This window comes from Moschus berezovskii, chromosome 4 (assembly GCF_049115385.1).
Source record: "Moschus berezovskii isolate FMDL1 chromosome 4, NW_MosBer_1.0, whole genome shotgun sequence".
Taxonomy (NCBI): domain Eukaryota; kingdom Metazoa; phylum Chordata; class Mammalia; order Artiodactyla; family Moschidae; genus Moschus; species Moschus berezovskii.
In genome coordinates, this window is record NC_142463.1 from 103,032,961 (window position 1) to 103,321,318 (window position 288,358).

The 288,358-nt window shown below is 44.5% G+C and overlaps 6 protein-coding genes, 1 long non-coding RNA gene and 5 other non-coding genes across 13 annotated transcripts; 4 read left to right on the top strand and 8 right to left on the bottom strand.

Moving 5' to 3' along the window:
- Window positions 1–14,281: 14,281 nt before the first annotated feature.
- LOC148778147 (NBPF family member NBPF4-like) lies at window positions 14,282–27,351 on the bottom strand. Its single transcript, XM_088835004.1, has 6 exons — window positions 27,252–27,351; window positions 26,310–26,472; window positions 25,344–25,510; window positions 21,539–21,766; window positions 19,360–19,538; window positions 14,282–15,371 (listed from the first exon to the last, which is right to left on the bottom strand). Exons 1-5 carry the CDS (start codon window positions 27,349–27,351, stop codon window positions 19,369–19,371), a joined length of 828 nt encoding a protein of 275 aa, XP_088691130.1. The 3' UTR covers window positions 14,282–15,371; window positions 19,360–19,368.
- An 8,025-nt stretch (window positions 27,352–35,376) lies between these two features.
- LOC148778148 (putative NBPF family member NBPF5) lies at window positions 35,377–40,922 on the bottom strand. The gene is made up of 4 exons (XM_088835705.1): window positions 40,438–40,922; window positions 38,361–38,475; window positions 37,095–37,309; window positions 35,377–36,054 (listed from the first exon to the last, which is right to left on the bottom strand). Exons 1-4 carry the CDS (start codon window positions 40,613–40,615, stop codon window positions 35,999–36,001), a joined length of 564 nt encoding a protein of 187 aa, XP_088691831.1. The 5' UTR covers window positions 40,616–40,922; the 3' UTR covers window positions 35,377–35,998.
- A 7,308-nt stretch (window positions 40,923–48,230) lies between these two features.
- On the bottom strand, window positions 48,231–210,947 carry LOC148778149 (myomegalin-like). Its single transcript, XM_088835005.1, is given in 25 exon segments — window positions 48,231–48,520; window positions 165,709–165,755; window positions 166,053–166,191; window positions 167,278–167,421; window positions 168,529–168,755; window positions 169,312–169,428; window positions 171,063–171,287; window positions 184,323–184,444; window positions 185,038–185,227; window positions 186,342–186,461; window positions 187,113–187,244; window positions 188,350–188,601; window positions 191,355–191,522; window positions 193,481–193,633; window positions 194,253–194,476; window positions 195,563–195,614; window positions 196,031–196,224; window positions 196,226–196,258; window positions 197,721–198,249; window positions 199,421–199,537; window positions 200,625–200,817; window positions 201,935–202,008; window positions 202,011–202,369; window positions 205,215–205,447; window positions 210,674–210,947. Coding segments are annotated over 25 exon segments (4,329 nt in total). The 5' UTR covers window positions 210,926–210,947; the 3' UTR covers window positions 48,231–48,487.
- On the top strand, window positions 61,125–106,797 carry LOC129535555 (myomegalin-like). Its single transcript, XM_088836018.1, is given in 26 exon segments — window positions 61,125–61,139; window positions 61,604–61,792; window positions 67,046–67,278; window positions 70,022–70,403; window positions 70,405–70,458; window positions 71,582–71,774; window positions 72,877–72,981; window positions 73,878–74,418; window positions 75,882–76,117; window positions 77,131–77,182; window positions 77,895–77,926; window positions 78,066–78,218; window positions 80,191–80,376; window positions 84,143–84,394; window positions 85,671–85,802; window positions 86,490–86,609; window positions 87,725–87,914; window positions 88,509–88,633; window positions 98,736–98,974; window positions 100,339–100,456; window positions 101,014–101,240; window positions 102,326–102,469; window positions 103,548–103,686; window positions 103,984–104,030; window positions 104,904–104,955; window positions 105,623–106,797. Coding segments are annotated over 26 exon segments (4,302 nt in total). The 3' UTR covers window positions 105,769–106,797.
- On the bottom strand, window positions 82,048–82,133 carry LOC148778150 (small nucleolar RNA SNORD86). The gene has a single exon (XR_016037355.1). It is a non-coding gene; the product is annotated as a small nucleolar RNA SNORD86 (small nucleolar RNA).
- Window positions 124,294–159,022, bottom strand: LOC148778151 (NBPF family member NBPF6-like). Of its 2 annotated transcripts, XM_088835704.1 has the most exons (16): window positions 156,951–159,022; window positions 154,869–154,983; window positions 153,603–153,817; window positions 152,511–152,562; window positions 148,053–148,267; window positions 146,791–146,842; window positions 145,694–145,908; window positions 144,695–144,746; window positions 143,885–144,060; window positions 138,341–138,392; window positions 137,370–137,536; window positions 136,096–136,147; window positions 135,125–135,291; window positions 131,296–131,523; window positions 129,097–129,296; window positions 124,294–125,249 (listed from the first exon to the last, which is right to left on the bottom strand). In XM_088835704.1, exons 1-15 carry the CDS (start codon window positions 157,126–157,128, stop codon window positions 129,106–129,108), a joined length of 2,127 nt encoding a protein of 708 aa, XP_088691830.1. In that variant the 5' UTR covers window positions 157,129–159,022; the 3' UTR covers window positions 124,294–125,249; window positions 129,097–129,105. The 2 variants fall into 2 exon arrangements, with proteins under 2 accessions (XP_088691830.1, XP_088691829.1); XM_088835703.1 differs by lacking the exons at window positions 124,294–125,249; window positions 129,097–129,296; window positions 131,296–131,523; ... (2 more) ...; window positions 137,370–137,536; window positions 138,341–138,392 and adding exons at window positions 139,502–139,781; window positions 140,586–140,637; window positions 141,860–142,026; window positions 142,832–142,883.
- On the bottom strand, window positions 160,937–165,476 carry LOC148778152 (uncharacterized). The gene is made up of 3 exons (XR_016037312.1): window positions 164,047–165,476; window positions 162,696–163,040; window positions 160,937–162,659 (listed from the first exon to the last, which is right to left on the bottom strand). It is a non-coding gene; the product is annotated as an uncharacterized LOC148778152 (long non-coding RNA).
- A 17,034-nt stretch (window positions 210,948–227,981) lies between the features above and the next one.
- LOC129540414 (NBPF family member NBPF4-like) lies at window positions 227,982–235,772 on the top strand. Its single transcript, XM_088835006.1, has 6 exons — window positions 227,982–228,000; window positions 228,591–228,642; window positions 229,527–229,741; window positions 230,591–230,756; window positions 231,557–231,723; window positions 235,399–235,772. The coding sequence occupies exons 1-6, from the start codon at window positions 227,982–227,984 to the stop codon at window positions 235,758–235,760; spliced, it is 981 nt and encodes a 326-aa protein (XP_088691132.1). The 3' UTR covers window positions 235,761–235,772.
- Window positions 235,773–257,988: 22,216 nt separating this feature from the next.
- On the top strand, window positions 257,989–258,062 carry TRNAN-GUU (transfer RNA asparagine (anticodon GUU)). Its single transcript has one exon. It is a non-coding gene; the product is annotated as a tRNA-Asn (tRNA).
- A 5,794-nt stretch (window positions 258,063–263,856) lies between these two features.
- Window positions 263,857–263,929, bottom strand: TRNAV-AAC (transfer RNA valine (anticodon AAC)). Its single transcript has one exon. It is a non-coding gene; the product is annotated as a tRNA-Val (tRNA).
- Window positions 263,930–266,779: 2,850 nt separating this feature from the next.
- TRNAV-CAC (transfer RNA valine (anticodon CAC)) lies at window positions 266,780–266,853 on the bottom strand. The gene has a single exon. It is a non-coding gene; the product is annotated as a tRNA-Val (tRNA).
- A 19,367-nt stretch (window positions 266,854–286,220) lies between these two features.
- On the top strand, window positions 286,221–286,292 carry TRNAH-GUG (transfer RNA histidin (anticodon GUG)). Its single transcript has one exon. It is a non-coding gene; the product is annotated as a tRNA-His (tRNA).
- Window positions 286,293–288,358: the final 2,066 nt, after the last annotated feature.

The window sequence follows — 288,358 nt, forward strand, 5'->3', positions numbered from 1 at the left end:
TATAAGAGCACGATAATGCAAATATAATCTTCTACATAGCTGATAAATCTATATACACCTTAAAGGAAACATGGGGCTTCCCAAGAAATCGCCTGCCAATGCAGGAGACACAAGAAAAGTCGTCACCAGCAAAGGCAACGCTATTGAAGGACAGCTAGCAGTCTTTGCCACTACACCCAAGTTAGACATGTGATGCCAAGTTCCACATTTATACTATAAATCCAAAGATAAAACTATCAAAGACTTGATCTGCCAATGCCCTGCCATGCATTCCAGTCCTGTGACCCTTGCCTTCCAGGAGACATGCAAGAAGTGAAGCCACCAGAGGTCCTTAAAACAGCAGGAAGGATGGGCCTGCACCCTTTCTTCACAGCTCCCTGTCTGCTGAGGAGGATCTGGGCCCTCCTCCACACCTACTGGAGGGTCTGGAAGGAGTCAGAGATACGGCCTCGTGGGCAGGGTGAAAGGCAGAAGGCCTTTCCTACAGTTGAGGAATAACCAGCCACGGGACCTTGGCTCAGCACTAAGGAAAACGTGCCTAGTTAGTAGAGGACCTTGTGACACTGCTTCTGAACACCCTGTGGGCATGGGAGCCAGCCACAGACATTTCTAGACTCATCTGTCCTCAGAGGGTCAGCTCAGGGGAAACAGGACCTGCTTCCCCACAATGCACCATGTGGTCCCCACATTGGAGCTCCTCGGCAGATCTGAAAGCACAAGACTGAGCAGCGGGGCCCTGCAGGACAGTGTGGGCAGGGGCCCGACTACCTGATCCAGGGCCCATGAAGCTGGGTCACCGTGAGGCTGGGCGTCAGTCAACACTGCAGCACCTGAGTACTTTGAATCCATGTGGTGGGAGTGGTGACTCCCTTATGCCCTCTCATGCTTAGCCTAGACTTCCTGTATTCTATTGTGATCTCCAACAGCTGTACTGACTTTACATATACTGTCCCCTTTTGTCATCCCAACTTCTCTCTGGGAACTAGGGACTAATGGCCACAGCGAGCCCACTGAAAGTCTTGTGTAAAGCAAACGGGTGATCATTTTTAAGTGATGTGCAAGAGGCCCCCAGTTGTGCTTGTGCTGAATCCTAGTCTGTGTCTTCACAGAAGTGCTTTAGAAAGTGTGTATGTGTGTATAAATGTATGATATCTATTTACATACGTTGCCAGAGTGACATGTGGAAGGCTGACATAACTGGTGGACAGGGTCAGTGAGAGGAAATGACACCGTCTGGTTTTCCCGTGGTCATGTATGGATGTGAGAGTTGGACTGTGAAGAAGGCTGATCGCCAAAGAATTGATGCTTTTGAACTGTGGTGCTGGAGAAGACTCTTGAGAGTCCCTTGGACTGCAAGGAGATCCAACCAGTCCATTCTAAAGGAGATCAATCCTGGGTGTTCATTGGAAGGACTGATGCTAAAGCTGAAACTCCAATACTTTGGCCACCTCATGCAATGAGTTGACTCACTGGAAAAGACGCTGATGCTGGGAAAGGTTGGGGGCAGGAGGAGAAGGGGACGACAGAGAATGAGATGGCTGGATGGCATCACCGACTCTATGAACATGAGTTTGAGTGAACTCCGGGAGTTGTTGTTGGACAGGGAATCCTGGCATGCTGTGATTCATGGGGTCGCAGAGAGTCAGACACGACTGAGCGACTGAACTGAACTGAAAGCAAAATATGAATTAAAAAATAGTTTTCTTTGCCTGCTTAGTTTCCAGTTTCTATACCAGCCTGCAGGGTGAGTGTGTAAGAACAGGAAAGACAAACTGTCACTAAAAAGCTCAGCATCTGAAGCAGAATCAAGATGCTGTAGCAGCTGGTATGGAGATCCACTCTCCCACAAACACATCAAAAATAAATTCACATGTGGGACACTTCTTAATGGAAACTGACTGGAAACTAGCATAACTCTTGAAAACAAAAGCTGCAAGAAGGATCTACACATAACTCGGTAGGATGGGAAAGAAAAGAATCAGGTCGGGCCCTGGGCCCCTGGGAGGGATCCGCAAAGAGAAAGTCCACAAAGGTAGACCCCGGCCCTGCAGTGAGCAGGTCAAGTCACAATTTGGGCATCCCAGTCCTGGGGTCCTGCAAGGAGTGGCCCAGCCCCCTTTCCTCCTGGGAAGTCTGAGACAGAAGGTTTGGAGAAGTCTAGACTCTACTCATCAGGAGCACATCCTGGGTTGCTGACAATCAGAGTGGAGAGTCGTGCCCTGTGAGCAGCCTCCTTGTTGTATTTCCCAATCCAAAGGGGCCAATGCCCTGGCTCCACTCTGTATATATATATATATTACTGAATATATATATATTACTGAATAACTTTGCTGTATACCTGAAACACAATATTTTTTTTTAAAAAAAACTGTTAAAATTTAAAAAATATATAAAGAGGTCAGGTGACAAAGAGGTCCTATCCAAACATGGTAGCACAAAGGCAGCTCCTAAAGGAAGAGTCAGCCCTAGGGAGTGATTCAGATAACTGCTTTCTTGGTCATCTGGGCCTGGAACCATCTGTGGGTGGGAGGACAAGAAGAGATAACAGCCATGAGGAGGAAATGAAGGACCTGGAAGTGTGTGAGAAGAGAAACAAGCAACAGTGAATGACTCTAAAGAAAGCAAAGGTGTTTTGAATTATGCTGGAGACAAGAAGGCTGTGATTCTTATCTTCTGGTTTAAATGCAGTCCCTGGATACACCTTGTAAGCCAGGAAGCTTTATCAGACACCCACATCACATTAGAGTGCTAGCCACAGAGAACAGGCCTCAGTAAGCCAGAGTAAAGGCTATTTAACTCCTCTCTGAAGGTCTCTGATGAAGGAGACCATCATTCCCAACAGCCCCTTGCAATTTCAGGCTTCCCTGCTCTGATCCTGCACACACTGTTTCTCAAATCTGAGAATTTCTCCGTGCGCAGTGTTGTGTATACAGGAAAAAACATCAAGGCGGCTATATTCCCAGTAACTTTCATTTATGCAGGACTCTATTGAGGTCATTCATCAATCTGTTTCTATTTGAACTGTCCTTGGTGCTTTTCCTCATGGAAAAATGTAAAATTTTACACATTCTTCTTTTAGACTTTACCAATCTTTCACACCATTTTAAGTGTGAAGACAATTTGAGAATAATACTTTACTTAGCTTAAACTCACTTCCCTGGTGTCTCAGACAGTAAAGAATCTGCCTGCAATGCAGGAGACCCAGGTTTGACCCTTGGGTTGGGAAGATCCCCTGGAGAAGGGAAAGGCAACCCACTCCAGTATTCTTGCCTGAAGAATTCCATGGACAGAGGAGCCTGGCGGGTTACAGTTCATGGGGTCGCGAAGAGTCGGATATGACTGAGTGACTAACACTTTCACTTTGCTTCAGCTTAAGCTTCAGTTCAGTTCAGTTCAGTTGCTCAGTCGTGTCCGACTCTTTGCGACCCCATGAATCACAGCACGCCGCCTCCTTGTCCATCACCAACTCCCGGAGTTCACTCAAACTCACCTCCATCAAGTCAGTGATGCCATCCAGCCATCTCATTCTCTGTTGTCCCCTTCTCCTCCCGCCCTCAATCCCTCCCAGCATCAGATTCTTTTCCAGTGAGTCAACTCATCGCATGAGGTGGCCAAAGTATTGCAGTTTCAGCTTTAGCATCAGTCCTTCCAATGAACACCCAGGATTGATCTCCTCTAGAATGGACTGGTTGGATCTCCTTGCAGTCCAAGGGACTCTCAAGAGTCTTCTCCAACACCACAGTTCAAAAGCATCAATTCTTCAGCGATCAGCTTTCTTCACAGTCCAACTCTCACATCCATACATGACCACAGGAAAAACCATAGCCTTGACTAGATGGACCTTGGTTGGTAAAGTAATGTCTCTGATTTTTAATATGCTGTCTAGTTTGGTCATAACTTTCCTTGCAAGGAGTAAGCGTCTTTTAATTTCAGCATCTGCAGTGATTTTGGAGCCGAAAAAAATAAAGTCTGACACTGTTTCCACTGTTTCCCCATCTATTTCCCATGAAGTGATGGGACCAGATGCCATGATCTTCGTTTTCTGAATGTTGAGCGTTAAGTCAAACTTTTCACTCTCCTCTTTCACTTTCATCAAGAGGCCTTTGAGTTCCTCTTCACTTTCTGCCATAAGGGTGGTGTCACCTGCATATCTGAGGTTATTGATATTTCTCCCGGCAATCTTGATTCCAGCCTGTGCTTCTTCCAGCCCAGCATTCCTCATTATGTACTCTGCATATAAGTTAAATAAGCAGGGTGACAATATACAACCTTGACGTACTCCTTTTCCTACTAGTCAATTTAACAAAGGTATATTTTTCCCAACTTTATTATTCCTGATATGTCCCTTTATAATGTTGACTCAAATTCCCCCCTTGGCAACACACTGCGTTTTATGTAACCTGCAGCCAGTTGGGCATGCCTATTTCCCTATTTCGTCCTCTTAAAAACTGTGGTTTTTAAGTTTCTATGAGAATTAGACTCTATATGTGTAACTAATGAATTTTATTACAATTCCACAGGATCTCTTTCCTACTTGTCAGAGGCATCTTAATATTTCATATGTATCTCCTTAAGTACAAGTAGTAAACCTGACGTTATCTACTTTTATCTAACTTGGGAAAATCAGTATATTCAATGGAGAGGATGCGAGGGCAGTTTCTATGCAACAGTTGCTGGATCTACCTGGGTTGGCACATACCAGGAACCTGTGGCTGTGTTTCTCAGATGTACATGGGGAAATATAAGCCATGATCAGAGGTGAAAAGGATATATACCACGCAGGCACAAGAATGTTTAGAGGCATAGCAGCTTGAGTCAGGAAGGGAGATGTGGGCAAAAAAAAAAACAGTCATCTTCTAACCTACATTATCCCATGGTTTGTGAGTCCAAAATATGGGAAGTTCTCCTGATATATGTGTGTCACTATAACTCTTCTGGGATTGGCTAGGCTGGTGGTTTCACAAGGGTGACAATGGCCACAATATCCAAGTGTTCCACTAAGCATTTATGACTAGTGAAGTGAAGGAAGGAGTGAGCAAAGTGCTCTCAATGCTGGGACCCCATATCTCATTACATTTCAATTCAGTTCAGTTCAGTCGCTCAGTCATGTCTGACTCTTTGTGACCCCATGGACTGCAGCACGCCAGGCCTCCCTGTCCATCACTAGCTCCCGGCACTTACTCAAACTCAAGTCCGTTGAGCTGGTGATGCCATCCAACCATCTCAACTTCTATCGTCCTATTCTCCTCCCACCTTCAGTCTTTCCCAGCATCAGGATCATTTCAAATGAGTCTAGGGGGAAGATCAAAGGTTGTATCTTGTCAGCCTGCTTATTTACATGCAGAGGACATCATATAAAATACAAAACTGGGTATGCAGATGACACCATCCTTATGGCAGAATGCAGAAAAAGTGAGAGTGAAAAAAGTTGGCTTAAAACTCAACATGCAAAAGACAAAAATCATGGTATCTGGTCCCAAAACTTCCTGACAAATAGATGGTGGAAACAAGGGAAACAGTGACAGACTTTCTTTACTTGGGCACCAAAGTCACTACAGATGGTGACTACAGCCATGAAATTAAAAGACTCTTGCTCCTTGGAAGAAAAGCTACTACAAAGCAAGACAGCATATTAGAAAGCAGAGACATTAATTTGCCAACAAACGTCCCTCTAGTCAAAGCTATAGTCTTTGGTCATGTATGGATGTGAGTTCAATCATAAAGAAGAAAAGTTGCTCAGTACTGTGTGACTCTGCGATCCCATGGACTGTACCCTTCCTCCTCCAAGGCAAGGGTACTGGAGTGGGTTGCCATTTCCTTCTCCAGAGGATCTTCCCGACTTGGGGACTCAAACCCAGGTCTCCTGCATTGCAGGCAGACGCTTTACCCTCTGAGCCACCAGGGAAGCCCAAAGCAGGCTGAGCGCCAAAGAATTGATGCTTTTGGAACTGTAGTGTTGGAGAAGACTCTTGAGAGTCTCTTGGACTGCAAGATCCAACCAGTCAATCCGAAAGGAAATCAGTCCTGAATATTCATTGGAAGGACTGATGGTGAAGCTCAATCTCCAATACTTTGGCCACCTGATGCGAAGAGCCAACTCGCTAGAAAAGACCCTGATGCTGGGAAAGGTTGAAGGCAAGAGAAGAGGACGAGGTGGTTGGATGGCATTACCAATTCGGTGGACATAACTTTGAGTAAGGTCTGGGAGATGGTGAAGGGCGGGGAAGCCTGGCGTTCTGCAGTCCATGGGGTCCACAAGAGTCGGACACGACAGAGCGGCTGAACAACAAAACAAAGCCATACTTTCCACCGCTCAACGCTTACAGAATTTGGCACGTTTGAACAGTCCTGTTATTGCTGTAAACCGTTCTTTGTGCCTAACTTATCTGGGCGCGCAGTTCCTCCACCGGCATGGTGCAACGGTTTGGCAAGGCGGATCCCTGGCTTCTGGTCGCCTTCCGACCAGAGCAAACGCCGCGTCCCCCGCCACGAAGCCGGCGGTGTCCCGCAATTCTACCCTTGGCCCTGGGGTACCAGGCATGGGACAGCCCACGAAGTCCCAAGGGCTCTTCTGAGGAAGTTCAGAGTTCCCAGGGCAGCGGGAAGAGGACAGTTGCAAACAGGGAAGGGACTTTTTCTTTTTTTCCTGGTTGGAATTTTACCTCAGGGCAGGAAACTAGAGATACAAGCAGCAAAGGAGCACTTGGGAGAGGCCTGCAAGACCCCACCCGTCGCTCACCTGAATGGGTCTCCTCTCTCTCCACTGCGTCCAAAGCTGGAGAGACCGCCGCCGGCGGCCAGTCAGGCGCCCCCTGGCGTCGCGAGGACGCAGCTCGCGGCGGAGGGACGAGCGCGGGGAGGGAGGGAGGTCCTGGGCCCGCGCGGCTCGGCTCGGCTCGGCTGCAGGAGAGCGCGCCGGCCGTGTTTCCACGGCAACGGTCAGCACTTTGGACGCTGAATCGTGATCCGAGTTGGCGTCTCGGTGGGACCTTTCCCTCTCGGCCGCGCGCAGGGTCTTTTGCTGGCGCAGCCTAAACTCAGCCTCCTCCTGAAAGCGAGCTGCGCCCCAGATGCGCGCTGAGTGCACCTCCTCTCCCGCCCCGGCGCCCGACCCGGCCTGCTCTCGGGACCAGAACGTCTGGGTCCCGCGAAGGAGGCCCTGGGCCCGCGTGCTCTGCCGCCTCCCCCTCAGCAGTGAGGTCCGAAGCCTGCTGCTCTGGGAGGCGCAGGTCCGTGGACCACGGGGAGGTGGGGGCCGAGCCCAGGCGTCCCCGCAGGACCCTGCGGCTCTGCCGCTCACTGGGCATCGGAGGCCCGGCCCCGCCGCCAAAGGGCGCAGCGACCGAAGCACTGCCACCCCCTGTCGGGTCGCCCTGGGTCTCGGGGTAAAAGGCAGCAGCTGCGCCCACTGAGTCCTGCCCCACGAGGGGGCTTCGGACCGCGCGTCTTGTCCCTGTGAATAATGGTCCGGGGCTGTGATGTCACTGACCAGCCAGGGTGACAGCTTTCCGGGCGGGGTTCCAGACCTGAATAGGGAGTACTATGTTTTATTCAGGTGCCCTATTATTCGCAGTTTTGATTGATCCTATTTCCGTTTATTTCAGAACTTCTCGCTCCTAAGTCTCCTTTGGACACGAAAAGCCGCTGTTAGGCTAAGACTTGAACGTTGACTCCAGGAAATCTTGTCCTTTGATCCCAAACTCAGCCAGAAAGAGGAGTCTGGGCCGTGTATTCCAGCATCTGAATCAGGGGTCGGTCACCCACGCCTTTGAGACACTTGCAGATCTTATAGTCGGGGCCAGAATAGTGAATATAGTCTATTTAGTTAGATTTGAGTTGGAAACAGCATTCACTTTTTTATCATTATAAAAATGATTTTTTAAATGTCACGTCTAGACGTTGGAAACACAATGTAACTTCTGTGGAACAACCATGTGGATGAGAACTATTAAACAGAATAATTTATATGTACCCTGGAACAGTGGCAAAATTAAAAAAAAAACACTGCTTTCCTTAATTGTGTTATTATTGGCATTGTTGGTATTTATTCTTATTCCAAATGATGTGGGGGAAAGCAAAGGAGATTGTATGAAATCTTGTATTTCTATTACTCCCAGTGTCCTTACAAACAAAAGTACTGGTACACGGAAAAGAGTCAGATGAAAGATAAACATTCAATAAGGCCTGAAGTTCTGAATTTGAATATATACATTCTTACAAAGATGAGTATGCATTTCCTAGCTCTGTCCACTGGAAACACCTAGAAATACACCAAATCCAGTAAGCATCTGAAGGTTACAATTTGATGTGGGAATAATATTTTGCACAAAAGGAAACCAGGGATCCTTAGAAAAATGACTGAGTCCAGGTCAGGGCAGAAAATACTCAGTATCAAAGAGAGCACTTTGTCATAGTGTTATCAAGAAAGGCCTCAAATACGATCAGAAATTTTTCAAAAGAAACGAGGAGCCAGCTTACAGTCACTTTCACTGCCAAAGAGAGATAATTTGAGTATTGGTGAGAGCTATACTGCAATGAATTGAAATACTTCACTGTGTTTGAAATTTTGAATTCATATAAGCACATGGGGAAAAAAAGAAACAAACGAATTGGTGACCACAGAGGATGCTTGGGGCATTGCTCACTAAGCTACAATTCTCTTTACAGAGGGTATCACTGAGTAACTAAAAGTATTTAGTATTTAGGAGAAGTTTCTTTTTATGCAAGTATTGCAGTTAAATACTACATGATGATGCAATATCACCATTTAGTGCCACGTAATCAGTAAACGGATTGAGAGGTCTTGAACTAAAAGGACTGGTAATACAATTTGAAGAAACACTCAGGACTTGATGTCCTCCTCATCAGAGAGCGCACACACTTCGGAAGGCTCTTGCCAGGACTGTAAGTGTGACTCTCTTCAGTCTCTGTATCTACAGGTCCAAAACAGGGACCACTAGACCCATGGCTGTTGAGTAGTTACAAAGTAGTGGGACTGAGGACCTGGATTTTCATGTATAACTCATGTGACTGTAACCTTAAAAGTTGGAGACATGCACAATATTTTCCTATTAAACACAACTTTAAAACATTGCTGGGATTATATTTCCTTTGTGTGTGTGCTCAGTCGCTCAGTTTTATCCAATTCTTTTGGGTCCATGGATCATATCCCGCCGGGCTCCTCTGTCCATGGGATTTCCCAGGCTAGAATACTGTAGTGGTTGCCATTTCCTATTCCAGAGGATCTTCTTGACCCAGGGATCAAATCCGCATTTCTTGTGTCTCCTGCATTGGCAGGCAAGATATTGGGAAGCCCCATGTTTCCTTTACGGTGTATATAGCTTTATCAGCTATGTAGATTATATTTGAATTGTCAGGCTCTTATACTTTTTAGTTGTCAATGTGGTTACTGGAAAATTTTAAACTACATGTGACTTGCATTTTCGTTACATTACAGCACTGCCGTATATTCTACCACCGAAAAGGAAGTATGAAGGACAGAAACACTATTAAAGGACACCCCAGTATACAGTTTAGACTGTGGGAATGCTACAGAAAAACCAACTCAGTTTCTCCAACAAGTGAATGATTTAAAGGGAAAACGAAGGACAGCAATAGACCAAGAGAGATGGAGAGCGAGGGAGAGAGAAAGCAAGGAAGGAAGGAAGGAAGAAGAAATTGAAGGAAAGCATACATGTAAGAGTCCTTTGACTGTGTGGATCACAGTAAACTGTGGAACATTCTGAAAGAGATGGGAATACCAGACCACCTGACCTGCCTTTTGAGAAACCTGTGTGCAGGTCAGGAAGCTACAGTCAGAACTGGACATGGAACAACAGACTGGTTCCAAATAGGAAAAGGAGTACGTCAAGGTTGTATATTGTCACCCTGCTTATTTAACTTATATGCAGAGTACATCATGAGGAACGCTGGGCTGGAAGAAGCACAAGCTGGAATCAAGATTGCTGGGAGAAATATCAATAACCTTAGATATGCAGATGACACCACCCTTATGGCAGAAAGTGAAGAGGAACTCAAAAGCCTCTTGATGAAAGTGAAAGAGGAGAGTTAAAAGGTTGGCTTGAAGCTCAACACTCAGAAAACAAAGATCATGGCATCTGGTCCCATCACTTCATGGGAAATAGATGGGGAAACAGTGGAAACAGTGTCAGACTTTATTTTTGGGGGCTCCAAAATCACTGCAGATGCTGATTGCAACCATGAAATTAAAAGACGCTTACTCCTTGGAAGGAAAGTTATGACCAACCTTGATAGTATATTAAAAAGCAGAGACATTACTTTGCCAACAGAGGTCCATCTAGTCAAGGCTATGGTTTTTCCAGTGGTCATGTATGGATGTGAGAGTTGGACTGTGAATAAAGCTGATCGCCGAAGAATGGATGCTTTTGAACTGTGGTGCTGGAGAAGACTCTTGAGAGTCCCTTGGACTGCAAGGAGATCCAGCCAGTCCATTCTAAAGGAGATCAATCCTGGGTGTTCATTGGAAGGACTGATGCTAAAGCTGAAACTCCAATACTTTGTCCACCTCATGCGACGAGTTGACTCACTGGAAAAGACTGTGATGCTGGGAGGGATTGGGGGTGGGAGGAGACGGGGACGACAGAGAATGAGATGGCTGGATGGCATCACCGACTCGATGGAGGTGAGTTTGAGTGAACTCCGGGAGTTGGTGATGGACAGGGAGGCCTGGCGTGCCGTGATTCATAGGGTCGCAAATAATCAGACACGACTGAGCGACTGAACTGAACTGATACATGTAAGAGATTTAAATGCATTACCACATTTAATCTAAAACTTCATTTTTTAATTTGCATTCATTGTTCTCATTGACTTTAACTAAATGTTTTAAATGTACAATAATAAAAGTTTAACATCTCAAAAAAAAAATAAAATAAAATAAATGCATTACCTTAGTGATTACAGTTTCCGGATTCTATTTGGATCCAAAAGAGAATACTAACTTAGAAACGATAATGGCGGAGGGGAGGGGGCTTCCCTGGTTAGGAATTTGCCTAGCAATGCAGAGGACACAGGTTTGATCCCTGGTCCAGGAAGGTCCCACATGCTGAGGGGCAACTAAGCCCACAAGCCGCAACCACTGAGTGCATGGGCAGCAACTACTGACGCCGAGAAACCAGCAAACCACAGGAGAGGAGCTCCCGGTCTCCACAACTGGAGAAGCCCCGTGCGAAGCTGCGAAGGCCCAGGGCAGCCGTAAATAAATCAATTAATTAAAAAAAAACCTTATGTGATCAAATAAGCTGAAAAAAATGCTGCATTTTTAAAACTGGAAAATTTGAATAGTGTTTTATGATAGTAAAGATTTTGAATTAATTTATGATTATAATGCTGTGATGATAATACTTTCAAAAAGAGTTCTCATTGAGGGGAAACATGCTGACATAATTAGAAATGAAACATGATGTCTGAGATTTCGTTTAAAAAAAAATAGGAAAAGGTAAGTGCATGGATTGTAGTAAGACAAGTTCAACCATAAGCTGGTAATTGTAGACCATGCCTGACAAGATGGGAGTGTTCTGTTATGTCTACTTTTGTGTACTATTGAAATCTCGGATTTGAAAAAGAATGATAGGAGAACACAGGTCCACCTAGAATAAGAGCAGCTGAACCTCTCATACAATTCTGAGGGCTAGGAGAACAGAGAGAGTCAAGGACACCATTCAAAACCCAAACAACCAGGGACCCGAGAACACTGTGGACGTGACTTGGTTTGTATTCAGCTAGGTCTGGGAGCCACATGGCAGCAGAGGGATCAGCAAAGGCCCTGCATATAGAGGAGCGCACAGCAGGGAGGGAGTACTCCAGACAGAACTCAGGTAGAATAACTCACGGAAAGAGCGTGTGGATAAACTCAGAGGATGTCTGAGACATGGTTGGCTCTAGCTCTGGTGACTGGGGAATTGACAGGAAGGGGATCAGTGCAGAGCACCGAGGGGGACAATCTTGAGGAGGCACAGTTACTGGGATCAGCTGAGACCGAGCTGAAGGGAGCATCCTTTGGACACTTGTGGTGATGAAAAAGAATGGTGCAACTGGCAGAAATTAAAGGTCCTACTGGAAGAAATAGAATCCCCAACTCAAGAGACACACCATGCCTTTCCCCCAAGTCTTAGCTCGGCTAGAGTAATTGCACAAGACGGACCTAGAATAAAGAAATCAACTAAGCCACTCAAAGCACAAATCCCTTCTGACCTGGAACAACTGACTCTCATTCAGGTAAACCTAGTCATGTGAAAATGAAAACTATATAGCAGACATTTCTTCCAAGGTGACAGAAGAGAAAAGTGTAAATTGAGAGTCAACAATTGCAGCAAATGAAAAGATTGCCTCAGAATTAATCAAAAAACATTGGGGAATGTAAAATGGCATCCATATTTTGAATTGTTCTGAACAAAGCATTTGTAGATACAAACACATGGAAAAAACTTCAATATTTTACATAAGAAATACACAACACGAGACAGAAGTAGACAGGAAAGAAGAAATGAGAAATTGGAATTGACAGAGATAAAAAAAAATTGAGGGTAAAGAAAATTCTCTGGAAAAGAAAATGCTAAATGACAAGGTACATAGAGAACATTTATTTATAAGGGACGCTGCATTAAAAATGAAAGAATCAAACAGAATAGAAATGAACAAAAGATAGTGAGAAAGGGTCAGAAAGTCATAGAGACCTAGGGGAAGTAGACCTGGAATGGTCAGCTCTAAGACCTATTCAAGTAGAGCCAAAAGCCTTATTTTAAAAAAGAAAAAATGTCCTGAAGCTCCAGACCACCCTTTGCCTCAGTGAAGAAAAATCAATTTACATTCTACATCTCAGCAGAACACACAAAGTGAGACATTATTTAAAAAAAAAATTAATAGAACTCATTGTGGACAAGTTCTGTATATTTAGCCAAGGTGTCTGTACTGTATCAAAGCAACAGAAAACAAGATTAAATATATCAAACTTAAGGAGTCCTCAGTCCATCATGAGAAATCTTTAAAGACGAACTCTGATCATCAAGAATTGACAGGAAACTATGAGTTATGTACATCTGGTCATCACTGAATATATGGGATTGTAGATTTAAACCACTGTGTGGTGGGCCCTGCTCTGGGGGCAGCCTAGGAACACCCTCAAACTTCTGCAGGGAGGCTGCTAGTACTCCCAGAGTGGGACAGCCATCCTCTGCCACCAGGGGATCGAAAGGACCCAATGGGCCCCTCCTCCAGCTCCTACCTCTACCCTGCCAATTAGCACATTAACAAAAAAAAGGTAGGAAAAATATAGTTTATAAAGGATATACATTTGATTGGGTTGAAATAATACAATAAGGTAATAATACTATAAGGTAGGTAAAGACAGAAGAAAAAGCAGAATAATGTCCTCCAGCATCACAGTAGTAAAAAGTTGAAGTTGATAGATAACATTTGAAACATATACTTCAAATATTAGAAATGTGACAAAATACTAAAGGACTAACGTGTCAAAACTTTTAGTGCACTAACTAGCTATCCAGGCCTTCCAAAATACCCAGCAAAAGACACACAGACACAAATATGCATACACAAAGAAAATAAACTAACAGAGAAAGAAACCCAGAAGATACACTCTACTACAAATGGGAAACATAGATGAAAAGATGTGAGAGGAGTTTAAGATACAAACTGAACAGGAGAAACAAAGGGGCTTCCCTGGTAGCTCCGCTGGTAAAGAATCTGCCTGCGATTCAGGAGACCCCGGATCGATTCTTGGTTTTGTAGGATTCCCTGGAGAAGGGATAGGATACCCACTCCAATATTCTTGGGCTTCCCTGGTGGAATCCGCCTGCAATGGTGACACCTGGGTTCGATCCCTGGGTTGGAAAGATCCCCTGAAGTATTCTTGCCTGGAGAATCCCCATGGACACAGGAGCCTGGTGGGCTGCAGTCCATGGGGCTGCAAAGAGTCGGACACAACTGGCAACTAAGCACAGCACGGCACATGAGAAACAAGAGTATTTATGTTATAAAAAATCATGTTAATAATGGATTGTGGATGGGGGACCGGTGGGAAGGAGATTCAAGAAGGAGGGGACATAGTTATACTTCTGTTTGATTACCACTGTGGTGTGGCAGAAACCAGCATTACATTGGAAAACAGTTATCCTCCAATTAAAAACAAATGCAAGGAAATCATGGATTATAACACTGAATTTTAAAATAGCACGAGTTCGCAGTGAAACACAAAAATATTTTTAATTATATGTTAGGGGTAGGGATTGTCTTTTCCACAGCACAAAGCTGGCAATACCACAGATATAATTGACACACATCAGGGATCAATAAAGGGTGGTAAAATTTTTACAGAAAGAGCACCATAGAATACAATATTGATACACCCTCAAATACCACTAATCAAATTGCTCATTACACACACAAAAGCCTGTCTTTTCAAGAACAGATCTTATAAGCCTCTGCATAACAGTGTTCAATGCTGAAATAATCATAGTGGGGACAGGTAAAGTGGACACTCTTAGCCTCCAACCAGGCTGCACTCGGAAGCACACAGCATGCACTAGACGGTGTTCTTGGCAAAAAGGGTTCACCGGAATTTAATCATGAGGCAATGATCAGAGAGCTGCAAAATGGAGACCTTTCAGTAGACAACTGACCTGTCCTCTGCAAAGAAGTCAATGTCACGACCGTCAAAGACAACTACAAGAAGGTGAGGAGATGTTTGAGGTTCCGAAGGACTAAAGAGATAAAGCAACACGATCTTTTTAGTCCTTTGGGACCTAAAACTTCTCTTCTCCTTTTTGTTGTCTTTTTGGTGCAAACATCAACCGTTTGAAGAAAGACAGGCCAGTTGTCTAGTTCAAAGGTCTCAATTCTGCAGTTATCTGATATCTACCTCAATATTAAACACAGGATAAACACTTTCAGCAAGAACAATGCGCAGTAAATGCTGTCTGCTTTGAGCACAGTCCATCCGGTGGCAAAGAATGACCGGGTTGATATGTTGTCTTCTTCCAATTGTTCCCATGCTGGTGTGTGGAGGACGACTATTTAGAGGAGCAGCATTAAGGTCTTTCCAAACTGTGTGTCCATCAAAGCACTGATCACCTTACTGAGGATTACATTCGGAGGCCGATGACCGGGATTACTCGCATCAATTCTGTCCCTTGGAGTGTGGACAGTGGTTGTTGGTTGGGATGTTCATTCTCAGGAAAGGATCCCTCCAGTGTTGCTGAGGTTGAAATCGAGTTGCTGTTGTGGATTCTTTTTCACCAAATGGAAAAGGTAATTTTATAGTGTGGTTTCTCAAATCGACAACATCTTTTCTTAGTTCCTAAAGTAATTGATATCTGTGAAAGAGAGAGAGAGGGAGAGAAGAAACGTGAGTCTTCGTTAGGCCCTGCTGAGCCTGAAGGGATGGCCACATGGTGACTGGGGCCAGGGGCAGACAGAGCTCCTGTTGACAGGACGAGCTGAAGGGAGAGCCACAGGCTGGCTGGAGAGGGAAGTGAGATCCATGATTGAGAAGGAATACCTCCTTAAACTTTCATCTAGCCTGTGGTGCAGCATCTAAGGAACCCTGTCCTCACCCCACCTGTGCTTGGTGATATCTCAGCTCAGAGCTGCTTCAGAGTCTTAACTGGATCCCCACCACTCAATCCTCAACAGTCACTGGACTCTTGAATCCCCTTCATCTGTATGCTTTCCCACACGTTCAGGGATGGACGTGCTGAGCATCCCTCATACACAGTTAGAAACAGACAGCTATGGGAGCAGAGGATCCTCAACTGAGAAAGACACCCTCTTCTACCTCTTCATCCCTGCCTTCTCAGGAGAAGCAGGGTCCTGGAGAGTCCTGGATGTGAGCACCAATAAGGGACCTCAGAATGGATCCAAGTCTACTTCCATAATTTACAGAGGAGGAGCTATGTTTTCAAAGGTCTAAGGACTATCCAAAACCACATGACTTGTTACTGACAGCCCAAGCCACAGTCCCTTCCTATATATTTGCGGGAAGGGAGAAGAGGAGAGGAAAGCTCTAATCTGGAGGAGTCAACAGTTAATAGAAGCTGTTTGGTCATCCTCCTGAACAGGAAATAAGACGTTCCAGGGAAATCCTGCTCCAAAGAGACTGAGGGATGAATGGAAAGAGGGGAAGCTCAAAATAAAATTCGCAAAAAGAGAGCAGGGAGTGTAACTTTGTCTCAAGCCATTTGCATCCCCAAAATGTTATGAAGGTTATTCCATGCTGAATCTACTTTAAGGCATTTCTAGGAATATCGTTGACGTCTCAACAAATAAAACTCTGAAGTGAAAGAGCATTCAGTTTAGTTATACTAAAATCTCATCAGCTTTTTCTCAAACTTTTCTCAAAGAAAGATTCTCTACTAGTATTTTAAGCTACTGTATAGAGAAAAATCCACAAGAACATCTACTTCTGCTTTCTTGACTAGGCCAAAGACTTTTGACTGTGTGGATCACAACAAACTATGGAAAATTCTTAAAGAGATGGAAATAACAGACCACCTTACCTGCCTCATGAAAAACCTGTATGCAGATCAAGAAGCAGCATTAGAACCGGACATGGAACACGGTCTGGTTCCAAATTGAGAAAGGAGTATGTCAAGGCTTCATATTGTCACCTTGATTCTTTAACTTTTATCCACAGTACATGATGCGAAATGTTGGGCTGGATGAAGCACAGCTGGAATCAAGATTGCCAAGAGAAATATCAATAATCTGAGATATGCAGATGACACCACCCTTACAGCAGAAAGCAAAGAGGAACTAATGAGCCTCTTGATGAAAGTGAAGGAAGACGGAAAAGGGTAGCTTAAAACTAGGCATTCAAAAGAACGAATATCACGGCATCTGGTCCCATCACTTCATGGCAAATAGATGGGGAAACAGTGGCTGACTTTATTTTTCTGGGATCCAAAATCACTGCAGATGGTGACAGCAGCCATGAAATTAAAAGACGCTTACTCCTTGGAAGAAAAGTTATGATAAACTGAGACAGCATATTAAAAAGCAGAGACGTGACTTGCCAACAAAGGCCCATCTAGTCAGTTATGGCTTTTCCAGTAGTCATGTATGGATGTGAGAGCTGGACCATAAAGAAAGCTGAGTGCCAAGAATTGATGCTTTTGGACTGTGGGATTAGAGAAGACTCTTGAGTCCCTTGGGATGCAAGGAGATCCAACCAGTCCATCCGAAAGGAAATCAGTGCTGAATTTTCATTGGAAGGACTGATGCTGAAGCTGAAACTCCAATACTTTGGCCACCTGATGTGAAGAACTGACTCCTTAGAAAAGACCCTGATGCTGGGAAAGATTGAGGGCAGGAGGAGAAGGGGACAAAAGAGGATGAGATGGTTGGATGGCATCACCGACTTGATGGACATGAATGAGAGCAAGCTCTGGGAGTTGCTGATGAACAGAGAAGCCCGGCGTGCTGCAGTCCATGGGGTCGCAAAGATTTGGACACAACCAAGCAACTGAACTGAACTGATAGAAGGGTATGTAAAAGGACAAATATAGCAGGATAAGGCCTAACATTCATTATGGAGTTTTGGCATAAAGACTATATTCGATGAAAAAAAATGTGTTGCATCTGCTGTCCTGAGCCAGTTAGTAGGCTGTGAACATATTTAGTGAATAGCTAACTGTTTGGGTGAACTCTGGGAGTTGGTGATGGACAGGGAGGCCTGGCGTGCTGTGATTCATGGGGTCGCAGAGAGTCGGACACGACTGAGCGACTGAACTGAACTGCAAGTTGAATTTTAACAGTAGAAAAGGAAATACTGAATTTTATTCTTGTGGCAAGGGCAGGGTCGATTTTATACGTTGGGGTCTATGTAATTTTGTTTGTTTGTTTTATTGTATCTTGTACTATGAAAACTGTGAGACACTGAATCCAGAGTGATTATGTATCTAACTTAGCTATCTACGTCTCTTTTTTCTTCTCTTTCCTCTTCGCCAGGCTGTACAAAATATTTCTGTTGAGAGAAGAATGCAAATTCCCTTACTTGTTGATATTCAGCTTTTTTAGGAAGCAGCCACTCATAGGCCATGCCAAATTGGTTACTTATATCCTATCAGATCCACAGTCTTTCTAATCTTTGATGCATATTAGCAGAGCTTTGAAAGATACTGATATCCAAACCTCATCCCCAGAACTTTAAAATCAGAATTTCCTTGGATTGGGATACGGCATCCATGTCACCTCAAAACTCAACCCGTGTTCATTTTACAGTAGCACCATTTAGAACTACTCACCAGGCCTGCACTATTTCACATCTCTCTTTTTATTTTCTCCTTCTAGTCCAATATGGATTTCTCTCCACTGGCCCCAAAGATCTTTTGGTCTTTCTGTTACTCTCCTATGAATAATTGCCCTTCTCAATTGGATGGTCTGAAGCAATGATTATCTTGTATTCTTGTGTATCTCCCTGGGTCTTCATAAATGTGGCCCAAAGTTAATTCAGTCCAATGCTGTCCTACATGCCCTGGCCTCAGATTTCAACTCAGTTCATTTTTCTGGGCTTTTACTAATATGGGGAAGGAATAATGTGAGTAAAACTGGAGAGGTCTGAATGCCTGTCCATCTCATGCTCTCTGTATTTTGAAATCCTGGCTTCTGTATCTCCTTTTCCCCAATGTCCCTTTAGGGAGCCATTTACTGTCCTCCACCTAATGCCAGCTCCAGTGAGTTCCTGGAAGCCCCCTGCACATTAGCGAAGTTCTGCCTATCAGAGGCTGAGGGGAATCATGACTCAGGCCAGTCCAGACTCCCACCTATGGCCCAGGTTCTTATTTTATTTTCGTCATCAAGGCTTTTTCCTTCAGTCTGGGATTTCTTATTCGGGTGGATAAGCTGAGGGGTAAGGGCTGTCCTAGGTTCATTTCTCCAGAAGCCAACTCACGTGCGAGTGATTCCTTAAGACGTGATCCTGAAAGAAAGAGGCAGTGGACTTGGAGGCAGGGGCAGGGAAAGTAAGGGGAAGAAGCCAAGAATGTGTGAGACTTAAGGCCAATGTTTTCAGTGGCCTAAATGCTGCTATTCTGGTGAGGAGGACCATGGATCTGGGCTTCCTGTGGCTAATAGGAAAGGTCAGAGGGCATAGGAGGACGGTAGCAGTGGGAAAACATAGTGGTCAGAGTCTAACCAGGAGACTGAGACGGAGGGCACTGCAGGGTGGCCGCCCCCACGGAAAAGAGAGGAAAGACCACGCAGAGGCAGTGTCAGCTGCTGAGTGAGCACATGAGGAAGAGAAACGTTAGTGGGGGATTCAGCCACAGCAGACAAAGAGCACAAGGAAGGAGCGCACGGGGTTACCTCCAGACCCTAAGCCTGAAGGCCAGGGAATCTGCACGCTAGTCTCCACTTGCCAAACAGCAGTTTTCTTCTGGTCATCTTCTGTTTCAGGACACTTAAGTCTTTAATCTTGTTACAGACTGTGGAGCCCTCACCTTCCAGCTTGGGAGGGTTCTTCACTCTGATGGAAGCATCCAGCTCTGAAGATAAAACCACAGACAACAGGATCCATTGTTATTCATGATTTACAAAGACTCACTCCTTCACCCAAGAAGGACATCAGGTACAGAAAGTATCCAGGAACAAGAAAGGCCATCTGAAAGCCCATGGGTAGGTGAAGACAATGGAGATACTTTTATATTTTCTTTTTGGCTGATCTTCCTTATACTTCCCAGTATTGTTAAGTGTGCCACAGGGCAAACATATTTCCAAATGCCATAAATGAGCAAGAAAAATAAAATGGATGACAACAAAAAATTCCTAGGTAGAAAAGACAAAGGCAAGAAACTCCTACCGGATGCAGTTTGTACTGTTGGGAGGGAAGAGATGAAGCAAAGTCAAAGCTGAAGGAAAACCTCATGAGAGAAAAGAAATGGGGAAGTCTAAATAGGAAATCTTTTAAATGTGCATCAATATGCACTTCATATATATGTAAACAGGCTACTTATGATATTTATACATAATTTAAATAAGGCATAGACGATATGATAAAATTGGAAGAAACCTCACAAGTGACTGTGTTTGTGATGGAATAAAAGAATGAAGGATTTGAGCTATTGAATGGATCGTTCTATTGGCTTCCTGATGAGTTGAATTTGGACAAGAAAATAGAAAAAGAAGAAGAATGAGAAGAAGCTCGTTTGGTGACAGGAACTAGGAGATAAGGGGTGGGGGCCGGGGGGAGTCACAGTGTGACGGGGTGTGAACGTAAAGGGCATTAAAACTACCGTTTGCTGCAAAATCTTCTGTGAGGCCTGGATTTACGTTCAGGTCTCCATGGAAGGTGAGCAGGAAACAGAGTGATTGAGCCAGTGGAGTTCAGTCTTGGCTGAGAATGTGGGAGGCCAAGCACAAGAAAAGGAGAGACAAGAGGGAAGAGAAGACAATAAACACAAGACCTGGTGGCTCTTGTCCCGCTCCGCATCCCTGCCCTCCCTGAGCACTTTCCATGAGACTCTCCACGCTGCCACAGGGGCTCCTTCTCATCTCAGTGCCACCTGAGGACCTGGGTCTCTCCTCATTCCTCAGATGAGGCCACGGCCTGAGGGAAGAGCGCCAGGCAGCGTCAGGCTCCAGTGGAGGATGTGGAGAGCAAAGGAGGGAAGGCTGAACACGTCCCAGGTGAAATGGATGTGAGGGTCTGAAAGCTCTTTTAAGGAAATTTGAGCAGAGGTGGACTCGGAGGACGTGAAAACTAGGAGACGGACATGGAGATGAGTGGAGAGAATGAATTAAACGGAGGGTCATAAAAGAGCCTGACGGGTGCACTTCAAGAATGAGGGTAGCGCGTTCTTTTAAAATGAGGGGAAACTGAGGAAGGGAAACTGGATGTGAAAAGCAAACATGGGACTGAGTTGCAGGGCCAGTGTTGACACTCCTATTGAATGTTGCGGATACCCCCTAACTGAGAGCACCCAACGGGAGTAAATTGCCTTGATGACAGACGGTGAAAGGAGAGGAAAATACTGGCCAAGCTACTCTCTGAGGAAGCAGGGGAAGATGGGGTCCAGAGAAAGTGGAGACCGTAGAGTTTATGCTGCCGTAGAGGAAACAACCATTGTGCGATCATTTGGTAAGTGTTAAAGCACCAGAAAGACACAATCCTTAGATATTATATATTCATAGTGGGGATCAAACAAATTTTAGCGAATCAGAGGCCCTGGACATTATATTGTTTAAGATTCCCACCAATATGCAAAGGAGATAGAATTTCTCAAGAGTTCGGATGAGGCACGAGAGAGGCAAATACCTACGAAGATAAATAACTCGGCTCAGGTAAATAGGCAGGAATTTGCAGAACCAGGGCCTGAGGCTGAGCTGTCCTCAGTCCCAGGCTCTTGATCACCTCACTCTGTCAGAGTGTCACAGGTTTCAACTGGGCTGACCGCGGGCGTGGGAAAGGCACTCTGCCTCCTCCACCCACAGCTTTGTGATGACCAGCACATGGACCGGAGCTTTCTAATCCCCTTTTCTTTCTTACCTAGAAAGAGTGGTCCTTGGTTTCCAGAGTCAGGGTTGGAGGTAAAGCCCCAGTTGGTGGAGGAAAGACCCAGCATGGCTTTGCTGTCACCACAGTCGAAATGCTGGTCCAGCTGGCACTGCAGACAATCGGTCACATGGGTGCTTTTCTGAAGCTGTGCCTGTGAAGTTGGCACCTCTGACCCTGGGAAACTCACAGGTCCCTGGTGACAGTCCTCCCAGGTGTCACCTGAAAGTAAAGAGGGCTCAGTGGGACTAATGGAAGCTTTTTCTTGCTAAGCTCTCCCAGACACCCATTTCTGCTGTCCTAGCCCAAGAGTGAAACCAACCGATAACCCAGACAGCAAAGGCAGAGATCATTGTGAAGATGTCATATTTATGGCTGTGACTGGGGCGCTGAGAAGGCAGGTGTTGGGCTCTAATTTCTTGAAATGAGAGATCACCCACTTGAGTCTAGAGGGTTTGGGTGACAAAGGAGGTCAAGCCTCTTATTCTGTTCTTAGCCTTAGTCTTGTAGCCTAGAGAGAAGGTTCTCGACAAGCTTCTAGGCATGGGGGAGAAAGAGTTGTTGATATCTACCCACAGGAATAAAAGAACAGGGAGAGGCATATGGCCTGAAGGCTTCAGGTACCACTAGAATTTGAGCTGAGAAAATACAGTACATTCCAGACCCTTCTAAACTTCCTTGCTTGAAATTTTGTCTACCCTTCCGCTCACCCGTACATATGAATATAGAATAAAATCTATCCCCACGTGGGGCAGAGTGGGGATGGATGGCATAGCAGCTAGAACGAGTGGAGGAGAGGGCTGAGACCCCGTTGGAAACACCTTTGTGTCTCTTTAGAGAGATAATATATGTACACTCCTTCAATACGCGTCCCTCTTCTGGTGCCTGGACGGTGCTCCTAAGGAAATCTGCTCATATGTCTCCTGTGAAATGAGTACATATCCTCGGAACGTGGGCTAACCAAAGACATGAAGTACCCTCCTCTGGTCCAGGCCAGGCTCATGTGAGGTCACAGCCGCCAGGGCCTGCTCTCCTCTCACCTCACTCTTGTGCAACCGCACCCTCACAAGGTTTGTTTCTTTAACTGTCTCTCATGTGTCTGTCATCTCTTCGTCTTCCAGAGAGCATCTGTGTCTGACTCTCATCAAAGATTCATCCAACCTCCTTCTAACTGCTTTCTCTGATTCAGTCCTCTCCACACTCTCAAAGGTCACCTGTCTTATCACCCCCAATCCTGTTTCATCACATGCTCCTCAGTTTATGGAAATTCATCCTCCCTTCCCTGCTACACAAATCTGCCTCCTCACTCGCCTTTCCAGTGCTCCTGTCGCTAGTCCCTCTTTCTTCTGCATGTCACTTCCCACAGCTCCCTCTGCAAATCCTCCTAGGACTCAGGCTGGCCCCTTTCTGACCCCAGCCCTGTACCAGGAGCCTCTGTGAGCTTCCAGGGCTTTTGCCAAAAGCACTTCTCTCAGTCTGGTGTACCCTTCATATTTCCACCAAGCGAAGTTCATTAATCGTTAATCATCCTATTTTAGGACACTTAATCAGATTTGATGATAATTCACATTGGGCTGAAGGGAAAATCCCTGTACAATATTTGGTGGTTGAAAGAACTCTCAAAACTATGTATCCCCTTATTCTCCAATGTTATTTTGAATCAATGGCTAGGATTGTTTTTAATTATCATTGTGTAATTTCATCATCTAATTTTATTTGTCTTTTCTTGAGAATGGGTTTTATTAAACCAATGCTTTGAATATTCTTTGCAGTGACAGAATATAAAACAACCAAACATTGTATCAAACATCAACAATACTGCCCAATATTGTTAGTGTGGGGAGAAGCCTCCAATGGAAGATCAAGTTGTAATTTAAAAATCAAGTGTTTGGTTTCTGCAGGGTTTCTCCTTGTACAGAGAGGATGGGGTAGACCTGACTACCTGTACCCACATGGCTGCATAACAGCTATCCACACTGTCCTCAGGTTATCATGAGAATCAGGACACAGGATGGACCCCTGTAGAGTTTAGATATTCTATTCATTCATCTTAATCCATCTGTGGGGATTTGGCCTTTCCTGGCCCATTGTGAACAATGGACTCCCATGACTGGGCCAAATCACACACTCAAACCATCTCAGAAACATATCTGAGACACATGGCTGAGCCTCACTCATCCTCTTCACAGGAACCCACACCCGGCTGTCAGTATTTCTGAGAAAGAGCTCCACAGTTTTAATGGCTTCAGCACAGCGAAATTCAAGGTCTACCTGGACCTGTCGTGATAGCAGGTGACCTGAGGGCAGGAGATGGGGAGAGGCGTGAACACTCACCCTGGCTGATTCTCCAGAGAGAGCCCCTGGCTGGAGGAGCCGCTGGCTCTGCTCCCGGGACAGAGTGCACAGAGGCATCTGGAGCTGGCAGATCTGAGTGAGGGACACAGGGGTGGTCCGCAGCCCTCTGGCAACTTTCTGCTGAAGATGAAGATAGTTGCAAAACTTGTGGTTCAGGACAAAGAGGAAAAGGTGGGCACCGTCTTCTCTCAGTCACTGATGCTCCGACTGCTGAGAGGAGAGGCCACAGCCTGAGCCAGGGAGTCAGGCCCTGGAGAGGCCAGTGTCCCACCTGCCAGTGACCAAGAGTCTGGGGCAAGTGAAAGGACCGGCTGAGCCTCAGTGCCCTGGGCTCCACTGTGAGACACCTCACTACCTGAGAGGGCGTCTGGAGGGCTGAAGGGCTTACAGTGCACTTAGAGCTCGCCTAGGAAACAGCACGGCACACAAACAGGTGTTCCCTTCCAGGTTTGTGAGCTACTGTGATCCTGAGGAAGTCTTTGCTTCTCTGATCCTCAGGGAAGAATGGGAAATAAGAAAGAAACTGCTTCCACTGTGAAAAGTCAGCAGCTGACAGACAGACAACATTTATATGCCCAATATCATTTTAAAAGAAGTTAGATACAGTCTGATACATAATGGAATTTCTTCTGGTTTATCAAGATGATCTTATGAATCAAATTCCTAACAATAAAATCCTTCTGCTAAAGAAAAACTCAAGAAAAAATAGCCCAAGAAGGATTTCATACTAGGTTTTAATCTCCACACCCTATGAACTGCTACCCAAGGGGACCTGGCTCATAAATTAGGTCCATACCACTATGAGATACACAGGTTATCGATAGTTTCCATGAGATTATACCACTGAGATTGCATAAAACATTGAAACTATAACCCACACATGGAAGACTCCTTGTTGCTGCACAAAGGATGAGACACAAGGGTGTTTCTAGACGATGGAAAAACAGAGACTGCTATTTGGCTTCATGGAAATTACAGGGCATAGGCAGATTTTATGTTCAGGATCTAGTATCTAAATGCTTCAGAGGGAGGTAGGCAGCCCACGGGCAAGAGGCCGGAGCTGGGGAACAATATAACATGCATTACAAATATGGAGCAGACTGCAATCATGAATGCAACGCCAGAGTGCTGGCCAGAAACTACTCAAGAAATAAAATTGGCAACAAAATTTCACGAATATAAGGATTCTTCTCTTGATAAAAAGAGCTCTGTTACACAAATTCCTGCAGGTGAGACAGTGGTCGCTGAGATTCTGCCCTTATCCCTCCCCTGTCCCTCTCTGGTCTGATTTGATACCACAAGCCTGTGCTGATGAGATGAGTTCAGGTGACAGAGGGCAGCCAGGAGCAAGAAGAATGCAAAGGCTCGTGATGCCTTCTAAAAATTAAAACTGAGAACATAGTTCTAATCAACCTGAGCCTAGGTCCTGTCTGGGAGTACTCACCGTTTACATTGAGAGTCAAGAAAACTTCTCCACTCTCTGTTGGGAAGGAGGCACTTCTGTAAGGATGACAGGAGCCTGCCAGATGATGGCCAGTAGAAGCAGCCAGATAACATTCATCCAGTGAGTCCGGCTGGACTTCATTCTCTTCTCCCACCAGCTGCTCCACGCTGAGATTTGTGGGGTTGGGAGGGCAGATGGTTGAACAAGAGGGATTAGTCAACCTGGAGCCATAGCTGGTTTTGATGGGAGGGGTAAGGGACAAGTTGCAAAAAACAAATGGGGAGTCCCCTTAAAGGGATGTATAAAAATACCCCACGGCAACAACCCAATCTGGGGCCTGAAGGCACTTGCAAAGGGAAAGGGAGAGCGAGTGAGGGAGAGTGAACATCAGATGCTCTGAGCACAGAGAAGAAATGAGTTCGAGAGGAAGGAGATGGGCCACCCCAGGACACATAGTCATGTCACACACGTCCTCAGAACATCAGGGTAATTTCAAATACAGCATACATTTTTTTTTTTGAAATTTACATGTTTCATCCAAATGAATACCAACTCTGGCAGCATAATGGACTCCTAGACATCTTGTGTCTGCTAGATCAAGTTTTCTAATACTGCGATGTGACCTGAGTTTTTTTCCTAGTTAATTTCCTTGCCATGAAATACCTGCCAAGGTTGTAACCCAGAGTGACAGAGGCAGATAAGTACTGCATGCTGGTTTTAATAAAAAGCAGAAAACAGAGGAGTACAAGAAATCCTGTGGCTGATCAGTAGCCCTGCTTCAACTGACTGCAAGTTACTATAACTGAGAGAGACTCATAAAGGGTGAAAACAGACAACCTTGGGACAGGGACAATTTGTGGTTGTCTGAATGGAAGAAACAGGTATGTTCAGCACTTTCCGATTCCCCTGCATGTGACATGACCAGATGTCACCACTGATGTCAGACCCATGTTTCTCCATACTTACCGGGAAGAGATGATGTCTTGATCTTCCTCGTCCTCAAGATCAGCAAGATTTTCTATGGATAAATTCAGACAAGTCAAACACTTAGCAGATCTCACTGTGTAAATTAATAATCCACGGTCCAATACTGCCACGGGGACAACAATATCGGCAGTGAGATGATAGGCTATTTAAGAAGGATATTCCAGAAGCCTCAACTTGGGTCTCTCAGATTCTCCTTGGTTTGCTTTCCTGAGCCATCGGGCAAGATCTCCCTGCCCTGGTAGATCCTCACCACAGTATTCTCTTCCAAGTCTGAGTAAAAAGGTAAAGATTCATCTTCCCCACAGAGTCTGGGGAATAGCCCAACTGCATTCTAGCAGAATACTGTAATACTCAGGCATTTCTCACCATATGCTGACTGCTTTATCAGAATGATGAGTGGAATGAACAAAACCTCGAATCACATGAATCCTAGTTGTTCCACGGAAACTTCAGTCATTCATCGGGTGGGAAAATGCCAGGGTTCTGCTTTGCTTCATGGAAACATACAAGCAAGGTGATGGGAGGGGTATTTGCATCCTGGTGTCCAAATGATTGGTTTGCGAAGAAAGCAGTTTAGACGAGATAAACACTGGGGATGACAGCAGTGACACCAGGGAAGCAACAAATAATTAAGGCTGTTAGCACCCCTAGAAAGGCACAGAAATTCCAGGGACACTTTGGGTATGAAAATGGGAGCAATGCAGGCAAGAAGAGATATTTCATGGGAATCAGGAAAAAATACAGTCATCTCTGGACACCTGCACTCAAACAAGTGAGTGAGTGTGTCACAGCAGCCTTGCGTCCATGATCGAACTTGGGGCCTGGCCCACAGGCTTCACCTGAATGAAGAAGACAGCACAGCTCCCAGACTCACCTGAGGTCTGTACTTAAAACTCTACCACAGAGTCTGATTCAAATCACCGTCTACAGAGCTTCCAACAGGGAGGACAAATCTCAGCACCCCAGAGGCGAGGAGTACAGAGCGTACAGAGTCTACCTGGGCGTCCAGGTGGAGTTCCATCACAAGAAAATACTCACTGGTTACATCCCGGTCATAAGAAACATCCATGCCCTCAAGTGAGAAGACAGCAGCGCTCCTATAAGGCCAGAAGGAGTCTGAGAGGCTAGGAAGAACCGAGTAAGTCAGAGCATATTCATCCAGAGAGTCCCGTGGGACACCGTTCTCTCTCAGCTGTGGCAGCTGTCTGCTGAACCTGGTGGGGGAGGGAGGGCAGACGATTAAGACAAGATGATGAGAAACTGTGCAGTCCTATCTGGTTCTGATGGAATGTTTGCGTGGTGAAGCACACCGAGGGTCCGATCCATTAGAGAGAAAACCCTTGTGTGTGAGACACAGCGAGGCTGACAGGGCAGAAGAAAGGAAGAACAGAAGGTGCTCAGTGCTCCGGCCAAATAACAGGCTGATGAACAGACTGAATTCCCTCTGATGGTGCAGTCCCGCCTCACACACAGGGACACAGAACAGTGGCTTTCACACTTCGATTCACATTGCATTGACACTACTGTGACACACATGCCAGCACGCTAACACAAACAGAAAGCAGATATGCGTCTCACTCTAAAACCACCCCTGTGGTAAAAATTGATGCAAAAAACCACTCTGACTTAGGTCACCTGGGTCAACTGACTTGGGTTTTAAACTTGACAAGTAAATAAGAAATGGGAAACAATAGAAGTACCACAATGAAAGCAGAGAACGCTATGAGAAAGGATAATAGTGGTGGGCAAAACTGACGGAACAGTATATTCAGCACTTCCTGTTTTTCCCTGGATCAGAGGTCTGCAGAGGTCATCACTGTGCAAAGAGCCCACAGATATTCAGAATTACCTCGGGGCAACCACCTCTGGTCCTTTCAGGTCATTGAGATCATTCCGGTTTTCTGTAAATAAATTAAAAGGAGAGTTATATCAGACAAATTCCCTTCACAAATGCCCAAACATGTACCTATCTTCACATGTGGTAACAGGATATTGAGAAAGAAATAATCCAGGAGGCTCTAGAAATAGCCTCATAAGGCGGCACTGGGTTTCCTTCTTGAGCTATTGGACAAATTTCCTTGATATGATATGTCATTCGCAGAGTATCCTGGTCCTGAGTCTGTGCAAATAGCTAAATGCATCCTTTTACTCACAGTTCCTGGGGAACAACTAAGCTACATCCTCAGCCTGCTATAATACTCAGGCTTTTTTCATCTGAAATGCTGTTGACTAATGGGATAAGTGATTACACACTGAGATTAAATGGGAGTGGAATCCACACACCATCAAGTCAAATGAAACTCAAAGCTGAAAACAGTGGCCATTCATCAGGTTGGGAAGTTCCAGGGCCTGCCTTACCTCAGAGAATCATACCAAAAGATGACGGTGTGGCTTATTTCTGGTTTCAGAAGACTTCGAACAAGGTAAGTCAAAGGAAAAGAGAGAGAGACTATGGGTTGACAGAAGTGAACCAAAGTAGTGGCGTCTCCAAAGACATAAACAAGACTGCCAAAAGCCTTGGACAGGTATAGGAACTCAGGGACATTACCCGGAAATGAAAATTCAAGCATTTCATGTGAGATGAGAGGTCCATTCAAAGTTAGGAAGCCTGAAAGGGACCTCCTGTGCCACAACTGCTGAGGGACACTCGTGAGTCTGGCAGGACCGCCTTGGGTAGAGTGGTTCCCCACAGGGACAACTGTGACTGGGAACTGAGCAAAGTCCGTTCACAGAATGTTTCATTGTAAATGCAGTTAGAGTCTGGTTCAAACCAGGCTTCAGTATGGAAGCACAGGGTCTCTCAAAGGGGGTTAATTCTCCCAGAGTAGACTAACAGATATATTGAAGACTACCTGGGAGACCAGTTGGAATTTCATCCTCTTCAGCATGAGAGCAACCACAGGCTCTGTCCACGGCAGACGCCACATTCTCTTCATCAAATGCAAATTTTCCATCACTGTAAGGCTGGTTGCAGGCAGAACCTTCCTGGAGAGTTGAAGGTACTGAAACACATTCATCTTGGGGTTGCTGGAACACCACCTTCTTTTCATCATCTTGCAAGTTCACGCTGTGTCAGATGGAGAAGGGATGACAGAAGATTAAGAGGATTTCACCCCAAGCCATCTGACTGGTTTTGCTGACAGGCATTGAGAGAGGTCACAGAAAGCAAAAGGGCAGGCCCCTTAAGGAGGGAAGTAACTCCTCCTGATGTGGAGTGGAGGGTGGCTGACATGGGGTGGGAGACAGACAGCAGGTTCTCTGGGCACTGGGCACACAACTAGCAGTTGAAGAAGGAGACGCAATTTTCCCTACACGCTAACGTCATGGTCCCCAGCACACACAGAGGACTGGGACAGTGGTTCAGACTTTTCTGCACACACTGTGTTGACTGGATAGCCTGTGTCCAAGTGAACACAGCTTTTAAGAAGTTAAAGATTTGTTTGACTTTGGACTCTATTTCATTTAATTTTAAAATTTTGATTTGCACAAATATGACTTCAAAATCAGTTTTTCAGAGTTGGAGAAAAAAGTGTTGCTGACTAGATATCCTGCTTTCAAGAAGTATTTTTTCAATATTCTGTTGTAATATGAATATTGTTCTATTTTCTTCCCTTGAAATCCAATATTTACCAACATGCTGATGCCAAACCAGTGCAAGACCCATAGGATCTCACCCTACTTTAACCACTCAGGGGAAAACACATGAATATGGGAACGCCCAGGTTTAGTTATTTCACCTGGGTCAACTCACTGGACATTACTCAACTTGAAGGATTAGAAAATGGAAATGCACAAACTTGGGAAGCATAAATAGACAACACTGTTAAAGAGATAATTGCTGTTGAATGAAAGGATGAAAGAGTTCCATAGAGTACTTTCTCTTTTTCTCTGGATCTGAGGTCTCCTGCTGTCAACACTGACATTCACAGCCCACAGATCTTCAAATTACCTGGGAAATGTGAGCTCTTGTCCACGCACTTGCCTGTGATAATTTTCATTGTCTGGTAGGAAATTCAGAGACAGAAGGTCATAATAAGCAAATCAGACCTCGCATATATGTACTCAGTAAATACATGTACAACAAGGACATTAAAATTCTCATTGGAAGAACATAATTGTTCAGCAAGGATATTCTAGGACACTTAAGTCTGATGAGAATGAGACTGGACTGCTTCCAGACCCATCGAGGAAATTTGCTGCTTGATGTGATATCTCTCCCAACATCCTTTGTTCTGAATCTGTATAAGCAGTAAAAATGTATTTTCCACAGAGATGCTAGAAAATGAGCTGTTATGTTCTAGAATTATTTCTATAGTACTGCTTAATCCCATCAGATTACGTGGTTGTTGATGGTTTAGAGGAATTTATACTTGAGACTAGAGTGATGGGTGAATTGTGAAAGGGTTAGCCGCTCAGTAGTGTCTGTCTCCTTGTGACCATATGGACTACAGCCCACCAGGGTCCTCTGTCCATGGAATTCTCCACACAAGAATACTAGAGTGTGTGCCATTCTCTTCTCCAGAGGATCTTCATGATTCAGGGATTGAACCTGGGTCTCCTGCATTGCGGGCAGATTCTTTACCATCTGAGCCACCAGGGAAGCCCAGTGAATTGTATTAACCTTCAAATCAAAAAGAATCTTTGGTGCCACACAGAAACCGTGGCCATTCAAGGCTGGAGGAACTGCCAGAACCCAGCCTTGCTTCATGGAAACATCCAAGCAAGGCAATGGTTCAAGTATATCTGTCTTGGTGTTCAGATGGCATCTTAGCTAAGACCTGCCAACATCGAGAAAAGGGGGACTGGGGCTGAGAGCAGTCAAACAAAACCTGGAAATCAGCTCTCCTTATAAAGAGGCAAGTCTGTCATCATTTCTGGCGAGGCCAACAACATTTACAAAAATCAGATCATTGCAGCTAACAACACGCTGACTCCACACTAGTTCTGACAGACACCTCCTGTGGATTTGCAGCTGAGGTGGGTGAGAGTTGTCACAAGTGATTTGGGTCGAATGCCTGATACTGGGGTCAGGGTGACAGAGGCAAGCCTGGAGCCAAAAAAAGAATGAAAGCTCCCTGACCCACCTGATGTCTGTGCTCCATAACAGACCCTTGTCTCTGGTTGCAACGAAGATGTGTCTATGCAACCTGTCCTCAGAGATGACCTTCCTTGGTCTACAGAGCATGTGAGGACAAATAATACGGGGGTTACCTGAGAAACTGGTTGGCATTTCATCTTCTTGAGCATAAGAGCAACCACAGGCTCCATCCGGACCAAGGTCTACTTCCAGTTCATTAAATTTAAGTTTGTCATTACTGTAAGGCTGGTGGCTGTCAGAACTTCCTTGGAGAATTGAAGGCATCAAAACACATTCATCCTTGCATTCTTCAGGCACGTCCTTCTTTTCAACCTCCTGCAGCTCCACGCTGTGCCAGATGGGAAAGGAATGACAGAAAATTAAGTGAAGAAGATCTGACTGCAAGCCATTCTGGCTGGTTTTGACAGGAGGCATGGGGCGTGGTCACAGAGGGTAAAAGAGCAGGCCCCTTAAAGAGAGAAGGAACTATCCTCTCTTATATGAAGTGGAGTGTGTCTGTCTGGGGATGGGAGAGGGGGAGAAGCAGGTACCCTACACACCGGCCACAAACCTCTGATGAGGAAGGAGACTCAACCATCCCAGGAGGGTCCTTTCAGGAACAGGAAGCACAAAGGAACTTCCACAACAAGTGCTTCCACTGGGTCCTAAGTCATGCTGAATTGAAGGCAAAGTAGGCAAGTGAATAAGGGCTTCCCCAGTGGCTCAGTGGTAAAGAATCTGCCTGCCCATGCAGGACATGCGGCTTCGTCCATGGGCCAGGAAGATCCCTTGGAGAAGGAAATGGCAACCCACTCCAGGATTCTTGATGGGAAAATGCCATGGACAGAGGAGCCTGGTATACTCCAGTCCATGGGGGTCACAAAGATTCAGTGATGATGACTGAGCAACTGAGCATGCGCAGTGAAGTGAATACAGATATTAAAGCTTTATAAACTCTCTGAGACCCTCTACCTTCTCTTTAGTAATTGAAAGGCCTCCAAGGCCTCTTTCACTTACTATTGTCACAGACAACCAATTTTTGGAGGGACAGTTGTCCTGGGGTTTAATTTTTCTAGTTGCTTCTCTACTCATCCCTTTGCTAGTTACCTTCCTTCCAAAGATCTAAAACAACTGTGTAGAAATAGATATTTATCTCACTTGGACTTACTTTAGAAGAGAACAGAGGCTCTCTTTGTGTATAGGAAATCCTAAGGGTGTGCATTCACCTTGGGTCATACATACAAGTAGCCAGAGAGACAACAGACAATCAAGTTACAGGGTCATTTCCCTGTGGGTTGAGTGAAGTAAATTAATACCATGTGCAGTTGTGCTTATACTTACATCTGGCATGTCACTCTCTTGAGTTACTTAGTGTTCTTTTGTGACCCTGTCCATATTTTCCCTACACATTACCAGCTCCTGATAGACAGCCTGAAAACCACAATCACAGAAAACTAATCAATCTAATCACATGGACCACAGCCTTGTCTAACTCAATGAAACTATGAACCACGCTGTGTCGGGTCCTGGTGGAGAGTTGTGACAAAATGTGTTCCACTGGAGAAGGGAATGGCAGACCACTTCAGTATTCTTGCCTTGAGAACCCCATGAACAATATGCAAAGGCAAAAAGATAGGACACTGAAAGATGAACTCCCCAGGTGGGTAGGTGCCCAATATGCTCCTGGAGATCAGTGGAGAAATCACTCCAGAAAGTATGAAGAGATGAGCCAAAGCAAAAACAACACCCAGCTGTGGATGTGACTGATGATGGGAAGCAAGGTCCGATGCTGTAAAGAACAATAGTGCATAGGAACCTGGAATGTTAGGTCCATGTTTCAGGACACATTGGAAGTGGTGAAACAGGAGATGGCAAGAGTGAACGTCAACATTTTAGGAATCAGAGACCTAAAATGGACTGGAATGGGTGAATTTAATTCAGATGATTATTATATCTACTACTGTGGGCAAGAATCCCTTAGAAGAAATGGAGTAGCCATCATAGTTAACAAAAGAGTCCGAAATGCAGTACTTGGATGCAAGCTCAAAAACGACAGAATGATCTCTGTTCATTTCCAAGGAAAATGATTCAATATCACAGTAATCCAAGTCTATGCCCCGGTCAATAATGTTCAAGAAGCTGAAGTAGAACAGTTCTATGAAGACCTACAAGACCTTCTAGAACTAAAACGCATAAAATATGTCCATTTCATTATAGGGGACTGGAATGCAAAAGTAGGAAGTCAAGAAACATCTGGAGTAACAGGTAAACTTGACCTTGGAGTACAGGGCAAAGGCTAACAGAGTTTTGCCAAGAGAACGCACTGGTCATAGCAACACCTTCTTCCAACAACTCAAGTGAAGACTCTACACATGGACATCACCAGATGGTCGACACCAAAGTCAGATCGATGACACTCTTTGCAGCCAGAGTAGGAGAAGTTCTATATAGTCAGCAAAAAGAAGACCGGGAGCTGACTGTGGCTCAGATCATGATGCCCTTATTGCCAAATTCAGACTTAAATTGAAGCAAGTAGGGAAAACCACTAGACCATTCAGGTATGACCCAAATCATATCCCTTATGATTATACAGTGGAGGTGAGAAATCGTTTAAGGGACTAGATCTGATAGAGTGCCTGATGAACTATGGATGGAGGTTCGTGACATTGTACAGGAGACAAGGATCAATACTATCCCCAAGAAAAAGAAATGCAAAAGAAGCAAAATGGCTGTCTGAGGAGGTATTACAAATTGCTGTGAAAAGAAGAGAAGCGAAAAGCAAAGGAGAAAAGGAAAGATATACCCATTTGAATGCAGAGTTCCAAAGAATAGCGAGGAGAGATAAGAAAGCCTTCCTCAGCGATCAAAGCAAAGAAATAGAGGAAAACAATAGAATGGGAAAGACTGGAGATCTCTTCAAGAATATGAGAGATACCAAGGGAATATTTCATGCAAAGATGGGCTCGATAACGGACAGAAATGGTATGGACCTAACAGGAGCAGAAGATATTAAGAAGAGGTGGCAACAATACACAGAGGAAGTATACAAAAATGATTTTCACGATCCAGATAACCACGACTGTGTATTCACTCACCTAGAGCCAGACATCCTGGAATGTGAAGTCAACTGGGCCTTAGGAAGCATCACTACAAACAAAACTGGTGGAGGTGATGGGATTCCTGTTGAGCTATTTCAAATCCTAAAAGATAACGCTGTGAAAGTGCTGCACTCAATATGCCAGCAAATTTGGAAAACTCAGCAGTGGCCACAGGACTGGAAAAGGTCATTTTTCATTCCAATCCCAAAGAAAGGCAATGCCAGAGAATGCTCAAACTACTGCACAATTGCGCTCATCTCACACGCTAGTAAAGAAATGCTCAAAATTCTCCTAGCCAGGCTGCAACAATATGTGAACCGTGAACTTCCAGATGTGCAAGCTGGTATTAGAAAAGGCAAAGGAACCAGGGATCAAATTGCCAACATCCGCTGGATCATCAAAAACACAAGAGAGTTCCAGAAAAACATCTCCTTATGCTTTACGGACTATGCCTGTGACTGTGTGCATCACCACAAACTGGAAAATTTTGAAAGAGATGGGAATACCAGACCACATGACCTGCCTCTTGAGAAATCAGTATGCAGGTCAGGAAGCAACAGTTAGAACTGGACATAAAGCAACAGACTATTTCCAAATAGGAAAAGGAGTATGTCAAGGCTGTATATCGTCACCCTGTTTATTTAACTTACATGCAGAGTACATCATGAGAAACGCTGGGCTGGATGAAGCACAAGCTGGAATCAAGATTGCCAAGAGAAATATCAATAACCTCGGATATGCAGATGACGCCACCCTTATGGCAGAAAGCAACGAAGAACTGAAGTACCTCTTGATGAACGTGAAAGAGGAGAGTGAAAAGGTTGGCTAAATCTCAACATTCAGAAAACTAAGACCATGGCATCTGGTCCCTTCGTTTCATGGCAAATAGATTGGGAGACAGTGGAACCACTGGCAGACTTCTTTTCGGGAGCTCCAAAATCACTGCAGATGGTGATTGCAGCCATGAAATTAAAAGATGCTTACTCCTTGGAAGAAAAGTTATGACCAACCTAGACAGCATACTTTGCCAACAAAGGTCCATGTTGTCAAGGCTATGGTTTTTCCAGTAGTCATGTATGGATGTGGGAGTTGGACTATAAAGAGATCTGAATGCCAAAGAACTGATACTTTTGAACTGTGGTGTTGGAGAAGACCCTTGAGAGTCCCTTGGACTGCAAGGAGATCCAACCAGTCCATCCCAAAGGGAGTCAGTCCTGAATATTCACTGGAAGGACTGATGTTGAGGCTGAAACTCCAATACTTTGGCCATCTGATGCAAACATCTGACTCATTTGAAAAGACCCTGATGCTGTGAAAGATTGAAGGCTGGAGAAGGGGATGAGATGGTTGGATAGTATCACCGACTCAATGGACATGAGTTTGAGTAAACTGTGGGAGTTGGTGATGGACAGGGAGGCCTGGTGTGCTGCAGTCCACGGGGTCACAAACAGTCGGACATGACTGAGTGACTGAGCTGAATGGATAGTGAATTGTTACCTGGAGGTTAGTGTTTCTTGTGCTTGTTCATCGTCTTCATCTTCATAAATTTCTGCAAACAAAATAAAAAATATCCAGTCAGCCTCTAGTCACTTCTCCCACTGCAAACACAGGGACTCATAAGGTCACAGAGTCATAAATATCTATGTATGAGTTAATACTGTACGGAAGTTTTAATGTATTGTTTTAAACAACTGCCCAAGCATGGATTTCTGATCCAACAGGCGGTCTGTTTCTAAACTGGTAGGTCATCCTCAGGACACCTTCTGCTTGAAATTGGGCAAACATTTGAATTGTCTTTTCTTCCTTATATCTCCTCACATTGTCCACCTTCCACCTCCACTCCTGCAAATGTATCGTCCATCCTGCCCCAAATTCCGCCAAAGACACAGCCTCTATAAACCTTCTCAGGTCTCACAAGATGCCCTCCTTTCTCTAAGCAGAACAACCATGTCCCACATCCCTCCATCTGGGAACATCCTGGCTCTTCAAGGGGAATCTCTGGGAAAGTCTCTCCATGGAAAGTGAGCGCTCCAGTTTAAATCATTTTCCCAGCACCACATCCAACTCTATCAAGTACCTAACCAACACGACAAAGTGAACGGTTTTCTTTTTTCTGCAGTATATTTGTAAATATTCCCAAATTTAATCATTATAGCTACCATCAACAGATTATTCATCCATTTTCCAGATGAGAAAACAGTTACTAACATGAGAAAAATCAATCATTCTCACATAGTTAAACACACAGCACTCAGCCTGGAACGTGGGAACTTCCAAGCTTCATCTAGGGCTCTATTCACTCTCACAAGCGGCCTCCTGTCACCTCCTCCTTTCTGGGCTTTAATGCTGGCTGGATGTGGCCTCCTGCCCCAGTGGCCATGGTCCATCAGGGAGGAAGCAGACCATTGGGATACAGTGACCTCCACCCTGTGCATTTCTCCTCTGTCCTCTTAGACAATCCTGCTCCTACATAGACCCACATAGGACATGAAACAGGGAAGCTGATAAACATTCCTAGTGGAGGTGTTGATCTTATCTACTGGGGACCTAGGAGAGGATCAGTGCTATCAGGGCCTGTGGCCCCCTCACCTGGACTGAACTTGCAGGCAAGGCGCTCTGCCAGTCGGTATCCCTCAGACAGGATCTCTCGGAAGCCCTTTCCCTGGTGGTTGTCCAGGTCATTGTGGGTGAGGAGGTCCTTGAGGCGCTGCTTGAGCAGGAGAGAGTCATCTTTCCCATCCCGTAGTGTCTGCCGTAACTGGGTCAGCTCTCGTGCCTGACTTCGAATTAGGACAACACACGTCCTAGGTGGAAAAGAAGACACAATTGTAAAAGGCAAAGAGTTAGATGAAAGACAGGGATTTCTGTGAGAACATCCCCAAGGAGACCCCGAAACAGAATTCTGGCACATATCTGATGACCGGCTCAGTCACTCAGTCGGGTCCGATTCTTGTGACCCAGTGGACTGCACCAGTCTCCTCTGCCCATCGGGTCATCTTGGCAAGCATACTGGAGTGGCTTGCCATTTCCTACTCCATATCTGATGACTGGCCTTTGTCAAAGAGAAAGAAGGTAAACAAAGGTTTCCTCTGTATCAGAAAGTACTCCTGTAAGATTCCGTGACATTCCATTCATCTTGTCTTTCTATGAAGATAACCTAATGTCTTCCCTGGTGGCTCAGCTGGTAAAGAACCTGACTGACAATTCAGAAAACACAAGAGATGCAGGTTTGATCCCTGAGTCAGGAACATTCCCTGGAAAAGGAAATGGCAACTCATTCCAGTAGTCTTGCCTGGAAACTTCATGGACAGGGGAGCCTGGTGGGGTACAGTCCATGGGGTCATAAAGAGTCAGACACTATCGAGTTACACGCATGCATCAGTGGCTTCCTAAATCTGCATCATGAAGATGTCTCTTCGGGTCCTCACTCGGCCATGCCCATTTCAGTAAAAAATCCACAGAGTATTTTCTGTATTTCTGATGTGGCAACACAAAGTACTGTCCAGTGAATGGAACAGCCAGTCATAGAGTTTGGACAAGCGTAGCTGGTGTGAATTGGAAAGAACATAAGAATGACGGGGTCAAGAAAGCATTCCAGGATGTAGTCAGTCAGGAGGGGGGTGTGATTAAAGGCAAATAAGGTGCCAACGGCACAACATTGTGAATGAGCTAGTGCCACTGGTTCACTTGAACGCAGTGAATCTCATGATGTGATTCAAGTCATTCGTTTATTTAAAAGCAAGGTAAATCAATTCCTGAAGAATAACTGGAGTCCATAATTCACCAATTGGTGTTCTCCGCCTCTTTTATAATATTGTGCCCTGTGCCTGCCATGAACATTCCTGCCCTCCTTACCTCAGCCTTTCATCCAGCGTTGGCTTCTCTGCCAGCTTCTCTGCTGGCCTCTGCACCTCAAACATCAGCTTCTCCCCCAGCACGGATTCAACGATGTCCTTACATGCTTCACACTCTGAGGAAAGAGACACACTGCCTCAGGGAACGCTGACCTTGCCGCTGTGGTCACTGCCTTCAAGGGAACAGGATGGGCCACCTCAGTGGTGGCTGTAACTCCTTCTCCATTCTCTGTGGAGAGATTTCCACATCTGATTCCCCAGCGACTGAACCGAGGGGATCCCCGTTTTAGAGCTGAGGAAAGAGAAGCTCCTAGGCACAGAACCTAACTAGACAAGATGAACTGCCATTTCTCAAAGTCAGAATGCACACCCCGAGACTGACCCTGAATCCTGGGCCACAAAACCAAGACCTGCAGCCTCTTAGATGAGACACTGAGCAGGGGCCAGGGTGGCGATTCCGGTGTGGTTGGGAAGGCTCCTAGGACTACAGGACTGCTGGTTCTCTCATGCTGGCATTTCAGTAACAAACAAGGGTCTCAAGGCATAAACCTCACCTGGACACACTAGTGTGAAATAGAATACATGAAACCGTAAGGACCTGAAAGAGAGATGCCCAAACACTGAGAAAGCCTGTGTCATTAGGAACAGTAGAACTATGAACCAAGTGTACTGACACTGAGCCAGGCACGACCGTCAGGGCTTTGTCAGATTCACTCAGTATTCACTACAACTCAAACGATAGTTACTATTACAGCAACAGACAGACAGAGGAGGAAACAGAGGCACAGAAAGGTTCCCAACAGGCACGTGAGCCCAGGAGACCTGGCCAGAGTCCTTGTCTGTCACACTGTGCTGTGGGGACCTCCACGCCAGGGTGCTGGTGAGACATTTCTTCTTCACCAGCCTCACAGTTTCTTTCTTAGAGTTTTGCTACTATCATAAGGAGCGGTGTAAATAAAACTGAGTTTCTCCTTTCCCCAAAGCTCATCCTTTCACTTTCTTAAATAGTAGGCTTTACTTCTTACTTGTCTCTGTGTCAGTCATTTTGTATTAACTCCCTCATTGCTTCATTGAAAATGACTGTAGGAAAGTGACACAGACACAAGTGGTCAAGATTCCTCTCATCCCCTTGTTATGCATGTACCCTGGTCATGACTTCTTTCCTTACTCCAGGCCCCTCTCACTGAACAGGCAAAAGTGATTCCAACTGCCAGGCTGCCTACGCGTGCAAAGGGCTCCTCACACTCTGCCTGGGTTTTTACTGGGGCTGGTTCTCTCTCCCACTTAGCATCATCCTCATGTTGGTCACACCTCTTATGGCACAGACTCAGGGTCCCCTGGACTACTGGTCAACCTGTATCACTGAAGTTTCACCAGCTCAAGTGGGGAGAGAGGGGAAAGTGAAGATTGTCTGATTTCACCAGAAACACCTTCATTATTGCCACAGAGTGTCAAATGGCTTTCTTGGACTCAGGAAGGAGAACCTGCTCACTCAGAAAGCACGGCTTCCTTCTCAGCAGGGAGCCTCTGTCTTGATGGCATCCCAGAGACCATGGTTTCAATGAGAAGCAGACTCATCCTTAAGCTCCTTTAAATCATATTCCCTGCTTCTCACAGTGTCAAACCACACGTTACCCCGGTGTAACTAGCACAGGGCTTTGCCAACGGAACCTCAGGGAACCTCAAACTGAGGGAGTTCATCAGTCCCAGAGGTTTAGCCCAGAGGCATGCAGGATCAGATACAGAACAGAAAAGATTCCAGTCAACACAGCTTAGTTTGCACCCGAGAGACACAGGAACTCCTGTGCCTGCACCAGGATTCACTGTCTGGAATTTTAACCAGTCTCACCCTACACATCACTGAAAACTTGGAAAAGCGCCTCCACTCCTTGTGCCTCAGTTTTCCCAGCCTCAGGAAACTGAAGGCAAAAGAGCCACTACTACCTTTCCTGGCTTGTTGTCAGAATGGAATTCAAAACGACAAAGGGAAAAGGAGTCCAATCCTGGAGGCTTATAGTTTCTTAGAGGAAAGACAGTGATCATTCATTGCTTGGGTGACCATGACCCCAAAAACGTACCGTTTTTCTGCAGCTGGTTGGCCAGGGAGTAAGCAGTAGCTTCGGATATGAGGAGTTTCTCTTTGACGTCTCTGAAGTCCTGCTTGTACTTTGCCAGCTCCAACAAAAGCTCCTGGTTGACTTCCGTGAGGTTACGTTCTGCCCTCAGATCCGATAAAGAGGGAAGACATACTGCCATGGTGACATGTGGTAGAAGGGGTAGAAGCCAGGGGTGGGGAGGAGACACCCAGTATATGGGGGATTAAAGACAAGCAAAATCACGTCGGTTTAATCAGCACTGAGGGATGACAAAAACTGGAATTCCTGACTTGCTATTGGGAACAACTAGAGGGTTCTCTACTACAAGAAGAAGTTGACGATGCTAGAGCTCAGAGCCAAAGGTGCTGTGTGCGGCTCAGACTCAGACAGGAGTGAAGGAGGGGGACCCAGCCTGCTAGGTGACCATCTGGAGTTGCCATAACAGAACTGGTCGAGGGAGGGGTTCATGGAATCTTCGGGGTCCCTGCCTTCCAGGTGTCTAGGCCTTGACCGTTTGTGGCCATCACCGCTGATAGCACCCAAGCCTTCAGCAGCCACTCTTAGGTTGTCTACACACGTCCCGATACCACTGACCTATCTCCTTCCAAAAACTATCTAAGCTGAGTTCCCATTGTTCATTCTTCTGTGTATAAAAAGATTCGAGGGAGAAATACTTGGCCAGCAGGTCTTAATTTCTGTTGGGCTGTCATAAAGTCACCTCAGTTCAGTACATTTCAGTCGCTCAGTCATGTCCGACTCTGTAACCCCATGGACTGCAGCACACCAGGCCTCCCTGTCCATCACCGACTCCTGGAGTCCACTCAAACTCAAGTCCATTGAGTCGGTGTCGCCATCCAACCATTTCATCCTCTGTCATCCCCTTCTCCTCCCACCTTCAATCTTTCCAGGCATCAGGGTCTTTTCCAGTGAGTCAGTTCTTTCCCTCAGGTGGCCAAAGTATTGGAGTTTCAGCCTCAGCATCAGTCCTTCCAATGAATATTCAGGATTGATTTCCTTTAGGATGGACTGGTTTGATCTCCTTGTAATCCAAGGGACTCTCAAGAGTCTTCTCCAATACCACATTTCCAAAGCACCAATTCTTCGGCACTCGCTTTCTTTATAGTCCAACTCTCACATGCATACATGACCACTGGAAAAACTATATCACCTCATCTCTTTAAACAGATCTTAAGGCTTTTCCACAAGTGAAGGATGTCAGACTTGTAGCCTGTCATGAACTTCTTCCGTAGGTATTCTCCAGTTTAGTCTGTGTCCTAAAAACTGTAGGATAAAAGTCAGAGAACAATGCTAAGTGATTAAATAACCTTTAAACATATATTCTGTCCCATCTCAGAATTCTTTTGCTGCATCCTGTTGTCAACATATTGGCTTCAGAATAAACTTAAATATGACATCCCTACCTTCTAAATTCTTCCTCTGGGTCTGGGTTGTTCTATTTGATTTTTTTAAATGTTACTAAACACTGCACTTCATACTTTCATTTATGTATCTCATTGAGCCTCACAAGAGCTCTTTCCAAGCTGTCAAAGTGACTAAAAGAGTTTCTGTGGATGTCCTTGAAAACACGGTGTGCTTGTGCTCAGTCACTTCATTCTTGTCTGACGCTTTGCAATCCCAGGACTGTAGCCCTTCAGGCTCCTCTGTCTATGGGGATTCCCCAGGCAAGCATACTGGAGTGGGTTGCTATGCCCTCTTCCAGGGGAGCTTCCTGACCCAGGGATCAAACCCACATCTCCTCTGTCTCCTGCAATGCAGACTGATTCTTTACCATGAGCCACTGAATACATGGGGCGCCTATCTGTTTAGGAAAGATCTGACTGCCTCGTCATATTGTTCTGTGCTCATTGAGCTCACCCACACATTGAACAGACCAGGGTTCCAGAGCAGTGTTTGTGGCACACAGTTTGATCCATCTCTTGGAGTTTTCCTCATGCCACTGACCTGTGGTTATATTCCAAAAACAGAGCATGGTGAAGTTCAAGGTCGTAGGGCAGGGATCATGATGATTCAAAGGGAATTTAAGCATTGTGTTCAGCGACACAGAAGCTGAGTTTGAGGAGAGACAGGCAGGCCCTCGGATAGTGATGGTCTGAACCAACTCCTCACTTCCTCAGCATCTCGTCCTACCCGGGTCTTGTGAGTCAGAGACTTGGGGAACCCGTACAGCATCCGTCTCTTCAGTTGAGCTGTTGCTCTACCTGGATGGAGGGTGAGATGGGGATGACAACAGGCCACTGGGCATTTGTTCATGTTAAGGTAAGAGAGGCAAAATTGGAACAATTATTTATGAAAGCTAATCTTCCCCACACCCCACGCGGTCTTCCCACTACAGTGATTCATGATACTCGGTGTGTGAGACTCAGCAAAGGCTTTAGGGAAATCTATTTTCCGGTTGCTGTGGGGCCTGACTTTCTGTGGGGGAAAGAAAAACGTGTCAAATGTCTTCATTTTAAATGTGATGAAACCAAAAAAGCTCATGAAAGATATCTGACTTGAGGTCAAACAGGGATGATTTTGCCATGCTACAGAAGTATATAACAGGTATAGTTCATTGAATGACACCGTGCCGGGCATTTCACACATATTATGATACTTTCTTTCATCATAATCATTCAAGGTAACACCATTGTAGTAGAGGTACGTAAAATAATTTATTAGACTAAAGTTAAAATTAAAAAACAAAAAACACTTTATCAAGGCAAGTAAGCTTTTACTTTGCATTGTGTCGGTAGGAGAAACCTATTGTTTTTATTCTGCCTTGGCCCCATTTCATACTCTTTTTCTCTGTGACCTGACTTTATTCCTAGAGCCCTACCTTTTTTCAACTAATCCATTTCTATGCACTGAGCAATAGCAGAAGTGAAGGCTGGGCCCTTCTAAAGTCTTCCTGAGTGCTTATGTGTTTCAGGACACTAGACACCATCTGGAGGAAAGAGCAGCCTGTCCGTTAGAACGTGTGCTGTGCTAAGTTGCTTCAGTTGTGTCTGAATCTTTGTGATCCTCTAGCCCTCCATCCTCCTCTGTTCATGGAATTTCCCAGGCAAGAATAGTGGAGTGGGTTGCCATTTCTTCCTCCAGGGAATCTTCCTGACCCAGGGATCAAAACCGTGTCTCTTGCGTGTCCTACATTAGCAGGCGGGTTCTTTACCACTAGCGCCCCTGAGAATCCATCTGTTAGAATGGGCAGCTGCTTTCCCACCCCCTGAAGTTAGCAGGATGTCCCAGGACAGGAAGGGACCACTTCCCTTCTACTCAAGGATCTTTTCTCTCAGAGACTGTGCTCTATTGGGCCGAACTCTCCTGAAATGGAATGTTCTTGCTCACTTTCTGGTTTCTTTTTAGGTTGAGTATTTATAAAATTTTGTAACAAATATCTTTGTTGAAGTTTGCATTTATAGCAATACGAGTTATTTTTCAGAAAGTGGCAGCTTGGAGAAGATTGGTCCCATCAATGAGCAAACAGGGTGAATTTAGCTTGCACTAAAAACCAGACTGAGTTTAAAATTAGGGCTCTCACTTTTCTCAAGGTGGATAGTCAGGTGCCACAGGTGTGTGTCCCCAGGGTATTTGTCTCTGCTGTGAACTAGAGAAGAGTTAAATGGGGTCAGATGGGCCTAGTCCTTCAATTCGAGAGTCTTCCAATAGTTCTCTGCTTTAGTCACTGGAGTGGAAACACCCTTGTTCTTCTGCTCTGTCCTACTTCTGTGTTTGGGGTAAAAGGTATACAGCTCAGTGTGTTCTGTCCCCAAGCTGATCATTGTAAGAATCACCTGGGACAGTTAGTCCCAAACAAGTGCACAGTCCTCACCTGTAGGAAGTGTGACTCAGCGAGTTGAGGTGGGACCTGGAGTCTCTTTGTTAAAGGTGCTCAGGTGTGCACTTAGCTTTACCCGCTGGTTTCACTGACCTCCCTCATGATTTGAGGGGACGATTATTTCATTTATGGTACTTCTAGTGTTCAAAATTGACTGGTGCCCAAAAGATAACTCTCTGCTGCTTTGCAGATGAGGAAACAGGCACACAGAGGGTCTCTAACGGGCCGAGACCTCCTTGCTGTAAGTGCTGGAACCACATCCAGGTAACGACCCTTCTACTCCGAAACCTCATCCCACATTTTCCAGTTCACTCTTGTCTCAGATTCTTCCAAGTAGCTGTTTCCTTTACCTATACTGCATTTCTACCAAAAACTTCCCAAATGTATTAATAATCTCTCACTTGATACTGTTTTTCACAACAGATATTTTGCAGAAAAGTCTATCACCACCCCGTGATGCATATTGGTGACTTATTAAGAAACTGAATATGGGTGTGGGTAACTTTGTTACTCTTCCCTCTTTCCTTCAGCAGTTTGTGTTCTGTTTACTTACACCAGTATAGTGTCTTAATTGCTATAGTTTTAATCTGAGTTTTGAAGTCTAGTAGAGTAAACCCTCCAGCTTAATTCTCCTTCAGTGTGTCTTGGCTAACTGAGATACTTTGATTTCTACTTACATGTTATAATTAGCCTGCAAAATATACCTCCCCCCAAATGCCAGTTGCAATACTATTCAGAAAAACAAAGATTTGACATTCTAAAAATATTGTCTTCCAATCTATAACGTATATTCTATTTATGTAGGTCTTCTTTAATTTCTCTCAGCAATAGTTTTCAGGAGTCATCAGTATCTGTATTCTTAAGCATTAAATGATCATGGATGTTTATCTCTATTATGTTTTATTGAATTTCATTTCCTAACACTGCTGGTATGGAGAAATATGGTAGATTTTTATATGAATCCTCTTGACTGCACCATTGAAAAATATGCAGCTAAATGCATTTTGATAGATGTACACACTATGGAAGCCACAGCCACAATCAAGATGCAGGGTGTTTCCATCGGTCACAACTTTCCTTGTTCCCCTTTGCAGTCCATCACTCCCTCAACTCTTAGCCCCAAGCAACCATTGCCAGTTTAGATGAATTTGCCTTTTTAACAAATTTATAAAATGGAACAGTATACATTTTCTTGTCTGCAAATTAAGCACTCAACACATAGGTAAGAGATGATGTGTGTAAAACCTCAAAATCGTAAATGCAGAAGAATATGATTACCATCTCTTCTTCAGAAATGAGCCCCATTCTCCTGGCCCCTGATAAGAATGAAGATCTCTAATTCTTCCCCAAACACCATTTATGTACCTTACTGCACACTTACTTGGAGGACATCCACGTGTGGGCACTTCCAAGTTGCCGGCTGGGGGTCTAGGGCAGAGCCTCAAGGTCCCATCGTCCTCCTCCTGGGATTGGTTCTCCCAACAGTATAAAACTCATCCTCCTCCTGGGATTGGTGCTCCCAGCATATATACCTCATTCTCCTGGAATTGGTGCTCCCAGCATATAAACCTCATCCTCCTCCTGGGATTGGTGCTCCCAAGAGTATAAACCTCCTCCTCTTCCTGGGATTGGTGCTCCCAGCATATAAACCTCATCCCCCTCCTGGGGTTGGTTCTCCCAGCAGTATAAACCTGATCCTCCTCCTAGCATAAGTGCTCCCAGCAGTATAAACCTCATCCTCCTCCTGGCATAGGTGCTCCCAGCAGTATTAGCCTCCTCTTCCTCCTTGGATTGGTGCTCCCATCAGCATAAACCTCATCCTCCTCCTGGGATTGGTGCTCCCATCATATAAACCTCATCCTCCTCCTGGGATCGGTGCTCCCAGTGGTATAAACCTACTCCTCCTCCTGGGATTGGTGATCCCAGCATATAAACCTCATCCTCCTCCTGGGATTGGTGCTCCCAGCAGTATAAACCTCATCCTCCTCCTGGGGTTGGTGCTCCCAGCAGTATAAACCTCCTCCTCCTCCTGGGATTGGTGCTCCCAGCAGTATATACCTCCTCCTCCTCCTCCTGGGATCGGTGCTCCCAGAGTACAAACCAACTGGATCCATCGTGTGGATGTCCTCGGCAGGTGCACAAGCTCACTGTGGACTAAGCTCCTCTCCTGGTCCTTCCTGCTCAGCTCAGGTTGCTCCTTGAGAACTCAGGTGATGCTGTGCATTCCTCACTTCCCACTGAATTTTCCAAACTCAACTTGTCCTTATGCTCACCTCCCTTGGCAAACAGCTCCTCGACCATTACCTTGCTTTTCTTTGGGTTTTCTCATCCTCTGAACCTGTTGCTTCCTTTCTTCCATCCCCTCTCTCCTTTCTGTGTTTCCAGTGTGTGGGCCCAGTTGAGGCTCCTATAGGAGACACACAGAGAAGGAACCAAGGTCAGGTCTTGGCTGCAGATCCCAGGGAACATTTAACATGCATCTCAGTCTCTCATGCACTCAGAAAAATCTCAGCAGGAAAGGAATTTGGAGAATTTAAATAACCTTATCTTACAGATGAGGACACTGAGGCCCAGAGAGAGATGGACATTTCGCCTAAATTCCCACACCCTGATGCAGCATAGCTGCCACACAAACCTTGACCACAAGTTTTTGTATCCAAAAGCACCAGGAACCCATGGCTAAACTTCAGGAGACATTTGATCAAACATACTTCTTATTCCCTTCCTAAAATAAAAATAGCTGACAGACATTTCCCCAAAAGAATTTCATCTCTTTTCAATAGTCCTATATTTATACTTAGCATTCCTTTCTTTCTCCAGGGTATCTTCCTGACCCAGGGATTGAACTCAGGTCTCCTGCATAGCAGGCGGATTCTTTACCATCTGAGTCACCAGGGAAGCCCAATCTCTTTCCAATAGTCCTAAATTTATACTGTTTTCCACCTTGGTGGACACAATGGGACCAAGGAATGCATGAATATTAAATACATCACACTCTTTATTTAAAAATTAGATGTGATTCTCTAAAACATCTGGCTCCTGTGCTAGAGGCCATATTTTTGAGAGCCAGGTACTCTCTGTGCCTTAGTCAACCTGCCTCCCCAGAGCCTCTTCAAAGCCTGCCACAGAGAACATTCAGTAAATGCTTGTCAAGCAGACCAATACTAGTTACCAGGAATCACTAACTCTTACTGATGTCTTCTACTCCCTACCCTATTTCCATCAATTCTGCCCTGTGTCTATGTGAAAACAATGAAAGCACAGCCCTGGTGACAGAAGTCCAAGATGCAAATTCCAACTCTACCAAAATACCAAGTCTACTTTACATGGTGATTTCATTGCCCTCTTTGAGCACATGGATCTCATGTATAGTGGAGAAGAATGGATCATGTAAAATCGAGAAAGCGGTACTAACCTTGGATGATTGACTGTGATATCATACAGGAGACAGGCCCCAATCCCTGGGTGCTGGCCTCACAGTATAGAAAATCTACAGCAGAGACACTATAGGACCTGTTAGAAACTTGGGAATAAGGCTCGAGAAACTGCATTTCAGACAAAAATTCCACGGAGATTCTCATGAAGGAAAAAGCCCCAACATTAAACAAATGGCCCAGAATGAAGACCTTGAAATCCTAGCAGCAACAAGCATGACTCAGCTTAAGTAAAGAAAGTCCCTTGTCAAGGTGGCTTCTCAAGGGGAAATGTCTCCTTTGCAGGATGGTGCCCAACCCTGCCCAGCCCCACTCTCTTCCAGGACAGAACTGCAGTGGCCAGTGGTACGTGATGAGACCTCAAGAAGTGAGCATAACTGGGGACCTATCCTCAGGCCCCTCCATGTGCCAGCATCACTCCAAGCCCACAGGTAAACACAAAGCTGGTAGGTCAGCCTGTGAGATGAAGTCTCATTTAGGATCCACCCCTTTCCCTCCAGGGCATCCTCTCCCATTCCTCCTCTAGTCCCCGCTCACAGAGTGAGGTAAAGCAAAGGCCCTGGCAGTGCCAAGTCCTTCCCAGTGCACCCCTCATCCTCCCCACCCTGGGCCTCGGGGCGGAGCAGGGGTGTGAAAGTCAGTGACTACCTCTGTGCTCTCACGGTCACATCCTTCTCAGTCCCGCACCCTGGTCCCCTCGCAGCCCACTCTCAGACCCTTCCAGAATGCCAGGGGCCAACATCTGCAGAACATTCTTCCATCATCAAGAGTTATTACAGAAAGGGGGGGGTTGTTTCTGCACAGATCCTAACCCCGTAAACGTGCCCAGGGTACAAACCCAATTAAAACTCTCCTTTTAACTCCTAGCTCCCTGGTCCCCACCTGGTGGAGAAGTGCAGCCACACAGGTGAATGCTGGGATGCAGCCCAGTTCCAGCAGAAGAGAACTGGCATTCTCAGAAAAAGGCTGCATCCAGGCAAATGAGGCATTGGATGGAGTCGGTCATCAGCACCCCACCCACTGCTCTTTTCTTTTCTTAGCAGCAGCAGCAGCAGCAAGCAGCCCCCAGCTGTGTTAAAGCTTTGTCTGTGTCTTCACAGTCCTTTAGAGAGTGTGTATGTGAACAAATGCAGGATATTTACTCATATACGTTGCTCTAAGGGTATGCTGAAGACTAACATAACTGGTGGGCAGGGTTGGTAAGAGGAAATGAAATAGACTTTTTGATGGCCATTAGAGCAAAATATATATATAAAGAAACAAGTTTTTCTTTCCCTACTTCATTTCTACTTTCAGCACTCATCCCAGGGCTGAGTGGGGAAGAATAGGGATGACAAACTGCCACCAAGAGTTCAGCTCACTAACACTTAAAGTCTAAGTTTAAAAGAATAATTTACTGTCTTGCCTTTTTATCTCCTATTTAAAAATATTAAACAGGGGTTCTTAAATTTAGAGAATCTTAGAATGAGCTGTTGTGATTTAAAAAGCTGCTTCCTGGTTTCCATTTCCCAGAGATTTAGTTGGTGTGGAGTCCTAGAGTCTGAATTTTTCACATAAGTACCCACACATGTGTCTGATGTGGGTAAGCTGTAGGTCACAGTTCAAGACCTATTGTTCTATAACACTGATTCAAACCTATATATATAAGTTTGTTCTCTTTTAATTAAAAAGTAGATTAGTTGAACCACCAATTAGTTGAACCACATGAAGATCATCAAGCATTCCTTGGAAAATATCCTCAGTTACATTCTTTTGCCTTCCAGAATTAAAATCAAACACTCATTCCACAATTATTTCCTAGTAACTGTTGAAACAATGTCAGACTCTATTTTTTGGGGCTCCAAAATCACTGCAGATGCTGATTGCAGCCATGAAATTAAAAGACACTTACTCCTTGGAAGGAAAGTTATGACCAACCTTGATAGTATATTAAAAAGCAGAGACATTTTGTGGACAAAGCTTTCACGAAAACAACAGCATATGAATCATGTAAATTTCAGACCTGGTCAGGATCAAATCACAAATTACTTTTGGGGAAAATTCCTAAAAGCTATTTTGTGTTTCATTCTTTGAAAGGTAGTTCTTCACCCTAATTTTTAAAAAAAGTTGCAAAAAAGTGTATCTTTAAGATGGAGTATTCTACAATATTTAACTTTTCATAAATTATATTATTTCCCTCTACATGTTAGAACCCATTCTAAAACAAATGAAATCAACCTGTGTCATCACCAATGTCTTCCAATTTGCTGTCAGTGAGAACCATGTTGGGTACAACTGTGCAGGAAAGAGGGTGAGAGTCCTTGAGGGGAAAAAAAAAGGAAAGGAAAAAAGACATCTAATGAAATGCTTCCAACGTGTACCGATATTGCTTGACCTGTCAGCAGAAAACCTGCAGATGCATACAGGGTTCATTATGTCCCCCATCTTATAACTTCTAGAGTGAATGTAACAGACACATTGAATTGATGTTCTGTGTCTGCTGTAATAAGTGACCATGAGTTTAGCCTCTTAAAATAACACACTTTTATTATCTTAAAAGAACACACTTTTATTATCTCCAACTTTGTTGGAGGCCAACAAAGTTCTCGTTAGACTAACATCAAAATGTCGACAGGACTGCCTTACCTTCTGAAGGCTCTAAGGGATAATATGCTTCCTTGTCAATCCTAAAGTAGGAGGAGGGGAAAACAGAGGCAGAGTAAGGAGGAGGATGACCAGAGCCTGAATGGCAAAGAAGTTCTAGTCTCTGGTCCCAGAATGGCAGCTGCTCTCTCTTGAACTTCTCCTGACCTCATGGTGGACAGTTACACATGCCCAACCGACTTCTTTCATCTTTCAACCCCCTTGATTCCCGTAAGAACAGCCTCTTATCACATTCCCCTCCAAGCCCCCTTACATGCTCTGATTCCAGGGAATTTTTCTTTTTTGCCTAGGTCTTTCTAGAGCTAGCCACAGATTCCTCACCAGCACCCAAACCCTGGTCTGTGGCTCTGGAGAGTCCAAACCACAGACATCTCCCAGGAGATGAGGAAATGCAGGCCACATGGGCTCATGGGGTCACTCTGCAAAAATCTCAATCCGGCTGCTCAAGACATACCAGGTTGATATTTGGGAAGATGTAAAAACTGTTTACCCCCCCCCCCAAAAAAAACCAACTGCTTTGTGCAGGTTATTGTTACACGGAATAACTTACACTATAAAATCCTAAACCAGGTGATCAGTTCTCATTCTAAAGTCACAGATAAGCTTTAACAAGGGAAAGCAGGCTATGAGTACTAATTATAGGAAATGAACAAAACTGGGGCAGATCCCACAAAGGCCCAGGTAGGAGAAGATGCTTAGGCCAATGGCTAAGTAACCTCCTGTATTAGTCAGCTCAGGCAAGCCATACAAAATTACCATAGACTGGGAGGCTTAACCATCAGTCTGTTTTCACACATTCTGGAGGCTGGTTGTCCAAGATAAAGATAGTTAAACATAGTTTTCTTTACCCATGTCTAACTGGAATAAAATAATTATAGAGGACTTGTGAAAAAATGAAGTGCTATATAATTGGTGCTTATAATTATGACAGATCCATGAAATTAGTTTTAGAAACATAGACAAGAGATATTCAAGAAAGATCCATAATGTTTATTGAGAACTTGCTAGATGTTATGCACTGCACTGGGCATTTAAATTAGCACTCATACTTACAACTCTGCAAAGTAGGTTAGTGTTGGCCTTATTTTATAGAAGAAAAAGCTGAAACACTGTTTTAAAAGGTGAAGGAGGGGAATCGTTATGTGACTATAAAATACTAAAGCTACGATTTAAGCTCAGGTCTTCTGTGACTCAGCATGCTTCCTCAGAAGTCCTTTCCTGGAGCAGATAATGTTTCCCATCCATATGCTCTATTTCTAGTGACAGTTTTCATCATTTTCTTAGATGAGGCCTCTCAGTCTTACAGAATCCCTTCCCCTTCTGCCTCCCTATACAACTAGTTGTTTGTCCCACTTAGATGCAGAGAGAGGAAGCTTTCGGACCACAGTATAGGGTTACAGGCTAAAACGAAAAACCTTTATGTCACCATCGCCTCTACTTTCGAAGATCAGGGTCATGGGTTCCTAAACTGAGTTTCGTTGGCCAGTCCATATAGCGCTCCTCAGGTTTTGTTCCACCTCTTTCCCATAGTTAGATCTATAATGTAAGACCTGTGTTTATATCTGTGAGGAAATTCTCTTATTGGATTTCTTTTCATTACCATATCTCTCCTTACAAACAGAATCATGTTATATGACTCAAGTTTTGAGGATGTGAAATTGTGAGGCATTTTAAAAATATGAGTTTAAAAAAAATCCCCTTGTTTCCCTCCTTTTCTAAAATTTCAGTTCTACCCTAGCCATTATGTTGTTCCTGTTTCTCTCACATATACTCAATTAAAACTAACGTTACTGGACTTCCCTGAGATCCCACATGCCATGCAGTACAGCCAAAAAAAAAATTAAAAAAACAAACCAATTTGGTATGTTTTGTATTGCTCACAAAAAGTAGAGGACATCATTAAAACCACATTACAACTTCCTATGAAACAGCCTTTGATATCACATGGTGTGGTTTATGGATCTGATCCAGTAGCTCACTGTTCATGTTCTAGTTTTTATTTGCACTACTGGTTGATAATAATATGATATGGAAAAGCGCCTGCTTCCGTGTCAGCATGTAACCATGACACCCACTGTTTCCTCTGCCCACTGACTTCAGGATTTCTTTCTCTGCAGATGGAACTCTCTGCGCTCCAGTCCATGGTGGCTGTGCAGGAGCAAGAGCTGCAGGGTCAGGCTGCCGACATGGAGTCCCTGACCAGGACCACACAGATTAAGGAAGACCTCATAAAGGTCGTTCAAAGCTTCTGAAACACTCTTGGAAATGATTACAGCTCAGAGTACCTTCACCTCCAAACAGCACCTGGATTCACGGAGTCCCTCTACCCATACCTGTCTTCTAGATGCTCTGCTCGTTTGAGCCTCTTAGCGTCACCATAATCTCTCTGATATCAGAGAAAGTTAAGGGATTTAGTGGCACAGAAATTAGAAGTTTGATCTTGATACCATCAGTTCAGTTCAGTTCAGTCGCTCAGTCGTGTCTGACTCTTTGCGACCCCATGAATCACAGCACGCCAGGCCCCCCTGTCCATCACCAACTCCTGGAGTACACTCAAACTCATGTCCACAGAGTCAGTGATGCCATCCAGCCATCTCATCCTCCGTCGTCCCCTTCTCCTCCCACCCCCAACCTTTCCCAGCATCAGAGTCTTTTCCAGTGAGTCAACTCGTCGCATGAGGTGGCCAAAGTATTGGAGTTTCAGCTTTAGCATCAGTCCCTCCAATGAACATCCAGGATTGATCTCCTTTAGAATGGACTGGTTGGATCTCCTTGCAGTATAAGGGACTCTCAAGAGTCTTCTCCAACACCACAGTTCAAAAGCATCGATTCTTTGGCGATCAGCTTTCTTCACAGTCCAACTCTCACATCCATACATGACCACGGGAAACATAGATGTGGCTAAAACCTGGTTCTGACTTTCTGGTCTGTATAGTTGGTATTCCAAGGCTTGTGAACAGTGCTAACTGGAGAGAGTTTGCCAGTCTAACAATTTTGTGTGATAATTTGGCATCTTATTAGAGAATATGCTTCTGATGAGTTTTGTTCTGTATCCCGCAGATAGTTGATGCTTTGGCCCCTTCATTCATATACTCGTATTTAGCATGCTATAATAAGATTTCTTTCCCTCTTTAGGAGCACAGACCTTTTCTTTTACTGAATTGTTCCACCTTTGCCAGGTGTTTTTCAATATTACAATGACTTTAGATAAAGCATTGTGTGCTTATAGAACCTTGTGTTTGAAGGGGAAAAAAGGTGAAAGAAAATGGAGTCAAATTCTCACTCAGACGATGCTTAATTGGAAACATAGAACTTAAATTCAGAAAAATCTGTATTGATAGATTTGGTCTTTCACATATTTCCTTTCTGGTAGTAATGGTTGTGAGAGGTCGGGGTAATTGAAGTCTATATAGTTTTTAGAAACTAAAGAGTTGAAAAGGACCTCCAAGAAGATTTATTAATGAGTGAAATGGAAGTCCTTTTGATAGATATTTCCTTCAAACTCTTTTCTATTACAGGATTAAACTCTCACTGAAGTCTGATAATTGATAATACCTAGTATAAATCAGCATCTTCTGGTGTTCTCTTTTTAACTGTTTAGTCGAGTTACAGTAGCTTTTTTGCAAGGCCTGATGGCACTGTTTCCATATTGTCAGCCTTTAACTTTGATCAGGTGTAGTCTCACCCTCACCCCCCGGCCCCTCCCATACCCACTTCATTCATTTGTGGACAGCAGCAGTATTTTCATTTCTTCGGCTTCCTCATTTGTATTTTTAAAAGATTTTTCTTTGTCATTATGTACAGTCAGAGATCTGTGAAAGATCAAGAAAATTTTGACCTGAATAGGATAGTAGATCCAAGCCATAAGTTTCCTGAGGAGGTTCTTTAGTTTATTCTACTGGCACCATTTGTACCTGAATGACCCCAGGGGCAGATTCCGCTAAAAGGCCTATCACTTTTATGCTTGCTTATGCTTCTAATCCAGTGTCTGGTTGAGAAGTCTGGTTCATAGCTTCAAAACAGTTCAAGAAAATTGAGTTCAGTTCTCTCTGCTTCAGTCATCTTCTTCCCCTCTCTGCTTCAGTTGGATCTAGAACCCTCTGATTAGGACAAGGAGAAACAGATCAGATTACATCCCAAACTGCTCCTTTCATTGAGGAATAAGTGACCTACCTAAAATCACTTCCCTTTGGAGTGTAAGCCCTAGAGGAAACAGTTATTTAATACCTTTGCTTTCTTTGAGCTAGTATTAGAAAACTCTGGTTCCTGTTGATATGATGAAGTTATTGTTTTCTGACTTATTGGTCATTTTCTTTCTTTTCCTCTTTAAGTCACAGAATCTTCACATCCCTGAGAAACTCAAGTTGCTTCTTCAACTAGGGTCTATAGGTTTGCAGCCAGTGTGCAGGGATACGTGACAACCTTCCTAGAGAGTGGGGAAGGAATCCAGTGACTCACACACTTCTAAAGTCCGTTTTCCATCCTGCCTTGTAGAAATGGTACTAGAGGTGCGATAAGTGAAATTAGCTTTGTTTTTCAGATACTAATATCCTGTGAGACACACACATTTAGAGAACTTTCTCTCATTTCTCTTTGGGGTAAAGCTCAGAGAGCTTTCATTCTTCTACCTTTTGTACTGCAGAATCATTTGTACTGCAGAAAAAATAGCTGGGAATATGGAGTTCATACAAGGCAACCCAATCAGAAAAACAGAAGGAATGAGTCAACAGGCCAGGACAGCAGAATAATTTCTGTGGGGTGATAGTTTCCGTGTCTTAATGCATTTTGGTACATGGATTTAAGCTACCTTGTCACTAGATATTTGGAGCAATTAACTTTGTTAAATCATTTTTATTACAATTAAAAGATAATCATAGATTGTCAGTAGTGTGAGTATTGATAGAAGATAAGTCCTCAGCTTCTTCCCATCATCACTGAGCCAGGATAAATTTCCCAAATAAAAAATCAGTGTTTGTAATTTGCTTCCAGCAAAGGATGGGAAGTGGGAGAGAGACATAAAACTGTAGCGCTAACAATACTAATTTTATCAGATTTCAAATAAGAGTAATTCAACTTATAAAGTGACATATGAATTCTTTTTGCATTACTTTCCCTTTTTGTTATTTAAAGTCAAATTCCAGAAATAAAAATCATTATCATACCGTTTTCTTCTTGCTAAAGCTGGAAGGATAAAATAAAAAGTTCAGCAACATCAGAAAATGTTTGATCTAAAATAATGATGAAGACTATGGTTGTTAAGTACATGAACCAAATCAACTTCCTTGTTCCCTTTTAGAACTCATGGTTGTCTAGCAAATAGGTTGTCTAGCATGTAGGTTTGTTTTTAGTGTATAACATGAATAGACAGTGCTTCCTTTCGCAATTTCAAAATAATTGCTTTGAAATACCCCCTCAGTCTGTAAACTTTAGAGGCATGTGTATATACAAGTATGTTTTATAAACCATGAATTTGTCTGTTTCCACTAAGGATGATCAATTTGATAATAAAAGCAGGTTTACTTTTTACCACTTAAAGTTTTGATCTTAGGGCTGTTGAGAAAAAGTGATTCTTAACAATTTAGATGAAGAAGGAAGTAACGTTACATCCAGTAACTTGGCACTAGATCCTTTTAGGCCTATTTACCCACCAAAACAAGCTGTAAGTTTTCATTTCTTTATGGCACTGTGTTGTGTTAAACTGTGTTAACATTTGTGCTAGCATGGATCATGTACTTTTTAATATATATATGTGTTAGAATTTCAGCTATTTTAGTTGAAACACAAAATTGTTACTTATCCAATAAAAGTATCAAAGGCCAAACAGTAATTATTTGTTTTCATTCTTAAAAGATTAATGAGAAAAGTAGAGAAAGCTCTTTATCTTATTTTTCCCCTTATAGGAGAACCAGTCTACTGATGATTGTACTAAAGCTCCAAGTTAAATAAGGCTCTGAAATAGAGTGAGCCTTTGTATTTATTTACCTAAAGGAAGGAAGCAGAAGAAACCTGAATTTTCCTACTCTCAAGGAAATGAGGCTGAAGAAACAGCATTTAACGTCCCCTAGAAATGTGAAATGGATTACTGTACCTTAAAAAACCCTTCCTGCTCTGCTTGCTGAAGGAGAGTGGTAGAAAGTGGGATGAAAGTTTGAGGAGCCTATTGTCATGAGCTATGCAGGAGATAGTGAAAGACAGGGAAGCCTGGCATGCTACAGCTCATGGAGTCAAAGAGTCGGACACAGCTGAGCAACTGAACAATTGTCATGATGGGTGGTGCTGTCCCTGTGTATGTTCTGGCAAGGCCTGTTTCTTGTGTTCTTTGAGGAACAAAGAGATCATGGAAGGAAGAATTCCTTGACATTACAGAATTTTAAGTCACTGAAAACAGCTGCCTTCTGAATTATAAGCTTGTAAACTGGAAGGGTACTTAAGAGATACTGTGATGTAAAAGCAAAGATACACCATAAAGGAACTTGACTGCAGACTAATTTTTTTTTTTCCCCTAGCTACTTTGGTTCTGATATTAGAATGTCTAGTTAAAGAATTTTCTCAGGAGAAGCTTATGGAAGACTCTATGAAATCTTAGTTTTCTTATGGTTCTAGAAGGGAACAGATGCAGGTAAATCTGCAGTTTGATAGGAGACCTTTTTTGTTTGATCCTCTCATGTAGGATCATAATATTTAAGTCATCAATAGTTGGTTCATGAGGTGAACAGGTGAAAGTTCTTATAATTTCATGGTAGAGTGTCTAAGAGTGAGGGAGGTGGGCCCAGAGCACATAAAGAGCCTGGCACCGAGGGAAAAACAGCCAGGCACTTCTTACTGCAAACTTGTTCATGCTATAAAGTTTAGCTCTTTAAATCACATTTCAAAATTAGTCAGCTATGACTCCTGTGTTCTGAGTAACTTTATGGGAAAATATTACTCCTTTTCTGTTGGTTGCATATAAATGGCTTAAAAAGAAAACAAGAATGACCGTAGAGTAGAATTTGGAGAAAATGGTCTTGTTGCAGCCCAGTTGGGGCTCATTACTGAAGAATTAAAATGACACTTCATGACTTTCCCTCAAGGCTTATAATTGTGCATGATGGAGTTTTAAGGAGTTATTAGTTAATGATGATGAATCCTATTTGTTAAAACACCTATTCAAGAGTTCATCTTAATCTACTGATAGATCTGTGTTTTTCTCAAGTGTCCTGCAAAGTAGGAATAACTGAAGAGTGTTACTTCACACCTCCGTAGTCAGCAGTGAAGAGGTAGACTGAAGATCATCCCCTGAAAACACTGTTGTTGTTTAGTCAATCCGTTCTATTTGACTCTTGTGACCCCATGGACTGTAGCCCACCAGACTCCTCTGTCCATGCGATTTCCCAGGCAAGAATACTGGAGTGGGTTGCCATTTCCTCCTCCACAGGATCTTCCCGACCCAGGGATCAAACCTGTGTCTCTTGCACTGGCAGGCGGATTCTTTACCACTGAGTGTTCTGCTGAGTACATTTAGGTTCTGTGGCATTTTTCAGCTCTCTAAGTTCTAGCACGTAAACCAGTTTGTCAATAATATTGTAAGATAGTAATAATAAGGAATATACTGAGTGGATGCCAAGCACTGTTTCAAGCACTTCAAAGGCACCAAACCCTTTATAGCTGAAAAGTGTATGGAACGGATATTACTATTAACCGTAAGAAGTGAGGGAACTAAGTTATGAAAAGGATTTGTCTAAAGTCACATAACTAATGATGCAAGCAGAAATCTAACCTAGACAATCTGGCTCTCGAGTCCAGGTTCTCAATAATTATGCCATCCTCAATTTAAGAAGCACAAAAGTATGACTTTTTGCCTCCATGATTAAAAAGACCTTATATTTTCATACCACTTAAATTTTGCCCAAAGATTTTAAAGTATTGCATGTTAGAAGTTTATTTCTATATAGAGTCAGATAGTGGATAGAAAGTAATTCTTCAAGAGAGGGAAGTTTTGGTGGCACCTCCTTCTGTATGATTCAGGGTCTTGAAACTCGGGAGAACCACAACTTGAGAACTATTATTGAAGCCTCGAATAAAAGTTTTTAATAAAATTTCCAGCCTAACATGTAAAACTTACCCTGGAGATCGAGAGGCAAGTTAAATTTGAATGAACAGATTCTTAGCTTTCAGTAGTTCTGAAGGTGGCAGAACATTTTATTTCATATTTATCAAACACTAGCAATAACTTCATCAATATAAAGTATAGTACCTTTAAATTAGAAATTTATAGTTCTGAGGATAGTGTTTTGTTGCTTTGTAAAAGCTTCGAAAAGGGTATTCTCCACAAAAAGAGAAGTTCTTACTGTCATTTTAAAAACCAGGAATGGTAACAGCAGAGGCTTGTCTACTGTAAACTTACAGGCAGGACTTTGTGGGAAAACTTATTTCAATATATATATATTTAATTTACCCCTCAAACACTTTCAAAAAAGCCTTTTGCATTCAAATTGGTAAAGGCTAAGGTAGCCTTCCTGGTGGCTCAGAGGTTAAAGCATCTGCCGCCAATGCAGGAGACCCAGGTTTGATCCCTGGGTCGGGAAGATCCCCTGGAGAAGGAAACGGTAACCCACTCCAGTATTCTTGCCTGGAGAATCCCATGGACGGAGAAGCCTGGTAGGCTACAGTCCACGGGGTCGCAAAGAGTCGGACACGACTGAGCGACGGAACGGAACGGAAGGTAGCCTTCAAGCTGCCCTGAAGGAAGTACCGCAGACTGCTGCTGCTGAGAAAATGAATAAGGAAAACAAAACCCCTATGCAGTAGTGTCAGGATGAAATGGGCATTTTTGCTTTGTCTCCATTTAACTCTTGATGAAGTCAAAATCATGGTATCCTGCCCCAGAGTGAATTAAAGAGAGAACATTATTAATAGAAAGGCAGAGTGGCATCAGAAAGGTCGACAAAGGTAAGTGGAGAGCAGAAAGGGTTAGACAGAAGCCTTCAAGGCCAGTGACAAGCACCCTTTCGATCTCCTCTTACCTTACTTCTGGAATCCTGTGCAGGAATCATCGTAGGATGTGAGCCCAGTGTGGTCTGGTGGGGGTGAGAATTCTGACCTCCTAGAGCTGAACTTTCTTCAACCACAGGATTCTTCTTTTCAACACTCAGAAGGGAAACAATATGAAAAGTGTGTTTTTTAAGTCTGTCACTGAGTGGAACAATTCATTTTCTTTGCAGAGAAAGAAAAAAGGTTCTGATCTCTATTGTTCAGGGAATAGTGAACAACAGTAGTGTTATTCAAAGTGAGCATAATACAACACGGTTGTCCTCAAGTGAATTAGCATCCTGGGTTCAATGAGTTCCCAAAGCAGCCACAGCTTAGGAAGTGTGTTTATTCACCTCTGCACAACCAGTGTCCTGAATGAGACGGTTCTGGGGCTGGTTTAAAAAAGTAAGTATTGGAAATCTCTATTGTACAACAGTCTGCCGCAGAGCTCTAAAGATGCCGAGCGGTAAAGGTGTCTCCTTGTGAGTAGGGCTTTATTGAATAGGCTACTGCCTTGGTCCAAAGTTAACACAACATTCACGGTAAAGACCAGCAAATGAGTCATAAAACTAAGCTGGTAGGACAACATGCTTTTAGTACTTTTTCATGAGATTGGCCGGGGCCATTGCAAGTACCCTGGCATAACCTTGCAGATGCCAAGAGATGGCGTGTAGGTGTGAGCTGGCCCTGCTCACCTTACCTGTAGAGGGTAGTGAATGCTCATTATTTATGCAGAGCCTTTCATTCATGGTGTGCGAGCTCAGGAGCAGGTTCTCTGCTCTTGGAGGAGGAGACAAAAATCTGATTTGTCACCAGAAGGAACAGTGAGTGGTCTCTGCCTGAAAGTCCAGAGACGTGCCATCTTGGCATGGCTCTTATACAGGGCTAGCTATGTAACTGTGGTCAAGCCGCCTAATCTCTGAGGCTCAGGTTACCCAGTGGCCAGAAGAGGAGTTGTAACAGGTTGTTTTCCAAGGCCAGCGTCAGAACTGGATCTCAGGGTTCTCTAACGTGCAGGTTCTGTAAGACCCAAGGAGTATCAACGATACGTTTTCTTTGGTGTCCAGATGAATTAACCATTATAAATTCCTACATTTTCAGAAGAAATCAGTAATGTGAGCCATAGGTCTTAATCTAAAATTTGATGAGCAGTCTTATTTTTACAGATGTGGAGAAGAAGGAACACCCTATATTTGTGCTGTCTGATATGGCAGCCACCAGCCACATATGTGACCATTTGAATTAATTTAAAAAGATAGACATACCATTGGGACTGTTATAGGAAAAAAGCTTAATGAAAATTCTTTTAAGCAGTATTCATAGTTTCAGATACAAAATTATGAACAGTGATTCTTTGTATTGCTACTAATTCTGTCAGTGCCAGTCAGAATTTCTTCAAAAGGATTAGCCATAACAGGATAGTATTTTTAAAAAGAATATTTTACTTTTAGATGTTTGAAAGAAAATCATTTCCTCGGGCTCAGTAGCCACGTGTGACTAGTGTCTACTGAACTGAACAGCAGAGGCATAAAATTGCAAAAATTTCTGTTGGTCAGCACTTCCCTGGACGTATATCTAGACCACGAACTGCAGCTACTTGTCCCTTAGTGTGGGGCATAGATGTTTGTGTCCCAGGGTGACTGTTCATTTTAAGTGAGTGAATGAATGGATTAAATTCCTTTTAGACAAAATGGGGCAAGAACCCCTTCCGGCACAGGATGTTGGTGTTGGACAAGGGTTTGAGGGAGATGGGAGGAGGGGAGGTAAGAGAAAGGGGTTAGGAAATCGCTGAACCGTTCTCGGCCCTGGGGCTGGAAGAGACCTCAGCTGCTGTAGGACACAAGACCCTTGCAGGAAGGTTCCTCATCTAGGTACTCACCCCATGCACGACTGATCCCAACAATGGAAACGTGGGAGGAGCAGGGCTGCCCTGATCCCAAGGAAATCGGGGACCCTCTCCGCACTCAGTGGTGGGAAAACGTTGTCACGCTGGGTCCATGTCACAGTAGGGAAAATTATTACACAGTGGCAGGAAGGAAATAATTCAGGGTTTCTGGAAATAACTGAGAGGGGCAACCACTTAGTCCGACAGTCTAACACTGTGCAGTTGAAGCCGGCTTACCTTCTGAGGTTTAAACTGGAGCGTTCGTAACAAAGGACCAGTGATGGACTTTTCTCCAGTGTTGGTGCTGCCTTCCCTGCTGGCGAGGGGCCACCCTGGGGAAAGGAAGAAATCAGAGGCGGATGGCAAAGTGAGTGTAATCTAAGCTGCTGTCTGGAAGGCCCCTGCCAGGGGAGTCACCTTTCTCTTCTGGACCCACTCCTAGGTACAGCTGCAGGGGACGACACGGAGGATGCGAGCACGGAGTTCACTGACAGTATCGAGGAGGAGGCTGCACACAACAGCCACCAGCAAGTAAGTCCGAGCCAGCTCCTGGGGTCCCGGGTGGAGGGCTGAGCCCTCTGAGGACTGGTGGCCTCCTGCAGCCCCCGTGGGCCTGGCACGAGAAGCCGTCTTTGTGTGTAAACCACTTCCCTGTCTTCTTCCTACTCTTGCTAAGCTGCCAGCCACCTTTCCAGCCCCCATTCTCACTCCATTTTCCTTTCCAATCCACCTTTTGGCTCCCTGTATCTCGTGCTCCTGCCCCTGCCCCTTCCTGCCCTCCTTTGCCCGTATGTACCATCTATAGCTATAGCTTCAGAAGAAATTTTACTCACAACAAAACCATGGACACTTACCATCTTGGGCTTTTGCAACCGAAACACATCCCAGAAGACAGTCACCAAAGGGCCACTTGGGGAGGTGGCAGGCCTGGCCCCTGCTTCAGGAGAGTGCTCTCTGAGGAACTACAAGAGGACTGGAAGGCCTCCAAAACCAGGCTCATTCTCGGGGAAGCCTCACTATATAAAAGAGAACTTTGTTGGGCACCTGACTGTCTGCTCCAGTGGTGATGAGTCAGTGACCAGCAGATGACACTTCAAGAGTAAACCCTGGTCAGACCTCAGAACGTGGTACCCAAGGCTGAAACACTGTTCTCATTGACCAGCAGTGAAGGCGTAACCAGCATTTTCTCGAGTTCAAGGGTAGACTGTCCTGGACCTCAGTCACCGAGAGGGATCCCATAGCATCCACTGGAACTCCTCTGTGTCTTCACTGTGCCCAGGGACATTTGGCAATCCCATGTCCTAAAGGGACCGGGCGTGTAGATGTTTCCAGGAGCAAGTGGATCATTGGTATCTGTCGTTCTGCAGAAGCAGCTGGGCGTTTCCAGGGAGAGCTTCCTTGGAGCAGTTGGGAAAACTATGAGGGAAATGAGTCTGCCTCTTCATCTCCTGCACAAGAAAAAGAGGAGGCACATCTAAGAATCCAGCAGAAAGACCCACGTGAGCAGCACCCAAACCTCACAGGGCTGGGCACAGTCTTTGACTCTTGAGGACAGAAGCAGTGTCTGAAACACCTCCCATTCTCAACACAGTTTCTCCACCTTCTGCCAAGACCCCCTTTATGTTGCTTAGACACACTGGCCCCAACTTCTCCCTTGAGTTCCTGCATGAACTCCACTTCTCTTTTTGCTTGGACAGCTTCTGAGTCCTCCTAACCAATGCTTGTAACTTTATGTGCTCCTTTGCCCCTCTGGGCCTATCCCTTGCCTCGCCTCTCACTCCCTGATTGCACTGAGGATCTTGGGTGGTGGAGAAGGGTCTGCAGGATGTGAAAATATCCACTCTCACACGGAGCTTGACTGGGATGTCAGCTGTCAAGCTGACACTGATGGTTATTAACTTCAGAATATATGAACAGGAGCCAAAGATATGGAAAGAGCCAGATGTGGTCCAAACTAGGCGTGATAGGAGGAGTTCTCCACTCCGATTCTCAGTTATAGGCAAACTGGTTTGTAAAGTCACTTCTTCCTCAACCTTCTTTTTCCTATAGCTGAGTGTGGAGAAATGATCAGACTACATTTGGAGGTCAGTCCAGCCCTGGGATAAATTGTTACATCAGGGCATTTGTACTTCCCTTGCAATGTCTTCCCTATCCCTTGGCATGTGTTCAGTTGCTTCAGTCGTGTCTGACTCTTTGCTACCCCATGGACTGTAGCCTTCCAGGTTCCTCTGTTGTTGGGATTCTCCAGGCAAGAATACTGGAGTGGTTTGCCATTTCCTTCTCCAATCACTTGGCCTAGGAGATACTTAATAAATTAGACAAGTATTTATCTGTTGGATGAAAGAATATCTTGGGTAAGCACTGTTTTTCTTTGCATCTCCTTTCCTTGAGAGTCAGTCTTCAGTTCTGGGAAGGAGGTATGTGAAATCACTGTAAACTTACAGCAACTTTTCTGAGGGTTGTGGGTGTGGTTCTCCTGCTACCAATTACATAAAGCTTGTTTTGTCATAACTGTCTTGTGTCCAGATTCTCAAAAATGTATCTGCTTGTTCCCAGGGAACTGGTCCCTTAAGGTTACACTCTGAGCTTCTCCTAGTTGTGTCCTTGGGAGTAGACCTTATTCTCAACACCAAGCTCCCTTCCTGCCTCAGGCAAACACACACTTCCCCTTATAAACATATCCATCCATCTTTATGTTCCTTTTAAGGCAAGAACCAACTTTTGGCCAAAGCATATTGCTCCATCTTTATTTTTGGACTCACCCTCCTCAGGAAGTTTCAGGTCTGGCCATAATGGTAATTTCACCCAGGTATCTCTCACACAATTCCATTCTCAATCAAGGTCTGTAATACCTGTAAGGTCTGTAATACCTAGGAAATTCCTGTGAAAGAAACTAATCATCATTGTCTTTCTTCATTTGAACTTTTGCAATAGAGAAAATTAATCAACAGTCACAAATGCAAAGGAGAGAAAGGCAGTGATGAACTTGAAAAAAGGTCATTTTTAATACCCTAATGCTATCTGGGAACTGAATACATTGTGGGGGGTTATGGAGCAATAGGGCTAAAACAAAGCCATTCTATTCAAATAAGAGATCAGGTTCGCACATTGACTTCTGTGGGGCACATGGAAAACCAGCACACCAAAAAGCTGAATTATACCACGGAAGCAAGAGAACAGAAGAATTAGGAAATGTGAAAAACAACAACAGCAACAGTGATTTATGCTACGTAATTAACAGTAGGACTAAAGGATTCGCACCACTATTGCACACACGGACGCCCTGGGGTTTTGCTTGAGGAAAAACAGTAGAAATATTAGCTTTCCATAGATGATAAAGCAAAAAATAAATGCTAGATCCTCAGTCACTTTTCATGCATTTACATTTAAAATTTAAAGACAAAGCAGCCAATGTAAACTCCCTTGGATGTTGAAATATGAAAAGTCAGATTAGCCTGGGAATGAATCAGATCTCTGTTTTCTCAATTAAAAGTAAGAAATCAGACCAGATAAACCATATGGTCCATTCTGGTATTAACATTCCATGGGTCTTATTTTCCCTTTTTAAAGAAAGCCAGTGTATTTAAATCAATAAAAGATAGCATCCATCCAGAAGGCACTTAAAAATTAGATGGCATCATTAAAATGAGACATTATTTTTAAGCAGAAGGAGCCATTAAGGTCTCCCTGGAGTAGGAAATGCAACCCACTCCAGTATTCTTGCCTGGAAAATTCCATCAAGAGAGAACCCCTGTCTTTGGGGCTCCAAAGAGTCAAACACAAGTGAGCAACTGAGCACCCTTTATTAACAGCAAAGAATAACTGTGTCCATATTCAAGGCTGAGAGCAGTGTTTATTTTAGGTAAGTTAGTTGCAAAGAGTTTATGTAGAAAGATAACGTCACATAACTTAAATGAAAGGTTAGGTCACAAGCTTTCAAAAGTGGTTTTATCCAGTCCTCCTCCTTCATTTTGTCCCAAGTGCTTTGGGGCACATGCAGGGATGGCCACCAGTCTAAGCCTGGCAGCAGAGCCATCGAGACATTCTCAGGAGCCTCCCAGATCTCAGGCTTACAGCTGCAGGTGCAATTGGTGCTGGGAAATGAGCACACGTGGGCAGCTTCTCCTTTCTTCATCGAGAGGGCAGAGCTTCCACATCTCTTCACAGCCTCCACTGCTGTGCTACTAAACGCTTTACACATACACGCCATGAATCAACCCCACCATGCAGCTGAAGCCTAGATTTTGGCATGCTGTTAGGAGGTCCAAAGCAACAGTCAGTGGCTTTGAGCCAAGCCAAGCAGGTCTATTAATCACTGATTCATTTAAGCTCCTCTGAGCCCTGTTTTGTTCAATATATTCCTGATCTAATTGAAGGAATCAAGTTTATAATTAATTCTACAAGTCGTTCCTACTCAAGTGGCCACTACATGATTTATGGAGATGCACATGAATATTTTGATAATGTTGATGATTGTAAGTGGTTCTTTTTAGCCAGAATGAATTTGTGACAGGTACAAGTCACTGTAGAGATAAAACATGACCCAGAAATAGCTGTGCAGAGAGGTGGAAAGTTGGAGGTCAAAATCAACACGAAGTTAAGCAAAACCCCGAAATGCTGCTGCTGAAAGGAAAAGGAAGCCATTATGACATTGGGATATAAGATTAATATTTGACAGGCAAGAAATTCATGTACTAAAATAATTGGTCATACATTAAGTAGATTATCATACTCAGGTTTTGGTTTCTTTAAAGGGTATGATAAAAAAGCTGGAGAGGTGCCTAAGACAAACAGTAAAAAAGTTTAAAAGTTAAAAAACTGTTATTTGAGGAAAAACCCATACAGTCTGCTTTTGTTGAAATCTTAAGGAGTAACTTCAAGAGTATCTTCAAAAACCAAAGGTGATGGGAAATTGTTTCTGCTTGTTTTCTTCTTTTTGCTTAGATCTGCAGAGAGAGTTGGGCTGGGAGCAGCAGCACAGAGTGTTAGCCAACAGGAAAGGTGGTTGCTGGACGGGTGGCCTCATTTTATTTCATTGTTTGAATTTTATTCAACTTTCTGTTTTATATTGGAGTATAGCCAATTAACAATGTTGTAACAGTTTCAGGTGGACAGCGGAAGGACTCAGCCGTACATACACATGTATCCGTTCTCCCCCAAGCCCTCCTCCTATCCCATCCCATCCCATCTAGGTGGCCTCAACTTGAACTTCTCACCAACTATAGATTGTGATTCTCCTGCTGCCAATGAAATCCATTTCTTTGTCTTACCTGTAACTCCTCCCATACCCTAGCTCTCTGGTTATGACTCCTGAGTGCCCAGATCCTTCCTCATAATCATCCTTGTCAGAGTCTGAGTTACAGGCCTGGCCTCAGGCTTTGAGCTCTGGTATCTTAGCCATGGTCTTTGCACTCAAGGACTCGAGTGTTGTGGAGCTGATGAAGCCTTTCGTCTTGTGAGAAGGAACTCTGTTCCCCCAGAAGGAGAAGGCTCAAGAGCATCCGCACTCTCCAGTCCTCTTTAAACCTCATCTGTCTGCATGTGTTTTAAGTTTGTTGTGTGCTTGGGGCTTTTCCTCACCCACCTCTGCAGTTTCTTCCTGCTGCCTGTGGCAAAAATTCTCCCTGCTTGTGTGGTGCGTCCTCTCACCCAAACCAGTCTCCAGGGACCCTGTGGTTGGGAAAGTCCTAGGAGGGAGGTCCTGTTAAAGGCTGCCTTGTGCTCTGATGTTCCTCATAGATCCTCTTAGTGAACTAACTTCTTTAAACCTTGGTTTTCTTTCAGCTCATCAAGGTGGCGTTGGAGAAAAGCCGGGCGGCTGTGGAGACCCAGAATGTATCTCTGGCTCCTCCTTCCCTGACAGGAGGGGACAGTAACGGGGGTCTTCAGGAGGAGATGCTCCACCTGAGGGCTGAAATTCACTGACACTTACAGGAGAAGAGGAAAGCTGAGGGGGAACTGAAGGAGCTAAAAGCTCAAATCGAGGAAGCAGGATTCTCCTCTGTGGCCCACATCAGGTAGGACGTGCCCCAGAAAAGAGGAGCCTGCCGACTGAGAGGCTGCTGTAGCCAAGGGACCACATTGCTGCAGCCAAGGAATTCGTGCCACCCTGGGGCTTCTTGGTCCACATCCCAGGCTCCATGCATGCATGGTTCTACAGATTCGTAGAAAAGCTAATAAAACTAGATAATGCATGTGTGTGTGCGTACGTGCTCCATGTCTGACTCTTTGTGATGCTATGGACTATAGCCCACCAGGCTTCTCTGTCCATAGGATTTCCCAGGCAAGAATACTGAAATGAGTGCCATTTCCTCCTCCAGGGGATCTTCCCGACACAGGGATCAAACCCATATCTCTTGCATCTCCTGTACTGGCAGGGAAGCCCTGAATAATGGTGATTATCAATAATTACCATTTGAACTATTCAAATAAATCTGGTCTTAATTCAATATAAAAATGCCTATTATCTGCTATATGTATGACTGTCACAAGTGGAAATCTCCCAGTTGTATGACAGGTATTGCTGTTTTGAATTGACTGGAATGTGTAAGGAATCTCCTGCTACCCAAGATGCTTCCCTGCTGTATGCAGAACCAGAGCAGTCCATGAGGAGGAGGGTTTACACAGAGCCTCCACTCATCTGTCTCTCGGCAGCACAAATCCTTCAACTGTGGAATAACAATTTTAATAACCTCTTCTGTTTTATTTACTTTGCAAAAGTGGGAAGTAACTTATTCATTGGCTAGAATGGCCCTGCCTTCACTCTTTCCCCTCGCCCTCAAAAGAAGCTTGGAAAAATGTGCAGATAGCATAGGGATAATCCACTCACTCATTCGTCCACGAGGGTCACAGTCCTCATGGCCTGCTGTTTAGAAGACAGCTGTGCAGATGAACAGCTTCTAATCCATACCCTATAGTTTCCCTGCCTATTGTGTGCCACTCAAATGTCCCCGAGTCATAGAATAATATTAATGTTAGTACTTTGATATCTAGCACAGTGTATCTTTTGACTGTTAAGGAACCTCAGGCCTAAAACGTTCTAGCAAACTTGCTCAAGTTTGCATAATAGTCCATGGCAGGATCCCTGGCTCCCAAATATTAAATCCTAAGCCTTTTCTCCTATATACTTTATCAAACATTTTTTGAAATACTCTTGCAAGCATCCTTTGTTCTGGTTCCTTTACTCTGAATCATTATGATATTTCTCGTCTTAAGTTCTACTTAAGCTAAAGCTTCAGTTTGATTTAAACATCATTATGCTTTGTTGTGCTATCATGGGTGAGAACAGTACATCTCTTTCGATCCCACAGCTGAATATAGAAGCACTGATACTGTAGAAGATAGACTGTGTAATTCGTAATTCTATGTAATTCTTCTCTTTGGGGAAGATTTTCTTGAGCATTGCTTTTGTTAGTTTGCATTGTGAAAAGAGCAGGGTATTCCCCAAATACAAAGTTATGACATAACATCAAATATTCTTTATACCACACATGTGCCCCTTTCTTTCCCTGTCACACCTCAGTTTTAGTCAAATACCTGTTCCCCTTTTCTCCACTGAGGAAACTCTCACAGTCTCTCTGATTCCTATGTCCCAAACCATGTTCGTCCTTAATTCACTCTAGACAAGCTCTGCTCTATTTCCAAACTTTAGGATTCTGAGAAACGCAGTGTAGAGGCACAGCCAACTGCTGGTCCTTCAGGCTGTGAATTAGCTACTTCCTTTGTCTCTTCTGGTCAGCAGTTCTCAATTCAACGTGCTTAAGAATCACCTGTGGAACTTAAATAAAATATAGATTCTTAGGCCTTAGCTCTTAAGCTTTTTAAACAAGCACCTCCTAGGAGTCTGCTGTTAGTATTCCTCAGGTCTGCAGCTGATAAGAGCAGAATTATATAACTTCTCAGTTGCAGGCACTGAACTAACCATAGCACTGATGAATTTCATGTAAGCATCCAGTGACTCCCCTAAGTCAATGAAGTGAATTGCGTTTTTAAAGCCACACTTTTTATTGCTTCCATCCAGTCCTAGTAAAGGATTTGGTGGGAGGAAAGGCTGCAACCAGAATATCTTGGTGAAAATTAGTTGTTGAGCCCATTATATGTTCTGAGTAAATATGAATATTCTATGTGCAGCTGGCACTGTGGAGGCTCTGGGGACACTGGGTGAACAGGACAGACAGAATCCCTGCTCTCACGAAGACGATCTCCTATCACAGGAGCCAGATAGAAAGCAACTGATTAACATAGTACATTTGACTACAATTCTGGCTAGTGTTGTTTGTTTCTTCTGTGTTCCTATACCCCGGTTTCTCATCCAGTAGTTGAAAAATGACTGATGATAATTAATAGAACTGTGGTCTACATGATAATACATTTCTCCCATGCAATGTGCTTTTTTATTTGTTATTAACAGTGTAAGTATCCTTGTTTATTGTACAGGCCACTGAAAATTAGAACATGAGGTTGCAAGCATGGGTAAAGACAAGTAGACTGTGTGTCTTGAGTCCGAGATTTTTAGTGATAATGCTGCCAAGTATTTATGGGAGTGTGGGGAATCTCCTGCTCTTCCTGAGCCTTGATTTATGGGTATATAAAATAAGGAATGTTTTAATAGGTCTCTGAGGTCACTTCCAGAACTGAACTGAGGTCACTTCATGTACTGGGGTGTCTCTGAGTCTGATGGACTGAGTTGTGGGTTAACCGGGCTCTTAGGAAATGAGGCCAAGACCAGACCCGGCCACTGACTGTGTGTGTTTCTTGCAGGAACACCATGCTGAGCCTTTGCCTTGAGAATGCAGAGCTGAAAGAGCAGATGGGAGAAGCAATGTCTGATGGATGGGAGATTGAGGAAGACAAGGAGAAGGGCGAGGCGATGGTGGAGACTGTGGTTGCCAAAGGGGGTCTGAATGAGAATAGCCTTCAGGCTGAATTCAGAAAGGTCCAGGGAAAACTGAAGAATGCCCGCCATATCATCAACCTCCTCAAAGAACAGCTGGTGCTGAGCAGCAAGGAAGGGACTAGTAAGCTTAATCCCGAGCTCCTTGTGCACCTGGCCAAGGAGATCAACAGAATGAACACAGAGCTGGTTTACTCTCCTGGAAAGCACCAATGCCTAGAAGAGGAGGGTGTGACCACAAGGCCGTGTCCCCAGACACTGGAGCCTTGGCCTTGGGGCTGCCCTCACAGTGGATGCTCACCAAGTAAGTGTGGGGTTAGATGAAAAGCCCTTGGAGAAAGGCTGGACATGTTTACCTTAAACAGGTCTGCCCTGTGGATCAGAAGGTGCCACGGGAAGGGCATCTTTATACCACAAGTAGTGGTGATAATGTTCCTCTAACATCCAGCCTTTAGAAAGCTTTCTTTTACAACATTATCTCATGAATACTACATGAGTAATTAACTTTCACAAATATTTGAGTGCTTAATTTTCCAGGCAAGACACTAGGCATTAGACACTGGAAACAGCCAATCAGACTTCATCTCTGCCTTTCAGATATTCAACATGGTGGGGAAAGATGGCACAAAACCAGATCATTTCCATAGGATGCAATATAGGGCTACACGGGGCTTTAAGGCAGTCAGTCAGTGGTGTGTAATGACATCTCTTACTTATCGCTGCTGTGTACATCACAGCTCAGCACAGGGGTCTGCTCCTGAGCCTCAAAGGAACTGTCAGGATTGTCTAATAGAGGGGGCTGAGCTGCTGCTGCTGCTAAGTCGCTTCAGTCATGTCCGACTCTGTGAGACCCCATAGACGGCAACCACCAGGCTCCCCCATCCCTGGGATTCTCCAGGCGAGAACACTGGAGTGGGTTGCCATTTCCTTCTCCAATGCATGAAAGTGAAAAATGAAAGTGAAGTCCCTCAGGCATGTCTGACTCTTCGCGACCCCATGGATGGCAGCCTACTAGGCTCCTCCGTCCATGGGATTTTCCAAGCAAGAGTACTGGAGTGGGTTGCCATTGCCTGCTGAGGATTAAGTAAAATGGGTTGCAGAGGACTCTGAGAGAACGACTGGGTGGGAATGCAGGGAGAGATGAGTGGAGGTTCCCACCCCTTCTCTTGTCAACCCCTGAACAAACATTTGCTGAGGGTTCCTCACAGACTCGGGTGGCACTGTGCTGTGTGCTGTAGCAACAGAGATAAATAAAGCATCACCCAGCTCTCCAGGTGCTCAGTCTGGAAGGCAAGTAGCTGCCAAGTGGAGTGAGAAGTGTTACGACAGACACATGGATGAAGTACACAGGGTCCGCAAGGCGAAGCGGCCACCACTGCCTGGGGAGAGCTCAGATGGCCCTGACCCTGTGCTGGCTCTTTTCACAGCTGGATAACCAGCCCCAGACCCATGACCCTGGGCTGCAGTCAGAATTTAGCCTCCCGGGATCCACGAAGCACCTGCGCTCCCAATTGGCACAATGCAAACAACGCTATCAGGATCTCCAGGAGAAGCTGCTGATATCAGAAGCCACTGTCTTTGCCCAGGCCAACCAGCTGGAGAAATAGAGAGTCATGTTTAGTAAGTCTTAAGTTCAACACCACCTGTCTTCTTCCTGAGAAGCTCATACTTTGCAGATTTCACTCTTTTTTCCCAGTCTCATGGCCAGTTTCATCCTGACTCTTACCTTAGCATTGTGGAAGTAGATTGTTGTTGTTTGGTCGCTAAATCATGTCCAACTCTTTTATAACCCATGGATTGTAGCCTGCCAGGCTGTTCTGTCCTTGGGATTTCCCAGGAAAGAATACTGGAGTGGGTTGCCTCCAGGGGATCTCCCTGAGCCAGGGCTCGAATCCAAATCACCTGCTTTGGCAGGTGGACTCTTCACTGAGCCACCAGAGAAGCCCACGGAAGTGGATGCTTAACTTCAATTTGCAAATGGCAGAAACAAATAAATGAATAAAGCAAGTTTGCAGTGACAGCATGGGGGGAAATGAGCTAACATCTAGCTTCACTGATTTCTGGTACAGTCAACAAACTGCCTTACCTCTCTCAACATATGTTGATTGTTTCTCTTCTGCTCCTCTTTGCACCACATTAGACTCTTCAGAAGTATACCATCGTTGTTGGTCTAGAATCAGTGCTTTCTCATAGAACTTCTGCAGTGACATAAATGTTCTGTATCTACGGCACCTGTGGTTATGGAGAACATGAAATGTAGCTAATTCAATTTGGGGATATAAAATTTTATTTAATTTTTATCAGTTTAACATAAAACAGTCACGTTTATAACACTTAACAGAACAGTGCAGATCTTGGTGTCTTTGAAACTCTGAATTAGTTCTGCTCCATTCAAACATTCCCTGAACCCCCATGAACAAAGCATTTGCTAGTTTCCCTGGGGCTTGTAGAGTTGACAGTATGCAGTGTCTGACTTAAACATGTCTGGTCCCAGGGAAGCCCAGGTTATCTGTCGGTAAGCTCACCAAGGGGGAGCAAGCTCACCTGGTGGAGAGAGGTCCTGCTGCCTGGAGCAGGTGTTTCTTCTCCCACCTCAGTCCAAAGAAGCGTCTATCCCACTCTGGGTCTGACCTCCCCAAGGGCCAGGGTGCATGCTGCTGAGGAAGAGAGTGTATGTGGGAAATTAGATCCTCTGTAGCACCCCCTGTCTGTTCCCAAGCAGGTGGATCATTGGTGAAGCAGGACAGCAAGCAGGTGCAGGTGGACCTCCAGGACCTGGGCTATGAGACCTGTGGCCGAAGCGAGAACGAGGCCGAGCGGGAGGAGAGAGCTTGGGTGCGGGGCTCGCCCTCCCAAGCTAGGGGCAGCCTTCATGTTTGGGTGCTGCTGGCCAAGCCCACATCTGATGCGGAGCCGGGCTGAGGGGTGCAGTAGACTGAAGGGCGCACAGGACGGGGGGCAGAAAGTTTGGAGAACTCATGCCCAAAGTGAGGCTGAGTGTGAACTTGAATTTCTACAGTTAGTTTTCAACATGCTGCCTGTTAAAAAAACTTTCAGTGTGAACTTTAAAAAAAATAAATGTTCTATCCAACTGATTATTTTAGAGAAAATACTGTGTATGTGTTAGTCGCTCAGTTGTATCTGACTCTGTGACCTCATGGACTGCGGCCTGCCAGGCTCCTCTGTCCATGGAATTCTCTGGCAAGAATACTGGAGTGGGTTGCCATTCCCTTCTCGAGAGGATCTTCCCAACCAAGGGATAGAACCCAGGACTCCCACATTGCAGGCAGATTCTTTACCACCTGAGCCACAAGGGAAGCCGAAGAATACTGGAGTGGGTAGCCTATCCCTTCTCCAGCAGATCTTCCTGACCCAGGAATCAAACCAGGGTCTCCTGCATTGCAGGCAGATATCAACTAAACTATCAGGTGGATATGCAAACTGTACATCTAAAAAAAGTGTTTTTCTGTTATAAAAGCACTGTAGCTATAGGGACATCCACCAAGTTGAAACTGAGGAGAAAAACACTGAGTAAAATAGAAGGTGACCACACCTGACTTGCAGGGCTCTTGGGAGGACAAGAAATATGGCATTTGGAGGCTAGTACAGTGCCAGCGCTGAATCAAGTACTGCTTTAATTTTTGTTCTAGTAATTATTGTCCTCAAGACCTTGAAGGGCATGGCCTCCGCAGCATGCCCAGCTTTACTCAGGAGGATGTCTTTGTCTTTTCTCAGAGTGTGAGGAGCACAACAGCCTCAGGGAAACAGTCTTGATGGAGGGACTGTGCTCTGGGCAGGGACACCTGGGCTCCACAGTGGCCAGCCCCCCTGGGAAGAAGCCCTCGGAAAGCCAACTAGGGAAGCAGGAGGCGCTCCGGGCATACAGAAAGTCGGAAGACATCTCTGTCCTACATAAGGACATCAAAGATCTGAAGGCCCAGCTGCAGAACGCCAACAAGGTCATTCAGAACCTGAAGAGCCGGGTTCGGTCCCTCTCAGTTACAAGCGATTATTCATCTAGTCTGGAGAGACCCCGAAAACTGAAGGCCGTTGGTGCCCTCGAGGGGTCCTCACCACACAGTGTCACTGATGAGGATGAGGGGTGGCTGTCTGATGGCACTGCGGCTTTCTACCCTCCAGGGCTTCAAGCTAAAAAGGATCTGGAGAGTCTGATCCAGAGGGTGTCCCAGCTAGAAGCCCAGCTCCCAAAACCTGGGACAGAAGGGAAGCTGGCCGAGGAGCTGAGATCTGCCTCGTGGCCTGGGTAAGGAGGGTGCTCTGTGGATCATTGCTTGATTGAAGATGTCTACGTTTCTGTGTGAAATAGGGAAGCCCAGGCAGGTAGAAGAGAGAACCCATTGGGGCAGTCAGAGAAGGACCTATTTCAATGGTAGTCCTGGGTGTTAAGAAAGGACACCTGACCCCTGCTGGGAGATACCAGGTCCCTGGGATTTCCTCTTAGGAAAGTCTTCACACAGCGACAGGACGTATAAGTAGTCAAACTGGAGGCAGACTTCCTGGGTTTGAATCCTAGCTCCAGTACTTACAGGCTGTGCAAACCTCTTTAGTCTTCCTGAGCCTGTTTCTTTATCTATTAAATGAGGAAAATTAGAAAACCTATCTCAAAGGGTGGTTATTAGGTTTAAATGAATTAATCCAAGTTCTTATAATAATGCCTAGCACATATTAAAGCTCTCAACCCTATTTGTGTAATTATTATTGTTTTTGATACTTCGTGTTGAAAAACACTGGACTAGATGTCCATCTCGGTATCTAGGTTATCTATGCTGAGTAACAAACCACCCCAAAGCAGGGGATTCAAACAGTAATTTATGTGGATTGGCTGGGCTTAGTAGGGGTCACTCTCACATCAGGTCTCTCACGCCGTCAGATGATGGCTGGGGCTGGAGTCACTGAGACGTCTGGCTGGAATGGCTTCTTCATCCTCGTGCCTGGTGACACAGTGATCCCTGGCGTCTCTCTTTCTCCACGTGGCTTCCTGTCTTCTGGGGCCTTTGCTCCTGGCCTGGGCCTCTCATAGTGGTGCTCTCAGGGTAGTTTCACTTCAGCAGGGTAGCTGGCTTCCAGGAGTCAGGAAGTAGAAGTTGCCAGGTGAGTTAAGAGTGACTCCTGGACTTGGCGCAGTGTCACCTCCAGTGTGTTGTCTTGGTCAAGGTGGTCACAGGGCCCACACAGATTTGAGGCGGTCGAGAATGACTGCTGCCTAATGATGAAAGAGGGGCACAGCCACACTGTAGCCAAGCATGTGGAACGGGAGCTTGAGTAACGGCCATCTTTGCAAAATACGGTCTGAAGTAATATAGATGGTCTTTGAAGTAGAAGACATGAAAGGACTTATGTGGATTTTTAGGATTTATTGAGTACCTACTCAATAAATCTATTTAGCATTTATTATCAACTGTAAGTCTACACTCTATTGGTGCTGAACGGGAAGTAAAATACAGCACTGTGTTTACCCCCACGGAACTTATTTTTCACTTTGGCGCATGACTAATGCATGCTAAACAGTGGAGGAATGGTGGTGTACCGTGTTGTTTGATGCAGTTTTGTCAGAACAGAATTTACTCTTAAATACATCCTTTGGTTTTGGTGCCAGAATTCAGCATAAACTGAGGAATTCTTAGAGATGCTCTGACAGAAATCTCTACAGTAGCCCCCATAGCTTAATTTTCCATTCTTACTCTTTCCTCTTCTTTCATTCTTTAGGAAATATGATTCCCTGATTCAGGACCAGGCCCGAGAACTATCCTACCTACGTCAGAAAATACGGGAAGGGAGAGGTATCTGTTATCTCCTCACCCAGCACTCGAAAGACACGGTAGAGTCTTTTGAGGACCTCCTAAGGAGCAACGACATTGACTACTACCTGGGACAGAGCTTCCGGGAGCACCTCGCCCAGGGCAGCCAGCTGACAGAACAGTTCACCAGCAAACTCAGCACCAGTAAGTTGGCCTCGTGGCTTCGGGACCCTCTCAGTCACTCCCAGAGCCTAGCCCCCAGTGGCCGCCTCACCTCCACCACAGCTGCTAACCCAAGTCCTGTTTCTACTTCTTTCCCGGGGGCCGTGATGGGATCAGGACTGGCCGGTGGGCCGCACAGAGGAGGAACCACAGGGTTGGAGAGCTCGTGATTACAACTGTAGAAACGTCATCATTTATGGAATGTGCCCTTTGGGAAAGGAGACTGAGTTCATCCAGTGTTGGGGGAGAAAGGGCGGAGGGATGGGAGGACTTCATGGCAATAAAAAGAGCCCTGAATCGAGAACTGCAGGACACAAGCTCTAGCCTGATGCTACCATTCAGTTTCTTTGGGCAAATGACTTACCTTTTGACATCTCTTGTTTCTTCGCCTATTGCCCGGCATCGCACGTGAATATAATTCAAATAAAGGACAGCACCATGCCCACTTGAACGTGGGCATTGAACGTCACAGTACACAGGCCAGGAATATTGGTCATGGTTAGAGTCTTTTACTTAGAATTTCCTGAGAGCACCCAAGGGGGCAGAGCAGGGTCAGTTTTGGGGGCCAAGCAGCCCACATCCCAGGTGCAGGTGCAGAGGTGGGACAGGGCTGTTGGTCACTTCCCTAAAGCAAGAGCAGGTTCTTCGTGAAAGCTGTGAGGGGACACAGAGCTCTCACTGGGAGTCGTTCTGTGGCAGGCCTGGAGCCTGGTATGTTATGGAGGGAATCTGGCCAAGTGCCTTTTAAACATTTTTTGCACTGATTTGGGGCAAAGGCAGCCATGATGGTGATCTCCAGGTCAGGGAAGTTCTGCCTGGTGAGCGCTGGAGATCCCGCAGGTCTGTTCTCTAAAGATGCAGCCTGATGTCTCCCACATGTCCTGACCACACATAGAGTGGTCACTATTTTGCACTCGAATAGGCTCGTGCACTTATAATGTGTAAAGTGAGACCTGTTTAATTTCTTACTGTTTCTTTCTGAATTTGGTTTTCAGAGGATCATAAAAGTGAGAAAGATCAAGCTGGACTTGAGCCTCTGGCTCTGAGGTAATTCAAATAGAATCTGGTAAAGTAATTGGGAACAAGGCCTAAGGGATCAAGGGCTCCAACTTCACAAGACAGAAGTGGGGGCGGAGGGGGTATGGAAAATACTGATTGTAATGAATTCATTTGTTCATGAAACACCTTCCTGTTCCTTTTAGCCTAATTCTTCACACTCTTTTGATAGAATTCTATTGATTTCTATTTGTATAATGATTCTCCAGGCTTAGTAATCTAGAGTCAGTCTGACCTAAAAGTAAACTTACCAAATTTCAAGGGTCCTTGGCACCCCAAGGATCTCCTCTGCTCCCCAACTCTGTGTGTTTAAGTACATGGTGCACTTTTTGCCAAGTTGGCTTACCCCCAAGTGGAGTTAGCAGCTAGTTTAATGGCCACACAGTTTCCTTGGGAAAAAAAGAATTGTGTTACAGTTCCTAATAAAATTCCTCAATGTTGCAGATCTTGGGAGGCTACAGTGCCTTGGAAACCAGTTTTCAATGAGTCATTGCATATTTTCTTATTATGTGCAATAAAATTCAGGCTCAGAGTCCTTTGCAGTTACTAGTTCAAATCCCTTTGTGTCATGAGTGTGTTTTAGACCACTCAGTTCGTTCAGTTCAGTCGCTTAGTCGTGTCCGACTCTTTGTGACCCCATGAACCACAGCACGCCAGGCCTCCCTGTCCATTTCAGGCTCTGAGCCCCACTGTCGCCTCTCAGGTGGATTTTCTCAGTGAAGAAGCAATCTGCAAGTCAGGAATGAAAGCTGCTCACAGTGCTTGCGCTTGGTGCTTTCCCTGACAACAAGGCTCTGCCCTGGTTACATTGTAAGATCAGATTCCAGTTCTTCGAAGAATACCAAACATGTTCTTTCATTCATGGGTTTTGTAGATTCCATCCATCATTCAAGTCATTCTGCTGTACTGTCTTCCAAACCATGAGCAACCAGTTCATCTCAGGGGGTTAAGGCCGAACCCAGCAGCAACCACATCAGCCTCCCAACTCCCCAGAATCCCCCCATGGAGGCCAGCCAGGCCCATCCAGGTATGCACTAGCCAATGGGGCAGGGGCTTCATCTCCTCTCACTCAGCTTTGACTTTTCTTCAGGGATAAGAAAAGCATCATTAGGAGCTTAGATACATTGAATCCTAGACAAAAATCAAGAGACCATTCAAATTCACTAATAGGGTCTGACTAGTCTTTAACTACCGTAGAAAAATAAATAATCCACATCAGACTTTGAGCTGCATACCAATTTTGACCAGTAGTTGGCTAATCATTTTAAAAGAATCATCTTCATTTCTTTCTCTCATTTTACCCTGGGAATCAAAGAGGCAAAATGTTTCTCTCAGGATTATTGCAGCCAGAGAGCAAAAAGAAATTTCCACCTGCTGCTCTCTTGTGTCTTTTCCCCATTTTCTCTGCAGAGGAGCCTCTGTAGTTGGTGGGGCTATTTCCTTCATAGGTGAGAATGCTTCAATATCCGTAGAAGGAATTCTGTTCACATTACATTATCTTTCATGGTTTTATGAATGGGTCGGTGATCCTTGAGATATACATGGTGTATATCTTAGACAGACAGAGTTGTATATTTCATTTACCTGCCTCAGGTTAGTTACCAGGGGGTGTATTATCCAATCACAGCTCCACACTAGCAATGCACAGAACAGGCAAACCTTATTCTCACCTGCTGCCCCCCAACAAGACGGGCTGGCTGCCTGCCTTCAGCGTGGTTGTGGTGAGGTTGCGTTCAGTAGAGACACCTACAGAAGAACACTTTTCTTCTGCCATCCTTGTCCCTCTTGAGAGCAAGTCACCCAAATCTTAAGGAAAAGAATGTGTCCAACTCTTTCTGGGCTCAAAGTTTCTGGGCCAAAATTTCCAGCTAAACCAGGAAATCATGGGGAAAAACCATTCGTCAAGCACTGTAGACATCTCTGTGAATGCTTTGGGATTAAAAAGAGCAGAAGGTCGAAGGTTTTAGAGTCAGAGTGCCTCTCTGAAGGAGGCCTGGGCTGTGTCACTTGGTAATTCAGGGTCTTGTACTGCTCTGATACCATGTCAGCGTCCTGGGATAAGGGATGTTTTTCGGAATGTGATCACTGTCTTCTGTGTGGAACAGTCTCCACAAGTCTAGACGTTTTGGGTTCTGCTCCCTCCGTGGGCTACATGCCCTTCAAATGTTTTTAGGAAAAGGAGAGAGATTCAAACATCAGAACTTCCCAGGCTTCCTGAAATCTATAGATGGGCTGCATAATGATCACCTGTGAAGTTTTTCTTTTAAAAAACTTTCTGACAAGAGTTTATGATTCAGTAGGTTTGCATCAAGGATGGAAGAATCCACATATGTTTAGCATTTTCCTTAAACTATTTGAATGTTCAGACAGATTTTTGCATGCCACTGTGTCTGTCAGTTTGCCAAGGCTTTTATTTTTCCTTTGGTGAATGAGCACAGTGATTTGGGATTCTCAAGTTTGTTTCCATCAGCCTTGAATTTCATGCATTAGTCATGCCAGCGTCCCCACTCTCCTAGTCCACTCCTGTCCTCCTCAGGGTGAGTCCTGTTGCTTTCAGGAGTGCTAGGTGTAGGGGAGTCTTGTCACAGAGGCCAGGACTGGCCCACGCTGGCAGCAGCACCCCAGGGCTCCTGAGAGCATTCAGGCAGAGCCATCCTGACCTGCCATGCCCAGATGGCTAGGATGGGGCTCTCATGGCTGCCTGAGCTATGGTAATGCTACCTTGCCATTTTATAACCAGTTGTTTTCCAGATGAGCATAGAATGTGAATGCAGGATAGCCCTGGCAGGGGAGAAGAAGGAGCGGGTGAGATAAGCCAGCCTCTTGGGTAGCTCTGCTCCCCCTTGGCCATCTTAGTCATCATCACATTGAATGACAGACACTCCCCAGGGAGACACCTGGTCAGGAAATAGTTTCACCTTCTCAATCTTTCACCCGTTCTTTTCTCTCCCTTTCAGTCTAATGACTTGTGTCCTTTCTCCCTGACTTTCTGTTTCTAGGCCTTCATTTCCAATCCATACCCACGCTGGTTAGCCTTCCCCAGGCACCACTGCCCTCAGCTCCACCCAGCTTCCTGCCTTTCAGCTCTGCTGGCCCTCCCCTCCCTGGCTGCTGTGAGACGCCCATGGTCTCCTTGGCGGAGGCTCAGCAGGAGCTGCAGATGCTGCGGAAGCAGTTAGGAGAAAGTGAGCACTTCCTGCTGCGTTCGTGTGCTTGCGGACGGCGGACCCACACTGTGTGTCTCTGCATGGCTTTGGCTGGATGGCAGAGTTTTCAAAATAACACAGGGGTACACGCTATCAGTGGACGACTGTGGGAGAGCTGTGCTTGCTATTTTTGGAAATATATTTGCTGTTATCTTTCTCATGTGTGTGTTTCATCAGTTAGTAGGTAACTAACTATGCTTCTGTGTGAAATAAGAAAAGAACTTCACATGATGAATTTGCCCTCTAGTAGTGCTTTTAAAAACACTAGAAAGCAATTTGAAATTACCTTATAACCATGGTCTGTGCCTGTAAAGAAGAGCTTGGATGGGCCAGAGATTGATGGTCACCATAGACCACAAGCTGAGAATGTGTACACCTTGAGCCCCATTTAGACCACATTAGTATCCCTGAAATTGGATACACTGTCTACTCTAACATTAGTTTGATTTCCAGCTAGACCGAGATCATTTTTAAGGAGAGTCTGCACATGTTCCTTCCAGCAGGCAGTGAGGTCTAAGAGGCTACCTTCTGCTACCAGTGTTACACGGGTATAGCAATCTAAGGACCTACCAACGTGAACATGGTCTCACCTTGTGTGCCAGGGCCAGGGCAGAGAACTAAAACTCAGAGAGTGAGGTTACTTGATCAAGGTCACTAGGAAGGGCGAGAAATGGGCTTGAATTTGGATCTTCTGCTCCTAGTTCCATGTTTCCATCATACCTTCTCCATCTGGAATGGTTTTTTTTTTTTTTTAATTTGTTTTTATTTTTATTGGGCTCTAGGGAATGGGATGGGGAATACCTCTGTTAAATTATGCCCCATTAGAAGATGTCCATTCTAACTTTCCTGGGATAGCTTTCGGAGTTTTTTCTTTTTCTTGGAGCCGCTGTTCTTGTTGGCAGCAGCCTCTTCGGGTCCACTGCTGAGTGGCTCCTCCTTGGAAGACAATTTCCGCTTTTTCTTGGGGACCCTCTTGTTTTCTGACTCATCAGCGTCAGTAACTGGTTCCTCTTTGGGAAAAGATTTCTTCCTCTTGGGAAGACTTCCAGTACCAGCTGTCTCTTCAAGATCACTACTAACTAGCTCTTCCTTGGAAAAAGATTTCTTTTTCTTGGGTTTGGAAAAAGAGACAGATGGGTCTTCCATTCCATTCTCCTGAAGAGCCTCCTGGGGCTTTTGCTTTTTCTTCTTTTTGGGTCTTTCACTTGTCTCCTCACACTCCTCCGGGGCACTGCTATTTTCTGAAGAAGCCAGGGCAATTGCAGCCAGCCTTTTCTTTTCCTTCTTCAAGCGTTTCTTCACCTGTTTCTCGAGCTTCCTAGTAATCTCAGCAGCCGCTTCCTCTGCCTGAACTATTGCTTCCTTCATGACATCCAGATTCTTTCGGGGAATCTCTCCAGTCTCATAGAACGACAGCTGCTCCTCAACTTGTTCTCGAAGCTTCTCCCCAAAAACACTGGTGGGCACCTCAGAGAAGCAATCGATTCGTGAGGCAATACTGCATTTGTTTGCCAGGTATTGGGAGATGCGACCTTTGTTCTTGGCAGCTGCTCGGCCAATGAAGGTAGAGTGGAAAATGAGTCCATATTTTGGGGTGTTACCCCTTGTCTTCAAGGCTCTGGAAACTTGGTCCCTTTGCTGGGCCCAGGGAATCACTCAGACACCAGGACTGGCCATCACCCCCATAGCAGAGGACTGTATAGGTCAGGGAGCCCTGGTCAACCATCACTGTGATCCCCAAATGGAATGGTTTTGTTACAGTCCTGCTGAGAGCACAGGCTGAGCTCAGCTGAACAATGCTGGAGTCCCCTTGCCAAAGTCTTTTCTCTCTTTAGAGATGACAGCATGTGCTATTCTCTCTGAACTAGAACTTGCTACCACGCTACCATAGCAGGTCTGGAACCAACAACTGATGGATAACAAATCTGTTCCATGCCGAAAGGCACGAGTGTTCACTAGACTACTTTTCATTTCCTCACTTCCTTTTCTTCCATCTTTCCACATTGTCAAGTTGTCTTTGCCCAAAGCTAGAGACAGGAAGGAGAGCACTGTGCATGAAATGGTCTGCTGATGCGGGTTGAACTGGAGTCACAACCAGTCTGTTCCATGGGCCAGATTTTGGATGGTCCAGCCTTGGCAAGAAAGGCTGTAGCGCTTTCTTTGCCTTGTTAAGCACAGTCCTCTCCAAAGAGCTCATCAGCTCTCCTCCTGTGCTTTAAACCAAGCTTCCGAGTGGATAGTGGTGCAGGGCAGCTTCTCAGGTCTCTATGGAGCTAATCTTCTTGTGCAAGTGTCTGTCTGGTGTTTTTGCACAGTTTAGGGCATGCAGAGCGCATGTATTGTGTGGCCAGGGAGACTGGAACATGAGACTACTGATCCCTGTTACTGATAGATTTGAAGCCTCCTGCGACCTTGGTGAGAAAGTAAGCTGAGTGTCAACAACCACTGATTTCCCCTTTGCCTTGTGTGGGGTTGGGGTTGAAAAAGGTGTGGATGAGGTAGGGAGTCATGTCTCTTAAATCCTGGACTGTAATTTGCATGCTTACATTTTTCATCCCCCTCCTTAATTTCCACTGATCCTAATGAATATCTAGTAGTTTTCAAATTGGGGAAGGGGAGATGCTTGACAATACTTCTCAAACTTTCCTGCCTTTTAGAATCAGCTAGGACGATTTTAAAACATTCAGTACCTAAGCTGAACCACATACCCGTTAAGGTCAGATCTCTGGGGAACCAGGCACTGGTACTTGTTTTTACCTTATCTCAGATGATTCCAGAATGTAGCCAAATTTGAGAACAGTTATAAATAAGGATCAAAATTGGCAACTGCCAACTATATTAATCCCTCAAAGGGGGTTGACTTGGTTGGAAGACACCAGGACTTCACTCCTCACTCCTGTTTCTTAGGCAGAGCTACCTGTTTGCTGCTGATGTCGATAATCCCTAGAAAGCAGTCGTCTGAATGTGAATATCCTGAACTATAGCCAGTTCACTTCTTTCCCTCTCTCACCCAGCTGGGATTATTTTTAAATAGAAGCGGAGATGATGGGAAGGCCCATGATTTCACAGGATCTATGAAGGCATCAGCCTATGAAATGAAAGGTCCTACCTCCCCCATGGGAGAGTGTTCATGACTCTTCAGATGCAAGTGATGACATTTCAGTTCCTTGAATCGTGTTGAGTAAGATTCAAATCACCCCTAAGCGTATACAGAACCTCCCCCAACCTCAGCAAAGAATTCAGTCTGGAGTGACTGGGTCCACCATTCTAGCTGGATTTATGCCCCCTTTCTCTTCTGACAACCCCAAAGGAAAACTAGAAAAACTGGCACTTTAGCTTCCGGAACAGCAAGTACTCACAGGAACACAAATATTCCTGTTCGCAGGTGTGCTCAGTGCTATGGCCATCACACTCTGAACCCCTGACTTTCCCAGTGAGTTCTCCCCAGGAACTTCCTGGACTCTATCATGAGGCAATATCACGGGAGCCAGGTTAGGGCCACAGGACTTTCCTGTTGTGTCCATGGGTGACTTTATTCACCCCCTACCTCTTGTGTCTCTTGCTCACAAATACACGGGGTGAGAGTCGCAGCCTCCAGGGTCTAAGTCTCCATCTCACTGGTGTTCCGCAGCCGCTGAGGCCTCCGCCCGTGTGTCCCCGTCAGTGTCCGTTCTCCTCAATCACGCGCTTCCTGGCTGATCCTTGTGTTCGCTACTGCTTCTCACTCATGTTTCCTTCTGCCCAGGTGTCACCAGTGTTCATCCTGCTTCCCCAGACACATTGCCAACCGACCATATAGAAGCCAGACCTTCCCACTACCGCAACCCTACCCAGCCCCTCTGTCCTCCAAGCAGCACCACCGAACTGGGCAGAATCCTGGAGCCTGGGTACCTGGGCAGCAGTGGCCAGTGGGACATGATGAGACCTCAGAAAGGGAGCATATCTGGGGACCTATCCTCAGGCTCCTCCATGTACCAGCTTAACTCCAAACCCACAGGTAAATACAAAGCCGAGCAGGTCAATTGTTTCTCTAAACCATATGGAACCTCTTGCATTTACCAGTTACCCTGGCAAATGGACATGTACACTTACAACTCCCTTACATGCACCCCTATATGGGAGGAGGCCCATGGGGCTTGCTTAGTACCAGCTGTCCTGTGTTTAAAACTAAATTACTCTTTTATTAGGGTAAAAGTGATAGGTTATTTAATTTTAAACCTTTTTTTGTGTGTGTTGGGGTATACCCGATTAACAATGTTGTGATAGTTTCAGATGAACAGCAGAGGGACTCAGTGATACATACACACATACCCATTCTGCCTCAAACTCCCCTCCCATCCAGGCTGCCACATAATATGAACAGAGTTCTATGAGCTATACAGTAGGTCCTTGATGGTTATCCATTTTAAATATAGCAGTGTGTACATGTCCATCCAAAATGCCCTATCTCTTTCCCCCAACCTTCCCCCTGGCAACCATAAGTTTGTTGTCTAAGTTTGTGAGTCTCTTTCTTTTTTTCTAAGTAAGTTCATTTGTATCATTTCTTTTTAGAATCCACATATAAGGGATGTCATATGATATTTCTCCTTCGCTGACTTCACTCAGTATAACAATCTCTAAGCCCATTCATGTTGCTGCAATGGCATTATTTCATTATTTTTTATGGCTGAGTAATATTCCACTGTGGTGTTGGAGAAGACTCTTGAGAGTCCCTTATACTGCAAGGAGATCCAACCAGTCCATTCTAAAGGAGATCAATCCTGGATGTTCATTGGAGGGACTGATGCTAAAGCTGAAACTCCAGTACTTTGGCCACCTCATGAGACGAGTTGACTCACTGGAAAAGACTCTGATGCTGGGAAAGGTTGGGGGCGGGAGGAGAAGGGGACGACGGAGAATGAGATGGCTGGATGGCATCACCGACTCTGTGGACATGAGTTTGAGTGAACTCCGGGAGTTGGTGATGGACAGGGAGGCCTGGCGTGCTGTGATTCCTGGGGTCGCGGAGAGTCGGACACGACTGAGCGACTGAACTGAACTGAACTGAATATTCCACTATGTGTGTGTGTATACATACATATATATATATATACACATACATATATATATGTTGCCGCCATTCACTCTTTAAACAAAGTCACCTGAGCTCCCATATGCCCATGAGAGAGGACAGTGATGTTTAAGGGTCTTGCTGAGAGGCCACTGGCAAAGCCCACAAGTGGGCCCCAGGGTGCTCCATCTCCACCTCTTCCTGTCCTCCTGGGTGGCTGCAGGGGCTGACCTGCTAGAGGAGCATCTTGGTGAATTCTGCAACCTGCGCCAGCGCCTGGAGGAGTCCATCTGCATTAACGATCGCCTGCGGGAGCAGCTGGAACACAGGCTCAGCTCCACTGCCCGCGAAAGCGGTAGGAGAGGGCCAGGGCCTCCTATTTCTGGTCTACTTAGGGAGAATCTAAGGTTGCCCTAGAGAAGAGCGTCACAGATTTCAAAGCACTGTGGTCTGCTTTCCTCCACTTGCTCCTTACAGTCAGCAAGGCAGGGGGCAAGGACCATTCCCTCCCCTTGTTGCTGTATCTGAGCTCAGAGAGTAGCTCTCCTCACTGCAGATCTAACCAGATCTGGTCCACAGAATCCTCTGACTTCTCCTTCACCCTAAAGCTGCTCATTTGCTGCCTGCTGACTTCTGTGCCCTGGTTCTGTGACTGGCATGTGGTGGAGCCAGGTCTGCAAGGCCTCCTGCAGCCGCTCACCAAAGTGGCCTTCCTGCCCACACTCTCCCCCAGGCTGCTGACACCGGGAGGCCGGCCTTTCCAAACACCCTTGACCTGTCCACACTGCAGCAAGAGCAGCTATTTAGGGAACAGAGCCTCCTGAACTGCTCACCCAGGGCACATGAAATGCATGCAAAGAACTCCTGCAGAGGAGCCACAGCAAAGCCAGGCATTCAGCCCAGCAGACTTCGTCCCACCAGGAGACAAGTCCTCAGGGTTTTCTGCTGGGTTGGGACAGTGTCTTTGGAGGCAGAGAACGAGCAAACAGAGATCCACTGTTACACAAATGTGTAACTTACCTGCTTGCACTTCCTCGGACAGGCTCCACCTCTAACTTCTACAGTCTGGGCCTGGAGTCCACACCTCAGCTTTCCAATGAGAACAGAGTCCTTCGGGAAGAAAACCACAGGCTTCAGGCTCAGCTCAGTCATGTTTCCAGAGGTGAGTGCCAAAAGCCACAAACTGTGGTCAGTGTTGTATCCCTTTCTTCCCTGGCCATACCCATCACCAGGTATGGAGAACCTAAGAGAGGAGAAGGTGGAGAGAACAGAGCTGCTCAGACCCACCAACACCAAACTCCCATAGCTTTTCTCACTCTAGAAAGGGCTACTTTCTGACAATCCCGAACCGTGGGCCCTCAGACGCCTAGGCTCCAGGGAGGAGGAGCTGTAGGAAAGCCACTTCTGTGCGACCCACGTGCAGTGATTCAGTCATTAGCCACCAACCTGGACACCAGTAAGTGCCCGTCCTACCTCCCCACACTCACAGCTGGTTTCAGTCCAGGAAAGGGAGGAGCAGGAGGCCTACACACCCTCTCAGGCTCTTCCAAGACCTCGCGGAAGCTCCCTGTGTCCCTCTCGTGCTGATGTGCTGTGTCTCCTCTCCATCTCCCTCCTCCTACACTCAGGGCTCCTCTCTGGTCCCTGGTCCTCATGACTGTGTCTGGAGGTGCTAGAAAAACATCTTCCAGAGCTTTCTCAACACTTTTGAGTGGGCATCCATGTGTGGGCATCTTTTCCTTTGGGCCTGGGGAGCGGGGGGTGGGTGCTGACCTTAGTGTTAATTGAGTTAATGGAATCAATGTATTTTCCATCACAAATTATTTTTATTTACAAATATTTATTGAATATGCAAACAGACAAAGAATAGTCGCTAAGAGGATTAAGCCCAGAATGAAATAATGCTTGTAGGAAAGGAAAAAGATATTAAGAGAGGTTTCTACATAAGCCTCTTGATCCTTGGCAAAACTCGCGAGTGGATTATTGCATAGAGGGTATGTGAGTACTTAGAAAATAGAGTTAGGAAGCAAGAGTGTGTTCCCTGAAACCAAGGTGGGCCATACTGAATCACAGCAGCAACCTCTTTCTGCAGAGAAAGAGGCTCCCACTCCTTGGAGCATGTGAGTGTAACAGCAGACACTGGCTTTGCCTCTCAGGCAGCATAAGCTGGCCTTCCTTTCACCTTAGTTCTGTTTGTCTGGATGAATGTGCTTGGGCTTAATCTTCCTGCTGACCTTTGACCCTATGATATAAGTACTCCTGTGTTCTGCTTACCAGAGCACTCCCAGGAAACAGAATGCCTGAGGGAGGCTCTACTGACCTCTCGATCCCGCCTTCAAGAGCTGGAAATGGAGCTGGAGCACCAAAAGGTGGACGAGCAGCAGCTACTGGAACACCTGAAGGAGAAGCAGCAGGAGATCTTGCATTTCCAGGAGGAACGCCTGTCTCTCCAGGAGAAAGACTCCAGGTTAGAGGGAGCCCGTTGGAAAGGAAGATGGCCGTATTTTCAGATTTAGAAAAAGGGATATTGGCAAGTCAGTGAATGGTCCTTTTTGGAAACCTTGATATCCCCTCTGCTATTTCAGATTTATGGGTAACTTTGAACAGAAGGAAGGACTTCTCTAGGAATGACTTTTTCACTCCAAAGTTGAGAGAGTAAAACCCTCTTATGTAAGGCTTCAGCATATCAGATTCTGGAGAAAGTCCTTCCAGTGAGTTTTAGGATATGAGTCCCATCATAACCTAGGAGGTCGACACCAGCCTTGATGCTGCTTCCCAGCATAAACCCTGTAATAATTGCTGGACAACATGACAAGACCCGGTGGGGCAGCAAGAACACCAGGTGGTGTGTCCCAGGTGTGATGGCTAACCGCACAGCTCTAAGCAGAGGGACGTGACCTCCTGAGCCTCTCTCACCACATCTGTGGAATAAAGGCAGCGGTCTTCATGACACCTCAGGAGACATCCAGGGCTAAAATTCTCTGATGCAAAAGTTGGCTCAGAGCCTCTTGCCCTGATAGGAATCCACCTGCTCAGTGGACCCTTGCTTCTCCCTTGCCAGGCTGCAGCATAACCTGGCCCTCCTGCAGCAACAGTGTGAAGAGAAACAGCAGCTTTTCCAGTCCCTCCAGTCAGAGCTACAGATCTATGAGGCACTTTATGGCAACTCCAAGAAGGAGCTGAAAGGTATGTTTTCCCTTCTTCCCCACCCTGTGGGCTTCTTGTTCTTGCTAAAGCTTCCGGTGAAGTCTTTACCTTGGAGTTCTGGAGATCTTGGAAACTTACTTTGTTCTATCTGAGAAAAAGCCTCAGTCATTGAGGATCCCAATAAGAAGGGGGGAATGCTCACATACAAAGCCCAGATGCTGGTTACAAGAGCAAGGTTTAGCCTACAGATCCTTAAAAATAGGCTACAAGAGTCAAACTTCACCTACCTGGATGGTCTGAGACAAGTTAATCAAAGTTAGATTATGCAGTGATTTTAAAAAAATGCAAAGAACCATTCTGGTGGTGTCATCATTTGAAAACGTCTCAGATGTGAATTCTGATCACCCATGCAGCAATTGTTGCAGACAACCAGCTCCCACGCTGACCTTTCCCCAAGTGAGAAAGAAGTTTTCTTTAAAGATATTTTTATTCTGGGTATAATTAATTTATCAGAAAAATAACTTGCAGATATTTCTCTAAGTCCTTTTAGTGTCTTTGGAAGTCAGCACTTTTTAGATTCTATTGAACATCAAATTTTTTTCTTGTATTGTTTATGCTTTTCTTTATGTCCTAGCGAAGAAAGCTTTGTCTATCTCAAGATCATAAAGATTTCCCTGTATTTTTCTTCCTGAAGTTTTATAGTTTTTGCTCTTACGTTTAGGCTTGTGTTTCATTTTGAATTAATTTTGTATATGATGTGACAGAAAGGTTAAAGTTCTTTTTTCCCCATATTGATATCCAGTTTCTCCAGCACCATTTGTTACAAAGAATGTCCTTGTCCCATTTAATTACCTTGGCAGTTTTGTTGACAATCAATTGACCATAATTTCTGTTAGTAATATTTTGTAATTTTTGGTATTTTCATCTTTCATATTTTAACTTTTACATAAATATTTCTCATGTGTGGGATAACATTTTCATTTCAAATGCCAAGTGATTTTTTTGCTAGGATATAGAAACACAATTGATTTTTCATCACCACGACCATCCTCAAATTGCTTGGCATCTCCATTGAAAAACAACTGCTGAGGCAAAAAAATCACTTGCCAATATATGTGTGAGTCTATTTCTGAGTTCTTCACTCTGTTCCATTAATCAATATGTCCATTCTTCCACCAATAACAAACTGTCTTCATTGTTAGAGTTTTATAGTAAGATCTGAATTTGTTTGGGTAAGTCTTCACACTTTGTTATTTTTGTTTCTCTTTTAAAATTAAAAAAAATGTATCGGAGTATATTTGATACACAATGTGTTAGTTTCAGGTGTACAGAAAAGTGATATAGTTATACATAGACATATATCCATTCATTTTCAGAATCTTTTCCCATATAGGTTATTACAGAGGATGTTTATGTTAATACCAAACTCCTAATTTATCCCTCCCCCCATCTTTACCTTTTGGTAACCAGAAGTTTGTTTTCTAGGTCTGTGAGTCAGTTTCTCTTTGTAAATAAGTTCACTTGTATTCATTTTTTAAGATTCCATATATAAGTGATATTATATTTGTGTTTTTCTGTCTGATTGATTTCACTTAGTATGATAATCTCTAGGTCCACCCATGTTGCTGCAAATGGCATTATCTCATTCTTTTTTATGGCTAAGCAATACTTTGGCCACCTCATGCGACGAGTTGACTCACTGGAAAAGAGTCTGATGCTAGGAAGGATTGGGGGTGGGTGGAGACGGGGATGACAAAGAATGAGATAGTGGATGGCATCACCAACTCGATGGACGTGAGTTTGAGTGAACTCCGGGAGTTGGTGATGGACAGGGAGGCCTGGCGTGCTGTGATTCATGGGGTCGCAAAGAGTCTTACACGACTGAGCGACTGAACTGAACTGAATAGCCCATTGTATACATGCACCATATCTCCTTTAATCATTCGTCAGTGGACATTTAGGTTGCTTCCATGTCTTGGCTATTGTAAGCAGTACTGCTGTGAACATTGGGGCACAAGGATCTTTTCCAAGCATGGTTTTCTTCAGATTTATGCTCAGGAGTGGAATTGGTGGATCATATGGTAGCTCTATTTTTAGGTTTTTAAGGAACCTCCATACTGTTCTCCCTGTGTCTACACTAAATTCCCACCAACGGGATAGGAAGGTTCCCTTTTCTCCACAACCAACCTAGCATTTATTGTTTGAAGATATTTTGATGATGGCCATTCTGGCCAGTGTAAGGTAATACCCCATTGTAGTTTTGATTTGCATTTCTCTAATAATTAGCCATGTTAAGCATCTTTTCATGTGGTTTATCACCATCTGAAATGTCCTCTTTGGAGAATGTCTATTTAGATCTTCTGTTTTTTGATTGGGTTGTTTGTTTCTTTGATATTGAGCTGCAACAGCTGTTTGTATAATTTGGAGATTAATCCCTTGTCAATCAGTTGATTGCAAATATTTTCTCCCATGCTGTGGGTTGTCTTTTCATTTTGTTGATGGTTTCCTTTGCTGTGCAAAAGCTTGTTAAGTTTAATTAGGTCCCATTTGTTTCTTTCCATTTTTATTTCTTTAATCTAGGAGATGGATCCAAAAAGAACTTGATGAGATTTATGTCAAAGGGTGTTCTGCTTCGGTTTCCCTCTAAGAGTTGTATAGTATCCAGTCTTACATCTAGATCTTTAATCCATTTTGAGTTTGTTTCTGTGTATGGTGTTAGAAATGTTCTAATTTCATTCATTTACATGTAACCGTCCAGTTTTCTCAGCATCACTTATTGAAGAGACTACCTTATATACATTGTAGAGTCTTGCCTCCATTGTTGTTGATTAATTAATCATGGGTGCATGGGTTTATTTCTGGGGTTTCTAGCCTGTTCTATTGATCTTTGTGTCAGTACCATACTGCTTTGATTACTGTATCTTTGTACTGTAGTCTGAAATCAGGGAGCCTGATTCCTCCAGCTTCATTTTTCTTTGTTAAGATTGCTTTGGCTATTTGCGCTCTTTTGTGTTGCTATACAAATTTTAAGATTTCTGTCCTAGATCTGCAAAAAATTTCATTGGTAATTTGATAGGGGTTGCATCAAATCTGTAGATTGCCTTGGGTAGTGTAGTCATTTTAACAATATTGATTCTTCCAATCCAAGAACATGGTATATCTGTCAATCTGTTTGTGTCATGTGCGATTTCTTTCACCAGCATCTTATAGTTTTCAGAAGATAGGTCTTTAGCCTCCTTAGGTAGGTTTACACCTAGATATTTTATTCTTTTTGATATGATGGTAAATGAGATTGTTTCCTTAATATCACTTCCTGACCTTTTGTTGTTAGTATATAGAATTGCAAGATATTTCTGTGTATTAATTTTGTATCCTGCAACTTTACCAAATTCATTGATCAGCTCTAGTAGTTTTCTGGTAGCATCTTTAGGATTTTCTATGTGTAGAATAACCAGTCCATCCTAAAGGAGATCAGGCCTGGGTATTCATTGGAAGGACTGATGTTGAAGCTGAAACTCCAATACTTTGGCCACCTGATGCGAAGAGCTGACTCATTTGAAAAGACCCTGATGCTGGGAAAGATTGAGAGCAGGAGGAGAAGGGAATGACAGAGGATGAGATGGTTGGATGGCATCACCGACTCAATAGACATGGGTTTGGGTGGACTTCAGGAGTTGGTGATGGACAGGGAGGCCTGGCGTGCTGCGGTTCATGGGGTCACAAAGAGTCAGACGTGAGTGAGCAACTGAACTGAACTGAATCATATTGGGCTTCCCAACATGGTAAAGAACCCACTTGCCAATGCAGGAGACATAGGTTTGACCCCTGGGTCAGGAAGGATCCCCTGGAGAAGGAATTGGCAACCTACTACAGTATTCTTGCCTGGGAAATCCCATGGACAGAGGAGCCTGGTGGGCTATAGTCCATGGGGTCACAGAAGAGTCGGACACAACTTAGCAACTAAACAACAACAATCATGTCATCTGTGAATAGTGACAGTTTTACTTCTTTTCCAATCTGGATTCCTCTTACTTCTTTTTCTTTTCTAATTACCATGGCTAGGACTTCCAAAACTATGTTGAACAAAAGTGGCAAGAGTGAACATCCTTATCTTGTTACTGATCTTAGAGGAAATACTTTCTTTTTCAGCTTTTCACTGTTGAGTATGATGTTAGCTGTGGGTTTGTCACATATGACCTTTATTATGTTGAGAAAGGTTCCCTCTGTACCCACTTTCTGGAGAGTTTTTATCATGAATGGCTGTTGGATTTTGTCAAAAGCTTTTTCTGCATCTATTAAGATGATCATGTGATTTGTGTTCTTCTATTTGTTAATGTGGTTTATCACACTGATTGATTTGCAGATATTGAAAAATCTTTGCATCCCTGGGATAAAGCCCAATTGATCATAGTATATGATCCTTTTAATGTATTGTTGGATTCAGTTTACTAGTATTTTGTTGTGTCATGTTCATCAGTGATATTGGCCTGTAATTTTCTTTTTTTGTGGCATCTTTTTCTGGTTTTGTATCAGAGTAATGGTGACCTCTTAGAATGAGTTTGGGAGTGTTCCTTCCTCTGTAATATTTTGAAATGTTTCAGAAGGATAGGTATTAACTGTTCTCTAAATAGAATTTGCCTGTGAAGCCATCTGGTCCTGGGCTTTTATTTGTTGGAAGTGTCTTAATTACAGTTTCAGGTTTAGTAATTGTGATTGGTCTATTTATATTTTCTATTTCTCCCTGGCTCAGTTTTGGGGGATTGTACATTTCTAAGAATTTGTCCATTTCTTATAGGTTGTCCATTTTATTGGCATGCAGTTGCTTGTGGGAGTCTCTTATGATCCTTTGTATTTCTGTGGTTCTATTGTAACTTCTTTTTCATTTCTAATTGTATTGATTTGAGCCTTCTCTTTTCTTCTGATGAATCTGGCTAAAGGTTTATCTATTTTGTCTATCTTTTCAAAGAGCAAGGTTTTAATATCATTGATCTTTTGTTTTGCTTTGTCTCTATTTCATTTATTTATGTTCTGATCTTTGAATTTTTTCCTTCTGCTACCCTTGGATTTTGTTTGTTCTTCTTTCTTTAGTTGCTTTAGTTATAAGATTAGGTTGTCGGAGTTGTTTCTTGTTTTCTTGCTGCTGCTGCTGCTAAGTCACTTAAGTCGTGTCCGACTCTGTGTGACCCGACAGACGGAAGCCCACCAGGCTCCCCCGTCCCTGGGATTCTCCAGGCAAGAACACTGGAGTGGGTTGCCAGTGGGTTGCTGTGTTCCATAGGTTTTGGATCATCATGTTTTCATTTGTTTCTAGGTATTTTTTAAATTTCTTCTTTGATTTCTTCAATGATCCATTGGTTATTTAGAAGCATATTATTTTTCTTCACGTTTGTGTTTTTTTTTTTTTTTTTTACAGTTTTCTTATAGTTTATTTCTAATCTCATAGTGTGTGGTCAGAAAAGGTGCCTGCTATGATTTCAATTCTCTTAAATTTCTCAAGGCTGGCTTTCTGGCCCAGCATATGGTCAATCCCGGAGAATGTTCCATATGTAACTGAAAAGAATGTATCATCTGCTGCTTTTGGATGGAACGCTGTAAACATATCAATTAACTCCATCTGGTTTAACGTTTCATTTAAGGCTCTTGTTTTCTTACTGATTTTCTGTTTGGCTAATCTGTCCATTGATGTAAGTGGGGTATTAAAGTTCTCCACTATTACTGTGTTACTGTCAATTTCTCCTTCCATGGCTTGTAGAATTTGCCTTATATATTGAGGTGCTCATGTGTTGGGTGCATTTATATTTACCACTGTTATATCTTCTTCCTGGATTGCTCTTGTGGTCATTATGCAGTGTCCTTCTGTGTCTCTTGTCATATATTTATTTTAAAGTTTATTTTGTCTAATATGAGTATTGCTACTCCAGCTTTCTTTGGATTTCCATTTGCAAAGAGCAACTTTTTCCATTCCCTTTCTTTCAGTCAGTATGTCTCTAGTTCTTAAGTGGGTCTCTAGTAGACAGCATATATGTGTCTTTTTGTATCCATTCAGTCAGTCAATGTCTTTGATTAAAGCATTTAATCCATTTTCACTTAAGGTAATTACTGATACATATGTTCTTATTGCCATTTTGTTAATTGCTTTAGATTTATTTTTGTAGGTCTTTTTTCCTCCATTCCTCTTATATTCTCTTTTCTTGTGGTTTGATGACTGTCTTCAATGTTGTGTTTGGGTTGATTTACCTTTTTGTGTGTATCAGTTGTAGATTTTTGTTTTGTGGTTACCATGAGGTTTTGATCTAGCAGTCTATATATAAACAAGATTGTTTTAAATTGTCCATCTCTTACTTTCAAATGAATTTCCAATAGCCCGCTTTTATACTCTGCACTTCTCCTGATTATTGATTTTGATACCGTATTTGTGTGTGGATAACTCTCTACCTTTACAGTATGTTTACCTTTGCAATATGTTTGCCTTGCCAATAAGCTTTCCCATTTGTAATTTTGTTTCTAGTGGTCTTTACTTTTCTGCCTTGAGAAATTTCCTTAGCATTTGTTGCAAAGCTGGTTTGGTGGTGCTGAATTCTCTCAGCTTCTGCTTGTCTGTAAAGCTTTTGATTTCTTCATCTGAACAAGAGTTTTTCTGAGTAGACTGTTCTTGGGTTGTAGGTTTTTCCCTTTCATTACTTTAAATATATCATGCCACTCCCTTCTGGCCTGCAGAGTTTCTGCCAGAAATATCAGTTGATAACCTTATGGTGATTTGCTTGTATGTTATTTTTTGCTTTTCTGTTCTTGCTTTTAATATTTTCTCTTTGTCTTTTATTTTTCCCAATTTGACTAATACATGTCTCAGAGTGTTCCTCCTGGGGTTTATCCTGTACAGGACTGTCTTCACTTTCTTGACTTGAGCAACTGTTTCCTACCACACATTAAGAGTGTTTTCAGCTATTATCTCTTCAAATATTATCTCAGGCTCTTTCTCTTTTCTCCTTCTGGGACCCCTATAATACAAATGTTGGTACATTTAATGTCCCAGAAGTCTCTTAAACTATCCTAATTTTTTTATTTTTTAAAAAAAATTTGAATGTATTTTATTAAGACTAGTTCTGAATGGAAAAACATAGCGAAAATAGTGCCTTTGGCATCTTACTTGAAGCTTTCTGTTCCATTCTATTCCCTCATCTCCCTCTTTCATTTTATGTCAAGTTATAAACTTTGTTTCATGGTAATAAAATCAAAGCTTTAGGCCTCTGGCATGCTTTCATGGACAGTTTTATTGAAATGGCTCCAGTAAAAAAATAGGGAGACCGCCTTGTACTGTGGGCCCACTGATGGGATTGGCTTTGTACTTGGATGCCAGGTAGACATCTGCCACCTTGGTGTCAAAGCCACCTCCAGGACTTGGACTCTATGAGTTTATGCCCTCATAGCAGCAGATGGTATTCCAGGGATCACCCTTCCTGTAAGGATCCTCCTTGTAATGTGGATTCTTTATCCATGGGGAAGAAAAGGACTTTTGAAGATTGATTCTTGAGAAATGTGCTACATACTCTTATATTGCATGATATATTTCATGGATTCCATATCAGTCACTTTTCCTTGGTCACACCAGAAGATTTTAGTTCATGAAGCCAGATGGTAAGAGTACTCCAAACCCAGCTTCCTAACCAGCACTGGATACTCACTCCAGTTGTAGACTTGTTCATGGAAAGGAATGTTGTAGGAGGGCCAGTATCCTCTCCACAGAGCATTAGTTTTAAAATGTCCTCATTTTGTTTTCCTCCTTTTGTTCCATGGCAGTGATTTCTACCGTTCTGTCTTCCAACTCACTTATCTGTTCTCCTGCCTCATTTATTCTGGTACTGATTCCTTCTGGTGCCTTTTTCACTTTAGTTATTGTAAAACTCTGTTCTTTATACCTTCTAGCTCTTTGTTAAACATTTCTTGTATCTTCTCGATCTGTGCCTCCATTCTTTTCTGAGATTTTCAATCATCTTTACCCAACATTACTCTGAATTTTTTTTGGTAGATTGCCTACCTGCACATCACTTAGTTGTTCTCCTGGGGTTTTATCTTGTTCCTTTGTTTGGAGCATATTTCTCTGCTGTCTCGTGTTGTCTAAGTTTCCGTGTTTGTGGTCTCCTTTCCACAGGCAGCAGGATTACAGTTCTTTTTGCTTCTGATATCTGCCACCTAGTGGGTGAGGCTGGTCCAGGAGATCGTTCAGGCATCCTGGTGGGAGAGACTGGTGCCTGCCTAGTGGTGGGTGGACCTGGATCTTGCCCCTCTGGTGGACAGAGCTAGGTCAAGGGGTATGTTTAGAGGCATCAGTGGGCTCCAGATGACTTTATTCAGCCTGTCTGCTGACGAGTAGTGCTGTGTTCCCATCCTCCTGTTGGTTATCCTGAGGCATCCCAGCACTGGAGCCTATAGGCTGTTGGATGGGGCCAGGTCTCGGTGCCAAAGTGGTGACCTCCTGGAGAGCTTACATTGTTGAATATTTCCTGGAGCTCCTGCCATCAGTGTCCATGTCCCTACCGAGAGCCAGGATACCCTCCAAGACCTGCCCAGGTTTCTGTGGAGTCATTGCTAGGTCCCAGTGCTCATGAAACTGTGTGCAGCCTCTAAAACTGGAGTCTCTGTTTCTCCCAGCCCCGTGGAACTCCTGCACTCACACCCTGCTGGCCTTCAAAGCCAAAGCTCCAGTAGCTCCTCCTTCCTATTACAGATGCCCAGGCTGGGAAGCCTGGTGTGGGGCTCAGAATTCTCCTGTGGGAGAACTGCTGCAATGTATTTTGCCATTTGTGGGTAACCCACCCAGCAGGCATGGGATTTGATGATACCACGAAGGCACTCCTCCTGCTCTCTCTCTGTGTCTTCTTCGTCTTTGGAGGCAGAATATCCGTTTGGGTAGCTGCCAGTGTTCTTTGTTGATAGTTGTTTAGCACTTAGTTGTGATTTTAGTGTTTTCATAAGAAGAGGTGAGCTCGTCCTTCTACTCTGCCACCTTGTCCTGCACTCCTCTTCATTTATTCATTTCGGGAGAATATTCACATAGCTCACTGCAGAAATAATGTGTTTGGTTAAGGCCTGTGGCTCTGATGCAACTGGATGCAGGTATCATATGGTATATGCATCCTGTTACCTTGATAAAAAACAAAACAAATTCATCTTTTTAAATACATTTGACTTCAATGTTTTTAGATGAGCAATTATAGTCTTATAGAATATTTCTTAGATTTCTTCTTCCCCCAGTCCATAGAGAAAGGCTATGCATGGTGAGTGCAGGTAAAAAAGCAAGTAGAACTTGAGAAGTCCAATTAGTTATGTTCTTCAACTATCCCTTTCATTCTTTTTTTTTAATTTTAAAAATTCATTTATTTTTGACTTTACTGGGTCTTCATTGCTGCACAGGCTCTTCTCTAGTTGGGATGGGTGGGCTTCTCATTGTGGTGGCTTCTCTTGCTGCAAAGCACAGTCTCTAGGCATATGGGCTCCTTCGTTGTAGTTCCCAGGCTCCAGAGCACAGGCTCAGTAGTTGTGGCCTGTGGGTTTAGTTGCTTCACGGCATGTGGGATCTTCCTGGGCCAGGGATTGAACTCACGTCTTCTGTGTTAACAGGCAGATTCTTTACCACTGAGCCACCAGGGAAGCCCTATCCCTCCCATTCTGAAGTGTTGCCCAAAGGCCTGATGCCTTCTTCTTCCTCTCCCCTTTGATTCCTGAATGTGGAGGTCATCACATCTCCCTCAGTCTGTGCACTTCTCCAGCTTAGTACTGATCTTCTGCCTTGAAAGACCCTGCTCTCTAGCCTGCAGGACTAAGGTTAATCAGGAGGAGAAATATTAGGTTTGACTTCATCTGCCAATCATGTGCCCTCTAGATGGACAAGGGTCATTTGAGTCTCAAGGAAATTCCAGGCTGGAGTGTGTACCATCTTAATATATGCCAGTCCTCACCCAGGAAAAGTGACATCCCCATCACGACAGGGGGTGTAATGGTTCTAAGCAGGTTCTGTCACATTACTCCTGGGATTCTGAGATTACAGTGGGGTCCTTGGCAGAAAGGAACATCACAGAAGAGTGTTCTGACAGATGCTCAGAAACACTTGGTTCAGTGCCACCAGACCTCTCTCTCCTCTCAGCTTACACCTGGGATGCCTGTCACCAAGTCCCTTTGAGCAGTGACTTGAGCCACCTGGTTGCAGAGATCCGAGCTTTGTGAGGGCAGCTGGAGCAGAGCGTTCAGGTGAACAACTCTCTGAGACTGCAGCTCGAACAGCAGTTGGATGGTGGTGCCAGCAAAGCCAGCCTCAGCTCCTCCTGCATTAGCCAGAAATTCCCCACCAACACTGACCCTGGAAACAAGCAGCCGTTCTTCCAAGGTAGGAAGGAAAAGGGAATCATGAAGCCCTCAGCCAATGGGAAAGTCCCCAGGATGTGTGTGGTGGAAGGGACAATATTGCCTCTTCCACACTCCTTAGGGCCAGAGTGAAGTCAAAGATGCTTCAGTACAGCACCTTGAGGGCATGGAGTTTATGGTCAGATCCGGATTCTGAGTTTGCCACTTACATGTTGTTTGCCTTAGGTAATCTCCTCAAGTATTTAAGCCTCAGCTTCCTCATCTTTAACATGAGGATAATAATAATATAAACTATTATGTGGAGCATTAAATGAAATAATTTACAAGTGCCTGACACCATAGTGAAGTGAAAGTGAAGTCACTCAGTCGTGTCCGACTCTAAGCGACTCCATGGACTGCAGCCTTCCAGGCTCCTCTGCCCATGGGATTCTCCAGGCAAGAGTACTGGAGTGGGGTGCAGTACTCAAAACAATTAACAGCTGTATATGTTAATGCCTATTCCTTATGTTTGTGGAGTGTGTTAAAATTGACCATGTGTTCAAATAATTTTTCAAATAATTTTGTGAGAGCTAGTGCAGCATTTACCATCTCTGTATTTCACATGAGAAAATATAGGCACTGAGACGAGTCACTGTTATGCTGAGGTTTGTGGGAGTTAACAGGCCCGCCCAGGATTCAGAGAAGCTTTGATTTGCTGTGTTCCTGCTCCCTCGTTATGCTCTGTCTCGGTGTTGCTTCTCTTCCCTCTCAGGCTTTGCCCTCTCAGCGCCTCCCCACAGCAGCAGCCAGGACTCATCCCTGCCAGCTCAGTCACTCCTCCTCCTCATCACACAGCAGAGAGGCCTGAGCTAGAAATCCGGCTCTAAGCCATATTTGCCTGAGTAGGATCATATCAGTCTCTTCATGATATTTTCCAGGTTGCGGTCTGGTCTCTAATAGGGCATCTCAAACTCACCAAGGCTTATGTCTCCTATGCTTCTTATCCTAGTACATATTTTCTAGTACTGACTCATCAGAACAGTGATTAGAGTGCAGAGTTAAATCCCCATAAATCCACTCACTTCTTGATCAAATATTTTAACATATATACTGCATGTTTTATGCATATTTATATTTAGTTACAAAGTATTGTATTAGACATACTGCATACAGTATTATATTCAAATCTGGGATTAGAAAAATACACCTAATAATTTTTTCAAACTATGTTTTTTTCTCGTGGAACAGCCTTCACATCTTATTTCAAAATAAGTGATGAGTTTGCTGTTGGTTTTGATTGTGGTATATGGGTGATGACAGTATGAGAGGAGAGTCATGGTGCTTTAGATCTCCAGTGGAGTGGTGTGTTCCAGGGTTCCTAAAGCTGTGGCTGTCTTTACTCCCTCGATTCGGTTGCCTCCCCTCCAGTTCGGGATGTGGGCATGAATTCTCCAGTTCTGGTCTTCCCCAGCTCCTCTTCTGCGGCTCCTGGCCCAGAGACCACAACCTTCAGTAGGAAGAACGGTAAAGAGGGCAACCACAGGACTCAGGGTCTGATGACGGAAAGTTATTAGTACAAGTAACTTTTGATTCTCTTATACACACTATCTGAATTTAGAGATTTTTCTCTGCATGTCCCAAAGCCTTTAGCCCTACCATTACACCTCCTGTGGCTGCCTTTTTTTTCACTACTCTTCCTCCTATGGTTTTCCTATTGCTCTGGCATTGCTTCACTGTACTGGAACCTCTTCCTTCTTGAAAGTGCTGTCTGTATCCAGCTTAATTTCCTTGTCTGTGTCTTCTCAACCCCAAAATTAAAAAAAAAGAAAAAACATTAATGTCTGTCCTGAATGTTTGTCAGTAAGGATAAAATTTACCTCCTGGGAATTTTATGATTATGAGATGCTGAGAAAGACTATAAAAATATAGAACCGAGAATATGTATGGACTTCACAGGTGTGCTTTCCAAAACTGTTGATCTTGTTTCTGGCCTCTTTTACTATTTGATGTCCCTTTTGGATTGAACTGAGGGTGACTATGAATAACAGTGGGTTCTTTGTTGTTGTGGTTTTATTCTTCAGAGCTGGGTTTGGATGCTTCTCCAGTAACGAAGAAGCCTCCCAAGCTGGAGGGTGATGCTACTGATGGCTCCTTTGCCAATAAGCATGGCCGCCATGTCATCGGCCACATTGATGACTATAGTGCCCTAAGAGAGCAGATTGGGGAAGGCAGACAGCTGGTCAAGAGGATAGCAGAACTTGTGAGACTGGCCTGCAGCTTCTCTGGTCTCGAAGCCCCAGGCATAGAGGTAATCACATTTTAGCTCTTAGGTGCACCTTTTCCTTAAGCCCTTTCTTCTTTTGATTTTAGCTCCTTCTCCCACTATCTTTTTTCCTGCTGCATATCTCTCACCAGCTGAGGATGTATCTTCCATTTCCATCCAGCTAGGCCTTCTGTCGTCACCAGCTTGTTTCACGACAAGCTTTGTTCTGTTCCAGATGTAGCTGACTCTGTATTTCCCCTGAGAACCACAGAAAAGCATGTGCAGCACTGCCATCCTCATCAGCAGAGCATGTTAAGCATCAGCATCCTTGCAGTGCTGTTTGGTAGCTTATTATCTGCTAAAGTCACACGGGGATATGATCATTTGTGGGCAGGATAAAATCACTTCATCAGTTGCCTGGCAATTGAGAATATTCATCCATAGGGGTCAGATGTGTGGAAGGGGTGAGGAGAGTGGCAGCCTTGGACTTCTCTGCTCAGACCGAGCAGGAGAGGAGAGCAGGCCACAGGCTTCTCAGAATCTTTCCCCAGGGAAGACCTAGGTACCAGCCGCTGTGCTGTCTGAGCTCCAGGAGCCCCGACACGTGAGAGGGAGGCCCACACCTGAGTCAACAAATGCAACAAGGGGCTCCAGGCACAGTGCTGGCGGTGCCGTGGGTGTGACGGAGTGAACCCAGAAGAGGCGATTATCCCAGAAGGAAGGTGACAGGCTCATGGGGGTTAGGGCGCCCCTGGGGGATGTGCAGTTCTCTGGGGAGGAGAACATGCCAGGTAAAGGGAGCAGCTCGCAGTCCTTCGAGCTACAAATGGTGCAGGCCATTTGAAGCATAAGGCCTGATTTAGGGAAGGGCAGTGGGGCTGGGGGTACAGTGCAAAATAGGGACCTTAGAACTCCAGAGCACGAGGCAGGACTAAAAGCTAAAAAGTGTGGAATCAAATGAACTCTCACAAAGTGGGAGGCCCTTGCTGAGTCAGAGAACCTCGGCTTCCAGGTTAGAAAAAGTCTCACAGGTTCAAGCAAGCCTGTGGCCGTACCTCGCTCACAAAGGAAGCCGAGGCCTGTGCTCTCTCAGCCACAGGGATGCCCATGGCCACCGCCCCCTTTCCCAGGTGATGGGCAGCGAAGGCATCCAGGAGCTGAGGAGCAGCGCCACCGCCCTGCACCACCGGCTGGAGGAGTCGGCCTCCCTCCTCACCATGTTCTGTTGAGCAGCCTTGCCAAGCTCCCCCGGCCCTGCGCTTGTGGGCAAAGTGGTAAGAAGTCAGCATCCTCTACCGGTTCTGCCCCCTAACTAGCCTTGTAACTCCTTGGCCTGCAGAGCCTGAAGATCAGGAGCGAAATGGGCAGTTGGGAGAAGGGGACATGAGGCGTGTGTCCCTGGAGGGAGACCTCTCCTCCGTGGTGAGCACTCTCTGTGCAGGTCTGAAAACATCCCTCTCCTCACAGCCTGAGCCCCAGGACAAGGAGCCAAACAGGAGAAGAAAATAACACAGAGGAGGCAGAGACATGAGAACCCTGGTAACCCACAAATGTTCCATCCCTTCAAATTTCTGAAGTTCAGCTGAGCTGAGTTCAGGGCCATTTGAAACAACAACACCTCCTTTTCCATCCTGAGCCCACTCCCACTCACCCCCAGGTCCACACAGGCAGACAGGATCACAGAATGTCACCAGGGGTGGACCAGCCCTTTTTATCCACCCACCCACCCAGAACAATTTCCACTTAAACCTGTGTCTCTGGGTCAAGCCTGATGAGAGTCAGTCTCTCCCAGGTGCTTTCAGATCTCAGGCCACTGTGGGTGATGATCTTGGATTAGGTAGATTTCAAAATCCCTCCTAGGCTTCTCACTCCAGACTAGTATCAATGATAACTTTAGGGGATCCAACCTTGCTAATTCCAAGGAGGAAGTATTTTGGCATCCTGAGGTTGGCAGATATATTTACAGACTTGTAGACTGTCTCAGGCCAGTCCTGTCTCCCCAGGCATAATATTCCTAATGACCAAGTTTTGATGTCCAAGTGATATACCTATGTCAGCACTAAATCAGAGCTCTTACTCACAGCTGGGAGTTTCAATGTGGCCTGGACTCAGGCTCTCTGTAGCAGTTGGAGTGTGCTCTGTACTCCTTTGCACAGGAGCTTCCAGGTCCTCAGTGTTCCCACCTCATGGCCCATCCTGAGCCATCACCTGCTGGAGGGTTTTAGAGGCAGGGAAATCTGGTCCAGAAATACTTGAGAAGATTAGAATCCTATTTGTGGTTGTAAAGAGCCACAAATCACAGGGTGCTTTAGGCCTTCTGACCACTGACAGAACATCTATTTTTCTTCCCAGGGAGAGTCCATGAAAAAGGAGCTTCTGGAACTGAGAACCATACTATCCAAACAGGAGAGTCTCCTTCAGAGTACATCTGAGTGCCTGAAGACTGCCAACCAGTAGAAGGAGAGCATGGAGCAGTTCATCTTCAGCCAGTGTGGGTGCCCTGGGACAGGGAATGGGACAGGAAAATGGGGGCCTTCCAGGCTCCCCACTTGTGCTGTGAATGGACAGTGACCAGATAGGCTAGGGGATGGGGGAGACTGATGTGACATCCCTGAACCTCCTGTGCCATCAGTAATCATAGAGGCAGAGGAGGAGATGTGAGGGGTGAAGGGGAGCAGGAGACCCCAAGCTGAGTGGCCAGAAAGACAAACTTTAGAACACACACACCCAAGACAGATGTGGACCCCACTGGTAATTTCTGCCTTTGGGAACTGTTTTGGTGTTTCGGTGACCAGGAAACACGATGTTTTGAAGAAGGCAAGGACTAATTTGAAGGTAAGGAAACCACTGCACAGATCAGAGCAGACTGTCACTGTCTGTATCAGAATGCACAGGTGACTCCTGACCTGCGCTGACCTTCCAAGAGGAAATTTCTGGTCCACCTGTGAGAGCACGGGTTCTCAATGAACATCCCTCTAGATTCCATCCCCATCGGTCCTCCCACCCTAATCAGAAACCTCCCCTGACTTCTCAGTTCCCTCTCACTTTGTCATCATCTTCTCTCTTGACCCCAATTCTCTCTCCTTTATGCCATGTCAGGACTGGGGAGAAATGCAGTTCAGTTGATTCTCAAGGTCAGAGGACATGTGGGGTCTGCCTCTGAATGAGCTTTCCAGTAAAGGAATCCTGAGGCCAGTCATGGGTTCCAGGGTTCCTATGTCACAATATGAAAAAATGATGGAAAGATGTCACCTAACAAGTTGATTTCACTGCATAACATTGGGCTGAAAGCAGCAATTTGATTCCGACATATTATTCTTTAGGAAACAACATAAAACAAAATCACTGGGTCTTATTGATCTAAAAGAGAACTTGGTAATAAGGAAAAAAATGAAACTTAAAGGGAAAGATTATCCATAATGCAGGCATTCTCTACATTTATTTAAAACACCAATGCATTCTCTAGCAGCCACTTTGAAGAAAAACTTGAGGTGTTAGAAATGGCTTCAAAGTAAAAAACTAAGCCTTTTACCTTGGACTTTAAAGTTTTGCCATAATCAGTTGAGCCCATTCCTAGGAATGTTCCTAAATTGTAACCTAAAAAGATGTTGACGCCACAGTGTGAAAATGGGTTGGGCCATAATTTAACCCTGATTTTTTTTTTCCTGCTAATTTCTTCTGATTCCTTTCTTTCCTGAACCTTTTTAGAAGAACTCTTACAAGACTGCTTCTGTAAAGCCTTATTCCTGTCCCAGCAAAGGTAACCCAACAGCCTTTCATACTCACTGGCTTGGAGGTCTCCTTCACACTTCTGCTAGGCCACTGGAAATGGACCAGGGCCCAAGTTCTAATCCCAGGCTTGTCACTAACTGGCTGTATGGCTTTGGCTGGCCCCAGTCTCTGTGAGACCACTGACCCTCATCTGGAAGAGGAGGCACTAGACTTAGATGATTTCTGAGGGCCCTGCTGACTTGCCCTCCCCCCACCCCATCTCCTCATCAAGTACACAGAACATAAACTTAACAAGGGGCCTGCCTCTCAAATTATCCTCTCCTTACAACAGGCCACTTCTATATGTGCCTGGTTCATGCTAAGCATATCTTTTCCTGGGAAATGACAAATGTCATCCTCTTTCTCCCAAGCACACTGGAGAGCGAGCTGGCCCCTGAAGAGGGAGTGGTAGGGTCTGGCCACCAGGTGTGCAGTGGCTTCGAGCAGAGATCTGACCACAGGTGGCGTGGGAAGGTTTCACTCTAACCTGGTGGCACCAGTTGCTCCTCCAGACCTCAGCACCTCCCTTCAGCTCATCCTCTTGACAGGCTCTCACCATGATCCTGGCTTCATCCTCAGCCCTCTCTAGCCTCAGTTAGCCACCAGCAGGACCTGATAATGGACACTTACTTCCATTGTGTTCCTTTGGTCTCCAGGTGAAATCCCTAAGGGCCCTGCCATGCACTCCAGTCCTGTGACCCTTGCCTTCCAGGAGACATGCAAGAAGCGAAGCCACCAGAGGTCCTTAAAACAGCAGGAAGGATGGGCCTGCACCCTTTCTTCACAGCTCTCTGTCTGCTGAGGAGGATCTGGGCCCTCCTCCACACCTACTGGAGGGTCTGGAAGGAATCAGAGATATGGCCTCGTGGGCAGGGTGAAAGGCAGAAGGCCTTTCCTGCAGTTGAGGAATAACCAGCCACGGTCCCCTTGGCTCAGCACTAAGGAAAACGTGCCTAGTTAGTAGAGGACCTTGTGACACTGCTTCTGAACACCCTGTGGGCATGGGAGCCAGCCACAGACATTTCTAGACTCATCATCTGTCCTCAGAGGGTCAGCTCAGGGGAAACAGGACCTGCTTCCCCACAATGCACCGTGTGGTCCCCACATTGGAGCTCCTCGGCAGATCTGAAAGCACAAGACTGAGCAGTGGGGCCCTGCAGGACAGTGTGGGCAGGGGCCCGACTACCTGACCCAGGGCCCATGAAGCTGGGTCACCGTGAGGCTGGGCGTCAGTCAACACTGCAGCACCTGAGTACTTTGAATCCATGTGGTGGGAGTGGTGACTCCCTTATGCCCTCTCATGCTTAGCCTAGACTTCCTGTATTCTATTGTGATCTCCAACAGCTGTACTGACTTTACATATACTGTCCCCTTTTGTCATCCCAACTTCTCTCTGGGAACTAGGGACTAATGGCCACAGCGAGCCCACTGAAAGTCTTGTGTAAAGCAAACGGGTGATCATTTTTAAGTGATGTGCAAGAGGCCCCCAGTTGTGCTTGTGCTGAAGCCTAGTCTGTGTCTTCACAGAAGTGCTTTAGAAAGTGTGTATGTGTGTATAAATGTATGATATCTATTTACATACGTTGCCAGAGTGACATGTGGAAGGCTGACATAACTGGTGGACAGGGTCAGTGAGAGGAAATGACACCGTCTTTTTGGTGGCTATTACAGCAAAATATGTATTAAAAATATAGTTTTCTTTGCCTGCTTAGTTTCCAGTTTCTATACCAGCCTGCAGGGTGAGTGTGTAAGAATAGGAAAGACAAACTGTCACTAAAGAGCTCAGCATCTGAAGCAGAATCAAGATGCTGTAGTAGCTGTTATGGAGATCCCCTCCCCCACAAACACATCAAAAACAAATTCACATGTGGGACACTTCTTAATGGAAACGAACTGGAAACTAGCATAACTCCTGAAAACCAAAGCCGCAAGAAGGATCTACACATAACTCGGTAGGATGGGAAAGAAAAGAATCAGGTTGGGCCCTGGGCCCCTGGGAGGGATCCACAAAGAGAAGGTCCACAAGGGTAGACCCCGGCCCTGGAGTGAGCAGATCAAATCACAATTTGGGCATCCCAGTCCAGGGGTCCTGCAAGGAGTGGCCCAGCCCCCTTGCCTCCTGGGAAGTCTGAGACAGAAGGTTTGGAGAAGTCTAGACTCTACTCATCAGAAGCACATCCTGGGTTGCTGACAATCAGGGTGGAGAGTCGTGCACTGTGAGCAGCCTCCCTGCTGTATTTCCCAATCCAAAGGGGCCAATGCCCTGGCTCCACTCACTCCACACCACAGTCTGGCACAAGATCTTGGCAGAGACTCGATCTAGCTTTGCAGAGACAGACCAGGACAGCTGGGGGGTAATCCCGGAATAGCCTCAGACGCCACAGTCAGTGAGGGCTCAGAGCAACAGGAGCAGATGCACCTATCATTAGTGTGTGCACGGGGTGCCACAGCAGGTATGTGCGAGGGCCAAGGGATGATTCCTGAGCAGACAGGCCCCGAGACAGGGCGTGACCTAACTAGGCAGAGACAGCCCAGAGGCCCTGGGGTGTGGGCCAGCTGGGGCTTTGATGGCCATCACAAACACACCACACTATGTATGTAGGGGTTTGTCTTCCAGCTTAGCACTAGATCTGGGCAGACACGTCCTGGGTGAGGTCTGCCACAGAGGCAACCCAGATCTCAGGCAGCAGTGCAGCCACCTCAATCCTTGCAGCCACAACCCCCAACCTCCAGCCCCAGCCCACTCCACACCACAGCCTTATACTAGACCTGAGACAAACGATAGGGACATAAGCTTGGGCTGACCCTGAGTGGAGCTGCAGATGTATATCCTGTGTGAGTACATGGCCCTCACTTGCTTCACCACTCACTTCCTTTGGGGCAGGGCATGCACTCAAGGGCAAAAGCCTGATTAAACCCAACCCTCAAGGCTTCTACTCCTACACTGGGGAACACACCCTGCCCTGAGACAGCCACGATACAGATGAGAGAGGAAGACCACCTCACATCCAGCACAGGCTTTCGATACTCCACCACCAGTCACACCCCACTATCGAGGGGATAATGATCAGCACAAACTGAGGAGAGACATGACTGGCATCCATCTGAAACCAGCCCTCACACCAAAAGCATGAGACTCATGGAGGCTACACAGGGACACTCCCACATAAAAGCAGCCATTCGAGAGTACACTGGATAACTGTTGCTCCTAAAATCATACAGAGAAAGTTAAGTAAAATGAAAAGGAAGATCTACTCCCAATTAAAAGAACAAAACAAATTCCCTGAAAGAACAAATAATGAAACAGATCTCACCAGTCTACTAGACCAGGAGTGCACAAAGGAGGTAATAACTCAAGATGATAAAAGTTATTTATGACAGAATCGCAGCCAATATACAACTCAATGGTGAAACACTGAAAGCCTTCTCACTAAAATCTGGAACAAGACAAGGATGCCCATTCTCACCGCTTCTATTCAACAGAGTATTGGAAGTCTTAGCCATAGCAACCACACGTGAAAAAAATAGAAGGTTTTCAAATGGAGGGGAAGATTTAACACTGTCATTATATGCAGATATGATACCGTATATAGAAAACCCTATGGACTCCACACAGAAACTACTAGAACTGATACACAAATTCAGTAAGTTAGCAGGATACAAGATTAACATACAGAAATAGGTTGCATTTCTTTACTCCAACAATGAAATATCAGAAAGGGAATGTAAATAAACTATACCTTTAAAAATTTCAATCCCAAATGTAATTAGCCTTCAATTAAAATAAATAAAATTTTAAAAAAATTGCAATCCCAAAAATAAATTGCTTAGGAATAAACCTCACCAAGGAAGTAAAAGATTTCTATGCTGAGAACTATACAACATTAATAAAGGACACTGAAGATGATTCAAAGAAATAGAAGGATATCCCAGCTCTTGGATTGGAAGAATTAATATTGTTAAAATGGCCATACTACTCAAAACAATCTACGGATTTAATGCAATCCCTTTAAAAACATGCATGACATTTTTCACATAACTAGAACAAATAATCCTAAAAGTCACACGAAACCACAAAAGATTTAGAATTGAGAAAGCAATCATGAGGAAAAATAACAAAGCTGGAAACATACCCTCTAAGACTTCAGACAATACTGCAAAACAACAGTAATCAAAATTATGTGGTATTAGGACGAAAATAGACATGTGGATTAATGGAACAAAATAGAGAGCCCAGAAATAAACCCACACATCTATGGTCAATTTATCTTGGACAAAGGAGGCAAGAACATACATACAATGGGGAAAAGACAGTCTCTTCAGCAAGTGGTGGTGGGAAAGTTGGAGAGCCACATGTAAATCAATGAAGTTAGAACACATCCTCTCACCATACACAAAAATAAACTCAAAATGGCTTAACTACTTAAACATAAGACATGACACCATAAAACTAGAAGAGAACATAGGCAGAACATTCTCTGACATAACCGTGCCAACATTTTCTTAGGTCAGTCTCCCAATAAAAATAAAAACAAACAAATAGTCATGTCATAACCAGTATAATATTGTAAAATAATTAGCCTCCGATAAAAAACAAAAAAAAAAATAAACAAACAAATGGAACCTAATCAAACTTACACACTTTTGCATAGCAAAGTAAACCATATAGAAAATGAAAAGACAACCTATAGAATGGGAGAAAATATTTTCAAATAATGCATTCAGTAAGGGCTTAATTTTCAAAATACACAAACACCTCATTCAACTCAACAAGAAACAAACAAAAACGGCCCAACCCAAAAGTGGGCAGAAGACCTAAACAGGCATTTCTCCAAAGAAATACAGATGGCCAATAAGGACACACAAAAAAATGCTCCACATGGCTAATTATTAGAGACATGCAAATCAAAACTAAAATAAGGTACCACCTCACACCACTCAGAATGGCCATCACTAAAATGTCCTCCAGTAAAAAAGGTTGGAGAGGGTGTGGAGAAAAGGAAACTCTTCTGCACTCTTGGCAGAAATATAAGTTGGTGCAGCCACTGTGGAAAATAGCATGGAAGTTCCTCAGAAAACCAAAAATAGAATTACCATATGATCCAGCAATCCACTCCTGGGTATATATCTGGACAAAACTATAATTCAAAAAGATAAATGTACCCCTATGTTCATAGCGGCACTAGTCACAATACCCAAGACATGGAAAGAACCTAAATGTCCATTGATGGATGAATGGATAAAGAAGATGTGATACACACACACACACACACACACACACATACAGAGGAATACTGCTCAGCCATAAAAAAAGAACAAAATTAAGCCATTTGCAGCAACATGGATGCAACTAGAGATGATCATACCAAGTGGGGTAAGTCAGAAAGAGAAAGACAAATACCATATGATGTCACTTATATGTGGAATCTAAAATATAACACAAATGAACCTATCCATGGAACAGATTCACGGACATAGAGAACAGACTAGTGTTGCCAAGGGGGAGAGGGCTGAGGGAGGTATGGAATGGAAGGCGGGGGTTAGGAGATGTAAGCTTTTATATGCAGAATGGATAAACAACAAAGTCCTACTCTGTAGTCCGGAGAACTATACTCCGTATCCTGTGATAAACCATAATGCAAAAAGAAATATATATATGTATGTATAACTTAGTGACTTTGTTATAGAGCAGTAATTTATACAACATTGTAAATCAACTACACTTCAATAAAAGAGGAGGTAATAAAATGCTAACTGAATGAAGAAAGAGTATCAACAGAAACGTACGTCACTGTAACCAGGACCTAGAAACCATAAACGTGAACCAATGAAAAATGGATAATTCAACTGCCGAGACAGAAATATAATCTAGAAGCAATAAATAGCAGATTAAATGACACAGAAGAATGAATAAGTGATCCTGAAGATAGCATAATGGAAATCAAATCCAAAGAGGAGACAGAAAGACAAATTAAAAAAAAACAAGCACAACTTACAAGACTTATGAGACAACAGAAATCATGCCAGCCTTCACATAATAGGGATTCCAGAAGGAAAAGAAAGAGAAAGGGGGATTGAAAATATATTTGAAGAAATTATGGCTTAAAACTTTTCAAATCTAAGAAGGAAATAGAAATCCAGATACAGGAAGCACTGAGGGTCCGTCCCAAACAAGATGAACACAAACAGATTTATACCAAGACATACCATACCATATATATGCATTAACAAGCACTGATGGCAAAAATGAAAGGTAACAAGCGGATTCTAAATGCAGCAAGAGAAAAACAAGGAATCAATTAAAATATAATTTCTATAAAGCTATAGCTGATTTCTCTGAAGGAACTTTGCAGGCCAGAAGAAGTGGCATAATATATTCAAAGTCCAGGAAGGGAAAAACCTTCAACCATGGATCCTATACCCAGTAAAATGATCATTTAGTATAGATGGAGAGATAAAGAGTTTCTCAGCCAAGTAAAAACTAAAAGAATTCAGCGAGATTAAACCTACCCCCAAAAGAAATATTAAAGGGTCTTCTCTAAAGAGAAAAGAAACAAGAATCTATAGAAAAGGAACATCACAGTTGGAAAGGTATACATAAAAGGACTGAAGATCACTTAAATAAGCCAGTAGAGATTTTAAAAAACAGTAAAAAAATTGTCAAAGCAATTATAAATACAAATAGCAGTAAGAAGATAAGCATGAAGATGTAAAATAGGACGAAGTCACAAAATGTGGGGAAGGGGATTATAAAAATGTAGATCTTTTAGAATGTGTTTGCACTAGTATGACTTCCAATTTAAAGCAAGCAGATATAAATTATGAGTCAACATACTTGAAAACAAGGGTCAGTGCCTGTTAATGCATATATATGGAATCTAGAAAAATGGTGCTGATGAACCTATTTTCAGAGCAGGAAGAGAGATGCAGATGTAAAGAAAGGACTTGTGGACACAGTGGGAGAAGGAGAGGGTGGGCCAAATTGAGAAAGTAGTATTGACATATATACACTGCTATACGTAAAACAGCTAGTGGGAAGCTGCTGTATAACACAGGGAGCCCAGCCTGGTAATCTGGGACAACCTAGATGGATAGGATGAGTGGGGTGGGAGGGAGGTTCAAGAGGGAGAGTACATATGTAGTTATAGCTGATCCACGTTGCTGTATGACAGAAACTAACACAGCACTGTAAAGCAGTTATCGTCCAGTTAAAAATGAATTTTTAAAATAAAATTTAAAAAATAAATGATGAAAACCCTATTTTAAAAAGATAGCTGTACCACAATGTTTACCTGAATGTTCACAGAAGCACTATTTACAACAGACAAGACATGAAAACAACCTAAGTGTCCATGGACAGATGAACGGATAAGGAAGATGTGAACTATGTATGTATACAATGGAATATTAGCTGGCCATGAGAAAGAATGAAATATTGCCATTTGCAGCAACAGAGATGAACCTAGCGATTATCATACTGAATGAAGCAGAGAAAGACAATTTTATGATATCATTTACATATGCAATCTAAAACATAATACAAGGAATTTATTCACAAAATAGAAACAGTCTTCCATAGGAACAAATTTATGGTTACCAAAGGAGAAATAAGGAGAGAGGTATAAATTAGGAGCTTGGGATTAACAGGCACACACTACTATGTATAAAATAGATAAACAACAAGGATTTACTGTACAGCACAGGGAACTATATTCAATACTTTGTGGCTTCCCTGGTGGCTCAGAGGTTAAAGCGTCTGCCTCCAATGCGGGAGACCCGGGTTCGATCCCTGGGTCGGGAAGATCCCCTGGAGAAGGAAACGGTAACCCACTCCAGTATTCTTGCCTGGAGAATCCCATGGACAGAGAAGCCTGGTAGGCTACAGTCCACGGGGCCACAAAGAGTCGGACAAGACTGAGCGACAGAATGGAACGGAATAATCCATAATGGAAAAGAATCTGAAAAAAAAAATATATATATATTACTGAATAACTTTGCTGTATACCTGAAACACAATATTTTTTTTCAAAAAAACTGTTAAAATTTAAAAAATATATAAAGAGGTCAGGTGACAAAGAGGTCCTATCCAAACATGGCAGCACAAAGGCAGCTCCTAAAGGAAGAGTCAGCCCTAGGGAGTGATTCAGATAACTGCTTTCTTGGTCATCTGGGCTTGGAACCATCTGTGGGTGGGAGGACAAGAAGAGATAACAGCCATGAGGAGGAAATGAAGGACCTGAAAGTGTGTGAGAAGAGAAACAAGCAACAGTGAATGTCTCTAAGGAAAGCAAAGGTGTTTTGAATTATGCTGGAGACAAGAAGGCTGTGATTCTTATCTTCTGGTTTAAATGCAGTCCCTGGATACACCTTGTAAGCCAGGAAGCTTTATCAGACACCCACATCACATTAGAGTGCCAGCCACAGAGAACAGGGTTCAGTAAATCAGAGTAAATGCTATTTAACTCCTCTCTGAAGGTCTCTGATGAAGGAGACCATCATTCCCAACAGCCCCTTGCAATTTTAGGCTTCCCTGCTCTGATCCTGCACACACTGTTTCTCAAATCTGAGAATTTCTCCGTGCGCAGTGTTGTGTATCCAGGAAAAAACATCAAGGCAGCAATATTCCCAGTAACTTTCATTTATGCAGGACTCTATTGAGGTCATTCATCAATCTGTTTCTATTTGAACTGTCCTTGGTGCTTTTCCTCATGGAAAAATGTAAAATTTTACACATTCTTCTTTTAGACTTTACCAATCTTTCACACCCTTTTAAGTGTGAAGACAATTTGAGAATAATACTTTACTTAGCTTCAACTCACTTCCCTGGTGGCTCAGACGGTAAAGAATCTGCCTGCAATGCAGGAGACCCAGGTTTGACCCCTTGGTTGGGAAGATCCCCTGGAGAAGGGAAAGGCAACCCACTCCAGTATTCTTGCCTGAAGAATTCCATGGACAGAGGAGCCTGGCAGGTTACAGTTCATGGGGTCGTGAAGAGTCGGATATGACTGAGGGACTAACACTTTCACTTTGCTTCAGCTTAAGCTTATGACTAGTCAATTTAGCAAAGGTTTCTTTTTCCCAACTTTATTTTTCCTGATATGTCCCATTATAATGTTGACTCATATTCCCCCCTTGGCAACACACTGGGTTTTATGTAACCTGCAGCCAGTTTGGGCATGCCTATTTCCCTATTTCATCCTCTGCTAACTGTAGTTTTTAAGTTTCTATGGGAATTAGACTCTGTTTGTGTAACTAATGAATTTTATTACAATTCCACAGGATCTCTTTCCTACTTGTCAGAGGCATCTTAATATTTCATATGTATCTCCTTAAGTACAAGTAGTAAACCTGACGTTACTTTTATCTAAGTTGGGAAAATCAGTATATTCAATGGAGAGGATGCAAGGGCAGTTTCTATGCAACATTGCTGGATCTACCTGGGTTGGCACATACTAGGAACCTGTGGCTGTGTTTCTCAGATGTACATGGGGAAATGTAAGCCAGGATCAGAGGTGAAAAGGATATATATCACACATGCACAAGAATGTTTAGAGCCACAGCAGCTTGAGTCAGGAAGAGAGATGTGGGCAAAAAAAAACAGAGTCATCTTCTAACCTACATTATCCCATGATTTGTGAGCCCAAAATATGGGAAGTTCTCTGATATATGTGTGTCACTATAACTCTGCTGGGATTGGCTAGGCTGGTGGTTTCACAAGGGTGACAATGGCCACAATATCCAAGCGTTCCACTAAGCACTTATGACTAGTGAAGTGAAGGAAGGAGTGACCAAATTGCTCTCAATGCTGGGACCCCACGTCTCATTACATTTCAATTCAGTTCAGTTCAGTCGCTCAGTCATGGCTGACTCTTTGTGACCCCATGGACTGCAGCACGCCAGGCCTCCCCGTCCATCACCAGCTCCCGGCGTTGACTCAAACTCAAGTCCATTGAGTTGGTGATGCCATCCAACCATCTCAACTTCTATCGTCCTATTCTCCTCCCACCTTCAGTCTCTCCCAGCATCAGCATCATTTCAAATGAGTCTAGGGGGTACATCAAAGGTTGTATCTTGTCAGCCTGCTTATTTACGTGCAGAGGACAGCATATAAAATACAAAACTGGGTATGCAGATGACACCATCCTTATGGCAGGAAGCAGAAAAAGTGAGAGTGAAAAAAGTTGGCTTAAAACTCAACATGCAAAAGACAAAAATCATGGTATCTGGTCCCAAAACTTTCTGACAGATAGATGGTGGAAACAAGGGAAACACTGACAGACTTTCTTTACTTGGGCACCAAAGTCACTACAGATGGTGACTACAGCCATGCACTTAAAAGACTCTTGCTCCTTGGAAGAAAAGCTACTACAAAGCTAGACAGCATATTAGAAAGCAGAGACATTAATTTGCCAACAAACGTCCCTCTAGTCAAAGCTATAGTTTTGGGTCATGTATGGATGTGAGTTGAATCATAAAGAAGAAAAGTTGCTCAGTACTGTGCAACTCTGCAATGCCATGGACTGTAGCCTACCAGGCTCCTCCTCCTCCAGGCAAGGGTACTGGAGTGGGTTGCCATTTCCTTCTCCAGAGGATCTTCCTGACTTGGGGAATCAAACCCAGGTCTCCTGCATTGCAGGCAGACACTTTACCCTCTGAGCCACCAGGGAAGCCCAAAGAAGGCTGAGCGCCAAAGAATTGATGCTTTTGGAACTGTAGTGTTGGAGAAGACTCTTGAGAGTCTCTTGGACTGCAAGATCCAACCAGTCAATCCGAAAGGAAATCAGTCCTGAATATTCATTGGAAGGACTGATGGTGAAGCTCAATCTCCAATACTTTGGCCACCTGATGCGAAGAGCCAACTCGCTAGAAAAGACCCTGATGCTGGGAAAGGTTGAAGGCAAGAGAAGAGGACGAGGTGGTTGGATGGCATTACCAATTCGGTGGACACAACTTTGAGTAAGGTCTGGGAGATGGTGAAGGGCGGGGAAGCCTGGCGTTCTGCAGTCCATGGGGTCGAAAAGAGTCGGACATGACAGAGCGGCTGAACAGCAAAACAAAGCCATACTTTCCACCGCTCAACGCTTACAGAATTTGGCACGTTTGAACAGTCCTGTTATTGCTGTAAACCGTTCTTTGTGCCTAACTTATCTGGGCGCGCAGTTCCTCCACCGGCATGGTGCAACGGTTTGGGAAGGCGGATCCCTGGCTTCTGGTCGCGCTCCGACCAGAGCAAACGCCGCGTCCCCCGCCACGAAGCCGGCGGTGGCCCGCAATTTTACCCTTGGACCTGGGGTACCAGGCATGGGACAGCCCACGAAGTCCCAAGGGCTCTGCTGAGGAAGTTCAGAGTTCCCAGGGCAGCGGGAAGAGGACAGTTGCAAACAGTGAAGGGACCTTTTTTTTTTTTTTTCCTGGTGGGAATTTTACCTCAGGGCAGAAAACTCTAGAGATACAAGCAGAAAAGGAGCACTTGGGAGAGGCCTGAAAGCCCCCACCCGTCGCTCACCGGAATGGGTCTCCTCTCTCCACTGCGTCCAAAGCTGGAGAGACCGCCGCCGGCGGCCAGTCAGGCGCCCCCTGGCGTCGCGAGGACGCAGCTCGCGGCGAGGGACGAGCGCGGGAGGGAGGGAGGTCCTGGGCCCGCGCGGCTGCGAGCCACACGGCTCAGCTGCAGGAGAGCGAGCCGGCCGTGTTTCCACGGCAATGGTCCGCACTTTGGACGCTGAATCGTGATCCGAGTTAGCGTCTCGGTGGGACCTTTCCTTCTCGGCCGCGCGCAGGGTCTTTTACTGGCGCAGCCGGAACTCAGCCTCCTCCTGAAAGCGAGCTGCGCCCCAGATGCTCGCTGAGTGGACCTACTCTCCCGCCCCGGCGCCCAACCCGGCCTGCTCTCGGGACCAGAACGTCTGGGTCCCGCGAAGGAGGCCCTGGGCCCGCGTGCTCGGCCGCCTCCCCCTCAGCAGTCGAGGTCCGAAGCCTGCTGCTCTGAGAGGCGCAGGTCCGTGGACCACGGGGAGGTGGGGGCCGAGCCCGGGCGTCCCCGCAGGACCCTGCGGCTCTGCCGCTCACTGGGCATCGGAGGCCCGGCCCCGCCGCCAAAGGGCGCAGCGACTGAAGCACTGCCACCCCCTGTCGGGTCGCCCTGGGTCTCGGGGTAAAAGGCAGCATCTGCGCCCACCGAGTCCTGCCCCACGAGGGGGCTTCGGACCGCGCCTCTTGTCCCTGTGAATAATGGTCCGGGGCTGTGATGTCACTGACCAGCCAGGGTGACAGCTTTCCGGGCGGGGTTCCAGACCTGAATAGGGAGTACTATATTTTATTCAGGTGCCCTATTATTGGATGTTTTGATTGATTCTATTTCCGTTTATTTCAGAACTTCTCGCTCCTAAGTCTCCTTTGGACACGAAAAGCCGCTGTTAGGTTAAGACTTGAACCTTGACTCCAGGAAATCTTGACCTTTGAACCCAAACTCAGCCAGAAAGAGGAGTCTGGGCCGTGTATTCCAGCGTCTGAGATCAGGTGTCGGTCACCCATGCCTTTGAGACACTTGCATATCTTATAGTCGGGGCCAGAATAGTGAATATAGTCTATTTAGTTGATTTGAGTTGGAAACAGCATTCACTTTTTTATCATTATAAAAATGATCTTTTAAATGTCACTTCTAGACGTTGGAAACACAATGTAACTTTTGTGGAACAACCATGTGGATGAGAACTATTAAACAGAATAATTTATATGTACCCTGGAACAGTGGCAAAATTAAAAAAAAACTGCTTTCCTTAATTGTGTTATTATTGGCATTGTTGGTATTTATTCTTATTCCAAATGATGTGGGGGAAAGCAAAGGAGATTGTATGAAATCTTGTATTTCTATTACTCCCAGTGTCCTTACAGACAAAAATACTGGTATACGGAAAAGAGTCAGATGAAAGATAAACATTCAATAAAGTCTGAATTTCTGGATTTGAATATATACATTGATACAAAGATGAGTATGCATTTCCTAGCTCTGTCCACTGGAAACACCTAGAAATACACCAAATCCAGTAAGCATCTTAAGGTTACAATTTGATTTGGGAATAACATTTTGCACAAAAGGAAACCAGGGATCCTTAGAAAAATGACTGAGTCCAGGTCAGGGCAGCAAATATTCAGGATCAAAGAGAGCACTTTGTCATAGTGTTATCAAGAAAGGCCTCAAATACGATCAGAAACTTTTCAAAAGAACTGAGGAGCCAGCTTACAGTCACTTTCACTGCCAAGAGAGAGAATTTGAGTATTGGTAAGAGCCATACTGCCGGAGAAGGCAATGGCAAGCCACTCCAGTACGCTTGCCTAGAAAATCACATGGACAGAGGAGCCTGGTGGGCTGCAGTCCATGGGGTCACTACTAGTCGGACACGACTGAGTGACTTCACTTTCACTTTTTACTTTCATACATTGGAGAAGGAAATGGCAACCCACTCCAGTGTTCTTGCCTGGAGGATCCCAGGGACGGGGGAGCCTGGTGGGCTGCCGTCTATGGGGTCGCACAGAGTCGGACACGACTGAAGTGACTTAGCAGCAGCAGCAGCAAGAGCTATACTGCAATGAATTGAAATACTTCACTGTGTTTGAAATTTATTCATATAAGCACATGGGGAAAAAAAAAAACAAACGAATTGGTGACCACAGAGGATGCTTGGGGCATTGCTCACTAAGCTGCAGTTCTCTTTACAGAGGGTACCACTGAGTAACTAAACAGTATTTAGTATTTAGGAGAAGTTTCTTTTTATGCAAGTATTGCAGTTAAATACTACATGATGATGCAATATCACCATTTAGCGCCACATAATCAGTAAATGGATTGAGAGGTCTTGAACTAAAAGGACTGGTAATACAATTTGAAGAAACACTCAGGACTTGATGTCCTCCTCATCAGAGAGTGCACACCACCTCTGAAGGGTCTGCCAGGACTGCAAGCTTGACTCTCATCAGTCTCCGTATCTACAGGTCCAGAGCAGGGACCACTAGACCTATGACTGCTGAATAGTTACAAAGGAATGGGACTGAGGACCTGGATTTTCATGTATAATTCATGTGATTGTAACCTTAAAAGTTGGAGACATGCACAATATTTTCCTATTAAACACAACTTTAAAACATTGCTGGGATTATATTTCCTTTGTGTGTGTGCTCAGTCGCTCAGTTTTATCCAATTCTTTTGGGTCCATGGATCATATCCCGCCGGGCTCCTCTGTCCATGGGATTTCTCAGGTTAGAATACTGTAGTGGGTTGCCATTTCCTATTCCAGAGGATCTTCTTGACCCAGGGATCGAATCCGCATTTCTTGTGTCTCCTGCATTGGCAGGCGAGTTCTTGGGAAGCCCCATGTTTCCTTTAAGGTGTATATAGCTTTATCAGCTATGTAGAAGATTATATTTGCATTATCGTGCTCTTATACTTTTTAGTTGTCAATGTGGTTACTAGAAAATTTTAAACTACATGTGACTTGCATTTTCGTTACATTACAGCACTGCTGTATATTCTACCACCGAAAAGGAAGTATGAAGGACAGAAACACTATTAAAGGACACCCTAGTATACAGTTTAGACTGTGGGAATGCTACAGAAAAACCAACTCAGTTTCTCCAACAAGTCAATGATTTAAAGGGAAAAAGGACAGCAATAGACCAAGAGAGATGGAGAGCGAGGGAGAGAGAAAGCAAGGAAGGAAGGAAGGAAGAAGAAATTGAAGGAAAGCATACATGTAAGAGTCCTTTGACTGTGCGGATCTCAATAAACTGTGGAACATTCTGAAAGAGATGGGAATACCAGACCACCTGACCTGCCTCTTGAGAAACCTGTGTGCAGGTCAGGAAGCTACAGTTAGAACTGGACATGGAACAACAGACTGGTTCCAAATAGGAAAAGGAGTACGTCAAGGCTGTATATTGTCACCCTGCTTATTTTACTTATATGCAGAGTACATCATGAGGAATCCTGGCTGGGAGAAGCACAAGCTGGAATCAAGATTACTGGGAGAAATATCAATAACCTCAGATATGCAGATGACACCACCCTTATGGCAGAAAGTGAAGAGGAACTCAAAAGCCTCTTGGTGAAAGTGAAAGAGGAGAGTGAAAAGGTTGGCTTGAAGCTCAACATTCAGAAAACAAAGATCATGGCATCTGGTCCCATCACTTCATGGGAAATAGATGGGGAAACTGTCAGACTTTATTTTTTTCGGCTCCAAAATCACTGTGGATGCTGATTGCAGCCATGAAATTAAAAGACGCTTACTCCTTGGAAGGAAAGTTATGACCAACCTAGATAGCATATTTGCCAACAAAGGTCCGTCTAGTCAAGGCTATGGTTTTTCCAGTGGTCATGTATGGATGTGAGAGTTGGACTGTGAAGAAAGCTGATCACCGAAGAATTGATGCTTTTGAACTGTGGTGCTGGAGAAGACTCTTGAGAGTCCCTTGGACTGCAAGGAGATCCAACCAGTCCATTCTAAAGGAGATCGATCCTGGGTGTTCATTGGAAGGATTGATGCTAAAGTTGAAACTCCAATACTTTGTCCACCTCATGCAATGAGTTGACTTACTGGAAAAGACTCTGATGCTGGGAAGGATTGGGGGCAGGAGGAGAAGGGGACGACAGAGAATGAGATGGCTGGATGGCATCACCGACTCGATGGACATGAGTTTGAGTGAACTCCGGGAGTTGGTGATGGACAGGGAGGCCTGGCGTGCCGTGATTCATGGGGTCGTAAAGAGTCGGACACGACTGAGCGACTGAACTGAACATACATGTAAGAGACTTAAATGCATTACATTAGCGATTACAGTTTGTGGATTCTATTTGGATCCAAAAGAGAAGACTAACTTAGAAACGATAATGGCGGAGGGGGAGGGGGCTTCCCTGGTTAGGAATTTGCCTAGCAATGCAGAGGACACAGGTTTGATCCCTCCAGGAAGGTCCCACATGCTGAGGGGCAACTAAGCCCACAAGCCGCAACCACTGAGTGCATGGGCAGCAACTACTGACGCCGAGAAACCAGCAAACCACAGGAGAGGAGCTCCCGGTCTCCACAACTGGAGAAGCCCCGTGCGAAGCTGCGAAGGCCCAGGGCAGCCGTAAATCAGTCAATCAATTAAAAAAAAAAACATATGTGATCAAATAAGCTGAAAAAAATGCTGCATTTTTTAAAATGGAAAAGTTGAATAGTCTTTTATGATATTAAAGATTTTGAATTAATTTATGATTATAATGCTGTGATGATAATACTTTCAAAAAGAGTTCTCATTGAGGGGAAACATGCTGACATAATTAGAAATGAAACATGATGTCTGAGATTTCGTTTAAAAAAAATAGCAAAACGTAAGTGCATGGATTGTAGTAAGACAAGTTCAACCATAAGCTGGTAATTGTAGACCATGCCTGACAAGATGGGAGTGTTCTGTTCTGTCTACTTTTGTGTACTATTGAAATCTCGGATTTGAAAAAGAATGATAGGAGAACACAGGTCCACCTAGAATAAGAGCAGCTGAACCTCTCATACAATTCTGAGGGCTAGGAGAACAGAGAGAGTCAAGGACACCATTCAAAACCCAAACAACCAGGGACCCGAGAACACTGTGGACGTGACTTGGTTTGTATTCAGCTAGGTCTGGGAGCCACACGGCAGCAGAGGGATCAACAAAGGCCCTGCATATAGAGGAGCGCACAGCAGGGAGGGAGTACTCCAGACAGAACTCAGGTAGAATAACTCACGGAAAGAGTGTGTGGATAAACTCAGAGGATGTCTGAGGCATGGCTGGCTCTAGCTCTGGTGACTGGGGAATTGACAGGGAGGGGATCAGTGCAGAGCACCGAGGGGGACAATCTTGAGGAGGCACAGTTACTGGGATCAGGTGAGACCGAGCTGAAGGGAGCATCCTTTGGACACTTGTGGTGATGAAAAAGAATGGTGCAACTGGCAGAAATTAAAGGTCCTACTGGAAGAAATAGAATCCCCAACTCAAGAGACACACCATGCCTTTCCCCCAAGTCTTAGCTCTGCTACAGTAATTGCACAAAACAGACCTAGAATAAAGAAATCAAGTAAGCCACTCAAAGCACTAATCCCTTCTGACCTGGGACAACTGACTCTCATTCAGGTAAACCTAGTCATGTGAAAATGAAAACTATATAGCAGACATTTCTTCCAAGGTGACAGAAGAGAAAAGTGTAAATTGAGAGTCAACAATCTCAGCAAATGAAAAGATTGCCTCAGAATTAATCAAAAAACATTGGGGAATGTAAAATGGCATCCATATTTTGAATTGTTCTGAACAAAGCATTTGTAGATACATACACATGGAAAAAACTTCAATATTTTACATAAGAAATACACAACATGAGATAGAAGTAGACAGGAAAGAAGAAATGAGAAATTGGAATTGACAGAGATAAAAAAAAGTTGAGGCTAAAGAAGATTCTCTGGAAAAGAAAATGCTAAATGACAAGGTACATAGAGAACATATTTATCCAAACTTATAAGGGATGTTGCATTAAAAATGAAAGCATCGAACAGAATAGAAATGAACAAAAGACAGTGAGAAAGGATCAGAAAGTCATAGAGACCTAGGGGAAGTAGACCTGGAATGGTCAGCTCTAAGACTATTCAAGGCGAGCCGAAAGCCGTTTTTTAAAAAAGAAAAAATGTGCTGAAGCTCCAGACCACCCTTTGCCTCAGTGAAGAAAAATCAATTTACCTTCTACATCTCAATAGAACATACAAAGTAACACATTATTTTTTAAAAAAATAATCAATAGAACTCATTGTGGACAAGTTCTTTATATTTAGCCAAGGTGTCTGTACTGCATCAAAGCAACAGAAAACAAGATTAAATATATCAAACTTAAGGAGTCCTCAGTCCATCATGAGAAATCTTTAAAGATGAACTCTGCTCATCAAGAATTGACAGGAAACTATGAGTTATGTACATCTGGTCATCACTGAATATATGGGATTGTAGATTTAAACCACTGTGTGGTGGGCCCTGCTCTGGGGGCAGCCTAGGAACACCCTCAAACTTCTGCAGGGAGGCTGCTAGTACTCCCAGAGTGGGACAGCCATCCTGTGCCACCAGGGGGTCAAAAGGACCCAGTGGGCCCCTCCTCTAGCTCCTACATCTACCCTACCAATTAGCACATTAACAAAAATAGGTAAGAAAAATATAGTATATAAAGGGTATACATTTGATTGGGTTGAAATAATACAATAAGGTAGGTAAAGACAAAAGAAAAAGCAGAATAATGTCCTCCAGCATCACAGTAGTAAAAAGTTGAAGTTGATAGATAACATTTGAAACATATACTTCGAATATTAGAATTGTGACAAAATACTAAAGGACTAACTAAAAGACTAATGTGTCAAAACTTTTAGTGCACTAACTAGCTATCCAGGCCTTCCAAAATACCCAGCAAAAGACACACAGACACAAATATGCATACACAAAGAAAATAAAATAACAGAGAAAGAAACCCAGAAGATACAATCTACTACAAATGGGAAACATAAATAAAAAGATGTGAGAGGAGTTTAAGATACAAACTGAACAGGAGAAACAAAGGGGCTTCCCTGGTAGCTCCGCTGATAAAGAATCTGCCTGCGATTCAGGACACCCCGGATCGATTCCTGGTTTTGTAGGATTCCCTGGAGAAGGGATAGGATACCCACTCCAGTATTCTTGGGCTTCCCTGGTGGAATCCACCTGCAATGGTGACACCTGGGTTCGATCCCTGGGTTGGAAAGATCCCCTGAAGTAGAGCATGGCAACCCACTCCAGTATTCTTCCCTGGAGAATCCCCATGGACACAGGAGTCTGGTGGGCTGCAGTCCATGGGGTTGCAAAGAGTCAGACACAACTGGCAACTAAGCACAGCACAGCACATGAGAAACAAGAGTATTTATGTTATAAAAAATCATGTTAATAATGGATTGTGGATGGGGGAGGGGTGGGAAGGAGGTTCAAGAAGGAGGGGACATAGTTATACTTATGTTTGATTCCCACTGTAGTGTGGCAGAAACCAGCACTACCTTGGAAAACAGTTATCCTCCAACTAAAAATAAATGCAAGAAAATCATGGATTATAACACTGAATTTTAAAAAAGCACAAGTCTGCAGTGAAACACAAAAATATTTTTAATTATATGTTAGGGGTATGGATTGTCTTTTCCACAGCACAAAGCTGGCAATACCACACATATAATTGACACACATCAGGGATCATTAAAGGGTGGTAACATTTTTACAGAAAGAGCACCATAGAATACAATATTGATACACCCTCAAATACCACTAATTGCTCATTACACACACAAAAGCCTGTCTTTTCAAGAACAGATCTTATAAGCCTCTGCATAACAGTGTTCAATGCTGAAATAATAACAGTGGGGACAGGTAAAGTGGACACTCTTAGCCTCCAAACAGGCTGCACTCGGAAGCACACAGCATTCACTAGACGGTGTTCTTGGCAAAAGGGTTCACAGGAATTTAATCATGAGGCAATGAAAAGACAGCTGCAAAATGGAGACCTTTCAGGAGACAACTGACCTGTCCTCTGCAAAGAAGTCAATGTCACGACCGTCAAAGACAACTACAAGAAGGTGAGGAGATGTTTGAGGTTCCGAAGGACGAAAGAGATAAAGCAACATGATCTTTTTAGTCCTCTGGGACCTAAAACATCTCTTCTCCTTTTTTTTGTTGTCTTTTTGGTGCAAACATCAACCGTTTGAAGAAAGACAGGCCAGTTGTCTAGTTCAAAGGTCTCAATTCTGCAGTTATCTGATATCTACCTCAATATTAAACACAGGATAAACACTTCCAGCAAGAACAATGCGCAGTAAATGCTGTCTGCTTTGAGCACAGTCCATCCGGTGGCAAAGAATGACCGGGTTGATATGCTGTCTTCTTCCAATTGTTCCCATGCTGGTGTGTGGAGGACGACTATTTAGAGGAGCAGCATTAAGATCTTTCCAAACTGTGTGTCCATCAAAGCACTGATCACCTTACTGAGGATTACATTCGGAGGCTGATGACCGGGATTACTCGCATCAATTCTGTCCCTTGGAGTGTGGACAGTGGTTGTTGGTTGGGATGTTCATTCTCAGGAAAGGATCCCTCCAGTGTTGCTGAGGTTTAAATTGAGTTGCTGTTGTAGATTCTTTTTCATCAAATGGAAAAGGTAATTCTATAGTGTGGTTTCTTAAATCGACAATATCTTATTTTAGTTCCTAAAGTAATTGATATCTGTGAAAGAGAGAGAGAGAAGAAACGTGAGTCTTTGTTAGGCCCTGCTGAGCCTGAAGGGATGGCCACATGGTGACTGGGGCCAGGGGCAGACAGAGCTCCTGTTGACAGGACGAGCTGAAGGGAGAGCCACAGGCTGGCTGGAGAGGAAAGTGAGATCCACGATTGAGAAGGAATACCTCCTTAAACTTTCATCGAGCCTGTGGTGCAGCATCTAAGGAACCCTGTCCTCACCCCACCTGTGCTTGGTGATAGCTCAGCTCAGAGCTGCTTCAGAGTCTTAACTGGATCCCCACCACTCAATCCTCAACAGTCACTGGACTCTTGAATCCCCTTCATCTGTATGCTTTCCCACACGTTCAGGGATGGACGTGCTGAGCATCCCTCATACACACTTAGAAACAGACAGCTATGGGAGCAGAGGATCCTCAATTGAGAAAGACACCCTCTTCCACCTCTTCATCCCTGCCTTCTCAGGAGAAGCAGGGTCCTGGAGAGTCCTGGATGTGAGCACCAATAGGGACCTCAGAATGGATCCAAGTCCACTTCCATAATTTACAGAGGAGGAGCTATGTTTTCAAGGGTCTAAGACCACATGACTTGTTACTGACAGCCCAAGCCACAGGCCCTTCCTATATATTTGCAGGAAGGGAGAGGAGGAGAGGAAAGCTCCAATCTGGAGGAGTCAACAGTTAATAGAGGATGTTTGGTCATCCTCCTGAACAGGAATAAGGCGTTCCAGGGAAATCCTGCTCCAAAGAGACTGAGGGATGAATGGAAAGAGGGGAAACTCAAAATAAAATTTGCAAAAAGAGAGCAGGGAGTGTAACTTTGTGTCAAGCCATTTGCATCCCATGGACACCAAAATGTTATAAAGGTTATTTCATGCTGAATCTGCCTTAAGGCATTTCTAGGAATATCGTTGACATCTCAACAAATAAAATTCTGAAGTGAAAGAGCGTTCAGTTTAGTTATATTAAAATCTCATCACCTTTTTCTCAAACTTTTCTCAAAGTAAGATTCTCTACTAGTATTTTAAGCTACTGTATAGAAAAAAATCCACAACAACATTTATTTCTGCTTTCTTGACTAGGCCAAAGCGTTTGACTGTGTGGATCACAACAAACTATGGAAAATTCTTAAAGAGATGGAAATAACAGACCACCTTACCTGCCTCATAAAAAACCTGTATGCAGATCAAGAAGCAGCATTAGAACTGGACATGGAACACGGACTGGTTCCAAATTGAGAAAGGAGTATGTCAAGGCTTTATATTGTCACCTTGATTCTTTAACTTTTATCCACAGTACATGATGCGAAATGCTGGGCTGGATGAAGCACAGCTGGAATCAAGATTGCCAAGAGAGATATCAATAAGCTGAGATATGCAGATGACACCACCCTTACAGCAGAAAGCGAAGAGGAACTAATGAGCCTCTTGATGAAAGTGAAGGAAGACGGAAAAGGGTCGTTTAAAACTATGCATTCAAAAGAACGAAGATCATGGCATCCGGTCCCATCACTTCATGGCGAATAGATGGGGAAACAGTGGCTGACTTTATTTTTCTGGGCTCCAAAATCACTGCAGATGGTGACAGCAGCCATGAAATTAAAAGATGCTTACTCCTTGGAAGAAAAGGTATGATAAACTGAGACAGCATATTAAAAAGCAGAGACGTGACTTGCCAACAAAGGTCCATCTAGTCAAAGTTATGGTTTTTTCAGTAGTCATGTATGGATGTGAGAGTTGGACCATAAAGAAAGCTGAGTGCCAAAGAATTGATGCTTTTCTTGAGTCCCTTGGGATGCAAGGCAATCCAACCAGTCCATCGGAAAGGAAATCAGTCCTGAATTTTCATTGGAAGGACTGATGCTAAAGCTGAAACTCCAATACTTTGGCCACCTGATGTGGAGAGCTGACTCCTTAGAAAAGACCCTGATGCTGGGAAAGACTGAGGGCAGGAGAAGGGGACAAAAGAGGATGAGATGGTTGGATGGCATCACCGACTCGATGGACATGAATGTAAGCAAGCTCTGGGAGTTGGTGATGAACAGAGAAGCCCGGCGTGCTGCAGTCCATGGGGTCACAAAGTTTGGACACAACCGAGCAACTGAACTGAACTGATAGAAGGGTATGTAAAAGGACAAATATGGCAGGATAAGGCCTAACATTCATTATGCGGTTTTGGCATAAAGACTATATTCGATGAAAAAAAATGTGTTGCACCTGCTGTCCTGAGCCAGTTAGTAGGCTGTGAACATGTTTAGTGAATAGCTAACTGCAAGTTGCATTTTAACAGTAGAATAGGAAATACTGAATTTTATTCTTGTGGTAAGGGGAGGGTCGATTTTATATATTGGGGTCTATATAATTTTGTTTGTTTTATTGTATCTTGTACTATGAAAATTGTGAGACACTGAATCCAGAGTGATTATGTATCTAACTTAGCTATCTATGTCTATTTTTTCTTCTCTTTCCTCTTCGCCAGGCTGTACAAAATATTTCTGTTGAGAGAAGAATGCAAATTCCCTTACTTGTTGATATTCAGCTTTTTTAGGAAGCAGCCACTCATAGGCCATGCCATATTGGTTACTTATATCCTATCAGATCCACAGTCCTTCTAATCCTTGATGCATATTAGCAGAGCTTTGAAAGATACTGATATCCAAACCTCATCCCCAGAACTTTAAAATCAGAATTTCCTTGGATTGGGATAAGGCATCCATGTCACCTCAAAACTCAACCCGTGTTCATTTTACAGTAGCACGATTTAGAACTACTCACCAGGCCTGCACTATTTCACATCTCTCTTTTTATTTTCTCCTTCTAGTCCAATATGGACTTCTCTCCACTGGCCCCAAAGATCTTTTGGTCTTTCTCTGTTACTCTTCTATGAATAATTGGCCTTCTCAATTGGATGGGCTGAAGCAATGATTATCTTGTATTCTTGTGTATCTCCCTGGGTCTTCATAAATGTGGCCCAAAGTTAATTCAGTCCAATGCTGTCCTACATGCCCTGGCCTCAGATTTCAACTCAGTTCATTTTTCTGGGCTTTTACTAATATGGGGAAGGAATAATGTGAGTAAAACTGGAGAGGTCTGAGTGCCTGTCCATCTCATGCTCTCTGTATTTTGAAATCCTGGCTTCTGTATCTCCTTTTCCCCAATGTCCCTTTAGGGAGCCATTTACTGTCCTCCACCTAATGCCAGCTCCAGTGAGTTCCTGGAAGCCCCCTGCACATTAGCAAAGTTCTGCCTATCAGAGGCTGAAGGGAATCATGACTCAGGCCAGTCCAGACTCCCACCTATGACCCAGGTTCTTATTTTATTTTAGTAATCAAGGCTTTTTCCTTCAGTCTGGGATTTCTTATTCGGGTGGATAAGCTGAGGGGTAAGGGCTGTCCTAGGTTCATTTCTCCAGAAGCCAACTCACGTGCCAGTGATTCCTTAAGACATGATCCTGAAAGGAAGAGGCAGTGGACTTGGAGGCAGGGGCAGGGAAAGTGAGGGGAAGAAGCCAAGAATGTGTGTGACTTAAGGCCAATGTTTTCAGTGGCCTAAATGCTGCTATTCTGGTGAGGACCACCATGGATCTGGGCTTCCTGTGGCTAATAGGAAATGTCAGAGGGCATATGAGGACGGTAGCAGTGGGAAAACATAGTGGTCAGAGTCTAAACAGGAGACTGAGACGGAGGGCACTGCAGGGTGGCCGCCCCCATGGAAAAGAGAGGAAAGACCACGCAGAGGCAGTGTCAGCTGCTGAGTGAGCACATGAGGAAGAGAAACGTTAGTGGGGGATTCAGCCACAGCAGACAAAGAGCACAAGGAAGGAGCGCACGGGGTTACCTCCAGACCCTAAGCCTGAAGGCCAGGGAATCTGCACGCTAGTCTCCACTTGCCAAACAGCACTTTCCTTCTGATAATCCTCTGTTTCAGGACACTTAAGCCTTTAATCTTGTTACAGACTGGACGCTCATGTGCGCTTGCTGTGGAGCCCTCACCTTCCAGCTTGGGAGGGTTCTTCACTCTGATGGAAGCATCCAGCTCTGAAGATAAAACCACAGCCAACAGGATCCATTGTTATTCATGATTTACAAAGACTCACTCCTTCACTCAAGAAGGACATCAGGTACGGAAAGTGTCCAGGAACAAGAAAGGCCATCTGAAAGCCCATGGGTAGGTGAAGACAATGGAGATATTTTTCTATTTTCTTTTTTACTGGTCTTCCTTGTACTTCCCAGTATTGTTAAGTGTGCCACAGGGCAAACATGTTTCCAAATGCCATAAATGAGCAAGAAAAATAAAATGGATGACAACAAAAAATTCCTAGGTAGAAAAGACAAAGGCAAGAAACTCCTACCGGACGCAGTTTGTACTGTTGGGAGGGAAGAGATGAAGCAAAGTCAAAGCTGAAGGAAAACCTCATGAGAGAAAAGAAACGGGGAAGTCTAAATTGGAAAACTTTTAAATGTGCATCAATATGCACTTCATATATATGTAAACAGGCTACTTATGATATTTATACATAATTTAAATAAGGCATAGACAATATGATAAAAATGGAAGAAACCTCACAAGTGAGTGTGTTTGTGATGAAATAAAAGAATGAAGGATTTGAGCTATTGAATGGATCGTTCTATTGGCTTCCTGATGAGTTGAATTTGGACAAGAAAATAGAAAAAGAAGAAGAATGAGAAGAAGCTCGTTTGGTGACAGGAACTAGGAGATAAGGGGTGGGGGCCGGGGGCAGTCACAGTGTGACGGGGTGTGAACGTAAAGGGCATTAAAACTACCCTTTGCTGCAAAATCTGCTGTGAGGCCTGGATTTATGTTCAGGTCTCCATGGAAGGTGAGCAGGAAACAGAGTGACTGAGCCAGTGGAGTTCAGTCTTGGCTGAGAGTGTGGGAGGCCAAGCACAAGAAAAGGAGAGACAAGAGGGAAGAGAAGACAATAAACACAAGACCTGGTGGCTCTTGTCCCGCTCCGCATCCCTGCCCTCCCTGAGCACTTTCCATGAGACTCTCCATGCTGCCACAAGGGGCTCCTTCTCATCTCAGCGCCACCTGAGGACCTGGGTCTCTCCTCATCCTCAGATGAGGCCACAGCCTCAGGGAAGAGCGCCAGGCAGCGCCAGGCTCCAGAGGAGGATGTGGAGAGCAAAGGAGGGAAGGCTGAACACGTCCCAGATGAAATGGATGTGATGGTCTGAAAGGTCTTTTAAGGAAATTTGAGCAGAGGTGGACTCGGAGGAGATGAAAACTAGGAGACGGACATGGAGATGAGTGGAGAGAATGAATTAAACGAGTGTCATGAAAGAGACTGGCGGGTGCACTTCAAGAATGAGGGTAGCGTGTTCTTTTAAAATGAGGGGAAACTGAGGAAAGGAAACAGGATGTGAAAAGCAAACATGGGACTGAGTTGCAGGGCCAGTGTTGACACTCCTATGGAATGTTGCTGATACCCGCTAACTGAGAGCACCCAACGGGAGTAAATTGCCTTGATGACAGACAGTGAAAGGAGAGGAAAATACTGGCCAAGCTACTTTCTGAGGAAGCAGGAGAAGATGGGGTCCGGAGAAAGTGGAGACCGTAGAGCTTATGCTGCCGTAGAGGAAACAACCATTGTGCAATCATTTGGTAAGTGTTAAAGCACCAGAAAGACACAATGCTTAGATATTACATATTCATAGTGGGGATCAAACAAATTTTAGTGAATCAGATGCCCTGGACATTATATTGTTTAAGATTCCCACCAATATGCAAAGGAGACAGAATTTTTCAAGAGTTCAGATAAGGCACGAGAGAGGCAAATACCTAGGAAGATAAATAACTCGGCTCAGTTAAACAGGCAGGAATTTGCAGAACCAGGGCCTGAGGCTGAGCTGTCCTAAGTCCCAGGCTCTTGATCACCTCACTCTGTCAGAGTGTCACAGGTTTCAACTGGGCTGACCGCGGACGTGGGAAAGGCACTCTGCCTCCTCCACCCACAGCTTTGTGATGACCAGCACATGGACCAGAGCTTTCTAATCCCCTTTTCTTTCTTACCTAGAAAGAGTGGTTCTTGGTGTCCAGAATCAGGGTTGGAGGTAAAGCCCCAGTTGGTGGAGGAAAGACCCAGCATGGCTTTGCTGTCACCACAGTCAAAATGCTGGTCCAGCTGGCACTGCAGACAATCGGTCACATGGGTGCTTTTCTGAAGCTGTGCCTGTGAAGTTGGCACCTCTGACCTTGGGAAACTCACAGGTGCCTGGTGACAGTCCTCCCAGGTGTCACCTGAAAGTAAACAGGGCTCAGTGGGACTAATGGAAGCTTTTTCTTGCTAAGCCCTCCCAGACACCCATTTCTGCTGTCCTAGCCCAAGAGTGAAACCAACCGATAACCCAGACAGCAAAGGCAGAGATCATTGTGAAGATGTCATATTTATGGCTGTGACTGGGGCGCTGAGAAGGCAGGTGCTGGGCTGCAATTTCTTGAAATGAGAGATCACTCACTTGAGTCTAGAGGGTTTGGGTGACACAGGAGGTCAAGCCTCTTATTCTGTTCTTAGCCTTAGTCTTGTAGCCTAGAGAGAAGGTCCTCGACAAGCCTCTAGGCATGGGGGAGAAAGAGTTGTTGATATCTACCCACAGGAATAAAAGAACAGGGAGAGGCATATGGCCTGAAGGCTTCAGGTACCACCAGAATTTGAGCTGAGAAAATACAGTACATTCCAGACACTTCTGAACTTCCTTGCTTGAAATTTTGTCTACCCTTCCGCTCACCCGTACATGTATATATAGAATAAAATCTATCCCCACATGGGGCAGAGTGGGGATGGATGGTATAGCAGCTAGAACGAGTGGAGGAGAGGGCTGAGACCCCATTGGAAACACCTTTGTGTCTCTTTAGACAGATAATGTATGTACACTCCTTCAATACGCGTCCCTCCACTGGTGTCTGGACAGTGCTCCTAATGAAATCTGCTCATATGTCTCCTGTGAAATGAGTACATATCCTCGGAACGTGGGCTAACCAAAGACATGAAGTACCCTCCTCTGGTCCAGGCCAGGCTCATGTGAGGTCACAGCCGCCAGGGCCTGCTCTCCTCTCACCTCCCTCTTGTGCAACCGCACCCTCACAAGGTTTGTTTCTTTAACTGTCTCTCATGTGTCTGTCATCTCTTCGTCTTCCAGAGAGCATCTGTGTCTGACTCTCATCAAAGATTCATCCAACCTCCTTCTAACTGCTTTCTCTGATTCAGTCCTCTCCACACTCTCAAAGGTCACCTGTCTTATCACCCCCAATCCTGTTTCATCACATGCTCCTCAGTTTATGGAAATTCATCCTCGCTTCCCTGCTACACAAATCTACCTCCTCACTCGCCTTTCCAGTGCTCCTGTCTCTAGTCCCTCTTTCTTCTGCAACGTCACTTCCCACAGCTCCCTCTGCAAATCCTCCTAGGACTTAGGCTGGCCCCTTTCTGACCCCAGCCCTGTACCAGGAGCCTCTGTGAGCTTCCAGGGCTTTTGCCAAAAGCACTTCTCTCAGTCTGGTGTACCCTTCATATTTCCACCAAGCAAAGTTCATTAATCGTTAATCATCATATTTTAGGACACTTAATCAGATTTGATGATAATTCATATTGGGCTGAAGGGTAAATCCTTGTACAATATTTGGTGGTTGAAAGAACTGTCAAAACTATGTATCCCCTTATTCTCCAATGTTATTTTGAATCAATGTCTAGGATTGTTTTTAATTATCATTGTGTAATTTCATCATCTAATTTTGTCTTTTCTTGAGAATGGGTTTTATTAAACCTATGCTTTGAATATTCTTTGCAGTGACAGAATATAAAATAACCAAACATTGTATCAAACATCAACAATACTGCCCAATATTGTTAGTAGGGGGAAAAGCCTCCAATGGAAGATCAAGTTGTAATTTAAAAATCAGGTGTTTGTTTTGTTTCTGCAGGGTTTCTCCTTGTACTGAGAGGATGGGGTAGACCTGAATACCTGTACACACATGGCTGCATAACAGCTATTCACACTGTCCTCAGGTTATCATGAGAATCAGGACACAGGATGGATCCCTGTAGAGTTTAGATATTCTATTCATTCATCTCAATCCATCTGTGGGGATTTGGCCTTTCCTGGCCCACTGTGAACAATGGACTCCCACGACTGGGCCAAATCACACACTCAAACCATCTCAGAAACATATCTGAGACACATGGCTGAGCCTCACTCATCCTCTTCACAGGAACCCACACCCGGCTGTCAGTGTTTCTGAGATAGAGCTCCACAGTTTTAATGGTTTCAGCACAGCGAAATTCAAGGTCTACTTGGACCTGTCGTGATAGCAGGTGACCTGAGGGCAGGAGATGGGGAGAGGCGTGAACTCTCACCCTGGCTGATTCTCCAGAGAGAGCCCCGTGGAGCTGTGGCTCCACCTGGAGGGGCTGGAGGAGCCGCTGGCTCTGCTCTCAGGACAGAGTACATAGAGGCATCTGGAGCTGGCAGATCTGACTGAGGGACCACAGGGGTTCTCCGCAGCCCTCTGTCAACTTTCTGCTGAAGATTAAGATAGATGCAAATCATTTGGTTCAGGGCAAAGAGGAAAAGGTGGGCAACGTCTTCTCTCAGTCACTAATGCTCCGACTGCTGAGAGGAGAGGCCACAGCATGAGCCAGGGAGTCAGGCCCAGGAGAGGTCAATGTCCCACCTGCCGGTGGCCAGGAGTCTGGGGCAAGTGAAGGGACATGCTGAGCCTCAGTGCCCTGGGCTCCACTGTGAGACACCTCACTACCTGAGAGGGCGTCTGGAGGGCTGAAGGGCTTACAGTGCACTTGGAGCTCGCCTAGGAAGGAGCACGGCACACAAACAGGTGTTGCTTTCCAGGTTTCTCAGTTACTGTGATTCTGAGAAAGACTTTGCTTCTCTGATCCTCAGGGAAGAATAGGAAAAAAGAAAGAAACTGCTTCCAGTGTGAAAAGTCACCAGCTGACTGACAGACAAAATTTATATGCCAGATATCACTTTAAAAGAAGTCAGATACAGTCTGATATATAATGGAACTTCTACTGGTTTATCAAGATGATCTTATAAATCAAACTCCTAACAATAAAAAGCTTCTGCTAAAGAAAAAGTAAAAAAACTAGCCCAAAAGGATTTCATACTAGGTTTTAATCTCCACACCCTATGAACTGCAACCCAAGGGGACCTGGAGCATAAAGTAGGTCCACACCACTATCAGATACACAGGTTATCGATAGTTTCCATGAGATTATACCACTGAGACTGCATAAAACACTGAAACTATAACCCATACATAGAAGACTCCTTGTTGCTACACAAAGGATGAGACACAAGGGTGTTTCTAGACGATGGAAAAACAGAGACTGCTATTTGGCTTCATGGAAATTACAGGGCATAGGCAGATTTTACGTTCAGGATCTAGTATCTAAATGCTTCAGAGGGAGGTAGGCAGGCCACCGGCAAGAGGCCGGAGCTGGGGAACAATATAACATGCATTACAAATATGGAGCAGACTGCAATCATGAATGCAACGCCAGAGACCTTGCCAGAAACTACTCAAGAAACAAAATTGGCAACAAAATTTCACGAATATAAGGATTCTTCTCTTGATAGAAAGAGCTCTGTTACATAAATTCCTGCAGGTGAGACAGTGGTCGCTGAGATTCTGCCCTTATCCCTCCCCTGTCCCTCTCTGGTCTGATTTGATACCACAAGCCTGTGCTGATGAGATGAGGTCAGGTGACAGAGGGCAGCCTGGGGCAGGAAGAATGCAAAGGCTCGTGATGCCTTCTAAAAATTAAAACTGAGAACATAGTTCTAATCAACCTGAGCCTAAGAACCTGTCTGGGAGTACTCACCGTTTACATTCAGAGTCAAGAAAACTTCTCCACTCTCTGCTGGGAAGGAGGCACTTCTGTAAGGATGACAGGAGCCTGCCAGATGATGGCCAATGGAAGCAGCCAGATAACGTTCATCCAGTGAGTCCGATTGGACTTCATTCTCTTCTACCAGCAGCTGCTCCACGCTGAGATTTGTGGGGTTGGGAGGACAGATGGTTAAACAAGAGGGATTAGTCAACCTGCAGCCATAGCTGGTGTTGATGGGAGGGGTAAGGGACAAGTTGCAAAAAACAAATGGGGAGTCCCCTTAAAGGGATGTATAACAATTCACGCCCCCCCCCCAGCCAGAACCCAATGTGGGGCCTGAAGGCACTTGCAAAGGGAAAGGGAGAGCGAGTGAGGGAGAGTGAGCATCAGATGCTCTGAGCACAGAGAAGAAATGAGTTCGAGAGGAAGGAGACGGGCCCCCCCAGGACACATAGTCATGTCACACACGTCCTCAGAACATCAAGGTGACTTCAAATACACCATAAAGTTTGTTGAAATTTACATGCTTCATCCAAATTAACACCAACTCTGGCAGCATAATGGACTCCTAGAACTCTTGTGTCTGCAAGACCAAGTTTTCTAATACTGCGATGTGACCTGAGATTTTTTTCCTAGTTAATTTCCTTGCCATGAAATACCTGCCAAGGTCGTAACCCAGAGTGACAGAGGCAGATAAGTACTGCATGCTGGTTTTAATAAAAAGCAGAAAACAGAGGAGTACAAGAAATCCTGTGTCTCATCAGTAGCCCTGATTCAACTGACCCCAAGTTACTATAACTGAGAGAGACTCATAAAGGGTGAAAACAGACAACCTTGGTACAGGGACAATTTGTGGTTGTCTGAATGGAAGAAACAGTTATGTTCAGCACTTTCTGATTCCCCTGTATGTGAGATGACCAGATGCCACCACTGATGTCAGACCCATGTTTCTCCATACTTACCTAGAAGAGATGATGTCTTGATCTTCCTCGTCAACAAGATCAGCAAGAGTTTCTATGGATAAATTCAGACAAGTCAAGAAACACTTAGCAATTCTCACTGTGTAAATTAATAATCCAGGGTCCAATAGTGCCAACAATATCGGCAGTGAGATGGTAGGCTATTTAAGAAGGATATTCCAGAAGCCTCAAGTTGGGTCTCTCAGATTCTCCGTGGTTTGCTTTCCTGAGCCATCAGGCAAGATCTCCCTGCCCTGGTAGATCCTCACCACAGTATTCTCTTCCAAGTCTGAGTAAAACGGTAAAGATTCATTTCCCCCACAGAGTCTGGGGAATAGCCCAACTGCATTCTAGCAGAATACTGTAACACTCAGGCTTTTCTCATCATATGCTGACTACTTTATCAGAATGATGAGTGGAATGAACAAAACCTCGAATCACATGAATCCCAGTTGTTCAATGGAAACTTCAGTCAAGATGACCTTATGAATCAAATTCCTAACAAGACAATGCTTCTGCTAAAGAAAAAGTAAAAAAACTAGCCCAAAAGGATTTCATACTAGGTTTTAATCTCCACACCCTATGAACTGCCACCCAAGGGGACCTGGAGCATAAAGTAGGTCCACACCACTATCAGATACACAGGTTATCGATAGTTTCCATGAGATTATACCACTGAGACTGCATAAAACACTGAAACTATAACCCATACATAGAAGACTCCTTGTTGCTACACAAAGGATGAGACACAAGGGTGTTTCTAGACGATGGAAAAACAGAGACTGCTATTTGGCTTCATGGAAATTACAGGGCATAGGCAGATTTTACGTTCAGGATCTAGTATCTAAATGCTTCAGAGGGAGGTAGGCAGGCCACCGGCAAGAGGCCGGAGCTGGGGAACAATATAACATGCATTACAAATATGGAGCAGACTGCAATCATGAATGCAACGCCAGAGACCTTGCCAGAAACTACTCAAGAAACAAAATTGGCAACAAAATTTCACGAATATAAGGATTCTTCTCTTGATAGAAAGAGCTCTGTTACATAAATTCCTGCAGGTGAGACAGTGGTCGCTGAGATTCTGCCCTTATCCCTCCCCTGTCCCTCTCTGGTCTGATTTGATACCACAAGCCTGTGCTGATGAGATGAGGTCAGGTGACAGAGGGCAGCCTGGGGCAGGAAGAATGCAAAGGCTCGTGATGCCTTCTAAAAATTAAAACTGAGAACATAGTTCTAATCAACCTGAGCCTAAGAACCTGTCTGGGAGTACTCACCGTTTACATTCAGAGTCAAGAAAACTTCTCCACTCTCTGCTGGGAAGGAGGCACTTCTGTAAGGATGACAGGAGCCTGCCAGATGATGGCCAATGGAAGCAGCCAGATAACGTTCATCCAGTGAGTCCGATTGGACTTCATTCTCTTCTACCAGCAGCTGCTCCACGCTGAGATTTGTGGGGTTGGGAGGGCAGATGGTTAAACAAGAGGGATTAGTCAACCTGCAGCCATAGCTGGTGTTGATGGGAGGGGTAAGGGACAAGTTGCAAAAAACAAATGGGGAGTCCCCTTAAAGGGATGTATAACAATTCACGCCCCCCCCCCAGCCAGAACCCAATGTGGGGCCTGAAGGCACTTGCAAAGGGAAAGGGAGAGCGAGTGAGGGAGAGTGAGCATCAGATGCTCTGAGCACAGAGAAGAAATGAGTTCGAGAGGAAGGAGACGGGCCCCCCCAGGACACATAGTCATGTCACACACGTCCTCAGAACATCAAGGTGACTTCAAATACACCATAAATTTTGTTGAAATTTACATGCTTCATCCAAATTAACACCAACTCTGGCAGCATAATGGACTCCTAGAACTCTTGTGTCTGCAAGACCAAGTTTTCTAATACTGCGATGTGACCTGAGATTTTTTTCCTAGTTAATTTCCTTGCCATGAAATACCTGCCAAGGTCGTAACCCAGAGTGACAGAGGCAGATAAGTACTGCATGCTGGTTTTAATAAAAAGCAGAAAACAGAGGAGTACAAGAAATCCTGTGTCTCATCAGTAGCCCTGATTCAACTGACCCCAAGTTACTATAACTGAGAGAGACTCATAAAGGGTGAAAACAGACAACCTTGGTACAGGGACAATTTGTGGTTGTCTGAATGGAAGAAACAGTTATGTTCAGCACTTTCTGATTCCCCTGTATGTGAGATGACCAGATGCCACCACTGGTGTCAGACCCATGTTTCTCCATACTTACCTAGAAGAGATGATGTCTTGATCTTCCTCGTCAACAAGATCAGCAAGAGATTCTATGGATAAATTCAGACAAGTCAAGAAACACTTAGCAATTCTCACTGTGTAAATTAATAATCCAGGGTCCAATAGTGCCAACAATATCGGCAGTGAGATGGTAGGCTATTTAAGAAGGATATTCCAGAAGCCTCAAGTTGGGTCTCTCAGATTCTCCTTGGTTTGCTTTCCTGAGCCATCAGGCAAGATCTCCCTGCCCTGGTAGATCCTCACCACAGTATTCTCTTCCAAGTCTGAGTAAAACGGTAAAGATTCATTTTCCCCACAGAGTCTGGGGAATAGCCCAACTGCATTCTAGCAGAATACTGTAACACTCAGGCTTTTCTCATCATATGCTGACTACTTTATCAGAATGATGAGTGGAATGAACCAAACCTCGAATCACATGAATCCCAGTTGTTCAATGGAAACTTCAGTCAAGATGATCTTATGAATCAAATTCCTAACAAGACAATGCTTCTGCTAAAGAAAAAGTAAAAAAACTAGCCCAAAAGGATTTCATACTAGGTTTTAATCTCCACACCCTATGAACTGCCACCCAAGGGGACCTGGAGCATAAAGTAGGTCCACACCACTATCAGATACACAGGTTATCGATAGTTTCCATGAGATTATACCACTGAGACTGCATAAAACACTGAAACTATAACCCATACATAGAAGACTCCTTGTTGCTACACAAAGGATGAGACACAAGGGTGTTTCTAGACGATGGAAAAACAGAGACTGCTATTTGGCTTCATGGAAATTACAGGGCATAGGCAGATTTTACGTTCAGGATCTAGTATCTAAATGCTTCAGAGGGAGGTAGGCAGGCCACCGGCAAGAGGCCGGAGCTGGGGAACAATATAACATGCATTACAAATATGGAGCAGACTGCAATCATGAATGCAACGCCAGAGACCTTGCCAGAAACTACTCAAGAAACAAAATTGGCAACAAAATTTCACGAATATAAGGATTCTTCTCTTGATAGAAAGAGCTCTGTTACATAAATTCCTGCAGGTGAGACAGTGGTCGCTGAGATTCTGCCCTTATCCCTCCCCTGTCCCTCTCTGGTCTGATTTGATACCACAAGCCTGTGCTGATGAGATGAGGTCAGGTGACAGAGGGCAGCCTGGGGCAGGAAGAATGCAAAGGCTCGTGATGCCTTCTAAAAATTAAAACTGAGAACATAGTTCTAATCAACCTGAGCCTAAGAACCTGTCTGGGAGTACTCACCGTTTACATTCAGAGTCAAGAAAACTTCTCCACTCTCTGCTGGGAAGGAGGCACTTCTGTAAGGATGACAGGAGCCTGCCAGATGATGGCCAATGGAAGCAGCCAGATAACGTTCATCCAGTGAGTCCGATTGGACTTCATTCTCTTCTACCAGCAGCTGCTCCACGCTGAGATTTGTGGGGTTGGGAGGGCAGATGGTTAAACAAGAGGGATTAGTCAACCTGCAGCCATAGCTGGTGTTGATGGGAGGGGTAAGGGACAAGTTGCAAAAAACAAATGGGGAGTCCCCTTAAAGGGATGTATAACAATTCACGCCCCCCCCCCAGCCAGAACCCAATGTGGGGCCTGAAGGCACTTGCAAAGGGAAAGGGAGAGCGAGTGAGGGAGAGTGAGCATCAGATGCTCTGAGCACAGAGAAGAAATGAGTTCGAGAGGAAGGAGACGGGCCCCCCCAGGACACATAGTCATGTCACACACGTCCTCAGAACATCAAGGTGACTTCAAATACACCATAAAGTTTGTTGAAATTTACATGCTTCATCCAAATTAACACCAACTCTGGCAGCATAATGGACTCCTAGAACTCTTGTGTCTGCAAGACCAAGTTTTCTAATACTGCGATGTGACCTGAGATTTTTTTCCTAGTTAATTTCCTTGCCATGAAATACCTGCCAAGGTCGTAACCCAGAGTGACAGAGGCAGATAAGTACTGCATGCTGGTTTTAATAAAAAGCAGAAAACAGAGGAGTACAAGAAATCCTGTGTCTCATCAGTAGCCCTGATTCAACTGACCCCAAGTTACTATAACTGAGAGAGACTCATAAAGGGTGAAAACAGACAACCTTGGTACAGGGACAATTTGTGGTTGTCTGAATGGAAGAAACAGTTATGTTCAGCACTTTCTGATTCCCCTGTATGTGAGATGACCAGATGCCACCACTGATGTCAGACCCATGTTTCTCCATACTTACCTAGAAGAGATGATGTCTTGATCTTCCTCGTCAACAAGATCAGCAAGAGTTTCTATGGATAAATTCAGACAAGTCAAGAAACACTTAGCAATTCTCACTGTGTAAATTAATAATCCAGGGTCCAATAGTGCCAACAATATCGGCAGTGAGATGGTAGGCTATTTAAGAAGGATATTCCAGAAGCCTCAAGTTGGGTCTCTCAGATTCTCCGTGGTTTGCTTTCCTGAGCCATCAGGCAAGATCTCCCTGCCCTGGTAGATCCTCACCACAGTATTCTCTTCCAAGTCTGAGTAAAACGGTAAAGATTCATTTCCCCCACAGAGTCTGGGGAATAGCCCAACTGCATTCTAGCAGAATACTGTAACACTCAGGCTTTTCTCATCATATGCTGACTACTTTATCAGAATGATGAGTGGAATGAACAAAACCTCGAATCACATGAATCCCAGTTGTTCAATGGAAACTTCAGTCAAGATGATCTTATGAATCAAATTCCTAACAAGACAATGCTTCTGCTAAAGAAAAAGTAAAAAAACTAGCCCAAAAGGATTTCATACTAGGTTTTAATCTCCACACCCTATGAACTGCCACCCAAGGGGACCTGGAGCATAAAGTAGGTCCACACCACTATCAGATACACAGGTTATCGATAGTTTCCATGAGATTATACCACTGAGACTGCATAAAACACTGAAACTATAACCCATACATAGAAGACTCCTTGTTGCTACACAAAGGATGAGACACAAGGGTGTTTCTAGACGATGGAAAAACAGAGACTGCTATTTGGCTTCATGGAAATTACAGGGCATAGGCAGATTTTACGTTCAGGATCTAGTATCTAAATGCTTCAGAGGGAGGTAGGCAGCCCACCGGCAAGAGGCCGGAGCTGGGGAACAATATAACATGCATTACAAATATGGAGCAGACTGCAATCATGAATGCAACGCCAGAGAGCTTGCCAGAAACTCCTCAAGAAACAAAATTGGCAACAAAATTTCACGAATATAAGGATTCTTCTCTTGATAGAAAGAGCTCTGTTACATAAATTCCTGCAGGTGAGACAGTGGTCGCTGAGATTCTGCCCTTATCCCTCCCCTGTCCCTCTCTGGTCTGATTTGATACCACAAGCCTGTGCTGATGAGATGAGGTCAGGTGACAGAGGGCAGCCTGGGGCAGGAAGAATGCAAAGGCTCGTGATGCCTTCTAAAAATTAAAACTGAGAACATAGTTCTAATCAACCTGAGCCTAAGAACCTGTCTGGGAGTACTCACCGTTTACATTCAGAGTCAAGAAAACTTCTCCACTCTCTGCTGGGAAGGAGGCACTTCTGTAAGGATGACAGGAGCCTGCCAGATGATGGCCAATGGAAGCAGCCAGATAACGTTCATCCAGTGAGTCCGATTGGACTTCATTCTCTTCTACCAGCAGCTGCTCCACGCTGAGATTTGTGGGGTTGGGAGGGCAGATGGTTAAACAAGAGGGATTAGTCAACCTGCAGCCATAGCTGGTGTTGATGGGAGGGGTAAGGGACAAGTTGCAAAAAACAAATGGGGAGTCCCCTTAAAGGGATGTATAACAATTCACGCCCCCCCCCCAGCCAGAACCCAATGTGGGGCCTGAAGGCACTTGCAAAGGGAAAGGGAGAGCGAGTGAGGGAGAGTGAGCATCAGATGCTCTGAGCACAGAGAAGAAATGAGTTCGAGAGGAAGGAGACGGGCCCCCCCCAGGACACATAGTCATGTCACACACGTCCTCAGAACATCAAGGTGACTTCAAATACACCATAAATTTTGTTGAAATTTACATGCTTCATCCAAATTAACACCAACTCTGGCAGCATAATGGACTCCTAGAACTCTTGTGTCTGCAAGACCAAGTTTTCTAATACTGCGATGTGACCTGAGATTTTTTTCCTAGTTAATTTCCTTGCCATGAAATACCTGCCAAGGTCGTAACCCAGAGTGACAGAGGCAGATAAGTACTGCATGCTGGTTTTAATAAAAAGCAGAAAACAGAGGAGTACAAGAAATCCTGTGTCTCATCAGTAGCCCTGATTCAACTGACCCCAAGTTACTATAACTGAGAGAGACTCATAAAGGGTGAAAACAGACAACCTTGGTACAGGGACAATTTGTGGTTGTCTGAATGGAAGAAACAGTTATGTTCAGCACTTTCTGATTCCCCTGTATGTGAGATGACCAGATGCCACCACTGGTGTCAGACCCATGTTTCTCCATACTTACCTAGAAGAGATGATGTCTTGATCTTCCTCGTCAACAAGATCAGCAAGAGTTTCTATGGATAAATTCAGACAAGTCAAGAAACACTTAGCAATTCTCACTGTGTAAATTAATAATCCAGGGTCCAATAGTGCCAACAATATCGGCAGTGAGATGGTAGGCTATTTAAGAAGGATATTCCAGGAGCCTCAAGTTGGGTCTCTCAGATTCTCCGTGGTTTGCTTTCCTGAGCCATCAGGCAAGATCTCCCTGCCCTGGTAGATCCTCACCACAGTATTCTCTTCCAAGTCTGAGTAAAAAGGTAAAGATTCATTTTCCCCACAGAGTCTGGGGAATAGCCCAACTGCATTCTAGCAGAATACTGTAACACTCAGGCTTTTCTCATCATATGCTGACTACTTTATCAGAATGATGAGTGGAGTGAACAAAACCTCGAATCACATGAATCCTAGTTTTTCCACGGAAACTTCAGTCATTCATCGTGTGGGAAAATGCCAGGCCTCTGCCTTGCTTCATGGAAACATACAAGGAAGGTGATGGGAGAGGTCTTTGCATCCTGTGGTCCAGATGATTGGTTTGCTAAGAAAGCAATTTAGACGAGACCAACACTGGGGATGACAGCAGTGACACCAGAAAAGCAACAAATAATTAAGGCTGTTAACACCCCTAGAAAGGCACAGAAATTCCAGGGACACTTTGGGTATGAAAATGGGAGCAATGCAGGCAAGAAGGGACATTTCATGGGAATCAGGAAAAAATACAGTCATTCTGGACACCTGCACTCAAACAAGTGAGTGAATGTGTCACAGCAGCCTTGCGTCCATGATCGAACTTGGGGCCTGGCCCACAGGCTTCACCTGAATGAAGAAGACAGCACAGCTCCCAGACTCACCTGAGGTCTGTACTTAAAACTCTACCACAGAGTCTGATTCTAATCACCGTCTACAGAGCTTCCAACAGGGAGGACAAATCTCAGCACCCCAGAGGCGAGGAATACAGAGCGTACAGAGTCTACCTGGGCGTCCAGGTGGAGTTCCATCACAAGAAAATACTCACTGGTTACATCCCGGGCATAAGAGACATCCACACCCTCAAGTGAGAAGACAGCAGCGCTCCTATAAGGCCAGAAGGAGTCTGAGAGGCTAGGAAGGACCGAGTAAGTCAGAGCGTATTCATGCAGAGAGTCCCCTGGGACACCGTTCTCTCTCAGCTGTGGCAGCTGTCTGCTGAACCTGGTTGGGGAGGGAGGGCAGACAATTAAGACAAGATGATGAGAAACTGTGCAGTCCTATCTGGTTCTGATGGAATGTTTGCGCGGTGAATCACACCGAGGGTCCGATCCATTAGAGAGAAAACTCTGTGTGTGAGACACAGCGAGGCTGACAGGGCAGAACAAAGGAAGAACAGAAGGTGCTCTGTGCTCTGGCCAAATAACAAGCTGATGAACAGACTGAATTCCCTCTGATGGTGCAGTCCCGCCTCACACACGGGGACACAGAACAGTGGCTTTCACACTTCCATTCACATTGCATTGACACTACTGTGACACACATGCCAGCACGCTAACACAAACAGAAAGCAGATACGCATCTCACTCTAAAACCACCCCTGCGGTAAAAATTGATGCAAAAAACCACTCTGACTTAGGTCACCTGGGTCAACTGACTTGGGTTTTAAACTTGACAAGTAAATAAGAAATGGGAAACAATAGAAGTACCACAGTGAAAGCAGAGAACGCTATGAGAAAGGATAATAGTGGTGGGCAAAACTGATGACACAGTATATTCAGCACTTCCTGTTTTTCCCTGGATCAGAGGTCTGCAGAGGTCATCACTGTGCAAAGAGCCCACAGATATTCAGAATTACCTCGGGGCAACCACCTCTGGTCCTTTCAGGTCATCGAGATCATTCCGGTTTTCTGTAAATAAATTAACAGGAGAGTTATATCAATCAAATTCCCTTCACAAATGCCCAAACCTGTACCTATCTTCACATGTGGTAACAGGCTGTTGAGACAGAAATAATCCAGGAGGCCCTAGAAATAGCCTCATAAGGCGGCACTGGGTTTCCTTCTTGAGCTATTGGACAAATTTCCTTGATATGATATGTCATTCGCAGAGTATCCTGGTCCTGAGTCTGTGCAAATAGCTAAATGCATCCTTTTACTCACAGTTCCTGGGGAACAACTAAGCTACATCCTCAGCCTGCTATAATACTCAGGCTTTTTTCATCTGAAATATTGCTGACTAATGGGATAAGTGATTACACACTGAGATTAAATGGGAGTGGAATCCACACACCATCAAGTCAAATGAAACTCAAAGCTGAAAACAGTGGCCATTCATCAGGTTGGGAAGTTCCAGGGCCTGCCTTACCTCAGAGAATCATACCAAAAGATGACAGTGTGGCTTATTTCTGGTTTCAGAAGACTTCGAACAAGGTAAGTCAAAGGAAGAGAGAGAGACTATGGGTTGACAGAAGTGAACCAAAGTAGTGGCGTCTCCAAAGATATAAACAAGACTGCCAAAAGCCTTGGACAGGGGTAGGAACTCAGGGGCATTACCCGGAAATGAACATTCAAGCATTTCATGTGAGATGAGAGGTCCATTCAAAGTTAGGAAGCCTGAAAGGGACCTCCTGTGCCACAACTGCTGAGGGACACGTGAGTCTGGCAGGACCGCCTTGGGTGGAGTGGTTCCCCACAGGGACAACTGTGACTGGGAACTGAGCAAAGTTCGTTCACAGAATGTCTCATTGTAAATGCAGTTAGAGTCTGGTTCAAACCAGGCTTCAGTATGGAAGCACAGGGTCTCTCAAAGGGGGTTAATTCTCCCAGAGTAGACTAACAGATATATTGAAGACTACCTGGGAGACCAGTTGGAATTTCATCCTCTTCAGCATGAGAGCAACCACAGGCTCCGTCCACGGCAGACGCCACATTCTCTTCATCAAATGCAAATTTTCCATCACTGTAAGGCTGGTTGCAGGCAGAACCTTCCTGGAGAGTTGAAGGTACTGAAACACATTCATCTTGGGGTTGCTGGAACACCACCTTCTTTTCATCATCTTGCAAGTTCACGCTGTGTCAGATGGAGAAGGGATGACAGAAGATTAAGAGGATTTCACCCCAAGCCATCTGACTGGTTTTGCTGACAGGCATTGAGAGAGGTCACAGAAAGCAAAAGGGCAGGCCCCTTAAGGAGGGAAGTAACTCCTCCTGATGTGGAGTGGAGGGTGGCTGACATGGGGTGGGAGACAGACAGCAGGTTCTCTGGGCACTGGGCACAAAACCAGCAGTTGAAGAAGGAGACGCAATTTTCCCTACACGCTAACATCATGGTCCCCAGCACACACAGAGGACTGGGACAGTGGTTCAGACTTTTCTGCACACACTGTGTTGACTGGATAGCCTGTGTCCAAGTGAACACAGCTTTTAAGAAGTTAAAGATTTGTTTGACTTTGGACTCTATTTCATTTAATTTTAAAATTTTGATTTGCACAAATATGACTTCAAAATCAGTTTTTCAGAGTTGGAGAAAAAAGTGTTGCTGACTAGATATCCTGCTTTCAAGAAGTATTTTTTCAATATTCTGTTGTAATATGAATATTGTTCTATTTTCTTCCCTTGAAATCCAATATTTACCAACATGCTGATGCCAAACCAGTGCAAGACCCATAGGATCTCACCCTACTTTAACCACTCAGGGGAAAACACATGAATATGGGAACGCCCAGGTTTAGTTATTTCACCTGGGTCAACTCACTGGACATTACTCAACTTGAAGGATTAGAAAATGGAAATGCACAAACTTGTGAAGCATAAATAGACAACACTGTTAAAGAGATAATTGCTGTTGAATGAAAGGATGAAAGAGTTCCATAGAGTACTTTCTCTTTTTCTCTGGATCTGAGGTCTCCTGCTGTCACCACTGACATTCACAGCCCACAGATCTTCAAATTACCTGGGAAATGTGAGCTCTTGTCCACGCACTTGCCTGTGATAATTTTCATTGTCTGGTAGGAAATTCAGAGACAGAAGGTCATAATAAGCAAATCAGACCTCGCATATATGTACTCAGTAAATACATGTACAACAAGGACATTAAAATTCTCATTGGAAGAACATAATTGTTCAGCAAGGATATTCTAGGACACTTAAGTCTGATGAGAATGAGACTGGACTGCTTCCAGACCCATCGAGGAAATTTGCTGCTTGATGTGGTATCTCTCCCAACATCCTTTGTTCTGAATCTGTATAAGCAGTAAAAATGTATTTTCCACAGAGATGCTAGAAAATGAGCTGTTATGTTCTAGAATTATTTCCATAGTACTGCTTAATCCCATCAGATTACGTGGTTATTGATGGTTTAGAGGAATTTATACTTGAGACTAGAGTGATGGGTGAATTGTGAAAGGGTTAGCCGCTCAGTAGTGTCTGTCTCCTTGTGACCATATGGACTACAGCCCACCAGGCTCCTCTGTCCATGGAATTCTCCACACAAGAATACTAGAGTGTGTGCCATTCTCTTCTCCAGAGGATCTTCATGATTCAGGGATAGAACCTGGGTCTCCTGCATTGCGGGCAGATTCTTTACCATCTGAGCCACCAGGGAAGCCCAGTGAATTGTATTAACCTTCAAATCCAAAAGAATCTTTGGTGCCACACAGAAACCGTGGCCATTCAAGGCTGGAGGAACTGCCAGAGCCCAGCCTTGCTTCATGGAAACATCCAAGCAAGGCAATGGTTCAAGTATATCTGTCTTGGTGTTCAGATGGCATCTTAGCTAAGACCTGCCAACATCGAGAAAAGGGGGACTGGGGCTGAGAGCAGTCAAACAAAACCTGGAAATCAGCTCTCCTTATAAAGAGGCAAGTCTGTCATCATTTCTAGCGAGGCCAACAACATTTACAAAAATCAGATCATTGCAGCTAACAACACGCTGGCTCCACACTAGTTCTGACAGACACCTCCTGTGGATTTGCAGCTGAGGTGGGTGAGAGTTGTCACAAGTGATTTGGGTCGAATGCCTGATACTGGGGTCAGGGTGACAGAGACAAGCCTGGAGCCAAAAAAAGAATGAAAGCTCCCTGACCCACCTGATGTCTGTGTTCCATAACAGACCCTTGTCCCTGGTTTCAACAAAGATGTGTCTATGCAACCTGTCCTCAGAGATGACCTTCCTTGGTCTACAGAGCATGTGAGGACAAATAATACGGGGGTTACCTGAGATACTGGTTGGCATTTCATCTTCTTGAGCATAAGAGCAACCACAGGCTCCATCCGGACCAAGGTCTACTTCCAGTTCATTAAATTTAAGTTTGTCATTACTGTAAGGCTGGTGGCTGTCAGAACTTCCTTGGAGAATTGAAGGCATCAAAACACATTCATCCTTGCATTCTTCAGGCACGTCCTTCTTTTCAACCTCCTGCAGCTCCACGCTGTGCCAGATGGGAAAGGAATGACAGAAAATTAAGTGAAGAAGATCTGACTGCAAGCCATTCTGGCTGGTTTTGACAGGAGGCATGGGGCGTGGTCACAGAGGGTAAAAGAGCAGGCCCCTTAAAGAGAGAAGGAACTATCCTCTCTTATATGAAGTGGAGTGTGTCTGTCTGGGGATGGGAGAGGGGGAGAAGCAGGTACCCTACACACCGGCCACAAACCTCTGATGAGGAAGGAGACTCAACCATCCCAGGAGGGTCCTTTCAGGAACAGGAAGCACAAAGGAACTTCCACAACAAGTGCTTCCACTGGGTCCTAAGTCATGCTGAATTGAAGACAAAGTAGGCAAGTGAATAAGGGCTTCCCCAGTGGCTCAGTGGTAAAGAATCTGCCTGCCCATGCAGGACATGCGGCTTCGTCCATGGGCCAGGAAGATCCCTTGGAGAAGGAAATGGCAACCCACTCCAGGATTCTTGATGGGAAAATGCCATGGACAGAGGAGCCTGGTATACTCCAGTCCATGGGGGTCACAAAGATTCAGCGATGACTGAGCAAGTGAGCATGCACAGTGAAGTGAATACAGATATTAAAGCTTTATAAACTCTCTGAGATCCTCTACCTTCTCTTTAGTAATTGAAAGGCCTCCAAGGCCTCTTTCACTTACTATTGTCACAGACAACCAATTTTTGGAGGGACAGTTGTCCTGGGGTTTAATTTTTCTAGTTGCTTCTCTACTCATCCCTTTGCTAGTTACCTTCCTTCCAAAGATCTAAAACAACTGTGTAGAAATAGATATTTGTCTCACTTGGACTTACTTTAGAAGAGAACAGAGGCTCTCTTTGTGTATAGGAAATCCTAAGGGTGTGCATTCACCTTGGGTCATACATACAAGTAACCAGAGAGACAACAGACAATCAAGTTACAGGGTCATTTCCCTGTGCGTTGAGTGAAGTAAATTAATACCATGTGCAGTTGTGCTTATACTTACATCTGGCATGTCACTCTCTTGAGTTACTTAGTGTTCTTTTGTGACCCTGTCCATATTTTCCCTACACATTACCAGCTCCTGATAGACAGCCTGAAAACCACAATCACAGAAAACTAATCAATCTAATCACATGGACCACAGCCTTGTCTAACTCAATGAAACTATGAACCATGCTGTGTCGGGTCATGGTGGAGAGTTGTGACAAAATGTGTTCCACTGGAGAAGGGAATGGCAGACCACTTCAGTATTCTTGCCTTGAGAACCCCATGAACAATATGCAAAGGCAAAAAGATAGGACACTGAAAGATGAACTCCCCAGGTGGGTAGGTGCCCAATATGCTCCTGGAGATCAGTGGAGAAATCACTCCAGAAAGTATGAAGAGATGAGCCAAAGCAAAAACAACACCCAGCTGTGGATGTGACTGATGATGGGAAGCAAGGTCCGATGCTGTAAAGAACAATAGTGCATAGGAACCTGGAATATTAGGTCCATGTTTCAGGACACATTGGAAGTGGTCAAACAGGAGATGGCAAGAGTGAACGTCAACATTTTAGGTATCAGAGACCTAAAATGGACTGGAATGGGTGAATTTAATTCAGATGATTATTATATCTACTACTGTGGGCAAGAATCCCTTAGAAGAAATGGAGTAGCCATCATAGTTAACAAAAGAGTCCGAAATGCAGTACTTGGATGCAAGCTCAAAAATGACAGAATGATCTCTGTTCATTTCCAAGGAAAATGATTCAATATCACAGTAATCCAAGTCTATGCCCCGGTCAATAATGTTCAAGAAGCTGAAGTAGAACAGTTCTATGAAGACCTACAAGACCTTCTAGAACTAAAACGCATAAAATATGTCCATTTCATTATAGGGGACTGGAATGCAAAAGTAGGAAGTCAAGAAACATCTGGAGTAACAGGTAAACTTGACCTTGGAGTACAGGGCAAAGGCTAACAGAGTTTTGCCAAGAGAACGCACTGGTCATAGCAACACCTTCTTCCAACAACTCAAGTGAAGACTCTACACATGGACATCACCAGATGGTCGACACCAAAGTCAGATCGATGACACTCTTTGCAGCCAGAATAGGAGAAGTTCTATATAGTCAGCAAAAAGAAGACCGGGAGCTGACTGTGGCTCAGATCATGATGCCCTTATTGCCAAATTCAGACTTAAATTGAAGCAAGTAGGGAAAACCACTAGACCATTCAGGTATGACCCAAATCATATCCCTTATGATTATACAGTGGAGGTGAGAAATCGTTTAAGGGACTAGATCTGATAGAGTGCCTGATGAACTATGGATGGAGGTTCGTGACATTGTACAGGAGACAAGGATCAATACTATCCCCAAGAAAAAGAAATGCAAAAGAAGCAAAATGGCTGTCTGAGGAGGTATTACAAATTGCTGTGAAAAGAAGAGAAGCGAAAAGCAAAGGAAAAAAGGAAAGATATACCCATTTGAATGCAGAGTTCCAAAGAATAGCGAGGAGAGATAAGAAAGCCTTCCTCAGCGATCAAAGCAAAGAAATAGAGGAAAACAATAGAATGGGAAAGACTGGAGATCTCTTCAAGAATATGAGAGATACCAAGGGAATATTTCATGCAAAGATGGGCTCGATAACGGACAGAAATGGTATGGACCTAACAGGAGCAGAAGATATTAAGAAGAGGTGGCAACAATACACAGAGGAAGTATACAAAAATGATTTTCACAATCCAGATAACCACGACTGTGTATTCACTCACCTAGAGCCAGACATCCTGGAATGTGAAGTCAACTGGGCCTTAGGAAGCATCACGACAAATAAAACTGGTGGAGGTGATGGGATTCCCGTTGAGCTATTTCAAATCCTAAAAGATAACGCTGTGAAAGTGCTGCACTCAATATGCCAGCAAATTTGGAAAACTCAGCAGTGGCCACAGGACTGGAAAAGGTCATTTTTCATTCCAATCCCAAAGAAAGGCAATGCCAGAGAATGCTCAAACTACTGCACAATTGCGCTCATCTCACACGCTAGTAAAGAAATGCTCAAAATTCTCCTAGCCAGGCTGCAACAATATGTGAACCGTGAACTTCCAGATGTGCAAGCTGGTATTAGAAAAGGCAAAGGAACCAGGGATCAAATTGCCAACATCCGCTGGATCATCAAAAACGCAAGAGAGTTCCAGAAAAACATCTCCTTATGCTTTACGGACTATGCCTGTGACTGTGTGCATCACCACAAACTGGAAAATTTTGAAAGAGATGGGAATACCAGACCACATGACCTGCCTCTTGAGAAATCAGTATGCAGGTCAGGAAGCAACAGTTAGAACTGGACATAAAGCAACAGACTATTTCCAAATAGGAAAAGGAGTATGTCAAGGCTGTATATCGTCACCCTGTTTATTTAACTTACATGCAGAGTACATCATGAGAAACGCTGGGCTGGATGAAGCACAAGCTGGAATCAAGATTGCCAAGAGAAATATCAATAACCTCGGATATGCAGATGACACCACCCTTATGGCAGAAAGCAACGAAGAACTGAAGTACCTCTTGATGAACGTGAAAGAGGAGAGTGAAAAGGTTGGCTAAATCTCAACATTCAGAAAACTAAGACCATGGCATCTGGTCCCTTCGTTTCATGGCAAATAGATTGGGAGACAGTGGAACCACTGGCAGACTTCTTTTCGGGAGCTCCAAAATCACTGCAGATGGTGATTGCAGCCATGAAATTAAAAGATGCTTACTCCTTGGAAGAAAAGTTATGACCAACCTAGACAGCATACTTTGCCAACAAAGGTCCATGTTGTCAAGGCTATGGTTTTTCCAGTAGTCATATATGGATGTGGGAGTTGGACTATAAAGAGATCTGAATGCCAAAGAACTGATACTTTTGAACTGTGGTGTTGGAGAAGACCCTTGAGAGTCCCTTGGACTGCAAGGAGATCCAACCAGTCCATCCCAAAGGGAGTCAGTCCTGAATATTCACTGGAAGGACTGATGTTGAGGCTGAAACTCCAATACTTTGGCTATCTGATGCGAACATCTGACTCATTTGAAAAGACCCTGATGCTGTGAAAGATTGAAGGCTGGAGAAGGGGATGAGATGGTTGGATAGTATCACCGACTCAATGGACATGAGTTTGAGTAAACTGTGGGAGTTGGTGATGGACAGGGAGGCCTGGTGTGCTGCAGTCCATGGGGTCACAAACAGTCGGACATGACTGAGTGACTGAGCTGAATGGATAGTGAATTGTTACCTGGAGGTTAGTGTTTCTTGTGCTTGTTCATCGTCTTCATCTTCATAAATTTCTGCAAACAAAATCAAAAATATCCAGTCAGCCTCTAGTCACTTCTCCCACTGCAAACACAGGGACTCATAAGGTCACAGAGTCATAAATATCTATGTATGAGTTAATACTGTATGGAAGTTTTAATGTATTGTTTTAAACAACTGCCCAAGCATGGATTTCTGATCCAACAGGCGGTCTGTTTCTAAACTGGTAGGTCATCCTCAGGACACCTTCTGCTTGAAATTGGGCAAACATTTGAATTGTCTTTTCTTCCTTATATCTCCTCACATTGTCCACCTTCCACCTCCACTCCTGCAAATGTATCGTCCATCCTGCCACAAATTCCGCCAAAGACACAGCCTCCATAAACCTTCTCAGGTCTCACAAGATGCCCTCCTTTCTCTAAGCAGAACAACCATGTCCCACATCCCTCCATCTGGGAACATCCTGGCTCTTCAAGGGGAATCTCTGGGAAAGTCTCTCCATGGAAAGTGAGCGCTCCAGTTTAAATCATTTTCCCAGCACCACATCCAACTCTATCAAGTACCTAACCAACACGACAAAGTGAACGGTTTTCTTTTTTCTGCAGTATATTTGTAAATATTCCCAAATTTAATCATTATAGCTACCATCAACAGATTATTCATCCATTTTCCAGATGAGAAAACAGTTACTAACATGAGAAAAATCAATCATTCTCACATAGTTAAACACACAGCACTCAGCCTGGAACGTGGGAACTTCCAAGCTTCATCTAGGGCTCTATTCACTCTCACAAGCGGCCTCCTGTCACCTCCTCCTTTCTGGGCTTTAATGCTGGCTGGATGTGGCCTCCTGCCCCAGTGGCCATGGTCCATCAGGGAGGAAGCAGACCATTGGGATACAGTGACCTCCACCCTGTGCATTTCTCCTCTGTCCTCTTAGACAATCCTGCTCCTACATAGACCCACATAGGACATGAAACAGGGAAGCTGATAAACATTCCTAGTGGAGGTGTTGATCTTATCTACTGGGGACCTAGGAGAGGATCAGTGCTATCAGGGCCTGTGGCCCCCTCACCTGGACTGAACTTGCAGGCAAGGCGCTCTGCCAGTCGGTATCCCTCAGACAGGCTCTCTCGGAAGCCCTTTCCCTGGTGGTTGTCCAGGTCATTGTGGGTGAGGAGGTCCTTGAGGCGCTGCTTGAGCAGGAGAGAGTCATCTTTCCCATCCCGTAGTATCTGCCGTAACTGGGTCAGCTCTCGTGCCTGACTTCGAATTAGGACAACACACGTCCTAGGTGGAAAAGAAGACACAATTGTAAAAGGCAAAGAGTTAGATGAAAGACAGGGATTTCTGTGAGAACATCCCCAAGGAGACCCCGAAACAGAATTCTGGCACATATCTGATGACCGGCTCAGTCACTCAGTCGGGTCCGATTCTTGTGACCCAGTGGACTGCACCAGTCTCCTCTGCCCATCGGGTCATCTTGGCAAGCGTACTGGAGTGGCTTGCCATTTCCTACTCCATATCTGATGACTGGCCTTTGTCAAAGAGAAAGAAGGTAAACAAAGGTTTCCTCTGTATCAGAAAGTACTCCTGTAAGATTCCGTGACATTCCATTCATCTTGTCTTTCTATGAAGATAACCTAATGTCTTCCCTGGTGGCTCAGCTGGTAAAGAACCTGACTGACAATTCAGAAAACACAAGAGATGCAGGTTTGATCCCTGAGTCGGGAACATTCCCTGGAAAAGGAAATGGCAACTCATTCCAGTATTCTTGCCTGGAAACTTCATGGACAGGGGAGCCTGGTGGGGTACAGTCCATGGGGTCATAAAGAGTCAGACACTATCGAGTTACACGCATGCATCAGTGGCTTCCTAAATCTGCATCATGAAGATGTTTTTTCGGGTCCTCACTCGGCCGTGCCCATTTCAGTAAAAAATCCACAGAGTATTTTCTGTATTTCTGATGTGGCAACACAAAGTACTGTCCAGTGAATGACACACAGCCAGTCAGAGTTTGGACTAGCATAGCTGGTGTGAATTGGAAAGAACATAAGAACGACAGGGCCAAGAAAGCATTCCAGGATGTAGTCAGTCAGGAGGGGGGTGTGATTAAAGGCAAATAAGGTGCCAATGGCACAACATTGTGAATGAGCTAGTGCCACTGGTTCACTTGAACACAGTGAATCTCATGATGTGATTCAAGTCATTTGTTTATTTAAAAGCAAGGTAAATCAATTCCTGAAGAATAACTGGAGTCCATAATTCACCAATTGGTGTTCTCCGCCTCTTTTATAATATTGTGCCCTGTGCCTGCCATGAACATTCCTGCCCTCCTTACCTCAGCCTTTCATCCAGCGTTGGCTTCTCTGCCAGCTTCTCTGCTGGCCTCTGCACCTCAAACATCAGCTTCTCCCCCAGCACGGATTCAACGATGTCCTTACATGCTTCACACTCTGAGGAAAGAGACACACTGCCTCAGGGAGAGCTGACCTTGCCGCTGTGGTCACTGCCTTCAAGGGAACAAGATGGGCCACCTCAGTGGCGGCTGTAACTCCTTCTCCATTCTCTGTGGAGAGATTTCCTCATCTGATTCCCCAGCGACTGAACCGAGGGGATCCCCATTTTAGAGCTGAGGAAAGAGAAGCTCCTAGGCACAGAACCTAAGTAGACAAGATGAACTGCCATTTCTCAAAGTCAGAATGCACACCCCCTGAGACCGAACCCGAATCCTGGGCCACAAAACCAAGACCTGCAGCCTCTTAGGCGAGACACTGAGCAGGGGCCTGGGGTGGCGATTCCGGTGTGGTTGGGAAGGCTCCTAGGACTACAGGACTGCTGCTTCTCTCATGCTGGCATTTCAGTAACAAACAAGGGTCTCAAGGCATAAACCTCACCTGGACACACTTGTGTGAAATAGAATACATGAAACCGTAAGGACCTGAAAGAGAGATGCCCAAACACTGAGAAAGCCTGTGTCATTAGGAACAGTAGAACTATGAACCAAGTGTACTGACACTGAGCCAGGCACGACCGTCAGGGCTTTGTCAGATTCACTCAGTATTCACTACAACTCAAACGATAGTTACTATTACAGCAACAGACAGACAGAGGAGGAAACAGAGGCACAGAAAGGTTCCCAACAGGCTTGTGAGCCCAGGAGACCTGGCCAGAGTCCTTGTCTGTCACACTGTGCTGTGGGGACCTCCACGCCAGGGTGCTGGTGAGACATTTCTTCTTCACCAGCCTCACAGTTTCTTTCTTAGAGTTTTGCTACTATCATAAGGAGCAGTGTAAATAAAACTGAGTTTCTCCTTTCCCCAAAGCTCATCCTTTCACTTTCTTAAATAGTAGGCTTTACTTCTTACTTGTCTCTGTGTCAGTCATTTTGTATTAACTCCCTCATTGCTTCATTGAAAATGACTGTAGGAAAGTGACACAGACACAAGTGGTCAAGATTCCTCTCATCCCCTTGTTATGCATGTACCCTGGTCATGACTTCTTTCCTTACTCCAGGCCCCTCTCACTGAACAGGCAAAAGTGATTCCAACTGCCAGGCTGCCTACGCGTGCAAAGGGCTCCTCACACTCTGCCTGGGTTTTTACTGGGGCTGGTTCTCTCTCCCACTTAGCATCATCCTCATGTTGGTCACACCTCTTATAGCACAGACTCAGGGTCCCCTGGACTACTGGTCAACCTGTATCACTGAAGTTTCACCAGCTCAAGTGGGGAGAGAGGGGAAAGTGAAGATTGTCTGATTTCACCAGAAACACCTTCATTATTGCCACAGAGTGTCAAATGGCTTTCTTGGACTCAGGAAGGAGAATCTGCTCACTCAGAAAGCATGTCTTCCTTCTCACCAGGGAGCCTCTGTCTTGATGGCATCCCAGAGACCATGGTTTCAATGAGAAGCAGACTCATCCTTAAGCTCCTTTAAATCATATTCCCAGCTTCTTACAGTGTCTAACCACACGTTACCTCGGTGTAACTAGCACAGGGCTTTGCCAACAGAACCTCAGGGAACCTCAAACTGAAGGAGTTCATTAGTCCCAGAGGTTTAGCCAAGAGGCATGCAGGATCAGATACAGAACAGAAAAGATTCCAGTCAACACAGCTTAGTTTGCACCCGAGAGACACAGGAACTCCTGTGCCTGCACCAGGTTTCACTGTCTGGAATTTTAACTCTAGTCTCACCCTACACATCACTAAAAACTTGGAAAAGTGCCTCCACTCCTTGTGCCTCAGTTTTCCCAGCCTCAGGAAACTGAAGGCAAAAGAGCCACTACTACCTTTCCTGGCTTGTCGTCAGAATGGAATTCAAAACGACAAAGGGAAAAGGAGCCCAATCCTGGAGACTTATAGTTTCTTAGAGGAAAGACAGTGATCATTCATTGCTTGGGTGACCATGACCCCAAAAACGTACTGTTTTTCTGCAGCTGGTTGGCCAGGGAGTAAGCAGTAGCTTCGGATATGAGGAGTTTCTCTTTGACGTCTCTGAAGTCCTGCTTGTACTTTGCCAGCTCCAACAAAACCTCCTGGTTGACTTCCGTGAGGTTACGTTCTGCCCTCAGATTCGATAAAGAGGGAAGACATACTGCCATGGTGACATGTGGTAGAAGGGGTAGAAGCCAGGGGTGGGGAGGACACCCCCAGTATATGGGGGATTAAAGACAAGCAAAATCACGTCGCTTTAATCAGCACTGAGGGATGACAAAAACTGGAATTCCTGACTTGCTATTGAGAACAACTAGAGGGTTCTCTACTACAAGAAGAAGTTGACGATGCTAGAGCTCAGAGCCAAAGGTGCTGTGTGCGGCTCAGACTCAGACAGGAGTGAAGGAGGGGGACCCAGCGTGCTAGGTGACCATCTGGAGTTGCCATAACAGAACTGGTCGGGGGAGGGGTTCATGGAATCTTGGGGGCCCCTGCCTTCCAGGTGCCTAGGCCTTGACCGTTTGTGGCCATCACCACTGATAGCACCCAAGCCCTCAGCAGCCACTCTTAGGTTGTCTACACACGTCCCGATACCACAGACCTATCACCTTCCCAAAACTATCTAAGCTGAGTTCCCATTGTTCATTCTTCTGTGTATAAAAAGATTCGAGGGAGAAATACTTGGCCAGCAAGTCTCCATTTCTGTCGGGCTGTCATAAAGTCACCTCACTTCAGTACATTTCAGTCGCTCAGTCATGTCCAACTCTTTGCAACCCCATGGACTGCAGCACACCAGGCCTCCCTGTCCATCACCGACTCCTGGAGTCCACTCAAACTCAAGTCCATTGAGTTGGGGATGCCATCCAACCATTTCATCCTCTGTCATCCCCTTCTCCTCCCACCTTCAATCTTTTCCAGCATCAGGGTCTTTTCCAGTGAGTCAGTTCTTTCCCTCAGGTGACCAAAGTATTGGAGTTTCAGCCTCAGCATCAGTCCTTTCAATGAATATTCAGGATTGATTTCCTTTAGGATGGACTGGTTTGATCTCCTTGTAATCCAAGGGACTCTCAAGAGTCTTCTCCAATACCACATTTCCAAAGCACCAATTCTTCAGCACTCGCTTTCTTTATAGTCCAACTCTCACATGCATACATGACCACTGGAAAAACTATATCACCTCATCTCTTTAAGAGAGTCGGACACGACTGAGCGACTGAACTGAACTGAACTGAAGGCTTTTCCACAAGTGAAGGATGTCAAACTTGTAGCCTGTCATGAACTTCTTCTGTGGGTATTCTCCAGTTTAGTCTGTGTCCTAAAAACTGTAGGATAAAAGTCAGAGAACAACGCTAAGTGATTAAATAACCTTTAAACTTATATTCTGTCCCATCTCAGAATTCTTTTGCTGCATCCTGTTGTTATGTCAATTTCTTCTCTTTACTGGGCAACATATTGGCTTCAGAATAAACTTAAATTGACATCCTTACCTTCTAAATTCTTCCTCTGGGTCTGGGTTGTTCTATTTGTTTTTTTAAAATGTTACTAAACACTGCACTTCATACTTTCATTTATGTATCTCATTGAGCCTCACAAGAGCTCTTTCCAAGCTGTCAAAGTGACTAAAAGAGTTTCTGTGGATGTCCTTGAAAACATGGTGTGCTTGTGCTCAGTCACTTCATTCGTGTCTGACGCTTTGCGATCCCAGGACTGTAGCCCGTCAGGCTCCCCTGTCTATGGGGATTCCCCAGGCAAGCATACTGGAGTGGGTTGCTATGCCCTCTTCCAGGGGAGCTTCCTGACCCAGGGATCAAACCCACATCTCCTGTGTCTCCTGCATTGCAGACTGATTCTTAACCATGAGCCACTGAATACATGGGGTGCCTATCTGTTTAAGAAAGATTTGACTTCCTCGTCCTATTGTTCTGTGCTCATTGAGCTCACCCACATATTGAACAGACCAGGGTTCCAGAGCAGTGTCTGTGGCACACAGTTTGATCCATCTCTTGGAGTTTTCCTCATGCCACTGACCTGTGGTTATATTCCAAAAACAGAGCATGGTGAAGTTCAAGGTCGTAGGGCAGGGATCATGATGATCCAAACGGAATTTAAGCATTGTGTTCAGCGACACAGAAGCTGAGTTTGAGGAGAGACAGGCAGGCCCTCGGATAGTGATGGTCTGAACCCACTCCTCACTTCCTCAGCATCTCGTCCTACCCGGGTCTTGTGAGTCAGAGACTTGGGGAACCCGTACAGCATCCGTCTCTTCAGTTGAGCTGTTGCTCTACCTGGATGGAGGGTGAAATGGGGGTGACAACAGGCCACTGGGCATTTGTTCATGTTAAGGTAAGAGATGCAAAACTGGAACAGCTACTTATGAAAGCTAATCTTCCCCACACCCCACGTGGTCCTCCCACTACAGTGATTCATGATACTCGGTGTGTGAGACTCAGCAAAGGCTTTAGGGAAATCTATTTTCAGGTTGCTGACATTCTGTGGGGGAAAGAAAAACATGTCAAATTTATTCATTTTAAATGTGATGAAACCAAAAAAGCTCATGAAAGATATCTGACTTGAGGTCAAACAGGGATGATTTTCTCATGCTACAGAAGTATATAACAGGTATAGTTCATTGAATGACACCGTGCCAGGCATTTCACACATATTATGATACTTTCTTTCATCATAATCATTCAAGGTAACACCATTGTAGTAGAGGTACATAAAATAATTTATTAGACTAAAGTTAAAATTAAAAAACAAAAAACACTTTATCAAGGCAAGTAAGCTATTACTTTGCATTTTGTCAGTAGGAGAAACCTATTGTTTTTATTCTGCCTTGGCCCCATTTCATACTCCTCCTTTTCTCTGTGACCTGACTTTATTCCTAGAGCCCTACCTTTTTCCAACTAAACCATTTCTATGCACTGAGCAAAAGCAGAAGTGAAGGCTGGGCCCTTCTAAAGTCTTCCTGAGTGCTTATGTGTTTCAGGACACCAGATACCATCTGCAGGCAAGAGCAGCCTGTCTGTTAGAATGTGTGCTGTGCTAAGTTGCTTCAGTTGTGTCCGAAACTTTGTGATCCTCTAGCCCTCCAGCCTCCTGTGTTCATGGAATTTCCCAGGCAAGAATAGTGGAGTGGGTTGCTATTTCTTCCTCCAGGGAATCTTCCTGACCCAGGGATCAAAACCGTGTCTCTTGTGTGTCCTACATTAGCAGGCGGGTTCTTCACCACTAGTGTCCCTGAGAATCCATCTGTTAGAATGGGCAGCTGCTTTCCCAGCCCACTGAAGTTAGCAGGATGTCCCAGGACAGGAAGGGACCACTTCCCTTCTACTCAAGGATCTTTTCTCTCAGAGACTGTGCTCTATTGGGCCAAACTCTCCTGAAATGGAATGTTCTTGCTCACTTTCTGGTTTCTTGTTAGGTTGAGTATTTATAAAATTTTGTAACAAATATCTTTGTTGAAGTTTGCATTTATAGCAATACGAGTTATTTTTCAGAAAGTGGCAGCTTGGAGAAGATTGGTCCCATCAATGAGCAAACGGGGTGAATTTAGCTTGCACTCAAAACCAGACTGAGTTTAAAATTAGGGCTCTCACTTTCCTCAAGTGGATAGTCAGGTTCCACAGGCGTGTGTCCCCAGGGAGTTTGTCTCTGCTGTGAACTAGAGAAGAGTTAAATGGGGTCAGATGGGCCTAGTCCTTCAATTCGAGAGTCTTCCAATAGTTCTCTGCTTTAGTCACTGGAGTGGAAACACCCTTGTTCTGCTCTGTCCTACTTCTGTGTTTGGGGTAAAAGGTATACAGCTCAGTGTGTTCTGTTCCCAAGCTGATCATTGTAAGAATCACCTGGGAGAGTTAGTCCCAAACAAGTGCACAGCCCTCCCCTGTAGGAAGTGTGACTCAGCGAGTTGAGGTGGGACCTGGAGTCTCTTTGTTAAAGGTGCTCAGGTGTGCACTTAGCTTTACCCGCTGGTTTCACTGACCTCCCTCATGATTTGAGGGGACGATTATTTCATTTATGGTACTTCTAGTGTTCAAAATTGACTGGTGTCCAAAAGATAACTCTCTGCTGCTTTGCAGATGAGGAAACTGAGGCACACAGAGGGTCTCTAACGGGCCGAGACCCCCTTGCTGTAAGTGCTGGAGCCACATCCGGGTAACGACCCTTCTCCTCCAAAACCCCATCCCACATTTTCCAGTTCACTCTTGTCTCAGATTCTTCCAAGTAGCTGTTTCCTTCACCTATACTGCATTTCTACCAAAAACTTCCCAAATGTATTAATAATCTCTCACTTGATACTGTTTTTCACAACAGATATTTTGCAGAAAAGTCTATCACCACCCCGTGATGCATATTGGTGACTTATTAAGAAACTGAATATGGGTGTGGGTAACTTTGTTACTCTTCCCTCTTTCCTTCAGCAGTTTGTGTTCTGTTTACTTACACCAGTATAGTGTCTTAATTGCTGTAGTTTTAACCTGAGTTTTGAAATCTAGTAGAGTAAATCCTCCAGCTTAATTCTCCTTCAGTGTGTCTTGGCTAACTGAGATACTTTGATTTCCACTTACATGTTATAATTAGCCTGCAAAATACACCTCTCCCCAAATGCCAGCTGCAATACCATTCAGAAAAACAAGGATTTGACATTCTAAAAATATTGTCTTCCAATCTATGACTATAACGTATATTCTATTTATGTAGGTCTTCTTTAATTTCTCTCAGCAATAGTTTTCAGGAGTCCTCAGTATCTGCATTCTTAAGCATTAAATGATCATGGATGTTTATCTCTATTATGTTTTATTGAATTTCATTTCCTAACACTGCTGGTATGGAGAAATGTGGTAGATTTTTATATGAATCCTCTTGACTGCACCATTGAAAAATATGCAACTAAATGCATTTTGATAGATGCCACAATCAAGATGCAGGGTGTTTCCATCGGTCACAACTTTCCTTGTTCCCCTTTGCAGTCCATCACTCCCTCAACTCTTAGCCCCAAGCAACCATTGCCAGTTTAGATGAATTTGCCTTTTTAACAAATTTATAAAATAGAACAGTATACATACTCTTTCTTGTCTGCAAATTAAGCACTCAACACATAGGTAAGAGATGATGTGTGTAAAACCTCAAAATCGTAAATGCAGAAGAATATGATTACCATCTCTGCTTCAGAAATGAGCCCCATTCTCCTGGCCACTGATAAGAATGAAGATCTCTAATTCTTCTCCAAACACCATTTATGCACCTTACCGCACACTTACTTGGAGGACATCCACGTGTGGGCACTTCCAAGTTGCAGGCTGGGGGTCTAGGGCAGAGCCTCAAGGTCCCATCCTCCTCCTCCTGGGATTGGTGCTCCCAACAGTATAAAACTCATCCTCCTCCTGGGATTGGTGCTCCCAGCATATAAACCTCCTCCTCCTCCTGGGATTTGTGCTCCCAGAAGCATAAACCTCCCCCTCTCCTGGGATTGGTTCTCCCAGCATATAAACCTCATCCCCCTCCTGGGGCTGGTTCTCCCAGCAGTATAAACCTGATCCTCCTCCTAGCATAAGTGCTCCCAGCAGTATTAGCCTCCTCTTCCTCCTGGGATTGGTGCTCCCATCAGCATAAACCTCATCCTCCTCCTGGGATTGGTTCTTCCAGCATATAAACCTCCTCCTCCTCCTGGGATTGGTGCTCCCAGCATATAAACCTCCTCCTCCTGGGATTGGTGCTCCCGGCAATAAACCTCCTCCTCCTCCTGGGATTGGTGCTCCCAGAGTATAAACAACTGGATCCATCGTGTGGATCTCCTCGGCAGGTGCACAAGCTCACTGTGGACTAAGCTCCTCTCCTGGTCCTTCCTGCTCAGCTCAGGTTGCTCCTTGAGAATTCAGGTGATGCTGTGCATTCCTCACTTCCGACTGAATTTTCCAAACTCAACTTGTCCTTATGCTCACCTCCCTTGGCAAACAGCTCCTCGACCATTACCTTGCTTTTCTTTGGGTTGTCTCATCCTCTGAACCTGTTGCTTCCTTTCTTCCATCCCCTCTCTCCTTTCTGTGTTTCCAGTGTGTGGGCCCAGTTGAGGCTCCTATAGGAGACACACAGAGAAAGAACCAAGGTCAAGTATTGGCTGCAGATCCCAGGGAACATTTAACATGCATCTCAGTCTCTCATGCACTCAGAAAAAACTCAGCAGGAAAGGAATTTGGAGAATCTGAATAACCTTATCTTACAGATGAGGACACTGAGGCCCAGAGAGATATGGAGATTTCGCCTAAATTCCCACACCCTGATGCAGCATAGCTGCCACACAAACCTTGACCACAAGTTTTTGTATCCAAAAGCACCAGGAACCTGTGGCTAAACTTCAGGGGACATTTGATCAAATATACTTATTTCCCTTCTTAAAATAAAAATACCTGACAGACATTTCCCCAAAAGAATTTCATCTCTTTTCAATAGTCCTATATTTATACTTGGCATTCCTTTCTTTCTCCAGGGTATCTTCCTGACCCAGGGATTGAACTCAGGTCTCCTGCATAGCAGACGGATTCTTTACCATCTGAGTCACCAGGGAAGCCCAATCTCTTTCCAATAGTCCTAAATTTATACTGTTTCCCACCTTGGTGGACACAATGGGACCAAGGAATGCATGAATATTAAATACATCACAGTCTTTATTTAAAAATTAGATGTGATTCTCTGAAACATCTGGCTCCTGTGCTAGAGGCCATATTTTTGAGAGCCAGGTACTCTCTGTGCCTTAGTCAACCTTCCTCTCCAGAGCCTCTTCAAAGCCTGCCACAGAGAACATTCAGTAAATGCTTGTCAAGCAGACCAATACTAGTTACCAGGAATCACTAACTCTTACTGATGTCTTCTACTCCCTACCCTATTTCCATCAATCCTACCGTGTGTCTATGTGAAAACAATGAAAGCACAGCCCTGGCAACATAAATCCAAGATGTAAATTCCAGCTCCACCAAAATACCAAGTCTGCTTTACATGGTGATTTCATTGACCTCTTTGAGCACATGGATGTCATGTATAGTGGAGAAGGATGGATTGTGTAGAATCGAGAAAGTGGTACTAACCTTGGATGATTGACTGTGATATCATACAGGAGACAGGCCCCAATCCCTGGGTGCTGGCTGCACAGTATAGAAAATCTAGAGCAGAGACACTACAGGGCATGTTAGAAACGTGGGGATAAGGCTTGAGAAACTGCATTTCAGACAAAAATTCCAGGGAGATCCTCATGAAGGAAAAGCCCCAACATTAAACAAATGGCCCAGAATGAAGACCTTGAAATCCTAGCAGGAACAAGCATGACTCAGCTTAAGTAAAGCAAGTCCCTTGTCAAGGTGGCTTCTCAAGGGGAAATGTCTCCTTTGCAGGATGGTGTCCAACCCTGCCCAGTCCCACTCTCTTCCAGGACAGAACTGGGCAGCAGTGGCCAGTGGTACGTGATGAGACCTCAGGAAGTGAGCATAACTGGGGACCTATCCTCAGGCTCCTCCATGTGCCAGCATCACTCCAAGCCCACAGGTAAACACAAAGCTGGTAGGTCAGCCTGTGAGATGAAGTCTCATTTAGGATCCACCCCTTTCCCACCAGGGCATCCTCTCCCATTCCTCCTCTAGTCCCTGCTCACAGAGTGAGGTAAAGCAAAGGCCCTGGCAGTGCCAAGTCCTTCCCAGTGCACCCCTCATCCTCCCCACCCTGGGCCTCGGGGCGGAGCAGGGGTGTGAAAGTCAGTGACTACCTCTGTGCTCTCACGGTCACATCCTTCTCAGTCCCGCACCCTGGTCCCCTCGCAGCCCACTCTCAGACCCTTCCAGAATGCCAGGGGCCAACATCTGCAGAACATTCTTCCATCATCAAGAGTTATTACAGAAGGGGGGGTTGTTTCTGCACAGAAATTAGCAAGGAAAAAAAATCAGGGTTAAATTATGGCCCAACCCATTTTCACACTGTGGGGTCAACATCTTTTTAGGTTACAATTTAGGAACATTCCTAGGAATGGGCTCAACTGATTATGGCAAAACTTTAAAGTCCAAGGTAAAAGGCTTAGTTTTTTACTTTGAAGCCATTTCTAACACCTCACGTTTTTCTTCAAAGTGGCTGCTAGAAAATGCATTGGTGTTTTAAATAAATGTAGAGAATGCCTGCCTTATGGATAATCTTTCCCTTTAAGTTTCATCTTTTTCCTTATTACCAAGTTCTCTTTTAGATCAATAAGACCCAATGATTTTGTTTTATGTTGTTTCCTAAAGAAAAATATGTCGGAATCAAATTGCTGCTTTCAGCCCAATGTTATGCAGTGAAATCAACTTGTTAGGTGGCATCTTTCCATCATTTTTTCATGTAGTGACATAGGAACCCTGGAACCCATGACTGGCCTCAGGATTCCTTTACTGGAAAGCTCATTCAGAGGCAGACCCCACATGTCCTCTGACCTTGAGAATCAACTGAACTGCATTTCTCCCCAGTCCTGACATGGCATAAAGGAGAGAGAATTGGGGTCAAGAGAGAAGATGATGACAAAGTGAGTGAACTGAGAAGTAAGGGGAGGTTTCTGATTAGGGTGGGAGGACCGATGGGGATGGAATCTAGAGGGATGTTCATTGAGAACCTGTGCTCTCACAGGTGGACCAGAAATTTCCTCTTGGAAGGTCAGCGCAGGTCAGGAGTCACCTGTGCATTCTGATACAGACGGTGACAGTTTGCTCTGATCGGTGCAGTGGTTTCCTTACCTCCAAATTAGTCCTTGCCTTCTTCAAAACATCGTGTGTCCTGGTCACTGAAACAACAAAACAGTTCCCAAAGGCAGAAATTACCCGCGGGGTCCACATCTGTCTTGGGTGTGTGTGTTCTAAAGTTTGTCTTTCTGGCCACTCAGCTTGGGGTCTCCTGCTCCCCTTCACCCCTCACATCTCCTCCTCTGCCTCTATGATTACTGATGGCACAGGAGGTTCAGGGATGTCACATCAGTCTCCCCCATCCCCTAGCCTCTCTGGTCACTGTCCATTCACAGCACAAGTGGGGAGCCTGGAAGGCCCCCAATTTCCTGTCCCATTCCCTGTCCCAGGGCACCCACACTGGCTGAAGATGAACTGCTCCATGCTCTCCTTCTGCTGGTTGGCAGTCTTCAGGCGCTCAGATGTACTCTGAAGGAGACTCTCCTGTTTGGATAGTTTGGTTCTCAGTTCCAGAAGCTCCTTTTTCATGGACTCTCCCTGGGAAGAAAAATAGGTGTTCTGTCAGTGGTCAGAAGGCCTAAAGCACCCTGTGATTTGTGGCTCTTTACAACCCCAAATAGGATTCTACAATCTTCTCAAGTATTTCTGGACCAGATTTCCCTGCCTCTAAAACCCTCCAGCAGGTGATGGCTCAGGATGGGCCAAGAGGTGGGAACACTGAGGCCCTGGAAGCTCCTGTGCAAAGGAGCACAGGCCACACTCCAACTGCTGCAGAGAACCTGAGCACAGGCCACACTGAAACTCCCAGCTGTGAGTAAGAGCTCTGATTTAGTGCTGACATAGTTATATCACTTGGGCATCAAAACTCGGTCATTAGGAATATTATGGCTGGGGAGACAGGGCTGGCCTGAGACAGTCTACAAATCTGTAAATATATCTGCCAACCTCAGGATGGCAAAATACTTCCTCCTTGGAATTAGCAAAGTTGGATCCTCTAAAGTTATCATTGATACCAGTCTGGAGTGAGAAGCCTAGGAGGGATTTTGAAATCTACCTAATCCAAGATCATCAACCAGAGTGGCCTGAGATCTGAAAGCTCCTGGGGGAGGCTGACTCTCATCAGGCTTGACCCAGAGACACAGGTTTAAGTGGAAATTGTTCTGGGATTTCAGTGGGTGGGTAAAAAGGGCTGGTCCACTCCTGGTGACATTCTGTGATCCTGTCTGCCTGTGTGGACCTGGGGGTGAGTGGGAGTGGGCTCAGGATGGAAAAGGAGGAGGCGTTGATGTTTTAAATGGCCCTGAACTCAGCTCAGCTGAACTTCAGAAAGTTAAAGGGATGGAACATTTGTGGGTTACCAGGGTTCTCATGTCTCTGCCTCCTCTGTGTTCTTTTCTTCTCCTGTTTGGCTCCTTATCCTGGGGCTCAGGCTGTGAGGAGAGGGATGTTTTCAGACCTGCACAGAGAGCACTCACCACGCAGGAGAGGTCTCCCTCCAGGGACACACGCCTCATGTCCCCTTCTCCCAACTGCCCATTTGGCTCCTGATCTTCAGGCTCTGCAGGCCAAGGAGTTAGAAGGCTAGTTAGGGGGCAGAACTGGTAGAGGATGCTGGCTTCTTACCACTTTGCCCACAAGAGCAGGGCCAGGGGAGCTTAGCAAGGCTGCTCGCCAGAACATGGTGAGGAGGGAGGCCGACTCCTCGAGCAGGTGGTGCAGGGCAGTGGCGCTGCTCCTCAGCTCCTGGATGCCTTCGCTGCCCATCACCTGGGAAAGGGGGCGGTAGTCATGGGCATCCCTGTGGCTGAGAGAACACAGGCCTCGGCTTCCTTTGTGAGCGAGGTACGGCCACAGGCTTGCTTGAACCTGTGAGACTTTTTTCTAACCTGGAAGCCGAGGTTCTCTGACCTCAGCAAGGGCCTCCCACTTTGTAAGAATTCATTTGATTCCACACTTTTTAGCTTTTAGTCCTGCTTCGTGCTCCGGAGTTCTAAGGTCCCTATTTTGCACTGTACCCCCACCCCCGCTGCCCTTCCCTAAACCCACTGCCCTTCCCTAAATCCAGGCCTTATGCTTCAAATGAGCTGCACCATTTGTAGCTCGAAGGACTGAGAGCTGCTCCCTTTACCTGGTATGTTCTCCTCCCCAGAGAACTGCACATCCCCCAGTGGCGCCCTAACCCCCATGAGCCTGTCACCTTCCTTCTGGGATAATCGCCACTTCTGGGTTCACTCCGTCACACCCACGGCACTTCCAGCACTGTGCCTGGAGCCCCTTGTTGCATTTGTTGACTCAGGTGTGGGCCTCCCTCTCATGTGTGGGGGCTCCTGGAGCTCAGACAGCACAGCGGCTGGTACCTAGGTCTTCCCTGGGGAAAGATTCTGAGAAGCCTTGTGGCCTGCTCTCATCTCCTGCTCAGTCTGAGCGGAGAAGTCCAAGGCTGCCACTCTCCTCACCCCTTCCACACATCTGACCCATATGGATGAATATTCTCAATTCCCAGGCAACTGATGAAATGATTTTATCCTGCCCACAAATGATCACATCCCAGTGTGACTTTAGCAGATAATAAGCTACCAAACAGCACTGCAAGGATGCTGATGCTTAACATGCTCTGCTGATGAGGATGGCAGTGCTGCACATGCTTTTCTGTGGTTCTCAGGGAAATACAGAGTCAGCTACATCTGGAACAGAACAGAGCTTGTCGTGAAACAAGCTGGTGAAGACAGAAGGCCTAGCTGGATGGAAATGGAAGATACATCCTCAGCTGGTGAGAGATATGCAGCAGGAAAAAAGATAGTGGGAGAAGGAGCTAAAATCAAAAGAAGAAAGGGCTTAAGGAAAAGGTGCACCTAAGAGCTAAAATGGCATTACCTCTATGCCTGGGGCTTCAAGACCAGAGGAGCTGCAGGCTGGTCTCACAAGTGATGCTATCTTCCTGACCAGCAGTCTGCCTTCCCCAATCTGCTCTCTTAGGGCACTATAGTCGTCAATGTGGCCAATGACGTGGCAGCCATGCTTATTGGCAAAGGAGCCATCAGTAGCATCACCCTCCAGCTTGGGAGGCTTCTTCGTTACTGGAGAAGCATCCAAACCCAGCTTTGAAGAATAAAACCACAACAACAAAGAACCCACTGCTATTCATAGTCACCCTCAGTTCAATCGAAAAGGGACATCAAAGAGTAAAAGAGGCCAGAAACAAGATCAACAGTTTTGGAAAGCACACCTGTGAAGTCCATACATATTCTGGGTTCTATATTATTATAGTCTTTCTCAGCATCTCATAATCATAAAATTGCCAGGAGGTAAATTTTATCCTTACTGACAAACATTCAGGACAGACATTAATGTTTTGTTTTTTTTTTAATTTGGGGGTTGAGAAGACACAGACAAGGAAATTAAGCTGGATACAGAGAGCACTTTGAAGAAGGAAGAGGTTCCAGTACAGTGAAGCAATGCCAGAGCAATAGGAAAACCATAGGAGGAAGAGTAGTGACAAAAAAGGCAGCCACAGGAGGTGGAATGTCAGGGCTAAAGATCTTGGGATATGCAGAGAAAAATCTCTAAATTCAGATAATGTGTATACAGAGAACCAAAAGTTACTGTACTAATAACTTTCCGTCATCAGACCCTGAGTCCTTTGGTTGCCCTCTTTACCATTCTTCCTACTGAAGGTTGTGGTCTCTGGGCCAGGAGCCGCAGAAGAAGAGCTGGGGAAGACCAGAACTGGAGAATTCATGCCCACATCCCGAACTGGAGGGGAGGCAATCGAATCTAGGGAGTAAAGACAGCCACAGCTTTAGGAACCCTGGAACACACCACTCCACTGGAGGTCTAAAGCACCATGACTCTCCTCTCATACTGTCATCACCCATATACCACAATCAAAACCAACAGCAAACTCATCACGTATTTTGAAATTAGATGTGAAGGCTGTTCCACGAGAAAAAAACTTGTAGTTTGAAAAAATTATTAGGTGTATTTTTCTAATCCCAGATTTGAATATAATATTGTATGCAGTATGTCCAATACTTTGGCCACCTCATGCGCGAGTTGACTCACTGGAAAAGACTCTGATGCTGGGAAAGGTTGGGGGCAGGAGGAGAAGGGGACGACCGAGAATGAGATGGCTGGATGGCATCACCGACTCTGTGGACATGAGTTTGAGTATACTCCGGGATTTGGTGTTGGACAGGGAGGCCTGGCGTGCTGTGATTCATGGGGTCGCGGAGAGTTGGACACGACTGAGCGACTGAACTGAACTGAACTGACTGATGTCTAATACAATGCTTTGTAAATAAATATAAATATGCATAAAAACATGCAGTACATATGTTAAAATATTTGATCAAGAAGTGAGTGGATTTATGGGGATTTAACTCTGCACTCTAATCACTGTTCTGATGAGTCAGTACTAGAAAATATGTACTAGGATAAGAAGCATAGGAGACATAAGCCTTGGTGAGTTTGAGATGCCCTATTAGAGACCAGACCGCAACCTGGAAAATATCACGAAGAGATTGATATGATCCTACTCAGGCAAATGTGGCTTAGAACCGGATTTCTAGCTCAGGCCTCTCTGCTGTGTGATGAGGAGGAGGAGTGACTGAGCTGGCAGGGATGAGTCCTGGCTGCTGCTGTGGGGAGGTGCTGAGAGGGCAAAGCCTGAGAGGGAAGAGAAGCAACACCGAGACAGAGCATAACGAGGGAGCAGGAACACAGCAAATCAAAGCTTCTCTGAATCCTGGGCGGGCCTGTTAACTCCCACAAACCTCAGCATATCAGTGACTCGTCTCAGTGCCTAGATTTTCTCATGTGAAACACAGAGATAGTAAATGCTGCACTAGCTCTGATGAAATTATTTGAAAAATTATTTGAAAACATGGTCAATTTTAACACACTCCACAAACATAAGGAATAGGCATTAACATATACAGCTGTTAATTGTTTTGAGTACTGCACCCCACTCCAGTACTCTTGCCTGGAGAATCCCATGGACAGAGGAGCCTGGAAGGCTGCAGTCCATGGGGTCGCTTAGAGTCAGACACAACTGAGCGACTTCACTTTCACTTCACTATGGTGTCAGGCACTTGTAAATCATTTCATTTAATGCTCCACATAATAGTTTATATTATCCTCATGTTAAAGATGAGGAAGCTGAGGCTTAAATACTTGAGGAGTTTACCTAAGGCAAACAACATGTAAGTGGCAAACTCAGAATCCAGATCTGACCCTAAACTCCATGCCCTCAAGGCGCTGTACTGAAGCATCTTTGACTTCATCCTGACCCTAAGGAGTGTGGAAGAGGCAATATCGTCCCTTCCACCACACACATCCTGGGGACTTTCTCATTGGCTGAGGGCTTCATGATTCCCTTTTCCTTCCTACCTTGAAAGAAGGAAACTGACTCTTGTTTCCAGAGTCAGTGTTGGTGGGGAACTTCTGGCTAACGCAGGAGGAGCTAAGGCTGGCTTTGCTGGCACCGCCATCCAACTGCTGTTCGAGCTGCAGTCGCAGAGAGTTGTTCACCTGAACGCTCTGCTCCAGCTGCCCTCGCTAAGCTCGGATCTCTGCAACCAGGTGGCTCAAGTCACTGCTCAAAGGGACTTGGTGACAGGCATCCCAGGTGTAAGCTAAGAGGAGAGAGAGAGGTCTGGTGGCACTGAACCAAGTGTTTCCAAGCATCTGTCAGAACACTCTTCTGTGATGTTCCTTTCTGCCAAGGACCCCACTGTAATCTCAGAATCCCAGGAGTAATGTGGCTTAGAACCTGCTTAGAACCATTACATCCCCTGCCGTGATGGGGGTATCACTTTTCCTGGGTGAGGACTGGCATATATTAAGATGGTACACACTCCAGCCTGGAATTTCCTTGAGACTCAAATGACCCTTGTCCGTCTAGAGGGCACATGATTGGCAGATGAAGTCAAACCTAATATTTCTCCTCCTGATTAACCTTAGTCCTGCAGGCTAGAGAGCAGGGTCTTTCAAGGCAGAAGATCAGTACTAAGCTGGAGAAGTGCACAGACTGAGGGAGATGTGATGACCTCCACGTTCAGGAATCAAAGGGGAGAGGAAGAAGAAGGCATCAGGCCTTTGGGCAACACTTCAGAATGGGAGGGACAAGGCTTCCCTGGTGGCTCAGTGGTAAAGAATCCGCCTGCTAACACAGAAGACGTGAGTTCAATCCCTGGCCCAGGAAGATCCCACATGTCTTGAAGCAACTAAACCCACAGGCCACAACTACTGAGCCTGTGCTCTGGAGCCTGGGAACTACAACGAAGGGGCCCATATGCCTAGAGCCTGTGCTTTGCGGCAAGAGAAGCCACCACAATGAGAAGCCCACCCATCCCAACTAGAGAAAAGCCTGTGCAGCAATGAAGACCCAGTACAGTCATAAATAAATGAATTTTTAAAATTTAAAAAAAAAAGAATGAGAGGGATAGATGAGAGAACATAACTAATTGGACTTCTCAAGTTCTACTTGCTTTTTTACCTGCACTCACCATGCATAGCCTTTCTCTATGGACTGGGGGAAGAAGAAATCTAAGAAATATTCTATAAGACTATAATTGCTCATCTAAAAACATTGAAGTCAAATGTATTTAAAAAGATAGAATTTGTTTCCATTTTTATCAAGGTAACAGGATGCATATACCATATGATACCTGCATCCAGTTGCATCAGAGCCACCGGCCTTAACCAAACACATTGTTTCTGCAGTGAGCTATGTGAATATTCTCACGAAATGGAATAAATGAAGAGTGCAGGACAAGGTGGCAGAGTAGAAGGACGAGCTCACCTCTTCTTATGAAAACACTAAAATCACAACTCGGAGAAACAATGGCAAGCCACTCCAGTACGATTGCCTAGAAAATCCCATGGATGGAGGAGCCTGGTGGGCTGCAGTCCATGGGGTCGCTAAGGGTCGGACACGACTGAGCGACTTCACTTTCACTTTTCACTTTCACACATTGGAGAAGGAAATGGCAACCCACTCCAGTGTTCTTGCCTGGAGAATCCCAGGGATGGGGGAGCCTGGTGGGCTTCCGTCTATGGGGTCGCACAGAGTCGGACACGACTGAAGTGACTTAGCAGCAAAATCACAACTAACTGCTAAACAACTATCAACAAAGAACACTGGCAGCTACCCAAACGGATATTCTGCCTCCAAAGACGAAGAAGACACAGAGAGAGTGCAGGAGGAGTGCCTTCATGATATCATCAAATCCCATGCCTGCTGGGTGGGTTACCCACAAACGGGAAAATACATTGCAGCAGTTCTCCCACAGGAGAATTCTGAGTCCCACACCAGGCTTCCCAGCCTGGGCATCTGTAATAGGAAGGAGGAGCTACTGGAGTATTTGGCTTTGAAGGCCAGCAGGGTGTGAGTGCAGGAGTTCCACAGGGCTGGGAGAAACAGAGACTCCAGTTTTAGAGGCTGCACACACAGTTTCATGAGCACTGGGACCTAGGCCAAAGCAATGACTCCACAGAAACCTGGGCAGGTCTTGGAGGGTATCCTGGCTCTCGGTAGGGACATGCACACTGATGGCAGAAGCTCTAGGGAATATTCAACAATGTAAGCCCTCCAGGAGGTCACCACTTTGGCACCGAGACCTGGCCCCATCCAACAGCCTATAGGCTCCAGTGCTGGGATGCCTCAGGATAACCAACAAGAGGATGGGAACACAACACTACTCATCAGCAGACAGGCTGAATAAAGTCATCTGGAGTCCACTGATGCCTCTAAACATACCCCTTGACCTAGCTCTGCCCATCAGAGGGGCAAGATCCAGGTCCATCCACCACTAGGCAGGCACCAGTCTCTCCCACCAGGATGCCTGAACAATCTCCTGGACCAGCCTCACTCACTAGGTGGCAGATATCAGAAGCAAAAGGAACTGTAATCCTGCTGCCTGTGGAAAGGAGACCACAAACACGGAAACTTAGACAACACGAGACAGCAGAGAAATATGTTCCAAACAAAGGAACAAGATAAAACCCCAGGAGGACAACTAAGTGACGTGCAGGTAGGCAATCTACCAAAAAAAAATTGAGAGTGATGTTGGGTAAAGATGATTGAAAATCTCAGAAAAGAATGGAGGCACAGATCAAGAAGATACAAGAAATGTTTAACAAAGAGCTAGAAGGTATAAAGAACAGAGTTTTACAATAACTAAAATGAAAAAGGCACCAGAAGGAATCAGTACCAGAATAAATGTGGCAGGAGAACAGATAAGTGAGTTGGAAGACAGAACGGTAGAAATCACTGCCATGGAACAAAAGGAGGAAAACAAAATAAGGACAGTTTAAAACTAATGCTCTGTGGAGAGGATACTGGCCCTCCTACAACATTCCTTTCCATGAACAAGTCTACAACTGGAGTGAGTATCCAATGCTTGTTAGGAACCTGGGTTTGGACTACTTTTACCATCTGGCTTCATGAACTAAAATCTTCTGGTGTGACCAAGGAAAAGTGACTGATATTGAATCCATGAAAAATGTCATGCTTTCACTTTCATGCATTGGAGAAAGAAATGGCAACCCACTCCAGTGTTCTTGCCTGGAGAGCCTGGTGGGCTGCCATCTAAGGGGTTGCACAGAGTCGGACATGACTGAAGTGACTTAGCAGCAGCAGCAGCAGCACATTTCTCAAGAATCAATCTTCAAAAGTCCTTTTCTTCGCCATGGATAAAGAATTCATATTACAAGGAGGATCCTTACAGGAAGGGTGATCCCTGGAATACCATCTGCTGCTGTGAGGACATAAACTCATAGAGTCCAAGTCCTGGAGGTGGCTTTGACACCAAGGTGGCAGATGTCTACCTGGCATCCAAGTACAAAGCCAATCCCATCAGTGGGCCTACAGTACAAGGAGGTCTCCCTGTTTTATTACTGGAGCCATTTCAACAAAACTCTCCATGAAAGCATGCCAGAGGCCTAAAGCTTTGATTTTATTACCATGAAACCAAGTTTATAACTTGACATAAAATGAAAGAGGGAGATGAGGGAATAGAATGGAACAGAAAGCTTCAAATACGATGCCAAAGGCACTATTTTCGCTATGTTTTTCCATTCAGAACTAGTCTTAATAAAATACATTCAATTTTTTTTTTAAAGAAAAAAATTAGGACAGTTTAAGAGACTTCTGGGACATTAAATGTACCAACATTTGTATTATAGGGGTCCCAGAAGGAGAAAAGAGAAAGAGCCTGAGATAATATTTGAAGAGATAATAGCTGAAAACACTCTTAATGTGTGATAGGAAACAGTTGCTCAAGTCAAGAAAGTGAAGACAGTCCCGTACAGGATAAACCCAAGGAGGAACACTCTGAGACATGTATTAGTCAAATTGGGAAAAATAAAAGACAAAGAGAAAATATTAAAAGCAACAAGAGAAAAACAAAAAGTAACACACAAGCAAATCACCATAAGGTTATCAACTGATATTTCTGGCTGAAACTCTGCAGGCCAGAAGGGAGTGGCATGATATATTTAAAGTAATGAAAGGGAAAAACCTACAACCAAGAATAGTCTATCCAGAAAAACTCTTGTTCAGATGTGATGAAGAAATCAAAAGCTTTACAGACAAGCAGAAGCTGAGAGAATTCAGCACCACCAAACCAGCTTTGCAACAAATGCTAAGGAAATTTCTCAAGGCAGAAAAGTAAAGACCACTAGAAACAAAATTACAAATGGGAAAGCTTATTGGCAAGGCAAACATATTGTAAAGGTAAACATACTGTAAAGGTAGAGAGTTATCCACACACAAATACGGTATCAAAATCAATAATCATGAGAAGTGCAGAGTATAAAAGCGGGCTATTGGAAATTCATCTGAAAGTAAGAGATGGACAATTTAAAACAATCTTGTTTATATATAGACTGCTATGTCAAAACCTCATGGTAACCACAAAACAAAAATCTACAATTGATACACACAAAAAGGTAAATCAACCCAAACACAACGTTGAAGACAGTCATCAAACCACAAGAAAAGAGAATATAAGAGGAATGGAGGAAAAAAGACCTACAAAAATAAATCTAAAGCAATTAACAAAATGGCAATAAGAACATATGTATCAGTAGTTACCTTAAGTGAAAATGGATTAAATGCTTTAGTCAAAGACACTGACTGACTGAATGGATACAAAAAGACACATATATATGCTGTCTACTAGAGACCCCCTTAAGAACTAGAGACATACTGACTGAAAGAAAGGGAATGGAGAAAGATGCTCTATGCAAATGGAAATCCAAAGAAAGCTGGAGTAGCAATACTCGTATTAGACAAAATAAACTTTAAAATAAATATATGACAAGAGACACAGAAGGACAATGCATAATGACCACAAGAGCAATCCAGGAAGAAGATATAACAGTTGTAAATATAAATGCACCCAGCACATGAGCACCTCAATATATAAGGCAAATTCTAAGAGCCATGGAAGGAGAAATTGACAGTAACACAATAATAGTGGAGGACTTTAATACCCCACTTACATCAATGGACAGATTAGCCAAACAGAAAATCAGTAAGAAAACAAGAGCCTTAAATGTAACGTTAAACCAGATGGAGTTAATTGATATGTTTACAGCACTCCTCCAAAAGCAGCAGATGATACATTCTTTTCAATTACATATGGAACATTCTCCAGGATTGACCATATGCTGGGCCAGAAAGCCAGCCTTGAGAAATTTAAGAGAATTGAAATCATAGCAGGCACCTTTTCTGACCACACACTATGGGATTAGAAATAAACTATAAGAAAACTATAAAAAAAATGTGAAGAAAAATAATATGCTTCTAAATAACCAATGGATCATTGAAGAAATCAGAGGAAATTTAAAAAATACCTAGAAACAAATGAAAATGAAAACATGATGATCCAAAACCTATGGAACACAGCAATAAATCTTACCTAAGAAAACAAGAAACATCTCCAACAACCTAATCTTATAACTAAAGCAACTAAAGAAAGAAGAACAAACAAAATCCAAGGGTAGCAGAAGGAAAAAATTCAAAGATCAGAACATAAATAAATGAAATAGAGACAAAGCAAAAGAAAAGATCAATGAAATTAAAACCTTGCTCTTTGAAAAGAGAGACAAAATAGATAAACCTTTAGCCAGATTCATCAGAAGAAAAGAGAAGGCTCAAATCAATACAATTAGAAATGAAAAAGAAGTTACAATAGAACTACAGAAATACAAAGGATCATAAGAGACTCCCACAAGCAACTGCATGCCAATAAAATGGACAACCTATAAGAAATGGACAAATTCTTAGAAATGTACAATCCCCCAAAACTGAGCCAGGAAGAAATAGAAAATATAAATAGACCAATCACAATTACTAAAACTGAAACTGTAATTAAGACACTTCCAACAAATAAAAGCCCAGGACCAGATGGCTTCACAGGCAAATTCTATTTAGAGAACAGTTAATACCTATCCTTCTGAAACCATTTCAAAATATTACAGAGGAAGGAACACTCCCAAACTCATTCTAAGAGGTCACCATTACTCTGATACAAAACCAGACAAAGATGCCACAAAAAAAGAAAATTACAGGCCAGTGATATGAAATTGTCATGTTCATATCACTGATGAACATGACACAACAAAATACTAGTAAACTGAATCCAACAATACATTAAAAGGATCATATACTATGATCAATTGGGCTTTATCCCAGGGATGCAAAGAGTTTTCAATATCCGCAAATCAATCAATGTGATAAACCACATTAACAAATAGAAGAACACAAATCACATGATCATCTTAATAGATGCAGAAAAAGCTTTTGACAAAATCCAACAGCCATTCATGATAAAAACTCTCCAGAAAGTGGGTACAGAGGGAACCTTTCTCAACATAATAAAGGTCATATGTGACAAACCCACAGCTAACATCATACTCAACAGTGAAAAGCTGAAAAAGAAAGTATTTCCTCTAAGATCAGTAACAAGATAAGGATGTTCATTCTTGCCACTTTTGTTCAACATAGTTTTGGAAGTCCTAGCCACAGTAATCAGAGAAGAAAAAGAAGTAAGAGGAATCCAGATTGGAAAAGAAGTAAAACTGTCACTATTCACAGATGACATGATTGTTGTTGTTTAGTTGCTAAGTTGTGTCCAACTCTTCTGTGACCCCATGGATTCTAGCCCACCAGGCTCCTCTGTTCATGGGATTTCCAAGGCAAGAATACTGTAGTAGGTTGCCAATTCCTTCTCCAGGGGATCCTTCCTAACCCAGGGGTCAAACCTATGTCTCCTGCATTGGCAAGTGGGTTCTTTACCATGTTGGGAAGCCCAATATGATTCAGTTCAGTTCAGTCGCTCACTCATGTCCGACTCTTTGTGACCCCATGAACCGCAGCACGCCAGGCCTCCCTGTCCATCACCAACCCCCAAAGTCCACTCAAACCCATGTCTATTGAGTCAGTGATGCCATCCAACCATCTCATCCTCTGTCATTCCCTTCTCCTCCTGCTCTCAATCTTTCCCAGCATCAGGGTCTTTTCAAATGAGTCAGCTCTTCACATCAGGTGGCCAAAGTATTGGAGTTTCACCTTCAACATCAGTCCTTCCAATGAATACCCAGGCCTGATCTCCTTTAGGATGGACTGGTTATTCTACACATAGAAAATCCTAAAGATGCTACCAGAAAACTACTAGAGCTGATCAATGAATTTGGTAAAGTTGCAGGATACAAAATTAATACACAGAAATATCTTGAAATTTTATATACTAACAACAAGAGGTCAGGAAGTGATATTAAGGAAACAATCTCGTTTACCATCATATCAAAAAGAATAAAATATCTAGGTGTAAACCTACCTAAGGAGGCTAAAGACCTGTCTTCTGAAAACTATAAGATGCTGATGAAAGAAATCGCACATGACACAAACAGATTGACAGATATACCATGTTCTTGGATTGGAAGAATCAATATTGTCAAAATGACTACACTACCCAAGGCAATCTACAGATTTGATGCAACCCCTATCAAATTACCAATGGAATTTTTTGTGGATCTAGGACAGAAATCTTAAAATTTGTATAGCAACACAAAAGAGCGCAAATAGACAAAGCAATCTTAACAAAGAAAAATGAAGCTGGAGGAATCAGGCTCCCTGATTTCAGACTACAGTACAAAGATACAGTAATCAAAGCAGTATGGTACTGACACAAAGATCAATAGAACAGGCTAGAAACCCCAGAAATAAACCCATGCACCTATGATTAATTAATCAACAACAATGGAGGCAAGACTCTACAATGTATATAAGGTGGTCTCTTCAATAAGTGATGCTGAGAAAACTGGACAGTTACATGTAAATGAATGAAATTAGAACATTTCTAACACCATACACAGAAACTAACTCAAAATGGATTAAAGATCTAGATGTAAGACTGGATACTATAAAACTCTTAGAGGGAAACCGAAGCAGAACACCCTTTGACATAAATCTCATCAAGTTCTTTTTGGATCCATCTCCTAGATTAAAGAAATAAAAACGGAAAGAAACAAATGGGACCTAATTAAACTTAACAAGCTTTTGCACAGTAAAGGAAACCATCAACAAAATGAAAAGACAAGCCACAGCATGGGAGAAAATATTTGCAATCAACTGATTGACAAGGGATTAATCTCCAAATTATACAAACAGCTGATGCAGCTCAATATCAAAGAAACAAACAACCTAATCAAAAAACAGAAGATCTAAATAGACATTCTCCAAAAAGGACATTTCAGATGGTGATAAACCACATGAAAAGATGCTTAACATGGCTAATTATTAGAGAAATGCAAATCAAAACTACAATGGGGTATTACCTTGCACTGGCCAAAATGGCCATCATCAAAATATCTTCAAACAATAAATGCTAGGTTGGTTGTGGAGAAAAGGGAACCTTCCTATCCCGTTGGTGGGAATTTAGTGTAGACACAGGGAGAACAGTATGGAGGTTCCTTAAAAAACTAAAAATAGAGCTGCCATATGATCCACCAATTCCACTCCTGAGCATAAATCTGAAGAAAACCATGCTTGGAAAAGATCCTTGTGCCCCAGTGTTCACAGCAGTACTGCTTACAATAGCCAAGACATGGAAGCAACCTAAATGTCCACTGACGAATGATTAAAGAAGATATGGTGCATGTATACAATGGGCTATTCAGTTCAGTTCAGTCGCTCAGTCGTGTCTGACTCTTTGCGACCCCATGAATCACAGCACGCCAGGCCTCCCTGTCCATCACCAACTCCCGGAGTTCACTCAAACTCATGTCCATCGAGTCGGTGATGACATCCAACCATCTCATTCTTTGTCGTCCCCGTCTCCTCCCACCCCTAATCCTTCCTAGCATCAGACTCTTTTCCCGTGAGTCAACTCGTCGCATGAGGTGGCCAAAGTATTGCTTAGCCATAAAAAAGAATGAGATAATGCCATCTGCAGCAACATGGGTGGACCTAGAGATTATCATACTAAGTGAAATCAATCAGACAAAAAAACACAAATATAATATCACTTATATATGGAATCTTAAAAAATGAATACAAGTGAACTTATTTACAAAAGAGAAACTGACTCACAGACCTAGAAAACAAACTTCTGGTTACCAAAAGGTAAAGGTGGGGGGAGGGATAAATTAGGAGGTTGGTATTAACATAAACATCCTCTGTAATAACCTATATGGGAAAAGATTCTGAAAATGAATGGATATATGTCTGTGTATAACTATATCACTTTTCTGTACACCTGAAACTAACACATTGTGTATCAAATATACTCCGATACTTTTTTTTTTTATTTTAAAAGAGAAACAAAAAGAACAAAGTGTGAAGACTTAACCAAACAAATTCAGATTTTACTATAAAACTCTAACAATGAAGACAGTTTGTTATTGGTGGAAGAATGGACATACTGATTAATGGAACAGAGTGAAGAATTCAGAAATAGACTCACACACATATTGGCAAGTGATTTTTTTGCCTCGGCAGTTGTTTTTCAATGGAGATGCCAAGCAATTTGAGGATGGTCATGGTGATGAAAAATCGATTGTGTTTCTATATCCTAGCAAAAAAATCACTTAGCAGTTGAAATGAAAATGTTATCCCACACATCAGAAATATTTATGTAAAAATTAAAATATGAAAGATGAAAATACCAAAAATTACAAAATATTACTAACAGAAATTATGGTCAATTGATTGTCAACAAAACTGCCAAGGTAATTAAATGGGAAAAGGACATTCTTTGTAACAAATGGTGCTGGAAAAACTGGATATCAGTATGGGGAAAAAAGAACTTTAACCTTTTTGTCACATCATATACAAAATTAATTCAAAATGAAACACAAGCCTAAACATAAGAGCAAAAACTATAAAACTTCAAGAAGAAAAATACAAGGAAATCTTTACGATCTTGAGATAGACAAAGCTTTCTTCATTAGGACATAAAGAAAAGCATAAACAATACAAGAAAAAAAATTGATGTTCAATAGAATCTAAAAAGTGCTGTCTTTCAAAGACAGCACTAAGTCTAAAAGTACTTAGAGAAATATTTGCAAATTATTTTTCTGATAAATTAATTATACCCAGAATAAAAATGTCTTTAAAGAAAACTTTTACTTGGGGAAAGGTCAGCGTGGGAGCAGGTTGTCTGCAACAATCGCTGCATCAGTTCAGTTCAGTTGCTCAGTCGTGTCCAACTCTCCGCGACCCCATGAATCACAGCACGCCAGGCCTCCCTGTCCATCACCAACTCCCGGAGTTCACTCAAACTCATGTCCACAGAGTCGGTGATGCCATCCAGCCATCTCATTCTCTATCGTCCCCTTCTCCTCCCGCCCCCAATCCCTCCCAGCATCAGAGTCTTTTCCAGTGAGTCAACTTGTCTCATGAGGTGGCCAAAGTATTGCAGTTTCAGCTTTAGCATCAGTCCTTCCAATGAACACCCAGGATCGATCTCCCTTAGAATGGACTGGTTGGATCTCCTTGCAGTCCAAGGGACTCTCAAGAGTCTTCTCCAGCACCACAGTTCAAAAGCATCAATTCTTCGGCGATCAGCTTTCTTCACAGTCCAACTCTCACATCCATACATGACCATGGGAAAAACCATAGCCTTGACTAGATGGACCTTTGTTGGCAAACTAATGTCTCTGCTTTTTAATATACTATCAAGGTTGGTCATAACTTTCCTTCCAAGGAGCAAGCGTCTTTTAATTTCATGGCTGCAGTCAGCATCTGCAGTGATTTTGGAGCCCAAAAAAATAAAGTCTGACACTGTTTCCACTGTTTCCCCATCTATTTCCCATGAAGTGATGGGACCAGATGCCATGATCTTTGTTTTCTGAATGTTGAGCTTCAAGCCAACCTTTTCACTCTCCTCTTTCACTTTCATCAAGAGGCTTTTGAGTTCCTCTTCACTTTCTGCCATAAGGGTGGTGTCATCTGCATATCTGAGATTATTGATATTTCTCCCAGCAATCTTGATTCCAGCTTGTGCTTCTTCCAGCCCAGCGTTCCTCATGATGTACTCTGCATAGAAGTTAAATAAGCAAGGTGACAATATACAGCCTTGACGTACTCCTTTTCCTATTTGGAACCAGTCTGTTGTTCCATGTCCAGTTCTGACTGTTGCTTCCTGACCTGCATACAGGTTTCTCAAGAGGCAGGTCAGGTGGTCTGGGATTCCCATCTCTTGCAGAATTTTCCACAGTTTATGGTGATCCACACAGTCAAAGGCTTTGGCATAGTCAATGAAGCAGAAATAGATGTTTTTCTGGAACTCTCTTGCTTTCTCCATGATCCAGCGGATGTTGGCAATTTGATCTCTGGTGCCTCTGCCTTTTCTAAAATCTACTTGAATATCTGGGAGTTCACGGTTCACATATTGCTGAAGCCTGGCTTGGAGAATTTTGAGCATGACTTTACTAGCATGTGAGATGAGTGCAATTGTGTGGTAGTTTGAGCATTCTTTGGCATTCCCTTTCTTTGGGATTGGAATGAAGACTGACCTTTTCCAGTCCTGTGGCCACTGCTGAGTTTTCCAAATTTGCTGGCATATTGAGTGCAGCACTTTCACAGCATCATCTTTCAAGATTTGAAATAGCTCAACTGGAATTCCATCACCACCACTAGCTTTGTTCGTAGTGATGCTTTCTAAGGCCCACTTGACTTCACATTCCAAGATGTCTGGCTCTAGGTCAGGGATCACATTATCATGACTATCTTGGTAGTGAAGATCTTTTTTGTACAGTTCTTCTGTGTATTCTTGCCACCTCTTCTTAATATCTTCTGCTTCTGTTAGGTCCATACCATTTCTGTCCTTTATTGAGCCCATCTTTGCATGACATGTTCCCTTGGAAGCTCTAATTTTCTTGAAGAGATCTCTTGTTTTTCCTATTCTGTTGTTTTCCTCTATTTCTTTGCATTGATCACTGAGGAAGGCTTTCTTATCTCTCCTTGCTATTCTTTGGAACTCAGCACTCAGATGCTTATATCTTTCCTTTTCTCCTTTGCTTTTCACTTCTCTTCTTTTCACAGCTATTTGTAAGGCCTCCTCAGACGGCCATTTTGCTTTTTTGCATTTCTTTTCCATGGGGATGGTCTTAGTCCCTGTCTCCTTTACAGTGTCACAAACCTCTGTCCAGAGTTCATCAGGCACTCTATCTATCAGATCTAGTCCCTTAAATCTATTTCTCACTTCCACTGTATAATCATAAGGGATTTGATTGAGGTCATATCTGAATGGTCTAGTGGTTTTCCCTACTTTCTTCAATTTAAGTCTGAATTTGGCAATAAGGAGTCCATGATCTGAGCCACAGTCAGCTCCTGGTCTTGTTTTTGCTGACTGTATACAGCTTCTCCATCTTTGGCTGCAAAGAATATAATCAATCTGATTTCGGTGTTGACCATCTGGTGATGTCCATGTATAGAGTCTTCTCTTGTGTTGTTGGAAGGGGGTGTTTGCTATGACCAATGCGTTCTCTTGACAAAACTCTATTAGCCTTTGCCCTGCTTCATTCCGTGCTCCAAGGCCAAATTTGCCTGTTACTCCAGGTGTTTCTTGACTTCCTACTTTTGCATTCCAGTCCCCTATAATGAAAAGGACATCTTTTTTGGGTGTTATTTCTAAAAGGTCTTGTAGGTCTTCATAGAACCGTCCAATTTCCGCTTCTTCAGCGTTACTGGTTGGGGCATAGAGCTGGAATACTGTAATATTGAATGGTTTGCCTTGGAAACGAACAGAGATCATTCTGTTGTTTTTGAGATTGCATGGGTGATCAGAATTCACATCTGAGATGTTTTCAAATGATGACACCACCAGAATGGTTCTTTGCATTTTTATATTTTACATATAAATCACTGTATAATCTGGACTTTGATTAACTTGTCTCAGACCATCCAGGTAGGTGAAGTTTGACTCTTGTAGCCTATTTTTAAGGATCTGTAGGCTGAATCTTGCTCTTGTCACCAGCATCTGGGCTTTGTGTGTGAGTGTTCCCCACTTCTTATTGGGATCCTCAATGACTGAGGCTTTTTCTCAGATAGAACAAAGTAAGTTTCCAAGATCTCCAGAACTCCCAAGGTAAAGACTTCACAGGAAGCTTTAGCAAGAACAAGAAGCCCACAGCGTGGGGAAGAAGGGAAAACATACCTTTCAGCCCCTTGGAGTCGCCATAAAGTGCCTCATAGATCTGTAGCTCTGACTGGAGGGACTGGAAAAGCTGCTGTTTCTCTTCGCACTGTTGCTGCAGGAGGGCCAGCTTATGCTGCAGCCTGGCAAGGGAGAAGCAAGGGTCCACTGAGCAGGTGGATTCCTATCAGGGGAAGAGGCTCTGAGCCAACTTTTGCATCAGAGAATTTTAGCCCGAGATGTCTCCTGAGGTGTCATGAAGACCGCTGCCTTTATTCCGCAGATGTGGGAGAGAGGCTCAGGAGGTCAAGTCCCTTTGCTTAGAGCTGTGCAGTTAGCCATCACACCTGGGACACACCACCTGGTATTCTTGCTGCCCCACCGGGTCTTGTCATGTTGTCCAGCAATTATTACAGGGTTTATGCTGGGAAGCAGCATCAAGGCTGGTGTCGACCTCCTAGGTTATGATGGGACTCATATCCTAAAACTCACTGGAAGGACTTTCTCCAGAATCTGATATGCTGAAGCCTTACATAAGAGGGTTTTACTCTCTCAACTTTGGAGTGAAAAAGTCATTCCTAGAGAAGTCCTTCCTTCTGTTCAAAGTTACCCATAAATCTGAAATAGCAGAGGGGATATCAAGGTTTCCAAAAAGGACCATTCACTGACTTGCCAATATCCCTTTTTCTAAATCAGAAAATACAGCCGTCTTCCTTTGCAACGGGCTCCCTCTAACCCAGAGTCTTTCTCCTGGAGAGACAGTCGTTCCTCCTGGAAATGCAAGATCTCCTGCTGCTTCTCTTTCAGGTCTTCCAGTAGCTGCTGCCGGTCCACCTTTTGGTGCTCCAGCTCCATTTCCAGCTCTTGAGGGCGGGATCGAGAGGTCAGCAGAGCCTCCCTCAGGCGTTCTGTTTCCTGGGAGTGCTCTGGTAAGCAGGACACAGGAGTACTTATATCATAGGGTCAAAGGTCAGCAGGAAGATTAAGCCCAAGCACATCCATCCTGACAAACAGAACTAAGGTGAAAGGAAGGCCAGCTTATGCTGCCTGGGAGGCAATGCCAGTGTCTGCTGTTACATCCACACGCTCCAAGGAGTGGGAGCCTCTTTCTCTGCAGAAAGAGGTTGCTGCTGTGATTCAGTATGGCCCACTTTGGTTTTAGGGAACACACTCTTGCTTCCTAACTCTATTTTCTAAGTACTCACATACCCTCTATGCAATAATCCACTCGTGAGTTTTGCCAAGGATCAAGAGGCTTATGTAGAAACCTCTCTTAATGTCTTTTTCCTTTCCTACAAGCATTATTTCATTCTGGGCTTAATCCTCTTAGCGGCTATTCTTTGTCTGTTTGGATATTCAATAAGTATTTGTAAATAAAAATAATTTGTGATTGAAAAAACATTGATTTCATTAACTCAATTAACACTAAGGTCAGCACCCACCCCCCGCCCCCCAGGCCCAAAAGGAAATGATGCCCACACATGGATGCTCACTCAAAAGTGTTGAGAAAGCTCTGGAAGATGTTTTTCTAGCACCTCCAGACACAGTCATGAGGACCAGGGACCAAAGAGGAGCCCTGAGTGTAGGAGGAGGGAGATGGAGAGGAGACACAGCACATCAGCACGAGAGGGACACAGGGAGCTTCAGCGAGGTCTTGGAAGAGCCTGAGAGGGTGTGTAGGCCTCCTGCTCCTCCCTTTCCTGGACTGAAACCAGCTGTGACTGTGGGGAGGTAGGACGGGCACTAACTGGTGTCCAGGTTGGTGGCTAATGACTGAATCACTGCACGTGGGTCGCACAGAAGTGGCTTTCCTACAGCTCCTCCTCCCTGGAGCCTAGGTGTCTGAGGGCCCACGGTTCGGGATTGTCAGAAAGTAGCCCTTTCTAGAGTGAGAAAAGCTATGGGAGTTTGGTGTTGGTGGGTCTGAGCAGCTCTGTTCTCTCCACCTTCTCCTCTCTTAGGTTCTCCAGTTGGTGATGGGTATGGCCAGGGAAGAAAGGGATACAACACTGACCACAGTTTGTGGCTTTTGGCACTCACCTCTGGAAACATGACTGAGCTGAGCCTGAAGCCTGTGGTTTTCTTCCCAAAGGACTCTGCTCTCATTGGAAAGCTGAGGTGTGGACTCCAGGCCCAGACTGTAGAAGTTAGAGGTGGAGCCTGTCCGAGGAAGTGCAAGCAGGTAAGTTACACATTTGTGTAACAGAGGATCTCTGTTTGCTCGTTCTCTGCCTCCAAAGACACTGTCCCAACCCAGCAGAAAACCCTGAGGACTTGTCTCCTGGTGGGACGAAGTCTGCTGGGCTGAATGCCTGGCTTTCCTGTGGCTCCTCTGCATGAGTTCTTTGCATGCATTTCATGTGCCCTGGGTGAGCAGTTCAGGAGGCTCTGTTCCCTAAATAGCTGCTCTTGCTGCAGTGTGGACAGGTCAAGGGTGTTTGGAAAGGCCGGCCTCCCGGTGTCAGCAGCCTGGGGGAGAGTGTGGGCAGGAAGGCCACTTTGGTGAGCGGCTGCAGGAGGCCTTGCAGACCTGGCTCCACCACATGCCAGTCACAGAACCAGGGCACAGAAGTCAGCAGGCAGCAAATGAGCAGCTTTAGGGTAAAGGAGAAGTCAGAGGATTCTGGGGAGCAGATCTGGTTAGACCTGCAGTGAGGAGAGTTACTCTCTGAGCTCAGATACAGCAACAAGGGGAGGGGAACGGTCCTTGCCCCCTGCCTTGCTGACTGTAAGGAGCAAGTGGAGGAAAGCAGACCACAGTGCTTTGAAATCTGTGACGCTCTTCTCTAGGGCAACCTGGGCCTCTCCTACCGCTTTCGCGGGCAGTGGAGCTGAGCCTGTGTTCCAGCTGCTCCCGCAGGCGATCATTAATGCAGATGGACTCCTCCAGGCGCTGGCGCAGGTTGCGGATTTCACCAAGATGCTCCTCTAGCAGGTCAGCCCGTGCAGCCACCCAGGAGGACAGGAAGAGGTGGAGATGGAGCATCCTGGGGCCCACTTGGGGGCTTTGCCAGTGGCCTCTCAGCAAGACCCTTAAACATCACTGTCCTCTCTCATGGGCATATGGGAGCTCAGGTGACTTTGTTTAAAGAGTGAATGGCGGCAACATATATATATGTATGTGTATATATATATATATGTATGTATACACACACACATAGTGGAATATTTAGTTCAGTTCAGTTCAGTCGCTCAGTCGTGTCCGACTCTCCGCGACCCCACGAATCACAGCACGCCAGGCCTCCCTGTCCATCACCAACTCCCGGAGTACACTCAAACTCATGTCCACAGAGTCGGTGATGCCATCCAGCCATCTCATTCTCCGTCGTCCCCTTCTCCTCCCACCCCCAACCTTTCCCAGCATCAGAGTCTTTTACTCAGCCATAAAAAATAATGAAATAATGCCATTGCAGCAACACGAATGGGCTTAGAGACTGTCATACTGAGTGAAGTCAAAGAAGGAGAAATATCGTATGACATCCCTTATATGTGGATTCTAAAAAGAAATGATACAAATGAACTTACTTAGAAAAAAGAAAGAGACTCACAAACTTAGACCACAAATTTATGGTTGCCAGGGGGAAGGTTGGGGGGAAGAGATAGGGCATTTTGGATGGACATGTACACACTGCTATATTTAAAATGGATAACCATCAAGGACCTACTGTATAGCTCATAGAACTCTGTTCATGTTATGTGGCAGCCTGGATGGGAGGGGAGTTTGAGGCAGAATGAGTATGTGTGTATGTATCACTGAGTCCCTCTGCTGTTCATCTGAAACTATCACAACATTGTTAATCGGGTATACCCCAATACAAAAAAAAAAGGTTTAAAATTAAATAACCTATCACTTTTACCCTAAAAAAAGAGTAATTTGGTTTTAAACACAGGACAGCTGGTACTAAGCAAGCCCCATGGGCCTCCTCCCATATAGGGGTGCATGTAAGGGAGTTGTAAGTGTACATGTCCACTTGCCAGGGTAACTGGTAAATGCAAGAGGTTCCATATGGTTTAGAGAAACAATTGACCTGCTCGGCTTTGTATTTACCTGTGGGTTTGGTGTTAAGCTGGTACATGGAGGAGCCTGAGGATAGGTCCCCAGATATGCTCCCTTTCTGAGGTCTCATCATGTCCCACTGGCCACTGCTGCCCAGGTACCCAGGCTCCAGGATTCTGCCCAGTTCGGTGGTGCTCCTTGGAGGACAGAGGGGCTGGGTAGGGTTGCGGTAGTGGGAAGGTCTGGCTTCTGTATGGTCGGTTGGCAATGTGGCTGGGGAAGCAGGATGAACACTGGTGACACCTGGGCAGAAGGAAACATGAGTGAGAAGCAGTAGCGAACACAAGGATCAGCCAGGAAGCGTGTGATTGAGGAGAACGGACACTGACGGGGACACACGGGTGGAGGCCTCAGCGGCTGCGGAACACCAGTGAGATGGAGACTTAGACCCTGGAGGCTGCGACTCTCACCCCGTGTATTTGTGAGCAAGAGACACAAGAGGTAGGGGGTGAACAAAGTCACCCATGGACACAACAGGAAAGTCCTGTGGCCCTAACCTGGCTCCCGTGATAATGCCTCATGATAGAGTCCAGGAAGTTTCTGGGTAGAACTCACTGGGAAAGTCAGGGGTTCACAGTGTGATGGCCATAGCACTGAGCACACCTGCGAACAGGAATATTTGTGTTCCTGTGAGTACTTGCTGTTCCGGAAGCTAAAGTGCCAGTTTTTCTAGTTTTCCTTTGGGGTTGTCAGAAGAGAAAGGGGGCATAAATCCAGCTAGAATGGTGGACCCACTCACTCCAGACTGAATTCTTTGCTGAAGTTGGGGGAGGTTCTGTATAAACTAAGGGGTGATTTGAATCTTACTCAACACGATTCAAGGAACTGAAATGTCATCACTTGCATCTGAAGAGTCATGAACACTCTCCCATGGGGGAGGTAGGACCTTTCATTTCATAGGCTGATGCCTTCATAGATCCTGTGAAATCATGGGCCTTCCCATCATCTCCGCTTCTGTTTAAAAATAATCCCAGCTGGGTGAGAGAGGGAAAGAAGTGAACCGGCTATAGTTCAGGATATTCACATTCAGAAGACTGCTTTCTAGGGATTATCGACATAAGCAGCAAACAGTAGCTCTGCCTAAGAAACAGGAGTGAGGAGTGAGGTCCTGGTGTCTTCCAACCAAGTCAACCCCCTTTGAGGGATTAATGTAGTTGGCAGTTGCCAATTTTGATCCTTATTTATAACTGTTCTCAAATTTGGCTACATTCTGGAATCATCTGAGACAATGTAAAAACAAGTACCAGTGCCTGGTTCCCCAGAGATCTGACCTTAACGGGTATGTGGTTCAGCTTCGGTACTGAATGTTTTAAAATCGTCCTAGCTGATTCTAAAAGGCAGGAAAGTTTGAGAAGTATTGTCAAGCATCTCCCCTTCCCCAATTTGAAAACCACTAGATATTCATTAGGATCAGTGGAAATTAAGGAGGGGGATGAAAAATGTAAGCATGCAAATTACAGTCCAGGATTTAAAAGAGACATGACTCCCTACCTCGTCCACACCTCTTTCAACCCCAACCCCACACAAAGAGAAGGGGAAATCAGTGGTTGTTGACACTCAGCTTACTTTCTCACCAAGGTCGCAGGAGGCTTCAAATCTATCAGTAACAGGGATCAGTAGTCTCATGTTCCAGTCTCCCTGGCCACACAATACAGAGCGCATGCCCTAAACCATGCAAAAACACCAGACAGACACTTGCACAAGAAGATTTTAGCTCCATAGAGACCTGAGAAGCTGCCATGCACCACTATCCACTCAGAAGCTTGGTTTAAAGCACAGGAGGAGAGCTGATGAGCCCTTTGGAGAGGACTGTGCTTAACAAGGCAAAGAAAGCGCTACAGCCTTTCTTGCCAAGGCTGGACCATCCAAAATCTGGCCCATGGAACAGACTGGTTGTGACTCCAGTTCAACCCGCATCAGCAGACCATTTCATGCACAGTGCTCTCCTTCCTGTCTCTAGCTTTGGGCAAAGACAACTTGACAATGTGGAAAGATGGAGGAAAAGGAAGTGAGGAAATGAAAAGTAGTCTAGTGAACACTCGTGCCTTTCGGCATGGAACAGATTTGTTATCCATCAGTTGTTGGTTCCAGACCTGCTATGGTAGCGTGGTAGCAAGTTCTAGTTCAGAGAGAATAGCACATGCTGTCATCTCTAAAGAGAGAAAAGACTTTGGCAAGGGGACTCCAGCATTGTTCAGCTGAGCTCAGCCTGTGCTCTCAGCAGGACTGTAACAAAACCATTCCAGATGGAGAAGGTATGATGGAAACATGGAACCAGGAGCAGAAGATCCAAATTCAAGCCCATTTCTCGCCCTTCCTAGTGACCTTGATCAAGTAACCTCACTCTCTGAGTTTTAGTTCTCTGCCCTGGCCCTGGCACACAAGGTGAGTCCATGTTCACGTTGGTAGGTCCTTAGATTGCTATACCTGTGTAACACTGGTAGCAGAAGGTAGCCTCTTAGACCTCACTGCCTGCTGGAAGGAACATGTGCAGACTCTCCTTAAAAATGATCTCAGTCTAGCTGGAAATCAAACTAATGTTAGAGTAGACAGTGTATCCAATTTCAGGGATACTAATGTGGTCTAAATGGGGCTCAAGGTGTACACATTCTCAGCTTGTGGTCTATGGTGACCATCAATCTCTGGCCCATCCAAGCTCTTCTTTACAGGCACAGACCATGGTTATAAGGTAATTTCAAATTGCTTTCTAGTTTTTTTAAAAGCACTACTAGAGGGCAAATTCATCATGTGAAGTTCTTTTCTTATTTCACATAGGAGCATAGTTAGTTACCTACTAACTGATGAAACACACACATGAGAAAGATAACAGCAAATATATTTCCAAAAACAGCAAGCGCAGCTCTCCCTCAGTTGTCCACTGATAGCGTGTACCCCTGTGTTATTTTGAAAACTCTGCCATCCAGCCAAAGCCATGCAGAGACACATAGTGTGGGTCCGCCGTCCGCAAGCACATGAACGCAGCAGGAAGTGCTCACTTTCTCCTAACTGCTTCCGCAGCATCTGCAGCTCCTGCTGAGCCTCCGCCAAGGAGACCCTGGGCGTCTCACAGCAGCCAGGGAGGGGAGGGCCAGCAGAGCTGAAAGGCAGGAAGCTGGGTGGAGCTGACGGCAGTGGTGACTGGGGTATGCATTGGAAATGAAGGCCTAGAAACAGAAAGTCAGGGAGAAAGGACACAAGTCATTAGACCAAAAGGGAGAGAAAAGAACGGGTGAAAGATTGAGAAGGTGAAACTATTTCCTGACCAGGTGTCTCCCTGGGGAGTGTCTGTCATTCAATGTGGTGATGACTAAGATGGCCAAGGGGGAGCAGAGCTACCCAAGAGTCTGGCTTATCTCACCTGCTCCTTCTTCTCCCCTGCCAGGGCTATCCTGCATTCACATTCTATGCTCATCTGGAAAACAATTGGTTATAAAAAGGCAAGGTAGCATTACCATAGCTCAGGAAGCCATGAGAGCCCCATCCTAGCCATCTGGGCATGGCAGGTCAGGATGGCTCTGCCTGAATGCTCTCAGGAGCCCTGGGGTGCTGCTGCCAGCATGGGCCAGTCCTGGCCCCCGTGACAAGACTCCCCTACACCTAGAACTCCTGAAAGCAACAGGACTCACCCTGAGGAGGACAGGAGTGGACTAGGAGAGTGGGGACGCTGGCATGACTAATGCATGAAATTCAAGGCTGATGGAAACAAACTTGAGAATCCCAAATCACTGTGCTCATTCACCAAAGGAAAAATAAAAGCCTTGGCAAACTGACAGACACAGTGGCATGCAAAAATCTGTCTGAACATTCAAATAGTTTAAGAAAAATGCTTAATATATGTGGATTCTTCCGTCCTTGATGCAGACCTACTGAATCATAAACTCTTGTCAGAAAGTTTTTTAAAAGAAAAACTTCACAGGTGATCATTATGTAGTACATCTATCGATTTCAGGAAGCCTGGGAAGTTCTGACGTTTGAATCTCTCTCCTTTTCCTAAAAACATTTGAAGGGCATGTAGCCCACGGAGGGAGCAGAACCCAAAACATCTAGACTTGTGGAGACTGTTCCACACAGAAGACAGTGATCACATTCCGAAAAACATCCCTTATCCCAGGACGCTGACATGGTATCAGAGCAGTACAAGACCCTGAATTACCAAGTGACACAGCCCAGGCCTCCTTCAGGAAGGCATTCTGACTCTAAAACCTTCGACCTTCTGCTCTTTTTCGTCCCAAAGCATTCACAGAGATGTCTACAGTGCTTGGCGAATGGTTTTTCCCCATGATTTCCTGGTTTAGCTGGAAACTTTGGCCCAGAAACTTTGAGCCCAGAAAGAGTTGGACACATTCTTTTCCTTAAGATTTGGGTGACTTGCTCTCAAGAGGGACAAGGATGGCAGAAGAAAAGTGTTCTTCTGTAGGTGTCTCTACTGAACGCAACCTCACCACAACCACGCTGAAGGCAGGCAGCCAGTCATCTTGTTGGGGGGCAGCAGGTGAGAATAAGGTTTGCCTGTTCTGTGCATTGCTAGTGTGGAGCTGTGATTGGATAATACACCCCCTGGTAACTAACCTGAGGCAGGTAAATGAAATATACAACTCTGTCAGTCCAAGATATACACCATGTATATCAAGGATCACCAACCCATTCATAAAACCATGAAAGATAATGTAATGTGAACAGAATTCCTTCTAAGGATACTGAAGCTATGAAGGAAATAGCCCCACCAACTACAGAGGCTCCTCTGCAGAGAAAATGGGGAAAACACACAAGAGAGCAGCAGATGGAAATTTCTTTTTGCTCTCTGGCTACAATAATCCTGAGAGAAACATTTTGCCTCTTTGATTTCCAGGGTAAAATGAGAGAAAGAAATGAAGATGATTCTTTTAAAATGATTAGCCAACTACTGGTCAAAATTGGTATGCAGCTCAAAGTCTGATGTGGATTATTTATTTTTCTACGGTAGTTAAAGACTAGTCAGACCCTATTAGTGAATTTGAATGGTCTCTTGATTTTTGTCTAGGATTCAATGTATCTAAGCTCCTAATGATGCTTTTCTTATCCCTGAAGAAAAGTCAAAGCTGAGTGAGGAGATGAAGCCCCTGCCCCATTGGCTAGTGCATACCTGGATGGGCCTGGCTGGCCTCCATGGGGGGATTCTGGGGAGTTGGGAAGCTGATGGGGTTGCTGCTGGGTTCGGCCTTAACCCCATGAGATGAACTGGTTGCTGATGGTTTGGAAGACAGTACAGCAGAATGATTTGAATGGTGGATGGAATCTACAAAACCCATGAATGAAAGAACATGTTTGGTATTCTTCGAAGAACTGGAATCTGATCTTACAATGTAACCAGGGCAGAGCCTTGTTGTCAGGGAAAGCACCAAGCGCAAGCACTGTGAGCAGCTTTCATTCCTGACTTGCAGATTGCTCCTTCAGTGAGAAAAGCCACCTGAGAGGCGACAGTGGGGCTCAGAGCCTGAAACCAAGGAAAAGGCACCTCCAAAAATAGCAGGCAAGTGCAGCAGCATATGTGGACACCCAAGGAAACTCGGGGGTTCAGAAGCTGCACCTGGCTGGAGGGATAAGACACCCCATCTTACAGAAGGAGATCAATCAGACAGATTGTGTGCCCGTGAGGCAGTGGGGAAACAGAAGTCCCCATCCTCTTCTCACTCGCCCCACTGTGGTTTGCCTGGTCCAACAGCATCCAGGTGAGAGGAGACCCAGTGACAGGGTCAGCTTGTAGAATCAGGAGCAAAGCAAAGGTCCTGACCCACTGGGGCCTAGGCTCGGCATGGTTCAGCCTGACACATGCCAAGGCGTATCTATAAAGCCTGGATGTAGAAGTCTCCTCTCAGCCTAGAAAAAGGTGGCTCCACTCAGAAAGTGGAGGCTACCTGAGTGACCAGGCGACGCTTTCTTCTCTTCACAGTGGGTGTACTCGCTGGTGATGTCCATGTCAGAGCAGGCTTCCAGCTTGTCAGACAAGAAGGAGGAGCTGCTGGGAGAGCGCTGGGAGTCAGACAAGGCACGACTGCTGCACGGCGTGAGGGAGCGGGCGTCCAGCTTGGCCTGCAGGACTTCAATCACTTTCTCCTTCTCCTGCAGCTCCCTGCTAAGCCTAGTGGGGTGAAGGAGGACAACAGGGGAAGGCAGAATCACTGGATGAGCTAGTCCTTATGAGGAAAACTACGTAAGTCAAGGGGACCATGCCTGCAGAGAATAAATGAATTACCCATCTCTGGTTTAGGGTGAAAAGTAGGCCGGGTGCAGAGGGAGGGGGAGCAAGTGGTGCCCAGTGCACTGGCCACATGATACGCTGAGGACCCGCAGGGGCTCAGCCAGGCCTCTGAGGCACTGCTGCTCCAGGCCTGGTCCCCAGGACAGCTGGAGTCCGAGAACTGCTGGTTCCCGGTCTCCAACAACGTAAGTACAGAAACGGACGGTGAGCACTGAGAAACACAGCAGGGTGGCATTCTCACATCATCCAAGAGGACGTAAGTAGAATCATCTGGTTGATTAAGGTACAGACCAGGTATATGTCTATGACAGATTAGAGATAAAAACAAACTCCTTTGTCCTTCACCACAGATATTTTGAGGAGCACTGGGTGCTCTAAAGCACACTCATGACACAAAGGGATTTGAACTAGTAAACAAAGGACTCTGAGTCTGAATTTTATTGCACATAATAAGAAAATATGCAATGACTCATTGAAAACTGGTTTCCAAGGCACTGTAGCCTCCCAAGACCTGCAACATTAAGGAATTTTATTAGGAACTGTAATACAATTCTTTTTTTCCCAAGGAAACTGTGTGGCCACTAAACTAGCTGCTAACTCCACTTGGGGGTAAGCCAACTTGGCAAAAAGCGCACCATGTACTTAAACACACAGAGTTGGGGAGCAGAGGAGATCCTTGGGGTGCCAAGGACCCTTGAAATTTGGTAAGTTTACTTTTAGGTCAGACTGACTCTAGGTTACTAAGCCTGGAGAATCATTATACAAATAGAAATCAATAGAATTCTATCAAAAGAGTGTAAAGAATTAGGCTAAAAAGAACAGGAAGGTGTTTCATGAACAAATGAATTCAATACAATCAGTATTTTCCATACCCCCTCCGCCCCCACTTCTGTCTTGTGAAGTTGCAGCCCTCTTGATCCCTTAGGCCTTGTTCCCAATTACTTTACCAGATTCTATTTGAATTACCTCAGAGCCAGTGGCTCGAGTCCAGCTTGATCTTTCTCACTTTTATGATCCTCTGAAAACCAAATTCAGAAAGAAACAGTAAGAAATTAATCAGGTCTCACTTTACACATTATAAGTGCAAGAGCCTATTCGAGTACAAAATAGTGACCACTCTATGTGTGGTCAGGACATGTGGGAGACCTCAGGCTGCATCTTTAGAGAACAGACCTGCAGGATCTCCAGCGTTCACCAGGCAGAACTTCCCTGACCTGGCGATCACCATCATGACTGCCTTTGCCCCAAATCAATGCAAAAAAGTTTAAAAGGCACTTGCCAGTGGCCCACCGGCCAGTCCTGATCCCATCATGGCCCCCGGGAAAGAAGTAGAAACAGGACTTGGGTTAGCAGCTGTGGTGGAGGTGAGGCGGCCACTGGGGGCTAGGCTCTGGGAGTGACTGAGAGGGTCCCGAAGCCACGAGGCCAACTTACTGGTGCTGAGTTTGCTGGTGAGCCATTCTGTCAGCTGGCTGCCCTGGGCGAGGTGCTCCCGGAAGCTCTGTCCCAGGTAGTAGTCAATGTCATTGCTCCTTAGGAGGTCCTCGAAAGACTTTACCGTGTCTTTCGAGTGCTGGGTGAGGAGATAACAGATACCTCTCCCTTCCCGTATTTTCTGACGTAGGACCAGAGAACTGGTCCTGAATCAGGGAATCACATTTCCTAATGAATGAAAGAAGAGGAAAGAGTAAGAATGGAAAATTAAGCTATGGGGGCTTCTGTAGAGATTTCTGTCAGAGCATCTCTAAGAATTCCTCAGTTTATGCTGAATTCTGGCACCAAAACCAAAGGATGTATTTAAGAGTAAATTCTGTTCTGACAAAACTGCATCAAACAACACGGTACACCACCATTCCTCCACTGTTTAGCATGCATTAGTCATGCGCCAAAGTGAAAAATAAGTTCCGTGGGGGTAAACACAGTGCTGTATTTTACTTCCCTTACAGCACCAATAGAGTGTAGACTTATAGTTGATAATAAATGCTAAATAGATTTATTGAGTAGGTACTCAATAAATACTAAAAATCCACATAAGTCCTTTCATGTCTTCTACTTCAAAGACCATCTATATTACTTCAGACCGTATTTTGCAAAGATGGCCGTTACTCAAGCTCCCGTTCCACATGCTTGGCTACAATGTGGCTGTGCCCTCTTTCATCATTAGGTAGCAGTCATTCTCGACCTCCTCAAATCTGTGTGGGCCCTGTGACCACCTTGACCAAGACAACACACTGGAGGTGACACTGCGCCAAGTCCAGGAGTCACTCTTAACTCACCTGGCAACTTCTACTTCCTGACTCCTGGAAGCCAGCTACCCTGCTGAAGTGAAACTACCCTGAGAGCACCACTATGAGAGGCCCAGGCCGGGAGCAAAGGCCCCAGAAGACAGGAAGCCACGTGGAGAAAGAGAGACGCCAGGGAGCACTGTGTCACCAGGCACGAGGATGAAGAAGCCATTCCAACCAGATGTCTCAGTGACTCCAGCCCCAGCCATCATCTGACGGCGTGAGAGACCTGATGTGAGAGCAACCCCTACTAAGCCCAGCCAATCCACATAAATTGCTGTTTGAATCCCCTGCTTTGGGGTGGTTTGTTACTCAGCATAGATAACCTAGATACCGAGATGGACATCTAGTCCAGTGTTTTTCAACACAAAGTATCAAAAACAATAATAATTACACAAATAGGGTTGAGAGCTTTAATATGTGCTAGGCATTATTATAAGAACTTGGATTAATTCATTTAAACCTAATAACCACCCTCTGAGATAGGTTTTCTTATTTTCCTCATTTAATAGATAAAGAAACAGGCTCAGGAAGACTAAAGAGGTTTGCACAGCCTGTAAGTTCTGGAGCTAGGATTCAAACCCAGGAAGTCTGCCTCCAGTTTGACTACTTATACGTCCTGTCGCTGTGTGAAGACATTCCTAAGAGGAAATCCCAGGGACCTGGTATCTCCCAGCAGGGGTCAGGTGTCCTTTCTTAACACCCAGGACTACCATTGAAATAGGTCCTTCTCTGACTGCCCCAGTGGGTTCTCTCTTCTACCTGCCTGGGCCTCCCTATTTCACACAGAAACGTAGACATCTTCAATCAAGCAATGATCCACAGAGCACCCTCCTTACCCAGGCCACGAGGCAGATCTCAGCTCCTCGGCCAGCTTCCCTTCTGTCCCAGGTTTTGGGAGCTGGGCTTCTAGCTGGGACACCCACTGGATCAGACTCTCCAGATCCTTTTTAGCTTGAAGCCCTGGAGGGTAGAAAGCCCCAGTGCCATCAGACAGCCACCCCTCGTCCTCATCAGTGACACCGTGCGATGAGGATCCCTCGAGGGCACCAACGGCCTTCAGCTTTCGGGGTCTCTCCAGACTAGATGAATAATGGCTTGTAACTGAGAGGGACCGAACCCGGCTCTTCATGTTCTGAATGACCTTGTTGGCGTTCTGCAGCTGGGCCTTCAGATCTTTGATGTCCTTACATAGGACAGAGATGTCTTCTGACTTTCCGTATGACCGGAGCGCCTCCTGCTTCCCTAGTTGGCTTTCCGAGGGCTTCTTCCCAGGGGGGCTGGCCACTGCAGAGCCCAGGTGTCCCTGCCCAGAGCACAGCCCCTCCATCAAGACTGTTTCCCTGAGGCTGTTGTGCTCCTCACACTCTGAGAAAAGACAAAGACATCCTCCTGAGTCAAGCTGGGCATGCTGCGGAGGCCATACCCTGCAATATATTGTCCTACATTGTAATTATAGGACTATCATTACTAGAGCAAAAGTTAAAGCAGTACTTTATTCAGCACTGGCACTGTACTAGCCTCCAAATGCCATATTTCTTGTCCTCCCAAGAGCCCTGCAAGTCAGTTGTGGTCACCTTCTATTTTACTTAGTGGTTTTCTCCTCAATTTCAATTTGGTGGATGTCCCTATAGCTTTAGTGCTTTTATAACAGAAATACACTTTTTTTAGATGTACAGTTTGCATATCCACCTGATAGTTCAGTTGGTATCTGCCTGCAATGCAGGAGACCCTGGTTCGATTCCTGGGTCAGGAAGATCCACTGGAGAAGGTATAGGCTACCCACTCCAGTATTCTTGGGCTTCCCTTGTGGCTCAGCTGGTAAAGAATCTGCATACAATGTGGGAGACCTGGGTCCTATCCCTGGGTTGGGAAGATCCCCTGGAGAAGGGAAAGGCTACCCATTCCAGAATTCTGGTCTGGAGAATTTCATGGACTGTGTAGTCCATGGGGTTGCAAAGAGTTGGACATGACTGAGCAACTTTCACTCACTCACTCAAAGCTCATTTGATCTTCTCATTAATAAATAGACTTTAGTAATTTTTTTCTGGTGGTTCAGATGATAAAGAATCTGCCTGCAATGCAGGAGGCCAGGTTTGATCCCTGGGTTGGGAAGATCCTCTCAAGAAGGGAATGTCAACCCACTCCAGTATTCCTGCCTGGAGAATTCCATGGACAGAGGAGCCTGGCAGGCTGCAGTCCATGAGGTCACAGAGTCAGATACATCTGAGCGACTAACACATACACAGTATTTTCTCTAAAATAATCAGTTGGATAGAACTTTTTTTTTTAAAGTTCGTGCTGAATTTTTCTTTATTAAACAGGCAGCATGTTGGAAACTAATTGTAGACATTCACGCTCACGCTCAGCCTCACTTTGGGCATGAGTTCTCCAAACTTTCCGCCCCCTCCTCCTGTGCCCCCTTCAATCTACTGCACCCCTCAGCCTGCTCCTCATCAGATGTGGGCTTGGCGAGCAGCACCCAAACGTGAAGGCTGCCCCTAGCTGGGGAGGGCGAGCCCCGCACCCGAGCTCTCACCAGGGCTGGTGCTCTCCTCCCGCTCGGCCTCATTCTCACTTCGGCCACAGGTCCCATAGCCCAGGTCCTGGAGGTCCACCTGCACCTGCTTGCTGTCCTGCTTCACCGATGATCCACCTGCTTGGCAACAGACAGGGGGTGCTACAGAGGATCTAATTTCGCACATACACTCTCTTCCTCAGCAGCATGCACCCTGGCCCTTGGGGAGGTCAGACCCAGAGTGGGATAGACGCTTCTTTGGACTGAGGTGGGAGAAGAAACACCTGCTCCAGCAGCAGGACCTCTCTCCACCAGGTAAGCTTGGGGAGCTTACGGGCTTTCCTGGGACCAGACATGTTTAAGTCAAACACTGCATACTATCAACTCTACAAGCCCCAGGGAAGCTAGCAAATGCTTTGTTCATGGGGGTTCAGGGAATGTTTGAATGGAGCAGAACTAATTCAGAGTTTCAAAGACACCAAGATCTGCACTGTTCTGTTAAGTGTTATAAACGTGACTGTTTTATGTTAAACTGATAAAAATTAAATAAAACTTTATATCCCCAAATTGAATTAGCTACATTTCATGTTCTCCATAACCACATGTGCCGTAGGTACAGAACAGTTATGTCACTGCAGAAGTTCTATGAGAAAGCACTGATTCTAGACCAACAACGATGGTATACTTCTGAAGAGTCTAATGTGGTGCAAAGAGAAGCAGAAGAGAAACAATCAACATATGTTGAGAGAGGTAAGGCAGTTTGTTGACTGTACCAGAAATCAGTGAAGCTAGATGTTAGCTCATTTCCTCCCTATGCTGTCACTGCAAACTTGCTTTATTCATTTATTTGTTTCTGCCATCTGCAAATTGAAGTATCCACTTCTATGGGCTTCCCTGGTGGCTCAGTGAAGAGTCCACCTGCCAAAGCAGGTGATTTGGATTCGAGCCCTGGCTCAGGGAGATCCTCTGGAGAAGGACATGGCAACCCACTCCAGTGTTCTTTCCTGGGAAATCCCAAGGACAGAAGAGCCTGGCAGGCTACAATCCATGGAGTTGTAAAAGAGTTGGACATGATTTAGCGACTAACTAACAACAACAATCCACTTCCACAATGCTCAGGTAAGAGTCAGAATTAAACTGGCCATGAGACTGGGAAAGAAGAGTGAAATCTGCAAAGCATGAGCTTCTCAGGGAGAAGACAGGTGGTGTTGAACTTAAGACTTACTAAACATGACTCTCTATTTCTCCAGCTGGTTGGCCTGGGCAAAGACAGTGGCTTCTGATATCAGCAGCTTCTCCTGGAGATCTTGATAGCATTGTTTGCATTGTGCCAATTGGGAACGCAGGTGCTTTGTGGATCCCAGGAAGCTAAATTCTGACTGCGGCCCAGGGTCATGGGTCTGGGGCTGGTTATCCAGCTGTGAAAAGAGCCAGCACAGGGTCAGGGCCATCTGAGCTCTCCCCAGGCAGTGGTGGCCGCTTCGCCTTGCGGACCCTGTGTACTTCATCCATGTGTCTGTCGTAACACTTCTCACTCCACTTGGCAGCTACTTGCCTTCCAGACTGAGCACCTGGAGAGCTGGGTGATGCTTTGTTTATCTCTGTTGTTACAGCACACAGCACAGTGCCACCCGAGTCTGTGAGGAACCCTCAGCAAATGTTTGTTCAGGGGTTGAAAAGAGAAGGGGTGGGAACCTCCACTCATCTCTCCCTGAATTCCCACCCAGTTGTTCTCTCAGAGTCCTCTGCAACCCATTTTACTTAATCCTCAGCAGGCAATGGCACCCACTCCAGTACTCTTGCCTAGAAAATCCCATGGACGGAGGAGCCTGGTAGGCTGCCATCCATGGGGTCGTGAAGAGTTGGACACGCCTGAGGGACTTCACTTTCATTTTTCACTTTCATGCATTGGAGAAGGAAATGGCAACCCATTCCAGTGTTCTTGCCTCGAGAATCCCAGGGATGGGGGAGCCTGGTGGGCTGCCATCTATGGGGTCTCGCAGAGTCAGACATGACTGACGCAACTTAGCAGCAGCAGCAGCTCAGCCCCCTCTCCTTAGACAATCCTGACTGTTCCTTTGAGGCTCAGGAGCAGACCCCTGAGCTGAGCTGTGATGTACAGAGCAGTGATAAGTAAGAGATGTCATTACACACCACTGACTGGCTGCCTTAAAGCCCCATGTAGCCCTATATTGCATCCTATGGAAATGATCTGGTTTTGTGCCATCTTTCCCCACCATGTTGAATATCTGAAGGGCAAAGATGAAGTCTCTGTTTCCAGTGCCTAGTGTCTTGCCTGGAAAATTAAGCACTCAAATATTTAAGAAAGTTAATTTCTTATGTAATATTCATGAGATAATGTTGTAAAAGAAACCTTTCTAAAGGCTGGATGTTAGAGGAACATTATCACCACTACTTGTGGTGCAAAGATGCCCTTCCCATGGTACCTCCTGACCCACGGGGCAGACCTGTTTAAGGTAAAAACAGACATTTCCAGCCTTTCTCCAAGGGCTTTTCATCTAACCCCACACTTACTTGGTGAGCATCCACTGTGAGGGCAGCCCCAAGGTCAAGGCTCCGGGGTCTGGAGCACGGCCTTGTGGTCACACCCTCTCTTCTAGGCATTGGTGCTTTCCAGGAGAGTAAACCAGCTCTGTGTTCATTCTGTTGATCTCCTTGGCCAGGTGCACAGGGAGCTCGGGATTAAGCTTCCTAGTCCCTTCCTTGCTGCTCAGCACCAGCTGTTCTTTGAGGAGGTTGATGATATGGCGGGCATTCTTCAGTTTTCCCTGGATCTTTCTGAATTCAGCCTGAAGGCTATTCTCACTCAGACCCCCTTTGGCAACCACAGTCTCCACCATCGCCTCGCCCTTCTCCTTGTCTTCCTCAATCTCCCATCCATCAGACATTGCTTCTCCCATCTGCTCTTTCAGCTCTGCATTCTCAAGGCAAAGGCTCAGCATGGTGTTCCTGCAAGAAACACATACAGTCAGGGGCCGGGTCTGGTCTTGGCCTCATTTCCTAAGAGCCCGGTTAACCCACAATTGAGTCCATCAGAGACTCAGAGACACCCCAGTACATGAAGTGACCTCAGAGACCTATTAAAACATTCCTTATTTTATACACCCATAAATCAAGGCTCAGGAAGAGCAGGAGATTCCCCACACTCCCATAAATACTTGGCAGCATTGTCACTAAAAATCTCAGACTCAAGACACATGGTCTACTTGTCTTTACCCATGCTTGCAACCTCATGTTCTAATTTTCAGTGGCCTGTAGAATAAACAAGGATACTTACACTGTTAATAAAAAATAAAAAAGGACATTGCCTGGGAGAAATTTATTATCATGTAGACTACAGTTCTATTAATTATCATCAGTCATTTTTCAACTACTGGAGAGACACTGGGACCTAGGAACACAGAAGAAACAAACAACACTAGCCAGAATTGTAGTCAAATGTACTATGTTAATCAGTTGCTTTCTATCTGGCTCCTGTGATAGGAGATCGTCTTCATGAGAGCAGGGATTCTGTCTGTCCTGTTCACCCAGTGTCCCCAGAGCCTCCACAGTGCCAGCTGCACATAGAATATTCATATTTGCTGAGAAGATATAATGGGCTCAACAACTAATTTTCACCAAGATATTCTGGTTGCAGCCTTTCCTCCCACCAAATCCTTTACTAGGACTGGATGGAAGCAATAAAAATGTGGCTTTAATAAGGCAATTGACTTTAAAAGGCAATTCACTTCATTGACTTAGGGGAGTCACTGGATGCTTACATGAAATTCATCAGTGCTCAGTGCCTGCAACTGAGAAGTTATATAATTCTGCTCTTATCAGCTGCAGACCTGAGGAATACTAACAGCAGACTCCTAGGAGGTGCTTGTTTAAAAAGCTTAAGAGCTAAGGCCTAAGAATCTACGTTTTATTTAAGTTCCACAGGTGATTCTTAAGCACGTTGAATTGAGAACTGCTGACCAGAAGAGACAAAGGAAGTAGCTAATTCACAGCCTGAAGGACCAGCAGTTGGCTGTGCCTCTACACTGCGTTTCTCAGAATCCTAAAGTTTGGAAATAGAGCAGAGCTTGTCTAGAGTGAATTAAGGACGAACATGGTTTGGGACATAGGAATCAGAGAGACTGTGAGAGTTTCCTCAGTGGAGAAAAGGGGAACAGGTATTTGACTAAAACTGAGGTGTGACAGGGAAAGAAAGGGGCACATGTGTGGTATAAAGAATATTTAATGTTATGTCATAACTTTGTATTTGGGGGAATACCCTGCTCTTTTCACAATGCAAACTAACAAAAGCAATGCTCAAGAAAATCTTCCCCAAAGAGAAGAATTACATAGAATTACGAATTACACAGTCTATCTTCTACAGTATCAGTGCTTCTATATTCAGCTGGTGGGATCGAGAGAGATGTACTGTTCTCACCCATGATAGCACAACAAAGCATAATGAAGTTTAAATCAAACTGAAGCTTTAGCTTAAGTAGAACTTAAGACGAGAAATATCATGATGATTCAGAGTAAAAGAACCAGAACAAAGGATGCTTGCAAGAGTATTTCAAAAAACGTTTGATAAAGTATATAGGAGAAAAGGCTTAGGATTTAATATTTGGGAGCCAGGGATCCTGCCATGGACTATTATGCAAACTTGAGCAAGTTTGCTAGAACTTTTTAGGCCTGAGGTTCCTTAACAATCAAAAGGTACACTGTGCTAGATATCAAAGTACTAACATTAATATTATTCTATGACACGGGGACATTTGAGTGGTACACAATAGGCAGGGAAACTATAGGGTATGAATTAGAAGCTGTTCATCTGCACAGCTGTGTTCTAAACAGCAGGCCATGAGGACTGTGAACCTCGTGGACGAATGAGTGAGTGGATTATCCCTATGCTATCCGCATATTTTTCCAAGCTTCTTTTGAGGGCGAGGGGAAAGAGTGAAGGCAGGGCCATTCTAACCAATGAATAAGTTACTTCCCACTTTTGCAAAGTAAAAAAAACAGACAGTGAAAGTGAAGTCGCTCAGTCGTGTCCGACCCTTAGCGACCCCACGGACTGCAGCCTACCAGGCTCCTCCATCCATGGGATTTGCAGAAGAGATTATTAAAATTGTTATTCCACAATTGAAGGATTTGTGCTGCCGAGAGACAGATGAGTGGAGGCTCTGTGTAAACCCTTCTCCTCATGGACTGCTCTGGTTCTGCATACAGCAGGGAAGCATCTTGGGTAGCAGGAGATTCCTTACACATTCCAGTCAATTCAAAACAGCAATACCTGTCATACAACTGGGAGATTTCCACTTGTGACAATCATACATATAGCAGATAATGGGCATTTTTATATTGAATTAAGACCAGATTTATTTGAATAGTTAAAATGGTAATTATTAATAATCACCATTATTCAGGGCTTCCCAGGTGGCTCAGTGGTAAAGAATCCACCTGCCAATGCAGGAGATGCAAGAGACATGGGTTTGATCCCTGGGTGGGGAAGATCCCCTGGAGGAGGAAATGGCACTCAGTCCAGTATTCTTGCTGGGAAATCCCATGGACAGAGGAGCCTGGTGGGCTACAGTCCATGGCATCACAAAGAGTCAGACATGGAGCACGTACACACACACACATGCATTATCTAGTTTTGTTAGCGCTTCTACGAATCTGTAGAACCATGCATGCATGGAGCCTGGGATGTGGACCAAGAAGCCCCAGGGTGGCACGAATTCTTGGCTGCAGCAATGTGGTCCCTTGGCTACAGCAGCCTCTCAATCGGCAGGCTCCTCTTCTCTGGGGCACGTCCTACCTGATGTGGGCCACAGAGGAGAATCCTGCTTCCTCGATTTGAGCCTTTAGCTCCTTCAGTTCCCCCTCGGCTTCCCTCTTCTCCTGTAAGTGCCGGTGAATTTCAGCCCTCAGGTGGAGCATGTCCTCCTGAAGACCCCCATTACTGTCCCCTCCTGTAAGGGAAGGAGGAGCCAGAGACACATTCTGGGTCTCCACAGCTGCCCGGCTTTTCTCCAATGCCACCTTGATGAGCTGAAAGAAAACCAGGGTTTAAAGAAGTTAGTTCACTAAGAGGATCTATGGAGAACATCAGAGCACAAGGCAGTCTTATAACGGGACCTCCCTCCTAGGACTTTCCCAACCACAGGGTCCCTGGAGACTGGTTTGGGTGAGAGGACGCACCACACAAGCAGGGAGAATTTTTGCCACGGGCAGCAGGAAGAAACTGCAGAGGTGGGTGAGGAAAAGCCCCAAGCACACAACAAACTTAAAACACATGCAGACAGATGAGGTTTAAAGAGGACTGGAGAGTGCGGATGCTCTTGAGTCTTCTCCTTCTGGGGGACAGAGTTCCTTCTCACAAGACGAAAGGCTTCATCAGCTCCACAGCACTAGAGTCCTTGATTGCAAAGACCATGGCTAAGACACCAGAGCTCAAAACCCGAGGCCGGGCCTGTAACTCAGACTCTGACAAGGATGATTATGAGGAAGGATCTGGGCACTCAGGAGTCATAACCAGAGAACTAGGGTATGGGAGGAGTTACAGGTAAGACAAAGAAACTGATTTCATTGGCAGCAGGAGAATCACAATCTATAGTTGGTGAGAAGTTCAAGTTGAGGCCACCTAGATGGGATGGGATGGGATAGGAGGAGGGCTTGGGGGAGAACGGATACATGTATATGTACGGCTGAGTCCTTCCGCTGTCCACCTGAAACTGTTACAACATTGTTAATTGGCTATACTCCAATATAAAACAGAAAGTTGAATAAAATTCAAAAAATAAAATGAGGTCACCGGTCCAGCAACCACCTTCCCTGTTGGCTAACACTCTGTGCTGCTGCTGCTCCCAGCCCAGCTCTCTCTGCAGATCTAAGCAAGGGAGAGGAAAACAAGCAGAAACAATTTCCCATCACCTTTGGTTTTTGAAGATACTCTTGAAGTTACTCCTTAAGATTTCAACAAAAGCAGACTGTATGGGTTTTTCCTCAAATAACAGTTTTTTAACTTTTAAACTTTTTTACTGTTTGTCTTGGCGCCTCTCCAGCTTTTTTATCATGCTCTTTAAAGAAACCAAAACCTGAGTATGATAATCTACTTAGTGTATGACCAATTATTTTAGTACATGAATTTCTTGCCTGTCAAATATTAATCTTATATCCCAGTGTCATAATGGCTTCTTTTTCCTTTCAGCAGCAGCATTTCGGGGTTTTGCTTAACTTCAGGTTGATTTTGACCTCCAACTTTCCACCTCTCTGCACAGCTATTTCTGGGTCATGTTTTATCTCTATAGTGACTTGTACCTGTCACAAATTCATTCTGGCTAAAAAGAACCACTTACAATCATCAACATTATCAAAATATTCATGTGCATCTCCATAAATCATGCAGTGGCCACTTGAGTAGGAACGACTTGTAGAATTAATTATAAACTTGATTCCTTCAGTTAGATCAGGAATATATTGAACAAAACAGGGCTCAGAGGAGCTCCAATGAATCAGTGATTAATAGACCTGCTTGGCCTGGCTCAAAGCCACTGACTGTTGCTTTGGACCTCCTAACAGCATGCCAAAATCTAGGCTTCAGCTGCATGGTGGGGTTGATTCATGGCGTGTATGTGTAAAGCGTTTAGTAGCACAGCAGTGGAGGCTGTGAAGAGATGTGCAAGCTCTGCCCTCTCGATGAAGAAAGGAGAAGCTGCCCACGTGTGCTCATTTCCCAGCACCAATCGCACCTGCAGCTGTAAGCCTGAGATCTGGGAGGCTCCTGAGAATGTCTCGATGGCTCTGCTGCCAGGCTTAGACGGTGGCCATCCCTGCATGTGCCCCGAAGCACTTGGACAAAATGAAGGAGGAGGACTGGATAAAACCACTTTTGAAAGCTTATGACCTAACCTTTCATTTAAGTTATGTGACATTATCTTTCTACATAAACTCTTTGCAACTAACTTACCTAAAATAAACACTGCTCTCAGCCTTGAATATGGACACAGTTATTCTTTGCTGTTAATAAAGGGTGCTCAGTTGCTCACTTGTGTTTGACTCTTTGGAGCCCCAAAGACAGGGGTTCTCTCTTGATGGAATTTTCCAGGCAAGAATACTGGAGTGGGTTGCATTTCCTACTCCAGGGAGACCTTAATGGTTCCTTCTGCTTAAAAATAATGTCTCATTTTAATGATACCATATAATTTTTAAGTGCCTTCTGGATGGATGCTATCTTTTATTGATTTAAATACAATGGCTTTCTTTAAAAAGGGAAAATAAGACCCATGGAATGTTAATACCAGAATGGACCATATGGTTTATCTGGTCTGATTTCTTACTTTTAAATGAGAAAACAGAGATCTGATTTGTTCCCAGGCTAATCTGACTTTTCATATTTCAACGTCCAAGGGAGTTTACTTTGGCTGCTTTGTCTTTAAATTTTAAATGTAAGTTCATGAAAAGTAACTGAGAATCTAGCATTTATTTTTTACTTTATCATCTATGGAAAGCTAATATTTCTATTGTTTTTCCTCAAGCAAAACCCCAGGGCATCCGTGTGTGCAATAGTGGTGCGAATCCTTTAGTCCTACTGTTAATTACATTGCATAAATCACTGTTGCTGTTGTTGTTTTTCACATTTCCTAATTCTTCTGTTCTCTTGCTTCCGTGGTATAATTCAGCTTTTTGGTGTGCTGGTTTTCCATTTGCCCCACAGAAGTCAATGTGCGAACCTGATCTCTTATTTGAATAGAATGGCTTTGTTTTAGCCCTATTGCTCCATACCCCCCACAATGTATTCAGTTCCCAGACAGCATTAGGGTATTAAAAATGACCTTTTTTCAAGTTCATCACTGCCTTTCTCTCCTTTGCATTTGTGACTGTTGATTAATTTTCTCTATTGCAAAAGTTCAAATGAAGAAAGACAATGATGATTAGTTTCTTTCACAGGAATTTCCTAGGTATTACAGACCTTACATTTGATTGAGAATGGAATTGTGTGAGAGATACCTGGGCGAAATTACCATTATGGCCAGACCTGAAACTTCCTGAGGAGGGTGAGTCCAAAAATAAAGATGGAGCAATATGCTTTGGCCAAAAGTTGGTTCTTGCCTTAAAAGGAACATAAAGATGGATGGATATGTTTATAAGGGGAAGTGTGTGTAGCCTGAGGCAGGAAGGGAGCTTGGTGTTGAGAATAAGGTCTACTCCCAAGGATACAACTGGGAGAAGCTCAGAGCATAACCTTAAGGGACCAGTTCCCTGGGAACAAGCAGATACATTTTTGAGAATCTGGACACAAGACAGTTATGACAAAACAAGCTTTATGTAATTGGTAGCAGGAGAACCATGCCCACAACCCTCAGAAAAGTTTACAGTGATTTCACATACCTCCTTCCCAGAACTGAAGACTGACTCTCAAGGAAAGGAGATGCAAAGAAAAACAGTGCTTACCCAAGATATTCTTTCATCCAACAGATAAATACTTGTCTAATTTATTAAGTATCTCCTAGGCCAAGTGATTGGAGAAGGAAATGGCAACCCACTCCAGTATTCTTGCCTGGAGAATCCCATCGACAGAGGAACCTGGAAGGCTACAGTCCATGGGGTAGCAAAGAGTCGGACACGACTGAAGCAACTGAACACATGCCAAGGGATAGGGAAGACATTGCAAGGGAAGTACAAATGCCCCGATGTGACAATTTATCCCAGGGCTGGACTGACCTCCAAATGTAGTCTGATCGTTTCTCCACACTCAGCTATAGGAAAAAGAAGGTTGAGGAAGAAGTGACTTTACAAACCAGTTTGCCTATAACTGAGAATCAGAGTGGAGAACTCCTCCTATCACGCCTAGTTTGGACCACATCTGGCTCTTTCCATATCTTTGGCTCCTGTTCATATATTCTGAAGTTAATAACCATCAGTGTCAGCTTGACAGCTGACATCCCAGTCAAGCTCTGTGTGAGAGTGGATATTTTCACATCCTGCAGACCCTTCTCCACCACCCAAGATCCTCAGTGCAATCAGGGAGTGAGAGGCGAGGCGAGGGATAGGCCCAGAGGGGCAACGGAGCACATAAAGTTACAAGCATTGGTTAGGAGGACTCAGAAGCTGTCCAAGCAAAAAGAGAAGTGGAGCTCATGCAGGAACTCAAGGGAGAAGTTAGGGCCAGGTGTGTCTAAGCACCACAAAGGGGGTCTTGGTAGAAGGTGGAGAAACTGTGTTGAGAATGGGAGGTGTTTCAGACACTGCTTCTGTCCTCAAGAGTCAAAGACTGTGCCCAGCCCTGTGAGGTTTGGGTGCTGCTCACGTGGGTCTTTCTGCTGGATTCTTAGACATGCCTCCTCTTTTTCTTGTGCAGGAGATGAAGAGGCAGACTCATTTCCCCCATAGTTTTCCCAACTGCTCCAAGGAAGCTCTCCCTGGAAACGCCCAGCTGCTTCTGCAGAACGACAGATACCAATGATCCACTGGCTCCTGGAAACATCTACATGCCCGGTCCCTTTAGGACACGGGATTGCCAAATGTCCCTGGGCTCGGTGAAGACACAGAGGAATTCCAGTGGATGCTATGGGATCCCTCTCGGTGACTGAGGTCCAGGACATTCTACCCTTGAACTCGAGAAAATGCTGGTTATGCCTTCACTGCTGGTCAATGAGAACAGTGTTTCAGCCTTGGGTACCATGTTCTGAGGTCTGACCAGGGCTTGCTTTTGAAGTGTCATCTGCTGGTCACTGACTCATCACCACTGGAGCAGACAGTCAGGAGCCCAACAAAGTTCTCTTTTATATCATGAGGCTTCCCCGAGAATGAGCCTGGTTTTGGAGGCCTTCCAGTCCTCTTGTAGTTCCTCAGAGAGCACTCTCCTGAAGCAGTGGCCAGGCCTGCCACCTCCCCAAGTGGCCCTTTGGTGACTGTCTTCTGGGATGTGTTTCAGTTGCAAAAGCCCAAGATGGTAAGTGTCCATGGTTTTGTTGTGAGTAAAATTTCTTCTGAAGCTATAGCTATAGATGGTACATAGGGGCAAAGGAGGGCAGGAAGGGGCAGGGGCAGGAGCACGAGATACAGGGAGCCAAAAGGTGGATTGGAAAGGAAAATGGAGTGAGAATGGGGGCTGGAAAGGTGGCTGGCAGCTTAGCGAGAGCAGGAAGAAGACAGGGAAGTGGTTTATGCACAAAGACGGTTTCTCCTGCCAGGCTCACGGTGGCTGCAGGAGGCCACCAGTCCCCGGAGGGCTCAGCCCTCCACCCGGGACCCCGGGAGCTGGCTCGGACTTACTTGCTGGTGGCTGTTGTGTGCAGCCTCCTCCTCGATACTGTCGGTGAACTCCGTGCTCGCATCCTCCGTGTCGTCCCCTGCAGCTGTACCTAGGAGTGGGTCCAGAAGAGAAAGGTGACTCCCCTGGCAGGGGCCTTCCAGACAGCAGCTTAGATTACACTCACTTTGCCATCCGCCTCTGATTTCTTCCTTTCCCCAGGGTGGCCCCCTCGCCAGCAGGGAAGGCAGCACCAACACTGGAGAAAAGTCCATCACTGGTCCTTTGTTACGAACGCTCCAGTTTAAACCTCAGAAGGTAAGCTGGCTTCAACTGCACAGTGTTAGACTGTCGGACTAAGTGGTTGCCCCCTCACTTATTTCCAGAAACCCTGAATTATTTCCTTCCTGCCACTGTGTAATAATTTTCCCTACTGTGACATGGACCCAGCGTGACAACGTTTTCCCACCACTGAGTGCGGAGAGGGTCCCCGATTTCCTTGGGATCAGGGCAGCCCTGCTCCTCCCACATGTTTCCATTGTTGGGATCAGTCGTGCATGGGGTGAGTACCTAGATGAGGAACCTTCCTGCAAGGGTCTTGTGTCCTACAGCAGCTGAGGTCTCTTCCAGCCCCAGGGCCGAGAACGGTTCAGTCATTTCCTAACCCCTTCTTCTTACCTCCCCTCCTCCCATCTCCCTCAAACCCTTGTCCAACACCAACATCCTGTGCCTGAAGGGGTTCTTGCCCCATTTTGTCTAAAAGGAATTTAATCCATTCATTCACTCACCAAAAATGAACAGTCACTCTGGGACACAAACATCTATGCCCCACACTAAGGGGCACGTAGCTGCAGTTTGTGGTCTAGATATATGTCCAGGGAAGTGCTGACCAACAGAAATTTTTGCAATTTTATGCCTCTGCTGTTCAGTTCAGTAGACACTAGTCACACGTGGCTACTGAGCCCGAGGAAATGATTTTCTTTCAAACATCTAAAAGTAAAATATTCTTTTTAAAAATACTATCCTGTTATGTCTAATCCTTTTGAAGAAATTCTGGCTGGCACTGACAGAATTAGTAGCAATACAAAGAATCACTGTTCATCATTTTGTATCTGAAACTATGAATACTGCTTAAAAGAATTTTCATTAAGCTTTTTTCTTATAACAGCCCCAATGGTATGTCTATCTTTTTAAATTAATTCAAATGGTCACATATGTGGCTGGTGGTTGCCATATCAGACAGCACAAATATAGGGTATTCCTTCTTCTCCACATCTGTAAAAATAAGACTGTTCATCAAATTTTAGATTAAGACCTATGGCTCACATTACTGATTTCTTCTGAAAATGTAGGAATTTATAATGGTTAATTCATCTGGACACCAAAGAAAATGTATCGTTGATACTCCTTGGGTCTTACAGAACCTGCATGTTAGAGAACCCTGAGATCCAGTTCTGACGCTGGCCTCGGAAACCAACCTGTTACAACTCCTCTTCTGGCCACTGGGTAACCTGAGCCTCAGAGATTAGGCGGCTTGACCACAGTTACATAGCTAGCCCTGTATAAGAGCCATGCCAAGATGGCACGTCTCTGGACTTTCAGGCAGAGACCACTCACTGTTCCTTCTGGTGACAAATCAGATTTTTGTCTCCTCCTCCAAGAGCAGAGAACCTGCTCCTGAGCTCGCACACCATGAATGAAAGGCTCTGCATAAATAATGAGCATTCACTACCCTCTACAGGTAAGGTGAGCAGGGCCAGCTCACACCTACACGCCATCTCTTGGCATCTGCAAGGTTATGCCAGGGTACTTGCAATGGCCCCGGCCAATCTCATGAAAAAGTACTAAAATCATGTTGTCCTACCAGCTTAATTTTATGACTCATTTGCTGATCTTTACCGTGAATGTTGTGTTAACTTTGGACCAAGGCAGTAGCCTATTCAATAAAGCCTTACTCACAAGGAGACACCTTTACCGCTCGGCATCTTTGGAGCTCTGCGGCAGACTGTTGTACAATAGAGATTTCCAATACTTACTTTTTTAAACCAGCCCCAGAACCATCTCATTCAGGACACTGGTTGTGCAGAGGTGAATGAACACACTTCCTAAGCTGTGGCTGCTTTGGGAACTCTTTGAACCCAGGATGCTAATTCACTTGAGGACAACCGTGTTGTATTATGCTCACTTTGAACAACACTACTGTTGTTCACTATTTCCTGAACAATAGAGATCAGAACCTTTTTTCTTTCTCTGCAAAGAAAATGAATTGTTCCACTCAGTGACAGACTTAAAAAACACACTTTTCATATTGTTTCCCTTCTGAGTGTTGAAAAGAAGAATCCTGTGGTTGAAGAAAGTTCAGCTCTAGGAGGTCAGGATCCTCACCCCCACCAGACCACACTGGGCTCACATCCTACGATGATTCCTGCACAGGATTCCAGAAGTAAGTTAAGTGGAGATAGAAAGGGTGCTTGTCATTGGCCTTGAAGGCTTCTGTTTAACACTTTCTGTTCTCCACTTACCTTTGTCGACCTTTCTGATGCCACTCTGCCTTTCTATTAATAATGTTCTCTCTTTAATTCACTCTGGGGCAGGATACCATGATTTTGACTTCATCAAGAGTTAAATGGAGACAAAGCAAAAATGCCCATTTCATCCTGACACTACTGCATAGGGGTTTTGTTTTCCTTATTCATTTTCTCAGCAGCAGCAGTCTGCGGTACTTCCTTCAGGGCAGCTTGAAGGGTACCTTTCAGTTCAGTTCAGTTCAGTCGCTCAGTCGTGTCCGACTCTCCGCGACCCCATGAATCACAGCACGCCAGGCCTCCCTGTCCATCACCAACTCCCGGAGTTCACTCAAACTCATGTCCACAGAGTCGGTAATGCCATCCAGCCATCTCATTCTCCGTTGTCCCCTTCTCCTCCCGCCCCCAACCTTTCCCAGCATCAGAGTCTTTTCCAGTGAGTCAACTCGTCGCATGAGGTGGCCAAAGTATTGCAGTTTCAGCTTTAGCATCAGTCCTTCCAATGAACATCCAGGATTGATCTCCTTTAGAATGGACTGGTTGGATCTCCTTGCAGTATAAGGGACTCTCAAGAGTCTTCTCCAACACCAATTTGAATGCAAAAGGCTTTTTTGAAAGTGAGGGGTAAATTTAAAAAATATATATATATATTATATATATATATAGAAAATATTGAAATAAGTTATCCCACACAAAGTCCTGCCTGTATGTTTACAGTAGACAAGCCTCTGTTGTTACCATTCCTGGTTTTTAAAATGACAGTAAGCACTTCTCTTTTGTGGAGAATACCCTTTTCTAAGCTTTTACAAAGCAACAAAACACTATCCTCAGAACTATAAATTTCTAACTTAAAGGTGCTATACTTTATATTGATGAAGTTATTGCTAGTGTTTGATAAATATGAAATAAAATGTTCTGCCACCTTCAGAACTACTGAAAGCTAAGAATCTGTTCATTCAAATTTAACTTGCCTCTTGATCTCCAGGGTAAGTTTTACATGTTAGGCTGGAAATTTTATGAAAAACTTTTATTCGAGGCTTCAATAATAGTTCTCAAGTTGTGGTTCTCCCAAGTTTCAAGGCCCTGAATCACACAGAAGGAGGTGCCACCAAAACTTCCCTCTATTGAAGAATTAGTTTCTATCAACTATCTGACTCTATATAGAAATAAACTTCTAACATGCACTACTTTAAAATCTTTGGGCAAAATTTAAGTGGTATGAAAATATCAGGTCTTTTTTATCACGGAGGCAAAAAGTTATACTTTTGTGCTTCTTAAATTGAGGATGGCATAATTATTGAGAACCTGGACTCTAGAGCCAGATTGTCTAGGTTAGATTTCTGCTTGCATCATTAGTTATGTGACTTTAGACAAATCCTTTTCATAACTTAGTTCCCTCACTTCTTAGGGTTAATAGTAATATCCATTCCATACACTTTTCAGCTATAAAGGGTTTGGTGCCTTTGAAGAGCTTGAAACAGTGCTTGGCATCCACTCAGTATATTCCTTATTATTACTATTTTACAATATTATTGGCAAACTGGTTTACGTGCTAGAACTTAGAGAGTTGAAAAAGGCCACAGAACCTAAATGTACTCAGCAGAACACTCAGTGGTAAAGAATCCGCCTGCCAGTGCAAGAGACACAGGTTTGATCCCTGGGTCGGGAAGATCCTGTGGAGGAGGAAATGGCAACCCACTCCAGTATTCTTGCCTGGGAAATCGCATGGACAGAGGAGTCTGGTGGGCTACAGTCCATGGGGTCACAAGAGTCAAATAGAACGGATTGACTAAACAACAACAGTGTTTTCAGGGGATGATCTTCAGTCTACCTCTTCACTGCTGACTACGGAGGTGTGAAGTAACACTCTTCAGTTATTCCTCCTTTGCAGGACAGTTGAGAAAAACACAGACCTATCAGTAGATTAAGACGAACTCTTGAATAGGTGTTTTAACAAATAGGATTCATCATCATTAACTAATAACTCCTTAAAACTCCATCATGCACAATTATAAGCCTTGAGGGAAAGTCATGAAGTGTCATTTTAATTCTTCAGTAATGAGCCCCAACTGGGCTGCAACAAGAGCATTTTCTCCAAATTCTACTCTACCGTCATTCTTGTTTTCTTTTTAAGCCATTTATATGCAACCAACAGAAAAGGAGTAATATTTTCCCATAAAGTTACTCAGAACACAGGAGTCATAGCTGACTAATTTTGAAATGTGATTTAAAGAGCTAAACTTTATAGCATGAACAAGTTTGCAGTAAGAAGTGCCTGGCTGTTTTTCCCTCGGTGCCAGGCTCTTTATGTGCTCTGGGCCCATCTCCCTCACTCTTAGACACTCTACCATGAAATTATAAGAACTTTCACCTGTTCACCTCATGAACCAACTATTGATGACTTAAATATTATGATCCTACATGAGAGGATCAAACAAAAAAGGTCTCCTATCAAACTGCAGATTTACCTGCATCTGTTCCCTTCTAGAACCATAAGAAAACTAAGATTTCATAGAGTCTTCCATAAGCTTCTCCTGAGAAAATTCTTTAACTAGACATTCTAATATCAGAACCAAAGTAGCTAGGGGGAAAAAAAAATTAGTCTGCAGTCAAGTTCCTTTATGGTGTATCTTTGTTTTTACATCACAGTATCTCTTAAGTACCCTTCCAGTTTACAAGCTTATAATTCAGAAGGCAGCTGTTTTCAGTGACTTAAAATTCTGTAATGTCAAGGAATTCTTCCTTCCATGATCTCTTTGTTCCTCAAAGAACACAAGAAACAGGCCTTTCCAGAACATACATAGGGACAGCACCACCCATCATAACAATTGTTCAGTTGCTCAGCTGTTTCCGACTCTTTGACTCCATGAGCTGTAGCATGCCAGGCTTCCCTGTCTTTCACTATCTCCTGGATAGCTCATGACAATAGGCTCCTCAAACTTTCATCCCACTTTCCACCACTCTCCTTCAGCAAGCAGAGCAGGAAGGGTTTTTTACGGTACAGTAATCCATTTCACATTTCTAGGGGACGTTAAATGCTGTTTCTTCAGCCTCATTTCCTTGAGAGTAGGAAAATTCAGGTTTCTTCTGCTTCCTTCCTTTAGTTAAGTAAATACAAAGGCTCACTCTATTTCAGAGCTGCCTTTAATAGGACAAGGAGCAGACAAATGAAAGAAATATACAAGTTCTTACTACTTGCAAGGTACTAATTGAGACACCTGACATGTATTCTCATTTGATCTTTGCAACAACTACATGAAACAGGCAGTATTCCTGACTTAATTTAGACACTGAGGCTCAGAGGACTCCATAAAACAAATGACAAATTGGACCCCAGTAATGGTCCACTTTCTTTTTCTTCCCACTTTATAAGCTGTAGGCATCTTCACGTAATAAGGAATAAAAGGAAAAACAGTGCGGTCACTCTCTCACCTCTCTGGATGGGCATGGAACTTCACCAGACTGCTACAGAGCTGTCTGTCTGCCTGTAAGGCCTTGAGGCGACTCCGCTCATCTACCAGTCCTTCGAGCATCAGCAGCAACTGAGGGGAAAAAGAAGTGAAGCAACACACAAACAGAAACATGAAGACACAGTTAAAACTAACACAGTAGTTAGTTTCTAGAGACATGGTAACAGAGACACGGAGGAGTACGGGTAAACCGGTCTTTTGATTAATAACAAGTTTGGCATTCAAGAAAGGTCAGATCTGGGGCAGAAGTTACAACGGAACCACACATGCTAGAAAACAGCACCTGTGGCTGCTACTGGCCACGGTGGGGAACTTGGGAGCAGAGATTCTCAATGAATTCCAGCAACAGCCACCATCATAAGTAATCGACATCTTGTTCACTGTTTATTTTGCAGGAAAAATAAGGCCTGTATTTCAATAGCTTACTTGTTGTCTTCCATTTCCAGACGTTTCCTGTCCTTGTGATTCTACTGAAGCAACTTTTTCCCGAAGAAGCAAGACTTCCTGGGTCAGGCGTTCCATAGCCGGGATGTCTTCAGGATCAACCAGCTGCATCTGCAGGTCCTAAAAGTCAAAACTCTAGTGATAAAAATAGCAATGAAAAAAAAAATGCTATTTAGCATAGGAACAAATGCTCTTGAAATAATCTACTATACATTACATGGGATATTAACAAGCCAAGATAGTAACAATAGCTTCTTCATGAAATCTGAGCACCTCTGATATCAGAGAGATTATGGTGACGCTAAGAGGCTCAAACGAGCAGAGCATCTAGAAGACAGGTATGGGTAGAGGGACTCAGTGAATCCAGGTGCTGTTTGGAGGTGAAGGTACTCTGAGCTGTAATCCTTTCCAAGAGTGTTTCAGAAGCTTTGAACGACCTTTATGAGGTCTTCCTTAATCTGTGTGGTCCTGGTCAGGGACTCCATGTCGGCAGCCTGACCCTGCAGCTCTTGCTCCTGCACAGCCACCATGGACTGGAGCGCAGAGAGTTCCATCTGCAGAGAAAGAAATCCTGAAGTCAGTGGGCAGAGGAAACAGTGGGTGTCATGGTTACATGCTGACACTGAAGCAGGCCCTTTTCCATATCATATTATTATCAACCAGTAGTGCAAATAAAAACTAGAACATGAACAGTGAGCTACTGGATCAGATCCATAAACCACACCGTGTGATATCAAAGGCTGTTTCATAGGAAGTTGTAATGTGGTTTTAATGATGTCCTCTAATTTTTGTTAGTAATACAAAACATACAAAATTGGTTTGTTTTTTTAATTTTTTTTGGCTGTACTGCCTGGCATGTGGGATCTCAGGGAAGTCCAGTAACGTTAGTTTTAATTGAGTATATGTGAGAGAAACAGGAACAACATAATGGCTAGGGTAGAAGTGAAATTTTAGAAAAGGAGGGAAACAAGGGGATTTTTTTTAAAACTCATATTTTTAAAATGCCTCACAATTTCACATCCTCAAAACTTGAGTCATATAACATGATTCTGTTTGTAAGGAGAGATATGGTAATGAAAAGAAATCCAATAAGAGAATTTCCTCACAGATATAAACACAGGTCTTACATTATAGATCTAACTATGGGAAAGAGGTGGAACAAAAACTGAGGAGCGCTATATGGACTGGCCAACGAAACTCAGTTTAGGAACCCATGACCCTGATCTTCCAAAGTAGAGGCGATGGTGACATAAAGGTTTTTCGTTTTAGCCTGTAACCCTATACTGTGGTCCGAAAGCTTCCTCTCTCTGCATCTAAGTGGGACAAACAACTAGTTGTATAGGGAGGCAGAAGGGGAAGGGATTCTGTAAGGCTGAGAGGCCTCTTCTAAGAAAATGATGAAATCTGTTGCTAGAAATAGAGCATATGGATGGGAAACATTATCTGCTCCAGGAAAAGACTTCTGAGGAAGCATGCTGAGTCACAGAAGACCTGAGCTTAAATTGTAGCTTTAGTATTTTATAGTCACATAACGATTCCCCTCCTTCACCTTTTAAAACAGTGTTTCAGCTTTTTCTTCTATAAAATAAGGCCAACACTAACCTACGTTGCAGAGTTGTAAGTATGAGTGCTAATTTAAATGCCCAGTGCAGTGCATAACATCTGGCAAGTTCTCAATAAACATTATGGATCTTTCTTGAATATCTCTTGTCTATGTTTCTAAAACTAATTTCATGGATCTGTCATAATTATAAGCACCAATTATATAGCACTTCATTTTTTTCACAAGTCCTCTATAATTATTTTATTCCAGTTAGACAGTGTACCCAACATGGTTCTCACTGACAGCAAATTGGAAGACATTGGTGATGACACAGGTTGATTTCATTTGTTTTAGAATGGGTTCTAACATGTAGAGGGAAATAATATAATTTATGAAAAGTTAAATATTGTAGAATACTCCATCTTAAAGATACACTTTTTTGCAACTTTCTTTTTTTTAATTAGGGTGAAGAACTACCTTTCAAAGAATGAAACACAAAATAGATTTTAGGAATTTTCCCCAAAAGTAATTTGTGATTTGATCCTGACCAGGTCTGAAATTTACATGATTCATATGCTGTTGTTTTCGTGAAAGCTTTTCCACAAAATGTCTCTGCTTTTTAATATACTATCAAGGTTGGTCATAACTTTCCTTCCAAGGAGTAAGCGTCTTTTAATTTCATGGCTGCAATCAGCATCTGCAGTGATTTTGGAGCCCAAAAAAATAGAGTCTGACATTGTTTCAACAGTTACTAGGAAATAATTGTGGAATGAGTGTTTGATTTTAATTCTGGAAGGCAAAAGAATGTAACTGAGGATATTTTCCAAGGAATGCTTGAAGATCTTCATGTGGTTCAACTAATTTGTGGTTCAACTAATCTACTTTTTAATTAAAAGAGAACAAACTTATATATATAGGTTTGAATCAGTGTTATAGAACAATAGGTCTTGAACTGTGACCTACAGCTTACCCACATCAGACACGTATGGTTGTACTTATGTGAAAAATTCAGACTCTAGGACTCCACACCAACTAAATCTCTGGGAAATGGAAGCCAGGAAGCAGCTTTTTAAATCACAACAGCTCATTCTAAGATTCTCTAAATTTAAGAACCACTGTTTAATATTTTTAAATAGGAGATAAAAAGGCAAGACAGTAAATTATTCTTTTAAACTTAGACTTTAAGTGTTAGTGAGCTGAACTCTTGGTGGCAGTTTGTCATCCCTATTCTTCCCCACTCAGCCCTGGGATGAGTGCTGAAAGTAGAAATGAAGTAGGGAAAGAAAAACTTGTTTCTTTATATATATATTTTGCTCTAATGGCCATCAAAAAGACTATTTCATTTCCTCTTACCAACCCTGCCCACCAGTTATGTTAGTCTTCAACATACCCTTAGAGCAATGTATATGAGTAAATATCCTGCATTTGTTCACATACACACACTTTCTAAAGGACTGTGAAGACACAGACAAAGCTTTAACACAGCTGGGGGCTGCTTGCTGCTGCTGCTGCTAAGTCACTTCAGTCGTGTCTGACTCTGTGCGACCCCATAGACGGCAGCCCACCAGGCTCCCCCGTCCCTGGGATTCTCCAGGCAAGAACACCGGAGTGGGTTGCCATTTCCTTCTCCAATGCGTGAAAGTGAAGCACTCAGTCGTGTCCAACTCTTCACGACCCCATGGACTGCAGCCCACCAGGCTCCTCTGCCCATAGGATTTTCCAGGCAAGAGCACCGGAGTGGGGTGCCATCGCCTTCTCCGTCACCACAGCTAGTGAAGCTCATGTGCTCTAGGGTCCTGATGCCCTAAGAAAAGAGGGCACCCCAATGAGAAGCCTGTGCGCGGTAACAGAGAGTAACCTCCACTTGCTGCAACGAGAGAAAGTTCCTGCATAGCAATGAAGACCCTGCACAGCCAAAAATAGTACACAAATAAATAAATTATTAATGGTTAGTACCTCATGTCAACTCATCCTGTGTGGTTAATGAGTGGTACTCAACTGTTCCCTCAAATCACTTTTATTATGGAAGGAAGAAAGCTCACTCAACTTTTCCAAAGAGATCTGTGATGTGGTCTTTGTTTGAGAGGAGCAAAAATGATTGTACTGATGTCTGCTGTTTAATGTTTCAACTAACCATCCCTTGCCTCATCAAGGCCATTGCCTTTGGTTGCTAAAGTTTTGAATATTTGCCATCTCCGGTCCTTCCAGCAGGTAATCCAGGTGAATTTGCTTTTCCAAAGGAGATTGGCCTATTCTATGTCCTGTTATTTGCAAACAGACCTTAAAATGCCTTTTCTTAGCTCTTCTTCCTCCAACATACTAACTAACCTGGATTTGGAAATGCCAATTCAGTCTCAGTCACAATTATCTACTACTCCATAAATGGTTGCACCTGTGTTTGCATAAAAACATCTCTAGCATGACATTATCTTTGTCTGTATGGCACTGAAGTGGGAATCCGACAGCTGTTTTAGAGAGTAGGAAAAAACACCCCAAAGAAAAGAAAAAAAGATGCAGGAAAGAGCAGTGGGTGGGGTGCTGATGACCGACTCCATCCAATGCCTCATTTGCCTGGATGCAGCCTTTTTCTGAGAATGCCAGTTCTCTTCTGCTGGAACTGGGCTGCATCCCAGCATTCACCTGTGTGGCTGCACTTCTCCACCAAGTGGGGACCAGGGAGCTAGGAGTTAGAAGGAGAGTTTGAATTGGGTTTGTACCCTGGGCACGTTTACAGGGATAGGATCTGTGCAGAAACAACCCCCCCCCCCTTCTGTAATAACTCTTGATGATGGAAGAATGTTCTGCAGATGTTGGCCCCTGGCATTCTGGAAGGGTCTGAGAGTGGGCTGCGAGGGGACCAGGGTGCGGGACTGAGAAGGATGTGACCGTGAGAGCACAGAGGTAGTCACTGACTTTCACACCCCTGCTCCGCCCCGAGGCCCAGGGTGGGGAGGATGAGGGGTGCACTGGGAAGGACTTGGCACTGCCAGGGCCTTTGCTTTACCTCACTCTGTGAGCGGGGACTAGAGGAGGAATGGGAGAGGATGCCCTGGTGGGAAAGGGGTGGATCCTAAATGAGACTTCATCTCACAGGCTGACCTACCAGCTTTGTGTTTACCTGTGGGCTTGGAGTGATGCTGGCACATGGAGGAGCCTGAGGATAGGTCCCCAGTTATGCTCACTTCCTGAGGTCTCATCACGTACCACTGGCCACTGCAGTTCTGTCCTGGAAGAGAGTGGGGCTGGGCAGGGTTGGGCACCATCCTGCAAAGGAGACATTTCCCCTTGAGAAGCCACCTTGACAAAGGACTTGCTTTACTTAAGCTGAGTCATGCTTGTTGCTGCTAGGATTTCAAGGTCTTCATTCTGGGCCATTTGTTTAATGTTGGGACTTTTTCCTTCATGAGAATCTCCGTGGAATTTTTGTCTGAAATGCAGTTTCTCGAGCCTTATCCCCAAGTTTCTAACAGGTCCTGTAGTGTCTCTATACTGTGAGACCAGCACCCAGGGATTGGGGCCTGTCTCCTGTATGATATCACAGTCAATCATCCAAGGTTAGTACCACTTTCTCGATTTTACATGATCCATTCTTCTCCACTATACATGACACCCATGTGCTCAAAGAGTGCAATGAAATCACCATGTAAAGCAGACTTGGTATTTTGGTAGAGTTGGAATTTACATCTTGGACTTCTGTCACCAGGGCTGTGCTTTCATTGTTTTCACATAGACACAGGGCAGGATTGGTGGATATAAGGTAGGGAGTAGAAGACATCAGTAAGAGTTAGTGATTCCTGGTAACTAGTATTGGTCTGCTTGACAAGCATTTACTGAATGTTCTCTGTGGCAGGCTTTGAAGAGGCTCTGGGGAGGCAGGTTGACTAAGGCACACAGAGTACCTGGCTCTCAAAAATATGGCCTCTAGCACAGGAGCCAGATGTTTCAGAGAATCACATCTAATTTTTAAATAAAGACTGTGATGTAGTTAATATTCATGCATTCCTTGGTCCCATTGTGTCCACCAAGGTGGGAAACAGTATAAATTTAGGACTATTGGAAAGAGATTGGGCTTCCCTGGTGACTCAGATGGTAAAGAATCTGCCTGCTATGCAGGAGACCTGAGTTCAATCCCTGGGTCAGGAAGATACCCTGGAGAAAGAAAGAAATGCCAAGTATAAATATAGGACTATTGAAAAGAGATGAAATTCTTTTGGGGAAATGTCCATCAACTATTTTTATTTTAGGAAGGGAAATAAGAAGTATGTTTGATCAAATGTCTCCTGAACTTTAGCCATGGGTTCCTGGTGCTTTTGGATACAAGAACTTGTGGTCAAGGTTTGTGTGGCAACTATGCTGCATCAGGGTGTGGGAATTTAGGCGAAATTTCCATATCTCTCTGGGCCTCAGTTTCCTCATATGTAAGATAAGGTTATTTAAATTCTCCAAATTCCTTTCCTGCTGAGTTTTTTCTGAGTGCATGAGAGACTGAGATGCATGTTAAATGTTCCCTGGGATCTGCAGCCAAGACCTGACCTTGGTTCCTTCTCTGTGTGTCTCCTATAGGAGCCTCAACTGGGCCCACACACTGGAAACACAGAAAGGAGAGAGGGGATGGAAGAAAGGAAAGCAACAGGTTCAGAGGATGAGAAAACCCAAAGAAAAGCAAGGTAATGGTCGAGGAGCTGTTTGCCAAGGGACGTGAGCATAAGGACAAGTTGAGTTTGGAAAATTCAGTCGGAAGTGAGGAATGCACAGCATCACCTGAGTTCTCAAGGAGCAACCTGAGCTGAGCAGGAAGGACCAGGAGAGGAGCTTAGTCCACAGTGAGCTTGTGCACCTGCCGAGGAGATCCACACGATGGATCCAGTTGTTTATACTCTGGGAGCACCAATCCCAGGAGGAGGAGGAGGAGGTATATACACTGGGAACATCAATCCCAGGAGAAGGATGAGGTTTATACTGCTGGGAGCACCAATCCCAGGAGGAGGAGGAGGAGGTATATACACTGGGAACATCAATCCCAGGAGAAGGATGAGGTTTATACTGCTGGGAGAACCAACCCCAGGAGGAGGAGGTTTATATTCTGGGAGAACCAATCCCAGGAGGAGGATGAGGTTTATGCAGATGGGAGCACCAACCCAGGAGGAAGAGGAGGCTAATACTGCTGGGAGCACCTATGCCAGGAGGAGGATGAGGTTTATACTGCTGGGAGAACCAACCCCAGGAGGGGGATGAGGTTTATATGCTGGGAGCACCAATCCCAGGAGGAGGAGGAGGTTTATACTGTTGGGAGCACCAATCCCAGGAGGAGGACTATGAGACCTTGAGGCTCTGCCCTAGACCCCCAGCCGGCAACTTGGAAGTGCCCACACGTGGATGTCCTCCAAGTAAGTGTGCCATAAGGTGCATAAATGGTGTTTGGAGAAGAATTAGAGATCTTCATTCTTATCAGGGGCCAGGAGAATGGGGCTCATTTCTGAAGCAGAGATGGTAATAATATTCTTCTGCATTTACGATTTTGAGGTTTTACACACATCATCTCTTAACTATGTGTTGAGTGCTTAATTTGCAGACAAGAAAGAGTATGTATACTGTTCAGTTCAGTTCAGTTCAGTTCAGTCGCTCAGTCGTGTCCGACTGTCCATGACCCCATGAATCACAGCACGCCAGGCCTCCCTGTCCATCACCAATTCTCGGAGTACACTCAAACTCATGTCCACAGAGTCGGTGATGCCATCCAGCCATCTCATTCTCCATCGTCCCCTTCTCCTCCCGCCCCCAACCTTTCCCAGCATCAGAGTCTTTTCCAGTGAGTCAACTCGTCGCATAAGGTGGCCAAAGTATTGCAGTTTCAGCTTTAGCATCAGTCCCTCCAATGAACATCCAGGATTGATCTCCTTTAGAATGGACTGGTTGGATCTCCTTGCAGTATAAGGGACTCTCAAGAGTCTTCTCCAGCACCACAGTTCAAAAGCATCGATTCTTCGGCGATCAGCCTTCTTCACAGTCCAACTCTCACATCTATACATGACCACTGGAAAAACCATTGCCTTGACTAGACGGACCTTGGTTGGCAAAGTAATGTCTCTGCTTTTTAATATACTATCAAGGTTGGTCATTACTTTCCTTCCAAGGAGCAGGCGTCTTTTAATTTCATGGCTTACATTTTATAAATTTGTTAAAAAGGCAAATTCATCTAAACTGGCAATGTTTGCTTGGGGCTAAGAGTTGAGGGAGTGATGGACTGCAAAGGGAAACAAGGAAAGTTGTGACCGATGGAAACACCCTGCATCATGATTGTGGCATCTATCAAAATGCATGTAGTGGGATATTTTTCAATGGTGCAGTCAAGAGGATTCATATAAAAATCTACCACATTTCTCCATACCAGCAGTGTTAGGAAATGAAATTCAATAAAACACAATAGAGATAAACATCCATGGTCATTTAATGCTTAAGAATACAGATACTGACGATTCCTGAAAACTATTGCTGAGAGAAATTAAAGAAGACCTACATAAATAGAATATACGTTATAGTCATAGATTGGAAGACAATATTTTTAGAATTTCAAATCCTTGTTATTCTGAATAGTATTGCAACTGGCATTTGGGGGGAGGTATATTTTTCAGGCTAATTATAACATGTAAGTGGAAATCAAAGTATCTCAGTTAGCCAAGACACACTGAAGGAGAAATAAGCTGGAGGATTTACTCTACTAGACTTCAATACTCAGGTTAAAACTACAGCAATTAAGACACTATACTGGTGTAAGTAAACAGAACACAAACTGCTGAAGGAAAGAGGGAAGAGTAACAAAGTTACCCACACCCATATTCAGTTTCTTAATAAGTCACCAATATGCATCACGGGGTGATGATAGACTTTTCTGCAAAATATCTGTTGTGAAAAACAGTATCAAGTGAGAGATTATTAATACATTTGGGAAGTTTTTGGTAGAAATGCAGTATAGGTGAAGGAAATAGCTACTTGGAAGAATCTGAGACAAAAGTGAACTGGAAAATGTGGGATGGGGTTTTGGAGTAGAAGGGTCGTTACCCGAATGTGGCTCCAGCACTTACAGCAAGGGGATCTCGGCCGGTTAGAGACCCTCTGTGTGGCTCAGTTTCCTCATCTGCAAAGCAGCAGAGAGTTATCTTTTTGGCACCAGTCAATTTTGAACACTAGAAGTACCATAAATGAAATAATCATCCACTCGAATCATGAGGGAGGTCAGTGAAACCAGCGGGTAAAGCTAAGTGCACACCTGAGCACCTTTAACAAAGAGACTCCAGGTCCCGCCTCAACTCGCTGAGTCACACTTGCTACAGGTGAGGGCTGTGCACTTGTTTGGGACTAACTCTCCCAGGTAATTCTTACAATGATCAGCTTGGGGACAGAACACACTGAGCTGTATACCTTTTACCCCAAACACAGAAGTAGGACAGAGCAGAAGAAGAAGGGTGTTTCCACTCCAGTGACTAAAGCAGAGAACTATGAGAAGACTCTCAAATTGAAGGACTAGGCCCATCTGACCCCATTTAACTCTTCTCTAGTTTACAGCAGAGACAAACTCCCTGGGGACACACGCCTGTGGCACCTGACTATCCACTTGAGGAGAGTGAGAGCCCTAATTTTAAACTCAGTCTGGTTTTGAGTGAAAGCTGAATTCACCCCGTTTGCTCATTGATGGGACCAATCTTCTCCAAGCTGCCACTTTCTGAAAAATAAATTGTATTGCTATAAATGCAAACTTCAACAAAGATGTTTGTTATAAAATTTTATAAATACTCAAGCCACCTAACAAGAAACCAGAAAGTGAGCAAGAACATTCCATTTCAGGAGAGTTTGGCCCAATAGAGCACAGTCACTGAGAGAAAAGATCCTTGAGTAGAAGGGAAGTGGTCCCTTCCTGTCCTGGGACATCCTGCTAACTTCAGTGGGCTGGGAAAGCAGCTGCCCATTCTAACAGATGGATTCTCAGGGACGCTAGTGGTGAAGAACCCGCCTGCTAATGTAGGACACACAAGAGACACGGTTTTGATCGCTGGGTCAGAGAGATTCCCTGGAGGAAGAAATGGCAACCCACTCCACTATTCTTGCCTGGGAAATTCCATGAACAGAGGCTGGAGGGCTAGAGGATCACAAAGAGTCGGACACGACTCAAGCAACTTAGCACAGCACACATTCTAACGGACAGGCTGCTCTTGCCTGCAGATGGTGTCTAGTGTCCTGAAACACATAAGCACTCAGGAAGACTTTAGAAGGGCCCAGCCTTCACTTCTGCTTTTGCTCAGTGCATAGAAATGGTTTAGTTGAAAAAATGTAGGGCTCTAGGAATAAAGTCAGGTCACAGAGAAAAGGAGGAGTATGAAATGGGGCCAAGGCAGGATAAAAACAATAGGTTTCTCCTACCGACAAAATGCAAAGTAATAGCTTACTTGCCTTGATAAAGTGTTTTTTTTTTATTTTAACTTTGGTCTAATAAATTATTTTATGTACCTCTACTACAATGGTGTTACCTTGAATGATTACGAAGAAAGAAAGTATCATAATATGTGTGAAATGCCCGGCACGGTGTCAGTCAATGAACTCTACCTGTTATATACTTCTGGAGCACGGCAAAATTCATCCCTGTTTGACCTCAAGTCAGATATCTTTTGTGAGTTTTTTTGGTTTCATCACATTTAAAATGAAGACATTTGACACGTTTTTCTTTCCCCCACAGAATGTCAGGCCCCACAGCAACCAGAAAACAGATTTCCCTAAAGCCTTTGCTGAATCTCACACACCGAGTATCATGAATCACTGTAGTGGGAGGACCGCGTGGGGTGTGGGGAAGATTAGCTTTCATAAATAGTTGTTCCAGTTTTGCATCTCTTACCTTAACACGAACAAATGCCCAGTGGCCTGTTGTCATCCCCATTTCACCCTCCATCCAGGTAGACCAACAGCTCAACTGAAGAGACGGATGCTGTACGGGTTCCCCAAGTCTCTGACTCACAAGACCCGGGTAGGACGAGATGCTGAGGAAGTGAGGAGTTGGTTCAGACCATCACTATCCGAGGGCCTGCCTGTCTCTCCTCAAACTCAGCTTCTGTGTCGCTGAACACAATGCTTAAATTCCCTTTGAATCATCATGATCCCTGCCCTACGACCTTGAACTTCACCATGCTCTGTTTTTGGAATATAACCACAGGTCAGTGGCATGAGGAAAACTCCAAGAGATGGATCAAACTGTGTGCCACAAACACTGCTCTGGAACCCTGGTCTGTTCAATACGTGAGCTGAATGAGCAGAGAACAATAGCACGAGGCAGTCAAATCTTTCCTAAACAGATAGGCACCCCATGTATTCAGTGGCTCATGGTAAAGAATCAGTCTGCAATGCAGGAGACACAGGAGATGTGGGTTTGATCCCTGGGTCAGGAAGATCCTCTGGAGAAGAGAATGGCACACACTCTAGTATTCTTGTGTGGAGAATTCCATGGACAGAGGAGCCTGGTGGGCTGTAGTCCATATGGTCACAAGGAGACAGACACTACTGAGCGGCTAACCCTTTCACAATTCACCCATCACTCTAGTCTCAAGTATAAATTCCTCTAAACCATCAACAACCACGTAATCTGATGGGATTAAGCAGTACTATAGAAATAATTCTAGAACATAACAGCTCATTTTCTAGCATCTCTGTGGAAAATACATTTTTACTGCTTATACAGACTCAGAACAAAGGATGTTGGGAGAGATACCACATCAAGCAGCAAATTTCCTCAATGGGTCCGGAAGCAGTCCAGTCTCATTCTCATCAGACTTAAGTGTCCTAGAATATCCTTGCTGAAGAATTATGTTCTTCCAATGAGAATTTTAATGTCCTTGTTGTACATGTATTTACTGAGTACATATATGCGAGGTCTGATTTGCTTATTATGACCTTCTGTCTCTGAATTTCCTACCAGACAATGAAAATTATCACAGGCAAGTGCGTGGACAAGAGCTCACATTTCCCAGGTAATTTGAAGATCTGTGGGCTGTGAACGTCAGTAGTGACAGCAGGAGACCTCAGATCCAGAGAAAAAGAGAAAGTACTCTATGGAACTCTTTCATCCTTTCATTCAACAGCAATTATCTCTTTAACAGTGTTGTCTATTTATGCTTCACAAGTTTGTGCATTTCCACTTTTTAATCCTTCAAGTTGAGTAATGTCCAGTGAGTTGACCCAGGTGAAATAACTAAACCTGGGCGTTCCCATATTCATGTGTTTTCCCCTGAGTGGTTAAAGTAGGGTGAGATCCTATGGGTCTTGCACTAGTTTGGCATCAGCATGTTGGTAAATATTGGGTTTCAAGGGTAGAAAATAGAACAATATTCATATTACAACAGAATATTGAAAAAATAGTTCTTGAAAGTAGAATATCTAGTCAACAACACTTTTTTTCTCCAACTCTGAAAAACTGATTTTGAAGTCATATTTGTGCAAATCAAAATTTTAAAATTAAATGAAATAGAGTCCAAAGTCAAACAAATCTTTAACTTCTTAAAAGCTGTGTTCACTTGGACACAGGCTATTCAGTCAACATAGTGTGTGCAGAAAAGTCTGAACCACTGTCCCAGTCCTCTGTGTGTGCTGGGGACCATGACGTTAGCGTGTAGGGAAAATTCCGTCTCCTTCTTCAACTGCTGGTTGTGTGCCCAGTGCCCAGAGGAACCTGCTGTCTGTCTCCCACCCCATGTCAGCCACCTTCCACTCCACATCAGGAGGAGTTACTTCCCTCCTTAAGGGGCCTGCCCTTTTGCTTTCTGTGACCTCTCTCGATGCCTGTCAGCAAAACCAGTCAGATGGCTTGGGGTGAAATCCTCTTAATCTTCTGTCATCCCTTCTCCATCTGACACAGCGTGAACTTGCAAGATGATGAAAAGAAGGTGGTGTTCCAGCAACCCCAAGATGAATGTGTTTCAGTACCTTCAACTCTCCAGGAAGGTTCTGCCTGCAACCAGCCTTACAGTGATGGAAAATTTGCATTTGATGAAGAGAATGTGGCATCTGCCATGGACGGAGCCTGTGGTTGCTCTCATGCTGAAGAGGATGAAATTCCAACTGGTCTCCCAGGTAGTCTTCAATATATCTGTTAGTCTACTCTGGGAGAATTAACCCCCTTTGAGAGACCCTGTGCTTCCATACTGAAGCCTGATTTGAACCAGATTCTGTGGTAGAGTTTTAAGTACAGACCTCAGGTGAGTCTGGGAGCTGGGCTATCTTCGTCATTCAGGTGAAGCCTGTGGGCCAGGCCCCAGGTTCGATCATGGATGCAAGGCGGGTGTGACACAGTCACTCAAATGTACGTGTGCAGGTGTCTGGAGATGACTGTATTTTTTCCTCATTCCCATGGATGTCTCTTCTTGCCTACACTGCTCCCATTTTCATACCCAAAATGTCCCTTGAACTTCTGTTTCTTTCCAGAGGTGCTAACAGCCTTATTATTTGTTGCGTCCCTGGTGTCACTGCTGTCATCCCCAGTGTTTATCTCGTCTAAATTGCTTTCTTAGCAAACCAATCATCTGGACCCAAGGATGCAAAGACCCCTCCCATCACCTTGCTTGTGTGTTTCCATGAAGCAAGGCAGAGCCCTGGCATTTTCCCACCTGATGAATGACTGAAGTTTCCGTGGAACAACTAGGTGTGATTCGAGGTTTTGTTCATTCCACTCATCATTCTGATAAAGCAGTCAGCATATGGTGAGAAAAGCCTGAGTATTACAGTATTCTGCTAGAATGTAGTTGGGCTATTCCCCAGACTCTGTGGGGAAGATGAATCTTTACCTTTTTACTCAGACTTGGAAGAGAATACGTGGTGAGAATCTACCAGGGCAGGGAGATCTTGCCTGATGGCTCAGGAAAGCAAACCAAGGAGAATCTGAGAGACCCAACTTGAGGCTTCTGGAATATCCTTCTTAAATAGCCTGTCATCTCACTCCTGATATTGTTGTCCCTGTGGCAGTATTGGACCCTGGATTATTAATTTACACAGTGAGATCTGCTACGTGTTTCCTGACTCGTCTGAATTTATCCATAGAAAATCCTGCTGATCTTGAGGACGAGGAAGATCAAGACATCATCTCTTCTAGGTAAGTACGGAGACACATGGGTCTGACATCAGTGGTGACATCTGGTCATCTCACATGCAGGGGAATCAGAAAGTGCTGAACATGCCTGTTTCTTCCAATCAGACAACTACAAATTGTCCCTGTACCAAGGCTGTCTGTTTTCACCTTTTATGAATCCCTCTCAGTTAGAGTAACTTGCAGTCAGTTGAAGCAGGGCTACTGATCAGCCACAGGATTTCTTGTACTCCTCTGTTTTCTGCTTTTTATTAAAACCAGCATGCAGTACTTATCTGCCTCTGTCACTCTGGGTTACGCCTTGGCAGGTATTTCATGGCAAGGAAATTAACTAGGAAAAAAACTCAGGTCACATCGCAGTATTAGAAAACTTGGTCTTGCAGACACAGGATTTCTAGGAGTCCATTATGCTGCCAGAGTTGGTGTTCATTTGGATGAAGCATGTAAAATTCAACAAAATTTATGGTGTATTTGAAGTCACCTTGATGTTCTGAGGACGTGTGTGACATGACTGTGTGTCCTGGGGGGGCCCGTCTCCTTCCTCTCGAACTCATTTCTTCTCTGTGGTCAGAGCATCTGATGCTCACTCTCCCTCACTCGCTCTCCCTTTCCCTTTGCAAGTGCCTTCAGGCCCCAGATTGGGTTGTGGCTGGGGGGGTCGTGAATTGTTATACATCCCTTTAAGGGGACTCCCCATTTGTTTTTTGCAACTTGTCCCTTACCCCTCCCATCAAAACCAGCTATGGCTCCAGGTTGACTGATCCCTCTTGTTTAACCATCTGCCCTCCCAACCCCACAAATCTCAGCGTGGAGCAGCTGGTGGGAGAAGAGAATGAAGTCCAGCCGGACTCACTGGATGAATGTTATCTGGCTGCTTCCATTGGCCATCATCTGGCAGGCTCCTGTCATCCTTACAGAAGTGCCTCCTTCCCAACAGAGAGTAGAGAAGTTTTCTTGACTCTCAATGTAAACGGTGAGTACTCCCAGACAGGTTCTTAGGCTCAGGTTGATTAGAACTATGTTCTCAGTTTTAATTTTTAGAAGGCATCACGAGCCTTTGCATTCTTCTTGCCCTTGGCTGCCCTCTGTCACCTGAACTCATCTCATCAGCACAGGCTTGTGGTATCAAATCAGACCAGAGAGGGACAGGGGAGGGATAAGGGCAGAATCTCAGCGACCACTGTCTCACCTGCAGGAATTTATGTAACAGAGCTCTTTCTATCAAGAGAAGAATCCTTATATTCGTGAAATTTTGTGGCTAATTTTATTTCTTGAGGAGTTTCTTGCAAGGTCTCTGGCGTTGCATTCATGATTGCAGTCTGCTCCATATTTGTAATGCATGTTATATTGTTCCCCAGCTCTGGACTCTTGCCGGTGGGCTGCCTACCTCCCTCTGAAGCATTTAGATACTAGATCCTGAACATAAAATCTGCCTATGCCCTGTAATTTCCATGAAGCCAAATAACAGACTCTGTTTTTCCATCATCTAGAAACACCCTTGTGTCTCATCCTTTGTACAGCAACAAGGAGTCTTCATGTATGGGTTATAGTTTCAATGTTTTATGCAATCTCAGTGGTATAATCTCATGGAAACTATCCATAAGCTGTGTATATTATAGGGGTATTGACCTAATTTATGAGCCAGTTCCCCTTGGGTAGCAATTCATAGGGTGTGGAGATTAAAACCTAGTATGAAATCCTTCTTGGGCTATTTTTTCTTGAGTTTTTCTTTAGCAGAAGCATTTTATTGTTAGGAATTTGATTCATAAGGTCATCTTGATAAACCAGAAGAAATTCCATTATGTATCAGACTGTATCTGACTTCTTTTAAAATGATATTGGGCATATAAATGTTGTCCGTCTGTCAGCTGCTGCCTTTTCACAGTGGAAGAAGTTTCTTTCTTATTTCCCATTCTTCCCTGAGGAGCAGAGAAACAGAGGCTTCCTCAGGATCACAGTAGCTCACAAACCTGGAAGGGAACACCTGTTTTTGTGCCGTGCTCCTTCCTAGGCGAGCTCCAAGTGCACTGTAAGCCCATCAGCCCTCCAGACGCCCTCTCAGGTAGTGAGGTGTCTCACAGTGGAGCCCAGGGCACTGAGGCTCAGCAGGTCCCTTCACTTACCCCAGACTCCTGGCCACTGGCAGGTGGGACACTGGCCTCTCCAGGGCCTGACTCCCTGGCTCAGACTGTGGCCTCTCCTCTCAGCAGTCGGACCATCAGTGACTGAGAGAAGACGTTGCCCACCTTTTCCTCTTTGCCCTGAACCAAATGATTTGCATCTATCTTAATCTTCAGCAGAAAGTTGCCAGAGGGCTGCGGACCACCCCTGTGGTCCCTCACTCAGATCTGCCAGCTCCAGATGCCTCTGTGCACTGTGTCCCGAGAGCAGAGCCAGCGGCTCCTCCAGCCCCTGCAGGTGGAGCCACAGCTCCACGGGGCTCTCTCTGGAGAATCAGCCTGGGCGAGAGTTCACGCCTCTCCCCATCTCCTGCCCTCAGGTCACCTGCTATCACGACAGGTCCAGGTAGACCTTGAATTTGGCTGTGCTGAAGCCATTAAAACTGTGGAGCTCTATCTCAGAAACACTGACAGCCGGTGTGGGTTCCTGTGAAGAGGATGAGTGAGGCTCAGCCATGTGTCTCAGATATGTTTCTGAGATGGTCTGAGTGTGTGATTTGGCCCAGTTGTGGGAGTCCATTGTTCACAATGGGCCAGGAAAGGCCAAATCCCCACAGATGGATTAAGATGAATGAATAGAATATCTAAAGTATTCAGGGATCCATCCTGTGTCCTGATTCTCATGATAACCTGAGGACAGTGTGGATAGCTGTTATGCAGCCATGTGGGTACAGGTAGTCAGGTCTACCCCATCCTCTCTGTACAAGGAGAAACCCTGCAGAAACAACACAAACACTTGATTTTTAAATTATAACTTGATCTTCCATTGGAGGCTTTTCCCCACACTAACAATATTGGGCAGTATTGTTGATGTTTGATACAATGTTTGGTTATTTTATATTCTGTCACTGCAAAGAATATTCAAAGCATTGGTTTAATAAAACCCATTCTCAAAAAAAGACAAATAAAATTAGATGATGAAATTACACAATGATAATTAAAAACAATCCTAGACATTGATTCAAAATAACATTGGAGAATAAGGGGATACATAGTTTTGACAGTTCTTTCAACCACCAAATATTGTACAAGGATTTACCCTTCAACCCAATATGAATTATAACAAAATCTGATTAAGTGTCATAAAATATGATGATTAACTATTAATGAACTTTGCTTGGTGGAAATATGAAGGGTACACCAGACTGAGAGAAGTGCTTTTGGCAAAAGCCCTGGAAGCTCACAGCGGCTCCTGGTACAGGGCTGGGGTCAGAAAGGGGCCAGCCTGAGTCCTAGGAGGATTTGCAGAGGGAGCTGTGGGAAGTGACATGCAGAAGAAAGAGGGACTAGAGACAGGAGCACTGGAAAGGCGAGTGAGGAGGTAGATTTGTGTAGCAGGGAAGGGAGGATGAATTTCCATAAACTGAGGAGCATGTGATGAAACAGGATTGGGGGTGATAAGACAGGTGACCTTTGAGAGTGTGGAGAGGACTGAATCAGAGAAAGCAGTTAGAAGGAGGTTGGATGAATCTTTGATGAGAGTCAGACACAGATGCTCTCTGGAAGACGAAGAGATGACAGACACATGAGAGACAGTTAAAGAAACAAACCTTGTGAGGGTGCGGTTGCACAAGAGGGAGGTGAGAGGAGAGCAGGCCCTGGCGGCTGTGACCTCACATGAGCCTGGCCTGGACCAGAGGAGGGTACTTCATGTCTTTGGTTAGCCCACGTTCCGAGGATATGTACTCATTTCACAGGAGACATATGAGCAGATTTCATTAGGAGCACCGTCCAGGCACCAGAAGAGGGACGCGTATTGAAGGAGTGTACATACATTATCTCTCTAAAGAGACACAAAGGTGTTTCCAATGGGGTCTCAGCCCTCTCCTCCACTCGTTCTAGCCGCTATACCATCCATCCCCACTCTGCCCCATGTGGGGATAGATTTTATTCTATATATACATGTACGGGTGAGCGGAGGGGTAGAAAAAATTTCAAGCAAGGAAGTTCAGGAGGGTCTGGAATGTACTGTATTTTCTCAGCTCAAATTCTGGTGGTACCTGAAGCCTTTAGGCCATATGCCTCTCCCTGTTCTTTTATTCCTGTGGGTAGATATCAACAACTCTTTCTCCCCCATGCCTAGAGGCTTGTCAAGGACCTTCTCTCTTGGCTACAGTTCAGTTCAGTTCAGTCGCTCAGTCGTGTCCGACTCTCCGTGACCCCATGAATCACAGCACACCAGGCCAGACTAAGGCTAATAACAGAATAAGAGGCTTGACCTCCTGTGTCACCCAAACCCTCTAGACTCAAGTGGGTGATCTCTCATTTCAAGAAACTGCAGCCCAGCACCTGCCTTCTCAGCGCCCCAGTCACAGCCATAAATATGACATCTTCACAATGATCTCTGCCTTTGCTGTCTGGGTTATCGGTTGGTTTCACTCTTGGGCTAGGACAGCAGAAATGGGTGTCTGGGAGAGCTTAGCAAGAAAAAGCTTCCATTAGTCCCACTGAGCCCTCTTTACTTTCAGGTGACACCTGGGAGGACTGTCACCAGGGATCTGTGAGTTTCCCAGGGTCAGAGGTGCCAACTTCACAGGCACAGCTTCAGAAAAGCACCCACGTGACCGATTGTCTGCAGTGGCAGCTGGACCAGCATTTCGACTGTGGTGACAGCAAAGCTATGCTGGGTCTTTCCTCCACCAACTGGGGCTTTACCTCCAACACTGACTCTGGAAACCAAGGACCACTCTTTCTAGGTAAGAAAGAAAAGGGGATTAGAAAGCTCTGGTCCATGTGCTGGTCATCACAAAGCTGTGGGTGGAGGAGGCAGAGTGCCTTTCCCACGCCCGCGGTCAGCCCAGTTGAAACCTGTGACACTCTGACAGAGTGAGGTGACCAAGAGCCTGGGACTTAGGACAGCTCAGCCTCAGGCCCTGGTTCTGCAAATTCCTGCCTGTTTACCTGAGCCGAGTTATTTATCTTCCTAGGTATTTGCCTCTCTCGTGCCTCATCTGCTCTTGAAAAATTCTATCTCCTTTGCATATTGTTGGGAATCTTAAACAATATAATGTCCAGGGCCTCTGATTCACTAAAATTTGTTTGATCCCCACTATGAATATATAATATCTAAGCATTGTGTCTTTCTGGTGCTTTCAGTTCAGTTCAGTTCAGTTCAGTCCCTCAGTCGTGTCCGACTCTCCGCGACCCCACGAATCACAGCACGCCAGGCCTCCCTGTCCATCACCAACTCCTGGAGTTCACTCAAACTCATGTCCACAGTCGGTGATGCCATCCAGCCATCTCATTCTCTGTCGTCCCCTTCTCCTCCCACCCCCAACCTTTCCCAGCGTCAGAGTCTTTTCCAGTGAGTCAACTCGTCGCATGAGGTGGCCAAAGTATTGCAGTTTCAGCTTTAGCATCAGTCCTTCCAATGAACACCCAGGACTGATCTCCTTTAGAATGGACTGGTTGGATCTCCTTGCAGTCCAAGGGACTCTCAAGAGTCTTCTCCAACACCACAGTTCAAAAGCATCAATTCTTCAGCGATCAGCTTTCTTCACAGTCCAACTCTCACATCCATACATGACCACGGGAAAAACCATAGCCTTGACTAGACGGACCTTTGTTGGCAAACTAATGTCTCTGCTTTTTAATATACTATCAAGGTTGGTCATAACTTTCCTTCCAAGGAGTAAGCGTCTTTTAATTTCTTGGCTGGAATCAGCATCTGCAGTGATTGTGGAGCCCAAAAAAATAAAGTCTGACATTGTTTCCACTGTTTTTCCATCTATTTCCCATGAAGTGATGGGACCAGATGCCATGATCTTTGTTTTCTGAATGTTGAGCTTCAAGCCAACCTTTTCACTCTCCTCTTTCACTTTCATCAAGAGGCTTTTGAGTTCCTCTTCACTTTCTGCCATAAGGGTGGTGTCATCTGCATATCTGAGATTATTGATATTTCTCCCAGCAATCTTGATTCCAGCTTGTGCTTCTTCCAGCCCAGCGTTCCTCATGATGTACTCTGCATATAAGTTAAGTAAGCAAGGTGACAATATACAGCCTTGACGTACTCCTTTTCCTATTTGGAACCAGTCTGTTGTTCCATGTACAGTTCTGACTGTTGCTTCCTGACCTGCATACAGGTTTCTCAAGAGGCAGGTCAGGTGATCTGGGATTCCCATCTCTTTCAGAATTTTCCACAGTTTATGGTGATCCACACAGTCAAAGGCTTTGGCATAGTCAATGAAGCAGAAATAGATGTTTTTCTGGAACTCTCTTGCTTCCTGCATGATCCAGCAGATGTTGGCAATTTGATCTCTGGTGCCTCTGCCTTTTCTAAAACCTGCTTGAACATCTGGGAGTTCACGGTTCACATATTGCTGAAGCCTGGCTTGGAGAATTTTGAGCATGACTTTACTAGCATGTGAGATGAGTGCAATTGTGCGGTAGTTTGAGCATTCTTTGGCATTGCCTTTCTTTGGGATTGGAATGAAGACTGACCTTTTCCAGTCCTGTGGGCACTGCTGAGTTTTCCAAATTTGCTGGTATATTGAGTGCAGCACTTTCACAGCATCATCTTTCAAGATTTGAAATAGCTCAACTGGAATTCCATCACCTCCACTAGCTTTGTTAGTAGTGATGCTTTCTAAGGCCCACTTGACTTCACATTCCAAGATGTCTGGCTCTAGGTCAGTGATCACGTTATCGTGACTATCTTGGTTGTGAAGATCTTTTCTGTACTGTTCTTCTGTGTATTCTTGCCACCTCTTCTTAATATCTTCTGCTTCTGTTAAGTCCATACCATTTCTGTCCTTTATCGAGCCCATCTTTGCATCCACCTCTGCTCAAATTTCCTTAAAAGAGCTTTCAGACCCTCACATCCATTTCACCTGGGACGTGTTCAGCCTTCCCTCCTTTGCTCTCCACATCCTCCACTGGAGCCTGGCGCTGCCTGGCGCTCTTCCCTCAGGCTGTGGCCTCATCTGAGGAATGAGGAGAGACCCAGGTCCTCAGGTGGCGCTGAGATGAGAAGGAGCCCCTGTGGCAGCGTGGAGAGTCTCATGGAAAGTGCTCCGGGAGGGCAGGGATGCGGAGCGGGACAAGAGCCACCAGGTCTTGTGGTGTTTATTGTCTTCTCTTCCCTCTTGTCTCTCCTTTTCTTGTGCTTGGCCTCCCACATTCTCAGCCAAGACTGAACTCCACTGGCTCAGTCACTCTGTTTCCTGCTCACCTTCCATGGAGACCTGAACATAAATCCAGGCTTCACAGAAGATTTTGCAGCAAAGGGTAGTTTTAATGCCCTTTACTCTTTCTTTAGAGTGTTCTTAAGTAGTGTTTCTTGCAGGGTGGTTGGTTAGGAATTTTTTTTTTTTTCTATTTTGGTCCAAAGGAATGTTGACAGTACTCTGAAATACTCGACTCCAAAGATCATTGACCATTCATCGTTCAAGTTTTTGTTTAGCTTTTTACATGATTTTTTCACAATTACGGAAAAGCTGGAGCTTCACCTAGGTGGACTATAAATTAATCTTATACAGTTTTCTGATATCCCGCAGGTTGGAGCACGCTAGGTTTCAATAGTCCTTCTCCATCACCCTGACGTTACTGAAATTCACATGGTGATGGTATGAAACCGTATGTTTTTCTGTTCTCAAATTGTCTTATGCTTTTAATGTAGCCAACTTTGGGGTTTTTCCCCAATAAACCAGTTCTACGCCTCAGGGGGCTGAACTATTGAAACTTCAGCATCAGTTCTTCCAACAAATGTTCAGGACTGATTTCCTTTAGGACTGATGAGTTTGATCTCTTGTAATCAGAACAGTGGTGATTTTTTTTTAGTGCAGGTTTTTTTTTTTGGCTACGGGTGTTACTGATGATTGTCGTGTTCTAATGCTGACACCAACTTTGCGTACTTACTCACTTGGTAATATGACATGATGTTGCTGCGGTTTAGTCGCTAAGCCATTCCCGACTCTACTTTATTGCCAGTAGATAAGTATTTCTTCATACACATCCTCTGAACTTCACTATTCTTGCTTGCATTTTGATTGCACTTTCCATGTCACCTTAGAGTTTACACAGTTTGAGTTTTTAAAACGTTTTTAATAACAGAAACTTGCAATGGATTAGATTCAACAGTTTTTGCTGGGTACCTGAGCCCACGCTTGAGAGGTCCTAATGGAGAAGTGAAACCCACAAGGAAGAGCTAGATAGAACCTGCCTCAGTCTCATTGCTTTTAAACTCCCAACCCTAAAAATAGAAGTATCCTTCTATAGCTCTTTCTCAAAGAACAAAATCTGGCCCAAGAGCTGTGAAACAGTAAGAGGACATCTGGTAGGAAGTATAAACTGCTATGAGTCTGCAGATAAATTACCTTTGTGAGGGGTAACAGTGCTGGTGACCTCCGGAGCTCTTCCCAGGGTCCAAACGGATATGACAACCATTTCTATTTCTACTTTCCAAATCTCAGCTAGTATCTACAACCCTGCTTTGCTGCTGCTGCTAAGTCACTTCAGTCGTGTCCGACTCTGTGCAACCCCATAGATGGAAGCCCACGAGGCTCTGCTGTCCCTGGGATTCTCCAGGCAAGAACACTGGAGTGGGTTGCCACTTCCTTCTCCAATGCATGAAAGTGAAAAGTGAAAGTGAAGTCGCTCAGTCGTGTCCGACTCTTTGCGACCCCAAGGACTGCAGCCTACCAGGCTCCTCCGTCCATGGGATTTTCCAGGCAAGAGTCTGCTAAATCCAATATCTGAGACCTCTTGGAGTTGTCTTTTCTTTTTTTCTTTTTAAAACTATGTGTTGAATAGGTAGCATTTTCCTGTTTGTTTGCATGTTTCAGTTTTGTTTACTGGACTCTTTGAATGATACATTATAGATACTCTGGATTCTGGTATCTTCTCCAAAATGTATCAACTTTTGTTCTACTAAGCAGTTTGATTACTGGCCAATGACTTTGAACTTGTGTAGGGCTGGATTCATGGATTGTGTTGGTAAATCTGTGGAAAGTCCAAAGCCCTCCTTGGTGTGACTCAACCTCCAAACCCTGATAACCTTGTCAGGTCTTAGTTTTACACTTTTTTGGGGAGGATCAAGAGTAGGCCTTACACTAGGGTATGGTCTTTCCTCCTAAAACAATCTTTCTGGAGTATCAGCTGAATGCTCAGGGTGATACAGAGTTAACAAGGCCTGAATTCCAGTGTTGCCAGCAGAGACTTCTGAAATCTCTGTTCTGGTTTTCATCCCATAGCATCTGTTGTCCCATAAGCCTTGCATAAGCGCTCCACCCATGAGCAGCCTGCTGCTGCTGCTGCTAAGTCGCTTCAGTCGTGTCCAACTCTGTGCGACCCCATAGACGGCAGCCCACCAGGCTCCCCCGTCGCTGGGACTCTCCAGGCAAGAACACTGGAGTGTGGTGCCACTGCCTTCTCCGCATGAGCAGCCTAGCACTCAGCAAATGACTGGCAGGAGACCCAATATAGACTTTTGAAAACTAGCCTGTAAACTGTTCTCTCTGGTTCTCTACAGATTCTAGTTGTTTCAGTTGCCCTCTGATCTCTGCCTTAGCTTTGTGTGAGCACCATGCTCTGCTGGAATTCCAACTTGCTGTAGAACCATCAGGTCATTTCCACAACTCTCTCTCAGGCACTCACAGTCGTGCACTGCCTCTGTCCATTGTGTATAACCACACGCTTCACACGTTTTGCCCATTTTTATGGTTGTTTAAGGCAAGAAGAAGCACAAACTGGAATCAAACTTTCCAGGAGAAATATCAATAACCTCAGATATGCAGATGACACCACCCGTATGGCAGAAAGTGAAAAAGAACTAAAGAGCCTCTTAATGAAAGTGAAAGAGGAGAGTGAAAAAGTTGGCTTAAAGCTCAACATTCAGAAAACTAAGATCATGGCATCTAATCTCATCACTTCATGGGAAATAGATGGGGAAACAGTGGAAACAGTGGCTGATTTTATTTTGGGGGGGCTCCAAAATCACTGCAGATGGTGATTGCAGCCATGAAATTAAAAGACGCTTACTCCTTGGAAGGAAAGTTATGACCAACCTAGACAGCATATTAAAAAGCAGAGACATTACTCTGTCAACAAAGGTCTGTCTAGTCAAGGCTATAGTTTTTCCAGTAGTCATGTATGGATGTGAGAGTTGGACTGTGAAGAAGGCTGATAGCCGAAGAATTGATGGTTTTGAACTGTGCTGTTGGAGAAGACTCTTGAGAGTCCCTTGGACTGCAAGGAGATCCAACCAGTCCATTCTAAAGGAGATCAATCCTGGATGTTCATCGGAAGGACTGATGTTGAAGCTGAAACTCCAATGCTTTGGCCACCTGATGCAAAGAGCAGACTCATTTGAAAAGACCCTGATGCTGGGAAAGATTGAGGGCTGGACGAGAAGGGGACGACAAAGGATGAGATGATTAGGTGGCATCACCAACTCAATGGGCATGAGTTTGAGTGAACTCCGGGAGTTGGTGATAGATAGGGAGGCCTGGCGTGCTGCGGTTCATGGGGTCTCAAAGAGTCAGACACTACTGAGCGACAGAACTGAACTGAAGGCAAGAAGTCTAGTCTAGTGACATTATTATACTATGGCTGTAGGTGAAAGTCCTGGATTATTTTCAGTGACTTTAAAATTAAGGTTTAGGTAGGAGCATTATGATGTCTAAATAATTTGAACATTGTTTTCCATATTTACAAATGACCTGGCTGAAGAATTTTTTTTAAGTCTATTAACAAGTGCTACTAAGACTGATCTGGGCCTGCTGAATTCACTTTCAGCATGGTGACCTCAGAGCACCATGAGTAGATACAGCTCAGTATCCTGTTCTTTGGCTATGTTCCAAGGCTTCAACTACATGCTACTCCAAAACATGCCAATTTGGCCTAAGAATTATTTTGAGCTAAAGGCATTTGGAAAACAGCAAGTACATGCTTATCACCAGAGGCAGGAAGTCAAGGCCCAGAGAAATCCACACAAACAGATTTTGTTAACTCACATCTTCCTTTAGTCTTCCCATATATTTTACTTTTCCATCATCACCTCTCTGTTCAACCTAGTATATAAATGCTTAGGTCTAGCCAGTTCTTTGGGTTTTCACTTTCCTATTGGAGTTCCCATGGACATGTGACAATCAGTATGTTTTCCTCCTGTAAGTCTGTCTTATGTCAATCTAATTCTTAGGCCTAGCTGGAGACCCCAAGAGGCTTAAGGTGAAGTTTTCTCTCCTGCAAACTCTCCGAGGACCACAAAAGAAAGTATTAGCAAAAAGCTATCTAAAAGGGACAAGAGGGCACTTGGTGTAGGCTTGGAATACCTAATAGGAAATGTTAGAATTCCCAGAATCAGATGGGTGGAAGGGTGTCTGCCTTAAGACAAAGGTTGCTAGGGGAGGCCCAGAGAGAGAAGCTGTCATATAACTGGGGACCAGTGACTAAATTTCCCCTTTGAATCTGTCTCTTTCCTCCCCTTTCCTATTCTTCCTCCCAGTTCTGCCCTTCTTTCTTCTGAGTCTTCCTTTCCATTTCTTCCCCGCCTGTAATTAGGCTGCACCCAGGGCCAGGGGCTTGGTCCCACCAATGCCTCTATGTGTTTGGGTTTTTAATCTTTCTTCTACCAAAAACCTCCCTTAGTGATCTGCTGAAACCTGCACAGCCTTCTTAGATCAATGAATTTTAATGCACAGAATCAAATACAGTTGTCTCTGGGGCTTCCACAGCATCATAGAAAGAATGAGCAGGAAGGCTGAGCTTACACAATCAACCTTCAATGCTTAGACCCAAGATATCCCTAGAGTTGGAGTGGTGCAAAATAAGAGATCATGGGTTCTGCCAGCCTCAGAGGAATTAAAACTACTGTTCAGTTCAATTCAGTTCAGCCGCTCAGTCGTGTCCGACTCTTTGAGACCCCGTGAATCACAGCACGCCAGGCCTCCCTGTCCATCACCAACACCCAGAGTTCACTCAAACTCATGTCCATCGAGTCGGTGATGCCATCCAGCCATCTCATTCTCTGTCGTCCCCTTCTCCTGCCCCCAATCCCTCCCAGCATCAGAGTCTTTTCCACTGAGTCAGCTTGTCGTGTGAGGTGGCCAAAGTATTGGAGTTTCAGCTTCAGCATCAATCCTTCCAATGAACACCCAGGATTGATCTCCTTCTGAATGGACTAGCTGGATCTCCTTGCAGTCCAAGGGACTCTCAGGTGTCTTCTCCAGCACCACAGTTCAAAAGCATCAATTCTTTGGCAATCAGCTTTCTTCACAGTCCAAATCTCACATTCATACATGACCACTGGAAAAACCATAGCCTTGACTAGACAGACCTTTGTTGACAAAATAATGTCTCTGCTTTTTAATACACTATCCAGGTTGGGCATAACCTTCCTTCCAAGGAGTAAGCGTCTTTTAATTTCATGGCTGCAATCAGCATCTGCAGTGATTGTGGAGCCCAAAAAAATAAAGTCTGACACTGTTTCCACTGTTTCCCCATCTATTTCCCATGAAGTGATGGGACCAGATGCCATGATCTTTGTTTTCTGAATGTTGAGCTTCAAGCCAACCTTTTCACTCTCCTCTTTCACTTTCATCAAGAGGCTTTTGAGTTCCTCCTCACTTTCTGCCATAAGGGTGGTGTCATCTGCATATCTGAGGTTATTTATATTTACATCACTATTTTTCCTATTCAAACTGAGAAAAAGTAGTGGTTCCTGGAACAGAGTTCCAATGAGAAGGACCACAAGCTCCCTTGTGGCCACTGTGGGAAGCAGTAGAGCCCTGAAACTGCAGCTACTAATCCAAAGAAAACCAAATAAAATGCACTGGATGCTGGGCTATGCTCAAGACTTTGAAATTAGAAGTTTTGCATGCTACAAACTGAGCTAGCAGGATGAAGAGTCATGAGCTACCAGCTTGGGATCAGTTGCCCAAATGTAAAACAGGTTAGTGAAGACCGAAGGCAAAGTTGGAGAGCTGCTAATGAGGAAACAGGTTTGTAATAAGTGTAATGGATTCCCTCCTCTCCAGGGCTCATCAGCAGTAAGTCACGGACCAGGCCTGCTACCGTTCTACTTCTGAGCTCAAGGAGAAACCGAGCTAGTGGGCAGAAACTATTGCTCAGAGTTGGGGTCGGGTTGAGGGAACAACTTCACCCTTCTGCGGGTCTTGTAGAAAGGCCTCTCGCTGCTCATTTCCGCCCAGATGGAACCTCAGACATCCAAGACAGAGAGATCTTTTCCAGTTCATCCCAGGAATGAGATTTACCAGATCCACCTTCTTAGTCCTGTTATTGGAATTTTCTGACACTCCACGACAATTCTGAGTACTTTTCTCCAAGGTCACAAAGGAGAGTTCACCCAGCACCAAATGCGCTTTCTGTATCTCAGCATCGTACCCCGCCCCGCGCCCCCGCCACCGCCGCATCTTCCACCTCTTCTGTGGGGGCTGTTGGGGCAATAAGAATCCAGACTCAAAGGAACACGCATATCGATAAATAGAGTATTAGCTAATTTTATTACTGAGGAAAAAAAGTCAGAGCTCCTGCTTGCAGGTAGCCCACACAAGACTACAAAACTATTGTGGACTTCCAGCTCTATTAATGTGGGATTAAAGCTACAGTTGTCATCATCCTACCTTTAGTAAACAATCAGCATTACTCCAGGAATGATACTAGGCCTTCTCTGACAGGGCATCTAGTTGACAGTACGCCGGGTTAGTAACATTTAACATTCCTCGGCAAGGAGGGCGGAGAGGCAGCGCGCCACCGACTCCCAGCCGCACTGAAGCTGGAAATAAAATGAATGAAATTTTTGATGAATGACACAAGGAACTGAGTTCACGGCCAGTCGTGACGCCTAATGCTTTTACTAGACACACACACAATACTACATCACAAAGACAACTGGATTTGAAAGGAACCGGTTTCCCCCGGACTGCTAAATGTTCTGTTCTCCCCATTGAACGCCATTATTTGAAAAAAGGTGCAGAGGCTTCAGCCGACCGCCAGACCGATGCTGGGCAGGACAAAAGTTAGGCAGGCAGCCGATCGCCCCGGGTCCCAACACGTAGCGGGTGGGAGGGAGAACGGGAGCGGGAGGCGGACGTCACTTCCCCCAGAGGGCGCCCGCCGGCCGCTTGGCCGGGCCGGACGGCGTGGGAGGAGGGAGGCGGGGACTAGGGCGGGGCGTGGGCTGGAGGGAAGCGCGGATTCCCGTTGACGTCACGGATGGGGCGTGTCGTATGTAGATATGTGAGCGCGGGGGCTGCTGGTCCGTCATCTGGTGCTTAAACACGGTATGGTCTCCCGTGGCGTGGGAGAGAATCCAGCGCGCGCGCGCGCACACACACACACACACACGCGTGAACACACACAAGCTATAAATTGCTGCGGGCCTGTTTGTACCAGCAGATAAATTATATGTGTGAGCAATAATAATGCTGGTGACCTCCTATGGCCTGCCCAGGATCCAAACGAATATGACAGCCACTTCAATTTCTACTTTCCATATCTCAGTATCTTTCTATGGCCCAAGTTAACCCAGAACTATGCAGGGATGGAAACTTTGGGAAATTTGCTTCCAGTTTAGCAACCTTTGCACAGATCTACCAGGATCTGCTTCTTGTGGGCTTGGCATGTGTGTGTGTGTGTGTGTGTGTGTGTGTGTATAATTACATTCTTTCCTCCCTCTGCTGCTGCTGCTGCTAAGTCACTTCAGTCGTGTCCGACTCTGTGTGACCCCGTAGACAGAAGCCCACCAGGCTCCCCCATCCCTGGGATTCTCCAGGCAAGAACACTGGAATGGATTGCCATTTCCTTCTCCAGTGTGTGAAAGTGAAAAGTGAAAGTGAAGTCGCTCAGTCGTGTCCGACCCTTAGCGACCCCATGGACTGCAGCCTACCAGGTTGCTCCATCCACGGGATTTTCTAGGCAAGAGTACTGGAGTGGCTTGCCATTGCCTTCTCCGTTCCTCCCTTTACTCCTCCTTTTTTTGAAACCATTCAACTTCCAAATAAACACAAAGCAAAAGCATGCTTACCCCAAACAACGAAAACATGCTAACCCTTCCACAAAAGAGGATGAAGTCTGTCTTTGAATGATTTTTTTTCTTATTCTGAGTCACATTCATTCTAACTTATATTCTCTAACTTAAAATACTGAGATTAAAAGTTAACTCCGAAAAAAAAAGTTAACTCCTATCAAAACATTTTATATTAGCCTGTACTGGGATGAAAAAGAAGAGGAAAATGTTTTTTGATACATATAAAACTATTAGTATTATAATAAGGAAGTGATAAAGAACTTGCCTGCCAATCAGAAGGACTGATGCTGAAGCTGAGGCTCCAATGCTTTGGCCACCTGATGCAAAGAACTGACTCCTTGGAAAAGACCCTGATGCTGGGAAAGATTGAAGGCAGGAGGAGAAGGGGAAGACAGAGGATGAGATGGTTGGATGGCATCACCGACTCGATGGACATGAGGTTGAGCAAGCTCTGAGAGTTGGTGAAGGACAGGGAACCCTGGCATGCTACAGTCCATGGTCCAACTCTTTGTGACCCCATGGATTGCAGCATGCCAGGCGGCCAAAGTATTGGAGCTTCAGCTTCAGCATCAGTCCTTCCAAAAATTATTCAGGACTGATTTCCTTTGGGATTGACTGGTTTCATCTCCTTGCAGTCCACAGGACTCTCAAGAGTCTTCTCCAACACCACAGTTCAAAAGCATCAATTCTTCAGCACTCAGCTTTCTTTATGGTCCAACTCTCACATCCATACATGACTACTGGAAAAACTATAGCTTTGACTAGATGGACCTTTGTTGGCAAAGTGATGTCTCTGCTTTTTAATATGCTGTCTAGGTTTTGTCATAGCTTTTCTTCCAAGAAGCAAGTGTCTTTTAATTTCATGGCTGCAGTCACCATTTGCAGTGATTTTGGAGCCCCAAGAAAATAAAGCCTATCACTGTTTCCATTGTTTCCCAATCCATTTGCCATGAAGTGATGGGACCAGATGCCATGATCTTAGTTTTCTGAATGTTGAATTTTAAGACAGATTTTCCACTCTCCTCTTTCTCTTTCATCAAGAGGCTCTTCAGTTCCTCTTCGCTTTCTGCCATAAGGGTGTTGTCATCTGCATATCTGAGGTTATTGATATTTCTCCCAGCAATCTTGATTCCAGCTTGTGCTTCATCCACCCTGACATTTCGCATGATGCACTCTGCATATAAGTGAAATAAGCAGGGTGACAATATACAGCCTGGACATACTTCTTTCCCATATTGGAACCAGTCTGTTGTTCTGTGTCCTGTTCTGTTGCTTCTTGACCTGCACACAGATTTCTCAGGAGGCAGGTCAGGTGGTCTGGTATTCCCATCTCTTGAAGAATTTTCCAGTTTGTTGTGATCCACACAGTCAAAGGCTTTGGCATAGTCAAGAAAGCAGAAGTAGATGTTTTCCTGTAACTCTGTTTTCTCTATGAGCCAACAGATGTTGGCAATTTGAACTCTGCTTCCTCTACCTTTTCTAAATCCAGCTTGAACATCTGGAATTTCTTGGTTCATGTACTGTTGAAGCCTGGATTTGAGAATTTTGAGCATTACTTTGCTAGTGTGTGAGATGAGTGCAATTTTCCAGTAGTTTGAACATTCTTTGGCATTGCCTTTCTTTGGGACTGGAATGAAAACAGAGCTTTTCCAGTCCTGTGGCCACTGCTGAGTTTTCCAAATTTGCTGGCATATTGAATGCAGAACTTTAACAGTGTCATCTTCTAGGATTTGAAATAGTTCAGCTGGAATTCCATCACCTCCACTAGCTTTGTTCCTAGTGATGCTTCCTAAGGCCTACTTGACTTTGTACTCTAGGATGTCTGGCTCTAGGTGAGTGATCATACGATTGTGGTTATCTGGGTCATGAAGATCTTTTTTGTACAGTTCTTCTGTGTATTCTTCCCACCTCTTCTTAATATCTTCTGCTTCTGTTAAGTCCATACTATTTCTGTCCTGGTGATCTAGAACTGGTGGTCTAGTGGATAGGATTTGGTGCTTTCATGGCTGTGGCTTTAGTTTAGTTCCTGTACTCATAGGAGTTATACTCTTTCTACCAAGATCGGAATTGTCTTTTGCTTCAGGGTCCAATGCAGAAGAGCTTCTGTACTGAGTTTCTGAATGCCACTAAGTCAGGGCCTAGGGGTCCTTGAGCTCAGGCTGACTGTAGGAGGTGAGATACCATGAACAGCCTGGGCTGGTCAGCTGGCATCTCCACTCTTTTCTCCTGGTATGTTACAAACCCGCAGTCTTACAGAGTTTTCATCCAAGGAGAATCTGGAACTCGAGTTTAAAAAAAAAAATTACAAACAAAAACCTTTTGTAATATACTGAGAAGTTGTAGGAATGCTAATAGCATATATTTTGTACCTAAGTGGACGGTCAACATTTCCCCACATTTGCTATCACTCTCTCCTCATATAAGAATTATGACACCACTTGATAGTAACTTGCCGATACCTTGGGATTGCTTCTTTCCTTTGGCGCCCCTCTCAAAGTTAACTTCTGTGGGACATGCTTTGAAAGGTCAGGGATAGCTTTGTCTTCTGGAAGAGGACCCTTTTGCCCCTTCAGGAACCTGGAATCCATTCTCTTTAGGATGCAGAGAGGCTACAGGCAGTGTTTTATTTGACTATTTCCCAAGTGCAGGCCAGTCTCGCCCTGTGATTATAGGACCCTTTCTAAGCTTCCATCTCCCTCCCTCTACAGCGCTGGCTGCCCTCTGGGCCCTTGCTAGTAGCCTTGGTCAGCAGTGGCATCTTCGGTTAGTCTGAGCAGTAGGTTCGCCTCATGTTCCTCGTCAGTCACTCAGTCCTGTCTAAGTCTTTGTGACCCCTGGACCGTAGCCCTCCAGGCTTCTCTGTCCATGGGATTTCCACGCTCTTTTGCTAGAAACCCATCGAGGCAGTGCAGCTGCTCCCTTGGCTCTTGCCTGGTTCCCTGTGCCCTGCAGGGAGCATAAAGTGTTCTGTCAGGACACAGAGGTGAAGAATCCTTCCCTAGCTTGTAGGAAGAGAGAACCAGATGGGAAACATGTCAAAGGGAGGGGGAGTATCCTCAAGAGCTTTCCAGAACTATTGTGTGATTGCTGTCCGGTGGGGTGCTGTCCCAGGATAACAATGCTTAGTCTTATGTTGTTCTGGCCTTGACCCAGTCCCAGGTCCAGTCTGAATTCAATCACAGAGGCATCCTGCTTCACCACACATATTCTGCCTCTCTCCAAAGTGGGGTAGTGATCCACCTTCTATTTCCAGGATTTCAGTGGACAGAAACCATGTGGGTTTGTTTTCTTTTCCTTGAACTTTCTGTTTTGCTGAAATGTAACTCAGGAATATAAAAAAGTTTAGCTTTAGATAAATTAGTGCTCTCCATCCTAGGTACAAGAAAAAAAAGCAAGTTGATAATAAGGATGAATATCAAAATACTTTTAACACTCTAGAGAATTCTAATAATTGGTATATAATTAATTGCATAGAAAATGTTTCTCGTGTATAATACCAGAGATGACTCCTTGTATGCATCACACTGGTTTAATAATTTTGGTCTAAAAACTACTTCATGTTGACTTTCAGATTTTATAACAATGTGGAAAATAATGGTGGCATAGTATTCTAGTTTGTACAAGTCTTGAATTTATTTTCTATTCAAAATCCTTATGAAAGTGAGGTACTTAAATTTCCTATGTTGGTTTTAGTTTCCTTTAAGCAAATTTGAGTTCCAAAAAGTATTTACATTTATAAAATTTAAAATTATGTGTCCAGTATATTAAATATACCACATAATATCTTTGCAATGAAGACTGAGTCTTATAATTCTAGAAATCATAGTGCCTTAATTACTCCACTTAAAATTTATGGGTGTTTTAAGTATCATCTAATATGTGATTCCAACTTGCATTTCTCTGTTACAGTTCAGCTCAATTTGTGATTTTAAGATCTATTGTTAAGTTTAAGTTCTTTGACTGATATTAAATTGGTTTCATTAATGTATAATCTTTGTCTGAAAAACTTCTAATTAAGGTAGAAATAATAAAATACTGTTTTAATATAATGCTGCCTCATATTTTTATAGATTATAGAATGGTCATAGTTTAACAGATTAAGAGAATGTATTTAAATCTCAATTCTTGGTTACTTGCCTTGTAGATCTCAAGTCACCCATTTTCACATGCTATGAAATTCTTATTTTACTCACTGCTGGGGCCTTAGGCCCTGGAAGGTGGATGAACCTGGAAAGGACATGACAGATTGTGCTCCCACTGTGATTGTGTGTGTATATGTGTGTGTGATTCTTCTTTTGATGCCTCCCAGTATGGGTGCAGCAAGGACTGGGACCTTGATTTTGCTCCTGATACAGCGGTTTTCCTGGAGAAGGTCCTGGTACCTGGTGAGCACCTCATAAGTGCTTGCTGACTGAAGGGCTCCTAATGCACAGTTGCGGAAAACTGATGAGGAGGACAGAAAGTGGGTAAGATCCACAGCAGCCTAGAGAATAAGGGACAGAGAGAGATCGAAGGGCACACACTCCAAGAGGGAGAGAGAGGGGCTGAGAGAGATGTCCTAGAACCTAGAGATACCCTAGATTGAATACAGAAAATCCAAAGAGCTCGTGTTTCCTCATGAGCTTCAACAGAGGAATCAGTGGAAGGTGAACCAATAACTCTAAGGATCCAGGTTGGCACAAGATGTATCATCAGGTGCAGGATTCTGTCAGCTGTAACAATTTGTCTCAAATGAGATAATTTTTGCAGCTTTAGCCATGTACTGTCAAGGTGCCTTATGAAGACAGTCATGGCCATGCAAGTGATATTGGAGGGAGACCCCTCATTAGATTGTGTGCATTCCACCAGAGCAAAAATGCAACTCATAAGGGAAAGGGAAGAGAATAAATGTCTGGGACCAGTGGATTTTGTTTTGTTTTCTCTTTAATTAATAAGCTGCTCTGCAAGAAGCTTTCCAAAGTTATTCTGAGTGGTTTTCATTGGACTCAGTTATGTAGGTCATCACTGAAAACAATTATAGTTATTGAAATACTTTCCAAACATCTTGGAAGTTTAGCTGCTGAATATGTGCAGTGTAGTATCTCTGGGTAATGCCCACATTGTCCTTCCATTGTACCTCCCACTAAGCTGAGTCAGTAGGTCACTACTCCCCTTGTCAGAATAATAGACCCATATATAGAAAGTTTGTTGTGATGGCAAGACCATGAAGAAAAAGACTCATTCCTCGAGTTGGAAAAATACATTCAAATATAAATTAACACAACTATTGAATAAAATTAAGAACATGAAGAGATGCCTTCAGTTTCTGGCAGAGGTGCAGTGTCAGGAATCAGATTTAAATCTGATTTAAATCCTCCTGCCTAAATCTCACTCTCCCCCTTTTCACCACTCCCAAAGGAAAAAAAAAAAAAAAAGACATGAAATACTGGTTTCCAAGACACTGAAAATCAGGCAGCAAAGGACAGAAGTCTTGAGAGATGAGAAACAAAAAAGATGAGTTCTGCCACTGGGCCTAGCTTACTGCTTTCAAAGAATTCCCAGGCTGGGCACCAGGAGAGGGATCTGAGGTCAACTCCTTGGACTATGAAAACAAAGCTGAGTCTTGATGGAGAATAAGGCAGCTAGAATTCACAGGACAAAGATCCAGTGATTCTTATTTGCAAAGCAGAAGTAGAGACACAGATGTAGAAAACAAATGTTTGGGTATCAAAGGGGAAAGAGGGGCTAGTATTGGAAGGTTGGAATTTACATATATACACTATTGATACTATGTATAAAATAGATAACTAATAAGAATCCAAGGTATAGTATAGGAAACTCTTGATGTTCTGTGGTTACCTAAATGGGAAGGAAGTCCTAAAAAGAGGGGATATGTATATATGTATAGCTGACTCCCTTTACTGTATAGTAGAAACTAACATAATGTCATAAAGCAACTATTCACCAATAAAAGTAAATAAAAAAAATATTTTTTTTAAAAAAAGGTCCAGTGATAAGAGAGACAGAGAGTGGGAGAGAGAGAATCCAGGGATATGAAAGGGTTTCACTCAAGTACTCAGCAGAGTAATGATTAGGGTATGGTTATGAGGAAAGTACCTGTGACCAAGGAAAGAAACTTTTTTTTTTAATGAAGTGCATTTATTAGGAAGATAAATGCCACACCATCACAAGTAGTTCCCTTGGGCACTCGGCAACTTCACAGGAAAAAGACACCTTGACAGAGTCAGCAGGATTTTGCTTCTACCATAGAAGGAGTTTTAAGGCAGATGAATTCGAGGCTATGAAAACTACATCTGTGAAACAGGCACAACATTCAGAAACAAGTCAGGCTCCAAATGTCCCCGTTCCCAACAAATCTCTGAACAAGTCGGGCAACAGCCACTCTCAGGGACTGACGCAGAGTCTCAAAAGCAATTCAATACCGCACCAATGCAGAGGGGTCATCCTGCTGCTGCTGCTGCTAAGTCACTTCAGTCGTGTCCGACTCTGTGCGACCCCATAGACAGCAGCCCACCAGGCTCCCCCGTCCCTGGGATTCTCCAGGCAAGAACACTGGAGTGGGTTGCCATTTCCTTCTCCAATGTGTGAAAGTGAAAAGTGAAAGTGAAGTCGCTTAGTCACGTCTGACTGGTAGCGACCCCATGGACTGCAGCCCACCAGGCTCCTCCGTCCATGGGATTTTCTAAGCAAGAGTACTGGAGTGGCTTGCCATTGCCTTCTCCGGGGGGTCATCCTGAGACCTCCCCAAATCTCGTGGTTATCACTGACCCACCGTGCTGTCTGTGAGCCTCACATGCTTTTATTTCACACAAACTTGGACACTGTCCTAGGAGAACAAACGCACATTAGGCAAGAGGAAAACAGGACTTAGAATCACGTCCCACAAACAGGATTACAGAAAACAAGGGCCACTCTCAGCCACGCTGACAGACTGATGACTTTTCTGACAGACGGTGAAATGAAGCTTATAGAGATGCTGTGGTAAGCTCCGTCTTCCCCTCCGCGGTCACCACCTGGATTAGGTCCTGAGCTTGGTCGATTCTTCTCTGTGATCCAGTCATGGAAGGTTTTGACCAGGAACTCCAAGGGCGTCCAGGAGCTGAAGTCGGCCTCGGGCATCGACTTCCTGTTCACCGGGGTGTCCAGGGTGACCGGGAGCAGGGTGACGGCCGCAGCCCCGGGCGGAGGATGGGCTGGGGGCAATGCCAAGTCCAAGTCGCTCTTTAAAAATTGTCACCTGATGTGGAAGCAGAGCGTGTGGACATCCACCATCTCCAGCCACCTCGCCACCAAGCACCTCAAGGAAGGAGGCCTCCTGACCTTGGCGGGGGCCAGGGCTGCCCTGGACGGGACGCCCGGAATGATCGGCTCTGGCATGGCCAAGGCCGCGGTTCACCAGCTCTGTCGGAGCCTGGCCGGGAAGAACAGCGGCCTGCCCCCGATCGGCCGCGGTCGGTGTGGCAATAGCTGGAACCAGAGGGTGGGGAAGGTCGGTCCAAAGGGACAAATGCGAAGAGCCACGAAAGAAGCTGGCGAAGTGGTGACGAAGACAGCCAGACTTCCCAGAAAGAGCGTGCCAGATCTGGGGAGGTGAGAATAGGTTTCGGTGTGGTTTTGTTTTCTCATTATGTATCAGGATTGAGAGGAAGAAAGGGAAAACCAGGGACTGGAGATGAAAGAGAGAAAAAGAATACCTACAGTTTCCAAGAATAAAGCAGCGCAATGATTGGAATCATTTTAAGTCAAATAACACAGATCAAAGCTAGTTGTAGCTTTGAGTGTGGCGCGCGGTGATCCTACAGTGGTTATTACTCTGCGTTGTGGCCGCAGCAACCTCGCTTCGAATCCGAGTCACAGCATTAGAGTTACAGCTGGTGTCTGCCTCTGTTTTTTTCTAAAACCCGGTAATGGTCTACACAGGGTTCTCTGAAATGTGATCGCCAATTCTATCCAAAAAGGAAATTATTAAGGTGTGTAATCACAGAACAAGATGCACAAATGAACAGCTCTTTGATGTGAAATAATTACCAGGATCAAGATATAGAAAATTTTTATCAGCCAAGTATGGATGATACACTTTGATGCATCCATGAGGCCCTTCAATACATTTTCCAGGTAATGCCTATCCATCCCCTGCTACTCTAAGCTATTCTGATGGCCACTCCACAGTTTAAGCTTGTCCTTTCTTCAAACTCACTTAAATGAATATACACATTTTACTATCTAGGGATTATCAAGCAGAAATCCTGAAGTCAAGTTTCCCAGTAGTAAGGAAATCACAGAGTTCAGCATGACACGAAGGCAATGGACAAGTCTTTGCCCTGGTTTAAGCCCCTTCAAGATCAGGTATCTCTGCTGCCAAGTACCCCATGAGAGCCACCATCTTTCTTTCAGGGTCACCCTCCTCCCTCCAGCTTTACCAAATCCCTCTCTGCAAAGTAATTCTAGCAAAGATTTCCCAGTCTTCCTGCTCCTCCCCACACAGGCAGAGTACACATGCTCACCCCCCAGACTGACTGCCTTTCAGAAGCGCTTCCAGACCCACACACACCCACAGCCACTGTGCTGTCTCTTCCACTGCTGCCTCTGCAGGCTCGGTCCACACCCCCTGCCCCCGATCCACCACCCCCACTCCCTCTCTCACCTCTTGCCCTACAGTGGACATAACATTTGTCCTAACAGGTCTTCTGAGCAAGTGTCCAAGGGAAAAGGGAAAACGTACCCACTGCCTGATAGAGACCATGGGGATTCCAAGCAGCAGCAGATGGAGAGTCAGGGCATTTATCTGGATCACCCAGAGATGCCCCAGGCCTGAGCATTGATATTCTGGGGTTGATTTTTACAGGAACTGTCTGCTTATGTCACCAATAGCAGGTTTTTCTTTGTGGTAGTGAGACAAATTGGAAATTCCAATTACTCAGGGAAATGAATGTGAATGAATAGATTGAAAGAGAGTATTTTAAAAATACATTCTACCGTGCTCAACTGACAAGTGGGTGGAAGACAAAAACCTGGGAGGTCGGCAGCATCTGCTTTTGCTGCAACAGTCATTGGATGTGAACCAGTGGCCTCTGGGAACAACTCTAACTTGGGTCTCTGTCTACCAGAGATACTTCGGAGGATCCGTCTGCACCGCGAGGACAGATCACAGCACCCCCTTTCCCTTTTCCTGGGAAACCTAAGCCAGGGTCTTCCTGGATCACAAAGGTAGATATTTTAATGACCAGGAGTTAAAACAAAATATTCTTGATAATTTTACTTATTAGGGAAATAAACATTAGATATCATTATACACCCTTTAGCATGCTGCTGCTGCTAAGCCTCTTCAGTCATGTCCGACTCTGTGCAACCCCATAGATGGCAGCCCACCAGGCTCCCCCGTCCCTGGGATTCTCCAGGCAAGAACACTGGAGTGGGTTGCTATTTCCTTCTCCAATGCATGAAAGTGAAAAGTGAAAGTGAAGTCATTCAGTAGTGTCCGGCTCTTCACGACCCCATGGACTGCAGCCCACTAGGCTCTTCCGTCCATGGGATTTTCCGGGTAAGAGTACTGGAGTGGAATGCCATTGCCTTCTCCGCCCTCCAGCATGACTATATTTAAAATAATTCATACATCAAATGCTGACAAATTTGGAGTAATTGCATCTGTAGTAGTTGGTTTGATATCATTTTGGAAGACTGTTGGCAATTTCTAATAAAGTTAAAGTTAATCTTTGACTCCATGACCCAGCAACTGCAGAACTTCTGTGAATGTACATGTACACAAAAAGTCTGTTATGGAATATTCATCAAAATACTAAGAATATTCATCAAGAACACCAATTAACACCAGAAAATCTCCACCAAAATTACTCCAATAATACCAAAATTAATGTGATATGCATAATAATATGAATACGTTTAATGAACAAAATTTTGCATGAAATAGAAGTTACCAAAAAATGTGGATTCATTCATCTGAATTTCAAGAGCAAGCAACAGTACACTATTGCAACAGACCTCACAATAATAATTAGCAATCGATCTAGGTAGGGATTGCCTAGAAATGGGGCTCAAATTACTTTCTAGGATGATGGGAATTTTCTATAACTTGATCCAGGTGATGACTACATTTGCTCAGATTCAACAAACTGCCTATGAACTAAAGGTGTGTACTTTTTACACTATGTAAAATATAGTTCAATGATTTACTGTTTCCATAAAAATCAGTGAATGGTGAGTGGAGACCAGTTGTTGTAGACAGACTGTGAGGACTAGTTTGCATTTATTGTAAAGCCATTAAATACTTGTTTTCCTTTAGTGTAAAAAAAGCCCTCCCTGATGTCAGAAATATCTTCACTCTCAGTAAGAGAAAAACAAATACTGTGTATTAACACATATATATGGAATCTAGAAAGATGGTACTGAGGAACCTTGAGGGAGGATCAAGAGGGGACATATGTCTACCTATGACTGATTCATGTTGATGTATGGCAGAAACCAACACAATATTGTAAAGCAATTATACTTCAATTAAAAATCAATAAATTAAATATAAATATAAAAACAAAACAAAAAGAAATAGCTTTACCAGAAAAAGCCAGCAATGACCATGTTATTTCGTTAGTGCAAGCTGTAGACAAGTCTCCTTGAGGGGCAATATTTCAACTTTGGGGATGTGTTCTGCTTAACAGTGAGACAGGTAATCATCCTAGGTTTTGCTTTGACCAGTAGATTTGTGCACTTTGGGATTTACTCCTCTTCTCACTGTATATCACTGCAAGGCCAGTGGCAAACTCTGCTCTCCCACCACTGCTAAGGGACATAGTTGGTGCTGGAATTAAAAGCAAACGGTTGGAATAGTATTCAGATGTAAAAAAGAATGAAATAATGCCAACTGCAGCAACATGAATGGACCTAGAGACTGTCACACTAACTGAAGTAAGCCAGAAAAAGACAATCACCATATGAAATCGCTGATACGAGGAATCTAAGACCCAAAACCAAAAATGATACAAAGGAACGTGTATACAAAACAGATGGCCCTGCAGACATAGAAAACATTATGTTTACTAAAGGGGGAAAGAGGGAGGGAGAGATTAGGAGTTTGGGATTGACATATACACATGCTATGTATAAAATAGATAACCTACTGCATAGCACAGGGAACTATGCTCAATATTTTGTAGTAATGTACAAGGAAAATGAATCTGAAAAAAATAGATATTATGTATGTATAACTGAATCACTTTGTTGTACACCTGAAACTAACAGAACATTGTAAATCAACTATAAGTCAACTAAAAAAAAGAAAAAAGGCAAATGGAAAAACAGGTTATAGACACTACCTTGCTATAGCCTGGATCGGCCCCGAGGTTGCTGCTGCTACAGTGCAGCACTTACACTATAGAAGCACAATGCACCACAGACCTGCATAACTGCAGTCATAACCGCACAGACAGGTCTCCGCAGAAATGTACCACACTCTTTTTGCTGTTTGTTCATGCACACTTACAGAAGTTCGTGCTTTTCTCTCTTTGATGTTTTCTCCGATTCTCCCTCCCTATTCTGCTACTTTATAAAAGTAATTTTTCTCTCTCAGGATCTGGTCCGAATCTCCTCACAGGCTTTCTGGGAGGCCTCTTTGTTTCATTCATGCCTTTTCCTGTGCTCCCTGCTTTTCACTTTTCCTCTTTGGATCTGATCTCTTTCCAGCTGCGGCCACACGGACCTCACCTACTAAACCGCTGCCCAGCGGCGCAGGTGGTTGAGTAAAGGCGTAGCAAACGGGGAGCCATCACTGAGTCCACGGACGTTCAGCTTTCCTCGGGCCCGCCTCGGCTCAGGCTCGGGGCGTCTCCCGGAGCTGCATCTGAGGCGGGAGAGGAGCAAGGCGGGGCGGAGACGCTCGGCTGCCCTTCTGCCTTCGGCATCGCCCGTCTTCCCCACGGGATCCAACGCGCTGAGTGGACTCCATTTCCGTGTCCGTCCGAGGCTTGGAGCAGAGGCTACTGTCATGTGAGAGACAGGTGGCTCCGCCTAGCTTGGTAGTTAGGCTTGCTTTCGGTGAGAATAAAGAGCAGCGTCCTCTTGTGTCTCTGTGGCGCAATCGGCGAGCGCGTTCGGCTGTTAACCGAAAGGTTGGTGGTTCGAGCCCACCCAGGGACGAGTGTCACTCTTTTAGAATGTAAATAATGAACGACTGTTTCTAGTTCGCGCACCCTCTCCCAAACCCACTACCCAACTGCCCCCTGTGTCTTGTACACAAACACAGAAGGACTTCTGTCCAGATATTTCTTCATCCTCTCTGGAGGAAAGCAGGTCACTGGGAATCCTGTAATTCATGAAAGAGTAGGCTTATTTTCTTTACCCTGTAAACTCGTTTTACCAATGAAGTTTTCCCACCGTTGTAGTAGTTTCTATTTAACCCCTTCCATGTACTTTTGTGGTTTGGTTCTATGGTTTTCCTCTGGCAGTCATCATTCTTGTACACATGGGGACAGGGTAGAATCCTGGAAAAGTAATTGCTCTATCACAGCTTTCATGTGGTTTTGTATGTGATTCCTTTTTCTTGTCTTTGTTGACTTACTGGCTATAAATATCTTGTTATTTCAGCAATTGCTTTAGGTGTGATAGCATACATACATCTGTAATTCAGCACAGTCTGCCTTTGAGGGCTGGCATACCTCCTCATATTTCTCCCTTGCCTGCTCTTATGCTTTTGTTGTACAGTATTTTATTTTGCATATGTTATGAGCCCCAAATTCAAGGTTATTACTTTTCCTTAAATTGTTTCCTGTTTTTAAAGAGATGTAATTGATAATAAAAAAGCATGTATTTTCCCATGCATATACCATGTCTCTTTTCTTTCATTTCCTTGGTGTACATCAGGAATTCCATCTGATGTGAGTTCCCTGCTTCTTGAAGGATTCCTTCAACTTCTCTTGCCTTGTGAATTTGCTGGTAATGAAATCTTTCAACCTGTGTATGTCTATAAATGTCATCATTCAACTTTTATTTCAGGTTGTTTTTTTGTTTTTTGGTTTTTTTTTTTTTTGGCAGGGAGTAGGCATAGACTTCCACCCTGACTTTTTCCACTCTTGCTGCTGCTGCTAAGTCGCTTCAGTCGTGTTTGACTCTGTGCGACCCCACAGACGGAAGCCCACCAGGCTCCCCCATCCCTGGGATTCTCCAGGCAAGAACACTGGAGTGGGTTGCCATTCTCTTAGTCCTTTAAAAATGTTGCTTCACTGACTTCTCACTTCCATTTCTTTTGATGAGAAATCTGACAAACTTTATTTTTGTTTTCGGAATGTGCTGTGTCTTTTCTGTCTGGCTGCATTGTGTTGTTTGTTTTTTTCCATTTTCAATGGATTAGAGCAGTTTAATTATAATGTGACTGGGCACGGTTTTCTTCCTGTTTCTTGTGCTCACAGTTCATTTGGCTCCTTAAATTGGTGGGTTCATAGCTTTCATTATAATTGGAGTATTTTCTGTTGTGTTTCCTCAAAGTGTTTTTTCTTCAGAAAATTTTCCTGGATTTTCAGAGATTCCAACCAGTCCTATATTAGGCCTTTTAAAGTTGTACTATCTTTCAATGGTGTTATGTTCAGTTTTGGTGTTTTTTCTTTCTTTCTTATTTTACTGGCATTTAATTTTGGACATTTTTAGTTGTTTAAGACTTAGTATTCCCTGACCTTTTCCTACAATGTCTAATCTGTTGTTGATTCACAGATGTTATAATTTTCATCTCTAAAGTTTGCTTTTATGCCATTTTTGTGTTCCACATTTCTAATGAACTCTTTGATCATATGTAACATAGTCACGGTAACTGTTTAAAGTCCTCTCTACTGAGTTTTACATCATGTCAGTTCTGGTTCAGTTTTGATTGATTAATTATATTCTTTCTTTTGCATCATATTTCCCTGCCTCTTTGCATGCCTGGCATTTTGTTGTTGTTGTTTGGATGCCGGACATCATCAAAATTCCCCTTCTGGATACTAGCTATTTTGGCATTTCTATGAATTACCTTGAGTTTTGTTTTGGGGTACAGTTAAGTGACTTGTAAATAGCTTGATCTCTTTGGATTTTGCTTTATAATTTTTTTGGTAGGTCATTCAAGGGCTGACTATTCTAGAACTGTGGTCTTCTCCAAGGTTCATGAGTTGTATCAGTAGTCTAGTCTGACTGGCAACAGTGAGTACAATTGCCTATCCCAGATGAACATTAAGCACTGTTCTATGATCTTGTTCAAAATTTCTTTTCTTGGTCTTCGGCATTTCTCCACAAGCCCACTCTTATCAGAACTCTGCTTACTGCTGAAGGGAGACTTTTTCGTGTCTCTGGATTGCTTTCTCATCACTGGACCTTTGTTCTCTGAACCCTGGCTGCCTTGCTCGCCAGCAGAACTCAGCTTCCTCTTGACAGTCCAAAGAGTTGGTCTCAGATCCCCCTTCTCTTGCCCCAACCTGGACACTCTCTGAAAGCATTAACATGGGCCAGTGGCAGGACTCATCTTGTTTCTCATCTCTCAGAGGCTGCTATCCCCTCTAGCTTGATTTTCTGTTCTAGAAACTGATATTATATAATTTCCTTTATTTTTCCTTTGGAAGCAAGCAAGAAGGGGAGGGTGAGATCTGATTTCAGGCTGGAGGATAAATCTGATTTTTTCACTCCATGTTTATAAGAAGCTGAAGGCATCTTAAGTGTTCTTAGTTTGATTTCAATAGCAGGTGTGCCAATTTGTATTCCCATTTTTCCAACTCCATGAAACAGATTTTTTCTTCATATTCTTGTCATCATGACAAACATGATATATGCCTACAAGATACTCTAACAAGGGAAGTGGTACCCTCCTGATTCAACTAAGCTAGAGGTACAAAAAAAGTCCAAGTGGACATCACCCTGTTGCACATGTTCAACAGCTAAACTTCCAAGATGTTTCTAGAAAGGCTTCCAATAACTCTAATTAATTCTGGTGGTGACCTACTTATTCAAGTCCAGAGAAGACTGACCAGAATGACTCCGAATTGCTTCACACTTAATTTATTGATAGGAGGGGGAAAACACTGTTCTCAGACATTTATTCTTCCCTTTTCTTCATGGATATATTTTTGCCATCTGGATGCACACATTTAATAACTGGTTGACCTCTTATTTAAGGCTACCTTAATATGCCAATCACTGTCTCTATGTGATTCCTTGACAGTGTTTGGCTGTTTCTGCAAAAATTATCCCATTTGAGACAAATTGTTGGGACCAATAGGATTCTGCACATGACAATCCATCTTGTGCAGACCTGGTACCAAGAGTTATTAGTCGATCTTCCTTGAGTTTTTCCGTTGAATCTCATGAGCACTCATGAGCTCTCAGGGTCTCACAAAGTAAACCTAACTCTTGGAGATTCTCTCTACTCTCTCAGTGTGTGCCTTTGTCTGTCTGTCATTCTCTGTCCCTCATACTCTAGGTCTCCCCAAATCTACCTAATTTCTTCTCCTTTTCATCTTTCCTTTCACCATTGCACTGCTGCTGCTGCTGCTAAGTCACTTCAGTCGTGTCCGACTCTGTGCGACCCCATAGACGGCAGCCTACCAGGCTCCCCTGTCCCTGGGATTCTCCAGGCAAGAACACTGGAGTGGGTTGCACTAGATTGCCTTTAATCACTGAGCACCTCAGGCAATTATTAGATGCCAGGCCCGGCTGTGGGGGAAGGGGGAGAGAAATGCTGCATTTTAAGCCAACTCAAGATCTCTGCCCTGGTGAGTCCACATCTGGAGGCATCAAAAAGGGACAGTGTAGTGGGAGCAGAACTGGTTCCTGGCAGTGTGTTTTTTCCTGGCTCATCTGCTCATCTTGGCCTAGGATTCTGGCAGTGATGGAGATAAGGGAAGCATAATGAAGATGATAACACTAAGATGGATGACTTCAGATTTAGAAGGCAGGAAACTAAGAACCAAAACCTTAAAAAAAAAAGTATTATTACATAAATAAACACTTTAAGGAAACAGCAGTCTTTCACTGACAGCACCCCACTTCCTGGAGCAGACATTCCATGTGTTCCATGATTCTTACAGTGACACTGATGGACACAGACACTAACCTCCTTATAAAAGGTACCTCCTCTTAACCTGTTCACATATGGCCATTCTATAATCTAGAAGCAGAGGAGGCAGCATTGAAGTAAAACAGCATTTCTCATTTCTATCTCAGTTACACATCATACAGGCAAAGATCATATATCAATGAATGTAATATCAGTCAAAGACTTCAAAGATAAAATAGACCTTAACATCAAAAGTTGATCTGACATATAATAGAGAAATGTATGTTGGAATCATACAGTAAATGATACCCCAAATTGTAAGTAGAATAATTAAGTGGCTATTATTTCTAGAATTATATTACCAATCTCCATTTAGCATGTATGGTATACTTAATTTACTGAAACACATAATTTTAAATTTTATAAATGTAAATATTTATTGGATTTTTAAAAATTTGATAAACAAGTAAAACCAGTATAGAAAATTTAGGCAGTTCAGTGTTATTAGAATTTTGAAGAGAAAATAAACCCAAGACTTGTGCAAACTAGAATACTATGCTACCAATACTTTCCATATTATTACAATATTTGGAAAACAAAGTAGTTTTTAGACCTAAATTACTAAGCTGGTGTGATGCGTACAAGGAGTCTTCTCTAGAAGTATAACATTTTCTGTATGATCACATATCAATCATTATAATTTTCTATAGTGTTAAAAATATTTGAGATTTATCCTTATTATCAACTTGAATTATTATACTAGCACACTAGGTACATACTAATTTGTTTCTATGATAAAGTGAAACTAAACTTTTTGTTTTTTTCTTCTTCAGAGTTACATTTCAGTGAGAAATTTCAATAAAAAACTCCTTGGATGTTATCCACTGAAATTCTCAACCTCGAAGCTGTTTCAGTACCTTATTCTGGGGAAGGACAGAGTGGAATGAACACAGACACAGTGGAATCAATACAAATACAAATCAGAAAGCCAGCAAGAAGGAATCTAACCCAGTCTGTGGCGGTGAAAGCCCCCAATCCTAGCCACTAGACCACCAGGGAACCTCACAAAGTGTCCTATTTAGTGTCTCCACATAAAAACTAAAGTAAATATTATATTCCACAGATGCTGAGAGCAGGAAAGGGGGCGATTCCCAGCGGCCCAGGGCTGAATACAGCTGTGCAAGTCTCCCAGCTCATGCCCGGCTGTTCATTACCCTTCCCCTCTCCTCTCCTGGGCCATACTTTGGGCTCTGGGGCTAGGCTGAAAGGTGACAGGCTGGGTTCCATCCTGGTCTAACTTTACTGCTGTGTGCATCAGAGCCAAGGTCAAGCTCTCTGAACCTCTGCTGTCCTTATGAGTCAGGTGCTGCTGGCTTTCAGTGGGTGATGGGTGGATCGCTCTACTTCCTGATCTCTGACCTGGCTCAGGTGCCTCTCCTGCTAATGGCACGTGTATGGGCACCTTTTCATGCCCGGGCAGCTCAGTTGAGCGTAGTTCTTTTCTACCCGTCTTTGGCGCCCCCGGTGAAGAGTCAGTTCGGTTTCTATTCTTTCATGCAAACCAAGTGTGCTGAGGTGGGAAAAAGCCAAGTGTGCTTCAGACGGATGAACTTGGTTTTCAGAGCCGTAATATGTGTCAGGGTGTAGAGGAAATGTAGGCGCCAGAGGAGCTGAGGGGATTTCCGGATGTAAAGGTTTTGGTCTGTGCCCTCCTTGGAGTAACTGGTTGTGCCCCGGTGTCCACAGTGACTCAGACAAAGGAGGCTTGGTTTGTAGTGTGGAGCAGGCTTTCAGGCTGTCACGGAACTCCTGTTTCTTGGGGATGGAAAATGCAGCTGTGTTCGAGGTCTCTCACTCCATGCCGCTGGCCTCTTTTTTGTGTTTAAAATGTAAATCTAAAACTCTGGGAAAAAGTAAAACTGTTTCCGCCCGGTTTCGAACCGGGGACCTTTCGCGTGTTAGGCGAACGTGATAACCACTACACTACGGAAACCACACAGACACCCATTTCTATTGACACACCCAAGCATTCTGTTTGACCCCAATGGCCATCAGAAATTTTCGAAGGAAGGGATCCTGGAAGCACAGGCTATCCCTTAAATAAGGAGACTGTGGCTTCTGAAAGGCCCTGGTTTAGGGTTCCTCGCTTCTCCTGGAGCGAGGTCCCTCCCCGGGGATCCCCGACAGTTTAACCTCGGGGTCCTGCAACTAGAGTACAGCTACGCACCGGAAAGCAGGGGTCGCCCTCGCTGACTCCCCAGTTCCCAGAAGCCGCAGGAGCCTGGGGCTTTAGTGCCTCTCAGACCCAGACCACCCCGATGCCCAGCAGGAAGGACAGGACCCGCGCCTCGGTGGCCTTTTTCCCGGCGCCGGCGGTCAGTGGGCTCGGCTCTCGGAAGTGATCCATGCTTTAAAGCCCCCCGGGAACCCGAGGACCCTCCCGCCCCTCTGTTCCGATGCGCCTGACCCGCGCGCTCTTTCCTCGCAGCCCTTTCGCAGCCTCGCTTCTCCAGCGTCCTCCCTGGGAAAGGGGATTCCTCAGGTTCCTGCCTCTGTGGCTTATTCTAGCCTCAAGTTTAAGTCCAAGACTTTCGTCACACTTTCACGTTTTAGCAGGAAGCGCAGCAAAGGCTGACGGCTCAGGTCTTTTGTCCGGAAATACCAAACACGAACGCGGGTCGGGCCTCCCAGCCTGTGCTGAGTTTGCTTGCAGATCAGGCCCTGCATAAGGCCGCGGAGGAGCCAGGCTCGGTCCACACAGATCATGGTGACTCATCCCTCCCTTATTGTGCTTGAGACTCTGCTTGAAGGACAGCTTTGTTTTACCTTTTACAATGTCTGAAACGCCTTTTATTTGGCTTTTACAATATTTTCCAACAGGTCTTGGAGCTCGAATTTTAACCCAGGAGGAGAGATAAAGGCAGTTTCCCGGGAAACAGTTGTCTGGAGGGGTTTTCGTGTTCACCTCACAGCAGGCAGAGTTTCATTTTGCTGAAAGACTTTAATGCAAGGTTGTCTGTCTCCGGTTTCCTTTAGAAGGGTAACAAGTTTGGAGGTGCATGTGCCGTTTTCTCCGGCAGTGGTTTTCTCCCTTTCTTAGTGCGGCTGTCACCGCGTTTTCTTCCGGTCAGTGGCTCCTACTCCGGGGAAGGCGCGGACCGCGTGTGCACCGGCCCCGAGGCCAGAGGCCTCCGCCTGGTTCCGTGTGGACCCCGAGTGCAATCGAGGGTGCGACCGCGCGGCAGCATCCTCACCAGCTCTGGAGCCTGAGTCCCCAAAGAGGCGGACTTCAAAATAGCTTTGTTGCTGCTGCTAAGTCACTTCAGTCGTGTCCGACTCTGTGTGACCCCACCAGGCTCCTCTGTCCCTGGGATTCTCCGGGCAAGAACACTGGAGTGGGTTGCCATTTCCTTCTCCAATGCATGAGAGTGAAAAGTGAAAGTGAAGTCGCTCAGTCGTGTCCGACTCTTCGCGACCCCATGGACTGCAGCCCACCAGGCTCCTCCGTCCATGGGAGTTTCCAGGCAAGAGTACTGGAGTGGGGTGCGGGACATTTGAGCTTTCCCTTGTTTTCCTCCCCTGCAGGTCCCAGTTTTCACCTTCCGCGTCCAGCCAGAGGAACGGATTCGCCAACTTTCTGTCGCCTCCGGCGGCGCTGCAGTCTCAAGTCGACTGGACCAGGGGGCGTTTCCCGGACGGGGCGGAGGAACAACAGGCGCCCGAGGGACCCCAGACACGCGGCTCCCTGCAGCCGCAAGGGAAGGCGCGGGGCTCCTGGGCCCGCGAGGGGAGAGGCTGAGGGGACCGGGCCCTGCCCCTGCCCCTGAGGCCGGGCCCAGAAGAGGGAAGCCGCCCAGCACGGAGCCCAGCGGCCGCCCAGCTCCCCCACCATCCTCATCCGAGCTTCAGGGTGAGGGAGCCGAGCGTTCCACTGATTTCCCGCCTTTATCAGGAAAGTCGTTTACACAAATCCAGAGTCTAGAACAAGAGGGCCCGTGTAGACCAAAGTCCACATGGACCCAGAATCAAACACGAAGTCCTAACTTCGATTTGGATGTGGGGTCTGAGGAAAGCCCTGCGTCCGATGCTACTCTTGGTCTGAGCGCCAGGAAGTTGGCGTCATCCGAGGTGCGGACACGGCAGGGCGGCAGGTCATGGGGAAGACCTGTAATCCAGGGTTGGTGAGCGGTAACGCTCTCCTTCTGAACCTGTTTCCTTGTGAAGGGGGGCCACTTGGCTCTCAGCGCGTGATGAGCGGGCCCATCTACTCCCTGATCTCTGACCTACTTCCAATGAACTTCTTGGCCTCTCCTGATAATGGCACGAGGACCCGTTGCTTTTCCTCCGCGATCAGCTCAATCCGCAGAGCCTGGCGTGCTTCATCCTGCGTCTTTGGCTCCAGCCGGCGGTGTACAGTTGAATTCGTTCTCTTTTGTCCTGTGACTCAAATTCGGTGTCTCTCACGTGTGCTGGGGTGAGGGGAAGCTAAGTGTCTTCACAAGGAATGAACTTCCTGGTTTTCAGAGACATAGTGGGTGTCAGCGGGAGAGACTATTTAGGCCCCAGATGAGAGGGTGCGGGGATTTCAGAAGGTAAAGGTCTCCTGAAGCCAGTCTTGTCCTGCGCCCTCCTTGGATTCACTGGCTATGGCTTGGTCTACAGTGTGACTCAGAGCAGAGAAACCAGGGCTGGTTCTAGGGCCGATGGGGCTTTCAGGTGGCAAGGAACTCCTCCCATGTTTCTTGGGCCAAGGAAAATTCAAGAGAACCCACTACTGCCACACCTTCTGCCCCCCTTTTTAGTTTCTTGACTGGGAATGTTAATCTCAGGAAAAGAAAGAGTCTGTTCCTGCCCGGTTTCTGAACCGGGGACCTTTCGCGTGTGAGGCAAACGTAATAACCACTACACTACAGAAACGAGGTCTGGGGTGGAGATTGACCCTGTGTCCACTGAAACCTCAAGTCCTACCGTCCCTCTCTTGGTCACCAGTCTTTCAAATTGAAGAAAGAACCTGGAACCACCAGTCTCAGGGGAGGAGACTGCGGCTCCCTAGAGCCCCTGCTTTAGGGCTCCTCCCCTCCCCCGAAACCGGGCCCCTCGGGCACCCCAGGGTCTGGCTTCCGGATCCCACACCCAGTGCAGAGTCTCCAGTTGTGCTGCTGTGCACCCGAGGGCGGGGGTCGCCTCTGCGGACGCTTCAGCTCCGGGAAGCCACAGGAGTGGGGATGGGGTGGTTGGCTTTGTTTGAGACCCGGGTGACCCGGTGTCCCAGTAGTGTAAACGCCGCTCCTCCAGTGCTGTGGACCAGCGCCGGCGCCACCCTGTTCTGTCGGCCTTTTCGGCGCTCTCGGAAATGATCGATGTTTCTAATCCACCCGGGAGCAGTAGGACCTGCTCTTATCGCCCTCCCTCTGCTCCGAAGCGCCTGACCGGCGGGCTCCTTCCTCGCAAGCCCTTTCCCCGCTGTGCTTCCCCCCTATCCTCCCCGCAGAGTCCTGGGGGTGGGACTGTGGGCGCTCCGGTCCTGCTGCTGTGGTGTATGCCAGTCGACTTTTAGAGTCCTGTTGTTTAATCCCATTTTCACGTTTTAGCAGGTGTTGTAACAAAGGTTCTGCTTTAGGGCTTTTAGCTCTTTGACACGGAACATCAACTCAGGCCGATCAAACTTTCTAGGCCTGTACTGAATTCAGTTGAAGCTCTGGCCACCAGACTGTTCAAGAACCGCTAGGGGCTCTCGACCTGCCTGAACATCCTGGAAAAAAGTCAGTGCAGATTTCAGATCACAGGATCTCTCCCTCTTTTCTGAGATTGTTTTCAAAAGGGCAGTTTAATTTCAACTATTAGAAATTAAGCTTCGTTTTATTTGCCTGCTTAATTTGCCTGCTTAGCAGGTCATGAAGTGGGGATTTTAACCAAGAGGAAGAGCCAGTTTTCAGAGAAAGGTATATCTGAAAAGTTCCCACGTTTTCCACATAGCAAAAGACTACGAGCAGAAAGCATTTCCTTTGTTGAAAGATATTAATGTTTTTTCTTCTTAAGGAGTTTTTGACACGAAGAATAAAAGCTGGTTGAGGGGTATTCTTTTTCCCCCATCAGTTGATTTTCCCTAAAAAAAAAAGCAACAAAAAACCCAGGTATTTAGTTATTGATGCTCTGGGTTTTTATTGCTACGCTAGGTCTTCGTTGCTGCGCTGGAGCTTTCTCTAGTTGCTGGCAGCCGGGTTACTCTTTCATGCTATGGGCCTGAGGCATGTGGGATCTTTCCAGATTAGGGATCAAACCCATGTCCCCTGCACTGGCAGGTGGATTCTTAACTGCTGGACCACTAGGGAAGTCCCCAGCAGTAGCTTTTCTTCATTTAATAAATTCCCTCAATTGTTCATACTCAAAAAATTCACCCCTCATCCCCCAAGGCAGGAACAGGAACATCCTGTCATTAAGGTCAGTGTTGTTCTGCTTTGGCTCAATATGGGACAGGAATTGACTCTATCAGCCATACCAGAGACTGGAATGACAGATGTCATGATAGCTTAATCAGGAAATTTCCTGATGCTTCCCTTCCCTCTTTGATCTATCCTCCTCTTTCCCCACCCATTCAGAGAACAGGATTCATTCTCTTCCTGCCTTGGAGGACACTTTGGCATCCCTTCTAGACAGAATAAAGGGAGTGGTTGCCCTTTGCCCTATAGGACTGGGAACAGATAAGGGCACCAAGGGAACCACAGACTCAGTTCTTGGACCCCTGGCCACCTACACCTAAGGGGATCCTGACAAACCCCAAAAAGCACTGCCTGAAGCTTCTCTGCCAGCTGAACAGGGATGTGTGGGGTTCCTGACTCAGAGGAGCAGCCCAAACAGTCCTCAGGTGTGTCCCTGAGCTTCCGGGACAGGCCTGGAAAAAAGCTAAAGTTGAGGGTAGAGCCAGGGAAAAAGTTCAAAGGACAGACTAACCCCACCACCTTGAGATTGTCTGGAACCTAAGATCTTGAAGAAGCTGAGGATCTCATTTTAGATTGGTCTCTACTTTTATCCAATCTCATTTAGAGAACAGGAAAGGGTAGGATTGTGAAGAGCAAGGTCTAGACTTAACAAATAAGAAAATGTGCATTCCTGACTAATTAAATATGGGACTTGAGTAAAATATTGGCATCTGAAAGAACTCTAAGCATTGGGAGGATGGAAACAAAGAGTTTCAACTAAGGATGAAAACAATACAGGTGCAAAAGGTTTTTCTCAGGGGAATATCTGAAGTTTTTTCCCAGGCCCCTAGGCCTTGATTAAAAGAGATAATAGATTTGAGCAGATAGTTCAGAAAGGAAGATATATTCATGTCCAATAAAGCACATAAAAGTGTGCTCTATATGATTAACTATCAGAGAAATGAATACTGAAACCACACTGTGAGACCACTATTCCTAGCATGGCTAAAATTAAAAAGACAAAAAAACACTCAATCTTGGCAAAGATGTGAAAAAAAATCACAACTTTCACACAATGTTGGCGGGGATATAAACGGATAACAACTGCTTTGGAAAATGCTTTGGTGGGTTTTATGAACTTGAGCATATACCTTGCTTGGGTATCAGTAATTCTTCACCTATTTTTCCAAGAGAAGGGGAAACATATATGCACAAAATCTCCTGTGTAAAGAATGTTCAAAGCAACTTTGTTCACAACAACCAGGATGGGAAAAACTGGAATGTCCATTATCAGGTGAAGGGTAAGGAAACTTGGTATATCCAAGCAAAGGAATACCACTGAACAACAACAACAAAAAGGAATGAATATCTGATATACTGAACAGTATGGATAAAATTTAGAGACATGGTACAAAGAAACTGGACACAAAGGAATACCTATGCTATGCTTCTGTTTACATGAAGTTCTAGAAGATGCAAGACTAAAGTGAAAAAAAAAAATAGGCCAGTGGTTGTCAGTAAATAATCCAGAGGATAAAGAAGATGATGTTGTTGATCCTAGTGATTTTACATTATTTTTAAGCTTTAATTTTTTTATTTTAAAAGGTATTTATTTATCTATTTATTTGCTGGTGGCAGGTCTTAGTTGTGGCACACAGGATCTTTGCTGCATCGAGTGGGCTGTTTCCTTGTGACCCATGGGCCCTCTAGTGACTCATGGGCTCCAGAGTGCATGATCTTATTTGCTCTGCAGTATTTGGGATCTTAATTCCCTGACCAAGGAATCTTCTTTGCACTTTGAACTTGAGTCTCCTACATTGCAATGTGTATTCTTAACCACTGGGCCACTGGGAAAGTCCCCCTGAACTTATAAATATTACTTTTATTGACATGTAGTTGAACTACATATTATACTAGTTTCAAGTGCACAACATAATGATTTAATACTTTTTAAACATTTTTAAAGATTTTTTAAAAAATGTGGATCATCTTTAAAGCCTTTATTGAATTTGTAACAATATTGCTTCTGTTTTTATATTTTGTTTTTTTGGCCACAAAAAAATGGGATCTTAGCCTCCTGACAGGAGCTATTGAACCTGCACCCCCCTACATTAGAAGGTGAAGTCTCAACCACTGGCCCACCAAGGAAGTCCCATGATTCAATATTTTAATAGATTATACTCCATTAAAACTTTAGGTATTGGCTATAATCCCTGTGCTACACAACATATACTTGTAGCTTATTTATTTTATATAGTAGTGTGTACTTCTTTATTCTCTATCCCTATTTTGCTCCTTCTGCCTTCCCTGTCACACCTGGTAACCATTAGTTTGTTTTCCAAATATGAACGTCTGTTTCTGTTATGTCATATTCATTCATCTCATTGTTTAGATTCCACAATAAGTGATAATATACAGTATCTGTCTCATATAGCTCTCTGACTTATTTCTCTAAGCATAATACCCTTCAGACTCAGGAAATGGCAAAACTTCATTCTTTTTTAAGACTGAAAGCTATTCCATAGTGATGTGTGTGTGTGTGTGTGTACACATTTATCTGTTGAGTGATGTGAATTGCTTCTATATCTTGACAATTGTAAAATAATGCTGCTTTGAATATTGAGGTGTGTGTATATCTTTTAGAACCAATGTTTTCATCTTCTTTGGATTATGCCCAGGAGTGGAATTGCTGGGTTATATGGTAATTCTATTTTTAGTTCAGGAACTTCCACACTGTTTCTACAACAGTTGGATCAATTTACATTTCCACTAATAGTGTACAATGGTTCTCTTTTATCCACCTTCTCACCTACATTTGTTATTTGTAGACTTTTTGAAGATACTCATTCTGACAGGTGTAAGGGTTTTGATTTGCATATTTTAAACACACTAAGTTCATCCTCCTTCCTCGCTAGAAGTCCACTAATATTGTAAATACCTCAACTAGAAAACATGGCTGTGTCAGCACCATTTCATTAATGGAAGCTTCAGACAAGGCTCCTTGAGAGAGCCATTTCACTTTTGAGGGGTAGTTTGTGAGCATGGGGCGTGTCCTAAGTTCCCAGTAGCCTAGCTCAGCGTTTGTTTGCTGCAGATTTTCCTGCTCTCTGACTGCAAATAAGGGTTACATTTGGTGCTGAGATTAAAAGCAAACTGAAAAATCTGTCACTTCATGTCCAGATAGACACCAGACACAGCACTTTTAGATTGGAGCCAGGGTTGCTACTGCTAAGTGCTGCTGCTAAGTCACTTCAGTCGTGTCCGACTCTGTGTGACCCCATAGACGGCAGCCCACCAGGCTCCCCCGTCCCTGGGATTCTCCAGGCAAGAACACTGGAGTGGGTTGCCATTTCCTTCTCCAATGCGTGAAAGTGAAAAGTGAAAGTGAAGTCGCTCAGTCATGTCTGACTTGTAGCGACCCCATGGACTACAGCCTACTAGGCTCCTCCGTCCATGGGATTTTCCAGGCAAGAGTACTGGAGTGGCTTGCCATTGCCTTCTCCGGAGCCAGGGTTACTGCAGCCAAAACACAGACTAACTTTGCTGGGAGAATCTGTATTTCCTTTTATATTTTTGATATAAGATATCACAATATTTAGTTGCTTTGTTCTTTCACAACTTGTTTCCTGACAAGATGCAGTAGGAAGCAAAAATACTATGTGCTGATCTTTCCAAAAATGTTTAGTTTGATCAGAATGTAAGACACTAAACAAGATAATTAGCCTGTCCTCTTCAGAAATTCAATGCCATCAGAAACAACAAAAGCAAAGAAATCAGGAGAAAGTTCCAGGTAATAAGAACCAAAGTGCAATTTGGAAACTTTAATTGGCATGGGGGAGATAGCAGTACCACAACACACACACCTAATTCTTAATCTCTCACTCATATATACACAACATATTAAATGCATCTATATTTATATACATACCCATGTATATATAGATATGACATTTTTAAACTTTGGGAAAATTTATACCTGAAGCATATATTAGATGATATTATTGAGTTAGTATTATGTTTGATAGCAAAAGACAGGCAGATGGTTGTTGTTGTTTAGTAGCTCAGTCATGTCTGACTCTTTTGCCACCCATAGACTGTCACCCGCCAGGCTCCTTCTCTCCATGGGATTTTCTAGGTAAGAATATTGGAGAGGGTTGCCATTTACTTCTCCAGGGGATCTTCCTGACCCAGGGATCGAACCCTTATCTCCTGCATCAGCAGGCAGATTCTTTACCACTGAGCTTCCAGTTCTATCTAGGTATGTTAGATCCCTCTGGTGGGTCCTAGACACAGACCTCTAGGATGGAACTTTTGCTAGAGTATATCTGAAGTACAACATGAGCAGTAGTTTCTCAGGATCCTTCTCTGGCAGAGATTCTATTATTGTGTCCTTCGGTCCCCCATCCAATGGATATGCATGAGACTGCTGCTCTGCTTGCAGATGCCCAACTTGGGTGCAGAACTTTTTGCCTGAGTATCTTGGTTCCCAGATGGTGAGACACAGTGGATTTTTCTATGTAATATTATTAGGTGCTCAATACCATTTAATTTTGGAAAGAGGTGATGCACTGAGACTTGGTTTCTATCCCTCTGGGTTATAAATGAAGTGGGCACATTAATGTTTGAGTTCTCTGCTTTATGTAGAAGAAAGAACGCTTTATAATTTTGATTTATACAAAGAGATAATAGCCAACAGAATGTATATAAACTTTATTCTAGGATTGTTCTAAACCCTCAACCTCCCAGAACAAGGTACATGTGCTAAAGAGCTGATGAATGGTCTGTAGTGACATTGTTCTGACTTATTCTTCACCCAAGTCCTTGCCACTTTCTCCCAGCTGCTGATGACTCCAGTTATCTACAGGAGGAGATGGTGAAGAAGAAGGATTAGGGCTTTTCAAGATTATCTGTGAATCTAGGCACTGATGCCCCCTGAGCAGTTGTCATAGTTGTAGGCTGAAGGGCTGTGATTTCTGCAATCGAACTAACTGTTTGGAGTAAAAATCTGAGTTGGGTGAAATCTTGCTCTTCCTTTCAGATTTGGATTTTGATGTTTTGTAATTTTTTTCTCATCAGTTGGGGAAACGTTTGTGACTATGCTTTATTGAAATAAGACAGAACTTTTCATAATTTCAGCATTAGTTGTTACCTGAAACAGAAAACAAAAACAGGATTTTCTATCAGATTCTGTTGATACCTAACTGAGGTTGCAGTGAGAACTAAAGAGGAAAGAGGCCATGCGCCACCTGAATGCATTACATGGATAAGCTGTGGAGGTCACCTACAGTCTGGAAGGAGAGAGCTGTGCTAGCAGATTAGAGGGAAAGTCCTCTGAAATACACCATCTGCCCTATGGTGTGGAACATAGGACTCCACTGCCCCAAATCACTGTGGGCTTTGCTCAAAGCTACTCCAGGTGGATTAGTCAGATCCCTATCTCCTTCTCCTCAGCATCAGTTTACTCTCCATTCTACTCCTGTAGAGAAAAATGAAGGCCTTTCACACCTCTCAGGAGAGAGGTGCCTAGCTTTAAGCATGTGCATTCAGAAACAGCCTGTTCTAGGAAAGAGAGTCTATTTTGAATGGAAATCTGGCTCCTAACTGCATGTCCTATCCCTTTTAAATAGGAGGGTGGTGTCAAGGGAACAGTCCTAGAATGTGAAACCAGGAGAGTCAGCAGACACCATCTGTACATTGTGCTTTACAATGAGAAATGTATATTTATTCGGTCTTCATCTCTATTTCTGACTCAGAATGCCCAAAAGCCTTGGAATTTCCTAAGAGAAGAAAAAGGTTATTGTGTTATGTTAATGAAGCAACATTTGGAAGCAAGCAATGCTGAGGGCTTGTTTCCAGGAAGGTCCATCTTGTGATTAAAGAGTTGGAACTTCCTGTCCCAGCCCCTGGCCTATGGAAGGGAAGAGGGGCTGGAGATTGAGTTCAGTCACTATGGCCAGTGTTTTCATCAATCAGGCCAGTGTAATGAAGTCTCAAAGGTTTTTAGGGTTGTGAAAGTCTTCAAGTTGGTGACCACGTGGAGGTGCTGGGAGAGTGGCTATCTCTGAGAGGGCATGGAAGCTCCTCAATTTTTCCCATGCCCTGCCCTATGCATCTCATCCATTTGCTGTTCCTGAGTTATATCCTACTACATAGTTAGAATAGGAAAAAGGAGTCCAAAATGGCAGTGGCTAAAAGACAAAGAAAGGAAAAAAGCCCTCGAAAGTGGAACAAAAGGAAATCCGGGGACAGGACTGAGAACTTCAGGAAAAACAAACACGCCCCCTTCTTGGCTAGCCCAGTTTACATAGGGCAGGCTCAGGGGGGAGGAGACAAAACTTATAAAAGGAGGAAGCCAAGACAGATTGAGGCCTCTCCTTTGGGGTCGGCCCACCCTTATGCCTCAAGGGTGTATTATTCTTTGCTTGCCAAATAAAATTGCTGTAAGCAAGCTGTAACACTGGTCCACTGTTTCAAATCTTTCCTGCAGCGAGACAGAACCAAGGAAATCACACACTCCCAGGACATATTCGTTTGTAATAAAATGGTAATGTAGTAAGTACAATGTTTCCCTGAGTTCTTGAGAAACAACTCCAGGAAATTATTATTGAGAAGTGGGTAGTGATAGCCTCTGATTTTTAGCCAGTCAGTAGTACAGGTAATATCCTGGGCTTTCAATTGACCTCAGAAATGGGCAGAGTGTGAGGCTATATGTTAGTCTTGTAGGACTTAATACTTAACCTTTAACCTGTGGAATGGGAAATCTCCCTTACCACCTTCGAATAGGTACCAGAACCTATATGCATTCAAGTACACTTCCTTTGCCCATGAAGAAACAGTAGGTCAAAAAATTATGAAGTATCTAAAGCCACATGGCCTATAAATTGAGAAACCTGAGCCTGGAATTGAGGCTTCAATGATAGGGTGAATTTTGTAACTAAATGGTGGGTTTCCTAAAGCTCATTCCTGGAGCCTGGAGTTTGGAGACCTGTAGAGGGAGCATCTTTCTAGATAGAGAAAACTATGAGAATTATGGATTGTGTAATAGTGTTGATCTCCACATCTTTTGTTTTGATAGTCAGATGTGGCAAGAAAAGAGAGCAATCTGAAAGTGGTCTCCCTGTGGGTTCTGACTGCTTATCTCTGGAATATGACTCAGGTGATGTGGAAGGCTCTGATTTTCTTCCCTAATGTCTGTGTTTTCATTGTACAATTGGGCAGTGGATTCCAAGATCTGCCTGTAGAAGTAAGAAGTGCATTCTGTCCCAGGAAATAATTACTGTTTAGTCAAGTTACACACATTTGCATCAGAGGGTGCTCTCTGCAGTTCCTTGTCCTGTGCTTCTGCCTCAGCCCAGAACAAAACCAGGGACTCGAGGGTGGGGACTTGAGTGTGATGGGGCAGAACCTTAACTTTCACATGGCCATTTATAAATGCCCAAACACACATACATATTCTCACATCTAATGGATGCAATTACAAAGGGATCCTTTCCCATTAAAACAAGGCTGCTGCTTTGGTGTGGGAAGGGGCCATGTCACTGTCCCAGCACAAGACTGTGGAATGATGACCACTGTGTGAGTGCAATCCAAGAGGAGGACGTCAGCCCAGGAACCACCAATGGGCCCATGAACATCAACCAAGACAAAAGGGAGGGCAGAGGGAAGAACCCTCACGCTGCTGCAAGAGGAGCTCAGCAACCTGAGTTCTGCTGAACGACGATCATACAACAGGAGAGGAGCACAGAGTATATAGTAGTTCTTGATCTCATCGGTTGCAGCCATTCCCCCAGGACGTGGAATGAGGTAGAAGACAGAGAGTCTTTATCAGTAATGGAGTGGCCAGGGCCTTTCGGCAAGATCACTGACTTTCACCAGTCTTCTGTCAACTTTCTCTTCTCATCAGAAAATACCAGGTAACCTTCTGTAAGTGCCGTTAGGCTTTCAAACAAAGCGTGGCCCAGGGCTAAGCTCACTCCACAGGGTCACCTCCTACATAAGGATCTGGAAAGTCTAAGGGGGGTTGACACAAGGTGGGAAAGTACTGAAGTCCTCTTCAGAACAGGGCTTGTCTAGCACTGGGAAAGGAGTGGCCCCCTTTACATATGACTTTGTGAGTACTAGTAAGAAATTCCTCTCTACTAAATGCCTCTCCCACCTGATTTATGACTGAACATCTTCAAGAGATGGCAAAGACTTTCCTCTGCACCTCAGGATGAAATGGGAAGCAGCAAATGAAGATGTCTTTGTAAGGGAATGGACTGAGTAACAAAGTTCAGTTCAGTCGCTCGGTCGTGTCCAACTCTTTGCGACCCCATGAATCACAGCACGCCAGGCCTCCCTGTCCATCACCAACTCCTGGAGTTCACCCAAGCTCATGTGCATCGAGTCAGTGATGCCATCCAGTCATCTCATTCTCTGTCATCCCCTTCACCTCCTGCCCTCAATCTTTCCCAGCATCAGGGTCTTTTCCAATGAATCAACTCTTCGCATGAGCTGGCCGAAGTATTGGAGTTTCAGCTTTAGCATCAGTCCTTCTAATGAACACTCAGGACTGATTTCCTTTAGAATGGACTGGTTGGATCTCCTTGCAGTCCAAGGGACTCTCAAGAGTCTTCTCCAACACCACAGTTCAAAACCATCAATTCTTCAGTGATCAGCTTTCTTCACAGTCCAGCACTCACATCCATACATGACTACTGGAAAAACCATAGCCTTGACTAGACAGACCTTTGTTGGCAAAGTAATATCTCTGCTTTTTAATATGCTATCTAGGTTGGTCATAACTTTCCATGAAGAGTAAGCATCTTTTAATTTCATGTCTGCAATCACCATCTGCAGTGATTTTGGAGCCCAGAAAAATAAAGTCTGACACTGTTTCCACTGTTTCCCCATCTATGTGCCATGAAGTGATGGGACCAGATGCCATGATCTTAGTTTTCTGAATGCTGAGCTTTAAGCTACCTTTTTCACTCTCCTCTTTCACTTTCATCAAGAGGCTCTTTAGTTCTTCTTCACTTTCTGCCATAAGGGTGGTGCCATCTGCATATCTGAGGTTATTGATATTTCTCCTGGCAATCTTGATTCCAGCTTGTGCTTCCTCCAGCCCAGCATTTCTCATGATGTACTCTGCATATAAGTTAAAAAAGCAGGGTAACAATATACGGCCTTGACATACTCCTTTTCCTATTTGGAACCAGTCTGTTGTTCCATGTCCAGTTCTAACTGTTGCTTCCTGACCTGCATACAGGTCTCTCAAGAGGCAGGTCACGTGGTCTGGTATTCCCATCTCTTTCAGAATTTTCCAGTTTATTGTGATCCACACAGTCAAAGGCTTTGGCATAGTCAATAAAGCAGAAATAGATGTTTTTCTGGAACTCTTGCTTTTTCAATGAGCCAGCATATGTTGGCAATTTGATCTCTGGTGCCTCTGCCTTTTCTAAAACCAGCTTGAACATCTGGAAGTTCACAGTTCACGTGGTGTTGAAGCCTGGCTTGGAGAATTTTGAGCATGACTTTACTAGTGTGTGAGATGAGTGTAATTGTGCTGTAGTTTGAGCATTCTTTGGCATTACCTTTCTTTGGGATTGGGATGAAGACTGATCTTTTCCAGCCCTGTGGCCACTGCTGAGTTTTCCAAATTTGCTGGCATATTGAGTGCAGCACTTTCACAGCATCAAATTTCAAGATTTGAAATAGCTCAACTGGAATTCCATCACCTCCACTAGCTTTGTTCGTAGTGATGCTTTCTAAGGCCCACTTGACTTCACATTCCAGGATGTCTGGCTTTAGGTGAGTGATCACACCATCATGATTAGGCATGTTTATACCCATCACTGGCAAAAAGACAATACCTGACACGGTTTATATCACTATGAAAAACTCAGTTAACAGTGAACAACTTAAGATAGTCTCTTTATCCTGCCTGGAAGAGAATGTAAAACGTATTGTCCTCTAACAATCCAAAAGTTTGCCTCCAAAGAAAAATCAGTCACAGAGGGAGAAGAAGACGAAAGCTGAGGTCTTCATCTGTGTGCACACCCCTGAGTCTGCTAACCCGGGGGTCTTACTCGTGGAGGAGTTTGAGTGGGTTTTTTGGAAAGGGACATGCTAGTGGCATTGCTGCTGCTGCTCTGTCACTTCAGTCGTGTCTGACTCTGTGCGACCCCATAGACGGCAGCCCACCAGGCTCTCCCATCCCTGGGATTCTCCAGGCAAGAACACCGGAGTGGGTTGCCATTTCCTTCTCCAATGCATGAAACTGAAAAGTGAAAGTGAAGTCACTCAGTCATGTCCATGACCCCATGGACTGCAGCCCAACCGGCTCCTCCGTCCATGGGACTTTCCAGGCAAGAGTATTGGAGTGGGTCGCCATTGCTGCTAGTGTCAGCCATTTCTCCAGTAGATACGCTGGTTGTTGGTTTAGATTAGAATACGACACTGAAACTAAACCCATAAACAAACAAAACCCCACCACATCTTGTGTTGCACAAAGAATGGGAACCAGGGTCATTAACACAAGGGTTGTCAAGATCCATTTTCATTCCAATCCCAAAGAAAGGCAATGCCAAAGAATGCTCAAACTATCACACAATTGCACTCATCTCACACGCTAGTAAAATAATACTCAAAATTCTCCAAGCCAGGCTTCAGCAATACATGAACCGTGAACTTCCAGATGTTTAAGCTGGTTTTAGAAAAGTCAGATGAACCACAGATCAAATTGCCAACATCCGCTGGATCATGGAAAAAGCAAGAGAGGTCCAGAAAAACATCTATTTCTGCTTCATTGACTATGCCAAAGCCTTTGACTGTGTGGATCACAACAAACTGTGGAAAATTCTGAAAGAGATGGGATTACCAGACCACCTGACCTGCCTTTTGAGAAATCTGTATCCAGGTCAGAAAGCAACAGTTAGAACTGGACATGGAACAACAGACTGGTTCCAAATAGGAAAAAGGGTACGTCAAGGCTGTATATTGTCACCCTGCTTATTTAACTTATATGCAGAGTACATCATGAGGAACACTGGGCTGGAAGAAGCACAAGCTGAAATCAAGATTGCCGGGAGAAAACCTCAGATATGCAGATGACACCACCCTTATGACAGAAAGTGAAGAGGAACTCAAAAGCCTCTTGATGAAAATGAAAGAGGAGAGTGAAATAGTTGACTTGAAGCTCAACTTTCAGAAAACTAAGGTCATGGCATCTGGTCCTATCACTTCATGGGAAATAGATGGGGAAACAGTGGAAACAGTGTCAGACTTTATTTTTGGGGGGCTCAAAAATCACTGCGGATGCTGATTGCAGACATGAAATTAAAAGATGCTTACTCCTTGGAAGGAAAGTTATGACCAACCTAGATAGCATATTAAAATGCAGAGACATTACTTTGCCAAACAAGGTCCGTCTAGTCAAGGCTGTGGTTTTTCCAGTGGTCATGTATGGATGTGAGTGCTGGACTGTGAAGAAAGCTGATCGCCGAAGAATTGATGTTTTTGAACTGTGGTGTTGGAGAAGACTCTTGAGAGTCCCTTGGACTGCAAGGAGATCCAACCAGTCCATTCTAAAGGAGATCGGTCCTGGGTGTTCATTGGAAGGACTGATGCTAAAGCTGAAGCCCCAATACTTTGGCCACCTCATGCGAAGAGTTGACTCACTGGAAAAGACTCTGATGATGGGAGCAATTGGGGGCAGGAGGAGAAGCGGACGACAGAGAATGAGATGGCTGGATGGCATCACTGACTCAATGGAGGTGAGTTTGAGTGAACTCTGGAAGTTGGTGATGGATAGGGAGGCCTGGCATGCTGCGATTCATGGGGTCGCAAAGAGTCAGACATGACTGAGTGAATGAACTGAACTGAACTGAGACAAAACAACCACACATTACTGAAATTATCTCACACCCAGGGCCAGTTCAGCCAGCTAGGTTTGACCCTCAGATTGGGCCCATTTTTCTTTCAATGCATTGTTTGTGGAACTCAAATAAATATGTATTATATGTAGCAGGGGGGACTCCTTCAATGTGGGCTGGTGGTAAGAAAGAGAGATCAGGCTCAACTGTGAAAACAGTAAAGAATAGTGGTAATTTACAGCCAAGAAGCAGGGTGAGGGTTAGTTGATGGAACGTTACTAAGAGGAAACATCAGGAGTTACGGGGAGATTATGCTAAGCCAACCTAAGGGATTCTTGCTGAATGTCAGCCAAAATGATCAGGCGTCAGCTGGGGTGTGGTGGTGGTGGAGGCGGAGGAGCCTTCTCAGGTATCACGGTAGGGGTGTGTTCTGTTTAAAATGACTTACCAGGATTTGTGCTGAAATTGGACAATGCAAAGACCAATTCTGAAGACTGAAATTCAGGCTCTAGTTGAGAAGAGAATTCAGAGGAGCCTGATATAGAGTTTGGTCAAGGAGAGAATTTTTGTGAACAACCGTAGCTCTCATACATGTGTTGAGGTAACTATAAATTGGTAAAAGCATTTGGGAAAATATTTAGGCAGTTTCTTATAAAATTAAATACTCACCCTTCCTCTTAGGTTCCATCAGATCCTTCCTCAAGTAGTCAACCCAGAGAAATGGGGAAGGGGAGTGTGCCCACAAAAACACTTTATAATAAGAATACCCATAGAAGCTTTTTCACAACAACCAAAACTTAAAACAATCCAAATAGCCAACATCACGAGAATGATAAAGAAACTAAAATATCTCTGCAATGGACTGCTACTCAGCAGCAAAAAGGAATGACATATTGAATGCAAGAGTTTTTAAAAGTTGTGAAACTAATTTAAGGTGAAATAAATAGGGATAGTGATTGTCAAAGATGAAAAGGATGATGAAAAATATCTTGTCTATGATTTCCCTGCATATAACATTATTGATCCAGTAGTAACTAAGTCCAGGCACATCTAAAAACAGCAGTGAAGTAGAATGCTTTTATTGCTCCCATTTTGCAGATGAAAGAAGTGAGGCACAAAAGATTTACTTTATCCAAGGCCACACAAGGGCAGAACCATTTTTACAACCCAGAGCTTGTGTTCCTGAGCACAGATTAGTTGGGTCTTTCTTCACAGATGTCTGTATATCAGAATTTCTGAGTTGTAGGGATGGGAAGAAGAGCCAGGAGAGAGTGGACAAGAAAGGGATCAAGGGAGGGGTAGAAGCACAAATTCTTTCCTTCTCCTCCCTGCCAATCCTGGGAGTTAGTATGTATCTACTCCAGGGCTTCCCAGGTGGTTCCGTGGAAAGAATTCAGCTGCTAATGCAGGAGAGAAGGGCTTGGGAAGATCCCCTGGAGGAGGATTTGGCAACCTACTCCAGTATTCTTGCCTGGGTAATCACAGGTACAGAGGAGGCCTGGTAGGATACAGACCATGGCATCACAAAGAGTTGGACACAACTGAGTGACTTAGCATTCACTCAGGCAGGCACTCCACATGGAGTCCAGAAAGTATGACTACTACTGTCTCTGGTGCACACTATTAACGAACTAGACTGTTGGCCGGGAGGCTGGTGGTTCTAGCCCACCCAAGAATGGTGGGAGTGGTTTTTATTCCATTTCATTCACGGTTTTCTATTCTGGGTCCTATCTACCTTACAGCTATTGCCAGGTTAGTGCTAGCTCTGTTCTCACAAAACACCTTCTGTAAGAGTGTTCCTAACTCAGAAACTCTGGAAAGAGACCTAAGAATCCATGTTCTGCTGGGGTGAAATATGTATTCAGTCTTTTAAGGCTTGGCCAGTAAGTTAAAATATATTTGCCTCGAGTTTTTCACTTTGAATAGGAGACCAGTGATTAGTATTTGCTCTATCAATTATGTTATCAGAGAAATCATCATAATTATCCTCTGCATTATTTTTGGTAAGGGTATTTCTTCCATAGTTTGTGTATTACTTGGTTTCATGGTTTTATGATTATGAATTTGATGCAGCCATCATGATTGCACACATACCTTTGACCACTTTTGCAGGTATTTCCATAGTCTAGAGAACTAGATGTCAATTGCTACTTTAAGTGTTTATACGCTTCTTATGTTAGCAAATCCTGCCAATTTGCTTTCTACAGAAGTGAGACTGAGTCATATTCCAATTTATTTTCTAATCTTTCAATGTCCTTTTCTTCATTTACTTGCCAACACAACAGTCTTTCTATATATCTCTCTATGATATTCTAACTAATAAAGGGAGCAGTGCCCTCCTGACACAACTAAGGAGAAGGACAGCAGATGGACACTGTGGACATTACACAGACATAGTCTATATTGTATGCTGGAAAACTAAACATTCAATATTTTTAGTCTTCCAATAACTGTAATTGCTTTCTCTGATGACTTAGTCAAGGAGGTCCAGAGAAGACTGGCCAGAAAGAATTCTTTGACAACCTCCTACCAAGCAACTTATCCGAGGAGAAAAATCTCGCTGATCCTGGATGTTTTCTCTTTCTCCCTTTTCCTCTTTTATTTATACATTTGGGTTTGATGAAAATAATCTAGTGCCTATCCTCCTTCCTATAAAAGGGGGAATTGGCATTTGAATTTGTCTATTATTCCTTTTTCTCCCCACTATGTCCATAAAAATTAGCACATCATCAGAGTCAATATAGAATCCTGCCCCCGACAGGCTCCTCCTTCAGACCTGGACCCTTGGATCTAGTGGCTCATGTTTGTTCTGTTCTGCTGTTGAATCTCAAGAGCAAAATTGAGCTCTGGCTTTTACATACTAAGTGTGTTTATTGGACAAGTCTTTTTTCTTCCTCTCATTGGTGCATAGTTTTCTCCCATCACTGTGGGATTCTGCTTATAATTTTCAGAAGTGAACTTCTGGGGATAATCCATGTTGAGTGTGGTTGACAGGGATCCATTCCCTGTGAGGTAGAAGCTGACAGCTTATATGGACTGTGAGACTTTTTCAATTGCTGCTTGTCCTGAGGATTCTGGTATTTCATTAGTATGAAATAATAACACTGCAGCAGGGAAAAGGTGTCCACCTCTTGTCTTTCCACAATTTGGTAAAAACCATATGCGCCCAATCAATAGCGGTCAATAACTGCAAAATGGGAATATCTAAAATAAGAATGATCTTAATACACAATGGTTCCCCCCATAAGGAACTCTTAAAATTAATAAACGGCTACACTTAAAAAATTAATACAGGAAGAATACTATTGCGTATTGCAGCATGCAATAGGCAGCTCTCTTTCATTGGTATACCCAAGTTTGTAAATAACTGGAAAAAATCTTATAAATGATCTTTAAGGATTGTTTAAGTCAGACAACAGAAAGCTGAGGAAAAGACATTTATGTCATTACAAAAAAGCAATGAGTCAGCAACATGAGCACTTGTGACGGCTCTACTAATCAAGATTGAATACTTCCAGAACTGTAAACAAGTTCAGTCCTTAATAAAAATGGATGAAAAGCAACGACTTCATGCACAGATTCATACACTGGAGACTCATAAGTGTATCACAGAATTACTCTGATTTTCAGCAATGAGGGTCCTTCAACAGTAAGCAATAGTGTTGCTTAAATTATTTCATTTTGTTTCCCTCACTGGCAAGTAGTTTTGCTAGATATCATTACCTCTGCTTTCACCTTAAATAATACCCTCAGTTTGATGGAATTTTCTCCTTTTAAATAGATTTTCTTAGGAACAAATCAATATACTTTCTCTTCCACCAGAGAGAAAGGACAAATTAGGTATCTAAAAATTTAGAGGAGCTACTGCCCCAATTAGTTTAGGGAAAGTAATAATCATTTACATGACTTTAAATATAAATTTTAAATGAGAAAATTAAGAATTTCTAGAGAAAGAGTTTTATGCCTATATTTAAATGCCATATTTCCTGAAAGAAAAATATGCTTCTGAATTCCTAACATGAGAAAATACAAATTTTAGCTATAGATTCAATTGATGTTCTTGGTTACTTGGTACAAAAAAAAAGAAAGAAAGAAATGAAATTGATAATAAAATGCATCTTAATATATTTAAGAAGTTATATAATTTAAATATTTGATGTATAATGGCATTGGAAAGGTTTACGTCATTTTTTTTGAGGTGATTCAGAAAAGTTAGAATGGTTTAATAATTTGGTATAAAAGTGACTATATATTATTTTTCACATTTTCTCATAATGTAGAAAATAATAACATAATAGTCTATACAAGTCTGGGGTTTCTATTGACTTGAAAATCCAAATTAAATTGCACTTCCTTAATTTCCTCTAGTGGTTGTACTGATCAAATAAACAAATATTGCATCCAATAAATATAAAATTTTACATTTATGTGTTCAAGAATATTAAATGTACTAGAGAAGTAATAACTTTGAAGGGGAATTAACACATAATTCTAGAAACCAGAGTACTCAGCTATTCCACTTACAGGTTTTTGTAAATATTTTTAGATGAAATCTAATATATGATTCCACATATACCAAAAAAGTGACTGCAACATTCTCATGTTCCCACATGTGTCAGCAGAAATGGAATTGTATACGAACAGTGTAAACACTATGTGACAGAGCAATTACCCTTCTAGAACTCTTCGCTACAGAAGACCTTGTACAAGGGGCCAGCCATGTGTGTACAAGGATGACTACAGCATTATTTGTAACCGTGAAATCACAGAACCAGAATGCTTAATTTCAAAAGCATATGGAAAGGGTTAAATAAATATTCTATTTAATAGTACCTGAAGGAGGAAAAAAAAAAGACTGTAGTAACTCCCTCGTTAAAAACAATTCAGAAAGTAACGATGACCTCTCAGGGATTTCCAGGGGATCTATTTTCCGGTTGGGGCTTCCCTGATACCTCAGTTGGTAAACAATCCCCCTGAAATGCGGGAGTCCTGGGTTCGATCCAGGGACGATTACCTGGAGAAGGGAAAGACTACCCACTCCAGTATTCTGGCATGGAGAATTCCATGGACGGTCCATGGGGTCGCAGAGTCGGACACAACTGAGTGACTTTCACTTTATTTTCCGGATGAGCTCTTCTGATCCTGCCTACTGTCCCTGTGAGATGGACAAGATACAGGAGACGACTTTTTCAGCCTTTGCAGGAGGGGATAGGCAGAGAAGAGCCAAGAAAACCCATAGGTTCTAAAAACGTGAACGAAAGACGTCGCTGGGTGGGCTCAAACCACCAACCTTTCGGTTAAAAGCCGAGCGCGCTAACCGGTTGCGCTACAAACATTGACGGGTGCTGTGCTCGGCCCAGTGCGGCAGAAAAGAAACAGCCCTTCCCCGCCGGGCGGAGCCACACGCCTTTTCCCGGACTGCTACACCTTCTCAAACCCTCGGACAGCCGGAGAGCTGACTGCGACGCAGCGCGCTGGTTCTCGTGGGGAAGCCGGGGTCGGGCGATTCCGAAGCCAGAAGGGCAGCGGTTAGTCCCCGCCGCGCCTGGCTCCACAGCCGCCGCAGATGCAGCGCCCCCGAGACGCCCCGGGCCTGAGCCGAGCGGGGCCCGAGGGAAGCTGAACCCCCGGGGGGCCCCGTGATGGCTCTCCGACTGCTTCGCTGGCGCTGCCCTCCCTCCGCGGGGCCGCGAACCAGGGGGTGCGGGGGGTCGGTCCGGAGGGACGAAGGCGACGAGTCGGGAAAGAAGCCGGCCGGGTGGGGACCGGGATACAAAGACTTCCCAGGAGGTCTGTGCAGAGCCACGTGCCTGATCTGGGGAGGCAAGAGTTGGTTTCTGTTTTGGTTTAGTCACCACGTATCAGAATTGAGAGGAGGGGACTGGAAAACAGAGCGGAGATGCAAGAAAGTCTATGAATACCTGTTGTCGTCCAGCAACAGCGCAGTGACTGGAATGAGTTTACGTCCGCCTTGTAAGAGCAAGGGCTGCGACGGCCGCAGGAGCCGTGGCGCGCCGTGATCGTATAGTGGTTAGTACTCTGCGTTGTGGCCGCAGCAACCTCGGTTCGAATCCGAGTCACGGCACTCTCGTTCGTCACTCCTGACGGATGCCGCCTTTTTACTTCGCCTGGAAACTTGCACAATTGTAACCCCACAGAGTACTCAAGAAGGAAACTGAAGGCGGTGGTTTCCCCTGTGCAGCGGTGACGTGGGCAAGCCCAGCAGGGAGCCTCCTGTGCTGGAATTGGTGGAACGCCTAGTTTCTTTGTTACTGGAGATGGGCAGGATAAAGACCCGGTAAAGATTTAATCAGATAAGCGACTCCTCCTCCCTAGACTTGTGTTGCCGGTTTCTTCTGGGCTTCTGGGAATCTCTGCTCCGAGGACTTTTTCAATCCTTGGCCATGGTTCCCTTCCTAGTCATCCTACTAACCTCTCTAGTGCCCTTCGTTTTACTCTCAAGGATCTTAAATGCCTGTCGACAGCCACTCACTAGACAAATAGTATCCATCAGGACCGCACTACTGGAGGACCTTAACAATCATTACTTATAAACGATGAAGAACGGTGACTACAGCACCCTCTGCTCTGACAACCAACTAGTGGAAACAGCGAACATGTGATTCTTCCGCCTGACCACAGCTTTGCTGGCCACAGACAGGAACGTTGTACTGAGAGCAGGACCCAAAGCGGGGAGTTTGGGTCAATCACAAGTGGAGATCAGACTTGAAGATTCCCTGAGTAAAGGAAACGGTTTAGCTGTGCAAGCAAAAGCTCCCTTAGCTTATTTTGCAAAATGAGCGAAACTTACCTTGGGCCATTCTTGTTTATGCCTCTGAAAACCAGAACAAGACTGTTCGCCCAAATTGACAGAAAGCAACCACTTTTCACCGAGTCCCTATCATGAGGAAGACTAATTTATTGATACAACTAATATATTGATACAACTAATCATCGGTGAAGAATAAACCGCCAGTACCTCCTCACTGTATAAGCTGCTTTGTAACAGTACACCTCTGAGCCTCCTTCCATAATTTGTTGGAACACTCCCTCTTCCTGAACCGTTTTATGGGCACCGTCAACCTTTACTAATTGCTGTTTTGGTGACCTGGTGGCTTTACTTCTGCTGTAAGTGGACTTTGACGGTGCCTCAACATTTTCGTCTATCAGACTGGGCCAACAGGGGAGCTCCCAGTCCTACGTTATTTTCCCCTTTGCCTGGATATAGTGACTACTCAATCAGCAATGAGGCATCATTAAAATCTTTGTCATTGTCCTCTGATTTATTTGTTAACAATTACTGTCCAGACTCTTTTCATTTGTATATTTGCCTCTTCTAGAATGTCATGGAAATGGGATCATAGTGCAAATACTGTGTTTTTTTTCTCCACCCCTCTTTATCTGCATAGTCTCTCTGACTTCATCCATTGTTGAGTAAAGCAGGTTTCATTTCTCTTTCACTGTTGAGATATATTCCATGGCAGTAACACAGCACAGTCTGTTTGCCATTCACTCCATAGAGAGCATTTGAGCTCTTTCCAGAACTGGCTATTGAGAATGAAGCTGCTTTGAACATTCTCTTCACAAGAGATTTTGTAGACATAGGTTTTCATTTCTCTTGGAAATAAAACCTAGGTGAAGAATTGCTGGTACCAAAGAGTAGTATATACTCAATTTCATGAAACATTAAAGCTTTTTCCAGCTTTAATTTTCCAGTTGTACCATTTTATATTACCCCCGACAATATGAATGAGAGTCGTGGTTATTCCATTTCTTTGCAATATTGTTGGTGTTTCTTCTCCTTATAATTTTAGCCATGCTACTAAATGGTGTCTCAATGTGGTTGTGATGTCCTTCTCTCTGACAGCTACAAATGACGCTCCTTGTAGCCTTTGTTGGCCACGTGCATATCTTCTGAAGTACCTGTTTATATCTTTTACCCATCTGGAAAAAGGTTGGTTGTTTGTTCTTTTATACATTATGATCACGGGGAGGTGGAGTTGCAAGCTATGTTTTGTGAATATTTTCTTCTTGTCTGTAGCCTGCTTTTCCACTTCAGTGGCATCTTTGGCTGCGAAGACATGGTTAACATTGATGATGTCTAATCTATCATTTGTCTTAAATTCTTTGTGTCCTGGTTAATAAATCTTT

What these genes read in the sequence shown, in the direction of transcription:
- LOC148778147 (XM_088835004.1), bottom strand. Translation starts at nt 27,351, where the DNA reads ATGGAACTCCACCTGGACGCCCAGGTAGACTCTGTACGCTCTGTACTC. An exon ending in CTTGACTCTCAATGTAAACG is followed by an intron (nt 21,767 to 25,343) that starts GTGAGTACTCCC and finishes CTTTACTTTCAG; the next exon opens with GTGACACCTGGGAGGACTGT. An exon ending in CCAAGGACCACTCTTTCTAG is followed by an intron (nt 19,539 to 21,538) that starts GTAAGAAAGAAA and finishes TTTTATCTTCAG; the next exon opens with AGCTGGATGCTTCCATCAGA.
- LOC148778148 (XM_088835705.1), bottom strand. Translation starts at nt 40,615, where the DNA reads ATGGCAGTATGTCTTCCCTCTTTATCGGATCTGAGGGCAGAACGTAAC. An exon ending in CAACCAGCTGCAGAAAAACG is followed by an intron (nt 38,476 to 40,437) that starts GTACGTTTTTGG and finishes CTCTTTCCTCAG; the next exon opens with AGTGTGAAGCATGTAAGGAC. An exon ending in ACGCTGGATGAAAGGCTGAG is followed by an intron (nt 37,310 to 38,360) that starts GTAAGGAGGGCA and finishes TTTTCCACCTAG; the next exon opens with GACGTGTGTTGTCCTAATTC.
- LOC148778151 (XM_088835704.1), bottom strand. Translation starts at nt 157,128, where the DNA reads ATGGCAGTATGTCTTCCCTCTTTATCGAATCTGAGGGCAGAACGTAAC. An exon ending in CAAGAGCTCACATTTCCCAG is followed by an intron (nt 145,909 to 146,790) that starts GTAATTTGAAGA and finishes CATCTGACACAG; the next exon opens with CGTGAACTTGCAAGATGATG. An exon ending in CAAGACATCATCTCTTCTAG is followed by an intron (nt 137,537 to 138,340) that starts GTAAGTATGGAG and finishes CACAAATCTCAG; the next exon opens with CGTGGAGCAGCTGCTGGTAG.
- LOC129540414 (XM_088835006.1), top strand. An exon ending in CAAGAGCTCACATTTCCCAG is followed by an intron (nt 228,643 to 229,526) that starts GTAATTTGAAGA and finishes CATCTGACACAG; the next exon opens with CGTGAACTTGCAAGATGATG. An exon ending in CAAGACATCATCTCTTCTAG is followed by an intron (nt 230,757 to 231,556) that starts GTAAGTACGGAG and finishes CACAAATCTCAG; the next exon opens with CGTGGAGCAGCTGGTGGGAG.